The sequence below is a fragment of the Hemiscyllium ocellatum genome, chromosome 16, assembly GCF_020745735.1.
Source record: "Hemiscyllium ocellatum isolate sHemOce1 chromosome 16, sHemOce1.pat.X.cur, whole genome shotgun sequence".
NCBI classification, from domain to species: Eukaryota; Metazoa; Chordata; class Chondrichthyes; order Orectolobiformes; family Hemiscylliidae; genus Hemiscyllium; species Hemiscyllium ocellatum.
In genome coordinates, this window is record NC_083416.1 from 75876958 (window position 1) to 76120750 (window position 243793).

At 43.3% G+C, this 243793-nt stretch overlaps 4 protein-coding genes across 7 annotated transcripts; 1 reads left to right on the top strand and 3 right to left on the bottom strand.

The window, feature by feature from the left end:
- Positions 1-33548: 33548 nt before the first annotated feature.
- LOC132823486 (protocadherin-18-like) lies at positions 33549-55471 on the top strand. The gene is made up of 6 exons (XM_060837403.1): positions 33549-33912; positions 39581-41070; positions 48431-48519; positions 50722-50885; positions 51645-52137; positions 54872-55471. The coding sequence occupies exons 1-5, from the start codon at positions 33564-33566 to the stop codon at positions 52133-52135; spliced, it is 2583 nt and encodes an 860-aa protein (XP_060693386.1). The 5' UTR covers positions 33549-33563; the 3' UTR covers positions 52136-52137; positions 54872-55471.
- Positions 55472-59111: 3640 nt separating this feature from the next.
- Positions 59112-67939, bottom strand: LOC132823288 (transmembrane O-methyltransferase homolog). Its single transcript, XM_060836946.1, has 4 exons — positions 67545-67939; positions 61513-61779; positions 60116-60312; positions 59112-59634 (listed from the first exon to the last, which is right to left on the bottom strand). Exons 2-4 carry the CDS (start codon positions 61772-61774, stop codon positions 59299-59301), a joined length of 795 nt encoding a protein of 264 aa, XP_060692929.1. The 5' UTR covers positions 61775-61779; positions 67545-67939; the 3' UTR covers positions 59112-59298.
- Positions 67940-72873: 4934 nt separating this feature from the next.
- On the bottom strand, positions 72874-108195 carry dele1 (DAP3 binding cell death enhancer 1). 2 transcript variants are annotated; one of them, XM_060837406.1, is made up of 13 exons: positions 108086-108195; positions 102911-103031; positions 101235-101346; positions 98301-98445; positions 96372-96530; positions 92614-92696; positions 92405-92501; positions 91574-91659; positions 90379-90537; positions 84313-84405; positions 80420-80579; positions 79728-79841; positions 72874-74253 (listed from the first exon to the last, which is right to left on the bottom strand). In XM_060837406.1, exons 1-13 carry the CDS (start codon positions 108114-108116, stop codon positions 73928-73930), a joined length of 1686 nt encoding a protein of 561 aa, XP_060693389.1. In that variant the 5' UTR covers positions 108117-108195; the 3' UTR covers positions 72874-73927. The 2 variants fall into 2 exon arrangements, with proteins under 2 accessions (XP_060693389.1, XP_060693387.1); XM_060837404.1 differs by having other exon boundaries at positions 91574-91716; positions 108086-108194.
- A 2921-nt stretch (positions 108196-111116) lies between these two features.
- Positions 111117-242991, bottom strand: pdgfrb (platelet-derived growth factor receptor, beta polypeptide). 3 transcript variants are annotated; one of them, XM_060837409.1, is made up of 23 exons: positions 242960-242991; positions 176623-176684; positions 175723-175980; positions 174177-174443; positions 169630-169757; positions 166882-167041; positions 164021-164210; positions 162873-162988; positions 159805-159928; positions 158121-158332; positions 155983-156077; positions 148751-148883; positions 143477-143581; positions 141222-141332; positions 140377-140530; positions 135181-135347; positions 128152-128270; positions 125090-125212; positions 120816-120927; positions 119778-119877; positions 118879-118984; positions 118189-118433; positions 111117-115863 (listed from the first exon to the last, which is right to left on the bottom strand). In XM_060837409.1, the coding sequence occupies exons 1-23, from the start codon at positions 242983-242985 to the stop codon at positions 115728-115730; spliced, it is 3249 nt and encodes a 1082-aa protein (XP_060693392.1). In that variant the 5' UTR covers positions 242986-242991; the 3' UTR covers positions 111117-115727. The 3 variants fall into 3 exon arrangements, with proteins under 3 accessions (XP_060693392.1, XP_060693391.1, XP_060693390.1); XM_060837408.1 differs by lacking the exon at positions 242960-242991 and adding an exon at positions 210952-211268 and having other exon boundaries at positions 176623-176681; XM_060837407.1 differs by lacking the exon at positions 242960-242991 and adding an exon at positions 210952-211268.
- Between the last annotated feature and the right edge of the window lie 802 nt (positions 242992-243793).

Below are 243793 nucleotides of genomic sequence, written 5' to 3' on the forward strand. Positions count from 1 at the left end.
GACTTGTAGGCTTGGGACTGGGATAATGTGGGGGGAAGGGGAAATTAGGAAGCTGTTGAAATCCACATTTATCCCATGTGGTTGCAGGGTTCCAAGGCATTCTTCCTCCAGGCGTCAGGTGGTAACGGTTTGGCGGTGGAGGAGGCCCAGGACCTGCATGTCCTTGACAGAGTGGGAGAGGGAGTTGAAGTGTTCGGCCATAGGGCAGTGGGGTTGGAGGGTGCAGGTGTCCCAGAGATGTTCTCTGAAACGATCCGCAAGAAGGCATCTTGTCTCCCCAATGTAGAGGGGACCACATCGGGTGCAACGGATGCAGTCGATAACATTGGTAGAGGTAGAGGTAAATTTCTGATGGATGTGGAAGGATCCCTTGGGGCCTTGGACGGAGGTGAGGGGAGTGGTGTGGGTGCAGGTTTTGCACTTTCTGGAGTGGCAGTGAAAGGTGTCAGGAGTGGGGAGTGTAGACCTGACAAGGGAGTCGAGGAGGGAATGGTCTCTCTCTGAACACTGATAGGGGTGGGGAGGGAAATATATCTTTGATGGTGGGGTCTGTTTGGAGGTGGTGGAAGTGGTGGAGGATGATGCAATTTTTTTGGGCTCACCTTCCACCCCATCAGCTTCCACATACATACAGACCATTCCCTCTGCAACTCCCTCATCAGGTCTACCCTCCCCACCTGCCCACACCCCACTCTTGACACCTTTCACCTTTCACTGCCACAGTGCAAAACCTGTGCCCAGACCACTCCCCTCACGTCCGTACAAGGCCCCAAAGGATCCTTTCACATCCTTCAGAAATTTACCTGTACCTCTACCAATGTCATCTACTGCATCCATTGTACCCAGTGTGGTCCCCTCTACATCAGGGAACAAGATGCCTTCATGCGGATCATTTCAGAGAACATCTCTGGGACACCGGCAACCACTAAACCCTACCGGCCTGTGGCTGAACACTTCAGCTCCCTCTCCCACTCCATCAAGGACAAGCAGGTGTTGGGCCTCCTCTACTGCCAAACCGTTACCACCCGACGCTTGAAGGAAGAACGTCCCTGCAACCACACGGGATAAATGTGGATTTCAATAGCTTCCTCATTTCCCCTCCCCTCACATTATCCCAGTCCCAAGCCTTCAACTCGGCATTGCCCTCCTAACCTGTCCATCACTCCCCCCTCTGACCTATCACCTTGTCTCTCACTTTCAGCCACCTATCGCTTTCTCAGCTACCTTCCCAAACCCCTCCCCCCTCCCATTTATCTCTCAGCCACCGGCCCACAAGCCTCATTCCTGATGAAGGGCTTATGCCCAAAACATCGATTCTCCTGCTCCTCGGATGCTGCCTGATTTGCTGTGCTTTCCCAGCAACACACTCTTGACTCTGATCTCCAGTATCTGCAGTCGTCACTTTCTCATCATAGTCAGTAGAGATGCTGCGGGACTGGAGTCACATATAAGCCCAGAATGGATGAGTGTGGCAGATCTTCTTCCCTACAGCATCAATAATTACAATTTCAAACTGATCTTGCTGCCCCTTTCCTTCCTGTTAGTCCAGTATCCTCCGAATGATGACCATCCTGTAACTCTGACCACTTCTCAATATAACCTACTTCCAGAGCTGGTAGTAACGCTAACTCAATTGAAGTTTGAATCCTGCTACCCAACATGCACAGGGCACGCTCACAATATCAGAATGAAGTGCCCAATTTGTTATCCATGTATCAATCCCAAACTAATTCCATTGTCCTGCTCTTCCCAAAGCCCTGTGATTAAAATCAGGGATATGCAAGAATTTGAAGAGTATGAGCAAAGAGATTTCAGAGGGCTGCAGGAGATTACAGAGAAATGAAGCAAGGGGTAAGGCCTCGAAGGGATTTGGAAAGAGTGAGGATATTGAAATCCAAGCATTCCTAAAGCAGGAGTGAAAGTAGGTCAGCAAACAAAGGCCAGGGGGCTGAATGAGTTAAGACACAGATAGCAAAGTCATAGAGATGCACAGCATGGAAACAGAACCTTTGGTCCAACTTATACATGTCAACCAGATATCCTTAAATAATCAATTCCTATTTGCCAGCACTTGGCCTACATCCCACTAAACCCTTCATATACCCATCCAGATTCCTTCTAAATGTTGTAATTGATCAACCTCCACCACCTCCTCTGGCACTTGTGTGCCCACTACTCTGTGCATGAAAATGTTCTTGCTAAGATCCCTTTTAAATCTTTCCCCTCTCACTTTAAACCTGTGCCCTCCAGATTTGGACTCCCTCACTCTGGGGAAAAGACCTTGACTATTCACCTGATCCATGCCCCTCCTGATTTTACGAACTTCTGTAAGATCACTCTATAGCCTCCGATGCCCCAAGGAAAAAAGCCCCAGTTTATTGGTTTTGGATAAGCTGATGTTTACAGAGCATGGAAGGCAGGAGACAGGTCAGGAAAACACTAGAATAGTCCATTCTAGATTGGAAAGGGAAACATCGGATTTGGAATTTTGAAGAGTTTGTATTCTTCCAGGGTTTTCCTCACTGGCTCCACTGTATTGAAAATAAATAAAAGATATTGCCTCCATTGCCAGCGCAGTCGGTATCTCCAGTGTCATGTTGGAATTAGAAATATGGGGGTGAAAGTCAGAGTCCACATGCGATGGGCAATAAATGCTCACATCCTGAGTATGAGGAGAGAAAATTCCTGCTGACTGGGCTAAGAGTTTCCGCGCGGAGGCAATATGGTGTTGAAGAGAATGAAAACAGGCGATGTCCGTGTTAAGGAAGCAGGAAGGAGAATTAGAGAATAGGAATTCAAATTAGAGGAAGAGAACAGTGAAAAGAGCTGACCAGTTGCAGTAGGTGAGGGGAGGAGGGCAAGAAGGAGTAGAGACTACTGAATAGATAGAAGATTAATCAAATAATCTCTGATATCTAGTGCATTGTGAGCATAGGTGTATTAAACAGTTGCAGCAAACTATCTGGAATTAATTCACAAGGCCTCATCTGTTTGTATTATTCATAGAAGAGGATGTTTAGGACTGAAACTGTGGAGAGAGATACCGCGTAGATTTTTATTTTTAGCAGTTTTGATAAACAGGACATTAAAGTAAAGGCTGTAGCTAAAAATATCTCCGTCAGCAATTCACAAATTGTTTGTAAGCCTTTTTCCAATGAGCAAGCTCAGAAATTTATGAATGAATATCCGTCCAGGCTTTTGCTTTTAGCTCATTTTCTGTCCACGTTTATCCTGTTGTTGGGGTGTCTTCAGAATCACAGAATCTTACAGCTGGGAAAGGTTGTTTGGCCCATGAGCCTACACTGGCTTTTGAAAAAGGTTAACTAATTAGTCCCATTCACCCACTGTTCTTTCCTCATTGCCTGGTAACTTTCTGCCTATTTAGAGATTCAATTCCCTTTTAGAATTTTACCATTGAATTTACTTCTACAAACCTTTTCAGGCAACACATTCCAGGTCATTACAACACAATGCATAAAACCATCTCATCTTTGGTTCATTTACTAATTACCTTAATTTGAGTATTTCTGAAAAAAAGCACTTTGTCAAAGCTTTTTACCTTGCATTCATCATGACAATTTATACTGTAGAAGGGATTACTGATTGGTTGAGATGTTAACATGGCGATTTGTTTAAATTTAATCCAGGCAATTATATTCTTATTGATCAATGCATTGCAGTGAGAAATGAACCAGAGAAAGGCAGTAACCTATTTTGCTAAATTGAAGTGGACATATTGCATGTTCTTTCTGTCTGCAAAAAAAAGGGCAATCTATTTTCTGCACATACTCATTACTGATTTCTGTTCACACTGATTAGAAATCCTCTTGCCAATTGCAATTCTTTCTCTTTATATACTCCCCCTCTGAGGGTTACATGGCCATTTTATTCTATCATAAAATCATAGAATCCTTAGAGTGTGGATGCAGGTCATTTGGCCCATTGAGTCCGCACTGACCCTCTGAAGAACATCCCACCCTGATCTATCCCATTCATGTAATCCTGCATTTCCCATGGGTAATCCACCTAGCCTGCACATCTCTGGATACTATGGGCAATTTAGCATGGTCAGTCCACTTAATGTGCACAACTTTGGAATGTGGAAGGAAACCAGAGCACCAGGAGGAAACCCATGCAGACATGATGAGAACGTGCAAACTCCACACAGACAGTTGCCCAAGGCTGGAATCAAATACAGGTCCCTGGTGTGTGAGGCAGCAGTGCTAACCACTGAGTCACCATGCTGCCTGTCTTGGGGATGTGGGTGTTTTTGGCCAGACTCATCAATGATAGTTTTGTGGTGACTATTACTGAGACTAATTCCAGATTTATTAACTGAATTGAACTGAAATTCGCTGCTGTGGTGAGATTTGAATCTATATTCCCATAGCACTGGAGCTCTGGATTGCTACTCAAGTGACATTACTACCATGGGACTGCTTCTCCTACCTCCCTACTTCTAAATTAAATTATTGTGGTCAATGTTGCTTTATGTTATAGAGAATATTTGAGACTTCATAAAGCTCTGATTAGGCCCCATTTGGAGTACTGTGTCCAGTTTTGGTCCCACACCTCAGGAAGGACATACTGGCACTGGAGCGTGTCCAGCAGAGATTCACATGGATGATCCCTGGAATGGTTGGTCTAACATACAAGGAACGGCTGAGGATCCTGGGATTGGAGACTAGGCGAGGAGACTAGGACCCGTGGACACAGCCTTAGAATTAGAGGGAGTCAATTCAGAACAGAAATGTGGAGACATTTCTTCAGCCAGAGAGTGGTGGGCCTGTGGAATTCATTGCCGCAGAGTGCAGTGGAGGCTGGGACGCTAAATGTCTTCAAGGCAGAGATTGATAAATTCTTGATGTCACAAGGAATTAAGGGCTTCGGGGAGAATGCTGGAAGTGGAGTCGAAATGCCCATCAGCCATGATTGAATGGCGGAGTGGACTCGATGGGCCAAATGGCTTTACTTCCACTCCTATGTCTTATGGTCTTATATTTCATGATCGCCTCCATCGAGAAGGTTGCTACCCTGGCACAGGTGAAGGTTGCACTAAAGCTGTGAGGAGGGTGGGTTAGAGTGTAGTGTAATTTGGGAGCCTGCAGATGTCAAAGCCCAATACACCCCTCCCTCCACTGCTCTTTGACGGTAAAGAAAAACAAACCTGTGTTTCTATGGCACCTCAATAACCTCAGTATGCAGCAAAGTGCTACTTTTCATGGGATCTAGGTGTCACTAGCAAGGCCACCCATTTGTTGCTTTAGATCTGAGTAGCTTGCTTGGTGTTTTCAGAAGGCAATTAAGCATCAATCACATTGTCTGTCTGTGGAGTCACATGGATGCATGACTTCCTGTAGGCAACCAGATGGCTGTTTATAACAGGGGGGAAAAGTGGGGACTGCAGATGCTGGTGATCAGAGTTGAGAATGTGGTGCTGGAAAAGCACAGCAGGTCAGATAGCATCCAAGGAGCAGGAGAATCGATGTTTCAGGCTTCATCGGGCTCCTGCTCCTTGGATGCTGCCTGACCTGCTGTGCTTTTCCAACACTACACTCTCAGTTGTTTATAACAGTCAATGATAGTTTTCATGGTCACCATTAATAGATAGCTTCATATTCCAGACTCATTAATTTAATTGAAAATGCCATCAGCAGAATTTGAACCCATCTCCCCACAACATTTTTCTGAATTACTAGTGACATTACCACTATACCACAATCTCCATATTGTTTGTAGCCAACAAAGTACCGCATGGAGTGTATAAACTACAATAATGTAGGAAATTTGGTGACCACTCTGCAAAAAGCAAGATCCCACGAAGAGCAACATCGTAAAAATAAGTCCAGAAAATAAGTTGCGTGCTTTGGATGAGGGAAAAAAACAGTTGGGCTGGGCACTGCACTGAGGAACAAGCTCTGCAGCTCTTCAATGTTATGTGACCAGTTCATTTTTGGCATCCAATCAAAAGGCAGTCAGAGGGCCTTAGTTTAGTGTCTAATGTGGGACAAATGAAGCAGAGGCACCAGTATTAAATCTTACTACATTGGCCTGGGATATTACCTCAGAGTTCACAAATCAGTGATGCTGCTAAGTAATACATGTGAGCATTGTCCAGGTGGTTTAACAGAAGCCTTGTTCTTGATAGCAAAGTAGAAACAGATGGTCTTTTCAAAATTAGTTCAATACAGATCAATTGCAGAATGACTGAATCATCTTCAGCTTCAGAGTCATAGGAGAAATATCATTGAATTCCTCACTACTACATCCTGGGGTTTACCTTTGACCAGAAACTGAACTGGACTAGCAATATAAATGGTGTGACTACAAGAACAGGTCTGAGGCTAGGTATCCTGCAAAACTGTCCAACGTCTAGAAGGTACAAGTCAGGAATGTGATGGAATACCCTCCACTTGCCTGGATGAGTACAGCTCCAATAATACTCAAGAAACTTGACACCATTCAGGAGGATGCAGCCACTTAATTGGAATCACATACATAAACAATCACTCCCTCCACCAATGCTCAGTAGTAGCAGTGTGCACCATCTGCAAATGCACCGCTGAAAATCAACAAGGTTCTTCAAATGGCACTTTTCAAACTCACAACCACTTCCATCTAGAAGGACAAGGGTAGCAAATACTTGGGAACACCACCATCTGCAAGTTTCCCTCCAAACATCATCATCCTGACCTAGAAATATATCATTGTTCCTTAACAATCGTTGGGGTCAAAGTCTTGAACTTCCCTCCATCCCAGTATTGTGGGCCTTCCTACTGCAAATGGGACTTTGACAACTCAAGAAGATCACCTTCTCCAGGCAAAACACCTTCTAATTTTGTTTCTTGACGCACAGAAGTCCAAAGTCTGTGCATGGCATTGGCATCTGAAACTGGAGGTTAATGTGTTGGAATGCCGGTTGCCAAAGGAACCTTGGAGTATCAATGTAGAATAATGTTTCCAGGGCAATTAGGAGTGGATAATAAATGCTTAAACAGCCAGTGAAGCCTACCTCCCTTGAATGAATAAAAAGAAGGTACTGACACACAGTTAGTTTAATATCAATTGTGGGAACGTTTCCAAAGTCCATCATCAGACTGAGTGAATGAGCATTTGGACAAGAATGAACTGATCAAAGAAAGTCAGACTAGATTTGTGAAGAAGAAGTCATCTGTTTGTAACAGAAAAGAAAAATAAGTTGTTGGAAATGCTTAGCAGGTCTATGAAGAGAAATCAAAGTTAATGTTTCGGGTCCAGTGACCCTTCCTCAGAACCCAGTAGCCTTGATAAACAATTGAAACTTTTCAAAAAGGTGCCAGACAGGGGATGAATGTGGATATTATCTGCGTTGACTTACAGACAGCATTTGATAAATTTTCACACACGAATTTAATCAGAGAAAAGAAAAAAATGTACTTTACAGAATTTTCGATGAGGCATGTCCCAGTGTTTTATGGCCAATGATATGTTTTTCTGCTGTAATGTAGGAAACACAGCAGCCAATTTGCACACTGCAAGATCCCACAAACAGTAACAAGAGGATGACCAGATTATCTGTTCTTCAGCATTCTTGGTTGCAGTTTAAACATTGGTCCAGGGAGAATTTTTATATTCTTCTTCGAAATGGTGGCTGTGGGATCTGCTAGTTTAGTGGACAGGCAGAATGGTACCACCCATAATGCAGCATTGACAGTGACATGTTCTTGCATGGAACTTTCTGACTCAGTAAATTCTGTGTGTTGAGCCCCAGCTGTAAACAAAACTAAATGCTCATGGGACCAAAGATCATCCTGCAAAATGGGTTAGAAATTTCATGAAAGGACAAGATTAAAACAAAGATTACATGCTCTGATTGGCAGATTTTGACAAGAAATCTTCCCCAGTGATCTACATTGATGATTAATGACCTTCCTCATCTACATAAAAGGAATAGAGAGCCATAAAACTAGGTTTGCAGACATGTTATAACATGGACAGAACAAGTGACTGGATAAACCTGTGGCAAATGGAATTCAATGTGAAGAAATATGAGGTTATTCACTTATTTATGACAGAAGAGTATCAAAATATTTTCTTAATGATGAGTGACTGTCTGGTGGAGCAGTTAGTTTTTTTAGTGTCAATGGATATAAATCAGTAAATACCAGCACAGAGCTACAAAAGGATAATCAAAATGTTTAATGAAGTTGAGACATTTTTTTCAAAGTGGTTTGGATGACAAAAATAAGAATGGAATTCTTCAGTTACTTTGATCTGGCCATGTCTGGTGTAACTGCTTTCATTTCCAGCTAGGCACTGCATCTCAGGAAGGATATACTAACTTGTGGTTGGGATTGGGCTGGAGCGCAGATTCACTGAAATTAAACTGCAGCTGAAAGGGTTACACTTTGTGGCGTGATTATCCAAAAAATCTTGAAATGTCCTCTGCACATGCGCAAATGTGGCCCATGATATCAAATTCCTTTTATTGATTCGTGGGATGTGGGCATCACTGGCAAGACCTGTATCGTTGCCCATCTTGAGTTGCCCTTGGATCCAAGTGGCTTTCTAGGGCCATTTCAGGGAGCAGTTAAAGTCAATCACATTGGCTGTGGTCTGGAGTACCAGGTATGCCAAACCGGGTAAAGACATTTCCTTGATAAAAACAATGTCTGCAGATGCTGGAAACCAGATTCTGGATTAGTGGTGCTGGAAAAGCACAGCAGTTTAGGCAGCATCCAGGGAGCAGTAAAATCGATGTTTCGGGCAAAAGCCCTTCATCAGGAATATGTTTCCTTCCCTAAAGGGCAGTACTGAACTAGATGTGTTTTTACACACCGACAGTGGGTACATCATTGGCCTTTTCAGCTTTTAATTCCAGACTTTTCTGGAACATCTGTCATGATGGAATTTGAACCCATGTCCTGAACATTAGTCTGTGGAGCTGGATTACTAATCTGTACCATTACCACTGTACCAGTGCCTTCCCAGCCAGCTACAGAAAATGCCACTGAATCTCATGTTACAAAGATAAGGGGCTGGCGTTTCGGGGAGGCTTGGGGTGAGGGGAGGCAGAGCTGAGATGAGGGCCGAGAGAGAGGAAATTCCACTTCTTGCTGGTGACCATCCAGTAGGTTCATTTGGCTGCTCCCCCTTCGCTGTACATGCCCCATTCACTGCCAGGCTGTCTTCAGCACTGTGTTACCCAGTCAGGAAGTCTACGTGGAGCCCAGAGACTTGCCCAGGAGCGAAGGCTGCTGCTGCTGCTGTTCTACCTGTTTCCCTCCCTCAAACTACTGCTTCCCCATAACATCGCTCCTGAAGGAATGGACCACAGGTGCAAAGAAGCAGGTTCTGCATTTCCTAGCCAGATCCCACATGGTGCATGCTGCAGTCACAGTACTGCAGTGCGGTAAGTTCCTATTATAGAGTCTTAGAGTTATTCAGCATTAAAACAGACCCTTTGGTCTAACCCAGATAGCCCAAGCTGATCTAGGCCTATTTGTCAGCATTTGGCCCATATCCCTCTAAACCCTTCTTATTCATATACAATCCAGATGCCTTTTCAATGTTGTATTTGTACCAGCATCCACCACCCCCTCTGGCAGCTCATTCCATGCACTCACCACCCTCTGCATGAAAAAGTTGCCCCTCAGGTCCCTTTTAAATCTTTCCCCTCTTAGCTTAAACCTATGCCCTCTAGTTTTGGACTCCCTCACCCTGTGAAAAAGACCTTGTCTATTTACCCCATCCATGCCCCTCATGGGTTTATAAACCTCTGTAAGGCTACACCTCAACCTCTGACGCTCCAGGAAAAACAGCTCCAGTCTATTCAGCCTCTCCCTAAAGCTCAAATCCCCAACCCTGGCAACATCCTTGTAAATCTTTTCTGAACTTTTCAAGTTTCATAACATTCTTCATAGAGCAGAGAGACCAGAGATGTATGCTGCATTCTAAAAGTGGCCTCATCAATGTCCTGTACTGTCACAACATGACATTCCAACTCCTATACTCAGTGCGCTGGCCAAAGAAGGCAAGCATGTTAAACTCCTTCTTCACCACCCCATCTACTTGCAACTCTGCTTTCAAGGAACTGCACCCTGAAGTCTCTATGTTTGGCAACACTCCCAGGGCCCACCATTAACTGTATAAGTCCTGCCCTCCTTTGCAAGCAAAATGCAACACCTCAAATTTATCTAAATTAAACTCCAACTGCCTCTCCTTGGCCCATGGGCCCATCTGAATAAATGGATAGGGCTCAGTTACAGCATTTATACATACATCTGTCATTCATGAATGATGTTGGCTTTTTCTTTGTGCATATGCACTCCATGATACACAGCCGAAATCTTGAGGTAAAAGCAAAAGCTACTGGAAATACCTGCAGGCCTGGCAGCAGCTGTGGAGAGGGTTAAACCTTATTTTAATGAATTTCCCCTGCTCTCCATCCAATCATGCACTTTCCTCTTTGCTCTTCCTACTCCCTTTCACTCGCTTCACTTTCTAACCTTCTTCAATTCTGATGTAAGGTTACTCAAAAAGACCATAAGATGTAGGAGCTGAACATACAAACAAAGAATAAGAGTAGGTCATTCAGTTACTCAAGCCTGGTCCCCCATTCAATAAGATCCTGGCTGATCTGTAGGTTATGCACTTTGGTAGGAATAATGGAGGCGCAGACTATTTTCTAAATGGGGAAAGGCTTTGGAAATCTGAAGCAGATAAGGACTTAGGAGTCCTAGTTCAGTATTTTCTTAAGGTTAACGTAGATTCAATTGGCAGTTAGGAAGGCAATCGCATTCATTTCACGAGGGCTAGAAATACAAGAACAGAGATATACTGCTGAAGCTGTATAAGACTTTGGTCAGACTGCATTTGGAATATTGTGACCAGTTTTGGGCACTGGGGGGATTCAGAGGATTGCAAGAATGGCCCCAGGGATGAAGAGGTTGTCACATAAGGAGTAGTTGAGGAATTTTTGTGTACTTGATGGAAATTAAAAGGTTAAGTGGGAGATCTCACTGAAACTGACAACTCACTGAAACCTCCGGGTGCTCCGGTTTCCTCCCACAGTCCAAAGATGTGCGGGTCAGGTGAATTGGCCATGCTAAATTGCCCGTAGTGTTAGGTAAGGGGTAAATGTAGGGGTATGGGTGGGTTGCGCTTCGGCGGGTCGGTGTGGACTTGTTGGGCCGAAGGGCCTGTTTCCACACTGTAAGTAATCTAATCTAATAAAAAAAATATTGAAGGTTTTGGATAGAGTGTGGCATAATAGAGGTGGCAAATGAGTTAGCACTACTGTCTCACAGTGCCAGATACCCTGTTGGATTCCAGCCTTGGGCGACTGTCTGTCTGGAGTTTCCACATTCTCTCTGTGTCTGTGTAGATTTCCTCTAGGTGCTCTGGTTTCCTCCCATAGTCCAAAGATGTGCAAGTTCGGTGCATTGGCCATGCTAAATAACCCATAGTGTCCAGGGTTGTGCAGGTTAGATGGATTAGCCATGGGAAATACAGCTGGGTCAGTCACAGAATGAATGGACGACCATTTACAACTAATATTAGGAGTAATTTCTTTAGCCAGAGTAAATCTATGGAGCTCATTGCTGCAGTGGGCTGTGAGGGCCAAGTCATTGATTATAATTAAGATAGATAGGTTCTTAATTAGTATGGTGATCAAAGGTTCTGGGAAAAAGGCAGGAGAAAAATATCAGTGATGAATGAATGGTAGAGCAGACTTGATGGGCTGAAAAGCCTAAAACTTCCCTATAATACTATAGCCTTATAATATGATTCTAACCTCAACTTTACATTCCTACATATTCCCAGTAATCTTTCATGATATCATGGCTGATTTGATAACCCTCAATCCCACTTTCCTAATTTTCTCTATACTTTTTGACCCCCTTACTAATTAAAAATCTATCTCCGTTTGAACATGCTTAATGATCCAACTTGACATCTGTCTCTGGTAAAGAATTCCATTGATTCACTATCTTCTGGGGGAAGAAATTCCTCCTCATCTCTGTTTTAAAAATGTGACCTCTTATTCTGAAATTAAGGTTCCTAGATTCTCCCACAGGGATAAACAACCTTTCTATACATAACTTGTCAGGGTCCATAACATTTGACCCAAAACATTAACTCTGTTACCCTCCCCACAGAACCTGCCTAACTTGCTGTCTTTGTAGCTTTCTTTGCCGGTAGAGTTGTACTTAAAGTATTTAAGGGATGCTAGAGCTGAGGCTGGGAAATTAAGTCAAGGTATGTAATAGCAATAATCTAACTGAATGATAGATGAATGGCTTCTTCCTTGTTCATTATCTTTTTGATTGTGAGACTGAAGCTATTCTGTGTTTCACACAGTTGGTCATACTTCAATGACTTGACCACAAGTTAACTCTAACCCTAACCCAGTGTGTTGAGCCTATATTTATTCCTCAACTAACACTGCTGAAAAAAAGAGATCACCTGGTCATTATTCCATGCTTGCAGGAGCTTGCTGTGTGTGTATAGGATCTGTTGTGCTTCTGACACAATAGTGGTGACCGTGCTGCAAAAACTTGTTTAATTTTGATCAATGACTGCATTATTAACACCTTAACATATTCTTTCAGATGTCCTAAGGTCATGATAGGCTCCATCAAAATGTAGGTCTTGGTTTGTACACTGGAACATTGCATGTTGCTGTGGGGATGATTTGTTTTTGCAGAGAGCACCTGCGGGATGTGCCCAGCAAGTGGGAACTCGATGTTTTGAAGCTGGATAGCAGAATAATGATTGCACACAGCTGTGCAGGAAGCAAGGACTTTGTCAAAGAGTCAACAATGTAGTCATTGATAACACTTAAACAAAAGACCTTTTTTTTCCACGGTCCTTTTTAAGTTTAGATTAATATTTTCTCGCATAAATCTTCATTGAATTTTAAAAATCCTAGTCTGCTTTGTCCTGCTTTCTTCACCTGTCAGGCCTGGAGGAAGGGTTTGGGTGTGGGGCGAGGTGGGAGAGAGTGAGCTTGCAGTGGGTGTGGGACACATTATGGCACTTCTCCTGCTTTCACGTTCAAAGCATTCTCCTCCGAAGGTGGAAACTGAAGGGAAAATGAAAGCTCAAGGACACAAAGCGGAAAAATAAAAGCTGGAACCTAAGCTCAAGGGTTACCTGCAAGGCATAGTGTGTAACATAGCCACACATATGAAAGATAAGCTCCCACACTATGTTAATAAACAGTGCTGATGTCACTTCTCTATCTCTCTGTAACCCCCCTCCAGCCCCACCATCACTCTAAGATGTCTGAGCTACTATCATTTTGGATTTGTTACCTTCTTTCCAATTTTAATCATTATACCAGAGGCTGTCATGTACTCAGTCATTTGGTTACTAAGTTTTGGACTTCTCTCCCTCAACCTTGTCATCTCTCCTTCCCCCTTATAAAAATCTCCTTAAAACTACCTCTTTGACCAAGCTTTACATTACCTTGTGTGATTCAGTTTTCAATTTCTGATTACTGTTAATGTGAAGCAGCAATGTCTGGGTGATTTGATTTTATTCATGCACAAAATGAGGGCACTGCTGGCAAGGCCAGCATTTATTGCCCAGAGGGCAGTTAGGAGCCAATCACATCACTGTTGATCTGGAGTCACATATAGACCAGACCAGGTAAGGATGGCAGTTTTCTGTTTACCAGATGGGTTTTTCTTTTGTTTCCAGATTTTTATTGAATTTAAATTCCACCATCTGAGATTTGAACCCAAGTCCCCAGAACTTAACCTGGCTCACTAGATTAACAGCACAATAAAAATACCTCACCTAAAGCCACAAGATAAATAACAGTGGTTGGTGAATCATGCACTGAGCTTCCTGAAGCAGTTTGATTTTAATGAAGATGTCTGCAATGCGATGTATTGTGAATGGGGCTTCTGTCAACTTTCCTTCCCAAAATGCTTTGCTGGCAATGCCAAGATGACAAAACTCATTACCCACTTACAGTGACTTGAATCTCAGCTATTGTTGAGACTAAAACCATAAATCACAGGAAGTCCCCAGTCCTAGACATTTGACTTTGTTGTGGATACTTAGTGTCAGCAGTAAGTCGGTGTGTAGCACCTCTTCCCTCCCAGGTGTGAACTGTTGTGAGTGGTGAGAGGGGTAATTACAGTGGCTCTGACACAATTCTTTTAATTCCTCTCTGTCACAGAGGAGGTGCCAGACGACTAGAGAACAGCTAATGTGGTTCCACTTTTCAAGAAGGGTGGTAGACATATATCTGGGAATTACAGACCAGTGAGTTCCACATCAATGGTAGGAAACTGATGGAAAAAAATTCTAAAGGAGAGAATTAATCTTTAAACGAAGAGTCAACGGTTGATCAGGGATAGTCAGCATGGCTTTCTGAGAGAAGGGTCATGCCTAATAAATTTGATAGAATTTTCAAGGCAGTGACCAGGTGAATAATTGCAGTTGATGTAGTTTATATGGATTTCAGCAAAACTTTTGACAAGGTCTCACATGGAAAAAGAAAATAATAGCTCATGGGACCCAGACTAACTTGGTAAGTTGGGTCCAAATTTGCTCGCGATAGGAGACAAAGAGTGGTGGGAGAAGGCTGTTTGTGTGACTGGAGGCCAGTGTCCAGTGTCATCCCACAGGGATAAGTGCTGGGTCTTTTATTATACGTGATTATATATAAACAACATAGACAGGAATGTGGGTGGATGATAAGTAAGTTTGCAGGTAACATGAAGGTTGGTTAAGTGGTTAATAGTGAGGAAGAAGGTCTTAGGTTACAGAAAGATATACTGTAGACAGATTGTTCAAATAGGCAGATCAGTAGCAGAGTGGAATTTAACCCTGAAAGCAGATTCCCTTCGTTGAAGGGTCATTTTGGAACAAGTAACAAGATAAGGGAGTACTCAATGAATGGCAGCACACTTGGAAGCTCAGACCAACAAAGGGATTTTGTGGTGTTTGTCCACCAATCCCTGAGGGTTAAGGTTACGGTTAGGTAAGACAGCTTAATAGGGTAATTAAGAAGGAACGTGGGGTACTTGTCTTTACAAATCATGGCATAGATTATTAGAGGAGAGAGGTCATGCTGGAGCTGTATGGAACTTTGGCTGGGCCACAGCTGGAGTACTGAGTGCAGTTTTGGCTGCCTCACTATAGGAAGGATGTGATTTCACTGAAGGGGGCGCAGTGGAAATTCACCAGAACCTTGTGTATGCTGGAGCTTTTCAGCAATGGAGAGAGGTTGTATAGGCATAGGTTGTTTTCTTTAGAGTAGAGAAGGTTGAGGTGTAAAATAGAGGTGCCTGATAGAAGTGTAAAAGATAATAAAGGGCATGAACAGTGTGGTTAGGAAGCAGCTGTTTCCCTCAGCTGAGGGGCTAATAATGAGAAGCTGTAATTTTAAAATGAAAGGCAGGACACTTGGAGGAGATTTGAAGAAAACATTTTTCATCCAAAGGGTGGTGAGAATTTGAAATGCACTGCCTGAGAGGGTAGTTAAAATAGGCAGCCTCACAATCCTTAAAAAGTACGTGGATGAGCACTTGAAATGTCATAACATTCATGGTAATGGACCAAGTGATGTAAAGTGGGATTAGTGTCAATAAATTGGCATCTATTCAATGGGCCTATTATGGACCTGGCCCAACCACCTCAAAATATATTAAAAAGATTACCTAGACCCCAACATTTTCTTATTTTTAAAGGCAAGTGTAAGGCATTGTTTTTCAGATGCAACTCAATTGGACAAACTACCAGGCTTGAAGCAAAACACACACTTTATCCTTACACTAAAATACAAACAAAGGAAAGAATTAGAATAATTTAACTCTGTTGGAAAACTTAATAGAATAATAGAAAATATAATTATTAAACAGCAACTGTGCCAATATAGTAACATCCAATAAACATACCCTTGGCAAAGGCAAATTCAGTAAAATAGATTGTCTCACAGGCAATTCTCTAATCCAGGGGGAAAGATCATCAAGAGAAAATTCTGAGAAAGAGAGAGAGAGAGAGAGAGAACTCAAGTGTTTTGCTGTAGCAGGGAAGAAATGTATAGCAGCTTCCAAACCCCACAGCTACTGAAAGGTAAAATGTTTCTCCTGTTGAAATAGGTTAATGATTCAGTGGCTGATACTGCAATAAAAATGGATCACTGTTTAAAGTGTTTGAAGTTGCTACACCTCAATTCCATAGGAGAGCCTGCTAACAATCTGCTGTTTGATGATTTCCATTAAAAAAAGCACCCAATCTGATCGCTAGAGGTATAATTTGGGGAGACCTCAACAATGAAGGATAGCCAAATAGCATTGGGTATTATAGAGGGGTGACCTCCTGAACCAGAAGGGAGAAAGTATCTCAGCAAATCACTTTGTAGGGTGGGTATGGGTTTTCTGAGGGAAAGTCAGCTGATGTCTGGTACAGGTGGGTTTGCCCTGAAAATTCCCAGTGCTTATGCAGATGATTGTTAGTGTGATTTATGGTCTTGGAGGAAAAAATTGACTTGTTGGGGTGAAGTTGCTCCTTTTTTTCTAATAATAAAACAATTGTCGCATCTGTGTGCTATGAATGAGATAATGTTTGTTTGAAGGAAAAAGTAGATCCTTTAAAGTGTTAACTTCCTCCAGTTGAGTATTTCATTCAAAAATGAGAATTAAGGCAACATCCTGGTTTTGTTGCTATGTTACAGGATCCTTAGCACCAGTTACAGTGTCCCTACTTATTGTAAACTCACAAACAATCACACAGCTGGACTCTAGAATTATGCACCATTAGAAATACACATATGCAACTCTTAATTGACCATACTGAGTTCTCAATTAGTAGGAAGCACAGAAAGGCTTCCAGATCGTCATTGTGTTCCAAAATGCCAACTTGAAGAGAACATCACTGGGCACATGCTCTGAACAATCCCTCTGCCATGTGGCTGACTTCAACTCCCCTTCCCACTCCACCAAGGATATGCAAGTTCTGGGCCTCCTCCGTCAAATCCAAGCCACCTGACACACTGGAGGAAGAACAGCTCGTTTTCTGCCTTGGGAGCCTCCAACCATATGAAATCAATGACGATTTCACCAGTTTCCTCAACTCCTCTCCCCCCACCTTATCCCAGATCCAACCCTCCAACTCAGCACCACCCTCTTGAGCTATCCTAACTGTCCATCTTCACTCCCACCTATCTGCTCCACCCTCCACCCTGACCTATCACCATCACCCCACACCTTCATTGACCTATCACATTCCTAGCCACCTTCTCCCCAGCTCCACACACATTCCATTTATCTCTCAGACCCCTTGGGTATTTCTCCATATTACTAATGAAGAATTTATGCTTGGAACGCTGTATCTCCTGCCCCTCGGATGCTGCCTGACTGGCTGTGCTTTTCCAGCGCCACAATTTTCGACCCACATTTAATAGAAAATAAATTAGTTTTGAAATGTAGACCCTGTTGTGAAATAGGACATGTGACATCTATCTCCCACAAACCATAGATAGTGACGAGATCATCTGTTGGTTTCAATGACATTGTTTGAGGCATAAATATTAGCCTTATAACACTGTAGATTAGTCCTCCAATCTTTGAATCAATGGCATGGGACATTAATCTGAGGAAGTGGACAGGACCTCAGCTTAATGTCTTCTGCAAATTGCACCATCTCTGACGTTGCAGCATCTCCTCAGTAGTACTCTGGATTTTTATAGAATCCCCACAGTGTAGAAACAGGCCATTTGGCCCAACAAGTCCACACCAACTCTCCAAAGAGCATCCCACCCAGACCTATCCCCTACCCTATCCCTGTAATCCCTTACTTCCCATGGCACCTAATCCACACATCCCTGAAAATTATGGTGAGTTCAGGAGCAGTACTCTGAAAGCTTGTGATTTTAAATAAACCTGTTAGACTATAAACTGGTGTGTGTAACTTCTGACAAATGTTAACTATATACTAAGGTAAACACTATCTAGGCCATGGTGACAGATGGGGAAACTCTGTAACCAGAAGGATTCAGAATTGATAATAAACGTGTGTTGGATTGCCAGTTGGTACTTAAAGTTAACAAGGCACCAGGACCAGATGAGTTACATGCAAGGATATTGAATGAAGTGAGTGGAAATTTCAGGGGTACTAGCCATAAACTTCCATCTTCCCTGGATTCAGAAGAGATCCTAGAAGACTGGAAAATTGCAAACATTACAGCCTTGTTCAAAAAGGTTGCAAGGAAACTCCATTTTGCCTAACAAAGGAGCAGCACTCCAAAAGTTTATGATTTGAAATAAAGCTGTTGGACTATAACCTTGTGTCATGTGACTTTTGACTTTGTTGAACCCAGAACAACACCAGCATCTCCACATTATGGTTGCAAGGATAAGCCAAGGAATTATAAATCAATAGGTTTAACTTCAGTGGTGGGGAACGTCTGGAAACAATTATTCAGGGTACAATTAGTAGTCACACGGAAATAGCTAGGTTGAATAGGAAGAATCAAAATGGATTTCTAAAAAAGGAAATATTTTTAAACTAACCTGCCAGAGGTTTTGAATAGATAACAACAAAAGTCAATGAGGATAATACTGTTGATGTACATGAACCTCCAGAAGACATTTGATATAATGCCACATAACAGGCTTGAGGAAAGTTGTAGCTCATGGAATAAAAAGGATAGTAGCAACTTGGATGCAAAGGTGACTGAGTGATAGGAAAAAGAGATTAATTGTCAATGGCTATACTTTTTGGATTGGAGGAAGGTTGTAGTGGAGATTCTGTAGGGTCGATATTGGGACCCTTGCTTTTCTAGATCTATCTATTAATCATCTAGATCTTGGTGTGCATGGGACAGTTTCAAAGTTTGATGACAATTAGTAACTTGGAAGCATTGGATACAATGAAGAGGACAGAGCAGAACTTCAACAAAACATATATATGTTGGTGGAGATAGCAAATGAGGTTCAATGCATAGAAGTATGAGGTGATGCATTTTAGTAGGAAGAACATGGACAGACAATATCAAATAAAGGGTACAATTCTAAAGGTGGTTCAGGAGCAGAGGGACCTGGGTGTACAAGTGGACAGAGCATTGAAAGTGGCAGGATGGATGGAGAGAGCAGTTAGTAAAGCACACAATATTCTGGACTTTATTAATAAGGGAATAGAATACATGAGCAGGGAGGTTATGCTGAACTTAAATAAGTCATTTGTTAGATCTCAGATAAAGTATAGCATACAGTTTTGGGTGTTACATGTTAGGGAGGATGTGAATTCAATTCAATACACAGGGTAGAAGAGGGTTACAAGAACGGTTCCAGGGATAACAAACATGGGGTCTGAGGATAGATTGGAGAGAATAGGACGTTGAGAAGAAGTTGAAGGGGATCCTGAAAAGGAGTCTTGTTGGACTTGAAACATTAACTCAACTTCTCTCTCCACATGAGACAGGAAGGAACTATTTCACTTGGACAAGGGGTTGATGACCAGGGGCCTTGGATTTAAGGTAAGGGCCAGGGGATTTAGAGGGAATTTCAGGAAAATTGTTTTCAACCGGAAGGCGATGGGTATTTGGAACGCACTGCCTCAAAGGCAGTAGTGGCAGAACCCGTCATAACACTTAAGCATTTAGATGTGCACTTGCAATGCTGAGGCCATGGACTAAATGCTGGAAAATGGGATTAGAATAGTTGGTGGTTGTTTCTAACCGGTGCAGACTCAATGGGCTAATGCCCTATTTCTGTGCTATAGACCTTCTCTCTATGTTGACAGGCCTGCTGAGTTTCTCCAGCACTTTAGAAGCTTTCAAAATCATTAGGGAACTGATTAGAGTAGAAAAGGAGAAATGGTTCCCACTCATGAAAGGATCAAGATTTAAATTGATTTGCAATGAAGGAAATGTAATGTGAGAAAAACGTTTTTCACACAAGTAGAATGTGCCTGGAATGTATTGCTTGGAAGTGAGGTGGAAGCAGGTTCAATTGAGATATTTAAGAGGGAATTAAATGAATATTTAAACAGATACAATGTGTCAGGGTGTTAGAAAAAGACAGAAGACTGGCATTTAGTCATGATGCTAATCTGCAGAGCCAGTGCAGATATGATAAACTGAATAGCCTTTTTCTGAGTCATTGAGATTTACTGCACGGAAATAGACCCTTTGGTCCAACTTGTCCAGGTCGAACAGATTTTTTTATTTCAAAAATATACTTTATTCATAAAATATTTTGATGGTCTGTACAGGTAGAATCTCAGTACATAATGACACTTGGTGGGGGTTTGCCTACCGGAGATCAATGCACAGCTTGATGCAGCCGCACACAAAGGTGGCCATCAGGGTGAGGGTGGCATTGGGTGTATTTTTTCCCCGTTGCCCAGATCTTTATACATTGAGTCCCTTTGGACCCGGTCCATCTTTGATCTCCATATAAATTGGAAGTTGGCCCGGGTGACTACAGCAGCAGAGGTTCTGGGAATAGGCCAGACCTGTGCCATGTATAACAGCAATGACAGTGCCTCACACCTGATGACCAGGTTTTTTTCCCAGTGCCATTTGCCAGCTTTTGGCCCATTTCTCTCTAAATCCTTACTATTCATGCACCCATCCAGATACCTATTAAATGTTGTTATTGTACCTGCCTCCACGACTTCCTCTGGCATATTCCATATATGCATCATCGTCTTTGTAAAAAAGTTGCTTCTTGGGTCCCTTTTAAATCTTTTCCCTCTCACCTTAAACCTATGCCCTCTAGTTCTGGTCTCCCCCACTCCAAAGAAAAGGCCTTGTCTATTTACCCTATCCACGCCCATCATGATTTTATAAACCTCTATAAGGTCATTCCTCAGCCTCTGATGCTCCAAGGAAAAATAATACTTCTGTGATTCTGTAATTCTCTGATTCTGCCCCAGGGGAAGATTCTCTCTGAATTAACCCACTCTTGTCTGGTACCATTCCTGACTTTTCTATGCAACCTTGTGTTTGGCTGATGCTTCCCATGAGTCGCTCATATAATTAGCAGAATCTGAGAAGAAAATTCTACAATCATAATCTTTGTAATTTTTTTAAACAATCATGTTATACCATTGCAATGTGTTTGACAACCACTAAAATAACCTTCAGTCACTGTCGTAACATGAGAAACTCAGCAATCAATGTGCAAACAGGAAGCACCCACCAAACAGTAATGTGATAATGGTCAGATAATGCATTTTTAGTGATGTTGATTGAAGGATAAATAATGGCAGGGACACCTCTTCTGCTTTTCTTTGAAATATGATCTTTAAGATCCCCTTGGGAGAACAGTTGAGATCTTGGTTTAACATCTTATCTACACAACTGCTTTTTAAACAGGGCAGTGCGACTTCAGTACTGTGTTAAGTAGTTGTATCACTTGTAGGGGATTTGAACTTCCAACCTTCTGACTCAGGTGTAGTGGAATCATTTGATGATAACTTTATAATACTTTGTTGTCACAATCCAACAGTAACAGCTCCATCAAAGCAAGCATCTTCTCCATGACTGCCTTCTAGATGGTGTGGTATGCATGTTGGATGCATGTGCAGACTGGAACGAGTCTGTGCCTGCTGAAACCCCACCACAGCTACCTGCTCAAACCTCTCTAGATTCATAATGAATCATCTCTGGACAGACTGACTTATTACAAGATAAACAACAAAACTGGAATTGACTGCATTTTAAAGAGCCATGTCCGGAGGTATTGGTGGTGTCATGCTCATGTCGTTGGGTTAGTAATCCAAATTGAATTGAATGATTTGTTGCCACTTATATTTAAGAACTAAATATTTAAGAAATATGTTGCCATGCTCCAGCCCCATTTTGAATTTCAGAAGATATTAAGATGTAACTAAAAAAAAGTTCTTCCTCCCTTCTTGTCCTCCGCTCAACATCAGGGGTGAGGGGGTCTCCACAACGGGCTCCGCTCCCGCCAATGGCTCCGCATCACGTTCCAGTCCCGCTCCTGTACCATCATCACCGCCAATGTTCCACCACCAGGAGCACCACACTGAGCCTACCATGTCCCTGCCAGTGCAACCACCACTCCTGTTGATTTGCCAGGCCTGGGTAATGTTCAAGGGAATGAAAGCAAAACACCGCGGATGCTGAAAATCTCAAACCAACACTGAGAATGCAGAATAATTGAAATGAACACAGAAAAAGCTTTTAATTTCCTGTTAGAATCTAACAGTTTATCAGGATGTATGCCCTATTAAGAAGGACTTGCATTTCTATAGCATCATACAGATCCTCTCGATGTCCGAAAGTGCTTTATATCCAACAAAATTCCATCACTGTTGTAATCTAGGAAACATGGTAGACAATAGGCACAGAGTTAATTCCCACTCACAGCATTGACAGGAGTTTACCTGATATGGCAATATAGCAGCATGGTGGCCCAGTGAGCGGCACTGCTACTGCACAGCACCAAGGACCCAGGTTCAATTCCAGCCTTGGGCAACTGTCTGTGTGAAGGTTGCACATTCTCTCTGTGTCTGTCTGGGTACCCCCCGGGTCTTTCAGTTTCCCCTCCACAGCTCAAAGATATGCAGGCTAGGTGGAATAGCCATGGAAATGCAGGGTGATAGGATAGGTGGTGAGGCTGGATGGGATGCCCTTTGGAGAGTTGGCAGGGACTTGTTGGGCCAAAAAGCCTATTTCAACACTGTGGGGATTCTATAGATTGAGTCATTTAGCATGTCCTAAACTGAAAGAGGCCCATTTCCCTCCAAACCTTTCCTATTTTATACAAACACAGAAATTATTAGAAAAACTCAGTAGGTCTGGCAGTATCTGTGAGGAGAGAAACAACATTAACATTTTAAGTCTGATTTGAGCCGATGTGAATATTGAGTCACAATTAATTAGAATGGATGGCTTTGAGATATGTAGGGAAGAGGTGTTGGAAATTCTGGAAAGGGTGAAAATAGATAAGTCCCCTCGGCCTAATGGCATTTATCCTAGGATTCTCTGGGAAGCAAGGGAGGAGATTGCAGAGCCATTGGCCTTGAATTTTATGTCCTTGTTGTCTACAGGAATAGTGCCAGAAGACTGGAGGATAGCAAATGGGGTTCCCTTGTTCAAGAAGGGGAGTAGGGATAACCCTAGTAACTATAGGCCGGTGAGTCTTACCTCTGTTGTGGGCAAAGTCTTAGAGAGAATTGTAAGGGATAGGATTCATGAACATCTGGATAGGAATAATGTGATCAAGGATAGTCAGCATGGTTTTGTGAAGGGCAGGTCGTGCCTCACAAACCTTATTGAATTCTTTGAGAAGGTGACTAAAGAGGTGGACAAGGGTAAAGCGGTAGATGTGGTGTATATGGATGTTAGTAAGGCATTTGATAAGGCGTTTGGTAGGCTACTGCAAAAAATACGGAGGTATGGCATTGAGGGAGAGTTGGAGGTTTGGATTAGGAATTGGCTGGCTGGAAGAAGACAGAGTGTAGTAGTTGATGGTAAAGGTTCATCTTGGAGTGCAGTTACCAGCGGTGTTCCGCAAGGATCTGTTTTGGGACCATTGCTGTTTGTCATTTTTATAAATGACCTGGAGAAGGGGCGAGAAGGTTGGGTGAGCAAGTTTGCGGATGATACGAAAGTCGGTGGAGTTGTTGACAGTGAGGAAGGATGTGGCAAGTTACAGCGGGATATAGATAAGCTGCAGAGCTGGGCAGAAAGGTGGCAAATGGAGTTCAATGTAGCTAAGTGTGAAGTGATACACTTTGGTAAGAGTAACAAGAAGATGGAGTACTGGGCTAATGGTCGGATACTTGGTAGTGTGGATGAGCAGAGGGATCTTGGTGTCCATGTACACAGATCTCTGAAAGTTGTCACCCAGGTAAATAGTGCTGTGAAGAAGGCATATGGCGTGCTGGCTTTTATTGGCAGAGGAATTGAGTTCTGGAGTCCTGAGGTCATGTTGCAGTTGTATAAGACTCTGGTGTGGCCACATCTGGAGTATTGTGTGCAGTTTTGGTCGCCATACTATAAGAAGGATGTAGAGGCACTGGAACGGGTGCAAAGGAGGTTTACTAGGATGTTGCCTGGTATGGTAGGAAGATCATATGAGGAAAGGCTGAGGCACTTAAGGCTGTTTTCATTGGAGAAAAGAAGATTTAGGGGTGACTTGATAGAGGTGTACAAGATGATTAGGGGTTTAGATAGGGTTGACTATGAGAACCTTTTTCCACGTATGGAGTCAGATATTACGAGGGGGCATAGCTTTAAATTAAGGGGTGGTAAGTTTAGGACTGATGTTAGGGGTATATTCTTTACTCAGCGAGTCGTGAGTTCATGGAATGCCCTGCCAGTAACAGTGGTGGACTCTCCTTCTTTATGGGCATTTAAACGGGCATTGGATAGGCATATGGAGGAAAGTGGGCTAGTGTAGGTTAGGTGGGCTTGGATCGGCACAACATCGAGGGCCGAAGGGCTGTACTGCGCTGTACTTTTCTATGTTCTATGTTCTATGATTCATCTTCAGAATTGAAAGGGGTTGTTTTTGGACTTTTGACAGAGGAGGAACCAGGGGAACAGATGATGCAAAGTCATAGAGTCATAAAGACCCTTCGGTCCAATTCATTCATGCTGACTAGATATCCTAAATTAATCGACTCCTGTTTGCCAGCATTTGGCCCATACCCCTGTAAATCCTTCCTATTCATACACCAATCCAGATGCCTTTTTGGGCCCTGTGCAAAAGACTACGGATTTACTCCGGGCGTGAAAGAGAAATAAGTAAAATTAGTATTAGTTAATGTATGGACTGGTCAAAATGGCTACAAGCAAAGTAAACAAGACATGCCCTTAGGGTGGGGGAGGAGTAAAATATAAGAAAAAATATTCAGGGGTCGGTTGTGGAATTCCATATTGATTCCATGAGGCTGTAAAATCCCCAAGCAGAAGACGAGGTGTTGTTCCTCCAGCTTGCATTGTGCTTTGCTGGAATATTGCAGCAGGTCCAGGACAAGTTATTAGCATGAGAACAATGTAGTTATGTTTATCCCTCATAACATATCAAACTGGAGCAGATATCATGGAATTGAAGAATCCAACAGACACATTACAGTTAACAATTAGGCACAAACTTTACAGTCTTCTGGCTCAGTGCACAATGGTTAGCACTGCTGCCTCATGGCGCCAGGGATCCAGGTTTGGTTCCAGCCTTGGGTAACTATCTCTATGGAGCTTGCAAGTTCTCCCCATGGCTACATGGGTTTCTATCAGATGCTCCAGTTTTCTCTCACAATCTAGATGGACTGTGTCCAAGGATGTGCATGCTAGGTGGATTAGCCATGGTAAACACAGGTATAAGGTGGGTTGGTGCAGACTTGATGAGCTGAATGGCCTCTATCTATTCTAAATACGTCTGGTTTAAACTTAAGCTGTTAGGTTACACACAGCAGCATGCTTCTACTAGATAGCCATGTTTCAAGAGATCCCAGGGTAAAATGTAATCTGAAGCCTTATCCCCACAGGTCACATGCTATGAATCAGTGATAATATCATGAAATTGTCTCTTAAAGATATACTGGCAGACCAACCATGAGACATAACATAGCAACAACTGGTCAGACAATCTACTTTCGTGATCAGCATTGCCCAGAGTATTGACAGAATACTCGTCTTTGAAATGGGTGTGAATTATTTTACATAAATAAAAAGGAAATACTGTACCATGAATGTTGGAAATCTTAAATGAGAATAGCAAATGCTGGAGAAATTCAGCATGTCTGGCAGCATCTATGGAGAGGGAAACAGAGTTAACATTTAGAGTCATTATGTCTCTTCTTCAGAACTGGACTCTTTTACATCTACCTGAGATGGCAGGAAGTTCAATGTCTCACTGAGACATATCATCCCCAATATTGCAGTACTCTGTCGTAGGATATTAAAGTAAGTCGATACAGAGATGGTGGTTGTGTTGGTAACAATCTTTTAGAAATCCTTAGAAGTTGCTCAAAAGTCCCAGAGGTTTGGAAAATTGCCAATGTAACACTGATATAAAAAGGGAAGGAGACAAAACTCAGGTGGGGTCATACAGTCTACAACATAGAAACAGACCTTTTGATCCAATTTGCCCATGCCAACCAGGTATCCCAAACTTAACTAGTCCTATTTGTCTGCACTCCTTCCTTTCATGTACCTGTCCAAATGTCTTTCAAATGTTGTAATTGTACCCGCCTCCACCACTTACTCTGGCAACTCATTCCATACACGCACCACCCTCTGTGAGAAAAAAATGCCCCTCTGGTTCCTTTTAAATCTTTCCCCTTAGTTTTGGGCTCTCCTACAAATTTACTAGAATTCTTTGAGGACGTAACAAACAGCATAGATAAAAGTGAAGCAGAGGATGTAAATTATTTGAAATAGTAATTGCACTGGGAAAACAGTGATTTATAACGACTTGGATGAGGAAAGTGAAGATACTAAAGCCAGGTTTATGGATGACACAAAAAAGATTGGATTGCAATTGGCGAGGATGACACAAAGAGTTTGCAGAGGGATGTAGATGAGTAGACAAAAACTCAATAGATGGGGACATGCACTTTGGCAAGAAGAAGAGGAGCTGAATATTATTTAAATGGAGAAAGACTCCAGAAAGTTGCAGAACAGAGGGATTTGGTAGTCCTTATTCATGAATCACAAAAAGCTAGCATCCAAGTCGAGCAAGTAAGAGGGAAGGCAAACAGAATGCCTTTACTTCAAAGGGAGTGGAGTATAAAAGTAGAAGCTTTTGCTGAAACTATGGAGGGATTGTCTTATGGGTAGAGGTTGAATAGATTGGGCCTATACTCATCGGAGTATATATGAATGATAGGCAACCTTATTAAAACATTCAAAGTTCTTAGGGGAATTGACAGGGGAGATATCTAAAGGTTGTTTCACCTTGTGGAAAAATCTAAGACCAGAGGGCATAATCTCAGAATAAGGAGTCACACATTTTAGGCAGAGGGTTTTGAATCTGTGGAATTCTTTACCACAGACAGCTGGTGAGGCTGGGTCATTAAACATATTCAAGACTGAGATAGATTTTTAATCAGTAAGAAAATCACGGGTTATGGGGAAAAAGCAGGAAAGCAGAGTGGCAGATTATCAGATTAACCATGATCTCATTGAAGGGCAGAGCAGACACAATGGGCTGAATGGTCTAATTCTGCTCCAATGTCTTATGGTCTCGGCTGTGTCAGCATAGATCACATGCTCATATTTCTAAAATGGGACTTGAACTCATGGATATCAGTCTCGGAGGCAATACTGCTATCAACTGAGCTAACAATGACACCCAATCAGAGTCATTCAATGTAATTAGTCACAGGTCAATCTTTTTACAATAGCTCTGTTTAGGCACACATTGCTTACACCGGTGGAGATCAACAGTCCACACTTGGTCCCTCTGAACCACTCACTTGGAGGATTGTCAGTATAGACAATCCAACTAAGTCGCCTTGTTATGTCTGTGACTTCGAGTCATTAACTCATTCTAATAGCTTTAGAGGAAAAATAACAATTTATGCATTGTGTTTCTCAAATAGCTTCCAGCTCTAAAAACAAACCATATGTCAGAATTAGAAATAAACTAATCATTGATTCAGCAATTAGAAGGATTATATTACAAGATATATTCACAAAGGGGGAACTGCAATAATTAGTAGATTTCAAGATAAGAGTCTTAAAAGTTATTATAAGATGTTTGTCAATTAAAAAAAGCTTTGTATTTATATAACACTTTAAAAGTTCTCAGATTATTCAAAAACAATACATCAACTTGCATTTGTGTAGCAACTTTAATGTGGTAAAATCTCACAAAGTGCTGTGCGGGAAGGTTATCAAACAGATTTTGACATGAAGCTACATTAGGGGATATTATGCCTGGGTAGGAATACAGAGTTGAGTTCAAAATCAGATCAGCCATAATCTTGTTGAACGGTGAAGCAGGTTTGAAAGCCAAGTGACTTATGTATTCATTATGTGTTCTTATTAGGACATGGAGCAAGAATTTTGATAAAGAAATGGGCTTTGAGGAGGAAGGGGGAACATTTAAGGAGGGAATTACACAATTAAGGACTCAGACTTTTGAAGGTACATCTATGATTGGTCAGTGATAAAAAATTGGACGATTCTCAAGAAGCCAGAATCAGAGGAGATTGGAAAGTTATTAGATTGGAGGAGCTTACAGAGATAGATAGGAATAAGGCTATAGAGAAATATTTTAAAACACAGACTTTTAAAATTGAGGTGTTGCTGTTCCAAAGGGATTCTTTAAAAAAATTGACCTTGGTGTGAGTTAGGATATGATTGGCAAGAGCTTTGGATGAGTTAAAGTTTATGTAGGTTGGAAGGTAGAAGGCTGTTCATGTAATCAAATGTAGAGATAACAAAAGTTTAGCTGAGGATTTTGGAAGTAGATGAGCTGAGGCTGGAATGGCGTCAGATGATTTTACGTATGAACATATAGATTAGGAGTAGGCAACTCAGCCCCTCAAGCTTGTTCTATCATTCAATAAGATCATGCTAAGGTGACTATTACACATTCCACCATCCCTGATAACCTTTCACTTCCTTGCTTAATAAGAATCTACGTGCATTTGCCTTACAAAGATTCAAAGAATTTGCTTCCACTGTCTTTTGAAAGAGAAATTTTCAAAGATTCATCACCTTCCCTGTGAAAGAATTTGACGTAATCGCTGTTTTAAATGGATAATCCATTATTTTCAAACAGTGACATGTAGGTTAGGGTAGGATTTACTGTAAGATCAAGGTTCCAACGGGTCTCTTTCAGCCTCAGAAATTGCTACAGAGAAGGCTGTCAATTAGATACTTTTGAAGTATGGTTGCTATTTTAATGTTGGGGACTTGGCAGTGAACTTGACAGAGCAAGATCCCATAAATAGCATTGAGACATGTAAAGAGAAGGTATTAGTTGAGGAATAAGTATTAGACAGGACATATGAAGGTGTTATGAATCTCACAGTTTATGACAAGGTGTCTGGGTGTGATTAGATTAGATTAGACTTACAGTGTGGAAACAGGCCCTTCGGCCCAACAAGTCCACACCGACCCGCCGAAGCGAAACCCACCCATACCCCTACATTTACCCCTTACCTAACACTACGGGCAATTTAGCATAGCCAATTCACCTGACCTGCACATCTTTGGACTGTGGGAGGAAACCGGAGCACCCGGAGGAAACCCACGCAGACACGGGGAGAACGTGCAAACTCCACACAGTCAGTCACCTGAGTCGGGAATTGAACCCGGGTCTCAGGTGCTGTGAGGCAGCAGTGCTAACCACTGTGCCACCGTGCCGCCCATAATGTAGGTCAATAATGTGGAAAACAGGATGTGAAGGATCTAAATATTATCATCATGATTGTGACTGCTCTGTTTGAAAGCTGGCTCTTGACTCTTAGTTTCCATACCTCTCTGTTATTGAGTCACAGAGTCATATCGCATGGAAAGAGACCCTTCAGTCCAACGCATCTGCACTGACCAGATATCCCAATCTGATCTAGTCCCATTTGCCAGCATTTAGCCCATATCCCTCCATACTCTTCTTATTCATGCACCCCTCCCATATGCCTTTTGAATGCTGTAATTGCACCTGCCTCCACCACTTTCTCTGGCAGCTCATTCCATACACACACCACTCTCTGTATGAAAATGTTGACCCTTTGATCCTTTCTAAATCTTTCCACTCTCACCTTAAACCTATCCCCTCCAGTTTTGGACTTCCCCAACTTAAGAAAAAGACCTTGGTTATTTACCTTATCCATGCCCTCATGATTTTATAAACCTCTAATACGGTCACCCCTCAGTCTCTGACATTCCAGTGAAAAAAGCCCCTGTTCAGCCGCTCCCCATAACTCAAACCCTCCAGTCCTTACAATATCATTGTAAATATTTTCTGTACACTGTCAAGTTTAACAACATCTTTCCTATAGAAAGGTGATCAGAATTTCACAGTATTCTAAAAGTTACCTCACCAGTATTCTGTACAGCTGCAACATGATGTCCTGACTCCTATACACAATGTACTGACCACTGAAGGCAAGCATGCCAAACACTTTCTTCATCACTCTGTCCACCTGCGACTTCACTTCCAAGGAACCTTGCAGCTGTGTCAGTCTATTCATTTGCCAATAACTTCCTATAGTTTTCAAGCCATCCAGCATTGATTTTCTCTCCCATCTTCCTCTCCTGCCTTTTCTTTTACAGTGTCTGTTTCAAGTCTGTTTCAGCAGCAAATGGAAGATTTAACAGAAATGTAAGAACAAATAAAAAGGCCTACAAATACCAAGAGACACTGGTCAAAAGACTGATTAAAAAAAACTCCAGAAGTGATTTGGAAAGAGCATGTTTTGGAATAGCATTTAGTGTGGATGTGGGACTTGGACCTTGTGGAAGGTGGAGGCCAACTTGTGGGTTTGAGGAGAATGGAGAGGATTAACTAGGTAGAAAAAAATGGCAAGTTATGAAGCACAGAGAAAAAGATTGAACAGAGAAATTTGCTGAACATAATTAGATGAGATGATGTAGGGGACATCTTGAGACTTAAATGTCCCTTAGAACCTCCAAAAATAATAGCAGGTACAATATCCAAAAGGAGGGCTGTCTACCTATAAAACACAGGCCCATCTGGTATGTACTCGTCCCAGAGACAGTGTTCTGATCACACTAACCACAAAATCCCAGCAGTGCCCCCCTCGACCCAGCACTCTCATCCCCTCCAATACCCCTAATTAGAGTCATAGAGTTATAGAGATGTACAGCATGGAAACAGACCCTTCAGTCCAATTTGTCCATTCTGACCAGATATCCTCAATTAATCTAGTTCCAGTTACCAGCATGTGGCCCTTATCCCTCTAAATCCTTCCTATTCATTTACCCATCCAGATGCTTTTTAAATGTTATTATTGTACCAGCCTTCACCACTTCCTCTGGCAGCTTGTTCCATACACGCAATACCTGGTGCATGAAAAGGTTCCCCTGTGGGTCCCTTTTAAATCTTTTCCCTCTTACGTTAAACCTATGCCCTCTAGCTTTGGAATCTCCTACCCTGGAGAAAAGACCTTGGCTAATAAACCTATCCCTGCCCCTCATGATTTTACAAACTTGTGTAAAGTCACCCTTCAGCATCCATCGCTCCAGGGAAAATAGCCCCAGCTAATACAGCCTCTTCCCATAACTCAAACCCTCCAACCTTGGCAACATCCTTGTAAATCTTTTCTGGACCCTTTCAAGTTTAACAATATCTTTCTTATAGCACGGAGACCAGAATGGAAAGCAGTATTCCGAAAGTGGTCTAACCAATGGTATAGCTGCAACATGACTTCCAAACTCCTATATCCAATGCATTTAATAATAAAGGCTCACTACCTCACTACCCTGCCTACCTGTTATATCACTTTCAAGGAAGTGGAGATCTTGAATATTGCTGAAAAATACATATTTTGTTGATTTTTTAAATTTTGCACTTATTTGCAAGAATACCACTGTGAAGGGGAACAACATTTTTATGCTGTATGAGCAGAACTGGGCAATTGTTTAGAAAGTGGACTCTCATTGGTAGTGACAGTAAATTGCTCATCCTTGTTTAATTTTAAACCAGGTACTTGACTCCGATTAGTCACATCATTAGTCATGTATACTGCGCCTGTCTGCAAAAACACAGAGTCCTGTGTACTAATATGTGAAGGTTCCAGTAAGCACATTATGAGCTTGACTGAAAATCCCAAATTGGCACTGTTTTAGTTTTAGCACACTTGGGATTACTGCATATGTACCATTAAATCATGGAATTACATCCAACATTATACTCTGTATTTGCAAGATGGGCACAGTCAGTACCTTGCCTTGTGTGAACAGATAAATGAATATGCTGTTTGATATGATCTGCTAATCATTAGGACACACCTGCCATCACACCAGCACAGAAATTTATATACTATGTTACCAATTTGTGTGATAACTCAAACATGTTGTTGTTTTGGTGACAGCATCTATGCTGAAGAAAAACTATGATTCTGTCACTACATCACAAAAAGCTTCAACAAAATGTATCTTTTTTCAGCAATATTCAAATTATGTGCTACGAAACAATTACCCCAATTTTGTTCTTTTAGATTCAGAGAGGCAAGGGTTTTGGGAGTCAGGGTAGAAGGGTGGATGGTCCTGGTTTTGCCGAGTGGTAGAGTAGGCTCAAGAGATCAAGTGGTTTACTCCTGCTTCTGAGTAATTTGTTAGGATCAGATTTTCCAAGATGTGGCCATCACATGTAGGTAACCATTCTGCTCCTTTTCATGTTAAGACAGAGTTCCAGGTTTCTTTCAGGGCTTTCCAATTAGGGCTCCTTTAGAAATGTGTGGCTGCACAATTTATCTGAGAGGTGTAGGACAGAGAGGGGAAAGCAAATCATGGCCCCTTTTTCACAGCTGCCAGTTGCTGTATTCTGTGATTTAAATGTCTGGCATGAAGACAGTTACTTTGACAGCTTCTGAAATAGGGCATATATATAAGAATGAATGAAGATAGGATGCCAGGTAGGTAGAGATGCCAGATCGGTAGGGGGGTGGGGTATTAGAGAAGTAGAATGTCAGGTTAAGGGGCCAGATAAGTATCATGACAGGGCACAAAGTGGGAAGGGGCTCAGGTAAAATGGAAATATTTGGGTTAGAATCTTCGAGTAAAAAGTGAGGTCTGCAGATGCTGGAGATCAGAGCTGAAAATGTGTTGCTGGTTAAAGCCAGCAGGTCAGGCAGCATCCAAGGAACAGGAAATTCGACGTTTCGGGCATAAGCCCTTCATCAGGAATCTTTTGCTTTAACCAGCAACACATTTTCAGCAATATTTGGGTTAGGCTAGGGTGGGTGGGAGAACTTCTGGTCCAGCAAAACAGGGTGAATGTCAAGGGTGGGGATGTGTCAAATCCTGGGCACAGTGGGTGTCCAAAGATAGCATGTGAAAAGGGTGATGTAGGGTCAGGGTAGGAGACAATTAAGAGGTCTGTGGAAAGTATGTGGTAGGTGGTTCAGTTAGTAAATACCCAGGTGTTAGAACTTGTCCTGGGTTAGTGGTATCTCAACTGCAGCAGGACTGACGGAATTCACCCATTCAAATGGAAATTGCTGGGATAACACAGCAGGTCTGGCAGTATCTATGGGGAGTAAGCAGAGTTAACATTTCAGATCCAATGACCTTTCTTCAGTTAAATGGGTACACTAGGAGGGCTCCAGACGGAGAGGAATTGCTGAGCAGAATGTTCACTTCCTGGGCAATTCCGTCGGAGTTTGCGACGACGGGAGAATCAGAAAGGTTGAGCCTGAGCAACTGCTATCAGAGCATCGGAGAGGACTGTGCAGACATTGGAAAATAGCGGCTGTTTATTGCTCCAATGTTAACTGGGAGGAAAAAAGATGCGTGCCCGCCCATATCCTCAATCTGCTCTTCGATTGGATCAAAGTTTGACTTGACTGTCCACAGAGGGCATTGATTGGTCAGAGCTGTGAGAGTATAACAAAATTAAACTTTGGCGAAAGTTTGCGATTGAAGGCGGCGCAAAACAGGCGGAGCGGCGATGGAAGGGGCGGAAAACAAGGCGGAGCAGCACCGCGAGGAGGCGGAGCTGCCAGGACTGGGGTGCCGGTTCCTTCCTCGGAAGATTCAGGGATTCCAGTCCCATACTGAGACGCTCAGCTCTGGCACTGCCGCTATGGGACAGGCGCTGCTGCTCTTTTGCTGCCTTGTCACCACCGCCTGTCCTCGGGATGTGTCGGTGGCGGGGGTCGCTTACCGGCACCATCAGGAGGACGATGGGGTCCGGCCGCTGCCCCCGTCCCGGGAGCCCACGGACTGGAGACGCCGAGAGCAGGAATCTGGAGCCCGAGCGGATGGTGGTCCCGCTCACTGCCGCCTGGGGCGAAGAGGTAACGGTTCCAGGGGTCTTGAGGCCAATTGGGATTAGGGTGCCAGTGGGGAGTGTGGTCACAGAATTGTACTGAAGAATAAAAGCTCTAAATTTGGAACCGGACCATCCGTAAGAGCCCAAATTTCTTAAACAGTCTCCCCAACCCCCAACCCCCAACCCAACCAGGAATTTTCACCTCTTCTCGCTCTTTCCTCCTCCACCCAACTATCTCTCCTTCCAGAAGTACTCACGTCCCAAAATTTGCCCTTTTCCAAATAACCCCCACTTTACTCCATCCCGTCTCACTTATTTTGCTGCCCTCTAATTTCATTTCAACAGCTCTTCCCCACCCCTCCACCCCATTTTTATATCTGATCCCGAAGAGCTGTTGGAGGGCTTGGGTGAGCGTGGGAATGTAGATTTCAGGAACAGAGTAGATTAGGTCAGGGAGGGACACCAATCTGTATGTGTTGCTGAGCTAGGGAAGGATAGGGAGTATGGGGACGCGACGGCAGAGAAATGGCCAAATAATGGACAGTCACAATCAGCACGGTAATGCCAAGGGAGGTCTATTGAGGGCTTGTGATTGTTGGTCACTTGTCTCGTGTTAACTTTGTATTGAGTGTAAAGATTGCCAGGTGTTTCCTGGTAGTTGGACGATGTTCACCACCCACTCACCAGCGACATGAAATATCACTAACCTCAACATGTGCTGATAGCAGTAGGATTGTGCAGTCCTGTACTTGGGTAGCATTACCCATTCTACTGGCAAAACGTGCTCCATCTATTTTATGAAAGGGTGAACTTTTGACAATGACAGCAGAGGTATCAATTGTGCACACACACCTAACTTTTCATCAACTACTCTGTCATGGGATTAAAAATTCAAAGAATCTTACAATGCCGAAGGCCTGTGACAGCCCTTTGAAAGAGTTGTTTCAGATATAAGACCAATGTATCTGCTATTAAGGTAGGAAAGCCAATCAGAAATGTTATGTACATCAAGGCTGTATATACGATTAGTAATCATACTGTTGGTGCTCAATGAAAGAGGACTGTGTGGAGATACTTACTAATTTTACAAACCTGTTACAACAGATAATTGTGCTGAAATCTATACAGAGTACAGCAACAAAAGATTTACTTCACACCTGACAATGTATGGCCACTGGCTGTGTTATAGATTGCACCATCAATATGGACCTATCTTAATTTGATTTGATTTATTGTAGTCACATGCACCTAAGTACAGTGAAAAGCTTTGTTTTGGGAGCATTACAGGCAGATCACCTGGCAAACAAGGACATAGAGATCACCTGTTGACTTAGATGAAGTATTGGACAACTAACATCTCGTCTTACAACTGAACTGTTATGGTACCTTTCTTCCCATGTAATTGAATCTAACTGAGGGAAAAGACTTTAGCTTAGGAATAAACGGAAACTTTAAGATTAGCTCCTGTGTAGAAATTGTCAATAACATCACAGTTAATTAGGTTTAACAGGCTAGGACATCTGGCAATAATTTAAAAATATTTATGGGAGCTTTCCCCCCCCCCCACATGTGTTTACTCAGCTACTAGGGTTAGTCCTTTTTGTGTTTGTGCCATTGCCTTGTTGTCTAAATAATTTGGCCAGACAGTAAAGTATGTTCATCCAAAGTTTTGCAGAGGAGATTTCCCACGGGTGGAGAGTCAGATAGAATGTTCTCCTTGGAGCAGAGAAGGTGAAGGAGAAGTTTAGTTATGACTTTTAAAATTAGTGAAAAGTTTTGATTGGATAAATATACTTGGAGTTTAGAAAGGGGATGGGATGAGCTAATTGAAACATACAAAATACTGAATGGCCAGGACAGAGTAGATGTTGGGAAGATGTTTCCATTGGTAGGAAAGACTAGGAACTGATGACATAGCCTTAGAGTAAAGGGAAGACCTCTTTGAATGGAGATAAGGAAAAACTTCTTCAGCCAGAGAGTGGTGAATCTATGAAATTCATTGCCAAAGAAGGCTGTGCAGATCAGGTCACTGAGTATATTTAAGACCAAGATAGAAATATAGCTTCTTGAGTATCAAGGGAACAGGAATTACAGGGAGAAAGCAGGAGAATGGGGTTGAGAAACTTATCAGCTATGATTGAATGGTAGAGCAGAATTGATGGGCTGAATAGCTTAATTTCTGCTCCAATGTCTTATAGTCTTTATAGTGGAACAGCAATGAGAAAACAGATTTAGACAAAAGAATTAGTGACAACAATGACTTTGTGACTTGAAATGTGCAGTCTGAAAGATGATTCACTTGTAACTTAAAAGGAAGAAATGTTTAATAGTTGAACAGGACAAAGTTTCTGGTGTATGGGGCAAGCATGAGAACAACTGGATAAATATTTCAAATGGTATTGAAGTGATAGGCTGAACAGCCTCCTCTTTTTATTCTATACAATTCCTGATCCATACTGGGCAGGAATATTCCACTGGATTGAAATCAGCTGCATAGATTTGGGATCTAAGTGACAAAGTTCAGGAATCCCATTGCCTCTATATTTAGATTCTTAACTCCATATCCTGAAGGTAAGTGACGTTTTTGTTGCTGACATTGTCCAGGATTTCCTGCTCACTTTTGCAGGCCCTGACTGCCAAGAAAAGGTTTGTCGACTTTATGATCTTTAATGCGCACTGATTTTCATTGCTGCACCTTTTGCAGTCTTGGCAAGGACCCCAAGATCTAGAATTCCCTTCCAAAACCTCACCATTTCCACTTTCCCATCCCTTCTTTAAGATGCTCCTTTTTGAAAACTGCTTTGTTTACCAAGCTTTTGTCACTGTCACCTTGTGTGGTTCTGTGTTAATGTTGCTTCATCGTTCATATACATGGACTGTGCTAATTGCATTTGAGATGGTGGTAAGCTGCTGACTTGAACCGCTGATGTCCATGTATTGAAGGGAGACCCATATTGCTGTTGGAAGGAAGTTCCAGAACTTTGTGCCCAGAATGGCAATAGAATTTCAAGTTAAGATTGTGTAAGGTTTGGAGGGGAACTTGGTGGTCCTATTGTTTCTGGGATCCTCCGCCTGTATCCTTATAGGCCATTGTGAGTTCAAAAGGTGCTTTAAATAGCTATTGAGAGTTGTAGCAGTGCATCTTCTAGATAAATGGAGGGAGATTGTTAAAGATGTTGGAATAGGATGGAAATGGGATGGACTGCTTTGCCCAAGATGATGTCAAGCTTCTTGGGTGGTGTTGAATGTACACTCATCCAGGCAAGTTGAGAGTTTTCCATCACATCTATGACTATGTCTTGTAGATTGTAAACAGGCAGGAGTCAGGATGTGAGTTACTTATAGCAGGATTCTTAGCCTCTGACCTGCTGTTGAAGCAATAGATAATCGAGTCACCATTTTGGCTGTGGTAGCCTCCGGGGTTTTGCTAGTGGGGAATTAGGTGATAGTAATACTACTGAATGTCAAGAGGAAGTGCTTAGATTCCCTCTAAGGGGTTATCATGACCTGGTTCTATGATTATGGATGAATGGGGACAGTGTGAGTTAGCTAATAGGACAGTACAGACTTGGATGAGCTCAGTTTTAGAGGGTAAGAGGTTGGCAGGAGAGTGTTATGGGATCCTTAGCATATGTCCATGGTAGGAGGTAGAAATGTTAGGTGGAGACTATGACCTTGGGAGTTAGTGGGGCAGGGGCCAGGTTTGCACTCAGTCTGAATTATTAGGATGACTTGGCTTTGTTGACACTGGGAAGTGGATGCCTGAGGTTTAGGATAGGGTCTAGTAAGTCTTCATGCTACTGTTTCAGCCAATGTGGTAGACCAACCTGATTAGAGCACCATCTCTGCTCTAACTATTGCTGCCAGCATCTGTCTGCCCTCTCTGAGTCACCATTCCACAATGCCAACAAGTAGGTTACTTGGACCAAGAGGGATTGCTAGGAGAAAGTGAGGACTGGAGATCAGAGCTGAGTGGGATGTTCGAAAAGCACAGCACAGTGGTGGCACAGTGGTTAGCATTGCTGCCTCAGAGTGCCAGAGACCCGGGTTCATTTCCCGACTCAGGCGACTGACTGTGTGGCGTTTGCACATGCTCATGTCTGCGTGGGTTTTCTCCGGGTGTTCCAGTTTCCTCCCACAGTCCAAAGATGGGCAGGTCAGGTGAATTGGTCATGCTAAATTGCCTGTAATGTTAGGTAAAGGGATAAATGTAGGGGAATGGGTGGGTTGCGCTTCGGCGGGTTGGTGTGGACTTGTTGGGCCAAAGAGCCTGTTTCCACACTCCTTGGATGCAGCCTGACCTGTGCTTTTCCAGCATCACACTCTTGAGGGATTCCTAGTTCTGGATGCAAATACTCCTGGAGGTGTGACCCTGGTTAACATCACAGTACATTTCTGCAGAAGTGCTGCACTGTTGGTTGTCTGTCTTTCAGTACTAAACTGTGACCCTCTTTGCCCTCACAAGTGAACATTAAAGTTTTCATGGCAGTATTTTGAAAAATAGCAGTGGAGCACTCAGATGTGTTTGGTCACTACTTATCTCATGGGCAGCGTCTGATTATTATCACTGAAGTTTTTGCCTTCCTTGTATGTGGTGTGATTTTTACAGATTGTTTTGTGTGCATGAATTGGCTGTTGCATTTCCTACATTATAATGTTGACTACCTTTCCTAAAGTAGCTTAATTGTATGTCAAGTTCTTTGGAAAGTTCTGAGGTGGTTGTATATGGTGCTACAGAAATGGAAGGTTTCCTTTTAAAAAGGTTAAGGAAATAATTGAAAGAGGGTATGGAAAACCATGAATGGTTTTGCTGGAGTAAATAAGGTGGAAGTATTTGCAGTCATAAAGGGCTGCAAAGTTAAGAGATTTAGCAAAAGTAAAGGAATTGAAGGATATGAAGAAACACATTTTTGCATAGTGAATTGTTTGAATTGGACCATGCTGCCTGATATAGTGGCAGAAGCAGGAACAAGAAGAACACAAAAGGGAATTAGGGAAAAATCATGCAGATATTAGCAAGACTATAGAGTCTGGCACTAACTGGCTAACTCTTTCAAAGAGCTGATAGATGGGCAATGGCTTATTCCTGTGTTACATTGATTAGTGAGGAACACTAATGGGAATTGAACAGAAGTGGGTGAGAGGGTGGAAAGATAGGGTGACAAACACATTAGAGTTCATACTTGACCTCTGTTATACAGTGGCTGACCTGCACAGTGGGGATTCTAGTGGAAAGTTTTAAAAGTGCACCCACCCACCGACTGACTTTGGGGAAGTGTAGGAAGAATGTATTACATTTCAGCTTATGTAAGTTGCTAGAGGATTTCCAAATTCACGTCCTTGCTTCCAAACTCCTCCTCCACCACTAAGATCCCCTTCAGATCTGTGCGCCTGTACAATTCTAGCCTCTTAAGTATCCCCGATTTCTATCGTTGCCCTGGCATATTGGATGCGATGTCTTCTCTGAAATTCTCCCCTCAACTCTGTTTTGTCGTTCCCCACCTTTAAAACCAATCACATTGTCCTGCATCCCTCCACCCAAATCTCCTGATGTTGTTCAGTCTCAGCTTTAGTTTGACTGCCATTCCCAGAGCACCTTGGGAATTGCTTTGGAAACGCAAGGTGCCCTTGTTAACTTAAACCACATTTTTCATTCTTTTGTTTTTGTTTTTTTAACATACTATGATCTACAGCTCTGGGTGACGTGGGGGCCAATGGAGTCAGACCGTCGCGAGCGGGCCCTGAGGTTATCTTGGTTTCTGAGGGACTGGCAGCAAACGCACCCATTGCTCTGGTGGAGGCTGGAAGCCAGCTGGAATGCCAGCTGGAGGCCCGGGGAGACTTCCAGCTGGTGAGAACCTACCAGGGCAAATACCTGATGTTGAGCCAGGTTGGCCTAGACCGAGAGAAGAGGGCAGAGTACCACCTGAAGCTGGTCACCCTGAAGGACGGGAGTGCATTCCCTGCCTCACCCCCCATCCTCATCACCGTAAAGGTGGTCGATGTGAACGATAACGCCCCGGTGTTTGCAGAGAGCGCCTACCGGGTGTCCATCCCAGAGAATGAAGCGCCCAACACCACGATCCTGACTGTGACGGCCTCTGACAGGGACCAGGGCGCCAATGGCCAAATCACTTATTCCATTGTGAACTCTTCGTCCTCGGTGGGGCTCCCCGTCTCCTCACTGATCGGCGTTCACCCCGAGCTGGGCACCATTTACACACGGGTGTCGTTCGACTACGAGCAGCTGAGGGCCTTGGAGTTCGTGGTGGAGGCCCGGGATGGTGGCGAGCCCCCGGCCAGCTCCACGGTGCCAGTCAGGCTTGACATCGGCGACGTGAATGACAACCGGCCGGTCTTCACCTCACCGGGCACGTTGACTATCACTGTGCCCCTCGAGGCGGCCGGGGAGTGCGAGCCCCCTGGGCCTGAGAGAGCTCCGAGTGGGACGCCGCCATCTCCATGGCAACGTGGCGGTCACGTGGTGACCAGGGTGCAGGCGGAGGACGCCGACTCGTCTGCAAACGCCGAGGTCCGTTACGAGCTCGCGGCGGGAGGCGGGGCCTTCTCCATCGACAGCAGCAGCGGGGAGGTCCGCGCCTGCGTACTGCAGCCCGGAGACTGGGCCGTCACGGTGCGGGCCTGGGACCGCGGCCGGCCCCCGCTCTCCTCCGAGGCCACCTTCACCTTGTCGTTCGTCGCCAGCGACCCGACCCTCGCCGGCCAGAGCCTGGGCCCCCCGACCGTCACGGTGCTGTGCCTCGGGGCGCTGGGAGCCGCCGCCTTGCTGCTGCTGCCCGCCCTGCTGGCGGTGCGGGCCCGGTGCGTGGCCGACAAGCGGGACGCCCGGGCCTACAACTGCCGCCGAGCCGAGACCGCCTACCGGCTGCACCCGAAGAGACCGCCCCGGCAGATCCAGAAGGCGGACATCACCCTCCTGCGGCCGGGCGGGGGACGGAGCCGGCGAGGGGCGAACGCCGGACCACCGTCCGCCTCTCCTCCCCCTCCGCCCCAGCCAGCCCCCGAGGAGAAGCCGGGGCCGGGGCTGGAGAAAGCCTATCCCACCCTCCGGAGGGAGCGGGACTCCCAGCATCGTCAGCTGCTGAGGGAATTGGTCCGACTGTCCATGGCTGGCTTCTCGGATTGCACCCTGGAGCTCACGCAGGTCTCGCCCCACGTTCAGGTAAGAGGAGCGGGAGATACTTCCTAACTTAGGGATGTTGTTACTGAATTTGCACCTCCCCCGACCCAGAGGGAGGGACAATACCACTGCCCCATGGCAAATGCTCACCTGCATCTTTTATGATCTGAGCAGTGAGCCCACATTCCAGATATTTTCTAATCCAACTGTTCAGAGACGTCCTGTTGCACCTTCTTGGATCAGTTGGGACTTGAACCCCTGGCTCTGAGGTAGGGACACTGCCACTGCATAGGCGAAAGTGAGGACTGCAGATGCTGGAGATCAGTGGTGCTGGAAAAGCACAGCAGGTCAGGCAGCATCTGAGAAGCAGGAGAATCGATGTCTCGGGCAAAAGCCCTTCATCAGGAATGAGGCAGGGAGCCTCTGGCTGGAGAGATAAATAGGGGTGTGGGGCTGGGGAGAAGGTAGCTATGAGTGCAATAGGTGGATGGAGGTGGGGCTGATTTATCTATCCACCCACCCCAGAGACTCCCTGTCTCATTCCTGATGAAGGGCGTTTGCCTGAAACATTGATTCTCCTGCTTCTTGGATGCTGCCTGGCCTGCTGTGCTTTTCCAGCACCACTGCCACTGCGTCACAAGTGCACTCCCTGTGACAGACTGAACGGGAAGCTGTTGCCAGTGTGAGATCTGCATCACTGATGGCGGAGAAGGTGACATACAGGCTTTGTGATGCAGAGGGCCAGGCTAAACCATTGCTGACCAGTCCTACCATGCCCACCTCTTTTTTTTTAAAAAGCAGTCCTGAAGAAGGGTTACACCCGAAAGTCGACTTCTGTCTCTCCTGATGCTGCCTGGCTTGCTGTGTTCTTCCAGCCTTTTACCAGCCCTATGCCAGCTAGTGCAATTTAAATTTAAAAGAACTTAACCAGGAGCCGGAGTAGGCAATCTAGCCTAACGAGCCCGCTCTGCCATTCAATACGATCATGGCTAACCTTTTCAAGGAGTCAGCTCCACTCACCGCCCGTTCACCATAACCCTTAGTTCCAAATCTACCTAGCTTTGCCTTAAAAACACTTAACAAGGGACCCTCAACTGCTTCACCAGGCAGGGAATTCCACAGATTCACAACCCTTTGGATGAAGAGGTTCCTCCTCAATTTGATCCTAAATCTGCTCCCCTTTTATTTCGAGGCAATGCCCCCAGTTCTAGTTTCACCTGCTAGTGGAAACAACTTTCGTGCTTCTATTTTTTTATTCCCTTCATAACTTTAAATCTTCCTATAAGATTCCGCCTGCCCCCGCAGTTCCAGTGTACTCAATCTCTCCTCATAAGGCAACCTTCTCAACTTTTGAGTCAACATAGTGAACCTCCCCTGCATCCCCTTCAGTACATCCCTCAAGTAAGGAGACCAAAACTTACCAAAAAAAAGGTCCAAACGTGACCTCACCAGCACCCAAACAGCTGCAGTGTAACCTCCCCATTTTTTAAAACTTCATCCCTGTAGCAATGAAGGCCAATATCCCATTTGCCTTTTCAATTACCATCTTCACTTCCAAACCAACTTTTTGTGATTGGTGCACAAGGATACTTAGGTCCCTCGGCACAGCAACATGCTGCAATCTTTCATCATAAGTCCATTTTGCTGTTATTCCTACCAAAATGGATGACCTCACATTTATCCTGATGAAGGGTTTTTGCCCGAAACGTCGAATCTCCTGTTCCTTCGATGCTGCCTGACCTGCTGCGCTTTAACCAGCAACACATTTTCAACTCTGATCTCCAGCATCTGCAGACCTCACTTTTCACTCATGTTTATCAATACTGTACTCTATCTGCCAGGCCCTTGCCCACTCACTTAACCTATCTATATCTCTCTGCACACTTTGCTGTACCATTCATCTCCATGCCATCTGTGAACATTGATACACTACACTTGGTCCCCAACTCTTAAATCATCTATGTACGTTGTAAACAATTATCCCAATACTGATCCCTGAGGTCCACCACTTGCTACTGATTGCCATCCAAAAAAACACCACTTATTCAGTTCATGAAAGCTGGGCTATAAAGCTGCTCTCACCGGTGACCGTGATAATGATAATCGATTTGTTGTTTTAAAAAAAATCCATTTGGTTCACTTATGTTTTTAAGGGAAGGAAATCTGCCACCTTTTATCTGGCCTACCCGTGACTCCCAACCGACAGCTATGTGGTTGACTCTTAACTACCCTTTGAGACGGCTGAGTGAACCACTCAGTTCAAGGGCAATTAAGGAGGGGTAACAATTGCTCAGTCTCCCCCAGTTACACCACATCCCACAAAAAAAATGCAGCATTTGAGAATATATCCTGATGCCATTCTTCTCCTGATTGGGAAGGATTTTGAAATTAGTGCATGAAATCTCAGTTGTAGGCTTCACTGAGGCTTTATTATTGTTTATTAATCACAACAGGAGGAAATGAGTGTATCCAGAATTCATTCTGACTTGACTTAGTGGAGTTCTAACATTGCATGTTTTCTCTCACTGCTTGCCTGTCATTTTTAATATTTCAATGTTGACTGTGAGATTGATGTTTTTATTTAGCTTATCACAATCTTGCTTAAAATTTACACACTACATTTGAAGTTTATAGACAAATCTAGATAGATTATTATCTTGCATCCTCTTTCCTCTTTCTCAATTTGAAATGAATATCATATCGTTAAAAATGTGAATCATGGAGGGGCAAAGAAATATGGGGATCAAGGGACACCTCTTGTTCTTATAGTTGCAAAATTTATAAAGCTGGTTATTACAGTTCCTGGTCCACTCTCTGTCTTTCTCTCCTTGTCTATCCAGCCTCTGCAGACGCTGCTAGTGCAGGGATAGGGTTGTGGATCTGGTGGGTGTGAACTGATGGGGTGAATGTTCTGCTTCCATCCTGTAAAGATTCTGACTGTCTGTCTGTTTTTCTCCTTTTTGTCTGTTTCTTTCTCTCTCCCCAACCCACCAAGGATATTGATAGTGAGGAAATCGGAGATGGTAACAGCGAAAATCATAGGGGAGACCCTTTCTTTCTTCCTATTCTGATACTAACTCATCACGTGAATATTTCCAACAGTCACTGTATTAAAAGCTAATGCAGGATTACAAACAGTAATCAAAAGTGCTACTGGCACGTTGCATTTAACTCCTGGACTGGAATGCAAAGAAGTGATAATTCCCCATCCTAAATACTGCATGCATTTTTGGGCAGTGCCTTTTAGAAGAGGTTTGTTGACCTTGCAGAGTGCAGTTCAGAATTACCAAAATTAAATGGACTAAAAGGGTTAAGTTATAGACCAGGACATAGACCAGGCTTGGAGTATGTTGAGTACAGAAGTTGGAGTGTTTAAAATGCTAAAAGGCTCAATACAGACACGTTATTTGGTGTGGGAGAATCCAACACAAGATGGTGAAAAATTAATGTCAGAAAACACATGTTCACGTTCAGCACAGAGAAAACCTGGAACTTTTTTTTTCTCTCTCCCAAAACAACCTCTTAGTGTTTGGGTTCATATGGAGTTTGATGATTGAGATGATTGGAGTTTTGTTGAGCAAAGGTAATAAGGGATATGGAGCTGAGGTGGTTCGATTAGAACATTTTTTAATTCACACTTGGAACATGATGTTGGTCGGGCCAGCTTTATTGGCTATTCTTAGTTGCCCTTGAGGAGGAGGTGATGAGCTACATTCTTGAATCGTTGCAGTCCGTTTGCTGTAGGTAGACTGTGAATGCTACCAGGATTTTGACCCAGCGACAGTGAAGGAATGTCGATATATTTCCAAGTCAGGATGGTAAGTGGCTTGGAGGGGAACTTGTAGGTGATGGTGTTCCCATGTGTCTGTTCCCCTCGTTCTCTGGATGGAAGTAGCCGTGGATTTGCAAGATGCTGTCTAAAGATCTTTGAATTTCTGCAGTGCACTGAGTATCGGTGGAGGGGATGGAGGCTTGTGAATGTGTTGCCATCAACTGTTTTACTTTATTCTAGATAGTGTCAAGCTTTGAGTGTTGGAGCTGCACTCTTCCAAACAAATGGGAGAGTTGTATTACACTCCTGACTTGTGCCTTGTCGACTGGTGGACAGGCTATGGGGAGTCAGGAGGTGAGTTACAAGCTGCAGTATTCCTAACCTCTGGCCTGCTCTTTTAACCATTTTGTTTATGTAGCTAGACCAGATGAGTTTATGGTTAATGGAAACCTCCAGTATGTTGATAGTGGGAAATTCAGTGATGGTGGCATTGTCAAGGTATGGTTAGATTGCCTCTTATTGTAGATAATCATTGCCTAGCATTTGTATGGCACGAATGTTACTTAAAACATGGAATAGCTCCACCGTTCAGTATGATCATGACTGATCAAACACTTCTGTGCCTTTGTCCACTCCATCCCCATAACTCTTGGTATTCAGAAATCTATTGACCCCCACCTGAACTCAGTCTTGAGTACATTTAAAGATCAATCATTATCTAATTGGGAGAAGAAGCTCAAGAAATATCACTAGATTCCTTTTTTTGTTCCTGTGACGTTTTAGTTCATTCAGAGTCCTAGTTGCTATGGTGCCATTTAAGTTGCAATCTGGAGCTATGGATTGTGATGGTAGAGGCTCCAATTTCTTTCCATTAGAAGACAGGCAAGGAGAGTCTCCTGCTCTCGCTGTCAGAGAGTATTGTAACGACTTACAAGTTGATAAATGACCTGTTTAGCCTTTCCTCTGCCATCATGTCCTGGGGTGGGCCTTGAACCTAGAGCTTCTGACTCTCAGGCACAGGGACAGTGTCCGCTGCACTACAAGACTTGCCTGTTCTTGTGCAGCAAATGGAAAATATTATAATAGCCCATTAACTGTTTCTGGACAACACCACTATTTGGAAAATCCCACCTTCTTAATTCCCAATGCTTTTCACTTCGTGTGGTGGTTGATTAATTCACTTCATTGGCAAGAGGCTGACAGCAGCTGTAGTCAGGGAATCATTCCTGCGGGAGTCTTGTACAAAGCAGGATAAATTCACCACATTGTTCTCCCAGTAATGAATCTCCACTCCAGATGTGTACAAATAAAGTTCTGCCAACTCTAGGGAAGGTTAATTAAATTTCCTGCAGCTCATGGCTAATGTCCCTGTGTCAACATTGCGCTGGCTATGGGTATAGATAATCTGATTGAGGTGTTTAAGGTGGTTAAAGGAGTTGATGGGTGGATACAAATAAATTGTTTCCTCTGGGGGAAAATCTAGAATGAGGGACATGCCCTTAAAGTTAAAGCCAGGCTGTTCAGAGGTCATGTCAGGAAGCACTTCCTCACCCAAAGGGGGTGGAAATTTGCAACACAGTCTTCCTCACATTCTTCCTGCTGCCACTACCATTCCCCCCGCCTCCATAAAACATAAAGAAAGCAAAAGCTGTTAAGACTGGGGGTCAGTTCTCCCCATTGATACTCGAGGGACTGCAAATCCAGCGTATACCTGGCCTATAATCTAACCTTTTGGGCATCGTTATGATGAACTTCCTGAAGTGCAGCGCGCAGGAATGAAGTTTTCGAGATGGGGCTAACCAGAGTTCTGAACGGCTTTAACATAACTTGCACCCATTGTTGTATTTGTATTCCAGCCTGTTTTTAAAGTAAAACTCAACATTCCAGTGGCTTTTAAAATTATTTCCCTTGTCCACTGGTGCTTAACCTTTCCTTTATGCATGCCTCTTTCTGTAAAGGTCACTGGGATTTATTGAGTGGGTTTAACACAGTGAGTGATTCATGTAAAGCGGATCGTGCCACCTTTTTAAAGCAGCAACTTGAGGCTAACCATGATGAGAATATTTCAATGCTGTTGATGTCGCTACAGCCACCTCATCGGGATTAACAGGACCCACACTCTGATCAGGAACCATAAGATGTAGGAACAGAATTTAGGTCAATTGGTCCATCAAGATGGTGTCAGGATGGTGAGTGGCTTGGAGGGGAACTTCAGGGGGTGCTGTTCCCATGTATCTGATACGCTTGTCCTTCTACATGGTGGTGGTTGTGGGTTTGGATGACTGTGTGGGGTTTTTAAATTTTTGGCATTAGTCTAGCTTTTTAATTCCAAGTTTTTATTGAATTCCGATTTCACCATCTGCCATTGATTCAAACCCATGTCACTAGAATGGGAGTCCTGGGACTCTGGATTAGCCTCACTGATTATTATCACTATGGCATTGGCTTCCCTTGTGTATCTGTAGTTGTGCTCGGAAGATGCTGGTGGGCCATATTCTTGAAACATTGGTAGTTGGTTTGATATCAGTTGTCTTGCCAGATGAGTAGGTAAGAGTGACACACATTGAAGAAGGACTGCAGGTATACATAGATTCGGGCCAGGCTAGGTTCCTTCACTAAATGGACATTAAATAACCACCTGAGATTTAAAGACCATGCAATACTTCCTGCTCATTTTGGCTGACGTTATTTATTTCCAGAATTTTTAAAAAGTTATATTTCCCAGACAGTGCAGGTTCATAGCTCCTTGAAAGTGGAGTTGCAGGTAGATAGGATAGTGAAGGTGTTTGGTATGCTTTCCTTTTATTGGTCAGAGTATTGAGTATAGGAGTTGGGAGGTCATGTTGTGGCTGTACAGGACATTGGTTAGGCTACTGGTGGAATACTGTGTGCAATTCTGGTTTCCTTCCTATCGGAATGATGTTGCAAAACTTGAAGGGGTTCAGAAAAGACTTAAAGGATGTTGCCAGGATTGGAGGATTTGAGTTATAGGGAGTGTTGAATAGGGTAGGGCTGTTTTTCCTGGAGCGTCGGAGGCTGAGGGAGGTTTACAAAATCATGAGCATGGATAGGGTAAATAGACAAAATCTTTTCCCTGGAGTGGGGAAGTCAAGGACTAGAGGGCATAGGTTTAGGGTGAGAGGCGAAGATACAAGACACCTAAGAGGCAACTTGTTCACTCAGAGGGCGTTGCGTGTATGGAATAAGCTGCCATAGGAAGTGGTGGTGACTAGTACAAATGCAACATTTGAAAGGTGTCTGGATGGGTATATGAATAGGAGGGGTTTGGAGGGATATGTGCAGTTGCTGGCAGGTGGGACTAGATTAGGTTGGGATATCTGGTCGGCACAGACTGGTTGGACCGAAGAGTCTGTTTCCGTGCTGTAGATCTATGACTCCGACTAACATGGTAGGATTTGAACTGTGGTCCTCTGTTCTAATATTGAACTACCAACCCAATCTCACTGTACATAGCGAGACTCCACTACTAAACTGCTAGTTTTGAGCACACTTTTAAAAGTTAAGACCAACTGATTGCCTCCAGAAATTAATAGGCTATGTGTGTGGAGGGGGGGGTGGGGGAGGAATGTTGTGACATTTAAGTGATCTTTTCCTTTTCTGTTTTTATAGCAAATCTCCCAGCTGCTCTCCTTATTACACCAAGGACAGTTCCAAGCTAAGCCAAATTTTCGAGGAAATAAATATTTGAAGAACTACAGGTATGTTCTCTTATCAAGTCTCTTCCATATTCTCGGCACAAAAATGCTGTTTGCAATTTTGGAACAGTTAATAATTCAAGGTGATACAACGTGAGATTGATACATATTGGGAATGTTTAGGATGTGGAATTATAATGCAGTGGTTACAGACAGGGCCTAGGACAGGGAGTACGTCAGGGTCTAATAGCTGTGGCTCGGGTTGAGGGGTGGAGTTGCTATACTTGGAACCGGGATTGGTGTCCTGAATAAGGCACAATAGCAGGGCCTTTGAAATCTGCCCAAGCCCCTACTTACTGTAATAAAAGGGACTGAAGGAGTTAATAATGCCATAAACCCACTCGGGTGTTGCCAAATGGACTTTTGGGCAGAATACCTTAGGATTTCAATGGAGTAAGTCCTAACATCTGGTCAATCACCGTCATTAATAATGTTGATCAGGCAAATGTAACCTGCAACTACTTGCTGACATCCAATAAACCACATCTTGTCAACAACAGGTCACTCTTCTAGTTAGACCAGGAAGTGGTTTTCCTCAACCATAGGAAACCAAGCTGGCCCTGTGGTTGCTGACACTTTAAAGAGGATGGTAGCAGCAAAGTTCAGACTCTGCCATGAGCTTGCATATCCATAGAACAGTTGCTGATTCAGTAGTTGCCTTAAAAGCACGGATAACTATTAGTGGAAAAAAAAGTGTAAGGAGAGGTAAGTTGCAGGGGATTGGGAAAGAGCAAAGCAGTGGGTATAATTGGACTGCTGGATTCCAGAGTGAGCATGGACTTGACAGGCTGAATGGCCATCTTTTACTGTATTTTTCTGATTCCATGAATGGTTTTATGGAACATTTCCTTTTATAGTCCAAAGTACGTGCAAGTGATGGTGTCAGTCTTGGCTCAGTTGGTAGCACTGTCATCTCTGGGTCAGAAGGTTATGGGTTCAAGTCCCCCTTGGACACTCCCAGCTCACTATCTGGTTCCACGCTCCCCTGAGGGAGTACTATACTGCTGAAGGCACTGACGTTCAGGCGTCTTGCATGATTCAAGCTCCAGTTTGCTCTCCTTTTTAAAAGATTTCGGGCCACTATTTTGACAAAGAGTTTGGGAGTTCTCCTCTGTGTTCTAGATCAATATTTTTTCCAACCAGCATCACCAAAAAATAGAATTATGAGTGTGATCACATGGGTGTCACAGAATCTTGCTGTGCTATCTATGGCTGCTGTACTTCCTACATTGGCTACACTATTTTTTAAAAAAAGTACACCCTTGACTCTGAAATGCTTTTGGGTTTGAGTTTGGGGGGGGGGGGGAGGTAGCATTGGTTCCAGCAGCATTTGTTGTGGCTGTCAGACCAGTTGAGTTCCCTGTTGTACCTGCTGTGGAGATGCTGAATGGAAATGTTAGGGTAACATATACCCCACTTTGTCACCCTTCCCAGAATCACTTTCTCCTTGAAGCAAGGAGAGAGAAGAAGACTGTCTCCTCTTCTCCCTCTCGGACATCCAGACTGGGTTTTAGCACATATTCTTGGCTTTCAAGCAGCAGGTTCACTGCGTTACTAAAAGCGTGAAAGACTTGCACTCGTGCAGCACCTTTCACATCCTCCAGATGCTTGACCCAAAGTGGTTGGCAGGCAGTGAAGTAATTTTGAAGTATAGTCAGTTGCAATGTGGGGAAACATAGCTGCCAATTTGCACACAGTAAAATCTCACAAATGGCGATGAGGTAAGTGATCAGAGGGATAAAAGTTGACCAGGATGCTGCAGAGAGCTCCCTGGCTGTGGGAATTGATTTTGCATTTAGTACCACAATGGTATCTAAGTTGCAATAGACATCTTCTACATTGGTCACAGTGAAGCATCACTTTGACATAGACATGCTTCCCCTTCAGTACCCAGCTGAGTGGCAATGCCATGGCCTGGTCCCATGTTTATCTGCCTACTTGCACCTTTGGAATTGAAGATGCTGTATAAATGCAAATTCCTTAAACAAAATTATGGATCACAAAAAGAGGCTTTATGGCCCATGGAAAGAATTGTACAATTTGTTCAACTCTCTCTTTCTCTATAGTGTAGTTCATTCCCTCTTTCAGTTTCCCACCCCTTTCCTTTTCTATTCCTTCTCCAATTATTTTCTAGCTATTCACATTTTAAATCTCTTCCTGGGCATATCAGATTAAGGGGTTGTTGTCTTTCTACCTGTATCACAGGGCAGCAATGCAGGAAGCTGATGGCACGAGTCTGAAGGACAGCGGTCAGGGAGAGAGCGAGGAGGGAGACAGCGATTGTGATACCGGTAGAAACTCGCCCATTGACCGTCTGCTTGAAGAGGGACTGAATGATCTGCTGTCTAGGGGAGGCTGGACAACACCAGGTGAGGGGAGTCTCTGGGTCAGCCTGACCCTGGCAGTCTTGCAAGTCCCAGCTGCTGTGGTTGGATTTGAACCCACATCCCCAGGGAATTATCAAAATACTGAGAATGCTCAAATTCTGAAACATAATGGAGAAAATCAGGTCTGGCAGTATCTATGGAGAGAGAAAGAGTTACTCATAGAATCGCTACAGTGTAGAAACAGGCCATTCGGTCCTACAAGTCCACATAGACCATCCAAAGAAGTATCTTACCAGACCCATTCCCCTACTACTCTACATTTATCCCTAGCTAATGTACCCAACCTTCACATTTCTGAACACTATGGGCAATTTAGCACGGCCAATTCACCTAACCTGCACACTTTTGAATTGTGGGAAGAAACCAGAGCACCTGGAGGAAACCCATGCAGACACTGGGAGAATGTGGAAACCCCGCACAGATGATCACCCGAGGCTGAAATCGAACCTGGGTTCCTGATGCTGAGAGGCAGCAATGTTAACCACTGAGCCACTGTGCCAATCCAGTTAAATAGAAATAGCAGAGAGTAGATATTCCACTGTCTTTAATGCTTCTGGATTTGATAGAACTTCTTTAGAACTGATTGGACTCTCCCCACCGATGCTATCAGAAATATGTACTTTGCCCAGAGAGTTAGCCTGTGTTTCTAGGATATTATTCCAGTGTCATTATTGCAAGAGCACCCCACCTTGGTATGTTTGGCCCCTCTAGTTTCAGTTATTCACATTTCCTGTGTTCCAGAATTGGGAGCGAGGGCCAGCACAGGTGAAGAGCTGAGTCTGGAGGAGTTGTGCTGGATGTTACCGTCACCATTACCATTGGATTACAAGGAGAATGTCTTCAAGCCAGAGCCAATTGAGAATTCTCCGCCCATTTGCGATGGTGAGAAGACCACTTTCTCAACCTTCGGCAAAAACTCGATGGAGCTTTATGCTGAGACAGAGGAGTCTGCTGTCAAAGGGTCTCTCTTGACTGAGATGAGTGCCCTTTTCCAGCTCCTGCTCTCACAGAAAGCCGAGGCGTATGCGGAATCGAGCCCCGAGCTTCTCCTCAACTTTTCGGGTCGGAGGAGTATCTTCAGCGGGAGTGAAGGGGAAGGGATCGGAGTGCCACCTGGGGGCAGGTTTCCTGGGTGTGGTCGTCCTGGGAGTGGAACCAGGCATCTCCCTGTGGTGCAGGAAGCCACGGAGCAGAGAGATGGGACAGAGCTGGACTTCCATCGACTGGTTTAATGGTGAGTGAGTGATTATCATGTCACTGAGCATTTGCGGTGTTCCCACTCATTGGCATTGCAGTTACCCTCTTAGAGTCAGACAGCACAGATACAGATCCTTTGGTCCGACCAATCCATGCTGAACGTAATCTCAAACTAAACTAGTCCCACCTGCCTGCTCCTGCCACATATCCCTCCAAATCTTTCCTATTCATGTACTTACCCAAATATCTTTTAAATGTTGTAATTATGCCCCAACCATCACTTCCTCAGGAAGTTCATTCCATGCAAACCACCTTATGTGTAAAAAAAAGTCTCTAATGCCTTTTTTTGTCTTTATATCCCTACACTATTAGCATGCAGCAGTAATCCCTCTAATAATCTGTCTCCTGCTGTTATGTAGCCAATTAGCAAGCTCACCATGAATCCCATGTAACCTAATATTACCATGTGTTACCCTGTCGAAGGCTTTACGAAAATCCAAATAAACAACATCTTCTACGCTATCATCATCAATCTTTTTGATAACTTCCTTTTAAAAAAAACCCGACCAAGTTTGAAAGACACTATTTTCCTCGCACAAAACCATGCTAACTATCCCTCACCAATTTTGCCCATAAATCCTATCTTTTATGATCACCTCCCACAATTTACCCACAACCGAAGTCAGACTCACGTGTATAGTTTCCCGGTTTCTCCTTACAACCTCTCTTAAACAAAGGTACAACATTAGCAACCCTCACCTGTAATTATTGACGATGCAAATATTTCTGATTGGGGTCTTGTGTCCTAAAAAAAACAAAGAATAGCAGCTGCTGGAAATCAGAAACCATGACAGAAATTGCTGGTAAAAACTCAGCATCTGTGGAGAGAAAGCAGAGACAACATTTTGGGTCGAGTGATCCTTTTTCAGAATTGTTCTGATGGGTTACAGCGGACTTGAAACGTTAACTCTGCTTTGTCTCCAGAGATGCTGCCAGACTTGCTGAGTGTTTCCAGCAATTTCTGTTTTTCTTTTAAACCCTCTTGTCCTGTAGCAAAATGCATTGTCTTTTGAAACCAAAATGCATTTTGACTTGCAAGTATCGCTGGCAAGACTGACTCCTACTGTTCATCTGTAACTGCCTGCTAAAGTGTTAGCCATGTTTAAACTACTTATTAAAATACATTTTGTAAGCTTGGGTATTCCTGGTATTTGTCATCCATCCCTAATTGCCAAGAGGGTAGTTAAGAGTTCAACTACATTGCTGTGGTATGGAGTCACATGTTGGGCAGACCAAGTAAGACTGGCTAATTTCCTTCCTTGAAGGACATTAGTGAATCAGGTGGGTTCTGGTGATGATCCAGTGGTCACATGGTCACCATTACGGAGACTAGCTTTTATATTCCAGATTTATTAATTAAATTTAAATTCCAGAAGTTATAAAGAAGTTTTGAACCCATGTCTCCAGAGGACAGGGATTGGGTGTAACTCGAGTCATGTATAAGTTCAGACCTGATAATGATAACTGTCCTTCTAAAAGGAAGCATTCATGAAGCAATTGACGTTCTGACAACTTTGCATTTTTGTTTTGCTGAGGCAAGTGTTTTTTTTAAATATGTATTTCTAGGGTCTTTTCAAATGGCTGGAGTGAGGTTTGAACTAGGGATTTTACTTTTTGGAGTCCTGACTGTGCACACTATTACGCACTGCCAGAATTTGTTCTTATCGTAGATTTGTGAGACAATGAAGCCTGGAGGAAGGACAAAGAAAAATATTAAATTTTAATGGGAACAAGTTCACTTGGGGTTTGGGATTAGACAAAACTTCAAATTTCCCTATCCACTGATGGAAAAGTGGGAGGTGATCTATCCTGTTAGATTAGATATTGAGACCCTCCCCAATATGTGATCAAAATCAATATAATTCTTCAAGTCGAGGATATAATAGAGAAGAAGGTAGCTTGACCCATCATGCTGTGCCACCTCTTCACCAGAGATTTCCAATTGAAACCATTCCCCACAGTTCTTTCTCCACAGCTGCCTTTTTCCCTTTCAATGTAGAATGACTTTTATTAACATCCATGCCAGGTGCTTCCTGTAGCTCAACCAGGGTGTGGTTTCTTTAGTCCTGTTGTCAGAATGGATGTGTTTTTGCCAGAGGTATTCTCACAGACAATCTGAGTGATACAAAAACAGTGCCTGTGACTTCCCAAAGAGATTCTTTCCCACAAAAATGATCAAATTTACCTTTTGAGCTTGTCAACATTTTCAGACAGGGCAAACTTCCATGTAATGTTAGTCTGTTTGTTTGAAAATGTTGATTGTCTGATCATTATCAATTTTGTGGGAGCTTGCTGTTCCTTTGAGACACTCAGTGGGCTCTCGCTCTCTTTGCTGCCGGTGCTTATTGCTGCAGCATTTCAACAGTTATAGCGACTATGCTTTGGTTGTGTTTTATTTTATCACATCCTGAGGACATGGAAGGGGCTTTCCAAATGCCTCTACTTTGCACTGAAGAGCGAAGTTACGGAAGTGTGTGAACAAGAAAAAAGGATATGCTAGTGGAGATGATACAAAATGATGGGAGTAGACCCATGATATATAAACACTGGGTTGTGTGTTCGTGTGTCTGTGCCATACTTTGTAGTATTTGTTTCTTGGCATCATTATCAGTGCCACTTGGTATTTATGTTCTCCTTATAGGTTGTGTGGAAAGACAACCAAGGTTTGATGTTAATCTGTAGATTACTGACAAAGTTACTTTCTGTTCTAGATCTCATCAATCATCTTGAGGAGGTTGGGTGTCTATATCGAAGGTCATGTCCAGCATTCTGAGTGGTTTCTTGGGAGACATTGGCTGAAGAGATCAAATGGAGTGAACAATTGAGACCATGACCTTGCTGCTTGAAGTACCTAACCTGGATTGACACTCAGTGACTCTTCTCCTCCCCATCCCCCCCACCCAAAAGAAACCTGAGGCCTTCTACAGATTTGTTAATGCAGGATTGTGTGTGTGTGTGTGTGTGTGTGTGTTCGTGAACTGATGGTTAGAAAACCAAAGACTTTCACATGAAATGTTGACCTTTGTGCTTCACTGCCCCAGGACTGGACCCTGGAGCATGGGTAAGGGGTAAATGTTGTTAGTTTTGTGTTCATTCACTGAAAGGATTTTGTAAATATTTCCCTGACTTTTACTCTTACTGAGAAGAGACTGTGTGGTAAATATTTGAACTTACCCTTTGTCTATCCCAGTTAAGGACTGCAGAATATTTTTCTACCCTATTTAATGATTTTTCCCTGGCCCAATGATCATGGTGTTTTTATATATTTGTATGTTTCTTCCTTTTATTGCTTGAACTGCCTAATGTATATTTTGTGCTTTTACAATAAAATTTGTAAACCTTTTTTGAGTAATTAAACTGTGACAAGTGTTTTCTGGGAATATGGAAATTGCAGTAAAGATTTGAAGATATTACCTCCATTCTGGTATCTTGACCAAGTGACTTGTCTTTGCCTGAAAGTTTTGGCAGGCTACTCAACTCTGGTAGCATCACAGTTAACGTTACCTCCATGTAACATGGAGAAATCAGACAAGTCCAGGAAACTATTGCTCAGTGAGCTTTTATAGCACTGACATTAAGCCGATAGCATCCAATAGAAAACAATCTGGAGACTGAAAATAAATTGTCAGCAGTACTTTCGTAGGGATGTTCATGCTTGACCAAGCTTATTGAACTCCTGGTAATACTAAGGGTAGATAAGACTCACTGGCCAAAGCTGACATTAACATCTCCAGGCAGAGAGCTGTAGAGTGGGTCAAAATGTCCAGTTGTCTTTAATTATCATGTCTATGGCTGTGTACATTGAGATGGAACATGTGATGTCCAAGATTGAGGCATTGAGACCAGCGGGCACTGGAAAGGCTAGAGTGGCAGTTTGATTTGGTAAGTTTCCATTGTGGTTCTACAGGTTACCATTAACTGTTAAATTCTGTTCTTTGCAGTGCCCCACCAGGGGCTGGCTAAAATGTTAGTTTGTTATTTTGAGAGTTAACGAGGATAATGAAGCAGACTTTGAAAAGGATTTTATTTAGTTAATGCATTGTAGACCCCATGAATTGGGATCAGGCAGCCAGTTGAATGCTTTTACTTTTATAGACAATGTGTAGGATTCCCAGTCACTATTCAGACTGGCAAAAGATGGATACCGGTGTTTCAAAAGGACTGATGCTGGGACAAAAACAGAGTTGCAGATGTTGGAAATCTGAAACCGAAACAAATTGCTGGAGAAACGCAACAGGTCTGGCAGCATCTCAACATTTAGGATCCAGTGACCCTTTGGAGCTGATTGCTGGAAAGGAGGGGAAGCTTTTTTTTTGAACAAGGTGGCGGCAGACCCCAGAGGGAGGGAACGGCAGTTGGACAGACAAAGGAATGGATAATGATGAGCTGAGGCAAAACAAAATGGGGGACTGTTAGTGACTGTAAATGGCTGTGGTGAAAGCAGCCTATGTGATGATGACAAGGTATGAAAAGCATTTCCTGACTTCTTGCCTCACCCATTCTCTCCCATCTCACAACAGTGACAGCGAACCCAATCCTCACCATCCCACCAGCATCCATATCCAAAGGATCGTTAGTTGCAATTTTCACCACCTCCAATTGGATGCCACCACCAGACACACATTCCCCTCTCCTCCCCTCCCCTTCCCTTGTCAGGCATCTGCAAGGACCAGTCCCTCTGGAACACCTTGGTGCACTCCTCCTCTACTCCCAACATCTCCCCACAGCAACTTCTCCTGCAACAGCAGAAGCTGTCACACCTACCTGTACACTTTCTCCCTCCTCACTTTCCAAGGTCCCAGACACTTCCAATTGAAGGAGCAATTTATCTGCACTTCACTCAATCTAGATTCCTCTATTTACTGCTCACAATGCTGTCTCCTCTACATTGGAGAGACAAAGCACAGACTGGGCAACCACTTTTGCAGAACACCCATGTTCTATCAGTAAAAATGACCCTGAGTTTCCAGTTGTCTGTCACTTCAACACACCATCCTATTCCCTACTCAGCATCTGCTTTTGGCCTGCTGCAGTGCTCCAGTGAAGCTCAATGCCAGTTGGAAGAACAGCACCTCATTTTCCATATGGTGACCTTTTGAACTCCGTATGGACTCCTGAAAGTTGCAAACTTTTAGGGCCTGAACACTTCCAATGTCCTCAACCTACCCCCATATCCCTGGCCTTGTTATGTCATGAGCTGCTTTCAAATGATCATCAGTAGCAACTTTTCTTGCTCCCCAGCTACCATTACCCATTCCTTACTTGGCCTAACTGGGGATGTTCTTGCACTCTCATTCGCTCCAACTATTGTGTACTAACCAGCAACTCCGCTCCCACCACCACACCATGCAATGAAAGGGTCACTGGACCCAAAAATGTTGACTCCACAGATGCTGCCGAGCCTCCTGAGTTCATCCAGCAGTTTGTTTTTGTTTTGGCAGTATATATACAGTACTGTGGGTCTTGAGCATATGTAGCCGGGACTGAATTAGATTTTCTTAACAAAATGTCATTAGTGAATCAACAATCAATGATAGCTTCATGGTCACCATTACTGATAGTTATAGACAATTTGAATTTAAATTCCACCAGCTGTAGGAGTAGGATTTGAATGACCCATAATCCCAGATCAAATATTCGTAGACTGAACCTCCTTATTACAAGCCCAATAATGTTACAGTCTCCCCATTGATTGTAACAAAAATCAATCTTGTATTTATGTAATTTTTTAACCAAGATACTATACAAGCTTAAAGTGACTTCTTTGTCTTTCAGTTCATTCCCTCCCAGCTTTTACTTGCACTTTCTTTAGCCCTGTGAACAGAATTGCCATTTTAGTGATTTGTGTTTCTGCAACTCCAAATCACTCTGCGTCTCTACCCTATTTAGATCCTTATTTCCCAGCAAGTAAGTTGGTTCCTTATTCCACCAACCAAAATCTACTATCTCACTTGTTTTGAAATTCATTTACAAATTACAGTCATTCCACAATTTTATTTGCACCCTGTATGTTGTTACAATTGTCCATTGTATGGTGCCTTTATAAATTTTCAGATAATGCTGATTTTTCAAGTTGCATTCCTAATGAATCCAAATTGTTATGCAAATTGAAAACAGTTGTCCTAGCAGCAGAAACAAAAGCAAATTGCTGGAGAAACTCAGCAGGTCTGGTAGCGTCTGTGGAAGGAAAGAAAGAAGAGTTAATGTTTTGGGTCTGGTGACCTTTCTTCAGAACTTGCCAGTGCCTCCCACATCCTAGGAAAGAGTTTTTGTTTTATAAAAAAACCATTCTTGAGACCATGAGAATGGGCCTTGCTTGTTTTGGTCCTGTTGTTATGGAAATATGAGTAGGATGGTATTGGGATGAAGACAGAATCCAGTTTGCCTGGAAGAAGCTGAGTGGTGAAGGATGTTTTCTAAAAATTTATCCACAGGATGCGAGCACTTGCTGCCCATCTCTAATTGCCCAGAGGGTCAGACCAGTCTGGAGTCACCAGACCAGGGTAATCACTGCAGATTTCTCTATGAAAGATGTTCATGAATCAGATGGATCTTTTACAACAGTCAGCTATGGTCACATTGTCTCTATTAAGGCAATTCTCTACTCCAGATTTCATTGAATTCAAATTTTACCCTCTTGTGGGATTCAAACCCTTGCAACATTGGCCTGGGGTTTTTAATTTCTAGTCCAGTGACATTAACATTATGCCGCCACCACCTCAGTGAAGTTATTGTAAGTATTAGTTCTCTACATGATGAAGGAGCCGTGCTCCGAAAGCTAGTGCTTCCAAATAAGCCTGTTGGACTATAACCTGGTGTTGTGTGATTTTTAACTTTGTACACCCCAGTCCAACACCAGCTCCTCCACATCATTCTCTGTTGATGCTTGAATAGTGTGTTGTTTTGATTTTCAATACATTTAAACTGAGGAATATTATCACTGATAATAACTTGCAAGAACTTCAAAGGTTTTTATTTTGATATTTACTAGAATCTGTTGATTGGATAACTTTACACTGCTGGAATTTGTGATTATAATTTTCATTTTACCAAAGAAAGCCATCTCAAAATGAGGGAGACTGCTCAATAAAAACACTTGACCGTTTCTCCCAACTCCAGGGAGAGAGTGAGGTACAACTTAGTTTCTTTCTCCATTGTCCTTCAGGAAAACTAACTCTTCCATTCCATCAGCGACATCCTTCTCATAAGGAGCAGTGCAGGGGTGGAATGTGGTGCGATAGTGAGGGTCACTACGGACCGAACTGAGGAATCCAGCTGCCTCTGAGTGAGTTACATTATTGGCCAGAATCACTGAGCCTTTTGACAGCAGCCCCTCTTTCTCCAGCAGGCAGAGGTTCCTCAGATAGTCTGCACCCTGTCCCTGGTTCAGAAACACAAAATCGAATGTCTCCACCCTGGGTGATGTCTTGAGTCGAGGAATGACCTCAGCAGGAGATCCAGTAACCACTTGGAACTGGGGAGATGAGAGATCTGTCAGAACTGAATGTACAATGAGTCCCCCATGCATTTCAGTGAGAGGGACTTTGAACAGATGGACACTTGACAGCTATAAAGGTTTCATTGGATGGGAAGCCAGAGTTGTCAAGCTACTTGGTTTCTGTGGTTCAGTACATTGCACTTGCCTTTCGATCAGGAAGGCAAGGGTTCAATTCCCATTCGAGTGGTCGGAGTATAACACTGCAGTGAGAGCGAACGCTGCACTGACAGAAATGCAAGTTTGATGCCAAGTTCAAATAAGACCCATATGTAATGAACAATGAATGAATGAACGTCTTCTTCCATTTCCTGTGTAACAGGCTTGACTGGGCTGAATGGCCTCCTGCCAATGTTCCCCTTCAATGAGAACTATGAGATGGGACAGGGGTATGGGTTTGTGATAGCACCCTCCCCCCAAACCTAGTACTGGGACTTTAGTAACGGACAACCTTAGTTACCTGCGAGTGTTTCAGTCCTGCCACCAGAATCATTTCCTCGGCCACTTCAGCAGTTTTGGGATCTTGCTCCAAAGTGTACAGCTTTGCTTCGGGTTTGAGGTGCCTTGCAATGCAAATTGCAGAGTAACCACAATTCGTTCCCAGCTCAAGAGCCCTGACTGGGCAAGTACGCTGTACTACTGATTCGAGGATCTGACCTGAAAAACATCAACAGTTACAAACAGCAGCCCGTGATCAGTTTTCCACAGGCCAGAAGGAAGCTCTTTGGCCCATCATGTCTGTGCTGGCATTTTGAAAGAGCTACTCAGTTAAACTCACTTTGCATGTTTTTTTTAAGTGGATGACACACACTTTCATCTACTGCGGCAGAAGGTTGTATGTTCCAGTGCCACTTCAGAGGCTCTGAGCTCTGGAGATTGACATCCCAGTGCAGTACAGAGAGAGTGCTGCACTGTTAGAAGTGTTGAACTTCAATTTAGATGAAGTTATTCAGATGAATTTAGATGAAGATACCTAAGAAGGCAGTTGTGGTTTTAGTTTATGTGATTATTTTGTGGAGAACAGCATTTCCTGAACTGACCTTGTCCAATGTTTATTCCTCAGCCTGCATCATTAAAACTGGTTTGTGTTATATTTCTGTACCTGACAGTTTGCAGTGCACACATCAGCTGATCTTTTATGCACTTTATAACTGTGGCCATCTTTATGAGGGAAAGTGGAATAAATATGAGGCACAGGAAGATACAAAACTATGGAGAAACAGTCAGGTAGTGGAATTAGTTTTAGATTAATACAGGTCCTGTGGATGGGAGTGGGGTTAGTTTTGTGATTCACAGGGAGAGAGCAGTAGGATTAGTTTTTGGGATTGATACAAAACTATAGGGAGAGTGTGGGATTAATTTAGTGATTCATATAGATCTATGGGGAGAGGGTAGGATAGCAGGATTAGTTTTGGGATTGACACAGGGCTAAGGGGAGAATAGGGCAGTTTCATTAATTATGGAATTGATGTATGGTTATAGGGCAATGGGATTAGTTTGGTACAGGGGGACAGGGAGGTTGTGGAGCAGTGGGATCAATTTTAGAATTTATGTAGGGCTATGTGACAATGAGATTAGTTTGGATTTGATACAAGGCTTTGTGGACAGTGTGGGGCAGTGGGATTAGTTTGGGATTGAGACAGGGCTATGGGAAGAATGTGAGGTAGTGGAATTAATTTTGGAATTGATATAGAGCTACGTGGCAGTGGGATTAATACAAAGCTATGATGACAATGTGAGGCAGTGGAATTGTTTTGGGATAGGATGGGCTGGATGTGCTGAATAGCTTTTATGACTCTTTCATCCTCTAGGTTAGCGGGGAGGTTTTGATACAGTGAATAAGTGAGTGGACTCCACCTTTCTCTGGCCCGGTGCTGGTCACACACTCGTATTTGCCACACCACTCGTCCAATGTGTTTAGTACACTCTCAGGCTTCCCGTGCGTCGAGTTGGTCAAAACATAACGGAATGCCCGTTCTTCCGGGGAGATCCCGGTCAAACAGGTCCTCAACCAGCCCAGGAATCGGTGACGGTAGAAGCGGATCAGCCGGTGGTGATATCGGTTCGCTAGAGCAGTGCAAACGGGCACTAGGACTGCAGCCAGAACAGGAAGCCACATCTTAGCTGAGAGAGGCAGGATACATGAAGTGTTATTAATCTCTGCGGAAACTCAACATCCTGCAGCAATTACTCCTGAAACCATTTTCTGCTCAAGGTATCTGTTGCTGCTCCGTCAGTGGAACTCTCTCGCCCCCTAGGTCGCAAGGCAGCTATTCCTGTGTGTATTGCATATGTGAAACCGGTTCTGTTTAGAACGTAGAATATGGGGTACAGAGAAATAGAGGGAAGTTGGTGTGTGTATCCATGGATTCTTGAAGACAGCAGGACTAGTAGATAAAGTGGTTAAGAAGGTATGGGGATACTTGCCTTTATTAGTTAAGGCACTGAGGGAGGAGTTATGATGGAGCTGAATACCGTATAATATTAGGACACAGCTGGATTTCTGTGTGCAGTTCTGGTCACCACACCACAGGAAGGATGTGATTGTATTGGAGGGAGTGTAGGAGAGATTCATCAGGATGTGGCCTGGCCTGGAACAATTCAACTACAAACAGAGATTAGCTAGGCTGGTGTCACTATCCTTGAGAGTGGAGAAGGTGGGGGTGACTTGATTGTGGCATACAGAGTTATGAGGGGCATAGATAGGGAGAATGTTTTACCCTCATCAAGGGGTCAGTAACCACACTGCTCCGTTTTAAGGTAAGGAGCAGGAGATTTAGAGGGGATTCGAGGAAATATCTTTTCACCCAACATGTTATCTGTAACTTGCTGCATATAAGGGGACTAGAGGCAGGAACCCTCAAGACATTTAAGAAGTAATCAGATGTGCACTTGAAACACCATATCATACAGGACTATGGGCTAACTGCTAGAAATTGTGATTTGAATAGATAGATGTTATTGACTACAACAGACAGAATTAGCCAAACTGTCTGTATACTGTAAAACTTTTATGATGCTATGTGTTATGACATACCTCTCAAGAAGATGGGACTTGAATCTGGACCTTCTGGTTCAGAGATAGGGCCACTAACACTACTATACCAACTGTCATTCATAGGTAAAGATCAAGGGAGTCTGTCCTAAGGTCAGTACTGAGGGACTGCTTCATTGATGATTTGGTTTGATTGTTGTCACATGTGCCTCAGTACAGTGAAAAGTTTTGTTTTGTGAGCAGTACAGATAGATCATAACATACAAGGACATACAGATCATAGGGTGTTTAGTCAGAGCGAGGCATTCAAGGTTACAGCCGAACAAGATGTACACAAAAGCATGATCAACATTAGATTTGAAATTAAAGAGGTCCATTCAACAGTCTAACAGGGGCAGGGAGGAAGGGACAGTAATGAGGGAGTGCTGCACTGTCGGTTGGTCAGAAATGAGGAGGTGCTGCACTGTCGGAGGGCCAGTACTGAGGGAGTGCTGCAATGTCGGAGGGCCAGTACTGCGGGAGTGCTGCATTGTCGGAAGGTCTGTCTTTTCAGTGAAGCATTGAGCTCAGGCTTCTCAAAAGGATATCATACCACGTTTGTCAAACTATGGATCATGACCCCACTGAGCCGACAACGGATACTAAGAAGCTCAGATTGCCTTTGGTTAGGTGTGAGTCTGCTTTAAATCCTGGTATTTCTTTGGTGTTGGTGGACATGGCCTAATCGACTGTTCTCTAAAGTTCAATTGCTGCAGTGAAAAGATTTTTTTCATTTCTTTCATGGGAACCCTGCCTTTACATTTAAATCCAAATATTTCACTCCTGTTCCCCCACATTCAGCCCTAGCCAAGAATAAAGCTTCCCCAACCTCCATCTGCTCAAATCAGAGGCATTAAAAGGGACCAAGAAAATATTTTGTACTGAAATAAAATATTCCATTTTGATGAAGAACAGAAATGTTGCTTTGGGGTGTTCTTGAATTTGATTCAGTTTCAGTCACTATACTACAAATCCTTGAGTGCTGAAATATGAAAATCTAACACACTAATATCAACTATATAACATTATTGTACTGCAAAGGGTTCATAAGAAACTTGAGCCAATAAACAAATACATTGTCACTCCCTTCATAGTAGAAGACACAAGCAACATTAAAATAATGAGGATCCAAGATGCAAGATAAAGAGGCATATCAAGTCCTTACCCTGAATAGAGATAAGAATATTCACAGAGTAGTCTGTCAACCTTTACTCTCTAGCTGGCTGGGAATTTGTCCGGTCTGGGATCGTCCGGGTTTGGAATCCAATTGAATTGCTGTGCTTGTTAGCACTGAGACCCCTTCTGGCTGCAAACCTTCAGTTCAAAGCAGCATCAGGTGCAGCTGACAGCTAGCATCAGTACTTGAACCAAGATAATCTGCCAATTCCAACTGCACTCACTATGCAGTCTTTCACTGACAGAGCCAGAAATTGGGCAAGGAGAAGGCAATTCAACCCCTCAAACATTTTATTGGATCATAGCTGATCTGCAACTTATATCTATTTACCCACATTTGCTCCATTTTTCTTAATATCCTGGCTGAGCTATAATCCACTTCAATCAGAAATGCCATAATGGAGCCCCAGCATTTGCAGCTTTCTCAAAACAGAGTTCCAGATTTTTGCCATTGTGTTCAGAATTCTCTTCTCTCAGGAATAGTGGGGGCTTGGGTCATTGAATATGTTCAATGCTGAGTTAGACAGATTTTTGATAGACAGGTGAGTCAAGGAATATGCATAGTGAGGAGGGCTGGTGGTATGGTAAACAGTAATGTGTTGTTGAGGCCAAATCAGCTCATCCATGATTTTGTCAATGGTGAAGCAAGGTCAAAGGGCTGAATGGTGCTCTTCTGCCCCTATTTCTTGTGTGCGCTTGAGCACCGTGGTCCATCTTGATCCCTGGCTAATATGTCCATGTGTAATGGTCAGTGAAACTCACAAGCTTTGATGGCAAGGAGATTGTTGATCTCATATGGCATCACATCCAAACCTAGCCTCAGTGCACACTCCTCTGCAAACAAGGACACCTTGGTATCTGACCAGAGAGGTCAAACCAACAACAACTTGGACTTATAGAGCACCTTTCACACACTGAAGTCACTCCAGGCACTTCACAGGAGGAAAACAAAATTTGACTCTGACAGGCAATCAAAATCTGATTGGTCAGAGATCATTTTAAATAAACATCTTAAAAGAGGAAAGAGATGGAGAGATTTAAGGAGGAGATTGTTAAATTATGTCCCCTAGTTTTTTGCATAATTTTACAAATAAGATGTCTCCCTCTTAAGACAGAGATGAGGAGAAATATTTTCTCTCAGATATTTGATGGACTGTGGAATTCTCTTCTTCAGCAGGAACTTAAGGCTGGTCTTGAAATTTATCCAAGGTTGAGTTACATAGGTTTCAATAATCAAGGGAGTCACGTGTTATGGAGGTTAGACAGCAGGTTGCGCTTAGACTACAACCTAATCAACCAAGATCTTATTGAATGGTGGAGCAGGTTTGAACAGCAACATGAACTATTTCTGCTCTGTTTCTTTACAGGAGCCAGACAGTTCAAATTGCTGGGCATTGATGAAATCACATCTTGAATACAGTGTGCTGTTTGGTCTCCCTACTCGCCCTTTGGCTGAACATGACGCCAAGTTAAATTATTCCCTTCTGCCTGCCCTTGGCCCATATCCTTCCATTCCTTGCATATTTATGTACTTATCTAAAAGTCCATTAAATGCCCCTATGTATCTGCCTCCACCACACGGACACAGGTACACACAGACGCGCACACAGACACCCACACACACCCTTATAGACACACACATTCCCACACTCACACATGCACCCCCTCACAGACTTAAGACACTCTGCACTCACTATACACATACACTTTCTCACACTCACAACCCCCACCCCAGACAGATCCACATGCACACATATATTGTGTGGGGTGAATTTGTACTTGCAGAGTTACATTGCACTTTGCTCAAAAACTGCATACATTCATGTAGAACTCTGAACTCAAAAACTGCATGAATTTATGTAAAACTTTGTTATCTCACTTTTTAGATTAGAATCAATATAAACATCAGGTCATAGACAGAGAACACAGAGGGCTAACACCTTCAACATATTGTCTAGCTATCACCATTGTTAACTGCTAACCCGAGAATGCAATTTAAAAAAAAAATTTTGTGATTTACACATGAAAGAATTGAAACTATCACTGTATTCTAACAGATGAAAGGCTTAACAGACAATCAATTTTTCAATGTATAATTTCAGTTACATCACACTGCAAATTTTTGCTATAAATTCTGTGTTACGATTGAGCCCTCCACAATCACCTGATGGAGCATCGCTCTGATAGCTAGTGTGCTTCCAATTAAACCTGTTGGACTATAACCTGGTGTTGTGTGATTTTTAACTTTGTACACCCCAGTCCAACACCGGCATCTCCATATCATGTCCACCACTACCCCACAGTGTGTTCCAAACTCCTCCCACTCTCTTTGTAAGGGTCAATTTAATTGAATTGTATAAGATCGTGAATGGTATTTACAAAGTGGACGAAGAAAGGATGTTTCCTCTTGTAGGTCAGTCCAAACTTCAGGGGCACTGTTTTAACATTAGGGGTTGTCCTTTCAGGGCAGAACTGAGGAGAATTGTTTTTATCTCAGAAGGTTGTGTGACTTTGAAACTTTCTACCTCAGAGGTTGATGGAGGTCAGGTTATTTGAGGATTTTTAAGACAGAGTCGGATAGATTCTTGTTACACAGGAGAATCAAAAGTTATTGGGTGTAGATCAAACATGAAATTTGAAACAAAGATTAGCCATGATCTTATTGAATGGTGGAGAAGTATGGAGGAACTGAAAGGTTTACATCTGTTCCTTTCTTAACAGTAGCCAATCTCAGAGCGATTAAAAATTAGGGTTGCATAAGAATCCAGAACTGGTCGAGTGCTGAGGTCTCAGAAGGCTGTAGAGTAGGAAGATGTGACAAAGGCCAGGAGGGTCAGGAACATGAAAGGTAATTGAACACGAAGGATTTTTTTTGTAGTTGCAGGATTTAAAGTTTTCCTGTGTTTACCATGATCCAGAAGAGAGAGAGAGAGAGAGAGATGCGAGGTTGCCGAGGTGAAGACTCAGTAAGACTTGCACAGCTTCTCCTGCAGATACTGATAGAGGCCAGTTTGTGAATGAAGTGTGCGCATGCACCACAGCGAGAGGGCTGATTCACCGTCGCGCTGCACTCTGGGATATGAAGTCCGCCATTAACACAGCTGGTCATGCCATACAGCAAACATTTCCCCTCCTTTCGATACTGACCGTCCGACCGGAGCACCAACTGGATGCATCGGGCTGGAATCTTTCTACATTAAATATTTCAATGCAATTCTAAATAAATAATTCATACTTTTTAATTAAAAAAGACACAACCCTGTCAGTAGCACATACAACAATTGACCGCAGAAGCAATTCCAACATTTTAATAAACTTACCGGGTAGGATATCAGTTTGGCTGGAAGAGATTTGAGGGGATGCCCACTTCTGACATGATCACTATTTACAGAAAACGTTTAGGAACACAGGGCAAGAGAAAACCATTCAGCCTCTGGAGCCTGTTCCGCCATTCAATGAGATCATGGCTGATCTATAGCTTAACTCCATATACCATGAACCATATACCAATTCATAGACTTTGGCCCATATCCTTCAGTACCTTTGCTTAGCAAAAACAAACGATCTCCATTTTTAAATTAACAACTGATGTAGCAGCCTCTTAGCAAATCCCCAGTCATGACGTTCCTTAACATAATATTAAAAATTTAATTTAAAAAAAATCAAAAGTTAAACATACCGTTTAGGTCCGGTTGCTACGGGAGCCCACTCTGACGGAAGAGCCATGAACGTGACAGACCGGAAGGCTTGCCAAGTTAAAAATGTTCCGGAAACGTCAGGCGCCCTCCAGCAGAAAGTGGCGGAATAAACTTGTGCTTTCACGGCCAATTGCGATTTTAAATTATTCTATGAACTTTCCAAAGGAAACTTCAACTACCAGCGGCAAAAGTATAATATTGCTAATCAGTACAGAAGTTATCAGGCTTGTCAACTTAAAAATGTTCCGGGTATATCAGGCGCCCTTCAGCCGAAGGTGGTGGAAATAAATCACAGAATTGTTACAGTGCGGTGCAGGAGGAGGCTATTCCGCCTCCCGCGTCTGCATCGGCTCTTCGCGTTTCAACCCCGCGCCAGTCTTCTGTCATTTCCCTCTGACCCTACATATTGTTTCTATTTAAATAATCATCCAATACCCTCTTGAATGCCTCCGCCCACACTTCTCGACAGCGTATTCCAAACTCTAATTACAAACTGAGAACTTCCTACTCAAATTGCATTTGCTTCTTTAATAACTTTCATTTCTTTATAACCGTACCTTCTGGTTCTTGATCCTTTTATGAATGGCCCTAAAAATAATACTATCACTGTTGCAGGCAGTGCGTTCTACGCCCCTACTACTCTTGAGTAAAGAAACTCCCCCTGACATCTGTCCTATATCTATCACCCCTCAATTTAAAGTTATATTCCCTCATGCTAGCCATTGCCATCCGAGGAAAAATGCTCTCACTGTCCAACCTGATCTAACCCTCTGATGGTCTCATCTGTCTTAATTAAGTCACCTTTTAACCTCCCCGTCTCTGATGAAAACAGCCTCAAGTCCCTCAGCCATCCTAGGAAGACCTTTCCTCCATACCAGACAACATCCCAGTAAATCTGAACCCTTCCCAAAGCTTCCACATCCTTCCTATAATGTGGTGACCAGAACTGTACGCAATATTTCAAATGTGGCCGCATCACAGTTTTGTACAGCTGCAGCATGATCTCATGGTTCCGAAACCAATAAAAACTAACACACCATATGCCTTCTTAACAACCTCATCTACCTGGGTGGCAACTTTCAAAGATCTATGCACCTGGACACAAAGGTCTCTCTGCTCATCTACACTACCAAGAATCTTACCATTAGCCCAGTACTCTGCATTCCTTTACTCCTTCCAAAGTGAATCACCTCTCTCTTTTCCACATTAAACTCCATTTGCCACCTCTCAGCCCAGCTCTGCAGCTTATTTATGTCTCTCTGTAACCTACAACATCCTTCGTCACTATCAACAACTCTACCAACCTTAGTGTCATCTGCAAATTTACTAACTCATCCTTCTATGCCGTTATTCAGGTCATTTACAAATATGACTAACAACAGTGGACCCAAAACAAATCCTCACAGTACTCCACTAGTAACTGAATTCCAGGATGAATATTTCCCATCAACCACGACCCTCTGTTTTCTTTGAGCTAGCAATTTCTGATCCAAACAGCTAAATCATCTTCAATCCCATGCCTCTGTATTTTGGGCAATAGCTTAGGATTCCTACAGCGTGGAAACAGGCCCTTTGGCTCAACAAGTCCATACCATCCCTCTGAAGAGTATTCCACCCAGACTCTACACTACATTTCCTCTGACTAATGCACCTAATCTACATATCCTTGAATACTATGGGGCAATTTAGCATGGCCAATTCACCTAACTTGCATATCTTTGGATTGTGGGAGGAAACCGGAGCCCCCGGAGGAAGCTCACTCAGACACGGGGAGAATGTGCAAACTCCACACAAATAGTCGCCCAAGGTGGAATCAAACCTGGGTCCCTGGCATTGTCAGGCAGCAGTGCTAACCACTGAGCCACCATGCCACCCTACTGTGAGGAACCTTATCAAAAGCCTTATTGAAATCCAAACACATCACATCATCCACTTTACCCTCATCCACCTGTTTGGTCACTTTCTCAAAGAACTCAGTAAGGTTTGTGAGACACAACTTAGCTTTCACAGAACTGTGTTGACTCAACTTATTCCTTTCTAGATGATTATAAATCCTATCTCTTCCCTTTCCAACACTTCACCCACAACCAGGCAAGGCTCACAGATCTAATTTCTAGGGTTGTCTCTACTCCCCTTCTTGAACAAGGAAACAACATTTGCTACCCTCTAGTCTTCTAGCACTATTCTGTAGACAACGACGACATAAAGATCAAAGCCAAAGGTTCAGCAATCTCCTCCCTGGCTTCTCTGAGAATCCTAGGATAAATCCCATCTGGCCCAGGGGACTTATCTGTTTTTATACTTTCCAAAATTACTAACACCTCCTCCTTATGCACCTCAATCACAACTAGTCTAGTAGCCTGTTTCTTAGTATTGTCCTTGACCACATTGTCTTTTTCTAGTGTGAATACTGACGAAAACTATTCATTTAATGCTTCCCCTATCTCCTCTGACTTCACGCACAACTTCCCACTACTATGCTGGATTGGCTCTAATCTTACTCTAGTCATTCTTTTATTTCTGATGTATCTATAGAAAGCCTTAGGTTTTCCTTGATCCTATCCACCAACGACTTCTCATGTCCACTCCTGGTTCTTCTCAGCTCTCTCTTCAGGTCTTTCCTGGCTAGTTTGTAACTCTCAAGTGCTCTAACTGAGCCATCACATCTCATCCTAAAATAAGCTACCTTCTTCCTCTTGACAAAATATTCAACTTCCTCAGTAGCTGGTCCTTGAATAAGCTCCACATTTCAATTGTGCCCATCCCCTGCAGTTTCCTTCCCCATCCTATGCAACCTAAATCTTGCCTAATCACATTGCAATTGCCTTTCCCTCAGCTGTAACTCATGCCCTGCGGTATATATCTTTCCATCACTAAAGTAAACATAATTGAATTATGGTCACTATCTTCAAAGTGATAATCAGCCAAAACCTCAATGTTAATATTTGTGGGCTTGTGGATGGTAATAAATACTGAAATCATGAACAAAGATTATTGCTGAATATGATAAATGTGGTTGGGCCTAATACACTACCCTGAGGAACTCCCGCAGCAATAGCCAATGGTGTGGTAACCCTCAAGTTAAATTCACCACACTCTCTAACATTAAGATTTGTTGCACTTATGCCAACAACAGACCTCTGTGCGTATCCTGCTTCCTTTAATGACTTAGCTACTTACACAGACAGGTCTTTCTGCTCCTGTTCACCCTATTATTCATCTTGACCTCCTTCTGAGGTCCCATCATCACTTCAGCCAATTTGATTCACTTCACATATCATCAAAGATTGGCTGAAGGCATGGAAACCTGCTACTTCCTGGAAACATCTGTCTATAGTCCTGCAGCTTGTGTTTCAATGTTAACTGTATCCTGGCCAAGTTTTTCCAGTAAACTGCAATAATGTTAAGAAATGCACACCCACCTCTTCCTCACAAAAAGTAGCATAAATCCGATTAATTAGCACCATATTAGTCTCAACCATCAGTGAAGCAATGGAAGTAGTCATCAATAGTGCTGTTAAATAACACTTGCTCAGTAATAACCTCCTTAACGATGCTTCTTTCAGCTTCTACTAGGGCCACTCAGCTTTATTCTAACCGACAAGAGAACTGAATTCTGGGTGAATTGAGAGTAACTGCCTTTGACATCAAGGCAGCGTTTTGACTGGGTGTGGCATCAAACAGCCAACAGAAGTGATGTCAATAGTAATTGGGGGATAACTCTCCATTGTATGGAATCATACCTAGAACAAAAGATGATGTTTGTGATTGCTGGAGACCAGTCTTCTGTACCTCTAAATGTTGTTGCAGGAATTCCTCAAGGTACTGTCTTAGACCAAACCACATTCCATTGCTTCAAGCAATGACCTTTGCTCATGATTTCAGTTTTTACCATCATTGACAAGCCCTCTGGTATTAACATTCAGACTAAGGTTGATCAATGGCAAATAACGATCATGCCACACAAATGCCAGGCAATGACCATCTCCCCTTGACATTGTGGCATTACTGTCATTTAATTCGACATTATTAACATCCTTGGGTTTGAGGGGTGTTCCTATCATTGAACACGGACATAACTGGGCTAGCCATAAAAGTATTGTGGTCATGAGAAAGAGTCAAGGGCTACGAATGCTGCAATGAGCAACTCAATAAATTTTGCAACACCAAGTTTTATTTCTAAGACCTTTAATGTGGTAAAACATCACAGGAGCAATTACCCAACAAGTCCTGATCAGAGCCACATTAAGACTTACAGCACAGGCAATCCAAAGCTTGATCCAAATAGCTGGCTTTAAGTAGCGTATCAAAGGAACAAGAGGGAAACGCACAAGTTTTTAGGGAGAAAGTTCCAGAGCTGACACGTTTAAACCAGGAAAAAGTGCTCCCAAAAACTACCTAACTGCAACCTCACTGGCATCTTTCAGAAAGGGAATCTGTCACTGTTACACAGATCGATCTGAAGGTGACTATTGTTTCAACAAGAGCCAGGTATAAATGGATGAGCAGTTCACTTTTATACAGCTTCAAAGATTGCAGAGCTAGGCTGGAGGGCAAGATCACAGCACTCAGCAGCAGAAATTCATCAGCAAACTTTAGTTACCACCAGCAGCTGAATGTTACAATTGAGAATTTACAAAATAAACATGCACGAGTGGCATTCAGCAGTAGCATCAGCATTAAAAGTTATGTTTGATAGTTCAACAGTATCCAAAACAGGAACATCTTATTACCCGTATATATTCCAATACACAATTCCAGTACAAGCCATCAACAATGGAGCATTCCTTTAGCACAAATATTTAATTAAAAAATTCCAAACTAATTGCTACAGTGAAACTTTAGCTCAGATGCAGTTGTTAGGAATAAACAAATGAGAACATGTATTGTGTTCAACTGATGGAAGACATTCAACAGGTTCAGATGGCACAAACTTCAGTTTATTTCCTTCCTTTCAGGATAGGAGTTTCACTCTTGTCTCATTACAGCTACTGCTATCTATGTGATGAGAGCACTAACTCGTCTTAGATGAAGTCCTGTAGTTCTCACAGTACAGTACACCCTCAGGAACCACATAGGAGTACTCTCCTGGAACTCAAGCATCTTATTTTAATGTAAAATGAAGAACTGAGAATGCTGGAGATCTGAAACATAAATTGTTGGAGAAACTCAGCAGGTCTGGCAGCAACTTTGAGAAGAAAGCAGATTTAATGTTTCAAGACCAGTGACTTCATTAGAACAGTTCTGCTGAGTTTCTCTATCTTATTTTAATGTTGTACAAAGTCGAAATAATTATTAATTAGACTTAGGCAATTTGTAAAGTAGACATTTATTAATTAATGATGTAAACAGTGTCATACAGATTGCATCATTGCAGTTCCCAAGGTCATCTCCTGGTGTAGTATGTACCAGGATGTCTTTTGCCTGACAGAGAGATGTTTAATTGAATACTGCACATCAGGTTCAGGATGGAACAAGAAAATGCAGCCCAATGAACTGTTTGAATTGGAGCAAAGAGATCTAAATTGAATGAGGATGACATCTTCCAACATTAATGGAGCAGCCATCAATCAGAAAAGAAGCTGAGCTCATTACTGTAATCACTCATTTGATCAGTATTTTACAGTATGTAAAGATCAAATCAAAATGTACAATACATGAACAGACCATTCGATGGTGTTTTTGCTCCACTAATGCCACCTCTCACTCTAAGATTTGGAGGGGGCACAATTGGGTAGATGCTCTCTCATTGGGGAGTCTGCACCTCAGGTCACCATTTCAAAAAAAAGGGGCCTCCCATTTAAGTAAGAGGTGGAAAGCAATTTCTTCTCCCAGACATTAGTGTTTGGAATTCTTAGCCCTAGATAGCAATGGAGACTGTGTCATTGAATACACATCAAAGATCTGTCCAACTCATTCGATGGACAATCAGCAGTCTCAAAGCAAAGTCACCATGTGAAGAAGTCTGTAAATATTACTAATCCTTGGAGGGGAAAATGATACTGCAGAGCAGTAGGATCAGTTTTCAAATTACATTAATAAAGAGGAGACAATGACAGAGGACTAAACAACATCCTCTTGTGCGTAATTCTCTGTGAAAAAGTCATTTTGCCTCCCCATTAGTCTGCGGTCTGGTATTTTATAGCAACAGCCAGTGGCAATCATGGGAGAATGAGAACATTTGTTGTGGAAATCCCTCCATCATAGCTCACTCTGTTTTTCTTCAGTAGTTGTGCAGTCTTTGGTATTGGGCGAGCTGTATATACAGTTAGAACAAGCAAGCAAGGGACATTATAAACCTTGTGGCATAGGATTTGTCCAGTCACAGAACACAAAGCAGGATGAGGCCACCTCTTTATTCAAATCATCCCACGCCTGCAACACCACCGTGGGATGTGAATTGGTCTGCGAGGGGTTCCAAACGATGGTTCAAGCAGGTAGTGCTCACTGATCTCAGTAGCCCATCCCTGCCAACTAGGCTTTTATTGCTTAGTGGTGAAACATGGAGACCCCCCGTGCTCCATGAATGTGGTAGACCTGAAGCCATGCCAGCCTGCAGTTGGTGATCTCCCCAGTCTTCATTTTGGTGTTCTTGAGGGATTGGCGATCTGGGGCTAGCCAAGGGAGGAAGACAAGGGGAGGACATCACTGACCTTAAGAGGGTATGCTCATTGGCGAAACTGGAACTTCCTGGCAAGGAAAGATGCATTATTTGTAACAGCTAATATAGTCTCTTTATAGCCTTATTTATAGCCTTACTTATTAGCCTTACTTTGTGGGCGGCACGGTGGCACAGTGGTTAGCACTGCTGCCTCACAGCGCCTGTAGACCCGGGTTCAATTCCCGACTCAGGCGACTGACTGTGTGGAGTTTGCACGTTCTCCCCGTGTCTGCGTGGGTTTTCTCCGGGTGCTCCGGTTTCCTCCCACAGTCCAAAGATGTGCAGGTCAGGTGAATTGGCCATGCTAAATTGCCCGTAGTGTTAGGTAAGGGGTAAATGTAGGGGTATGGGTGGGTTTCGCTTCGGCGGGTCGGTGTGGACTTGTTGGGCCGAAGGGCCTGTTTCCACACTGTAAATCTAATCTTATTGGAACTTCTACTTGAAATCCCTTGGGGCTTCCACTTCTTGATTCACCTTCAAAAATGATCCTTTTCTCCTCACTTAGCCTCTGATTTGGTCTGTTCTAACCCCTCACTAACACCAATCCACAAATACACCAACATACCCACAGTTTCTCAGTCCCCATTCCTGTGCCAGACCAGTTAATCAGAAACTAAAACATTAATTCTGTTTCTCTCTCTCCATAGATGCAATCTGATAATTTTCTCTTTATATCACATCATTTCAGCATCGGCATTATTCTACTGACGCGTATTTGTATTATTAAGTTTCATAAAACAGAAATTTATTCTTGAATAGCAATTTAGGAATGCAGCAAAATTAACTAAGGCAATCACAGGAGTGTTACCTAACAATTTGGAGACATGACATACAAAATATTTGGACTATCAATAGAGATTGATGTAATGAATGCCTTAAGTAAAAAAGGAGAATGCCTTAGATAAAGAAAGAGGATAGTAGAGAAAATATCTATGCAGCTGAAAACAATAACTAATATTAAGAAAAGAACTGAAGAAACAGATCTCCTGGAGGTTTCTAGAATGTGGATCAAAGGGGCCAGAAATAAATGGGGGAATTACAGCAGATACTGGAAATCTGCAACAGACAGAATGCTAGAGAGATTCAGCAAGTCTAGCAGCATCTGTGATGGGAGAAACAGACAGAACGTTTCAAGTCTGGAATGACTCTTCAGAACAGTCTTCTTCAGAGTCTCTGAAGAAGAGATATACCAAGCTTAGAATTTTAATTCTGTTATTCTCTCCACAGATGCTGTCGGACCTGCTGAGCAAGAAATGAAAGGGAAACAGTGTTTCAGAAACTGAAACATTAATTCTGTTTCTCTCCCTCCATTGATTCAATCTGACATTTTTCTCTTTATATCACATCATTTCAGCATCGGCATTATTCTACTGACACGTATTTGTACCACTGTTTGGAAAGAGCAACAGTGAAAAGCTGGAAATTTGAACAAAAGACAGAAAAATGTTGGAAATAGCAGCTGGTCAGTCTGCAACCGGAAAGGTAGGAAACAACCTAATAATCCAGATCCTGATTAATGATTGCATCTTTTTCAACATTGTCTGAACCACTGTGCAAGTCTGGTCTATATCCACATGAATCACTTTCTGCAGCTGATAATACTGTATATATTATTCATCACCATAGGGGGCCTACCATAGGGGTCAATTCTGTGTTAAGCGTCACCTGGTGTGGCTCAGGAACCTCATTTAAGCATGAAATTCCCTGCTGCATTTGCTACTGAGAAACATAAATATCCTTGCTAAAATGATCACTCCTTCACTCCCTGATTTACACTGGAACACTTATCTCCCTAAATTCAACTTTCAGAGCACTGAGGGCAAGCTCCCTTACTCTGCTGCACTCTTATTGATACCCATCATGGTTCCAACACATCAAGAAACAATTTCAATACAGTGCTGAAAACCGATTGCCAACTGTTTCAGCAATCCCATCAATGTTACCTCTTCACACACCAGTTCTTCTCCTTTCCATTTAAGTTTGATATTGCATCTTCTCATTCATCCTATCTGCAAAGTATTCTGAAGAGGGGGAAATAAACAGCCAGACGCTATGGTCGTAGAAAGAAAAAGAGGTCCTGCAAACAGCGTTTAGGGAGTTAGGTAGGAAATTGAAAAACAGGACTTCAAAGGTAGCAACCTCTGGATTACTTCTGCTAACATGCAATAGTGAGTAAAAGAATGGATGGACAGAGTGGATGAATGTGTACTTGGAGGGATGGTGTAGGAAGGAGGATTTTAAATTCCTCAGGTAGTGGGGCCATTTCTTGGGGAGGTGGGATCTGTACAAATCAGACAGGTTACATCGGAATAGGAATGGGACTATCAATCTTGTAGGGAGATTTCCTTAATCTGTGGTGGTGGATCTAAACTAGATAGGCAATGGATGAGATCCTGATGAGTAATTCAGACGGGAGGGAAGCTGAGATGGAGTCAGAATATAAAGGTAGGAAAGTCTGGAAGGCAGATGGAACTTTTGGCTAGATAAGAAGGAAGCTTAGCATGGTGAAACAGAAATAATTTAATATCAAGATCCTAAGGAATATGGTAGATAAGCTGAGGGCACAGATAAGCACATGTGAGTGTGATAACATAGCCATGACCAAGACTTGGAAGAACAAATTGGGAGGTCAATGTTCATTCCTGACTATTCAGGTAAAATGGAGAGGAGATAGAAAAGTAATGATGGGGATGCTTCACAATATTGATTGAGAAATCAATTCTAGCAGTGAGGAAGGATGATACTTTAGAAGAATCTTCAAATGAGGTCTTTTGAGTGGAAGTAAAAATCTCTATAGAGACAAACACACTGTTGGGGTTGTTAGGTAGGATAGAGATGTAGTTACTTCTTAGGACATTGGGGGCGCTGTGAACCTATAGTTTAAAATGATGACCAAAGTCATTTTTAATTCTGGGCTTGTTGCCATGACAACTAACAAAGCTGATGTTCAAATGAAAGAACATCAGCAAGGTCAATTTTGCCTGCTAAACTAAGTGATTAGATTAAGGTAAACTATGTGATAAAAAGACTAGGAAAAATGTCTCGATCATAGTAATTCTTTGTGTCCATGATACAGAATGTTCCTAATATATGTAAAGCCTTTGTAAAAATGTTTCCAGAATACATAGAACCTTTGTTTGCAAATTATACCATTTTGAAGAAGGCTTTTGTTTGTGAAAGATCACGTTGCATGAATTGAAATTAGAAAATAGTATAACTAATGGAGCTTATCGATAGATTTTCAGAACTTGTACATTTTCTCCAGCGAACCACTTGATCTTTCGTGCTTCACTTTAACAGCTAAGTTTCTGCTGCTAAATAAACGTACCTGCTTTATATCAAATAATTGGGTAAGTGTGGCCACTCCTTAAAAGAACACGCTTGGACGAATTCCGTCCTAACAGGGTGTAAACTATAGGCCCCCAAAGAGTCAGGGAGAAATAGGTGCGTAATTGAATTCCAGAGAAATGTAAGAATAATACGGCAGTGATTGTTCCAGATTTTAAATAACCAAATATTAACAGGGTTTCAGTGTGCAAGATAGGGAAGGAACAACATTCTTAATTTGCATCTGGGAGAACCCTTTTCAGATATGTAAGTAAGTCAACAAAGTAGGAGGCAGTTCTGGACATAATATTTGGAAATGAGCTCAGGCAGGAAGACATATGTAGAGCCTTGTGTGGATTTAAGGTTGAGATAGATATATTCTTGATCTATAGGGGAAATCAAGAGTTATGCAGAAAGAGCAGAAAAGTGAAAATGAGAAACGTTAGATTAGCCATGGCTCTATTGAATTGCAAAGCATGTCTGAGGGGCCAAAATGGCTACACCTGTTCAATTTTTTCATGGCCTTATGGACATGGACTTTAGCAAGGCTTTTGATAAGGTCACTTGTGGCAGACTGGTTAAGAAAGTTAGACTCCACGGGTTAAGGGAAAGTGACACATTGAATCCAAAACTGGCCGAGAGACTAAACGCACAGTAGTTTGAAGGTCATTTCTGTGACTGGAAGTCAGTTTCTAGTGGGGTTCCACATGGCTTGGTGCTGGGACCCTTGCTGCTGGTGGTGCACAGTAATGATTTAGACTTAAATGCCAGGGGAATGATCAAGAATTTTCCGTATGATATGAGAATTGATGGGGCAGCAATTTTAATAGAATCCCTAGTGTGGAAACAGGCCATTAGGTCCAAAAAATCCACACTGATCATCCGAAGAGTATAACACCCTAACTCATTCCCCTACCCTATTACTTTAGTGAGGAGGACAGCTGTAAATTGCAGGTGGATATTAATGGACTGATCAGCTGGGCATAGCAGTAGTGAATGGAATTCAAAAGTGGAAAAGTGAGAGGTAATCTACTTTGGGAGAGCTAACAACACAAAGGATTACATTATGAATGGTTGGATCCTGAAAAGTACTGAAGACCAAAATAATTTTAATGTGCATATTCCTAAATGTAGTAGGGTAAGTAGATATAAGGTAGTTAAGAAGGCATAAGATAGGCACATGTGAGTGCGATACCATAGCTATGACCAAGACTTGGAAGAATAAACTGGGAGGTTTATTCACTGAGGCATAGAAGAGCAGGGTGGTTATGTTGGAATGACATAAAATGCGGGTTAGGTTACAATTTGAGTGCTATGTGCAGTTCTGGTCATCACATTAAAGAAAGGATATGACTACACATGAGAGGAGATTTACCAGCTTGTTATCTGGGCTGGAGGGTCTGAAATATGTGGAAAGACTGAAGAGACTGGGTTGATTTCTTTGCAGCAGCAAAGAATAAAAAGGGTCCAGATAAATTTGTATGAGATCACGAGGGGCAACAGTAGGGTAAATTGGAAGACATTTTTTCTATTTCTAGAGGGGTCAATAACAAGAGGGCATCGATTCAATTTAAGAGGTGGAATACTAGAAGGGGAGTTGAGGAGAATGTTTTTCTTTCAAAGGATGGTGGGAGTCTGACTGCCTGAAAGTGTGATTCTATCAGAAACTCTCACGACACATTTGTTTTTACATATTCACTTGCATTATCATTGCTTTCAAAGATATGGGTCAGGAGTTGGAAAATGGGACCAGTATAAGCAGATCTTTATTGACGGACATGGACATAATGGGCCAAATTGGACGGGGCTGGGGGAGGGGGAATACAACGTTGCTGGTGGGGGTGGGGGGAATGTTGGAAGGTGGGGGAGCAGGGGGCAGTGTTGGATGGGGTTGGGGGCTGGGGCTCGTGCTCTGTGTGCTGCTGCAGTCTCCTGAACGGAGGGCAAACTTTAAAAGCTCCGGAGCCAGAGAGGAAAGGCACTTAATCGATTAACTGAATAATCGATTATCTGAATGAAATAATGCCCGCCCATCTTGTTCAGATAATCAAGGTTCCCCTGTATAGAAATTGTCTGCCTCAGTAAAAGCCAGAGTATGGCACCTACAACTCTCTTGTCCAAGAGGGGTAAAAGCCATATCTAGATCCTTGGCTGGAACCCGATGGACATCAGTTACCTTTGATTTGGAGATCTTCCATCAGGCACTGCAGGTTATGCACAGCCTCAACACTGCCTGAGCGGGCTGCCCTCCGGTACAACTCAATGGCTTTTGAAAAACTCATGGGGAGGCCTGAGGAGAGGATAAGAAGAATTTCATTAGATTGGTCTGATCAAAAGAGATTGTTTGTTTACTTTCTGATGTGGAAAACCTACACTAAAGCAGGCGAGGAGTCGTTCAGCTAGAGTGCTATCAGCAAGCTACACCTGATCCCATAAGGGAGATGGGAGATGTAAAAGGATGAAAGTAATTTAATCCCAGTTTTGAACCACACAGGAGGCTCTTATCATGTAGGCAAATCCAGCGCTATGCACCTCAAAGCAGATATTGTTAAGGGAAGAATTAATACGGATGTTTTGAATAAGCTGTTCTAACAGGAGATTGATTTAGTGACTCTACTTGTACTATTACAAGATAAATATCAAAAATACCAGAGTGGACAACTTGTGCTAAGTAATGTTAAACCAATGTTAAAAAATCCTGAAGAGCTAGATATCTTCTGTGCTCATTCAAGTGAGATATGATGGAGCTGGAGAATTGGAAACTTGTGGGCTTCGGTCCTGTTTGCTCCTGTGATTTGTGATTTGCTGGGAACCCTGTTTCCCCTCACTACCTTGATGAAGGTTTAATTCTCTCATATAGTACAGTACCTCCCAGTCCTTGCTGGTACAACACTCCCAGAGCACACTGTGCATCAGCGTGTTCAAGGGCTGCAGCCTTTTGATAGAGTTCTGCAGCTCGGCGCAAGTCCGTCATCACGGCCCAGCCTTTCTCGTAACATATACCCAGGTTGTAGTGACTCTCAGGATCCTGCAAAGGACAGAAACCAACTCACGTGCTGCTGAAACTCAGGTGTATTCAATAAAAACAAAACATATCTAGGAGATACATTGATGTGGACACCAACTACAATTGAGAGGTTGGGGTCCCAAAGGCTTCAATGAACAGCAGCGTGCAGTACAGTGCTGGAGATCAAATGCTGTGTTCTACATCCCTCTTGGCTATTTCCTACTCATAGAACATAGAACATAGAAGGATACAGCGCAGTACAGGCCCTTCGGCCCTCGATGTTGCGCCGACCGAATCCTACCTAACCTATACTAGCCCAATAACTTCCAAATGCCTATCCAATGCCCGCTTAAATGACCATAAAGAAGGAGAGTTCACCACTGATACGGGCAGGGCATTCCATGAACTCACAACCCGCTGTGTGAAGAATCTACCTCTAACATCTGTCCTATACCTACCACCCCTTAATTTAAAGCTATGTCCCCTAGTAACACCTGACTCCATTAGCGGTAAAAGGTTCTTAGTATCTACCCTATCTAAACCCCTAATCATCTTATACACTTCTATCAGATCTCCCCTAAACCTTCTCTTCTCCAATGAGAACAGCCCCAAGTGCCTCAGCCTTTCCTCATAAGATTTTCCTACCATTCCAGGCAACATCCTGGTAAACCTCCTCTGCACTCGTTCTAAAGCTTCCACATCCTTCCTATAGTATGGCGACCAAAACTGCACACAATACTCCAGATGAGGCCTCACCAGAGTCTTATACAACTGCAACATGACCTCAGGACTCCGGAACTCAATTCCTCTGCCAATAAAGCCCAGTACACCATATGCCTTCCTCACAGCACTATTTACCTGGGTGGCAACTTTCAGAGATCTGTGTACATGGACACCAAGATCCCTCTGCTCATCCACACTACCAAGTAGCCTACCATTAGCCCAGTAATCCATCATCTTGTTATTCCTACCAAAGTGAACGACTTCGCACTTAGCTACATTGAATTCCATTTGCCACATTTCCGCCCAGCTCTGCAACTTATCTATATCCCGCTGTAACCTACCACTTCCTTCCTCACTATCCACAACTCCACCGACTTTTGTGTCATCCGCAAACTTGCTTACCCAGCTTTCAAGTCCTTCCTCTAGATCATTTATAAAGATAACAAAAAGCAATGGTCCCAAAACAGATCCTTGTGGTACACCGCTAGTAACTGCGCTCCAAGATGAACATAATCCATCAACTACTACCCTCTGTCTCCTTCCAGCCAGCCAATTCCTAATCCAAACCTCTAATGTATCCTCAATGCCATACCTCCGAAGTTTTAGCATTAGCCTACCATGGGGAACCTTATCGAACGCCTTACTAAAATCCATATACACAACATCTACTGCTTTACCCTCATCCACTTCCTTGGTCACCTTCTCAAAGAACTCAATAAGGTTTGTGAGGCACGACCTGCCCTTCACAAAACCATGCTGGCTATCCCTGATCACGTTATTCCTACCCAGATGTTCATAAATCTTATCCCTTACCATTCTCTCTAAGACTTTGCCCACCACTGAAGTCAGACTCACTGGCCTATAGTTACTAGGGCTATCCCTACTCCCTTTCTTGAACAATGGGACCACATTCGCTATCCTCCAGTCCTCTGGTACTATTCCCGTTGACAATGACAACATAAAAATCCAGGCCAATGGCTCTGCTATCTCCTCCCTAGCTTCCCATAGGATCCCTGGGGTAAATGCCATCAGGCCCAGGAGACTTATCTATATTCATCCTTTCCAATATTCCCAAAACCTCTTCCCTGCATATTTCCAGGGCATCTATTCTAATTATTTGTGATTCCATATTCACATCAGCAACAGTGTCCTGTTCCTGAGTGCTGCAAATGTGTTGCTGGTCAAAGCACAGCAGGTTAGGCAGCATCTCAGGAATAGAGAATACTGATGAAAAGTACTGATTTAATGTCTCTCCAATCTCCTCCGCCTCCACACACAACTTCCCACTACTATCCTTGACTGGACCGATACCTACCCTAGTCATCCTTTTATTCTTGACATACCTATAGAAAGCCTTTGGGTTTTCCCTAATCCTACCAGCTAAAGACTTTTCATGTCCCCTTCTCGCTTCTCTTAGCTCCCTCTTTAGCTCCTTCCTGGCTACCTTATAACTCTCAATCGCCCCTACTGAACCTTCACGCCTCATCTTTACATATGCCGCCTTCTTCCCTTTCACAAGGGACTCCAATTCCTTACTAAACCACGGCTGCCTCACAAGGCCCTTTACACCATGCCTGACTGGTACATACCTATCGAGGACACGCAGTAGCTGCTCCTTGAACAATCCCCACATCTCATTAGTGTTCTTCTCTTGAAGCCTGTTTTTCCAATCCACACATCCTAAGTCATGCCTCACTGCATCATAATTTCCCTGCCCCCAGCTATAGCTCTTGCCCTGCGGCGCACGATTATCCCTCTCCATCACTAAAGTAAAAGTCACCGAGTTGTGGTCACTGTCCCCGAAGTGCTCACCTACCTCCAAGTCTAACACCTGGCCTGGTTCATTACCTAGAACCAAATCCAATATAGCCTCCCCTCTTGTTGGCCTGTCGACATATTGTGTCAGGAAACCCTCCTGCACACATTGTACAAACACCGACCCATCTAATGAACTCAAGCTATAGCTCTCCCAGTCAATATCTGGGAAGTTAAAGTCCCCCATAACAACCATCCTGCTACCTTCACTCTTTTCCTGAATCATCCTCGCAATATTATCCTCTACTTCTCTAGGACTATTAGGAGGCCTGTAGAAAACACCTAACAGGGTGACCTCACCTTTCCTATTTCTAACCTCAGCCCAAACTACCTCAGATGGCAAGTCCTCTTCCATCGTCCATTCCACTGCTGTGATACTGTCTTTGACAAGTAATGCCACGCCTCCCCCTTTTTTACCCCCATGTCTGATCCTACTAAAACATTTGAACCCTGGAACGTGCAACAGCCATTCTTGTCCCTGTTCTACCCACGTCTCTGTAATGGCCACAACATCGAAGTCCCAGGTACCAACCCACGCTGCAAGTTCACCTACCTTATTCCTTATACTTCTGGCATTGAAGTATACACACTTCAATCCACCTTTCTGGTTACAGGCACCCTCCTTCATTTTAACCCATTAGCTGTGGCTGTGCCTTTGGTAGTCAAAGCCATAAAACTTTGAGAATTCAATTACCCTGTGAGGATCAGTGTTTCATGACATTACCCCTGAATGGATTACTCCAAATTAGGAAATATAGTAGCTGGAATAAGACGATCAAATCCTTTAACTATCTTAAAGACATCACTCACAGGAAGTTTTCACACTGTGCTGGAAGTTTGGAGTGCAGCGTGGTCACATTACGAGGGAGAAGCTTCCGTTTTTTGAGGGATTAAGAATCTCCAAAATGTGGGCATTTTCTAATTGATGTGAACCTTCAGAAGGAGGCCATTCAGCTCTCAGTTACTCCATAACTCTTTAAATTAAAGGTAAATTTGCCATAGTCTTACCAGACCATCAGGTTGCGCTCTCAGAGAGAGACGACTGGTGGTGGTTTAACCAAAGCTTCACTGCCTCAGGCCATGGGAGAGATTGAGAAGGAGTGTCCTTCATGGTAATCTCAGCTGGTGTGGAAATTGAATTAACCTAGACTGTTTGTGTCACAAACTAGCTGTTCAACCAACTAAGCGAACTGAACTACCAAACACAACATCTTACCCCACTTTCCGATGCCATCGTCAGGTACCTAGCAGCTTGATGCAGATCTTTGTGGGGTTCTTTCGTAAAGAATACACCAAGGTAGGCTTGGGCCTGAAATGACAAGAGGATGTATTGCTTTTTTCCATTTCAGAGCAGGACTTTCACAGACATTATTCCTTCCCCACCTCCCAGCCCTTCCTTCCAGATTCTGTTTTATTTTGACTGGACACGTCAGAGAGAACTTCCATTTCTATAGTGCCTGTCACAACCTCAGGATATCCCAAAGTGCACTAAAGTCAATGAAGTACTTTTGAAATGCAGTTAGTTATAGGAAATATTTATTCAAGGGGAACCTGCAGGTGGTGGTATTTCCATAAATCTGCTGCCCTTGTCCTTCTTGTCGTGGGTTTGGAAGGAAGCCATGTTTGGCAGGCAATTTGTGCACAGTAAAACACACACAAATAATGTCACAACTAGTAAGGACAGGGGGTGGGACCCAGGGAGATAGTGAGGAAAGGGATCACTCTGACACTGGTAGAGTTGCGAAAAGAAACGGGTTGAACAGTCAGGGCAGGCAGAAACAAAGCAGAGATGAAGGTAGGACTGATAAATTAAACTGCATTTATTTCAATGCAAGGGGCCGAACAGGGAAAGATGAACTCAGGGCATGGTTAGGAACATGGGGACTGGGATATCATGGCAATTACAGAAACATGGCTCAGGGATGGGCAGGACTGGCAGCTTAATGTTCCAGGATACAAATGTTAAAGGAGGGATGGAAAGGGAGGCAAGAGAGGAGGGGAGTGGCGTTTTTGATAAGGGATAGCATTATAGCTGTATTTAGGGAGGATATTCGGGGAAATACATCCAGGGAGGTTATTTGAGTGGAACGGAGAAATAACACAAGGATGATCACCTTATTGGGATTGTATTAGACCCCTTAACAGTCAGCCGGAAATTGCAAAACAAATTTGTCAGGAAATCTCAGTTATCTGTAAGAATAATGGGGTGGTTATGGTAGGGGATTTTAACTTTCCAAACATAGACTAGGATTGCCATAGGGTTAAGGGTTTAGATGGAAAGGAATTTGTTAAGAGAATACAAGAAAATCTTCTGAGTCAGTATGTGGATGTACCAACTAGAGAAGGTGCAAAACTTGACCTACTCTTGGGAAATAAGGCAGGGCAGGTGACTGAGGTGGCAGTGGGGGAGCACTTTGGGCCAGCGACCATAATTCTATTAGTTTTAAAATAGTGATGGAAAAGAATAGACTAGATCTAACAGTTGAAGTTGTAAACTGGAAGAAGGCTAATTTTGATGGTATTAGGCAAGAGTTTTCAAAAACTAATTGGGCGCAGATATTCGCAAGTAAAGGGACAGCTGGAAAACGGGAAGCCTACAGAAATGAGATAACGAGAGTCCAGAGACAGTATATTCCTGTTCGAAAGGAAAGGCTGGTAGGTGTAGGGAATGCTGGATGATGAGAGAAATTGAGGACTTGGTTAAGAAAAAGGAGGAAGCATACGTCAGGTATAGACAGAAGAGATCGAGTTAATCCTTCGAAGAGTATAAAGAGGTAGAGTAAACTTAAGAGGTAAATCAGGAGGGCAAAAAGGGGACATGACGTAGCTTTGGCAAATAATGTATATGATAAATACATTAAGGACAAAACAGTGACTAGGAAGTGAATAGGGCCCCTCAAAGATCAGCAAGGCAGCCTTTGTGGGGAACTGCAGGAGATAGGGGAGATACTAAATGAGTATTCTGCATCAGTATTCACTGTGGAGAAGAATATGGAAGTAACTGAACGTGGGGAAATAGATGGTGACATCTTGAAAAATGTCCATATTATAGATGAGGAAGTGCTGGACACCTTGAAATGTATAAAGGTGGATAAATCCCCAGGAACTGATCAGGTGTGCACTTCTGTGGGAAGCTAGGGAAGTGATTGCTGGGCCTGTTGCTGAGATATTTGTATCATCAATAATCACAGGTGAGGTGCTGAAAGACTGGAGGTTGGCCATTATTTAAGAAAGGTAGTAAGGACAAGCCAGGGAACTATAGACCGGTGAGCCTGACATCGGTGGTGGGCAAGTTGTTGGAGGGAATCCTGAGGGACAGGAATTACATAAGTTTGGAAAGGCAAGGACTGATTAAGGATAGTCAACATGGGCTTGTACGTGGGAAATCATGTCTCACGAACTTGACAGAAATTTTTGGAAAAGTAAAAAAGACTGTTGAGGGCAGAGTGATGGACATGATCTATATGGACTTCAGTATGGCGTTCGAAAAGGTTCCCCATGGAAGACTCTTGATTAGAGTGGTGCTGAAAAAGCACAGCAGTTCAGGCAGCATCCAAGGAGCAGGAAAATCGACGTCTCGGACAAAAGCCCTTCATCAGGAATAGAGGCACAGTGCCTGAAGGGTGAGAGGAGGGTTGGGGTGGGGGAGAGTGTAGCATAGAGTACAATAGGTGAATGGAGGTGGAGATGGAGGTGATAGGTCAGAGGGTGGGGGAAGGTAGCAATGAGTACAATGGGTGAATGGGGGTGGGGATGAAGGTGATAGGTCAGAGAGGAGGGTGGAGTGGATAGATGGAAAGGATGATTGGCAGGTAGGACAGTCATGGGGACAGTGGTGAGCTGGAAGTTTGGAACTGGGGTGAGGTGGGGGAAGGGGAAATGAGGAAACTGGTGAAGTCCACATTGATGCCCTGGGGTTGAAGTGTTGGAAGATGAGGCGTTCTTCCTCCAGGTGTCAGATGGTGAGGGAACGGCGGTGAAGGAGGCCCAGGACGTCCATGTCCCCAGCTGAGTGGGAGGGGGAGTTGAAATGTAGGGCCACAGGACAGTGTGGTTGATTGGTGCGAGTGTCCCAGAGATGTTCCCTAAAGTAGAATATGAGCACCAGGGGGGTTGTATCCTTGTTATGGTTGGAGGGGTGGGGTCTGAGGGCGGAGGTGCGGGATGAGTTAGAGGGAATCTTTAACCATGTGGGAAGGGAAATAGCAGTCTCTAAAGAAGGAGGCCATCTGGTGTTCTGTGGTGGAACTGGTCCTCCTGGGAGCAGATATGGCGGAGGTGAAGGAATTGGGAATATGGGATGGCATTTTTGCAGGAGGTAGGGTGGGAAGAGGTGTAATCCAGGTAGCTGTGGGAGTCGGTGGGCTTGTAAAAAATGTTGGTGTCGAGTCGGTTGTCATTAATGGAGATGGAGAGGAAGGTGAGGAAGGTGTCAGAGATGGTCCAGGTAAATTTAAGGTCAGGATGGAAAGTGTTGATGAAGTTGATGAATTGCTCAACCTCCTCGCGGGAGCACGAGGTGGCACCACCCCACCTCTCCAACCGTAACAAGGACAGAACCCCCTTGGTGCTCAACTTCCACCCTACCACCTTCGCATAAACAAAATCATCCAACGACATTTCCGGCACCTCCAAACGGATCCCACCACCAGGGATATATTTCCCTCCCTACCCCTTTCTGCCTTCCGCAAAGATCGTTCTCTCCGTGACTACCTGGTCAGGTCCACGCCCCCCGTACAACCCACCTTCCTGTCCTGGCACCTTCCCCTGCCACCGCAGGAATTACAAAACCTGCGCCCACACCTCCTCCCTCACCTCCATCCAAGGCCCCAAAGTAGCCTTCCACATCCATCAAAGTTTTACCTGCACATCCACAAATATCATTTATTGTATCCGTTGCTCCCGATGCGGTCTCCTCTACATTGGGGAGACTGGACGCCTCCTAGCAGAGCACTTTAGGCGACATCTCTGGGACACCCGCACTAATCAACCACACCGCCCTGTGGCCCAACATTTCAACTCCCCCTCCCATTCAGCCGAGGTCCTGGACTTCCTTCACCACCGCTCCCTCACCACCCGACGCCTGAAGGAAGAACGCCTCAGCTTCCAACTCGGAACACCTCAACCCCAGGACATCAATGTAGAATTCACCAGTTTCCTCATTTCCCCTTCCCCTATCTCACCCCTGTTCCAAACTTCCAGCTCAGCACTGTCCCCATGACTTGTCCTACCTGCCGATCTTCCTTTCCACCTATCCACTCCACCCTCCTCTCTGACGTATCACCTCCATCCCCACCCCCATTCACTTATTGTACTCTATGCTACTTTCTTCCCACCCCCAGCCTCCTCTCATTTATCTCTCCACCCTGCAGGTACTCTGCCTCTATTCCTGATGAAGGGCTTTTGCCCAAAACGTCAATTTCCCTGCTCCTCGGATGCTGCCTGAACTGCTGTACTTTTCCAGCACCATTCTAATCTAGAATCTGGTTTCCAGCGTCTGCAGTCTTGTTTTTACCTAGTTTTTCCCCATGGAAGACTGGCTAGCCAGGTTAGATCTCATGGAATACAGGCAGAACTAGCCATTTGGATACAGTACTGGCTCAAAGGTAGAAAACAGAGGATGACGGTGGAGGGTTGTTTTTCAGACTGGAGGCCTGTGACCAGTGGAGTGCCACAAGGATCGGTGCTGGGTCCACTACTTTTCGTCATTTATATAAATGATGTGGATATAAACATAATTAGTGAGTTTGCTGATGACACCAAAATTGGAGGTGAATGGACAGTGAAGAAGGTTACCTCAGATTACAACGGGATCTTGATCAGATGGGCCAATGGGCTGAGGAGTGGCAGATGGAGATTAATTTAGATAAAGGCGAGATGCTGCATTTTGGGAAAACAAATCTTAGCAGGACTTATACACTTAATGGTAAGATCCTGGGGAGTATTGCTGAACAAAGAGACCTTGGGGTGCAGGTTCACAGCTCCTTGAAAGTAAAGCCACAGGTAAATAGGATAGTGAAGGTGGCATTTGATATGCTTTCCTTGATTGGTCAGAGTATTGAGAACTGGATTTGGGAGGTCTTGTTGTGGCTGTAAAGAATATTGATTAGGCCACTGTTGGAATATTGCGTCAGTTCTGGTCTCCTTCCTATTGGAAGGATGTTGTGAAATTTGAAAGGGTTCAGAAAAGATTTACAAAGATGTTGCCAGGGTTGGAGGATTGAGCTATGGGGAGAGGCTGAACAGGCTGAGGCTGTTTTCCCTGGAGCGTCAAAGGCTGAGAGGTGACCTCATAGAAGTTTATAAAATCATGAGTGCAATGGATAGGATAAATAGACAAAGTCTTTTCCCTGGGGTGGGGGAGTCCAGAACTAGAGGGCATAGGTTTAGGCTGAGAGGGGAAAGAAAGAAAAGGGACCTAAGGGATAATATTTTCACACAGAGAGTGGTGCATGTATGGAATGAGGAAGTGGTAGAGGCTGGTTCAGTTACAACATTTAAAAGGCATCTGGATGGGTCTATGGATAGGAAAGGTTTGGAGGGATATGGGCCAAGTGCTGGCAAATGGGACTAGATTAGGTTGGGATATCTGGTCGGCACAGACGAGTTGGACCAAAGGGTCTGTTTCCATGCTGTATATCTCTTTGACTATGACCAGGTAATCTGTTATAAGCAATGCTGCTTGAGTCCAGGACACTCTGGATGTTGGCCTTGTCTTCTTCAAAGATTTTTTATGGGAGCTTTTGCACACACCTGAGGGGGCACAGAACACCATGGTTTAACTTCTTTCAGATGAGATGGCATCTCAGACAGTGTTGGATTCCATTCCTCCGTGGATGCACTGGGAGCACCATTCTAAAATTTTTAAAATCTCTTTTAAGAATTGGGTAGATGCAAAGGGTTGCAGAGAGCCGTGTGAAATGTCTGTGGTAAGCAGCAGACAAGGAGACTGGATAAACTTTTCTCACCATCTTAAACAGGGTTGTCAGATAGGGATAGGTCAACCTCCATGGTAATATGCCCAAAGTCATCAAAGGCAAAGGAACAGCACTACTGTTCGATACTGTCTCAGTCTCTTTGAAAAAGGAGAATGGGGAGAATAAAAGTGCATAGCAGTTTAATAGACACATCTAGGCAGAGGTTTATGATTCACAAGAGCTTCCTCTGAATAGAAGCAAGTCTCTTCAAATTAATGCAGTCCTCTTGAAGAAGCTAAGCAACATATCCGAATTTTTCTGTATGTATGCAGCATTTTTTTTTAAATTAAAAGATGAAATCTTGCCTCTTTAAGTCCAGATTTGGCTGCCTTTTCCAACTGTTCTACAGCTTCTTGGGTATCCTTGGCCTCTTTATCTGGTTTGATATGCAAGAGGTACATGGCCCAACGGAACTGGGCCATGTTGTGTCCTTGGGCAGCAGCGTAACTATAATACACAGCAGCCTGGCAAGAGAGGGGAGGATAGTGAATAGGATTGGATTTGATTGCGATACATCTTAGAGATTGTCCTACTTTTAAAACACAAAAGACACAAAACACATGATGGGAATTTCAGGAGTTTATGCCCTAATGGTCTTCAATAGTTTGTGATAATGGGGTTAATGGCTGTTTTTTTTTAAATGAGTTTTTGAAATCCAAGTACAGTACAAACGTGCCAACACTTTTTTTGCCGATTCCTAACTGCCTTGAGTAGGCAGTGGTGGGAACTGTATGTCTTGTTGGGCCATTTCAGAGGTCTCTTAAAGGTCTGACATGTTGATGTGGACCTGTAGTCACAGGAATGTTGGCTCAGTGTCCACTTTGTTGGACTAGCAATCCAAGCGTTTGAGCTAATAATCCAGGGATAGGAACATGGGTCCAAATAGGACTAGGCAATTTAAATTCTGCAATAAAAAGCAAGTATCGTAATAGTGCAAATGAAAATACCTAACAGCCATAAATATTCATTTGATGCATGATGTCCTTTGGGGAAGGAAACAGGCTGTCCTTATCCAGTATGGCCTATGAATGTCTCCAGACCTCCACCAATGTGCTGGGCAGTAAATGTCAGTAACAATCACATTCCACAAATGAATAAGTAAATAAAACACAAACTAAATTCTGTAAGGGCAACAGGTTTCTTTCTCAGTTGATGTGGTGAGATTTGATCTCAGTTCAACATAACCACAATACAACTACTTGAGGGAGGGAAATTGACTAAGATATCCAGAGAACTCCATGTGTGCTTTACAAGCAATCTAGGGGAACTTTAACAGATGTCCCAATTTAGTGTTTATCTGAAATATAAGCAATTACTATAAGCAGCACTTCCGCAGTACTGCAGGTGAAATCTCCATTTCTATCTTGTACACAAGTGAGGTTCAAATCTACAAACGCCTTGCCAAAAATATACTGTCTGGCATGAAAGGCAATCAAAACGAAAGCTAATGCATGGCTAATATAGAAAAGGCAAGTCTTTTTTTTTAACACAGATACCTACCTTCTTGATATCTTTGACAGTGCCTTTCCCCAGTTCGTAGCAGACTCCGACATTGTACTGGGCTTTGCTGTAGCCTTGGTTGGCTGCTACCATGAAATAGGAGAAAGCCATATCATAGTCTTTGGCTTTCATATTTTTCAGTCCTGTTCAGGATAGGTTTAACAAACAGAAAGATCAGGGAGTATAGCTCGTAGGAGAAAAGAGATTCTTTAGAAGTCAAACTAAGAATCAAGGTGAACAGGGGGTTGGTTAACTCAGTCAGCTGGACAACTGGTTTGTGATGCAGAAAGACACCAACATAGTGGGTTCAATTCCCAAACTGGTTAAGATCACTACTAAGGTCCCATCTTCTTGCCCTTGTCCCTCACCTGAGGCGTGGTGATCCTCAGGTTGTTTCTCCCTAATGAGTGAGCAGTTCTATGGTCCTCTGGAACTATGGTGGCATTACCAAGGTGAACAGTTTAATTACTGTCTCCATTCTATCAATTGGACTTTGTGCACATTTGTTCTGTGAGAAAATGATGTGTTTCACTGATAATACCCATCATGGCTAAATGGCCAATGAATGGTCATTGTTTTGCCAAGTATTTTAATATCCTCAGTATGATATGGGCATCATTGGCAAGGGTGGCTATTACTCATCCTCTGACTGCCTTTGGGAGGTGTTGGCTTGTCATCTGAACTTCACCAACCGCCGTCTGAAGAAGGCATAGCCCCAATGCTGTTAGATATCAACATTAAGTAGGTTCATTTCCATAAGGTATCCTGTACAGTATATCTTAGATAAGCAAATTCAGGACAGAGAGAATTCTCATTAGTAAAATAACTTACCAATAATGTTTAAAATTGAAGAAATGCTGGACTTTGCAGCTCCCTGCAAGTTAGATGTGGCTTTGTTTAAAATTTCTTCTGGATTTGGGTGCTCTCTCTGATTAAACAGACCGGATAGTGGCGGTTAGCAGTTAACCAAGCAAAGCTCAATTCATTCAAGGAATCATTCAAACTAAAATCAGTGCTAAATTACTACTGGAACAAGTTACCTGCAGGTCTCCTTGTTGGCCATTCTCACACGATGAACCAGAGCATTCGGAGTCTCGTATATCTTTTATAAACAGTGGCTCATCTGCAGCACAGAAGAAAATCTATGAATCTCTACAAAGTCTAAATCTGATGAAAACCGTGTGAGGTACTCGTGGAATAAAAAGCAGAAATGCAGGTGGGACTGCATGGAACAGCTAAGCTATGATGAGTCTCCCAAAAAATATTCTGGAAATACCTAAAGGAACAAGAAGACAAATAAGCAAAGCGCAAAACCAAAAGGAGACTAAAAAAATGCAATGCATTGAGACAAGAGATGCAGTAAGTTTCAGAATGAATACTTTGCTTTTGTTTTTGGACAAGAGAGGGAAAAATCAGACACTGCAGCTAAGGAAAAGTGTGGATTATTGGATGGGGTAAATATTGAGAGAGAGAGAAATTATTGGGAGTGTCTAGCGAGGTCTAGATGAGTTATATCCCAGGCTTTAAAGAGAGGCAATGGGAGAAGAGTTGAAGCTTATACCATCTTATCCCAGACACAGGTATTGTGCTGGAGGAATGCAGGACAGCTAATGTTATCCTATTGTTTTAAAAGGCAGCAGGGGATAAACTAAGTGATTACCGGCCAGTCAGCCTTATTTTGGTGATGAGCTAGTTATTGTGAAATAAAATTCTGCAAAACTGTATAAATCATCATTTAGTGAGCCACAGAGTAATCAAAGAGAAGCAGCCAGATATGTTAAGGGCTGATTACATTTTACTAACCAGATTGGGATTTTTGAGGGACAAACAATGAGGGTCAATAACGGTAATGCACCTGCAGTTTAAATGGGTTTTGCAAGATTATTGGCAAGGTCCTACACTGCAACGCCGGTAAATTATAAGCTTACAGCATCTCTGGGAAGGAAACTACCAAATTCCATCCCATTCACCTCAGAGGTTCCCAATTGATGGACTGTATATGACTAGCTGCCTTAAAGTACAACCCATATTTCATGTACAGTCACAAGTGTCACACTGAGCGTTGGCGAGTAAAGTATGAATTATTATATATACTCGGTTTTAGATTTATATCACACTAAAAATGAACTGTTTATTCTATTTTTTCCAAAGGGTTACATTTAAATTCAAAAAATGATTTTCAGCTTGTAAGTCGGGAGATGACTGGTATACAGAGTAACATACAAGTATGGATAGAAGACGGACTGGCTGGTAGGAAACAGAAGTTTCATAAGTGGGTCTTCTCTTCTGATGGCGGGATGGTGTAACACAAAGAGGTTTGTGCTGGGGCCCTGTCACAGTTTGAATGTGTGATATGGGAAGTAAAGCATGGCAGCTAAGTTTGCAGATGTTAACTCAGGTGGAAAGATATGTTGTAATGAAGACATAAGGAAGATGCAGATGGATATAAATAGATTGAGTGAGCAAAAATCAGGCAAATGGAGTATAATTGAAATAATTCCACACAGGCTGGTATCCCATCACTGAATCACCCTTTATTTACACGTGGAGAGTCTTTGATACTGATCCAGCTTCCTCAGTGCCAGCTGTCAGTGAACAGAATCTCTGGCACTCCTGTTCATCATATCTGTCAGCCAGGCCTGTTAACCAAGTTAACAGGCAGAAGTGGGTACTGCAGATTTCCTCCTCTATCTCCTCAGATGCTGCCTGACCTGCTGTTCTTTTCCAGCACCACTCTAACCTTGAACCAGATTAACAGCCCCAATCAGGAAACTCCCATATTCCATGAGATCCACCTGGCTGACTTCAAAACAATCACTACGATAACATTGGACATTGTGAAGCAGTTCCAATTGGCAGAAAAAAAATGAAAAATGTGGAGTTCTACTTAAATTGAGAACATCTGCAAAATTCTAAGGCACAGTGAGATCTAGGTACTCTAGTGCATCAGTGACATTAGGTTAGAATAGAGATACAGCAAGTAATTAGAGTCATATATCAAAGAAATAGACCCTTTAGCCCACCATGTCTATGCCTACCAACAACCATGAAACTATACTAATCCCAAATATCTGCACTTGGTCTATAGTCTACTATGCCTTGGTACTTTAATACTCATCCTGAAGCTTTTTAAATGTTGTGGGTACTTGCCTCCTCCACACTCTCAAGCAGCAAGTTCCATATATTGACCATCCTCTTGGTGAAAAAGATTTCCTCAGATCTCCTGTAAACCATTTACACCTCACCTTAAATTCATGGCCTTGGTCTTACACACGGCTGCCATGGGGAAAAGGTTCTCATGATCTATTCTGTCTCTGTGTCTCAATTTTGTACACATCAATCAGATCCCTCCTCTGCTCCACAAAAAATAAACTCAGTGTATCCAATCTCTCCTCATACCTGGGACTTTTCATTTCAGACTACATCCTGATCAATCCCCTCTATACCCTCTCCAGTGCAATCATGTCCTTTCAGATAGTGTGGTGACCAGAACTGTACATAGTATTCCACTTGGGTACAATCAATGTTTAATAAATTTGTAACAAGACCTCCTTGCTCCTATATTCTCTGCCTCAGTCAATGAAGGCTAGCATCCCATAAGCCTTCTTCAGCATTTAGTCCACCTGTGCTGACACCTTCAGGTATCTATGGATTTGTGCACCAAAGTCCTTTTGTTCCTCAGTAGTCCCAAGAAACCTACTTATCCTTCCCTGATTAAACTTCCCAAAATGTAACACCTCGCACTTCTCGGGATTAAATTCTCTCTGCTCAATTTACCAGCTGATCAATATCACACTGCAGTTTGAAACCGTTCCTCCCATTATCACCAACAACACCAATTTTCATGTCATCTGCAAATTTACTATGTGTACCTTCTATATTTACATCCAAGTTGTCCATGTACATAACAAACAGCAAGGGTCGCAGCACTGAAACCTGTGGCACACTGCTGGTCACAGGCTTCCAATTACAAAAGCAACCCTCCATCATCACTGTTTGCATTCTATTTCTAAGCCAATTTTGGATCTAGCTTGCCAACTTGCCTTGGATTCCATGAGTTCTTACCTTTTGGACCAGCCTTCCGCATGGGTAATTAAGGCATCAAATGAAATTTTATCCTTTATTATAAAAGACATTAAATATACAAGTACATTTTGTTTGCAGGATATTGGTGACCACATCTGAATGCCATGTGCAGTTTTTGTCTCCTGATTTATATGAAATATATGGCTCAGAGGTTTATGGGGTTGATACCTGAAACAAGCAGCTTATTTTATGGGAAAAGCTGGGCAGGCAGGGTTTGTTTTCACTGAAGTGTAAATGAATGAGAAATGATTTTGTTGAAGTATATAAGATCCAGAATGGTTTTGACAAGGTGGACTTGGAAATGATGTTTCCTGTTGTGGGTTAGTCCAGAACTAGGGTACATTGTTTTAATTTAGATTTCTCCCTTTGAGGACAGAAATGAGGGGAAATGTTTTCTCTCAGATGGGTTGAGACATTCTAGAACTCTGCCTCTGAATTTTCTTTTAAGTTGAATGAAGATAGTCAAAGGTTATTGGGGATGGGTAGGAATGTGGAATTTGAAACATTAGAGCAGTCACGATTCTATTGAATAATTGAGGCACCAAACAACTTTTGCTCCTCTTCATATGCACAAATATATATATATGCATGTAAATAACCAAGCAAGGCACTACCTTCTCAAGGGCAATTAGGGAAAGCCAACAAACACTCATTTTGCCGATAACATCCACATTCCACAAGTGGATTCTATGAGATTCTTTGTGACTCATACCTTGTTCAATGCTTTCATTTCTCTTCTGTTGCTTGGTCCTTGAACACGCGGCTTTGACATTTGCAGGAGGGGTTGATCTGATTGATACAGAGTTCTCAACTCTTGAGTTATTGATTGAGTGTGGAGTCACACACTGAGGCAAAATGCACTGTTTGAACTCTAATAACCAAGCAAAACAATATTAACAGTCAGAGAGAGATAGCACAAGGAGGGACAAGGTTTCTGCAAAATAAACATTTAGGGTGGTAGCATTTGGTTGCAGAACATTTAAAAAAAATTTCATGTCAAAGCATCTCATTGTATCAATTATTTGAGGTGCAGTGACTCTGCTAGAGTGAAACATGTAACAATTTAAATGTGATCTCAACATCGTGGGAACAGTGTTTTGGATGATGGATTTGTGCATAGAATTTGCCAATTATTTTATTTTAGAAAAGCATGTGGTGTTAACTTGTGCCTTTTGTGTTGTGTCAATTTAAATATTGTGGTATACAGGAAATTGATGTCTTCCTTTCGAAGTTTATTACAGCAGTTCAAAGTTTGGGAGAAGGTTTGTAGCTCGGGTGCTCGTTGTTGTGGTTCTGTTCGCCGATCTTTGGGGATATTGATGAATCCTTCTATTTCTACTTCTGAGAGAGACCAAATCCCATAAGAGAGACCACAAAACTCTGAAACTCAGCTACATCCGTAGTGCAAAGCCAAAAATATGCAAGGCTGTGGTCTCAGGAAGCCACTCTCAGTCTCAGCTGTTCTAGCTGACCAAGCTAACTAGGTGTTAACGTGAATCATTGTCCAAGTGATATTACTGTTCTGGTAGGAATACAAATCCTGGAAATGAGAAAATGAGATCCAAGAAGGTTGCCATGTTACATGCACATGATTAAAACTCTCAATCACCAGCTGAGGCCAGACGTGGGGGAGGGGTATAGGAGATTCCAGTTGGTGTAGTGTCAGATAATGAAGAAATCACTGTAATCCCTGACCACTACCTAATGGCTCTTGATACAAGATGCATGTATATTGATAATTTAATTAAGAAAGTGTCAGGTTCTGGATGTTTTTTTCAAAATGGGGTACGGAACAAAGAGGGAAGTGTAATTGCTAGCAGACAAATTAGCCTGAGTTAGATGAGTACACCTAGTGCTGGGTACCTCTCTTTAGGCGGGACACAAAGTCATGGGTTGAAGAGATTCAGAGGTAATCCTGGGGGATCAGAACATCTTGTTATGAGGACAGACTGGAGACACCAGGTTACATTTCCATGCGAGCACATCCTAAAAGCAGATCTGATGTGATTGAAATTATCAGGGGTAAACTGAATCATGAAAAAGCTATTTACAATGGCTGATAAGGTAATAACTATCAACTTACAAATGCCACATAAGAGGGAAAGGAGAGATAAAAAGTATAACAAATGTTGGCCACTTGGTGGATACAGGGACACTGAATATTTTTTAAGGCACAGGTGAATAAATCTTTAACTATTAAAGAGCATAAGGGTAGGAGCAGAGTGGGGTTGAGGCCACAATCAGATCTTACTGTAGGGCTTGAGGTTCTGAACAGACTATCCCCACCCCAATTCATGTATTTTTTCAGAATGAAAAGCAAGCATTGCTGAACCCCTCTCCCAAATCAAATTTTCTTCACACATATGAAGATGGGAGATTTACATCAGCTACAGAAAGCTCACAAGTCTATCACTTATCTCAGCTTTAACTAGTACCCTAAGGAAGGGTAAAAGAGATTAAGGGTACAGGATATCATTTACACCTCTTTGCACTTAGGTGACAGAATTCTTTCTAAAGCATCTTACTGTTTCCAAAAACAGATGCTGTGCATTGGGACTGCTGTACTCACCTTATTAACATTATATTCTGGACACATTTTATTTACTCAGACTTGTGAATATCTAAAAAACTGTGCACTTACTTATTCTGGCTGGTTCCAGAGTAGATGTAACAATGCTGCGGACAGAGAAAGGCAAGGCTGCGTCACTCTCCTGGGGACCATTGCGGTGACAGAACTGATGATGAAGGTGTCTTGCAAACTGTAAAAACACCACAGCAGCAGCACCCTGGAGGAGATCAGAACAGTGAAGCTTGTACAAAGATCAACTGTGGAATTGCATAGCACAGTTTATCGGGCACAGCAGCAGGTATGACACTGCTACAGTCTTAAATGACTACATTCACAGCACAGAACTGAAGAGTTCCTATCCTGTCAAAGACAAGTTGTTGAGCTGAATTCCATAAATCTGGTGGCTGCTGAAAGACTGACCAACTGGTTCTCTAGATGTCATTGTCATAGAGATGTACAGCACGGACACAGACCCTTCGGTCCAACTTGTCCATGCCGCTCAGATATCCTAATTTATTCTAGTCCCATTTGCCAGCACTTGGCCCATATCCCTCTAAGCCCTTCCTTTTCATATACTCATCCAGATGCCTTTTAAATGTGTAATTGTACCAGCCTCCACTACTTCCTCTGGCAGCTCGCTCCATACATGCACCACCCTCTGTGTGAAAAAGTTGCCCCTTAGGTCCCTTTTAAATCTTTCTCTTCTCACCCTAAACCTATGGTCTCTTGTTCTGGACTCCCTCAACCCAGGAGAAAGACCTTGTCTACTTACCCCATCCATGCACCTCTTGATTTTAAAAACCTCTGTAAGGTGACCCTCAATTTCCTAAGAAATGAAGGAGAATCTCCTGACCAGCATTTCTTTCCCATCCAGCAGCACCAAAACCAAATCAATAATTAAAACAGAAAGCACTAGAAATACTCCTTCAGGGAAGAAACCTCTCACCATTTCCCAATTTAGCCATCAGACCAATCTCACCCTCAGTGGATGACTCTGAGCTGGCCTTCCTAATTGATCAGTTGTAAAAGTTGATGAAACAGTTCTCTGCTTTATTTGGGTGATTTTTACTAAAGCTTACTACTATTCCATAAGATATAAGAGGGAACTTTTTCATGCAGAGGGTGGTGTGTATGGAATGAGCTGCCAGAGGAAGTAGTGGAGGCTGGTACAATTACAGCATTTAAAAGGCATCTGCATGGGTTTATGAATAGGAAGGGTTTAGAGGGATATAGGACTAGATTAGTTCAGAATGTCTGGTCAGCATGGATGAGTTGAACCAAAGGGTCTGTTTCCATGCTATACATCGCTATGACTCTTAATACAAGCAGAATTAGACCACTTGGTCCATCAAGTTTGTTGTATTATGGGTAATATATTTTTTAACCCCATTCTCCTGCCTTCTCTCCCTACACTTTGATTCCCTTATTAATTAAGAACCGATCTATTTCTGTCTTAAATATAATCAATGACCTGGCCTCCACAGCTTTCTATGACAATGAGTTCCACAGACTCATCACTCTCTGGCTAAAGGAATTCCTTTTCATCTCAGTTCTAAAGGGTCATCTCTTCACTCTGAGAGTATGCCCTCGTGTCCTAGTCTCACCTACTAGAGGAAACATCTTCTCTATGTCTAATCTATCCAAGCCACTCAGTATATGTAAGTCCCTTAAACAACCCTATCAATACCATCTCCAATACCACCCTTGACAGTGCATTCCAGACTCCTACAACACTGTGAAAAAAAGTTTTCCATCACATCCCTTTTGGCCTTGTCCCCTCTCACCTTAAATGAATGCCTCCTAGTATTAGACATTTCAAATCTGGGAAAAAGATTCTGACCGTCACCTCTACCAATGCATCTCATAATTTTATAAACTTCTAGCAAATCCCTCCTCGGCCTTCGGCGTTACAGAGAAAACAACCCAAGTTTTTCTAGCCTGTCCTTATAGCTCATACCTTCTAATTGAAGCAGCATCCTGGTAAACCTCTCCTAAGCACTCAGTTCAGTACACTGCAATCCCATTTTTAATTACCAAAGACCGAGGTCAGACTAACTGCCCTACAGTTTCCTGTCTTCTGCCTCCCCATCTCTTATACAGGGTTGTTGCATTAGCCAATTTTCAGTCCTCTGGGACCCTGCCTGACTCCAGCAATTCCTGAAAGATTACTACCACTACCTCCACAATCTCCTGAGATGAGGTGAAATTTCTTCTATCAAGGGAGATGAGTGTCTTTGGAACTCCTTGTCACAGTGAGCTGTGGGGGCAGAGACCTTGTGCATATTTAAGACTGAGCTCGATTCTTGTTGAATGGGGAAAATCAAGATTTATGGGAATGGGCAGGAAAGTGGACATGAAGAATGTTGAATCAGCCATGATTTAATTGAATGGCAGAGCAGGCTTCAGGGAGAAATGGTCTATTTCTGTTCCTATTTCTTTTGGTCTTATGGAATGAGCAATTGCCCAGTGGCTTCCCAGATAAGAAGGTCACCTTTATAATTAAAAAAAAGATACTAACATGAAAGGAAACAAACTAGAAGTAACCAGGTTAAAGATCACACAACACCAGGTTATAGTCCAACAGTTGACAACCACCTGATGAAGGAGCAGCGCTCCGAAAGCTAGTGCTTCCAAATAAACCTGGTGGACTATAACCTGGTGTTGTGTGATTTTTAACTTTGTACACCCCGTTCAACGTCAGCACCTCCAAATCACGGAAATAACCAGTCTGAATGATTAAAATTTTGCAGATTAGTGAGTAAACAGAGACCTACAAAGATCTTAAATTTTCTTTCAGACAGGCTAAAGAAAGAGTTAGCAATATTCACATTCTCCACTCAGAGGGATATTGGCAATATTGTTACTTTCTCTGTGAATTTTGCCAAGTCATTGAATGGATCAAGAAATCAGTTGAACACTAAAAACTGTTACAACCAAAACTGTTACAACCAAAACTGGTGGTGAGTCCAAGAACTGAAAGCAATATTCTGTTGTTTGTATTCTCACCCATCCTACAGCATCCAATCCTGAAAAACGAGGTAACTGCTTGGAACAAAATTGAGCGTTCTGTTCTTTCTCTCTCTTCTCTCTCTCTTCTCCATTTCGAGAATCTGTTGAACTGAGGAATGCATATAAAAGAGAATTAAAGCTGCAGGGTCAGGACGGTCACAGAAATGAAAACATTCAGCCCAAATGAATGAACATGAGCCGCTTCACATTCCACCTGCCCCACCTCAACCTTCCAGCATCTTTCCATTTCTCTCTTTGTTATATAATTATCCAGTTTTCTTTTGAAATAATCCAAGTTGCTCCCCTCAGCCATTTCCTGCAGTAGCACGTTCCACATTTTTACCACTTTCTGAGTAAAGAAGAACATAAGAAATAGGAAAAGTACACCACTTGGCTCCTCGCATCTGCTCCACTATTTTAAAATGACTGTTGATCAATCAAGGCTTTCACCTTGGTGTCTGCTCCCAATGCCTCTATGGTTCAAGAATTGGTCTCTGTCAGTACTGAATACAGTCAATGAATCAGCCTTCACATCACACAAAGGTACAGAATTTTCAATGCTCTTAGTCCTCTGACAGAAGGAATTTCTTCTCATCTCTATCTTAAATGAGCAACCTCTTATAATGAAATTAAGTCTACTAGTTCTTGATCTTTCCATGAGGGGTAATATTTTTCCAGCATCCACAACGCTTTGCTCTCTTCAATCTTCTATGTTTCAATAAGATCACCTCTCATTCTTCTCTAAGTTCCAGGCACAAGTCAGTGCTGAGCTGAACTTGTTGTAGGTACATGAAGGGCTTATGCTCGAAATGTCGAATTCTCTATTCCTAAGATGCTGCCTGGCCTGCTGTGCTTTGACCAGCAACACATTTTCAGTTGTTGTAGGTACACTCAATCCAGTGAGGGAGGGAGTTCCAACATTTTAACCCTGTGACAATGAAAGAATGCTCCCAACTCAGGACAGTGAACGGCTTGGAGGGGAACTTGCAGGTGGTGGTGGCGGCATTGGTTGGGGGGGGGGGGGGGGGGGGGGGGGAGAAGATTGGGGTATATCTACTGCCCTCGTCCTGCTAAACAGCAGAGGTCAGGAGTTTGGAAGTAGCTTTGGAACAACCTTGTTTTTTTTTACATTAGATTCCCTACAGTGTGGAAACAGGCCCTTCGGCCCAACAAGTCCACACTGACCCTCCGAAGAGTAACCCGCTCAGATCCATTTCCCTCTGACTAATGCACCTAACACTGTGGGCAATTTCCCATGGCCAATTCACCTAATCTGCACATTTTTGGATTGTGGGAGGAAACTGGAGCACCCAGAGGAAACCCACGCAGACACGGGGAGACTGTGCAAACTCCACACAGACAGTCGCCCAAGACGGGAATCAAACCTGGGTCCCTGGTGCTGTGAGGCAGCAGTGCTGCCCACTGAGCCACTGTGCTGCCTTGCATCTTGTAGATGGAAAACTCTGCAAACAATGTATGGTAGCTACGAATGGAGTGAATGGTAAATGCAGGAGGCGCCAATCAAGCAGGCTGCTTTGTCCTGACTGGCGTTGAGATGTCAAGTGTTGTTGGAGCTGTACTCATCCAGGAAACATCTAAGTAAATATTCAATTATACTCCTGATTTGCACCTTGAAATACCTGTCAATCTCACAAGGTAGATTAATGACTTACCTGCTTTTGAAATGAGGGTGAGTTGAAACCAGAGAGGAGTTGATCACATCATCTTCAGCAGAGTGGGTGGGAGGCAAGCGCAGGGAGGGTGATGGGCCGGTAACAGACCAACGGTGGAGTACTAAGTGGAAGAAGAACGAACCAGTAAATGAAACAGCCTTTGGAAAATGGCGAATAAGCACCTGGTGAATGTGCAAAATTTGAAACAATTCAAGACAGAATCACTTCACTGCTTTCCCAGGTCCCAACATGTTAATTTATTTTAGTGGATGTTGGCTGAGGGATAAATATCGCCCTAGGACCAGTGGGAGGGGATAGTTCTTCTTCAAATAGTATCATAGGATCCGCTACATCCATCTGAGACAGCAGACAGTGCCTTGGCTTGATCTGGAAGACAGCACCTACATCATTGCAGCATTCCCTCAGTTTTGTGTTGATGTGCCAGTTTAGATTTTCTGCTCAAAGCTCTGGTTTGTGATTTGAACTCATGGTATTTTCAAAGTGTCACCCACTGATCCACATCAACACAATTCATTATTATGGAGGTCAAGTTGTCAAATGCAGACTTCTTTGGCCATTCAATGTGATTTGGACTGGTCCAATAGCAAGACTGGTATTTCTCATTACAATACAGTATCCTCACCTAGTGGTAAGGATTATGTACTACCACATAGAGAGAGGTTGCAACCACCAGGAACAACAGACAGACATCAGTCACTCTTTGTAGTGTCGTTGTGTATGTGTTAATAAGAACCGAGTAACTCCCTGGTCGTTTACACCAAAGCCATGCTACAGAAGAGGAATTCAGGATTTAGAAACATTCATCATGTAAAGATTCTCGCTGTTTCGTTGAATTAAGATGGACTGTAAGCTAGGTCACTCATACAAGTCACCCTTCCTCCAGTACAAACAAGTGGTACGTGGGGAAGTGTCCCTTCCCCTTCAACCAAAGCTCCATGTTCAAGTCCCACACTGGACTCAACTGCCAAGGAAGGCATGACATGACCAAGCAGATTATTAATATGCAAATCCTTCTGATAAACCTATGACAGGTAGTAAAAGTGAGCAAGTCTCCTGGTCAGTGTGTAGCTGCAGCATAGAAGCTTCACCACATTGAAAGGCTCCATGTACAGGTTCGTGTCAAGGTATAGGCTCCAGGGCAAGTACCTCCTTAATTGAGGGACGACCTAAATCAGACTATACAAAAATGTTAGAACACATCTCTTGAGCAGGTAGGGCTTGAACCTGGATCTTATGGCCCAGAGCTACAGATGCAACCATAGAGTCATAGAGATGTACAGCACGGAAACAGACCCTTCGGCCCAACCTGTCCATGCCGACCATTATGCCACAACAACCCTCACTGTCCAATGAATAAGTTTGTCAAACCCTAGTTCATAACAAAGTCCTTGCTTTAGTAAGCTGCGTTCTGTCTCAATTACTGGATATAGGTAGAGGCATTGTCCTTACAGTCTGCTCAGCCAAGAGAATACAGCACACATATCAAAGCCCTGCAGGGTCATAGCTGTGAGACTGAGTCTCATTCTGATGAACATATGGTGGTGACCTGTGAACAACAGCAGTCAGCAGCAAGAAATGACCACTTTGTTCTTGACTTCAAGCTGGAGTAAGTTTCTTTTTAATTCACTCATGGGATGTGGGCTTTGTTGACTCACTGGTGTTTATTGCTTGTCCCTAGTTGCCCTAGAAGGTAGTCGTGAGCTGTCTTCTTGAACCACTGCAGTCCATGTGGTGTACATTGACTCACAATGTCCTTAAGAAGTGACTCCAGGATTTTGACCCAATGACAGTGAAGAAACAGTGATATATTTCTAAGGCAAGATGGTGAGTGACTTGGAGGGGAATTTGCAGATGGTGGCGTTTCCAAGTATCTGCTGCCCTTGTCCTTCTTGATGGAACTGGCTGGGAGTTTAGAAGTGTTGTCTAAGGATCTTTAGTGAATTTCTGCAATGCACCTTTGCGGATAGTACACACAGCTACTACTGAGCATTGATGGTGGAGGGAGTGAATGTTTGTGGGTCTGGTGCCAGTCAAGGAGGTTGCTTTATAATAGGATGACATTAAGCGTCTTGAATGTTGCTGGGGCTGTATCCATTCAGACAAATGGGGAGTATTCCATTATGTTCCTGGCTTGTGCACTGTCGATAGTGGACTGATTGTAGGGAGTCAGGTGGTGAGTTACTCGCAGCAGTATTCATAGCCTCTGACCTGCTCTTGTAATCTAACAATGTTTATGTGGAGAGTCCAGTTGAATTTTAGATCAATGGTAACCCCCAGGATGTTGATAGTGGGGGATTCAATTATGGTAAAACCATACAAAAGAACAGGATTTTTATAGCTTATCATCAGTAAGAGTCAATGTGAGGAAGACTTCACCAGGGCAAGCTAGAGTCCAGGTGAGAATACTGGAGAATTTGGCTTAAAGTAGGAATTTAGTGCAAAGGGGATAAGAGGTGCTTTAAGTATAGTTTACTGCAAGAAGTGTGCTCAGTGAAGAGTCGAAAAGTGCGGTACTGAAAAAGCACAGCAGGTCAGGCATCATCTGAGGAGGAAAGTCGACGTTTTGGCTGAGTGAAGAGTTTAGTGAAGGGTGAAGAATTGTTTTTTTTCAAACACGCTTCCTCAGTAAGTTCATTGGCTAATGAGTACTAGTTTTAAAATTGTCTATAAGTTGTTGCCATAATAAACTTATGGTAAAACTGGCTGGTCAGGAAAATATTTAAAACTGGGTGGAATGTAGAATTACAGGGAATATAGGCATAAAAGAAAGTAGCAAGAAGAATCTTCTCAGTCCAGAAAGATGTGTTTTACGAAACGCATAGGGGTCTCTGCTTATCTATACTACACACAAAACAATAATTGCTCTCCTTCAAACAGACAGTTAACAGGAAATTCAACAGAAGTGCATAAAATGTTGATCTGTTTATCTTAGTAGTGTGGATAATGTTTCCACTGGCAGAAGGACAAGGTAAAGAGATCATGTTCTTGCATGGATAGGATAAATAGACAGTCTTTTCTCTGGGGTCGGGGAGTCCAGAACTAGAGGGCATAGGTTTAGGGTGAGAGGGGAAAGATATAAAAGAGACCTAAGGGGCAACTTTTTCACGCAGAGGGTGGTACATGTATGGAATGAGATGCCAGAAGATGTGGAGGAGGCTGGTACAATTGCAACATTTAAGAGGCATTTAGATGGGTATATAAATAGGAAGGGTTTGGAGAGATATGGGCCAGGTGCTGGCAGGTGGGACTAGATTGGGTTGGGATATCTGGTCGGCTAGGACAGGTTGGACCGAAGGGTCTGCTTCCGCGCTGTACATCTCTATGACTCTATAAATACTTTTACAGAAGCTTCTTTTTCCTGCACATCAGGATAACACAAGAATTCCAATTTTGAAGCAATCACCATAAAGATGTGCTGGTCAGGCGAATTGGCTATGCTAAATTGCCCATAGTGTTAGGTGCATTGGTGAGAGGGAAATGGGACTGGGTGGTTTACTCTTCGGAGAATCAGTGTGGACTTGTTGGGTTGCAGGACCTGTTTCCACACTGTAGGGAATCTAATCTAATTTACATTACAGGAGGAAATGGTGCTGATTGGTTTGAGAGTAAATTCAGATAGACCAAGGCTTATGAAAAATCAAGATACCCCACACTTTCAAGTAATTTAAGAGACACACAAAGCTTATATGTATTGCTTTTGTTTGCAGGGAATCGGTCCCTGCATACGAATACGTCTGACTTGTACTAAGGTTAAATGAGCAATGTTGCTGATTTGACTGATTATACTGAATTGGCTGCTCACATAGCTATTAGCACACTCAGGATTGTCCAATCACAGAGTAACTGCCAACTAGTTGATGTTTTGTTTTGTGTATCCATAAACATGAGCAGGCCACTTGTGGTCTGTATTATGAATGGATGGAGGAACTTACTGCATGATTCTATTAGACCACCATCAGAGTGTATGACCTACATGCCTGACATTAGCAGGTTGGTCTCACCTTGCCCTGAAGGTCCTTTGTGTTTTGTATGTGGCTATGCTGTGTGAGCAGGGTATAGATCTTTAAGGGCAGCATGGTGGCTCAGTGGTTAGCACTGCTGCCTCACAGCATCAAGGACCTGGGTTCAATTCCAGCCTCAGGCAACTGTGTGTGTGGAGTTTGCACATTCTCCCCATGTCTGCTTGGGTTTCCTCCAGGTGCTCTGGTTTCTTCCCACAGTTCAAAGATATGCAGGCCAGGTGATTTGGTCATGCTAAATTGCCCACACAGTTAGGTGCATTAGTTAGGGGGAATGGGTCTGGGACGGTTACCCTTCAGAGGGTCGGTGTGGACTAGTTGGGCCGAAGGACCTGTTTCCACACTGTAGGGAATCTAATCTAAAACCTTCTCTGACCACTTGTTCTCTTTTCAAACCGGAGGCATCTGGTCAAAGCTTTGCACCGGGGTCAGTGATACCCTGATGGGATCTTTGGTGGCTGGGGCGTATAGAGATGTGGGAGGGCAGAGATACTGCTCCTGAGTTGGGGGGGGTGGGGGTGGGGAATTTACTCATGGGGGTAAGGGGGGGGAGGAGAGGAGAAGAGGATACACCCATGGGGGTAAGGGGTGGGGAAGGATTCACCCATGGGGGTAAGGGGGGGGGGGGGGAGAGGAGAAGAGGATACACCCATGGGGGTAAGGGGAAGGATAACCCATGGGGATAAGGGGGGGGGGGAGGTTACACCCATGGGGGTAAGGGGGGGGGTTACACCCATGGGGGTAAGGGGGGGGGAGGATACACCCATGGGGGTAAGGGGAAGGATAACCCATGGGGATAAGGGGGGGGGGAAGTTACACCCATGGGGGTAAGGGGGGGGGAGGATACACCCATGGGGGTAAGGGGGGGGTAGGATACACCCATGGGGGTAAGGGGGGGGGGGTGTCTGTAGACCCGGGAGATTGCACAGAGTGCACTCCCATCCATCAGTAGTCTCTCTCCCCGGCTTGTTCTCCTCTCTCCAGGCTCCTGTCCTGTCGTGTCCTTACCTAGACCCCAATCCTAGATCCTATCCTGACCCCTCCCTCTCTATCCTTCCCCCATCCTACCCTTCTCCCCTCCCTCTCCTGAGCGGTCTCTCCTACCCCCCCCCGGGCCTGTCGATCCTGCCCTTACCTCTCCAAGCCGCGGCCTTTATTCTCCACATTCTGCTCGAGCCCGGCCTCCCCTCTCCGCCAATCAGCGGACGGGCTCACCCGGCGTTGCGTCATCACGCCACGTCCGCTCCGCCGTCTTCCCTCCGGACCGTATTCACAGTGACGTCACAGCCCGCCCACCAACATCCGGGGTCTCAACTCCATGATGAAAAGTGGCCTTTTCACACCTCTCTAAATGCCAAGGAGTATAGTCCCTTTTCTCTCCTCTTCCCCCCCACCCCACTGATGTCACGGCTATACTAAGATTCTCCAGCATTTTCTATGGTATCCCAATCCCTACTTTGTGGTTGTTCACGGTTTTCCCCTGCCACCTTCCACATCAAATCACAATGTTCAAGTCCCATCTGCTGCAGAGATTTGCAATTTGTTACAGGATGATGAAAAAATACTTTCATACGTGTTCCTGATAAAAACTCACTTGGAAATACCTAACCCACAGACACCAGGGAAGACTGTTGCATGGTGGTAACGTTATGCCGAGGCCCAAGCTAATGCTTTGGATTTAAATCCCATCGTGGTAGCTGATGGAATTTAAATTCAACTCATAAACCTAGTGACCATCAATTGTTGAATAAACCTATCTAGTTCATGTATATCTCTTTAGGGAAGAGTTTGTTGCTTGTATTCACATAAGTATGAATCCAGACCCACATGAACCGATACCTTGCTAGGACCGTTTTAGGTGGTAGTTAAGAGTCAACCAGGTTCAAAGACAACTAGGGATTTCCAGAAAATGCTGGCCTTGCCAACAACTCCACATTCTTGTGAAGAGGTTAGAGAACAAATACATAACCCAATTGTGATGTTCGCTTCTGCAATGTTATACAGATTTCTTCAGCTTCAATTGAAAACTTTGAACCATGGTATTCCAATTTTACGTATCTTAAGCACAACAATTACCCAGCAAATTGTCAGAAGTGGAATGTAAATTATTGAAAAATCTGGAATTTTAAAATTGAACTGAAGAGGTAGTGTTAGGTAAGCTAATGGGGCTAAAGGTAGACAAATGTGCTGGCCCTGATGGAATGCATCCCAGGATACTAAAAGAGATGGTGGAGGAAATAGCAAATGCGATTGGGGTAATTTTTCAAAATTTGCTGGATTCTGATAGTGGTTCCAGCAAACTGGACAACAACAAATGTGATGCCACTGTTTGAAAAAGGATATAGACAAAAGGCAGATTACTATAGGGCCATTAGCTTAACTTCTGCAGTGGGGAAAATGCTTGAATCTATAATCAAGGAAGAAATAATGAGGATCTGCATAGAAATTGTCCCATCAGACAGAAGCAGCATGGGTTCATGAAAGGTAGGTCATGTTTAACTAAGTTATCAAAATTCATTGAGGACATTATGAGGGTGGTGGACAACAGGGAACTGATGAATGTGGTGTTTCTGGAATTCCATAAAGATATGACACAGTACTGCACAAAAGGCTGATGCATAAGATAAAGGTACATGGTGTTATGGGCAATGTAATAGCTTGGATAGAAGATTGGTTAACTAACAGAAGGCAAAGAGTGGGGATAAATGAGTGCTTTTCTGGTTGGTGATCAATGGCTAGTCAGTCATGTGCCTCAGGGTTGTATTGGGACTACAATTGTTTACAATTTACATCAATGATTTAGAGTTGGGGATCAAGTGTGTGTCAAAGTTCACAGATGACACTGACATGAGTGGTAGAACAAAGTGTGCAGAGAATACAAAATATGTAGAGGGATGTAATTAGGTTACGTGAGTGCGAAAAGGTCTGGCAGATGGAACACATATTGGTAAATGTGAGGTCATCCGTTTTAGTAGGAATAGCAACAAAATAGACTATTATTTAAATGGTGAAAAATTGCAGCATGATGCTACATAGAGGGACCTGGTGTCATTGTGCATGAATCAAAAAAGTTGGTTTTGCAGGTGCAGCAGGTAATAAAGAAGGCAAACAGAATAATCTTCTTCATTGTTAGAGTGATGGAGTTTAAAGATGAAGGGTTATACTGAAGCTGTAGAGGGTTTGGTGAGACCACACCTAGAGTACTGTATACAGTTTTGGTCTCCTTAGTTGAGAAAGGATATACTGGTAATGGATGAAGTGCAGAGGAGGTTTACTAGATTGATCCCAGAATTGAGGGGGTTGGCTTATGAGGAGAGGTTGACTAGATTGGGACTATACTCTCATTGGTATTTAGAAGAATGAGGGGGATCTTATAGAAACATATAATGAGGGGAATAGACAGGATAGAGGCAAGGAAGTTGTTTCCAATGGTGAGTGAAATTAGAATGAGGGGGCATAGCCTCAGAATAAGGGGAAGTAGATTTAGGGCTGAGTGGAGGAGGAAGAACTTCTTCACCCAAATGGTTGTGAATCTCTGGAATTCCGTGCCAGTAAAGTAGTTGAGGCCACCTTATTGAATGTTTTTAAGGCAAAGACAGATTTTTGAACAGTAAAGGAATTAAGTGTCATGGATGGAGGTGAGGGATGGGGATGGGAGTGGGGGGTGGTAAGTGGAACTCAGTCTGTGAAAAGATCAGCCATGATCTTATTGAATGGCGGAGCAGGCTCGATGGGCCAGATGGCCTACTACTGTTCCTAGTTCTTATGTTCTTATGGGGTTTTTTTTGGTGCTTTTTAAAACTTTGGAATGAAATGACAAAGAACTGTTTAAAACCAAGTATTTACAAGGATAGCTGCAACTTTTGAAAGCAAGGAATTTGATACCTTTTACAAACCATGTTTGTGTAGCTGAGAGTTCTAGAAATGTGCAGATAAACTGGGGGCAAGGAGCTATTTACAAGTGAAGCTGACCCAATGTCAATTTGTGTTTGATTACATCCTTGTGAATTAACTTAGGCCATTTTTACACATTAAAGGCACCAGAAAATACAATCTGCTGCAGTGACAGCTTTTGCTAATGCCGATGGTACCATGTTATGATTGAACAAAGGTGCACAAATGGTCATTGCAGAATCAATCTTTACACATCAAGAGAAACAGAAAAGTGCTAGAAAATAACATGTTTATTTAATAGTGAATAAGGTAGATGAAAAGTACATTACTGACCAGCACACACATCTAAATACTTCTCACAATCAACACACATATGCACATTCAGAATTAACATTCAATGTTAAAACTCATTTAAAAATATTGATCTGTACCGTTACTAATAGAGAATATCTGTGTGAACACAATGAAACTTCCCATTTCATACACAGTCATTTTAGGTCATTCATAAATAAACCTAATGCAAGGCAGTTTCATGGTGCACTTTTAAAGTTGATGCAAAGAAACCATCAATCTAAATTTGCTCTTGCAGGACCTGAACCTTTGGATTATCTGAAATTTAAGCTGACTAGTTAGTGGAGGATAGGATTAAAAAGCGACAGTATTAAGCCTGTATTGACACAAACAACAACCCCAATTCTTCAACTGCAATCAATGTTTTTTGTTTGGAGGGTCACACTTAACATAATTCAGCATAATGACTCATGGAACAATGGGGGGACACATTTATGGGGAGGGTGAGGGGGAATCTCAGTGAGGCCGACACATGAAGACTCTATGGAGTTCATTTTTTTCTTTGTTATAATTTCATCTTCTTGCCTGATAACTGACCAAGTTGAGGAAGGCTCACTGGACTTGAAACATTAACTCTACCTTCTTTCCACAGGTGTTGCCAGAACTGCTGCATTTGTCAGGCAATTTTTTTTTTTTCGCTTCAGATCGACAGTCTACTCAACTGCTGAGCAGGATTCAATCCAACTCTCACTAGGTGGTGTGCTTGGGCAGCTCCAAAGAGTGTTTCCTTGACTGTAGGTTTCTCCTTTTACCCCAAAGCATAAACAAATAGCACAGGTTAATCTGCAAGAAATCTGTAAAAGGGCTATGTCACAAACTGCCACAACTAAAACAACTGACACTAAGGAATTTGTTCCCTTTCCAATTGCCAACAGAAGACAGCAATACTGTAGAATTAACCAATGGCATACTAGGATGGAACAGTTTGAATAGGAAGGTGTGGTAATAAAACTATCAGGATTGCACCCCATCAAGGATGGAGATGTTGTGTTAGAATGACATAAGATGCTTTACAATACAAAGAGTTCTAATGCCATTCACCAGAGGATTGCCAAACAGGAGATCGATTCATGAAAGAACCCAAAGCAGCATGAGGGAAACCATTCTTCAGAACTGGAATGCACTGCCTGAGAGTGTGGTGGAGATGGATTCAATTGTGGCTTTTGAAAAAGAATTGGATCATTATCAGAAGTGAAGTTTTGCAGGGCTAAGGGAAAGGTGGAGCACTGATACTGGCTGAGTTGCAATCACAGGAAAACAATCTGGAGAAAATAGATCAAATGGCCACCTTACTTCTGAGCTGCAGCTGTTTATAGACAATAGGTGCAGGAGTAGCCATTCTGCCCTTTGGGCCTGCACCACCATTCAATATGATCATGGCTGATCATCCTTAATCAGTATCCTGTTCCTGCCTTATCTCCATAACCCTTGAGAGCTGTATCCAACTCTTTCTTAAATGAATCCAGAGACTGGCCTCCACTGCCCTCTGGGGCAGAGCATTCCACACAGCCACCACTCTCTGGGAGAAGTTTCTCCTCATCTCTGTCCAAAATAGTCTACCCTGTATTTTTAAGCTCTTTATAAATAAAAAGACCCTTTGTACCCACTGGAGAAAGGATGTAATTTAATTCCCACCATAACATCACTACTTAAAATGCATGCATATGCACGCGCACACACGTGACCGGTGAAGTTGAATTATTATTGTGACATTTTCAATAAAGTAATGATCATGAAAGATACAATGGCATGTTCGGAAGATGTAAGGATCAATATGAGTGACCCAGTTTTAAACTGCAGTTTAGAGAGCCAGATGGTATAGTGAGTTAGCACATTGATCTCTCACTCTTGTTTAAATTTGGAATCTAATACTCACTTATGGGATGAGGTAGATTGGGTTGGGATATCTGGTCGGCATGGACGGGTTGGACCGAAGGGTCCGTTTCCGTGCTGTACATCTCTCTGACTCTAAGAGCCTTGTGAGACTCAACCCAGGTCTACAGGGTTGTGTACCCATTTTAAAAGACTATCCCTAACTGGACCGAAGGCTGAGATAGGCCTATTTTTAATCAGTAAGTGAATCAGAGGTTATGGGAAGAGGCTGGAAAGTGAAGTTGAGGTTTATCAGATCAGCATGATCGCATTGAGAAACAGAGCAGACTCTATGCACTGAATAGTCTATATCAGCTCCTATGTCTTATGACAATGGAGAATATCAAAACATAGAAAGAACAAACAGGAGGATGTCATTCAGTTCCCTGTCGTTCAATTAGATCATGGCTGTTGGGTATATCTCAAGTGTATTGAGCTACCTTGGTTCCATAAATCCCTAACACTCCTATCTAACAATATCTACCAGCATGGTGGCCCAGTGGTTAGCACGGTTACCTCACCGCACCAGGGAACTGGTTTTGATTCCAGCATTGGGCAACTGTGTGTGGAGTTTGCATATTCTCTCCTTGTCTGTGTGAGTTTCCTCCCACAACCCAAAGATATGCAGGTTTGGTGGATTGGCCATGGTACACCCAGGGGGAGAGGGGAAGGTGCTATTTGGAGGGTCAGTGTGAGCTCATTGGGTTGAATGGTGTGCTTCCGTACTGGAGGGATGCTATGAATCTATCAATCCCAATTTCCAGGTGGGAGCTGAAACCCAGTGCTAGGATAGAGGGAGGTCTAGTCAGTGTCAAACTTCAGTGGAGCTATTCTCAGACAGTGCTTGTCACTGCTGGTGGTGGGTGTCTCAACAACATCCTCTCCATCCACACACAGATGAAACAAATGAAAAAGAACAGCAAATAAGGCAAGTTTAAAGCAAGATGCACAGGAAACTAAAAATAACCAAGTGAGAACAGCCACAGACTAAACTCCAAATAATTGCCAACAAATGCTCACAGAAAAGTCAACAATCTTTGAATGGATGTTTTTCCCATTCCTGACTGTTCCCCTGTAAAATGGAATGGAGTTATTTTTGAACAAATGCAATTCTCCAAGAATATACAGTTCAGAAACAGGCCATTCAGCCCAGTGCACCATGCTGGAGTTAATCCTCATCAAAAACTGCTGTTAGTCTATCAGCATAATCTTCCAATTCATTTCATTTGCTTCCCTTTCAGCATATCCACACTCCTTAATCATCAACTCTCTTCAGGAATCTTTGGTCCAGAAAAATTAAAATGACCTTTCATCTGCTGAAATCGGAGGCCTCCCCTACTTGTGGTCTTGGTTATGATTCTTGATGGTTTAACTGCATGAGTTATATTAATACTGTTTCATTTTTCAGGGAGATTATGTTTAAATCTCCCCTGCATCTCACACACACAGACAAGAGCATCTGAAGACATTAACATCATGAAGCAACAAGACTGCAAGTTTTCAAAACAAACAAAATGGCGTGACAAAAGTATATGTAAAATATTTGCTTAAAAAAAGAAAAAATAATTCCTTTATATAGTCTCAATTGTGCAAAAGTTGCTACTTATAAGGTGAAAATGTAATGGAAAGGAATAATCTCAATAAATGTAATATAACACAAACTTAATAACTGCTCTGGCTTCTATCTGTATGATGTTGCCCTGAAAATATTTCAACTCTGGTCCTGAACCAGAGTAATGTCCCACTGTGAAGAAACAAGCCATTCTGAAGACAAGTTGCTACTAAAATAGTTAAATAGCATTAAAATGGTTTCTCCTCATTTGGATCAGTGGGTTCAAAGTACTGTATAGTCTGGTCTAATATAAACTGCATAATAGCTCAAATTGCGCAGTGACCTCTTCATTGTTTCTATAGTATTGTCCTGGGCTGAGCTTTATGTATCTTAACATTGGACAAACACTCCAATTCAGTGCCAAGTTAAAATTCCCAGATTCCAAAACCAGGGAAGATTGGGATGCACTGGAACTCTCTTAAGAAGATGGATAAATCTCGCTGGAGACACAAAGCCCAGCAAATGCAGGACTCTGACAGAAAATGCAACCGGACAGGGTGCAGAGTTGTATTGGTGGCAAAGCTAGGTTTTAAAAGCTCACAAATTGCAAGAGGAAAGGAGGGTGAGGGACAAATGGAGTTACGTAGTTTGGAGGGAAGACAGGCCTGACAGTTTGGAGATAAGTGGGAAGGGATGAGTTCAGGGAGTGGGAGATGATGCACTTGCTCTTGATTTCAACACGGTGAGATCTCGGGGAAAAACAAGAGGGGGTAGGGCAGGGAGTTGGGAATTTTGTTCAAACGTTGCAACCCAATACAAAATCCTGGTCTGGTGACAATTTCATGTCCAGAGAATAATACGTGAAATGAATGGTCAGATGCACATTTCAGAATCTAATGCATAGTTCATGCATGACAGAAATGTTTACAGAAGGAACTCATTGTGTCTTGATTTTCACATTATTATCCCAATATTGTATACACTGTTTTACCCAAGGGATTGCTTAGGCAATGCATGGAATTGGGATTTTCTCACAGAGTTTGCATTTTAAGTGAAGTTGAAAGTTCTGAGGAAGTTCTGCAGTGAAGGCAGTTCCAGAAGGCGAAGGTCACAGGAAACTGTCCTCAACGTCCAGCACACTAGTGTCAGCTTCAGTGTCCACCTCAAGCTCCTTAGGGTCTTCAGTCACCGGAGCAGAATCACTGGAGTCAGCCAGCTCTCCATTCTCCCCACACACAAGGGAACTGAAAGATGAGAACAGAATGGACATGTCTCAGTAATCTCTGCTCATTCAGCAATGGAGTTTGTGTTTTCTTTTGAATAATAACATTCAAAGGGCCAACACCTACAAATTTGGGAGATAGACAAGTTTGCAAAGAACAGGAGAGAAAGTATTGGTTCAGTCAGGAGGCAATAAACAGAGCAGTTCAATGAAAACAATAGTTTATGGCACCTTTGGCACCTTTCACAATCTCAACATTTTACAGCTAAAGCAATTGTTCAAGAAGTCAGCTCATGACCACGTTCTCAAAGGTAAAAAGGCTTGGGCAATAAATGCTGATTCAGACTTGGACACCCACGTCCAACAAGTGAATAAAAAATAACACTTGTATGACTGGAAACACAATAGCCAATCGGGCATAGCTAGTTCTCATGAATAACAGTATGATAATGACCAAATAATGCATATTTTGCTTGGTGATATTGATTGAGAAACCATGATGCCATCAGATCTTTTCCATCAACCTGCAAGAGTCATAGAGGTGTAAAGCACGAAACAGACCCTTCAGTCCAACCCGTCCATGCCAACCAGACATCCCAACCCAATCTAGGCCCACCTGCCAGCACCCAGCCCATATCCCTCCAAACCCTTCCTATTCATATACCAGTCCAGATGCCTTTTAGGTGTTGGCAATTACACTAGCCTCCACCACTTCCTCTGGCAGGTCATTCTATACATGTACCACCATCTACTTGATAAGTTGCCCCGTAAATCTTTTTTATATCTTTCCGCTCTCACCCTAAACCTATTCCCTCTAGTTCTGGACTCTCACCCCAGGGAAAATACTTTGCCTATTTACCCTATCCATACCCCTCATGATTTTGTGAACCTCTATAAGGTCACCCCTCAGCCTCCAACGCTCCAGGGAAAACAACCCCAGCCTATTTAACCTCTCCCTATAGCTCAAATCCTCCAACCCCGGCAACATCCTTGTTAATTTTTTTCTGAATCCTATCAAGTTTCATGTCCTTCTGATAGGAACAAGACCAGAATTGCATGCAATACTCCAAGGCAGTCAGTGCAGTGCTTCCTATGAAGGATGGGGCCAGCAGAGCAGCACTCCTTCAGTCTTGCACTGGAGGGTCAACTGGATTTTCTACAGACGGGCCTTAACTCAATACAGAGGGACCTTGATTACCTGGCATTCGATTATCCAAATATTGGACGATTCGGCAAGATGCAGGTTCCAAGCTTGGCAAAACTATGTTATCCATCATTCAATTATTTGGCATTCGATTAACCAAAAGAAATGCTCCCCACCAGTGTCCTTCAGATAATTGAGGTTCCTCTGTACCTTCAAGCCAAGAGCTGGGAATTCCAACTACTAACTTAGCCTGAAAATTACCAAATGAAATATTTGTGGCTGTTTACAGTCTTGGTGCCATTTGACCCAGAGAGGAGTGTTCAACCAAATATTAATGCTGTCATGAAGACTGTGCATTTTACTCCTCTCTCATTGCCCCGCGTTGTTCTTGCTTCAGCTCATCTGTTGCTCCATCCCTCTTTCATATCTTTAATTCTCTGTGCTGGATTACTTAAATGCTGTCCCTGCTGGTATCCCACACTGCTGTATGCCTGTCCTAACACATTAACATTCATTTCACCAACTCTTGTCCTTGATATTGCACACTGGGTCTTGGAGCAACACCCCAACTTTACCATTTCTTGCTCTTGGCTTTGAATGCCTTCATGATCTTGCCTCTCCCTATCTCTGTAACCTGTTGCAGTCCTGCAAACATCAGATTTACTCCAATCCTGGCCTCCTGACCATTCATAACCTTAATCATCTCCACCATTGGCTGTCATGAATTTCTCCATCCAAAACTGTGGAATCCTCTCCATAAGTCTTTCCATCCCTTGACCTCCCTCCCCCTCTCTCTTTCCTCCTTTGAGACGTTCCTTCAAAACAATCTCTTTAATCAAGCTTTTGATCAGCTGCCTGAAAATCAGTATACGTGTCTCGACAAATTTGTTTGATGATACTCCTTGGAATGTTCTGCTGTGTCAAAGGTGCTGTGCCATTGCAATTTGTTGTTGCATGGATAAATAGTGATTAAGATGAAATTGGAATTTACAAAAGTAGTGTGGGGCAAACAGTTTTACTGACAATCACAAAAAAAGTAGTAGCTATAAATGAGTTTATACAAATAGAGAATGGTACAGCAGAGTGGGAGACAGCATAGGTACATTGGGCTGAATGGCCTCACTTAAGCCTGTTTGAATGTTTGAGTATTTTATCACCTTGCAAAGCTTCAAGGACCTGTTGAACATTGGCATGGTTCTTTACCTTGGCCTTGTTCCTGCAGCAGACTCACTCGGAGAGTTCTCTATCGGACTGCTAGTGTCTGCAGACACCTCATGGGGCTCAGGGTCCGGCAGTGGGATGATATAGCCATTATTGGTGCCATTGGGCAGCCCCTCAGTACAGTTGGAGTAGATCACGTTGTCGTTAACTTGGAAGAACTTAGCCCCGGCGCGACCTATGGCTGGGTGATCACCCTTCAGAAAGTCCTGGTTAACCTGGGCATATTTCTACAGAAGGTGTGAGAGCAGGGGAGAAGAGAACAACAAACAGAAAATAAATCTGCGTTAAGACACATGATAAATTCTACTCTATCTTTCGCCATCAAGGAGATTTTGCCATTCATAGAATCACTACAATGTGGAGGCAGGCCATTTGCCCCATCAAATCCACACTGACCTTCGAAAAAACATCCCACCCAGACATGGATTACAGGTTTGGAAGGTGGTGATGGAGGATTCTTGACGAGTTACTGCAGTACATCTTGTAGATGGTACATTGCTGCTACTGTGTGTCAGTGATGGAGGGAGGGAGTGTCGAGGGTGGCGGATGAAGTGCAGATCGAGCAGCTGCTCTGAGTTGGATGTCCAATGTAAGAATGATGTCATTACTAGTAAAACTTGCAAGGAAATATTCTAAACATAAAACGTGCATTTCATTCAATATTATTGTTACCTTCTTGTAGCCCTCACTGAGCTGATTTCCTATGTGGGTTACTAAAGTTGAAAATGAAGGTCTTTTCTCAAACTCATCATTCCAACACTTTTGCATGATTTGATATCTGTAAAAGTTTCAAACACAAGTTATTATAAGCAAGTCCCAACAGCAACTCTTATAAATTCAGCTTGGAGGTCAGGTTATTGTGAATATTTTTGGACCCGTGAGTATGTTATTGTATTCCAAATATATTCTGGGGATGTGGGTGTTACCAACTTTCATTGTCTTGGAGAAAGTGGTAGTGAGCTGCCTTCTCAAACCACTGCAGTTCATGTTGTACACCAAGACCCACAGTGCTGTTAGGAAGGAAGTTCCAGGATTTTGACCCAGTGACAATGAAGGAACAGCAATATATTTCCATGTCAGGATGGAGTGTAATTCAGAGGGGAACTTGCACATTTGCTGCCCTTGTCCTTCCAAGATGGTTTGGAAAAAGTGTTGTTTTTCCTTCTGACTATGGATCCCTCCCTCAGTCTCTCCCACCAAAGTATCTGACATTTCCTACTCCCTCTCCTTATGTCTGCCCTTCCCTTGAAAAGTCTCATCAGACAGCACTCTCTCCTTCCTTCAACCTCCCACTCACTTAGGCCTCTTTTCCTTAGCTGCTCTGCTCCTCAGCCACCCTCCTTCTGTAGCCTCCCCCTGCAAACTGTGGGGCATTACTCTCCACCTTTTTCCTACAGCCCACAGGTTTTTAACAAATGAGATATGGTGACATCTCCAGCCCCCCTCTCCCATCCACTCCTTCAGGCTTTCTGTTCCATGTTTGTCAAGCCCAGCAAAATCCTGAGGTGCGTTCCCTTGTTCCTAATTGTTAATATTCCCCATCTAACACAGCAGCTCCTGACTTTACTCACATTTCATCTGAGGCGTACTGAGGTTTGGGCATTCTGTACCCACGCCTAATGGCATTGTAGAATTGGTCATTGACAGGAAGCTCTGGATATGGTGTCCCACCTGGGAAGGAGATTGAAAGAAAAAAGTCACGAAATTAAAAGTGGGGGCGGGGGGGGGGGGGGGAAAAGAGAGAGAGAGAGAGAGAGAGAGAGCGTTGTTATTTACACATCAAAGATCTAATTTAGAAAAGCTTTGCATTTATATAATGCCTTTCACAGAAGCACATCACAAACACTAAAATTATCAAGAAATCTGGGTACTGTAGCCAATTTGTGTGCTGAAAGATTCCATAAAAACTGAAGAGACAATTTTCAAGATTTTAAATTCATGCTGGTTGAGGGTTAAAAACCTGTTCAAGATCCAGGGGAGAATGCCCTTATGATTGTTGGAAATGACAGCGATGGGATTTTCTGAATAGAAGCAGTTTAACCCTCTTTAATCTGGAATCCCCTTTGATGCCAGTGTAGCACTCCCTCAGTCCTGCACTCGATTATGAACTCAGATCTCTGAAGTGGGAAGTAGATTCACACCTTTCGGATTTACAGAGAGTGCCATCTCCTACACCACCTCGATAATCAATTCATTCCAGTCACTGGATGCATCTGTGGACCTGAGATGGTCATCATCAAAGGCCAGAGGAGAACATAGGAACAGGCGGCCATTCAGCCCTCCCCCCAAAGACTGTTATTCTGTTCAATGGGAACATGGTTGATCTGCAATTTAATTCCAAATGTAGGATTAGGGAGATCTGATGAAGGGCTCCGGCCCGAAACGTCGAATTTCCTGTTCCTTGGATGCTGTCTGACCTGCTGTGCTTTAACCAGCAACACATTTTCAGCTTAGGGAGATCTAACACAACTTAAGGCCAGTAGCAAAGTTGCAAAATCGGCCCAAACTCCACTTAGTCACTGGAATTTCCCTCACAAATGCTGAAGTGCCTTTTATGAAGAAGTCAGTCAGAGAGGGAAGAGAGACATTTGGTTTTTGTGGGTCCTTACCGAGGGTGAAGATCTCCCAGAGCAGGACTGCGTAGGACCAGACATCGCTCAGTGTGGTGTATAGGTTGTTGAAAATGCTCTCCGGTGCCATCCATTTCAGAGGCAAAAAGGTCTGGGAACCAATATAATAAATAGTTACCAACCTGGTGGATTCTATTTAAACAACTAACAGTTCATGACAAATACATAATGCAAACATTAAGTGCAACATTATCCTTTTTTTCATTTGTTCACAGAATTTGGGTATCACTGGCTAGGCCTTTCCCTAAAAAACATTGACAAATCAGATGAGTTTTTCAACAGTAATCAGTCGTGGTGACCATTAGGTGAACCTTTTAATTCCAAAGTTTTATTGAATTCAAATTTCATTATCTGCCTTATTGGGATTTGAACACATGTCCCCAAAGAATTAATCTGGGCATCTAGATTCCTAATTGAATGATATGTTCTAAGTGATGGAGTGAATTGACATATTAGGCTAGGGGATAGGTCATTAGAGACACAATGACAGACATCTAAAGGGATATTTTGGAATACTCAGAATAGGTATGTTCCAATAAAGAAAAATTTGTAGGGGAGGATCCACAATCTAAAGAAGTTGGGAACATGTCAAACTTCAGGAAAAAACAAAAGAAGAGTGGCAGGTCAGATTTTAAGGAATAGCAAAGAATAATGAAAGAGTTAATTCAGAGGAGGAAATTAGCATATGAAAGAAAGGTAGCTAGAATGTAAAAATGGATTGTAAAAGTTTCTATATGTAGTGAAAAGGAAAAAGGGTAAATAGAGTGTTGGATCTCTGGAGAGTGAGAATTTGGAATTAATATTAGACACTAAAGAAATGTCAGCTTAAGTGAGGAAATGTTTTTCTTCTGTTTTCACTACTGAGGATGAAAAACAAAATCCACTAATAGATGTTGATAAGGAGTTATGGAAGGAAGACAGGAAGTTAGCAAAATGATAACCATGAGGGAAGCAGCACAAGATGAAGGGATGGAGCTGTAGGTTGATAGGTCTTTGGGTTCAGATAGACTTTATCTTAGGGTCTGAAAAGAACTTGTTAATGAGCTGGTAAATGAATTGGTGTCAAGTTATAAATTGCTTTGATTCTTGAAAGGTTCCATCAGACAGGCAATTAGCAAATGTTATCCTTCCATTCAAGGGGGGACAGTAGAAAACTGGAAGTGATAGGTCAGTTCATTTCATGCCTGTTGTGGGGAAGGTGTTAAAATGTATTAAAGTGTTTATAGTTATGCACTTAGACAAAAAAAATCTCAAGGTAATTGGGAAGTGTCAGCAAAGTTTTGTGAAAGGGAAACCATTTTTAAGTAATTTATTGGAATCCTTTGACGGAGTACCATGCGCTGTGGATAAAGGGGAGCCTTTAGATATACTATTCTTAGATTTCCAGAAGGCGTTTGATAAGGTGCAACATCAAATGTTACTGTGGATAATAAAAGCTCATGACATACGGGTAACGTATTCACATGGAGCGAAGATCGGCTGGCAGAAAACAGAATGAAAACATAGATGGATCTTAGATTGATTGGCAGGTTGTGACAAGTGGAGTTTCACAGGATTCAGTGCAGGGGGGCCTCGACTTTTCACAAGTTACAGTTTGATGAGGGAAGTGAAGGTATAGCAGCTGAAGTTGGAGACAACAAGATGGACAGTTAGCTTGTTGTGAAGGAAAGATAAAGAGATTGCAGACAGAAATAGATAGGTTGAGTGAGTGGCCAACAATCTGGCAGGCAGAGTATAATGTGGAAAAATGTGAAGTTGTTCCTACTTTGGCAGGAAGATTAAAAGAGCAGAGTGTTACTTAAATAGAGAACGGCTGCAGCATTCCAAGCTACAGAGGGATGAATTACAAACCATTGGTAGACAGGCTCAGCATGTAATCAAGAAATCTAACGGGATGCTATTGTTTATTGGAAGTGGAATTGAACAAAAAAATTAAGGATCAGTGTTGAAGAAGGGTCTCTGGACCCGAAACATTAACTCTGCTATCTCTCCCCAGATGCTTTCAGACCTGCTGAGTTTTTCCAGTAATCTGTGATTTTTAAAATAAAAGTAAGGATGCTATGCTTTATTTAAAGAGCCATGAAGTGGAGGTGCCGGTGTTGGATTGGGGTAGACAAAGTCAAAAGTCACACGACACCAGGTTATCGTCCAACAGGTTTATTTGAAATCACAAGCTTTTGGAGTGCTGCTCCTTCATCAGGTGAAGTCACTTCAACTTGATGAATGGGCAGTGCTCCCAAGGCTTGTGATTTCAAATAAATCTGGTGGACTAGAATCTGGTGTCATCTGACTTCTGACTTTATTTAAAAAGGTCATTGGAGAGAGCACATTTCGAATACTGTATGTAGTTTTGGTCTCCTTTTTTGAAGGAGGAGATAAATCCATTGCATGCAGTCTAGTGGAGATTAACTGGATTGACATCTGGAATGAGTTGGTTGTCTTAGGAGGGTAGGTTCGACAGGCTGGTGTTGTTTTCATTGGAGAGTAGAAAAGTGAGAGGCGACCTGATTGAAGTGTGTAAGATCCTGAATGGTTTCGATAAGGTGGGTGTGCTTACATTTGTGGGTGCGTCCAGAACTAGATATTAAAGGCCTTTTAGGACAGAGATGAGGAGAATTTTTTTGGAGATTACGTGACTTCAGAACTCTCTGCTTCAGAAGGCAGCAAGGGCAGAGGAATTGAATATTTTTAAGACGGAAGTGGATAGACTTTGTTTGGCAGAAAATAAAGGATTCTCAGGATTACATGGAAAGGTGCAGACAGATCAGCCTTAATCTTACTGAATAGCCGAGGAGTTAAAGGGGCTGAATGGTCTACGTTTGTCCCTATTTGTAATATTTTCAAAATTGTTACACTAGTGAGAGACAGAGAGGAGAAAGAGACAGATGGGAAGGAGAAAGGGGAGAGAAAAGATGGAGGGAAAATGGAGAGAGAAAGAGAGAAGGGAAGAGAAAGAGAGAAACAGATGGAGGGTATGTAAGAGATCTGGCGAGAAAGAAAGAAAGGGACAGAGAAAGGGAGAAAGTGAAGACTTACATTTCTATAACACATTTCACTATCTCTGGTCATGTCTGAATGAACAGCAGAGCAAAACACATGCATGTTGGTGAATTATTGATAAATATTTCCCAGCAGTATAATATGTGCATGGTGTCATAAGCCTCAAAAGGGACCAATTGCAATATTACCAGTGTGATGACAGATATACAGAAAAGACCAAATTTGAGAGACTGATCAATCAATCCATCAGTTCGCTTTGTTATCAGTGGATCACAAATTGAAGAATCACTGGACAAATGGACAAAGCAACAGCAGATTGATGGGAAGGTAACAAGACAGGACTAACAAGACTAACCACCCATTATGGAGCAATTACATCACATAAGGAGTTTATTCAGTGACACAGTAATAATGTCATACCTATGGACCAGAGGATTGGGTTCAAGTCCCACCTGCTCCAGAGCTATGTCATAACACCGCTGAATAGGTTGATTAGAAAATTAGGCTAAAAAATAGATCCTAAAGTCTTTTGTGGCACAGTGGTAGTCTCCCTACCTCTGGTCAGAAGGCCTGGGCTAAAGTTCCAATCACACAAGGCCATGTGTAATAACATGTCTGAGCACGTTGATTGTAACTATGGAGTGGGTTAAGCATCTGGCAAGATGATTGAGAAAGAGAGGCCACAGATTTCAGAAAAAAAATTAAGGTCATTGAGAAGGACCCTCTTGTGGTAAAGTGACAGCATCCCTGCCTGTGGACCGGGAGATCCACCTGCTTCAGAGGTGTGCAATAACATCTCTGAACAGGTTAGTTAGAAATACAGGTCAATAAAAATATTCATTCAACTTATCATATCTCAATACAAACTGAGGCAAGAAAAATATTCATAAGGATCAGAATACTTATACAGACAGAATGTTTTAAGGTTTAAATATTTACACAAAATGTAAAATGACAACCATCTGATGAAGGGGCAGCACTCCGAAAACTATTGCTTCCAAATAAACCTGTTGGACTATAACCTGTTGTTGTGTGATTTTTAAACTTTGTACATCCCAGTCCAACACCGGCACCTCCAAATCAAATACAAAATGTGATATTCATACATATGGAAAGCAATTCTTACACAGTCCACGATATTTAAACTGGTCATGATATTTACATGGAATGTGATATTTACACAGATGACAATATTTCATGGTCTGTGATAATGATGCAATTTATGATATTTAAGCAGACGATGAGATACTCACACTGCCTCTTGAAATATAATTAGAATCATTCATTATGTCTCTTGCTAATCCAAAGTCACAGATTTTTGCGAGTTTTCCTTCACAGATCAGTACATTCCTTGCAGCCAAATCCCGATGGACACACTACCAAAACAGAAAAAAACTAAAATAAATCCATCACAACTTGACAATAATGCTCCAGGAACCCAGTGATATCACCAGGAACTGGGGGAGGGATTCCCTCTGACATCACATGTGACAGCCAGGGGATTCCCCATAAACCCAATGATGTCATCAGGATCTGAGATTTGCCAGTGGTCACCTGGCTCACTAACGTCCTTTGGGGAAGGGAATCTGCCATCCTCATTTTGTCTGGTCTCCATGTGACTCCAGACATACAGCAAAATGGCCGACTCTCAACTGCCCTCTGAAATGACCTAGCAAGCCATTCTGTTGTGTCAATCGCTATGAAGTTTCAACAAAGAAATGAAACCAGACAAACCACCTGGCACCGACCTACGTACAGGAAACCCTGCAAAGTCCTGCTGACTAACATCTGGGGGCTAGTGCCAAAATTGGGAGAGCTCTGTCTCACAGACTAATCAAGCAACGGCCTGACAAAGTCATACGCGTAGAATCATACCTTACAGGTAATATCCCAGCCACCACCATCACCATCTCTGGATGTGTCCTGTTCCATTGGCAGAACAGACTCAGCAGAAATGGCAGTATACAGTTGGGAGGAGTTGACCTGGAGTCCTCAACTCTGACCTCATGAAGTTTCATGGCTTCAGGTTAAACACGGGCATGGAAACCTCCTGCTGATTACCATGTACGATCTGACCTCATCTGATGAGTTAGTGCTCCTCCATGCTGAACAGCACTTGGAGGAAGCACTGAGGGTAGACAAGGGGCAAAATGTACTCTAGTTGGGGGATTTCAACGTCTAGTACCAAAAGTGGCTCGGAGGCAGTAGTACTGATCGAGCTGGTCAGGTCCTAAAAGATGCATCTGTCAATGACAGTATTGGTAAGAGTGACCACCACACAGTCCTTGGAGACCAAGTCCTGTTTACATTCAGAATACCCTCCATCGTGTTTTGTGGCACTATAGCCATGCCAAATGGGACAGATGTTGAACAGATCTAGCACTTCATAAGAACTTCAGAGATCTAGAACTCAAGACTGGGCATCCATGAGGCACTGTGGACAGCAGAAGAATTATACCCCAGCAGAATCTGTAAATTCATGGCTCAGCATATCCCCCACGTAACCATTACCATCAAGACAGGGGATCAATCCTGAGTCAATGGAATGTACCAGGAGGGCATGTCAGGTGCAGCATCAGGCATACCTGAAGATGAGGTGTCAACCTAGTGAAGCTACCAAACAGAACCATTTGCATGCAAGACAGGATAAGCAACAAGTGATAGGCAGAACTAAGCGATCCCACAATCAATGGATCAGATCTAAACTCTGCAATTGTGAATGGTGGTGGCAATTAAAAAACTCACTGGAGGAGGAAGCTCCACCAATACTCTCCTCCTCAATGATGGAAGAGCCCAGCACATCAGTGCAAAAGAGAAGGCTGAAGCACTCTCAGCAATCTTCACCCAGAAGTGCCAAAATGATGATCCATATCGATCTCCTCAGTGGTCCCCAGCGTTACAGATACTAGTCTTCAGCCAACTCAATTCACTCCATGTGATATCAAGAAACTGTTGGAGACACACTGGATACTGCAAAGGCTGTGGGCTGTAACAACATTCTGGCAATGCTGCTGAAGATTTGTGTTCCTGAACTTGCTGCTCCCCCAGCCAAGCTGTAGAGATACAATACTAGTATCTACCTGACAATGTCAAAAATTAGGAGAAAGCTGATTCCTGAAGAAGGGCTCATGCCAAAAACGTCGATTCTCCTGCTCCTTGGATGCTGCCTGACCTGCTGCACTTTTCCAGCAATGTCAAAAAGTACTCAGATATGTCCTGTACACAAAAAGCAGACCAAATCCAACCCGGCCAATTCCCACCCATCAGTCTACTCTCAATCAGTAAAGTGATGGACAGTGTCATCAACAGTGTTATCAAGCAGCACCTGCTCAGCGATGCCCAGTTTGGATTCCACCAGGGCCACTCAGCTCCTGATCTCATTACAGCCTTGGTTCAAGCATGGACAAAAGAGTTGAATTCCAGAGGTGAGGGGAGACCGACAGCTCTTGACATCAAAGCTGCATTTCACCAAGTGTGGCATCAAAGAGCCCTAGCAAAACTGGAATAAATGGGTGTTGGGGACAAACTTTCTGCTGGAGGGTATCACAGTTGGCACATAGGAAGATGGTGGTTGTTGTTTGAGATCAGCCATCTGTGACAATGCTACCCATTTAACAAGGTTATGCTATCCTTGACTTTTTTTCTCAGAGCTGTTATAAAAGCAGTGATTGCGAAAAGTCTGGCTTTGGATGGGTTGTAGGACCAATTTGAAAAAAAACCCAACAACAGCAACACCTTGTTAAATGAGCTGCATCGTTACACATCTCAGCTTCAGGATCTCTCTGCAGGAGTTTTTCAGGGTAATGTCCGAGACACAACCATCTTCAGCTGCTTCATCAATGATCCTCCCGCAAACTTTAGAGTGGGGGTGTTCACCGATGGCTGCACATCGGTGTTCAACATTATTACTTCTGGGCTCAGTGTGTGAAAATAACAGCACAGACTCCATCAAACACATAAGGCTGCAGCAGAAGCACATACAGAAGGGGCAGAGAGAAAGAAAGGAGGAGAGAGAAAGACAGAGAAAGAAACAAAGAGAAAGAGAAAGACAGGGAGAGGGAAAAAGAGAAACAGAGACAGAAACAGAAAGAGAGAGAGAGACACACACAGACAGACAGAGCAGAAAGAGAAAGGCAGAAAGAGAGAAAGATGGAGAGAGAAACAGAGACAGAGACAGGGAGTAAAAGAGAAAGCAAGTAGAAAGATAGACAGAGAGGCAGAGAGTGATACAGAGAAATTTAGAACATAGAAAGACAGTAGACAGGAAAACACAAACAGAAATACAAATGCGGAGACACAGGTTTGAATGGCTTACATTTTTCAACGAAAGGAATTCCATTCCTTGTGCCACCTGATAACTGATCCCAACAAGATCCGTGTAGGTCAGAATCGGAGACTCGCTGATCAGTAGCTTATTCTCTGTGACCTCATGCTCTTTCAAAAAAAAAGACAGGACGGTGTAAGGACCTTGCAATTAGCAGACTTATGCTTCTGAAGAGACACATCAACTTGTACAAAGGGTAACCAACTAGTTTGAATTCAGCTGCTTGCTGTATGTAGGGAGACAGAGTCATAGAGATGTGCAGCATGGAAACAGACCCTTCGGTCCAACCTATCCATGCCGACCAGATATCCCAACTCAATCTAGTCCCATTTGCCAGCACTTGGCCCATATCCCTCCAAACCTTCCTATTCATATACCCATCCAAATGCTTCTTAAATGTTGCAATTGTACCAGCCTCCACCACATCCTCTGGCAGCTCATTCCATACACGTACCACCCTCTGCATAAAAAAGTTGTCCCTTAGGCCTCTTTTATATCTTTCCCCTCTCACCCTAAACCCATGCCCTCTAGTTCTGGACTCCCTGACCCCAGGGAAAAGATTTTGTCTATTTATCCTATCCATGCCCATCAATTTTGTAAACCTCTATAAGGTCACCCCTCAGCCTCCGACGCTCCAGGGAAAACAACCCCAGCCTGTTCAGCCTCTCCCTGTAGCTCAAATCCTGCAACCCTGGCAACATTCTTGTAAATCTTTTCTGAACCCTTCCAAGTTTCACAACATCCTTCTGATAGGAGGGAGACCAGAATTGCACACAATATTCCAACAGTGGCCTAACCAATGTCCTGTACGGCCACAACATGACCTCCCAACTCCTGTACTCAATACTCTGACCAATAAAGGAAAGCACACCAAACACCTTCTTCACTATCCTATCTACCTGCGACTCCACTTTCAAGGAACTATGAACCTGCACTCCAAGGTCTCTTTGTTCAGCAACACTCCCGAGTACCTTGCCATCAAGTGCATAAGTCCTGCGAGGATTTGCTTTTCCAAAATGCAGCACCTCGCATTTATCTGAATTAAACTCCATCTGCCACTTCTCAGCCCATTGGCCCATCTGGTCCAGATCCTGTTGTAATCCGAGGTAACCCTCTTCGCTGTCCACTACACCTCCAATTTTGGTGTCATCTGCAAACTTACTAACTGTACGTCTTATGCTCACATCCAAATCATTTATGTAAATGACAAAAAGTAGAGGGCCCAGCACCGATCCTTGTGGCACTCCTCTGGTCGCAAGCCTCCAGTCTGAAAAACAACCCTCCACCACCACCCTTCTGACTTCTACCTTTGAGCCATCTTGTGCACAGCCACCACATGTGGCTAATCTGTGCTTCAAGGGTGCTGGGGTTGTCAGAAACCTCTTACAGTAGGATTTGGGGAGAATCAACGGTTTCCCCTTATCATACCTGGGGTCTTTAATGTCCATTTAAACCCTCAGATGGGACTTTGTGTTAACAATTCAAGAAACAGCACATCTCATAATCAAGGTCACCACCCCTTCAGGAATGGATTGGAGTCTCTGGGAATTAATGGTCACCTCCAGGATGGCTGTGTGGACAAGTCAAGGACAAAAGTCTGGAAAGTATTACACTTTTATATCTTAAGAACTGTTCCATTAAACTGAAAAGAAAATATTGATGGTCAAAATGCCAGGATGACAATGTTCTTCATAATCACTTTAAAGTATATTGGATAGTGTAGGAAATAAAAGTCAATCTGACAGCGGCAAACAGCAACATATTAATGACTAGAACATTTTATTTAGAATCACAGTCATAGAGACGTACAGCATGGAAACAGACCCTTCAGTCCAACCCGTCCATACCAACCAGCTATCTCAACCCAATCTAGTCCCAACTGCCAGAACCCGACCCATATTCCTCCAAACCCTTCCTATTCATATATCCATCCAATTGCCTTTTAAATGTTGTAATTGTACCAGCCTGCACCACTTCCTCTGGCAGCTCATTCCACATACGCACCATCCTCTGCGTGAAAAAGTTGTCCCTTAGCTCTCTTTTATATCTTTCCCCTCTCACCCTAAACCTATGCCCTCTAGTTCTGGACTCCCCCACCCCAGGGAAAAGACCTTGTCTATTTACCCTATCCATGCACCTCATGACTTTATAAACCTCTATATGGTCACCCCTCAGCCTCCGACGCTCCAGGGAAAACAGCCCTAGCCTACTCAACCTCTCCTATAGCTCAAATCATCCAATCCTGGCAACATAATTATAAGTCTTTTCTAAACCCTTCCAAATTTCATGACATCCTTCCGATAGGAAGGAGAACAGAATTGCACGCAATATTCCAAAAGTGGCCGAACTATTGTACTGTACAGTCGCAACATGACTTCCCAACTCCTGTACGCAATACTCTGACCAATAGAGGAAAGCATACCAAATGCTTCCTTCACTATCCTATCTACCTGTGACTCTACTTTCAAGGAGCTATGAATCTGTACTCCAAGGTCTCTTTGTTCAGCAACACTCCAGAGGACCTTACCATTAAGTGTACAAGTCCTGCTAAGATTTGCGTTGCCAGCACCTCACATTTATCTAAATTAAACTCCATCTGCCACTCTTCAACCCATTTACCCATCTGATCAAGATCCCGTTGTAATCCGAGGTAACCTCCTTCGCTGTCCAATTTTGGTGTCATCTGAAAACTTACTAACTGTATCTCTTAAGCTCACATCTGAATAATTTATATAAATGATGAAAAATAGTGGACCCAACACCAATCCTTGTGGCACTCCACTAGTCATAGACCTCCAGTCTGAGAAACAACCCTCCAACACCACCCTCTGTTTTCTACTTTAAACCAGCTCTGTATCTAAATAGCTAGTTTGCCCTGTATTCCATGAGGTCTAAAGCTTGCTAACTAGCCTCCCATGGGGAACTTTGTCGAATGCCTTACTGAAGTCCATATAAATCACATCTACCGCTCTGCCCTCATCAATCCTGTTACTTTTGAAAACACTCAATCAAGTTTGTGAGACATGATTTCCCACGCACAAAGCCATGTTGACTATCCCTAATCAGTCCTTGCCTTTCCAAATACATGTACATCCTTTCCCTCAGGGTTCCCTCCAACAACTTGCCCACCACTGACTTCAGGCTTACTGGTCCATAGTTCCCTGGCTTGTCCTTACCACCCTTCTTAAACAGTGACACCATGTTTGCCAACCTCCAGTCTTCCAGCACCATACCTGTGACTATCAATGGTACAAATATCTCAGCAATCACTTCTCTAGCTTCCCACAGAGTTCTAGGGTACACCTGATTAGGTCCTGGGGATTTATCCACTTTTACATGCTTCAAGACATCCAGTACTTCCTCCTCTGTAATATGGGTATTTTTTTAAGATGTCACCATCTATTTCCCCACATTCTATATCTTCCATGTCCTTTTCCACAGTAAACACTGATGCAAAATATTCATTATGTATATCCCCCTTCTCCTGCAGCTTCACACAAAGCCTGCCTTGCTGATCTTTGAGGGCCCTATTCTCTCCTTAGTTACCCCTTTGTCTTTAATGTATTTGTAAAAACCCTTTGGATTCTCCTTAACTCTGTTTGCCAAAGCTCTCTCATGTCCCCTTTTTGCCCTCCTGATTTCCCTCTTAAGTATACTTCTACTGCCTTTATACTCTGAAGACTCATTTTATCTAACTTGTTCTATACCTTACATATGCTTCCTTTTTTTCTTCACCAAATCCTCAATTTCTTTAGTCATCCAGCATTCCCTATACCTACCAGCCTTTCCTTTCAACCTGACAGGAATATACTGTCTCTGGACTCTTGTCGTCTAATTTTTGAAGGCTTCCCATTTTACAGCCATCCCTTTACCTGTGAACACCTGCCCCCAATCAGCTTTTGAAAGTTTTTGCCAAATACCATCAAAATTAGCCTTCTCCAATTTAGAACTTCAACTTTTAGATCTGGTCTATCTTTTTCCATCACTATTTTAAAACTAATAGAATTATGGTCACTGGTCCCAAAGTGCTCCCCCACTGACACTTCAGTCACCTGCCCTGCCTTATTTCCCAAGAATAGGTCAAGTTTTGCACCTTCTCTAGTAGGTACATCCACAAACTGAATCAGAAAATTGTCTCGTCCATGCTTAACAAATTCATCTTCATCTAAACCCTTAACACTGTGGTAGTCCCAGTCTATGTTTGGAAAGTTAAAATCCCCTACCATAACCACCCTATTATTCTTACAGATAATGGAGATCTCCTTACAAATTTTTTTCTCAATTTCCCTCTGACTATTAGGGGTCTGTAATACAATCCCAATATGGCGATCATCCCTTTCTTATTTCTCTATTCCACCCAAATAACGTTCCTGGACATATTTCTGGGAATATCCTCCCTCAGTACAGCAATAACACTATACCTTATCAAAAACGCCAGTTCCCCTCCTCTCTCGCCTCCCTTTCTATCCTTCCTGTAGCATTTGTATCCTGGAGCATTAAGCTGCCAATCCTGTACATCCCTGAGCCATGTTTCTGTAATTGCTATGATATCCCAGTCCCATGTTCCTAACCATGCCCTGAGTTCATCTGCCTTCCCTGTTAGGCCCCTTGCATTGAAATAAACGCAGTTTAATTTATCAGTCCTACCTTGTTCTCTGCTTTGTCCCTGCCTGCCCTCACTGATCAATATTGATGAGTAAATATTGACTAAGACCCTACGAGGGAGCTCCCTTTTTGTCTCTGGTTCCCTGGATAACACTCTCATGTCTGAGTGATAAGATTGTGGTCTGGTTCAAGCCCTACTCCAGATTCCTGAGCACCAACTGCAGACTAACACTTTCAGTGTAATACTGACAGAAGGTAACTCTGTTGGAGGTATCCTCTCTTTCAGAATTTAACTAATGCCCTTACAACCTAGTCAGGGGTGCGTAAAAGATCAGAAACTGAACCGGATTAGCCGTATGATCACTGAGCTAGAGGAACAGTTCAGAGACTGGGAATTCTGTCACCAGTAACACGCTTCATGACTAGTGAAATTCTATCCACCATCTACAAGGCACAGGTCAGGATTGTGATGGTAATTTCCATTGCTTGGTTGAATGAAGCTCCAGGAACACTCAAGCATAAGACCATAAGACATAGGAGTGGAAGTAAGGCCATTCGGCCCATCGAGTCCACTCCGCCATTCAATCATGGCTGATTGAAGCAGCTCAATACCAACCAGGACAAAGCAGTTTTCTTGATTAACATACCATCCACCACGTTTAACATCCACTCCCTCCACCACAAACACACAGTAGCAGCAGTGTGCACCATCTATAAGATGCACTGCAGAAGTTTGCTACGTCTCCTTTGGCAGCGATTTCCAAATCTGTCATCTGGAAGGACAAGAGCAGCAGATACATGGGAACACCACCACCTCCAAGCCACTCACCATCCCGACTTGGAAACATATCACCCTTCCTTCACCATTGCTGGGTCAAAGTCCTGGAACTCCCTCCCTTAGACCATTGAGAGTTAACCTACAGCACAAGGACTGCAACAGGTCAAGAAGGCACCACCTTCTCAAGGGGCAACTGGAAAGTATATACATACCCCGTGAAAGAATTAAAAGCATTGCTCCTTGCGAGATTTTGCTGTGCAAGAAAACTGTTACATTTCCTACTTTGTGAAAGTGACTCCATTTTAAATAAATACTCCGTGAGTTGTAAAGTGCAGGAAAAGTTCTTAAGGATGTGAAAGGAATATAAAAATTCAGTTCACTCTTTCACCCTCCAATTGTTAAGGTGGCGTTTGAATCTTTTCGTTTCACACAGAGTGAAAGTATCTTTTTGGATTTTTAAAAAGATATTAACATCTAACTTGTTCTTTTAGCTCAATACAAGCAACAGCCTGCAGTATGAAGCAGCTGCCAGTTGGTGGCAGTCACGGTTTGCAGTTCAGGAGAAAGGAGGGGAAACGATGGGAGAATACAGAAGAGAAAGGGAGTGGGGAAAAGAGAGAGAGAGATAGACAGAGAGGTGGGAGGGTGGGGAGACAGAGAGAGAGGGTTGGGGGGGGGGGTACAGAGAGAGAGGGATAGTATTAGAGAGAGACAGACAGACAAAGACTGGCATAGATAAAGATTGAGATTGAGAGAAATAGATAAAAATAGACCGATAAAAGGGAGGCATAGAGAGATAGAGAGTTACCAAGGGTTCTCCTGTGAATAATGCCTGTTCTATGCAAAACACTCAAAAAAAACAGTACAAGAGATGGTGAGAGAAAGAGAGAGGGGAGATAAAGGAAATTGAGGGGGGAGGGGGGAAAGGGTGAGCTGGAGGTGACGGAAGGGAGGGATTGGGAGAGGGGTGTGTGAGAAGGAAAAGGGTGGGAGAGAAAGGGGGCTGGGAGGGAGTGGAGTTGGGGTGTGTGAGTGATTGAGGGGGCTGACAGCGAGGGAGAGAGAGAATGTGTGGAAGAGAGAGAGGTAGATGGTACGGGGGAGATGTGAAGGAGGGAGAGAGGCGGGAGAGAGTGAAGGCTGGGATGGGGTAGAGAGAAAGGGAGAGAAGTGTGGGAGAGAAATCAGGGAGCATGGGGGGGGCGGAGAAAGAGAGAGAGAGACAGAGAGAGAGACAGAGAGAGAGACAGAGAGAGACAAAAGGGGTTAGGAGAGGAGAGGCGGGACAGGATGATAAGTCAGCACATGATAACCAGGACTTGGGGCTTTAGAGAGCAGTGTGCTTGGGTCAGGATCCGTGAACTTTCTCTCTTGCTCAGAGCATAGTGAGGGGAGGGGGAGAAAAGGAGGAGGGGGAGAAAAGAAGGGGTGAAGGAGAGGGGGCAGGCTATGGGTAGGTGGAGAGGAAGCTGGAGAGGTACAGGAGAAAAGGGTCAGGATAGAGTGAAGTGGCAGATGAGCAAAGGTGGCAGGATAGCGGGTGAGAGAGAGAAAACGAGGGAAAAGGCAGAAAGAGAAAGAAACTTGACCAGGATGTTTAGGAGTTAGATTGAGGTGAAGGGACCGAGGGGAGTTACCAGTGTGGGAGCTTGTCTCCTGTGAGTATGGCCTGTTGTAGTCGGGGTGCTCGATATCAGCATAGTTTGGTTCACGTTTAGCCTCCAGCATTGGCATGTACTCAAGCTTCTCATCTTTAGTCATGTCCATGTACCCTCCATCATTCTCAAACGACAGGGCCACATAACTGTGAACGAGAATGAGGGGGAGACAGTAAGAATGATCATGAACAATACAGTAGAAGGATCTGCTTCCCTGTCAGTGAAATATGAACCACAGAACAATGCAGCACAGAATTAGCCCACTCAATCCACTAGAGCCCTTCCAAAGAGAAACAATGAGTCTCATAGCCCTCTCTCTCCATAGCACTCTAAATAATAATAATTTAACATTGAATAAGTGTCTTTTGTTTTATCAAGTACGGTTTTCAAAATTGTGATTGAATGTTTGCACTGCTTTTTCAGGCAGCACTTCCAGGATTACACTAACTCACGAGGTAAAATAAACCTCTCTCTGGTCCTTTTGTCCTTTGCATTCTATATTGGTTTGAGTGTGTCACCAAGGGTCATGTGTTCTGCTGAATAGGTCAACCTCCGTTCTCTCTAAATCCATGAAGAGTAGGGGGATTAAAATCAGTGAACACTCCTCAGCCCTTCACCCAGCAAGTTCCCAGAATTGTCCCAGATTTAGACAGCACCTTGGAGGGGGGGGGGGCAGTGGGTCTTGGTAGGCTTTTGGAAGGTTATGGCAATTGTGGAGTTTAAGACCAGGTTTCTTGTTGCAGTTCTGAAACTGTTTATCCTTTATTGCATCACACACTGCAAACATTGCCTGGAATAAAGCACACTAGAGACTAGTGCACAGAGTGAGACAGAGTGAGACAGAGTCAGACAGAGTGAGACAGAGACAGACAGAGACAGACAGAGACAGACAGAGACAGACAGAGACAGACAGAGACAGACAGAGACAGACAGAGACAGACAGAGACAGACAGAGACAGACAGTCGTGCAGAAAGAGTGACAGTGCTTAGAGAGATAAGTGGGGAGGCAATGGTCTAGTGGTATTATTGTTGGAATGTTAATGCGGACAAAGGTACTGTTCTGGGGACCTGTGTTTGAATCCTGCCACGGGAGTGCAAAAAAAAAACTGGAATTAAGAATCTAATGACAATCATGAATCCATTGTTAATTGTTGGGAAAACCCACCTGGTTCACTAATGTCCTTTAGGGAAGGAAATCTGTCATCCTTACCTGGTCTGGCCTACAAGTGTCTATAGACCCACAGTGACGTGGTTGATTCTTAAGTGCCCTCTGACAAATTAGGGACGGGCAATAAATGCTGGCCTAGTCAGCATTGCCCACTTTCCATGAATGAATTTTTTAAAATGTGGACAGAGAAAGAGATGAGCACAAATAAAGAGGCAATTGCACAGACAGAGATGTGTACACTGAGAGGGGCGTTGCAGCTTATAAACATGAAGAGTGATGTCTTGCTGCAACTGCAGGAAGTCAGGAGGATGAGTTGGTCTCTCTAACCCACGGGGTTTGACAGTGTTCTGGCTACATCTGGAGCAGAGCCAAAACAAGCTCCAAGAAAAATAAAAATCGAGAATCGGAAACTATTTCCACAATTACACACAGGATAGAAATAACTGGTCATTTGCATAGGGTGTGTTAGGAATTCAAACACCCTTCATTGTTACACTGAAGCCTGGTTTAGAAATGTTATTAATCTCTTCAGTTTGATCCACAAAATCCTCCCAAAACAAAACTGCTGCTGATTGCGGGGAAAGTTTCAAATTAAATCACAGTCTCTTTCTGATTCCTCTTTATGCTAAATTTCCTTAAAAGCAGAGACTGTAAAAAGGGAATGACAGAGGCGGCCAAGGAAGAAATCTCCCATTGTCAGGAGTTCAACATCAGGGCTGGCATTCGACTGTACAAGCTGTGCATTGTTAACCACAGTCAGTACGGGATTGGGCCACTCAGCCCATCATGAACGTGATGACCCACTGAAAGAGATATCCACGTCTACTGGTGCTAATATCATCATTCTAACTTCTTAAAGGGAGAGGAAGCTAGGGGGAGAGCAACATTAAACTGAAGGCCAAAACACTGAAATTAATTACATATAATTCTTAGGGCTAAAGGGTATGGGGAGAAAGAACGTTCAGGGACTGAGTTGGATGATTAACCATGATCATATTGAATGGTGAAACAGGCTGGAAGGACTAAATGGCCTACTCCTATTTTCTATGTTTCTGACAGGGAGAGAGAAAACGGGAGAGAGACAAGAGTGAAATGCAAGAGACTGAGCAAGAAACTGGGTTCAGGAGCATAGAGAGAGAGAGAGATAGATAGAGAGAGAGAGAGAGAGAGAGAGAGAGAGAGAGAGAGATAGAGAGAGAGAGAGATAGAGAGAGAGAGAGAAAGAGAGAGAGAAAGAGAGAGAGAAAGAGAGAGAGAAAGAGAGAGAGAAAGAGAGAGAGAAAGAGAGAGAGAAAGAGAGAGAGAGAAAGAGAGAGAGAAAGAGAGAGAGAGAGAGAGAGAGAGAGAGAGAAAGAGAGTGGTGCTGGAAAAGCACAGCAGGTCAGGCAGCATCTAAGGAGCAGGAAAATTGACGTTTCGGGCAAAAAGCCCTTCATCAGGAATAGAGGCTGGAAGCCTCCAGAGTGGAGATGACACTGGGGATGGCAGGAGGGTCCTATGAGGAGCGATTAGTTTAACTGGGCCTACATTCCTGAGAGTTTAGACAAACGAAAGGGAATCAAATTGAAATGTATAAAATTGTAAAGCAGTTGGATAGACCAATGCTGGGAGATGTTTCCCCCAGTTGGGGAATCTAGAACAGGGGATACAGTCTCAGGATGCTGGGTAGGTTATTTAGTTCTGAGGTGAGGAACTTTTCTTTCAAAGTGCGGTGAACCTGTGGAGTTTACCACCACAGAAGGCTGTGAAGACTGAATCACTGAATATATTCAAGAAAGGGAAAGATAAAGGTATCGAAGAGCATGGAGAGAGTGTGGGAACATGGTGTTGAGATTGAACGGCAGTGTCAATTGAATAAAGATCCCACATTTATTCCTCTGTATTAAAGTAAATTCAAACACAATGTTATATTGTTTTGTTGTCATGTAAACAGCTCGATTCCTTCAGCGTGAATCTTTTGTTTAGAAGAAAAAAGGGAATATTGTTACAAGAGCATAAAGTGTAAGAGTTGGGAGGTCATGTTGTGGCTGTACATTGGTTAGTCCACTGTTGGAATATTGTTTGCAATCCTGGTCTCCTTCCTATTGGAAGGATGTTGTGAAACTTGAAAGGGTTCAGAATAGATTTACAAGGATGTTGTCAGGGTTGGAGGGTATGTGCTACAGGGAGAGGCTGAACAGGCTGGGACTGTTTTCCCTGGAGCGTCAGAGGCTGAGGGGTGATCTTATAGAGGTTTATAAAATCATGAAGGGCATGGAAAGGGTAAATAGACAAGGTCTTTTCCCTGGGGTGGGGTAGTCCAGAACTATAGGGCATCGGTTTAGGGCGAGGGGGAGAAACTTTGAGAGAGACCTAGGGGGCAACTTTTTCACACAAAGGGTGGTGTGTGAATGGAATGAGCTGCCAGAGGAAATGGCATTTAAAAGGCATATGGATGGGTATATGAATCAGAAAGGTTGAGAGGGTTATGAGCCAAGTACTGGCAAGTGGAATAGATTTATTTAGGATATCTGCTCTGCTTGGATAAGTTGTTCTGAAAGGCCTGCTTCTGTGCTGTATATCTCTATGACTCTATGAGCAAAATGGGCAGCACACTGGTTAGCACTGCTGCCTCACAGCGCCAGGGACCCAGGTTCAATTCCCGCCTCAGGCAACTGTCTGTGTGAAGTTTGCACATTCTCCGACTGTCTGCGTGGGTTTCCTCCAGGTGCTCCGGTTTCCTCCCACAGTCCAAAAACACGTAGGTTATGTGAATTGGCCGTGCTAAATTACCTGTAGTGTTAGGTGAAGGGTAAATGTAGGGGAATGGATCTGGGTGGGTTGCTCTTCGGAGGGTTGGCGTGGACTTGTTGGGCCGAAGGGCCTGTTTCCACACTAAGTTACCTAATCTAATATACCTTTAAGGGGATATATCTTAAACCACTGATAATGATTACATACTTAGACAGGATGAGATATGTCGGTCTCATGTTTTGTCAGTATCTTGCAATCAGAGATGAGATTAACTCCAAAAAAAATCTATTTTACCTTCAAATAAATAATCCTATTATTATTTCACCAGTTCTGGGGTATGACTGATTCATTGACATTAAAGAGGATACAGATGAAACAGGGTGGTCAGAAATTGGCAACATTGTAATTATCACTCTCTGACCTACCTAATCATTTTCTACTTTGAAATTCTGATGATTAGTTTCAAATCCCTCCACAGCCTTGCTCCTCCAGCTCAACTTCCAAAACGTCTGCATTCCTCAAATTCTGGCCTCTTGTCCATCCTTGGCTGTACTTGTTCCATCATTAGTGGTCATGCCTTCAGCTGGCTAGGCCGCACCTCCATAAATCACTCCCTGAACCTCTCTCCCCATCTCTCTGTCCTTTATTCACTCGTTAAGGCCCAACTCTTTGACTGTTTTAAATGTTCATTTCTGGAAAGTGGGCATCACTGACAAGGCCAGTATTTGTTACCCAACCCTAAATGTCTTTGAAGAGGCAGCACAGTGGCTCAGTGGTTAGCACTGCTGCCTTACAGCACCAGGGTCCCAGGTTCAATTCCAGTCTCGGGCAACCGTCTGTGTGGAGTTTGCACAGTCTCCCAGTGTCTGCATAGGCTTCCTCCAACAGTCACAAAGATGTGCAGATCAGGTGAATTGGCCATGCTAAATTGCCCATAGTGTTAGGTATATTACCTATGGGTATATCTATATTAGTCAGAAGGAAATGGGTCTGGGTGGGTTACTCTTTGGAGGGTTGGTGTGGACTTGTTGGATGACACCAAGGAATCTAATCTAGATGATGAGTGATCTACCTATTTCTCTACGACAGTGATGAATAGACACCAAACAGTGCGCTTTGGCTATATGCCCACATCCCATGAAATTATAAAAAAACAAAAGATCCCAACAACTGGCCTGTGAAATTCCTAAGGCTATTTTGCTCCTTTGAAGGTGCCGTACAAATACATATGGTTGTTGTTGTTGTTACACGGGTAAAGACTCTACAAGCATTACCTCTTCATCCTCTCATTGTAGGAGTTTGTGATGACATTGTTTGACTCTCTCTGCCCTTTGTCAGCATAGTGCTGTAGGAAGGTATGTTTATTCCTGTACAGATAATCCACCAGATCGCCATGGCGACAGTACTCCGTAATGATGTAGATTGGACCTGCCCAAAGCAAAGTCAAAATCTCTCAGTGAGCATTAGGTCTCCATCAGCTCCTCCCTGTCACAGTCGGAGTGGTCAGTCCCTGTCACAGTTTTTAACTCAGAATGTGGAGAGAATTGAAGGTCAGAACTGGAAGGAGAGACTAAGATTAATTTTATAGCAATAACATCTGCTCAGTCATCAGAAGCAGATTCTTTAGCGAAATATTGATTTTTTTCTACTTGGAGTACAATCAGTTTCGGCTTTATGATCACAACAAGGATATCGAAAAGACTGTAGGGCAGCTTCCTGATCTATCATAGCTTCTTTTCAAACTTAGTGATAACATGCATTTGCATCTGTGGACATTGACACATACTGGGGCTCTGAACCCCTTGTCCAGATGCAAGGGACACATGAGGGCTCCTGATCCAGGGCAGACCCGAGGGCTCCTGATCCAGTGATGAGCCAGTGTCCCAGTTGCAGAGTAGACAGTGTTCCAGATTCAGGGTAAATCCAAGAACCCCAGTTTCTGGGTAGCCTCAGGCCCTAATCCAGGATATGTGCAGCTTAACAATCATTAATTTTGCCTTGTAATTTTTATGGACCATTAATAGCTTATTGTCCTTGGTCTGGGAGTGTTAACAGTGATACTACCTCTAGATGAGTTTAGCACCACGGAGGAGAAAAACTAAGTAAACTTGATTCTTACCTCCTTTGGTACAGGCTCCCATTAGATTGACAATATTTAAATGGGGGCCAAGGTGACTCATAATTTTCAGCTCCGACATCAGGGCTTGTTTCTCACTGGTCCTTGCAGTAGCTGTAAGTCACAGAGAACCAATCAGGTATTTACTTTCAGCAAGATGGTTGGGAGATGTTCAAGATGATGAAATCAATATGTTGAAGCATTGATTTAATAGTACCTTTATTGACAGCTTACTCCATCCAACATGAATACTCAGTCACAGTGGAGTGTACTGTCTACAACAGGCACTGCAGAAATTTGCCAAAAATGCTTAGACAACACCTTCCAAACCATGATTTGTACCATCCAGGAGGATGAGGGCAGCGCATACTCGGGAACGCCACTGCCTATAAGGTCCTCCTTAGGCCACTCACCCTGTTGACTTGGAAGTATATTCCTGCTGGGCCTTGGAACACGCACCCTAACAGCACTGTGGCTGTTCCTCCACCCCAGGGACTGCAATTGGTGAAGGCGGCAGCTCATCATCTTTTCCAGGATGGACAATAAATGCTAGCTGAGCCCACAATATATGCATGTTCTGGGGCAGAGATGAATGACTGCTTTAAAAACAAAACACAACCATCTTCCTGAGTGCTACGTTCGATTCCAAACAGCAGAGGGTTCTGCCTGACAATCACTGATACCAGTTTTGCAAGGGCTCCTTGATCGAATGCAGCCTTGATCCCAAACTGTCACTGTCACCTCACCTCTGCAATTCCATTCTTTTGTCCAGAGTCATAGAGATGTACATAAAGAAAGATAAATCCAAACCGGCCAATTACTGCCTCATCAGTCTACTCTCATTTATCAGTAAAATGATGGAAGGTGTCATCAACAGCAATAGCCTGCTCGCAAGTTTTAATGGACGAGTTGGATCCTTCAATCCAACACATCCATGCCAACCAGATATCCTAAATAAATCTAGTCCCACTTGCCAGCATTTGGCCCACATGCCATTAAACCCTTCCTATTCATATACCCACCCAATTGCCTTTTAAATGTTATAATTCAATCAGCCTCCACCATTTCTTCAGGCAGCTCATTCCATACACACACCAAAACGTTGCCCCTCAGGTGCCTTTTAAATCTTACCCTTCTCACCTTAAACCTATGCCCTCTAGTTTTGGATTTCCCCCACCCCAGGGAAAAGACTTTTCCTATTCACCCTATCCATGCCCCTCATGATCTTATAGACCTCTATAAAGTCACCCCTCAGCCTCTGACATTCCAGGTAAAACAGCCTCAGCCTATTCAGCCTCTACCTATAGCTCCAATCTTCCAACTCTGGCAACATCTTTGAACCCTTTCAAGCTTTACAACGTCCTTCCATGTTTGAACCAAGGCAGTAATGAGGTCAGGAGCTGAGTGACCCTGGCAGAGCCCAAACTGAGCAGGTGCTGCTAGACAGTGATGACAACACCTCCCATTACTTTGCTGATGATTGACCGATGGGCAGTAATTGGCTAGCTTCGATTTGTCCTGCTTTGTATGCAGATAATTTTCCACATTTGTTGGGTAGATGCAAGTGTTGTAACTGCACTGGAACACCACCACCACACACACACACCACTTGTGATTGTCAGCTTGCCTTCAAAAGTAAGGGCTGTTCTCTGGGTAGAAGACTGGACAGTCAGTTGGACATTAACAAATACAACATCGTTAGGGAAAGTGATTTCACTTTTTCAGAAGCTAACTATGATACAATGAGCTAAAAGTGTTTTGCAAAATGCTTGATAGGATAAATTAAAAACTTTGCTGAAAGCGTATTGCAGCGTAGTGGTTTATGCCTGTGGACTGAACAATGCAGAAAACCAGAGCTCAAATCTCACCATTGGCAGTTTGAAACTCTCAATATAGTTTTTAAGACACCAGAAAAGGTGAGGTTTGTGTCATTAAAGTCATCATGAAACTGTTACATTCTTGTAAAAATCCAAGTGGTTCAAGTATGTTCTTTAAGGATGGAAATCTGCCAATGTACCTGGTCTGGCCTCCATGTAACTCCAGACCAACAAGACACTGAACACCTGTATCAAACCTGCTATCAATGCCTCTCAGGCCAATTAGCAATTGGTAATAATTGTCAATCTATGCCCACATCCATTCCAGTAACAGACAAGCAATAAGCCTTGATGTGCAGTAAAGTCAGACTGGAGAGAGAGAGAGCTCCCCAGCAATCAGACTCTACAATGGGACAGAATGGTGTGTCAATGCAGACTCACTTTTCAACATCTTTACAGCAACTTTCATGGTGGAGTTTGAGTGACCGAGTCCATGGGCCATTGCTTCAACCACCCTGCCAAACGCTCCAGAGCCCAACGTTCGACCTGAAAAAAAAGACAATGAGCAAGGATCAGTCCCAACCATTCACAATCCCAATGCCCAGTCAACCATTCCAATACTTTCTCAACTGACCTTCCACCTCCCAGAAACTCCAGGTTGTACAAAACTCTGCAGCCTTGTATCCCTTATATCATTAGTCAATTCACTGATCTGTCATCTTTACCTAGCCTGTCATACATGTATCAATGTGGCTGACCCATAACCGTCATCAATGAGCACTCAGTTGCATAAACTAATACAGATGGATTGTCTCAGGCAGCTCATTGCCTCCTTTTACATAGAAATATAGAAGATAAGAGCAGGAGGCCATTCAGCCCTTTGAGCCTGCTTTGCCATTCATCACTATCATGGCTGATCATCCAACTCAATAGCCTAATCCTTCTTTCTCTCCGTAGCCTTTGATCCCATTCGCTCCAACTGTTATATTTAGCTGTCTCTTGAATACATTCGATATTTTGGCATCAACTACTTCCTGTGGTAAATGAATTCCACAGGCTCACCACTCTTTGGATGAAGAAATGTCTCATCTCTGTCCGAAATGGTCCATCCTGAATCCGCAGACTGTGACCCCTGGCTCTGAACACATCTCCCATCGAGAGCATTATAAGATAATCAGAGGGTTAGATAGAGTGGACAGTGAGAGCCTTTTTCCTCTGATAGTGATGGCTAGCATGAGGGAACATAGGTTTAAATTGAGGGGTGATAGACATAGTACAGATGTCTTTAGTTAGAGAGTAATATGGGCTTGCAACGCCCTGCCTGCAACAGTAGTGGACTCACCAACTTTAAGGGCAGTTAAACGGTCACTGGATAAACATATGGATGGAAATGGAATAGTGTAGGTTAGATAGGCTTCAGATTGTTGCGCTGACCTGTAGAACCATCAAGGGCCAAAGGGCCATGTACTGCACTGTAATGTTCAATGCTCTAACATCCTCTCTACACCTACCCTCTCTAGTCCTGTTAGAATTTTACAAATCTTTATGAGATCCCACTCATTCATCTGAACTCCTGCAAAAAACAATCCTAACTTACTCAATCTCTCCTCAAACATCAGTCCCACTGGAATCATCCAGGACAATCAGGGAAGGGGAGGAAATGTTGGCCTGGCCAGTGATACCCACACAGAGTCATAGCGATGTACAGCACAGAAACAGGCCCTTCGGTCCACTACGTCCATGTCGACCAGGTATCCTAACATAATCGAGTCCCACTTGCCAGCACTTGGACCATATCCCTCTAAACCCTTCCTATTCATATACCCATTCAGATGCCTTTTAAGTACTGTAGTTGTCCTAGCCTCCACCACTTCCTCTGGCAGCTCATTCCATACACACACCACCGTCTGTGTGAAAAGGTCCCCCTCCACGTCCCTTTTATAACTTTCCTCTCTTATCATGAATATATGCCCTCTAGTTCTGGACTCCCCCACCCCAGGGAAAAGACTTTGTATATTTATCCTATCCATGCCCCTCATGACTTTATAAACATGTATAAGGTCACCCCCTCGGCCTCCAATGCTCCAGGGAAAACAGCCCCAGCCTATTCAGCCTCTTCCTGTAGCTCAAATCCCCCAATCCTGGCAACATCCTTGTAAATCTTTTCTGAACTCTTTCAAATTTCAAAACATCCTTCTGGTAGGAAGGAGACATCCCTCAGAAAAATAAAACTGAAGGTTCAAATCAGATTTAATATGACTTCTCTGATTTTTAATCCTCTTCCTTTGGAATCGAAACCCAATTTCTCTGCAATGGTTGGTGGAGTGTTCATCAATTGCATTTCTCATCTCCTTCAGTTCTTGTAGGGAGTTCAGGGAATCAATGGTTCAATCTGAAGAGCAGCAATCTTTTCAGTTACACATGATCAATCAAGCTCAAGTGTAATCTTCAGGGCAGAATGGGCAATGTCAGTTCAGGAGGTAATTGGGACAGGGAAATGCAAGAAAATTTCAGTCAAAGGAACTCAAGAGGCCATTCCGCCCCTCAAGCCTGTTTAACGTGACTACGGACAATCTGTAACCAGATACCACAGTATCCCTCAAAATATTTTTGGATAACAAAGTTGCATCATTCTGAAGTTCAGAATTAACAATGGGGAGGTCATGGCCTCCCAATGGTATCATCACTGAACTGTTAATCCAGAGACCCAGAGATTGTTCTGGGGACCTGGGTCTGAATCCTTCCACTGCTGCCGGTGAGATTTAAATTCAATAAAAACCTGGAGTTAAGAGTCTAACAATCTAATTGATTGTCAGGAAATCCAGACCCATTGCAATGTAGCTCTGGGATGGACAATAAATGCTGGCCTAGCCAGTGACATCCACATCCTGTGAATGATTAGAAATAATATGGCCATTTGGGATAGAGAGTAGACTGCCTTTGTGTGTAAGATTTGTTTGATGATTTCATCCCTGAAAGGGCTGGTTCTAATGTTTAGATGATAGGCACCCCCCCCAGCCCTAGAAGTCACAACTGGTGGAAATAGCTATAGAGTGAGAAATTCTGTTACCCTTACTCACCCTTAAAATATTTAAATTCCTGAGAATACAATGCTCATTTGTGTAATCTCTTCTAGCATTTTTACCAGAGAGTCTGGTAAATAGATCCTGCACTTTGCCCAGAGACAATAGCTGCTTTCCATTGTGGCCAGGATGGTTTGCAGTTCTCCAGCTGTGATCCAATCACTGTTTAAGCATGAATCCTTCCCACTTTCTGCTCCCATTTTAATCCTCAGGTGGAATTTCAGGTAGGTGAATGGTGCTCTTGCCTGCCACAGGCAGATCCAGCAAGAGACTCACATCAGCTCCCCTGGGAAATGTCTCTTGGTCAGGCAAGGTGGCCTTCAGTGGAATCTCATTTTGTTCCCAATCAGGGACTGAACGAGGGGCTTCCCCTCCAACAGAGCAAGGTGAAACAAGCAAACCCATGTTTAGGATTCCTGTTGGGGAAAACTCTTTCTCCTGTTGATGGTTTACTATCAGTGATGGTTGGATGATGCTGTTAAGTGGGGTATTTGTGGAAGACCATCCAATAGAGAACCTCTCTGAGGCTTAATCGAGTAGAGGTGGAACGATAAGAGCCCCCATCTTGCATCCTCCTGTCTGATTAAATTCTCCCTGCCTCAAAACTTAGCGCCCCAGCAGTTGGGCATTAAATGGTGTTCCCAGGCATTCTGTTAATTCTTAAATCCTATTGAGGTTGGAGGGTAGAGAATAAAAACATAAACAAGTCACTCTCTACAGCTTCCAAACCACAAAAAATCTTGATGTAACCAAATAGGCAGAGACCACAGCTGGATGCAGCTATGTGCACCAAAGCGCAACATCTGGACGTGGCAACAGAATCACTGAACATCTGGATACAGTCACATCAGCCACAGGCACATCTGGGCATGGACAGACATGGTGCAGGCAATATCTAGATGCAGCTGCTCATGTAGTGGTTGCAGCTGTATTAACTGGAAGCACATCTGGATGTGAATATTTACAGACAACCTGAAAGGAAAGTGGGTAAGTGGAATCCACAGTCTAATCCAACCTCATTCCAAGTGCGGCTCTGCACTTCAGTAAATGGGGAAATAGAGAGAGGCAGATGTAGCCTTGCAGCTCTATCACATGACTACCCTTTATCTTCTGCATTGCCAAATTGCTTAGCACTGAAATTTCATCCACATCCCTACCACTCTATTGCTCTCTTGACTCTTCCCTTCCCTCCAGCTTGCAATTTCCACCCTCTGTGAACATTATCCCATCCAAAACTCAAACGAGTCTACAAGTGTCATGTATCAGCTCTCTGACCTACATTGCTCACCCCCTGGTAATACAGAGTTGACAATCCTCATCCCTCCAACTTCTCACTCTTTCCCCTCTCTCTATAGCTTTCTCCAGACTTACAACTCCCTGTGCAACCTACAACCTTACGATCTGTGCGCTCCTCCAATTCAGGCTTCCTATGCATTCCCCAATTAAATCGCTGCACTAATAACTGAGTGGACCAAGTTCTGGAATTACCTCTCCCCAAACATGTATAGGATGTACAGAAAAGGAACAAGCAATTTGGTCTGATCAGCCCATGCTGATTTTCAGGTTCCACTTGAGTCTTCCATTTTTTCTCCTCTAAACCCACCATCATCTCCCTTCACCTCACTGCTCACCTCATTTCCCCTTAAATACATCTATACTGTAAGCTTTAAACATACTCTGTTGGCAGCAAGCTTCACGTTTATTTTTATTTACTCAAGGGACCTGGGCATTGCTTCTGGCCAATATTCATTGCCTGTGCCTAGTTACCCTTTAACAGGTAGTGGTGAGCTATCTTGAACTGCTGTAATCTCACCACTCTCTGGATAAACAGGTTTCTTCTGAGTTTAAACAGAATTATTTCATGGGATATGGATGTTGCTGGCAGGGCCACCATTTCATATCCATCACTAAGTGTCTTTGAACTGAGTGGCTCGGAGAGCGGTTAAGAGTCAATCACATTGCTGTGGGGTCTGGAGTCACATGTAGGCCAGACCGGGTAAGGATGGCAGATTTTCGTCCCCGAAAGGTCATGAATGAATCAGATGGGTTTTCATGACAATCGATGTGCAATTTATAAAAACTGAATGAACTGTGGATGGGGAAGGGTCACTGGACCCAAAACGTTAACTCTGATTTCCCTCCACAGATGTTGCCAGATCTGCTGAGCTTTTCCAGCAATTTTGGTTTTTGTCTCTGATGCGTGATTCATGGTCACCAACACAGAGCCCAGGTTTATCCTCCTGCATTATTATTTATTAATTGATTGAATTTCAATTCCTCCAGCTGCCTGGGTTGAGGATTGAACCCATGTCCTCAACTGGAACCTCTGGATGAGAAGCCCAGTGACATTATCACTATCTTCACAAATTCCCTGTTGAGTTTGTTGAGGCCCATCATTTATTGTTAGTTTCTAGTTAGACCCTTCCCTATAAAATGAAACATTCTTTCTTTGCTCACTGTATCAAAACCTTCTCATTCTATCAGATCTGCTTTAGTCTTTTATCCTCCTCTAACATTAATGCTCCACCTTCAGATTCTGCTCCCTACACTAAAAGAGGTCTTACTATGTTGAAGTCATTACACAAATGCAAGTTATGTTTCTTTTTCTGGATGGCGCACTGTGGTTTCATACCCAGAGAAAGCTGGTTCCTGGGGAACTCCCAGCTTGAATCGTATGGAAGTTGCATTGGGTCAACGTAAATGTACTCGTGTCCATCCGAACTGATGGATTCAATGACCTTCCAGCGAATTTCATAGCGAGGCTTCTGCAAAAAACACAGAAATAAGAAGTGGTGAAAGAAGCAAAGTAAGTGCTTGAAAGAGGCCTCTCAGACTCCCGAGGTAAAAACAATGACTGCGGATGCTGGAAACCAGATTCTGGATTAGTGGTGCTGGAAGAGCACAGCAGTTCAGGCAGCATCCAAGGAGCAGTAAAATCGACGTTTCGGACAAAAGCCCTTCATCAGGAATACAGACAGAGAGCCTGAAGGGTGGAGAGATAAGTGAGAGGAGGGTGGGGGTGGGGAGAAAGTAGCATTGAGTACAATAGGTGAGTGGGGGAGGGGATGAAAGAGATAAGTGGAATGGATAGAAGATAGGCAGATAGAACAAGTCATGGGGACAGTGCTGAGCCTCCCGCAACATTCAATTGATCTGTAACAAGTAAATTTCCTTGCTTTTGTGCCATAGGATTTTGATCAGTGAGGGTTAAAAGGGTTCTCAGCTCCAGTTTTAAACATTTGAACTGACCCTACACCTCAAAAACATCTTGGGGAGTGGCTTTCAGACTCCCATCATGCTTTGTAAGAGGATGTGCTGCCCTTCTTGAACAACCTAGCCCTAACTTTAAGGCCTTGTCTCTTTGTACTGAGTTCTCCCCATTAGAGGGATTAATTGCTCTCGACCTATCATATCAAATCCCTTAAATACTTCAAGTTAGATCACAGCTTTATTCTTTTTGCTCAAACTTAGCTTATTCAACCTATCAGTATAATTTTCACTCTTTTTATTTTAAGTATTATTCCACAGAATCTGCACTGTTCCTTTTCAAGAGGTCTACAGTGTTCCTGTTCTTTAGTATTCAGATTTCACCACAGCTCTGCAAGGATTGTAGTACAGTCCCCATTCCTTTGTATTCCAATCCCTTTGAGATAAAGGTCAATAATCTCTGGGCCTTTCGGGTGATTTTCTGTACCACCAATCCAAAGTCACTAAAGAGACTGGCGAGGAGGGTAAAGGTGTAACACACACACACACACACACACACACACACACGGAGGCAGAAGTCAAATGAGAAACTTAGTGGGTGAAGTGGGGGTCAAGCTGGGCTGTATTACCAAAGGAATTCATCAGTCAGGCTGAGGGGATACATGAGGTAAAGAGGGAAGGAGGTTTATCTCATTGAGAGAGGAATGGGTTGTATGTGGTGGAATAACAGTACAATTATGAATCACTGTCTTTAGAGTCCGTATCCTAGCGACTGTCAGTATCTGTCAATTGTGGACTGCAGCAGTTTCAGGAAAGCAGCTCACCACCCGAGAGAGAGTACAGTGAGAGTCAGTCCATGTGGAACCTGTACCCCAGTGAGAGTCAGTCTGTGTGGAACTGGAACACAGTGAAAATCAGTACCTTTAAGTGAGAGAGAGAGAAAATGTGTTTTTCATTAGTAATTACTGAAGTGGCTCTCAGCCAGAATTGAAACCTGCTGCTCCTGTAATAATGAATTCTTCTGCAACATTTTGGAGTGATCAGCTGACTATCGCTAGCATTGGCATCAAATTAAACAAAGTACCTCTTGTCATTTAACATTACACTCACAAATTAGATAGAACTGAAATACTGGCTTTAAACCAAGTTCTTGCTCTTGAAAATATTACCATGAGGAAATGACTTTACTGGTCTGCAATGTGCTGATTTAGTTCCTGATAATATCAGTAGTGTAGGGGCCTATGCTGCACCTGTGCAATGAGGAGTGATACCAAAGGGAGGCAGTGTACTGGCTCAGTTCAGGATAATACCAGGGGGAGGCTCTAAAACTATCATCCACCGCACCAGATAGTGAGCAATGTTGTATAAATGTTGCTGTATTAACATGTTTGAAGAGACATCACTTTGGGAAGTTTAACTTGTAAATAAGTCAAATACATGGATGTTGTTTTAAGATCACAGTCTCTTTGAATTGTAGCATTTGAGCACTTTTTCTATAAATTACTATGTATTAAATACATCAGTTTAGCAGTAAATATATTCACCAGATATCTTCAGGTGCAACGGTACATAGGAACAGAAGTAGGCCATTCAGCTTGTTGAACCCACGTCACCATTTAGTACAACTGTGGTTGGTTGTACACTTTAATGCCTTTTATCCACAGTGTCTCCATAATCCTTTATGCCATTGGTAATCATACGTCTATCCATCTCTACTTTAAATATGCTTAGCTAACAGAATCTACATGCCTCGTTTATGTTACACTTAGATAATGAAAGAGTATTACCACAAGGTGCATAGCTGGGATTTATGTTTTACAGAACAAGGAAGAAAGCAGGATTACAAGGTTGAAGGTCAATGGGAGCGACAGAAAACAAAATGATCCACAAGTGCTCACTGTACAGAAATCAGAAGAAAAATAACATTTATTCACAAACTGAGAGGTGGCTAGGTTTGTGCAAGCGGACAGGTGTTTCAAATTCAAACATGCCTATCTATCGGGACACAATGGCCTAGGCTATTTAATCCAGTCTAGGATTAACCCATTATTACTAGACTATTTAATCCAGGGCAACAAAGTGAGGACTGCAAATGCTGGAAAAGAACAGCAGGTCAGGCAGCATCTGAGGAGCTCCTGCTCCTCGGATGCTGCCTGACCTGCTGTGCTTTTCCAGCACCACTCTGATCTATTTAATCCAGGGAGTCAGGTAATGTTCAGGGGACTAGGATTCAAATCCTGTCACAGCAGATAGTGAAATTTGAATTCAGTTTAAAAATGAATCTGATGTTAACCATGATCTAATTGTCATGAAAAACCACCTGGTTCACTAATTCCTTTTAGGGAAGGAAATTGCCCTCCCTATCTGGACTGGCCTCCAGACCCACAGAAATGTGGTTAACCCCCATCAGCCCTCTGGGTAATTAGGGATGTGCAATAAATACTAGACTAGCCAGTGATGCCCTCATCCCATGAATTAATAGAAAAATGCTATTTTAAATTTGAATGGTTGTCTGGAGTCAGTCCCAAGTTGAACAAAGAGAAAAAAAAATCACACCCGAATTTAAACAACAATAATAAAAGAAGGCTGCATTCAGAAATAGGAGCCAACAGAATATGCCCCAAAACAAGTTTCAAACCGATATTGAGAGCGCAACACTAAATATCTCGTTGAAAGCATAGAAGGAGTTCATCTAAGTTGAATGTAAAGTGAAAAGACAAAAGAAAAGAAGGAATAATAATTGAACTGGAAACCATGGATCTCCTATCGGAGTTCAAACCTTTAAATCAAAGGCTACAGCTATACTTCATACAGCTGGTTTTGAAGAACTGGTTACACAAACTGTGATATTATCCATTGCAATTGGTAACATGGATTTACACAGAATCAATACATCAGGATTACCTGAAGTGGGCTAGAAGATATGGAAAGTGCTAAAAGATCACCTGCAAGTAAGAGCCAACTTTAGAATTCATTGCTTAGAATTGATACCCCACAGGCAAAACCAAAGGGATTAATCAGTCCGTTTGTCAGTAGATGCCATAACAAGGGCAACGAATGAAACTTTGCAAATGCTCAATTGTTGGATTGGATAATGGAGTTGGGGTTTGCCTGTATTCCTAATGACGTCTTCCCAAAAGACCCACACTAGATCAGTCCAGGATTTACAACCATTGTGCCTGGCTGGGTTTGCTTTTAAATGAAGTGAAGTAACTCCGCAAAGGCTGGTATCCCATCACCAAGTCACCCTTTAATTACACACGGACAGTCCTTAACACTGATCCAGCTTTCTCAGAGCCAGCTATCAGAGTGAACAGGTTGCTTGATGCTCCTGTTTATATCTGTCAGCTAAGGGACAGTTCAACGGCAGGGAACTCATATTCTCCGATGTCCACTTAGCTGATGTCATTACAACCACTGTATGAAGTTTCAAAGACAATGCCAATTGCAGCTCACAGAAGATCAATTAACCTTCCCAGAAAGTGCATTGTTCACATATAAGAAAACATTAATTAGGAGCTGGATTACATGGAATACGTTGGCATAATTTGCTATGTGGATCACTTTGTAGATTGGTGTAGGGCAATTACTTGCATAAAAAAGCAAGAAAGTGCAATCAAGATATGTCAACATCTAAGACATCTAAAGCCCTCCTTAAATGAAATGCCCAGAGAGGAACTGAATCCCAAGTTCACAGGAACTGAATTATTTTCCAGCTGGATGCAAAACATGGGTATTGGTGAAGGGCTGATGAAGGGCTTATGCCCAAAATGTCAATTGGCCTTCTCAAATGCTGCCTGACCTGTGCTTTTCCAGCACCACACTCTCGACTCTGATCTCCAGCATCTGCAGTCTTCACATTCTCCTATTGGTCAACGCAATCATAGAATCTAGAATTTGGAAGCACCCATTTGGCCCATCTCAAGTCCATAGCAACCCTCTGAAGAGCATCCCACACAGACCCACCTCCCTATCTTATTTCTGCATTTCCCATGGCTAATCCACCTGGCCTGCACATCCCTGGACACTTTGGGCGATTCAGCATGGCCAACCCACCTAACTTGCACATCTTTGGATCGCGGGAGGAAACACACGCAGACACAGGGAGCATGTGCAAACACCACATTGGCAGTGAACCAAGACTGGGATTGAACCTAGGTCTGTGGCACTGTGAAGCAGCAGTGCTAACCACTGAGCCACCGTGTTACCATTTGCGGCACAATACAGTCACCATGGAATCTCAAGAGTCAGAACGACATTTGGGAAGTATTGATTCCAGTGGCTACGTTTTGGTTTGTCTCTCAGTAAAGGTCTATTGCAGCACAATTCGGACAGTATTACAGAAAGTGTTTCTGAATGCACGTGCATTATGATAATAATGTGGTCATTGACAAAACTGAAGAGGAGCACATTTGGGATGTTCACTCCCTGTTGGCAATTGCTCATTTTCAAGAAGTGCTGGGTGAATGCAGGTTAAATCAACATTTTCGATATAATCAGTTTGCAGAATCTGTCCTGACCCAGACAAAGTCAAAGACATGTGACAAATGCCTACACCACATGACAATGAAGAATCGCAGGGGTGGCTTGGATTCTTCATCTTCTTGGCACCACACATTCCCAAATTTTCCAACAACACATCAAAGAGAAAGCTCCTAAAGAAGAACTCACCATATGTATGGTAGGAGGAGCTAGCAACATATTTGAGTCTCCAAAACAAGTACTTTCAGCAGAAAACTGCACTACAACCCCAAGAGGCAATTCTGAAACTCAAATGTTTTGCAGAAAAGGCTAGGACTGTTCATTACATAAGATAGCAAATGAATTGTATTTAGATCCAAAAGTCTGACATCAGCATTTGTTTCCAATTGAACATGAAACAGTTGATCATGTATTTGGCATCACAAGTTTCCATATGTACCTGTTAAGTAGGCAATTCACTGTGGGAACAGATTACAAACCACAGGAAATGATTCAGTGCAACCACTAATAAGTGCACCACCACCTTTTACCACAACAACTTCTGGCAAAAATACCAGGATAGGACCTTGATATTTTTAATAAACATAGCACCAAAATGGTCACACTGAGTATGTCAATCAGAATTCCTATCCCAAACATAGATGCGCACACAAAAACAGGAATTGCTGGAAAAGCTCAGCTGGTCTGGCAGCATCTGTGGAGGGAAATCAGAGTTAACATTTCAGGTCGAGTGACCCTTCCTCAGAATTTCCCAGAATAGGTGTGAGGAAGGGTCACTCGACCAGAAATGTTAACTCTTGATTTCTCGCCACAGATGCTGCCAGACCTGCTGAGCTTTTCCAGCAATTTGTTTTTGTTTCTGATTTCCAGCATTTGTAGTTCTTTCCGTTTTTGTTATAGAATGAAGACATCACAGACACTCCATTGATTTAGAATAGACATCAAGGTGGAAGATGTGCTCAAAATCAGTCTGCTGCACTTTGATCAAAATGACTATGACCAACTTCAACTGGAACTAGATAATGACCTGCAACTGAAGCCACTGTGGAACATTAATATAGGATGGCCTGCCCTTTCATCTCCATATTGATTTAGCCCTTCCCCCTCTCCCTCACCTTTGATGATCTGTATTATCCTTAATCGGCTTTGTATGTAAATTGATCAATTGGAAAACATGGGTGATGGTTAAATTGATGAAAAAACTACCAAGGGAAATAAAATTAGTTGCATGTAACAGCACTTCTGGTTATAGGAACAACTCCAAGAGTGGTCAGAGGGCTCTTGTGGCTCAGTGATAGTGCCCCAACCTCTGAGCCAGAAGACCTGGGCTCAAACCCCACCTTAAAATCTGATTGAAGATTTGTAGCTCGGGTATCCGTTGTTGTGGTTCTGCTCGTCGAGCTGGAAGTTTTTGCTGCAAACGTTTCGTTCCCTGGCTAGGGAACATCATCAGTGCTGTTGGAGCCTCATGTGAAGCGCTGCTTTGATGTTTCTTCCGGTATTTCCCACATACAAATCACTGCAGCTGAAACGGACACCCGGAAGCAGCAAGAACAAACCAATATAAATACCGGAAGAAACATCAAAGCAGCGCTTCACACGAGGCTCCAACAGCACTGATGATGTTCCCTAGCCAGGGAACAAAACATTTGCAGCAAAAACTTCCAGCTCGGCGAGCAGAACCACAACATCAAACCCCACCTGTTCCAGAGCTGTGTTAAAACATATCTGAATGGGCTAAATAAAAAATATCTGTAGAAAGGTGGCTTGACATGATAAAAGAATTGTCAGACATCCTCAGCTGCTTTGCCCTACTGAGATGAGCTTGATACCTGAAGGAGCACTACCTTCAAAAGGAAAACAAATTGTTGTGTCAAAGCTCTTTGCCAGGACGTATTGCTGCAGAAGGAGCAAGGACATGTGGGCATTGGTGGCTAATCCATGATCTTGTCTATTGGGCAGTTAACATTGAAGTGTGTTGGCAATGCCAGAAATGCCAGGTCATTTTGACCCATCAAATCGCTTGTGGACTTCAGTAAACTGAAGAGAGCAGAATTGAAAGTCGAAGGCCATGGAAAGGTTGTTCTCTGTGCTGAGGGTTATGGTTAGGGTTAGCCATGGTCAGGTCTCAGTGAGATTGCTCACTCTCATCATTTTCGAACATCAGTCTCTTACCTTCCGCCAAACCACAACCAGGACCACTAATGAGATGACAATGATGACCAACAAAACCAGGATGGTGGCCACAGTGACCAGCTGAGACTGGATACCTGAAGGAGGAAAAATTGGGAAAGGTGAGTAGTTGCTGTCCAGAAAGGAGTATGTGAGATAGTATAAACAACCAACAGTGGCTCTGTGGTATACAACACAGCGAAATTTACATTATAGAAAAGCAAAAGTCTTGTATTTCTGTGATGGCACGCACAAACTCTGGACACCCTAGTACGCTTCCCCGCCAATGAAATGTCGCAGTGTCTGTTGTAATATCAGAAATGGGGCAGCTCAACTTGCACTCAGCAAACTCCCCAGATAACAACGTGTTCCTAAAACCCTGTGCAACATTGGTTGTGAAATAAATATTAGCTCCAGGACAACAGGGAGACCTTGCCTACTCATCTTCAACCAACTGGCAGTGGGGTCATCCACATAGAGGGCAGATAGAATACTGGTTTAACTCCTTCAAAACGCAGTATGGCATGCTCCCTGCACTGCAATGGAGTATCAGCCTGTTATAGTCACTGAAGTTTCCAAAGTGGGGCTTGAACCCAGAAATGACTGGTTTAGAGACAAGAGATCTATTCCCACTGAGTCACTGTAAGGCCAGAATATTTGAATAATTTTCACATTTTGCTTTCTCGTTGAGGATACTCGCTCATTATTGTTCGGTGTCAAACATTGGGTTCTCTGTTCTGGAGCTGTATGGGTACAGGCACTGATCATAAGAGATGAAAATGTGTTGCTGGTTAAAGCACAGCAGGTTAGGCAGCATCCAAGGAATAGGAAATTCGACGTTTCGGGCATAAGCCCTTCATCAGGAATCATTCCTGATGAAGGGCTTATGCCCGAAACGTCGAATTTCCTATTCCTTGGATGCTGCCTAACCTGCTGTGCTTTAACCAGCAACACATTTTCAGCTCTGATCTCCAGCATCTGCAGACCTCATTTTTTACCCACTAATCATAAGAGCCACACATAATGGATAAAAATGGTTAGAAACACTGTTTGGATGAGGGAGTTCAGTACCATTTCAAACAAGGAAGATCGTTGCGACTTGTGTGGAAACTAATATTATTTATACCTCATCTGAGGGGTGACCTCATAGAGGTTTACAAAATTATGAGGGACATGGATAGGATAAACAGACAAAGTCTTTTCCCTGGGGTCAGGGAGTCCAGAACTAGAGGGCATAGGTTTAGGGTGAGAGGGGAAAGATATAAAAGAGACCTAAGGGGCAACCTTTTCACGCAGAGGGTGGTATGTGTATGGAATGAGCTGCCAGAGGATGTGGTGGAGGCTGGTACAATTGCAACATTTAAGAGGCATTTGGATGGGTATATGAAGAGAAAGGGTTTGAAGGGATATGGGCCGGGTGCTGGCAGGTGGGACTAGATTTTGTTGGGATATCTGGTTAGTGTGGACAGGTTGGACCGAAGGGTCTGTTTCCATGCTGTACATCTCTATGACTCTATCTCATCTGATATTTAGTTGTATTTGGCAACAGAATCTTTACAATGACATTCTGGTAAGTCTAAGGCCACAATTGCAGCCAATGTCTTGTGTTCCTACCCATTCTCGGATATTTTCACACAGGATTTAGGGATGTGTTCTTCCTGTCCAATACAAGTGACCCCCGTTGGGCTGCTATGTTGCCAGTTGGAGGCCAGACACTTCCACATGGGGAAGATGAAAAATTACGCACACAAATGGTTATATTAAGCTGGCATGTCAATACAATCAGCTTTCACAAGTCAACCCTTTTAGCTCTTATAAAACTGCACTGGACTCTTTTAAAGTAGAATAAATCTACCCCGAGGTCCAGAGTCCAGAACTGAATGCAATTATTCCAGATGAGATACGACCAGAGCTTTGTATGGCTGTGATGTTACTTCTGGACCTTGGTTCTTCAGCTTTGTGAGTGGGAGCTGACCCACTGTCTCTCTCTGTGTCTGCCTAGTCTCTGTGCTCTATTATTCTGCTGTTCCCAACTCCGTCTCCTCCCGCCATCTCTCCTCTCCCCTCCCCTCCACCGTTCTGGTCTGCTCCCTTCCCAGCCATGCAGCCTCTTCATTCCCAGCTCAGAGTTCAGTACTCACCATGGGAAATAAGCTTGACATCCCGGCTCACGGTCCCAAAGCCATTATTGGCGGAGCAGCGCATCGCAGCAGTTTCATCCACATTCTTCCGGATGAGAACACTCTCTACACGGAAGACCCGGTTTCCTGGCAGCTCAGAGATCCGCTTCTCCACCTGGATTCCACTCGAGTTGATTTTCAGTGGATTCCACTTCCCCACCTTATTGTTGCACCTAGAATAATTCATCAGATTCCATGGGAGGTGAATGACTGCAGTTGAGGTTGATTGGATCAAAGGAAGAATAGCCAGTGCTCAGCACTCCCTCTAACGCAAGCTAGCAGAAGCTCAAGAAAGGAACAGATGACCAGGAGAGATCTATTCTACCCTCTAAACCCATATTGTATCCAATGGCTGATCTATATCTCAATGTCATCTGCCTATCTTCATTCCATAACCCTTAATATCCTTACCTGAACACAAGTTATCATTCTCAGTTTTAAATTTTTTTAAACTGACCTGCTTTTTAAAATCTTTTATTGGGTTCAAAATTTACAAAAGCCTTCGTGGGAAGAGATTGTCTTGAACATTCTGGATCTAACTATTAAATAATGCCTCTTTATTCAGGATTGTTGTTGAAAATGTCATTTTTCTTTTCTTTTTCCAGCCTATCAATTATATCAACATCTTAAACACCTCAAATAAATCTCCATCCTAATCTGCTAAGCGTGAAGGAATGTAAGTCCAGGCTATGCAACATGCACTCTGATTTTGACCCTTTTAGCCCTGATATCATTTGGGTAGACCCGATTTAAAAAAATTACAAAATAACTTTACTGGTAAATTCCAAAATAAATGCAAAAAAGATAAATCCAAAGATAGTTATATCTAGTCAAAGTTCTCTTGCTCCTTATCCCAATTCAGTTATGAGAAGATGGAACATGTTTGACCCTGTAGTCTGAGCAGGGAATTTTGGTAGGATCTGTAAACCACGATAACTGTAACCCAGGTGCCTCATGCTATGGGATGGAAAGAGAAGAGGGTAACACTGTCCAATCCCAAAACGTCTTCGTGCTCAATAACCTTCAATAGGGTGGCACGGTGGATCAGTGGTTAGCACTGCTGCCTCACAGCATCAGGGTTCCAGGTTTGATTCTAGCCTCGGGCGATTGTCTATGTGAAGTTTGCACATTCTCCCAGTGTCTGCGTGGGTTTCCTCCGGGTACTTCAGTTTCCACACATAGTCCAAAGATGTGCAGGTCATGTGAATTGGCCATGCTAAATTGCCCATAGTATTAGACGCATTGGTCAGAGGGAAATGGTTCTGGGTGGGTTACTCTTCAGAATGTCGGTGTGGACTGGTTGGGCTGAAGGGCTTGTTTCCACACTGTAGGGAATCTAATCTAATACCGTGGATCAGCAGGACTTTAAGTTCATTCTCAGGATATGGGCATCTCCAAGAAACGCAACATTTGTTTGCTCATTCCTAGATTGTCCCAGAGAAAATGGTGGTGAGCTGTCTTCTTGAACCACTACAGACACCCACAATGCGACTAGGGAGGGAGTTCCAGGACTTTGACCCAATAATAATAAAAGTTTGTCCAATTCAGGATTTAGATAGGAGCTTGGTGCTTCTTATTTTTTCTGCCTTTTTTGCCCTTGTCTTTCTCAGTTGTTGGTAACTTGGGAATTTTCAAACTGGCTTACCTTTTCAGGTCATGGCATGTATACCAGGTGACTTCTGGTAAAGGCAATCCCTCAGTAACACAGGTCACAGTCTGGATACCATTCAGTTGGTGAAAGTCATTGAGTTCCAGGATCCTAGCTGGCACTGTGTGTCAAAGAAAAGGCAATAGGAATAAGAGACCAACACATTGGATCCAATTCACTCTCTTTGTTTCTCACTATATGTTACTCTCTATTTTCTCCTTTGAATTCTCTGGACTCTGAAGCTGAAGTGATTGCTTTTCTCTGCACTACCGGCTATAAACAGAGGCGGAATCAACATTTAATTCACAAAATCTGGTATTTTTATCAAGCCCTGGAATGTAGAATAAATGGTAAAAGTCATGGAGAGGAAGAGTCCCACAGTTTGGACGGGGGATTGATGGAGGTGTCCCAGAGTTTTGAGGGAAGTTTGATGGAGGGGTTCCCACAGGTTAGAGGGAAGGTTGAATAAGGAAAATAGTCCTGCAGTTTGGAGGGGAGATTGATGGAAAGAAGCGGTTCCAAGGTTTAACAATCCTAGGATTTAACGTGTTTGCATAATGAAGAGAGTTAAACAATAGCTATAGCCCAAAAGGAGGTCATTCAGCCTACTGACTCCATGCTATTCTCTACTCCCCATCCTGGCCCTTTCCCTGTAACTGTGTACAAATAAGGTTAATGACAGATGTCTTTTCCATAGGATGTAGGATTGAAGACTAGGGGGCATATTTTTAAGGTGAGAGGAGAGAGATTTAAAGAAGACATGAGGGACAAATGTTTTACACAGAGGCTGGTTCAGACATGGAATTAACTTACTAGGGAAGTGGTGGATGTGTGAAGTTACAACATTTAAAAGACATTTGGATAAGCACATGAATAGCAAAGGGCTGGAGGGACACTGATCAGGAGAGGCAGTTGGGTCGAGTTGAGTTTGGGATTATGTCCAGCATGGACTGGTTGGACTGAAAGGTCTGTTTCTGTGCTGAATGACTCTATGACTGTACGACTATGTCCTTCTCCAATCCCCTTTTGAAAAACAACTAGTGAACCTGCTTCAACACATCCTCAGGCAGTGTCTTCCAAATCTTAATAACTCATTGCTTAACAGTACGTTTTTGCATGTCACAATTGGTTCTTGTTGCTAGTCATCTTTAAATCTGGGTCTCAACCCTTCTGCTAAAGGGGACAGTTTCATTTTACCTATTCTGTCCGGACCCCTCATCATGTTGACCAACATCATCATCAAATCCCCTCTCAATATTTTCTTCTCCAAGGAGAACAGCCTCAGCTTCAGCAATCTATCCACAAAACCCAAATCCCTTATCCTTGGAGCCAGTCTTGTAAATCTTTCCACACCCTTTATAAAGCCTTCCGAACATTCCTAAAATGTAGTGCCTGATTTGGTCAAAACACTCTAGTTGGAAATACACCAGGACTTATACAGAAATAAAAGCAGAAAGTCTTGAAGAATCTCAACAGATCTGGCAACATCTAGGGGGAGAGAAATACTGTGAAAATTTTGAGACCAATATGTCTCTTCAGAATTTTGTTTTTAATACCTTTTCAGGTCATTATGACTTCCTTGCTTTTGAACTCCACATCCCTATTCATAAAATTCAAGACATCATATGCTTTTATAACAACTTCCCAAAACCTGTCCTTTCCCCTTCATCAAGTTGTGCACATAAAATCTGCAAAAAACAATGCATCGCCATTATTCTGTTTCTGTAAGTCAAACAACTTCACAAATAAGCGGCCACCGACTCTTTAATTCTATTGGCCTCAAAATTACTGACAAACTGTTGATACTATATCAACCATCTGTTGGAAGTCCATATACACCTCAACCATCGCATTACACTCTTGAAGTCTGTTACCTCATGGAAAATAAAATTAATTTACTTGATCACAAGTTGTTTTTGACAAATCTATGTTGGCTTTCTTTGCTTTGGTCTGGATGGTGTCAAGCTTCTTGAATGCTGAAGCTGCACCCATCTACGCACATGGAGTGTATTCCATCACACTCCTGACTTGTGCCTTGTGGATGACGGGCACCTCAGGGAGGTGAGTCCCCCAGCAGTATTCCTAGCTTCTACCCGGCTATTATAGCTACTGTATTTATTAGGGGGAGTCTCAGTGTTAGAGATAACAGTATCACAAATCACTTCACAACAATAACATCTTGGGCGGCACGGTGGCACAGTGGTTAGCACTGCTGCCTCACAGCGCCTGGGTTCAATTCCCGACTCAGGCGACTGACTGTGTGGAGTTTGAACGTTCTCCCAGTGTCTGCGTGGGTTTCCTCCAGGTGCTCCGGTTTCCTCCCACAGTCCAAAGATGTGCGGGTCAGGTGAATTGGCCATGCTAATTTGCCCGTAGTGTTAGGTAAGGGGTAAATGTAGGGGTATGGGTGGGTTTGCGCTTCGGCTGGTCGGTGTGGACTTGTTGGGCCGAAGGGCCTGTTTCCACACTAAGTAATCTAATCTAATCTTCTGAGATGTATTGTTGCCAATCTAATCAAGGAAATTAAACAGCTAATTTGTGCATGGTAGGATCCCACAAAGTTTGATATGATAAACAGTAGGATAAAGGATCGAAGAGAAAGAGTTTGCAGGACTTTGGGAAACACAGAGGATGTGGGACTAATTGGATAGTCCCTTCAAAGAGCCATCAATTACAGCAAGGGCCAAGTGGCTACCACCTTCTGTGCTGAAAGATAACTGTTTGTGGAATAAACATAGGTCAGGACATGAGAGTGTGGCGCTGGAAAAGCACAGTAGGTCAGGCAACATCCGAGGAGCAGGAGAATCAACGTTTCAGCCAAGAGCCCTTCATCAGGCTCTCGCCCGAAAGGTCGATTCTCCTGCTCCTCGGGTGCTGCCTGACCTGCTGTGCTTTTCCAGCACCCCACTGTCAACTCTGATCTCCAGTATCTGTAGTCCTCACTTTCTCCATAGGTCAGGACACTTCTATAATAAATTGTGATGGGATCTTTTACATTTCCCTGGAAGAGGCACCATCTCTGATTCCCTCGAACAGTCAGAGATGTTGATGTGTAAATATCTCACCATTTACTCTTAAAGAGAAGGTAAACTCCTCTTTGCTGTCAGCATTCCACACTTGAATGCTATAATTCCCAAAATCTTCTTCCTTCACACGGATGAGATGGAGTGCGCACTGATACCTGTGATGGAAGGTTGAGAGCAGGGAATGGTATGAGTCAGTGAGATACTGAAGGATGTAGCAGGAAAGGAAGAGAATATTGTGATCGACATTGAAACAGACAGTTTCCTTTAACCAAGGCTTAAAGACACATTTTGTTTACAATGTTACCTTTCCCAAATTTCTCCATAGTCTCCATACAAAGAGAGATATTGATCTCACTAGACAAGAAATCGCAGACTGGGGTGGAATTACTAATAATGCCCTTTATTGACTTCCTTCTCTCCTCTGACAGCCACCTACTCCCACTCCCCACTGTCACCCTGTCCACTTCCTTTCACCTTTGCACATCTTTAAACACATGATTTTCCCTTTGAGATACGTTGGGGTAATGGTGAAAGGTTTTACAGGCTGTTCAGTTTGTTCAACTGCGTCATGAACACTCCCTCAGTGCCAACACATCCCACGAAGACATGAAGCCAGAGATTCTGGCCCAGAGGCAGTGACATTACCAGTGTGCCTAAGACCTCTGTACCCTTCCCCCGTTACCGTTTGTGGAGTTCCATGGAACATAAAATTACACGGGTGGAAGACCATTGTCAGACCGAACACATGTGGTGAGTGTTACCCACCCTCAAAGACCGCATGTTTGGAATGTAATGCCCCAAGTCAAAATACAGCGACCTTAATCCTGAAAGCTCCCGTTAACAACCAGCATCCATACCCTTTGTAAGAAGAGAGTTCTCAATGCCATGGAATCTTACAATTCAGTAGGAGGCCAGTCTTGTAGAAAGTGCCATTTCTTGCCTCACTCTTTCTCCCATAGCTCTGCAATTCTTCTACTCTGTTCCCTCTCGTGTTTATCTGGTTTCCACTTAATTGCCTCTATACTTTTTGCCACAAACATTCCCTTTGGCGGTGAGGTTCACATTCTCACTAATCTTTGAATAAAAAACAATTTCTCCTGAATTCACTATCGGAATGATTATTGACTATCATGCTGTTGTTGCCCTGAGAATTGTACTGAAGAACTGGAAACAATGCAACCATTTACCTGTTTTTGCCCAGAGATTTTTTGGTAAATGTCACTTGATTGGACTTTTCGTTGAATGGTACGTTGTCTTTCAGCCACTTGACAGTAGGTTCTGGATAGGCAGTTAAATTAACCACAAATATTTTCACCTCTGACAGCTCTGCATACTCAATGGCACTCAGATTGGTGTTGAGATGAACAAATCCATTTCCTGTAAAGCATCACAGAATATTACAATATAACATGAGGTTGTTCAGCCCACTGTGCCTATACTAGACCAGTATAGATAAAACCAGACAGTTACCCAATTAGTTCCACACCCACTTACCCCTCTCCATGCTGTCTGAAAAGATTCTCTTTTCAGGTATTGATTCATTTCCCTTCCAAAATTTACAAATAATTCAATCTTTACTACCCTTTCACACAACTTGTTGAGTGAAAAATGCATCTCTTCATCTTCTCTCTAATTCTTTTGCTGATTATTTTACCTGGGTGGGCCCTGTTTACTAATTGATCTGCCAGAGGTTGCAGCTTTTCCCTATCTGCCCCATCGTAATGTTGAATGGCTTTGGACATCCCCAATAAACCTCCTCTTAACTTCCTGAGCTGAGGAGGACAGTCCAGATTCTTCAGTCTGAGACTTTGCGATAGTTTTACCCCATTTAAGATCACGTGTAGCACTGGGGTGTGCAGGGTTACACTTCATTAGTATCCAGTATAAAGCAGTATAAGTTAGGAACATATGAAAGATGATGTTTCGTCTTCTGGTCAATGTGAGAGGAGATTTTACGTCTCTTAAATGTTTCCACAGTGATCTGGGTACATTTTAATAAGAATTTTCATCCAACGATGACAGAAAAATCACTTGAGCCCACAGGACAATCTCATCTTGACTAATTTAAATTTGACAAATCTACCTTCTCAACCTATTCTCCAATCCCCACAGGAAAATGTAAATGGTCCTATTGCCTGAGTTATGCCATCCTATTTGGTACGCTTCCCTGGTTACCTAAATCATAACTTGCTTATGAGGGAGGCAGTGGGGATATTATTGCTGGACTGTTAATCCAGAGACCCAGCTAATGTTCTGGGGACTCTGATTTGAACTCAATCCTAGCAGGTGGTGGAAGTTGAATTCAATAAATGTCTGGAATTAAGAGTTAAATGACAACCATGAATCCACTGTCAATTATCAAAAAACCAAACTCGTACACTAATGCCCTTTAGGGAAGCAAACTGCTATCTTTACCTGGTCTGACCTACATGTGACTCCTGATCCACAGTAAAGTGGTTGACTCTGGGCAATTAGGGACAGGGAATAAATGCTGGCCTAGCCAGTGATGCCCTCACCCCGTGAGCTGTGGCGTGAGAAGCCTGGTATTCTGTTTTAAACCATTGAAGTGAATAGCTCAATGCACTAAAAAGGATTGTGGAGGAAACAGCTGTGCTGTTGCTTAGTGACAGGTGTCCAGTAACATCTGGTAAAAGGCAAAATAATCAAGAAAGTCAGTCAGTCAGCATGACGAATGCCAGAAAGCGAGGAAATGCTGAACATTAGGGAACTCATGTAAATGCTCTGAAATTAAAGTAATAGTGTGTTTGGTTTGCAGATTGTGCAGTCTCAGGGAAAGACACTAGACGAAGGGACAAAATGTTGCATGTCTGCACAGAAACTCGTTGGAAGGGGATTAGGTACAACTATCCCAGTCTGCGTCTGAGTGAGAAGCCTCACTCAGAATTTTGGGTCTTTGTAGGGATCATGCTGACATGGGAGAAAAGTGCAGGACGAATAAAATCCTTTTCTGATATTCATAATTAAATCGTTCCAAATGTTTGTCTATTGTCTATTATACTCTCATTTAATAAGTGTTTAAATCTTCATGTAAAAAAAAATCTATAGGTAGCCTCTTGTGAATTCACTCAGAAAGGGACCTCTATTGATCTAAAAAAAAAGACAAAATTAGGACCGAACAAGCAAAGTTTTACACTCAGTTAGGAGCACTGATGTCAGCTGGGATCATAACAATGCATGTGACAGAAAGAAAGATTGTGGATATTTCAACAAAGCTTAATTGAGGACCATAATGATCCAATCACTATTAGAAGCAAGAATATGCAGGAGCCCACGGTGTTAATTATTGCATATTTCAGAACCAACCTGTTCAGAGATGTTATTAACACCTCTGGAGCAGGTGGGACTTGAAGCCAGGCCACTTCGCCTTGTAGCAGGGGCACCAGCACTGTGTCACAAGAGCCCCCACATAATGTTAATGGTTTCATTGATGTTAAGCATATAAAGTTGGAGGCATTGATTGATTCATCAGGCTTATGCCCGAAATGCCGAATTTCCTGTTCCTTGGATGCTGCCTGACCTGCTGCGCTTTTCCAGCAACACATTTTCAGCTCTGATCTCCAGCATCTGCAGTCCTCACTTTCTCCTGTAACTTTACTGATGCAGGGTGAGAGTTAAGTTACCTGTAATGATTCACTCTCACTTTAGTTGTTTGGAAGTACAGACTTGTTAGAAAAAGATACGTTTAATTGAAGCCTATTTTTGTTGTTATTTTTAAAAATATGTGGATATTCTTGTCTGATGAATTAAAGATGAAAAAGCTCATTTTTCAGCAATGCTCAAATCTTTAATGACAAAAATTATTTCTGTTTTCTTCCTTGAGTGTTTGTCTGTCAGGACAGCTGTTGGAAAACTCAGGCAAAATAAAAGAACTTTATTTAACATAAAACCGAGTCAATTCAGCTGATAACCAGACAGATTTACTAGTACAGCATTTACAAGGATTCTCACCCAGACCGACCAGTATCCCCCACAATCTGCATGCTTGAAGGTACCGTAGTGATACTTTCATTGATAAAAGGTTACTCACTGACAACGGTAATTTGCAGAGCCTTCTCTTCAAATTGATTTAGAGTGTGGTACCCTATGACACTGCAGTTGTACCATCCGGAATCTTCCAGCATGGCGCTTTCCAAGTAGAGGGTGGAGTTCACTTCCTGAGCCCCGTCAGACACAGTTATTTGAGCTTCCTGAACAAGAGTAGAGAGTTTTCCTTTTAGTTCTGCTAAGAGGAACTAATGTACACAGGCAGGAAGATGGAAGAACACAGCAAGCCAAGCAGCACCAGGTGGTGGAGAAGTCGACATTTAGTTGGAAAAACATAAAAGGAAAGGAAGCTCTGTGGGAGAGTCAGAGGTGCAGTACGGAGGGAGTGCTGCACTGTCAGAGGGGCAGTACCACGAGGGAGTGCCGCATTGTTACAGACTGTACTGAGGGAGTGATACATTGTTGGAGAATCAATGCGGAAGAAGCATTGTTGTGGGGGAGGGGATTTATTATTGAGGGACAGCAGCACAGTTGGAGCTGTCTTTCAGATAAAACATTAAACCTTGAAACTGTCCCCTTCTTGGGTGATTTTAAAGAACTGAAGTATTGTTTCTAAAAGTGAGTGCCCTGGTTAATGTATCTGCTTTGGGGGTGTTTAGTGGAATGGTGTAGAGGGAGCTTTACTCTGTATCTAACTCTATGCTGTACCCGTCAGGGGAGTGTTTAATGGGGACAGTGCAGAGGTGGCTTTACTCTGTATCTAACCCTGTGCTGTACTTGTCTGGGGATGTTTGATGGAGACCGTGTAGAAGGAGCTTTACTCTGCATCTAGCTCCATGCTTTCCTTGGCCTAGGAGTGCTTGATGGGGGACAATATAAGCGGTAGCTTTACACTGTAGTTAATCTGGTGCTTTCCCTGCCTGAGAGTTGTTGATGGAGCTAGCTGATATATCGGAGATGTTATTGCTTCATCTTTCCAACTTATGCTGGTTGTGCGGATAAATAAGTCCATGTTCCCTCATGAGTATTAACCAGTTTTAAACTGTTTCACTGCTGTCACACAACGATTATGGCATGGTGGCTCAGTGGTTAGCACTGCTGCCTCACCTTGTGAAGGATCGAGGTTTGATTCCTACTTTGGGTAACTGTCTGTGTGGGGTTTGCACATTCTCCCTGTGTCTGCGTGGGTTTCCTCCAGGTGCTCTGGTTTCCTCCCACAGTTCAAAGAGGTGCAGGTGAGGTGGATGGCCATGGTAAATTGTACTGTAGTGTGCAGGCTGGGTGGATTAGCCATAGTGAATGTGGGATTACTGGGAAAGATGGGAGGCTTGGTCTGGGTGGGATGCGTTTTGGAGGGCTGCACCAGCCTTGATGGGCCAAATGGGCTCTTCCAACATTATAGGGATTTTATGATCAATATAGTAAAAAGATGTATAGTATAAATTATCATTCAGGAATTTGGATCATATTAAAATAAAGGTAGATATATTTTAGTTTCTGTTATGTGAAGGTTTTTTTTAATATGAGATCAGAAAATCTTTTGGCAAATTGGCCTAACTGCATCATTTTCAAGAACGCATGTGACTTCATAAACGTCTGGCCAGATAGCTGTGGAGAGAATTGATGAGGTGATTAAATTGCTAAGTTCATAACACGCAGAGAAAACAAATGATAAGGAAACACTTGTAGTTTTGTTTCAGTTCATTTCAGAGAATGAGATTCCAGTTTTGCCCTAGCAGACGAAGTTCAGATTCTGGTTTCAATCTAGCCATGGGACAACTTCTCAGGCTTGTAGAATCTCCAGGTTCTCAGTTTATAGAAATGTTTGGCTGTCAGATCTAAAAGGTAATCCCTGCCATCTAAACTGGAACGAAACCTTAAAACTTGCCCCAGAACGAAAACTAGAAAGTGCTTCTTAAATAATAAGTTAAACAACGAAGATCGGTTTGATATTTAGAACAAAAGAATTTACAGCCCAGGAACAGGCCCTTCGGCCCTCCAAGCCTGAGCCGATCCAAATGTACTGTCTGCACCTGTCAGTCAATTCCTAAGCATTTGTATCCCTCTGCTCCCCACCTACTCATGCATTTGTCCAGACGCATCTTAAATGAATCTACCATGCCTACCTCTACCACCTCTGCTGGCAATGCGTTCCAAACGCCCACCACCCTCTGTGTGAAGTACTTGCCACGTGTATCCCCCTTATACTTTCCAGCTCTCACCTTGAAAGCGTAACCTCTCCTTATTGAATCCTTCACCCCGGGAAAAAGCTTTTCTCTATCCACCCTGTCTCTAAAAAACACAGTCAATCAAACTAGGTTTCTCAGTGGGTCCTGTCTCAATTTCTCTGGGATAGAGCATCTGAAAAAGATGTTGCTGGGAGAAAAGTTTGAATCACTGTTTTTTCTGTTAAGATCTTTTCATAGTGACTTATATGCATATATGGTTTTGCTTGATTTTCTTTTTGTGTCATAAGGTAGTTTTCTTTTGTTTTAAAAAGATTAGCAGCCTCGTGAGAATACACAATGGTTGGTTACTGTGGGAGATACTTTCTAAAGCAGATGTTATAACACACTCCTGGAGTGGAGCAGATGGGAACTGAAACCAGGCCTCCTGGCTCAGAGGTAGGGACATGACCATTGCACTACGAGTACCCTTTCAACACTATGATAACCCCACTGAAGACATCAAACACACTTTCTATCAAACTTGGTTTCACTGTGGGTCTGGACTTGTCCCACATTAACATTAATTGGGACCATGACACCCACTAAACTTTTCACAAACTCACCTTCAACCTTGGGCAGTTCCAATTATATTCCAGCAAGTTGGTATTTGCAGTACAGGTGACACTGATGGGTTCTCCCTGTTTGACCAGGGTTCTTGCAGCATGAAGTTCAATATAAAGATGGTCAGGTGCTACAGAAAGGGAAATGACAATGACCTTTACATTGTAGACAGGTTATACGTTGTCATTGACACAGTAAAATATTGTTAGCTGCTTTGCAGAATGTTATCAAAGACACTCTTACCCACTTTGCAGTGGTGTTCTCTGTAAGTGACTGTGCAGCTGCTCAAAGATTCCATATGTGGAAGTGCCAGTGTTGGACTGGGGTGGACAAAGTCAGAAGTCACACAACACCGGGTTGTTCAACAGGTTTATTTGAATTCACAAGCTGAAATCACAGGTGACGTCTGACAAAGCAGCAGTGCTCCGATAGCTTGTGATTTCAAATAAACCTGTTGGACTTTCACCTGGTAGTGTGAGATTTTTAATGGATGTTCTGCAAACAGTGATTGGTGAGAGGACACATGGTCTTCTGGGTTCAGCAATCACTGCCATGCACAGACATCGAGATCCCTGCATCAGCAGAAATAATGACAGGGAATGCAGATAAGGAAATATCAGAATTAGTGACGATAAGCAAAACCAATGAGCCCCAAGCTTTAAGGGCCTACTTAAAAGGATGAGAGAGAAGTAGTGATGTTTAGCAAGGAAATTCCTGAGCTAAGGGTTCAGGCAGGTGAAGGTGTGTCCCATTAATGGTGCAAATAAACTGGGGATGAGAAGAGGTCAGAATTGGAGGAATGTGGAGATCTCAGATGATTCTGAATTAGTGGTGCTGGAGGAGCACAGCAGTTCAGGCAGCATTACAGGGCTGGACAAGATTACAGAAACAAAGAGGGCAGTAGGCAATGCAGGCATTTAAAAAAAGGGTATAAATTTTAACTTGGATTTATTGCTGGGCCAGAAGCCAGTCTAGATCACTGAGCAAGGGGCGAAGGGTGATGTGGTTTAGTGTGATTGATGGCATTGGCTGCATGGGTTTTGGAGGAGTTCAGGATTACACTGAGTGGAAGATAGCAGGCCATCCGGCAGTACTCGAGTCTGGACGGATGAGGGCTCTTTCGGCAGTGATGGGTGATTTTACAGATATGGATGGGCACAGGATATTTTGAAAGGGGAGGGTGAGGAGCTGGAGGTTATAATCCATATTGGTCCTAACGACACAGACAGAAAGAGAGATGAGGCCCTGCAAAGGGAATTTAAAGAATTAGGTAGACAGTTGAAAAGCAGAATCTTCAGGGTTGTAATTGTATGATTACTACCTGCGCCACGTATTAGTGAGATCAGAAATGACAAGATTCTACTGATGAATGAGTGGCTAAAGTGCTAGTGTAGGAGGGAGGTCTTTGGATATTTGGAAAAGTGGAATCGTTTCCAGGGCAGGGGGTACATATACCAGAGGACGGGTTGCACCAATATCCTGGGGGGCGGGGGAGGGGGAGTATGGAGGTTTGTTAGTGCCACTCAGGTGGGTCAGAACGTGCAGTTATTAAAGAAAAGGTAGAGGTTAAATCAATTAAGTTTAATAGGAAAAACAGGCAGGGCTATGTTAATTAACATGGCAAGACTAGTGGTCTGAAGTGCACTTATTTTAATACAAGGAGAATAATATGTAAAACAGATGACCTTAGAGTCTGGAGTAGTACATGGGACTATGAAGTGGTAACTATTACAAAAACTTGGTTGAGAGAGGGGGAGGTCTGATAGCTCAACTTTCCAGAGTTTGGATGTTTCAGGCATGATGGAGAAAAATTTAAATTAGCAATACTAATTAAGGAGAAAGTCACAGCTGTACTGAGAAAGGACATCCTGGAGGCCTCATCCAATGATGCCTTATGAGTAGAACTCAGGAATAAGGAAAGTGCAACCACTATGATGGGCTTGTACTGTAGGACTTCCAATAGCTAACAGGAGATAGAGGAACAGTTATGTGAGCAGATCAGGGAGAGATGTAAAAACAATAAACTTGTTGTTGTGGGTGATTTTAACTTGCCCAACATTGACTGGGACTCGTTTAGTGCTAGGAGCTTAGATGGAGCAGAATTTGTTCTGTGCATCCAGGAAGGTTTCTTGATACGACATGTAGATAGTTCAACAAGAGAAGGGGCCACACTGGACTTTGGATTGGAGTATGCGCCTGGTCAGGGAGTTTGAAATTTCAGTGGGAGAGCATTTTGGGAACAGTGATCATAATTCTGTAAGATTTAACATAGTTATGGATAAGACTGGTGCTTGGGTGGAAGTGCTAAAATGGGGAGGACGGGGGGGGGGGGGGGGGGGGGGGGGAGAAGGCTAATTACAACAGTATTAGGCAGGAACTGGGGAAATTAGATTTGGGGGTGACTATTTGACAGTAAATCCATATCTGACATGTGGGAATCTTTTAAAGGACAATAGATCAGATTTCAGGATTAGCATATTCCTGTGCAGATGAAAAATAAGGATGGAAAGATTTGGGAACCTTGGATGATAAGAGATTCTGAAAATTTAGTCAAACAGAGAAAGGAAGAATTTGTAAGGTTTAGGAAATGGGAATCAAATAAAATCCTTATGGAATATAAAGGAACTAGATAAGAACTTAAATAAGAAATTAAGAGGGCTAGAAGGGGCCACGCAATGTTCTTGGCAAGTAGGATTAAGGAGAACGTCAAGGCGTTTTACACATCTATTAGGAACAAAAGGGTAACTAAGGAAAAGGTAGGTCAACTCAAGGACAAAGGAAGGAATTTATGCATGGAGGGGGAGAATGTGGGTGAAATCCTTAATGAGTACTTCACATTGTTATTTACTAGGGAGACAGACATTGATGATGGTAAGATTAGGGAGGGTACGTTGATATTGCGGGACATGTCAATGTTAGGGAGGTGGTATTGGTTATCTTGGAAAACATTAAGGGAGGTAAATCCCCAAGGCCTGATAGAATATATCCCAGGCTACTGAGAGAGGCATGGGGGGAGATTATTGGGGCCTTGATAGAGATCTTTGTATCCTCTTTTGGCCATATGCCAAGTCTGAGAGGACTAGAGAATAGCCAATGCTGTTTAAGAAGGGCAATGAGAATAATCCAAGAAATTACAGACTGATGAGCTATCCATCAATGGTAAGGGAATTATTGGAGGAGATTCTTAGGCATAAGATTTACTCGCATTTGGAAAAGAATAGACTTAACATAGAATATAGGAGAGTGCAACACAGTTTCAGGCCCTTTATCGCACTTATTAGGGATAATCACATTGTTTTTCCAGGGGACATCTTGCCTCATGACTTGATTGAGTTTTTTGAGGAAGGGACAAAAATGATTGTTGAGGGTAGAGCATTGGATGTTTACATGGACTTTATTAAAGCATTTGACAAGGTCTGTCGTGGTAGGCTGGTCCAGATGATCAAACCATATGGAATCCACGGTGAGTTGGTAAGTTGGGCATAAAAATGGCTTGGCCATTAAAGACCAAGGGTACTTGTGGAGGGGTGTTTTTCAGACTGGAGGTCTGTAACCAATAGTGTTCCACAAAGATCAATGCTGGGACCTCAGTTGTTTATAGTGTATACAAATGACTTTGGTGAAAGTGTAAATAATCTGATTAGTAAATTCACAGCTGACATGAAAATTGGTGGAGTTTACAGGTTGAGGAAGGATACAGGTTATAAATATGGAAAGTTGGATGAAGAAATGGCATGTGGAGTTTAATCTGGACGAGTGTGAGGTGATGCATTTTAAAGGTCAAGTGCAAAAGTGAGGTGTACAGTTAATGACAGGACCCTTAGGAACATTGATATATAGAGAGATTTTGGGGATCAAGTTCATAGCTCCCTGAAAGTTGTAACAAAAGTGGATAAGGTGGCAAAGAAGATATATGGCAATAATGCCTTCATTAGTCAGGACACTGAGTCTAAAAGTTGGTAAATCATGTAAGTTGTTGAAAACTTTAGTTGGGCCACATATGGAATACCGTGTGCAGTTTTAATAGCCACACTATATGAAGGATGTGGAGGCTCTGGAGATGATGAGGAAGAGGTTTACTGGGATGTTGCCTGGATTGAAGTGTATTGGCTATAAGGACAGATTGGACAAACTTGGATTGTTTTTGTTAGAGCGTTGGAGACTAAGTATATAAAATTGAGAGGCATGGATAGAATGCATAGTTGGAGTCTTTTTCCTAGAATGGAAATGTCAAATACTTGGAGGCATAGGATTAAGGTGTGAGGGGAAAGGTTTAAGGGAGATGTGCTAGGCAAGTCTTTTTACTCAGAGGGTGGTAGGTGCTTGGAATGCACTGCCATGGGAGGGGTAGAATCAGATATGCTAGCAATGTTTAAGAGGCATTTGGACAGACACATGGACAGGCAGGGAATACATGGATGCAGACCATGTGTAGGCAGATGGGATTAGTTTGGAATGGCATCATGGTCGGCACAGACATGGTGGCCGAAAGGCCTGTTCCTCTTCTCTGTTTTATGTTCTATACAATCCTTGACAAGGGTCTTCTTACCTTCATATGTGTCCACAATGTAACTCTCAGACTGTTGCTCCACTCCATTTAGTGTAGCTTTGCACACATAGGTCCCACCTTTGAATTTCCCAAAAAAGCCTTGCTTGTTGTTGTATGGCAGGTCTACAAGGGTGTTAGTTTCCACGTGCAGTAGAGTGACCTTGAGATCTGGATTGGACACCAGGCATGGAATGTTAAAAGACACTGAACTTTCCATTATGATGATCATGTCATCTGGCCGTTGTGGAAGGAACCACATGTTAGGATCTGTAAAAGAAGCACAATTTATGAGGTTTAATTTTCCTTTCCTAACACTGGAGGTACTGAGAGGTTTGGGTGTACAAGGACAGAACTTACTAAAAGCTAGAGGGCAGCTATATAAAAAAAATGAAAGGCTCATGGAATGTTGGCCTTTACCTCAAGAAAACTGAACTACAAAAAGAAGCAGATATATTAGTTATATCAGACTCTGCTTAAATTAGATTACTTACAGTGTGGAAACAGGCCCTTCGGCCCAACAAGTCCACACCGACCCTCCGAAGGGCAACCCACCCATACCCCTACATTAGCCATGGTCAATTTGCCTAACCTGCACATCTTTGGACTGTAGGAGGAAACCGGACCACCCGAAGGAAACCCACGCAGACACGGGGAGAATGTGCAAACTCCACACGGTCAGTTGCCCGAGTCGGGAATTGAACCCGAGTCTCTGGCACTGTGAGGCAGCAGTGCTAACCACTGTGCCACCGTGCCGCCCACATCTGGAATGATTATGTTCGGTTCTGGAAGCCTGGCCTTGGAGAGAGTGCAGTCTGGATTCAACGGAATGATACCAGTTTGAAAAGAAGTGTGAAATCTTGATACTGTGCAGCCTAAGTATGATTTCCTTTGTGGTTATGAGACGAAGGGGTGACTTAATTAAGGTGTATAGACATTTTCTAAATCAACCTGTTCACAGACATCATTGCTCATCCCTGGAGCAGCTGGAATTGAACCCACACCTCATGACTCAAGAGGTATGGACACTAACACTGCATCAAAAGGGTTTGGATTTGTCTTACACTTGTGGAAGAAGTCTATAATAAGGAGACATAATACAAAAATTACAGCTAGGCAGTTAAGGACCATGGCATGAAACAATTCTTCACACAAAGGGGAGCTCTGCACACGAAGGTGGCTGTGAAAGTGGATTAGGGAAGAAAGTGCTGGAGAAGTCCTAAGCAGAGAGAAACAGAGCTACCATTTTGAGTCCAATACAATGCTTCTCTGGAAACTGGGGTAGGTGCACAATTGAAAATTTCAAAACTAAGACTCCTATTTTTGTTAAGGGTCTAAAGTGATTTGAAACCAATGTAGATTGACCTGGTACAGACCAACTGCATTTGGATGGAATGGTGAACAGGCTCAAAGGGGGCTGAATGGCCACCTCCTGTGTTTAGGTTCCTGTGATTTCCATGACCCTGAAAAATTGCTTCCACATTTCATTCCTGAAGACTAATGTTAAAGAATAGGATTCTGCCTACTGAGATGGAACAACTTAACTGACCTGGCACAAAGATGTAAAAGCTCATTATCTCGGTTTTATTACTGAAGCAGGTGTACTCTCTGTTGTGATAAATGGTTGCGTTACGTATGTGCAGAAAACGGCCATCAGGATAGACATCAGCGACTTTCTCATAACTCCAATGAATGTGGCCATTCCCGGAACAGTTCAGAGTGATATTGGACGACGGTTGCAGAATGATCTCTTTCGGTTTCAAGTGACTTTGAGAACATTCACCAAATGTGAATGTCAGCAGGCACACTAGAATAAACACAGACATTACAAGCAAATTGTTACTGTATCATTGTGAAGCTCTGCCTCTGATTAAAAAGAGAAGCTCAGCGTCACTGACATGATACCAAACATTGGTAGTCGAGGATATAACTTTAACAATTTATCCAAGCAATTGTTCAGAATCCCTAATTGCCTCTTGATCAGAGTGGCTTGCTCAGCCATTTCAGAGGGCTGTTAGCAGTCCGCCACATTTGCTGTGGGTCTTATACGTAGGACGGACTGGGTTAGGATGACAGATTTACTTCCACTGTACAACGCCATTAGTGAACCAGATTATTTTTTATGACAATCAAGTGACGATTAACGGCTAACTTTACATTCCAAATTCACTTACTTAAACCCAAAATTCACCAGTAGCCACCAGAGTTGGAGTCGAACCTGTGTCCCGACAGCATCAGGACAGGTCTCTTTATTGATAGTTCAGTGACAATAGAACTATGCCACCACCAACTGACACCTAATTATTCGTAATTAATTCTGACACACACACTTTGACCTCAGCCTGTCTACGCCCATCTACTCCCACATTCCAACCCACGGACATTGTAGCCAGACAGGAAAACAATACTGTTTCTTAGTCTGAGCACTCCATCCTTGTAAAATACGTACCTGCAATAAAAAGACTCCATCGAAAGGGGGAGGTCCTCAAATATGATCGTGGGAAGCGGCTGCTGAAAACCACAAGAGAATATTCTTAGTCTCATTTTATCAATCATGCAAATTCAATTTTACAGTGACCATGAGGAGCAGCAGCCATTTGCCCAAAAGTTATTAGGGTAGAACTTGGGGGAATACTTATTGAGTATAGCAGCAACATCTTGCATTTATTTGCTATCTTTAATGTAGCACTGTTATGTGAAACCCTGTTGCCCAAGTGTTAAACCACAGGAAGTCCCAACTCCCTATCACCTGTGCTCACATTGGATCCTGGTCAAGGAATGTCTTGACTTTAAAATCCTCATCTTTATCTTCCAATCTATCCATTACCTCACCCCTCACTAGTCTATGATCTCCTCCAACCTTACAACTATCCAATAGGAATCTGCTTTTCACTAATTCTGGCCTTGTGCAGACCCAGTCATAACTTCTTCACTATTAGTAGCTGTGCCTTCAGTTATCCGAGTCCCAACCTGTGGGAATCCTTCTCTACACCTCTCCAGCTCATTTTCCTCCTTTAATCACTCCCTAAAACCTACCTCTTTGACCAAGCAGTGGTTTAGTGTTCTTTTAGCATTTGGTTTTATTGCCCACATTAAAGGGCTTGAGTTCAAAGTAGATTAGTTCAAGGAAAACTCAAGGTGAAGGACTATCTCAAGACGTGGGATTCTTTATAACAGGAAGGCCAACAAATCATTTGTTTGGGCCAATTGTTTAGCGATCGAATTTAAGGAATTTGCAGATGAGCATCTGAGGTGTGTTGTGATGTAACTGTGACCTTGGTAGTCATGTCAGAGAGATTCTGTTAGAAAGTTGGAACTAAAGCAGCTCAAGACCGAGATGTCTGCTGCTAAGTCATATCAATGTTGATCAAGAGTTCACATCGAGATCTGATCTGAACTTCTCGAAAGAACAGGTGAACCCATAGCATAGAAGTGAGCCTCAGTGATACCAAAGACAAGCTGTTCTACTTTTTAATAGGCAGGGTGGGACCTGAACTCTAGCTGAGAGAGTAGACATACCTCTTGGGGTCAGAGGGTTGTGGGTTCAAGACCCACTCTACAGGCACTGCCTTTCAGAGGCGATGCCAGACCAGGCCCTGTCTGTCCTCTCAGGTAGTGGAAGATGAATCCTTGGGAATTACTTCAATGAAGAGCAGTAGTGGTCACTCCAATGAATTGAAAACTTAATCAACATCACAAAGATGAAATGACCTGGTGATTACCACAACTACTGAGATGCGAGGGCTTGATGTTTGGAAATTGGCTGCTCATTTTCAACAACTTTGCATGGCACCTTTTAATGTAAGGTGACCTTCCAGGGCACTTGACAGGAAGGTTATCAAATAACATTTGTCACTAAATCACATTAGCACTTATGAACATAAAGCTGGTTCATAGATGTTGTTTTCAGGAAATGGATACAGAGTCGTGGAGAGAGAATTCCAGAAATTAGGACTCCACTCTTGCGAAGGACAGCCTCCAGTGGTGGATCAAAACTGAGGATGCTCAAGAAACCAGAATTGGAGGACCATAGACTAGACTAGACTAGACTAACAGTGTGGAAACAGGCCCTTCGGCCCAACAAGTCCACACCGACCCGCCGAAGCGCAACCCACCCATACCCTTACATTTACCCCTTACCTAACACTACGGGCAATTTAGCATGGCCAATTCACCTGACCCGCACATCTTTGTGACTGTGGGAGGAAACCGGAGCACCCAGAGGAAACCCACGCAGACACGGGGAGAAAGTGCAAACTCCACACAGTCAGTCGCCTGAGTCGGGAATTGAACCCGGGTCTCTGGTGCTGTGAGGCAGCAGTGCTAACCACTGTGCCACCGTGCCGCCCTATTATATGGTTATTGTCTCATTGTTTTTTTTTAGATTAGATTACTTACAGTGTGTAAACAGGCCCTTCGGCCCAACAAGTCCACACCGACCTGCCGAAGCGCAACCCACACATGCCCCTACATTTACCCCTTACCTAACACTATGGGCAATTTAGCATGGCCAATTCACCTGACCCGCACATCTTTGTGACTGTAGGAGGAAACCGGAGCACCCGGAGGAAACCCACGCAGACACGGGGAGAATGTGCAAACTCCACACAGTCAGTCGCCTGAGGCGGGAATTGAACCCGGGTCTCAGGCGCTGTGAGGCAGCAGTGCTAACCACTGTGCCACCGTGCCGCCCACTAATAATAATAGTTTTCTGGGGCAGGAGATCTCGTGGTGCAGAGGGTAAAGTCCTCTCGGCCAGATTCTATGAGTTTGAAGCCCTGCATCAGGACTTGTTGGCCATGCACAATGCCTTTGTAACATGGCCAAACAGTCTGTATAATAATTATCAGCTTGTAAGTCTTTCCCATTGGTGCAGTGACAGGTGGCGAGCATGGGTGAGTTTTCAGGTTAGTCCATGCAGAGGGCAATGGCAAATCACTTTGCCCATAAGTATGGGGCAAACCCTTATGCATTTGTGGCCCAAACCATAGCAACACAGTTGGGAGAAGGGATGGCTATAGTCAGTCATCTGGGACAGTTGTGGGGCTGGAGCAATCCGAAAACAAGGTTGATACATTTAACATCGAGCAGGGTGAGGGGAGAAGCGATTTGAGATGACCTAGATTGCAGGTAGCAGAGGTTCAGATCAATTAAAGCCTACGAAAGGTAAGGAAGATTGGCCACAGGAGCATGGCATAATTAAGTATGCAAGCAACAAAGTTTTGGAAAAGGATTTGTGCGTCAGCTAAATTGCACTTGAATGAGCATTTGAAATAATATAACATTCAAGGCTACATGTGACGTGCTGGAGAGTGGCTCTAGTCAGAGATGTACAGCGCGGAAACAGACCCCTCGGTCCAATTTGTCCATGCCAATTACATATCCTAAATTAATCTAGTCCCATTTTCCAGCACTTGGCCCATATCCTTCTAAACCCTTCCTATTCATATACCCATTCAAACACCTTTTAAATATTGTAAATGTACCAGCCTCCACCGATTTAAGAAAGCTTTGGCAATGCAGACTTGATGGGATGAAGGGCCTCTTTTGTAGTGGATGACGTTATGAATTTAAGTTGAGAGATGGGGTGGGGTAAGGTTTTGGATGTTGAAGCAGGAAGTCCTGCTGATCGACCAGACAAATGGCCAGAATACTCTCTAAATGCACAAACATTTTGAAGTAACTACATTGCTTTAAAAAAAAATGCCATCATTGTTTGGAAGGACCCTTTAGAAATCCTGAGGCTTGACAATTCACTATATAAGTGGAACGATAATCTAAGAACCTCATCCATGGCTTTCCTTGCTTTGAATGTTCAATACAGCAGGGGGAGGTCCGAGACACAAGACTGATCCTCCCTGTAGATTCAGACTTGGCTTCGTATCAGCTTCAGTGGGAAATCCACAGATTCCCAAAATTCCTGGGCCTCTCTGTAAAAGCACACAGTGTGATTCAAGAATACATTGATTGCCAGAATTGGCTCACAATCCCACATCCTCTGTTAGTGTATTTGTTTCCCTTTTGACTGATCTCCCTCACCACTGCCGCTACCTTGCATTCTCCTCTGCTGGCCTTTATTTTCATAAGAAATGCAGAAAGTTCTCAAAATCACGTAAGCCTGTGGTTGCCATGACAATCACAGTAAAATTCAACCTTAGCCAAAGCTTTGAACCTTCTTCAAACTCTCTCGTACTTTGCTACACTTCCAACTGCTCATAGCAGGGGTCAGGGGAACAGCACTTAATTACTTCCTGCCTTCGATATATATAACCTAATGATTGTTCCCTGAAGTGCAGCAGCAACAACCCAGATTCCTTATATGTTTTCTCTTTCCCTTAGATCTCCAGAACCCCTCATAAATATAAGTGTACACTAGTTAAGTGCCAAATTGGTTTGCTTTCATTCTGTCTTAGAAGGGGGTGTGAGTTAGTTCTCTTATAAAAATAATTTGTTCCCAGGATGTGGGCTTCACTGGCAAAGACAGCATTTACTGCATATTTCTCATACTTACCCTCTTGAAGATAGTGACACCATTGAGGGTCTTACTAGGCTGCTTCAGCAGGCAATTAAGAGACAATCACATTGATATAGGATTGGAGTCACATATGGCTCAGACCGTGCACAGATGGCAGGTTAATTCCCAAAAGGAATTGGTGAAATTGTGTTTTCTTAATCCATGAATTGGACAGTTTTCCCAGTCGTTTGTACTGATGCCAGTTTTTGTTTTGATTTCAGAATTCAGATTCTGAAATGCCCCCACGATCAGGTTTGAACTCCCTTAAATGTCTAGATTTCACCCAGTCTGCTAAGCAAAGCCTCGATGGGGGAAGATGTTTTAACACAGTCTTCTGTTTTGTGCCTGAAAATTGAAATCAAGAGGTTTGGGAGGTATCAGTTCATCCCTAAAACCATTTGATCTGGGACTGAGACATTCAGCCCATCAAGCCTGCTCCACCAGTCAACAAAATCATGATTGATCTGCTAATTCACAACTCCACTTTCCTGCTGTTTCCGCATAACCCTTGATTTCCTCACTGATTAAAAATCTGTCAATCTTAGCCTTGAATACACTTAATGTCCTTGATGGACCTCTGTCATGAACAATTCCACAGATTCACTGCCTTCTGAGAGAAGGCCTTTTTCACTTCTGGGAGCACTGCTACCTCACAGCACCAGGGACCTGGGTTTGCTTCCTGCCTTGGGTGACCGTCTGTGTGGACTTTGCACATTCTCCCAGTGCGCGCGCTCCGGTTTCCCCCCCACAATCCAAAGATGTGCAAGTTAGGTGAATTGGCCATGCTAAATTGCCCATAGTGTTCAGGGATGTGTAGTGTAGGTGCATTAGTCAGGGGTAAATACAGGGTAGGGGAATGGGTCTGGGTGGGTTACTCTTCAGAGGTTGGGGTGGACTTATTGGGCCTCCTGGCCTCTTTCCACACTGTAGGGACTTTATGTCTTAAATGGGTGACCCCTTATTCTGTGCACCCTGATCTTTTTGTTTATTCACCCATGGAATGAGGGCATCACTGGCTGGCCAGAATTTTTTAAAATTGCCCAATCCTTGTTGCCCTTGAGAAGGTGGTGGTGAGCTGCCTTCTTGAACCACTGCAATCTATGCGCTGGAGGTAGACCCACAATACCCTGAGGGATGGAGTTCCAGGATTGTGACCCAACAACACAGAAGTATATCACCATTTTTTCAAAGTCAGGATGGTGAGTGGTTTGGAGGGGAACTCTCAGGTACTGGTGTTCCCGTGTACCTGTTACCATTGTCCCTCTCGATGGAAGTAGTTGTGAGTTTGAACGATGATGTCTAAGCATCTTTGGTGAATTTCTGCAGCGTATTCTGTAGATCATACAGAGTGCTGCAATTGAACATGGGTGGAGGAGGGAGTTGATGCTTGTGGGTGTGGTGCCAATCAAGCGGGTTGCTTTCTCCTTGATGGTGTGAAGCTTCTCGAGTGTTGTTGGAATTACACCATCCATCCAGGCAAGTGGGGAGCATTCCAAAGCACTCCTGGCTTGTGCCTTGTGGATGGTAGATGGGCTTTGGGGAGTCAGGAGGCGAGTCACTTGGTGTAGTATTCCTAGCCTCTGACCTGTTCTTGTAGCCACTTTATCTATATAATGAGTTGAGTTTCTGGTCAATGGTAACCCCAGGATATTGGGGATAGAGGAGAAATCAGTGATGGTAACACCATTGACTGTCAAGTTAAGTAGTCTCTTATTGTAGATAGTCACTGCCTGGCATTTGTGATGACTTTTTAAATTCCCCTTTGAAAGTTACGATTGAATCTGTTTCCACTATCCTTCCAGGCCGGAGAACCCAGATTGTAACAGCTAAATGAGTAAATAAATACCTCATGTCACCTCTTTTGACAACTGCTTTACAACTGAGCTTTGGTTACAGTCACCCCTGCTGCTGAACAACATTTCTCCTTATTTAATCCATCAAGATACTTCACAATTTTGAATATCTTTGTTAACTCTCCTCTTGACTGTTCTCAGCCTAATCCCAGCTTTACCAATCTCTCCAAGTACACAGTAAACACCAAGTAATGAGTCACTGGACAAAGTTATCACAGAGACTCACTCTCTCAGGATACAGATATCATTTGCATTTAGGAGACACTTAATGATGGTGAAGTATGAGAGTTGAATTTATTGGATTACAATGAAACGAGCAAAGATCCAAGCAACTTTCACAATGCCTGATTAATTCAAATGACCTAACGAAGTTACCTGATGTTGGAGCAGCACTCTGAAAGCTTTTATTTTTGAATAAACCTGTAGGATATAACCCGGTGTTGTGAGATTTTTGAACTTAGGCTAATCAAAGGTTGAGAGCGCTGCTACTGGTTGGGGAAGAAGGTTAGAATTATGTAGCTGTGAAGTTGGATGAATATCATGAAGTTTGGCTTGATTACTGTTGGAAATTTGACATCAAAAGATTAAATGAGTGAGTAGAGACCACATGGGAATAAAATGATAAAGTCACCATTGGACTACTCCTCCAGTAGAGGGAGGTAACGTAGAGGTGGATAACCAGAGGGCCACCATACCGTAGGGAAGGGGAGAAGTTGAGAAGGATAGTCTTTCATTCAGTTGCTGGGGAAATTGAGTCTGTGCTCTTCTAATCACTCTAGATTATAATCCAGCCATCCAGCTAACTGAGCTAACCAATGCTGGCGGTCAATAAATATTAGCCCAAAATATTGGGCAGCATTTCTTGGTCTTCCATGAATTGTGCCACAGGTTCTTACAGCCACCAGACAGGGCCTCAGAGTTTAATGTCTGATTGGAACAATGGTACAGAGACAGTGTCGCATCTGTTGGTATTGCAGTGAAGTAGCAATCTTACATTTGTGCTCAATTCCCTGAAGTTGGACTTGAAGCTACAATTCTTCTTAAGTCAGTTCTTCATGCACTCACAGAATATGATAAAATCATGAGGAAAATTCCAGTAAATGCAGGTAATATTACACGTGTTTAATTTTGGAGGATGGGAGAAAGAGGAGGCCTGTTTTACGAATCAAATTCCTGCTGATCCCGACACTTGTTAATTACCTTTGGTACATATGAGAAGAACGCTTACGTGGAGCACAGGGAAAAAACAGCATGCATCAATTGGACAGAATGGCCTGTTTCTGTTCTGTAAAGAACAAGGCACTGGAGGGCTCATTACAGAGAGGGAGAGAGAACTGGTGGTGGTTTAGCCTGAGGGTCACTACACCACAGGTGCAGGGTAAGTTTGAGAAGATAGTATCCATTTGACAACTTCAGCCAGTGTAGGAATTGAATTCACACACTGTTGGCCTCACAAACTAACTGTCCAGTCAACTGAGCTAACTGTCCTTCCTAATTTTGTAGCAATTTTAAAATATGCTGCATTATTAATCTGACTTCAAAGTCCCAAATTTGATCCCAACATTCATAAATCATAATCCTCTACATGTCTCAAAATATTTCTTAGTACAGCAGCTTAAAGTGGTAGCTGACCCCTGCCTTTTTAAGGGCAATACAGGACATATAATAAATGCCAGCCCAGCCAGCGACATCCATGACCCATAAATGAATGCAACAAATGTCTGATGAGTTGAGCTCCTATCAGGAAAACACATTTTTAGTTAAGGATTATGAGGAACTGGAATATGGAGCTGAATGAACATTCTAGATTGAAAGGATTTAGAAGGGACATGTGATTTCCGAGAGTCGTGTTCAGTAGTAATTACTGGAGTCAAAAGATGAAGTGTGTTTTGAGTCAGCTAATATTTACAAAAGTCAATCAGCTGACTTTGTGGAAAGAATGAGGCCTAAGTCCTTTTGAAATGAGTCAAGTTGGGTTTTATGGATTATGTTTGCTGAATTTGTGGGGCCTATTGCTGAAGGTTGCCTAGCAACAGCCTCTGAACTAAAGTTGCCATTTCACAGTAGGGCAGCACAATGGCCTCAGTGGTTAGCACTGCTGCCTCACAGCACCAGGGATGCAGGTTCAATTCCAGCCTCAGGCAACTCTGTGTGGAGTTTACATGCTGTCCTTGTGTCTGTGTGGGTTTCCTCCCACAATCCAAAGAAGTGCATGTCAGGTGAATTGGCCATGCTAAATTGCCCATAGTGTTAAGAGCATTAGTCAGAGAGGAGTGGGTTACTCTTTGGAGGGTTAGTGTGGGCTTGTTGGGCTGATGGGCCTGTTTCCACACTGTAGGGTATAAAATCTAGGTGTGCTGGTTGAAGGAACGAACCTTCAAGAAGTTGATCACAAAAAAATATTTCTCTTACCTGAAAGAAAATCTTACAAGAGGAAAGGGTGTAAATATCTCTCTGTAATATGTATTCTGGGAACCTGAGTAAGTTTCAGAAATCAATACTTTAACTTTCTCAAACTCTAAAAATGGAACTGTTCCTTCTAATTGATTCTCATCAGAAGAGAAGTCCGATTTGAAGATCAATCTATCATATTTGTAATCTCAATGACGGGAGATTAACTGGACTATGAGCGGCACAGTAGCAAACACTGCTGCCTCACAACACCAGAAACACTGACTGTGTTTACACATTCTCCCCGTGTCTGCGTGGGTTTTCTCCAGGTGCTCTAGCTTCCTCCCACAGTCCAAAAATGTGCAGGTTAGGTGAATTAGTCATGCTAAATTATTCGTAGTGTTAGGTGAAGGGGTAAATGTAGGGGAATGGGTCTGGGTGGGTTGTGGATCGGTGTGGACTTGTTTGGCCGAAGGGCCTGTTTCCACACTATGTAATAAAAAAAAGCCCTCCTTTTTCAATCCCCTGTGTTTGGCCCTGCCAGGGCATTTTTCCCCAAATGCCTCTTTTTAAAAACCCATATCATCTCTGCAGAGTTGTATTGGCTTACCTCTCATATGAATGCATGTGTTTGGGATTAGGGGGATAAAGTCTAATTTAAATCATGATTTGGCTATTATCCAGATTTTCCATTTGTTTAAATGTTGAACTTATTTATAATAAATTGGTTATTTTTGAAGTGATCGAAGAAACCTGGTGAAATTCCCTTTTGTTCAAAATACCAGCAACAAAGAGAAGCAAAGGGAGCATTTTGGTGATTAAGGTAAATGTTTACACTTTTGATACATTTTGCATAGGAGGTTAGCATTCACCACTAGTGTATTAATCCATTACAATTATAAAACTCTTATTTTAAAGTTACACTCCACCTCATTCTGGACACCCATAACAGAAGGAATTGATTTTGTTTCCATTTCTTTCCACATTTACTTACCCAATCAAATCCTCTTTGTTTTAAATATTTAGATTAGATTGCTCCTCAATCTCCTAAGGTTGAGACCATCCAGCAGTGGTTGCTGGGCTTCAAGCTGTTTAAAGTAATAGTGCAGTGAGACTGTACATGAACCATTAAATCAAACATCCAGTCTAAAGAGAGGGCACCCATTAGTGCACCTGAGAAAAAGTAAATTCAGTTGATAGAATTTGGAATTGAAATCAATGAATTGGAAGATTGAGGGGGATCTCATAGATGCTTGTAACAGAACTACACAGTGTAAGTGCAGGAAAAACATTCCTGGTGAGCCTATTCTGGACTGTCCGGTCACAGTCTGAGGACGTATGATAGGCCACAGGAGTGAGATAATGAGAAATATCTTCACCCAGACGGTGGTGAGTCTGTGGAATTCGCTGCCACAGAAAGCAGCAGAGGCCAAAATATGGTTTTCCAGAAGGAATTAGATACCCTTTGTTCTCGTTAGTCCTAAGAATTGTATGGGGGAGAAAGTGGGAACAGGGAACTAACTGTATGATCAGCTATGATCATATTGAGTAGCAAAGCAGCTGAAACCATCATAGAAGCATGATGGCCATTCTAGCCCTTGAATACGGCAGATCATCAATCTCAAATACCCTAATTCTGCCATTCTCCATATTCCTTTACCCCTTTAGCCACAAGAACACTATCTGCCTCCTCCTTATAAACACAATCTTTTGTCTCAACCATGTTCTGTGGCAGTGAATTCCACAGGCTCTCCACTCCCTGGGTGAAGACATTTCTCTTCATCTCAGACCTACATGGTTTATCCCGTATCATTATCTATGACCCCCGGTTCTGGACACACACACCACTGAGGAAATCCTTCCTGCATATAACCTGTCCAACTTGTTAGAATTTTATAGGTTTCAATGAGATTCTCCCTCATCCCTCTAAACTCCAGTTGATACAATCAAAACCAACTCAAGTGCTCCTCATATGCAGTCCTGCCATCCCTTTACTTCACTGCACTCCCTTTATAGCAACGACGTCCTTCCTCAAAGAGGGAGGCCAAAATTCAACAATATTCCAGAAATGATTTGGGTGAGAATATAGAAGGTATGGTTGGTAAGTTTGTGGATGACACCAAAATTGGTGGCATTGTAGGCAGTCAAGGTGGTTTTCAAAGATGATAAAGAGATCTTGATCAAATGGGTCAATGGGCTAAAAAATGGCAGATGGAATGTTGGATAAATGTGAGGTATTGTATTTTGGTACAACAAACAAGGTTATGGATTAATTAATAGTAGCGTCTTGTGTAATGCTGTAGAAGTAGAGGGACCTGGGGTGCAGGTACATGATTCTTTGAAGTTTGCCTCACATAGAGACAGGGTGGTTAAAAGGCAGTTGGTACACTTGCCTTCATTGCTTAGTCCTTTGAATATAGGAGTTGGAAAGTCATATTGAGGTTGTACAGGACATTGGTAAGGCCCCTTCTGGATTCCAGTCGTGGTCTCCCTGTTATAGGAAGGACATTATCAAACTGAGAAGGTTCAGAAGAGATTTACCAGGATGTTGCCATTTATGGAAGGTTATAAAGAAAGGCTAGGGCTTTTTTCACTGGAGTGAAAGAGGTTCAGAGGTGATCTGCTCAAAGTTTATAAAATAAATCGGGGGAATGGATAGAGTTAACGGTAGTTGTCTTTTTCCCTAGGATGGGGGATTTTAAGACTAGGGGGCACAGTTTTTAAGGTGAGAGGAGACTACTTTAAAAAAGCCATAAGAGGCAATGAACTTTGAGAAAGTGGTGGATGTGGGTACAATTAATGTTTAAAAACCATTTGGATTGATGACATAATAGGAAAGGTTTGGAGTGACATGGGTCAGGAGCAGGCAGGTGGGATTATTTTAGTTTGGGAATATGTTCAGCACAGACTGGTTAGACTAAAAGGGTCTGCTTCTGTGCTATATGACTGTATGACTCCATGTGGTCTCCCCAGTGCCCTGTGTAATTGGAGCAAGACCACCTTGTTTCTGTGCTCAAATTCTCTTGCTATGAAGGCCAACATACTATTTGCCTTCTTTGCTGCCTGCTGCATCTTCACATTTACTTTCTAGTCTAATCAAGAATACCCAGGACTTGCACATTCCCCTATCTCAACTTACAGCCATTCAAATAATGATCTGCCTTCCTAATTTTGCGATCAAAGTGGATAACCTCACATTTATCAACATTACACAGTCCTCTCACTCAGCCTTTTCAAATCACATGGCAATACCTCTGTATCAATTGTCAGAAAACACATCTGGTTCAAGAACATTCTGTCACCTTCCACCCAACCTGGCCTGCAGGTGACACCAGACCCACAGCATCATGGCTACCGAAACAGCTAAGCAAGATTCTTACTTCAAAAGGGCAATTAGGGATGAGCACCAAGTGGTGATCCATCCAGCCCATCCCTTGGGAAAGAAGAAAGAAAAGCTACTTGCTGACGTGATTTGGAAAAAGACATCTGTTCAGGCATGAGCCTTTCCCGATGTTTCAAATCATAGCTGCCTCCTTCCCACCCCCACTTGCACTAACAAGCAACACTCTCTCACCCACATGGTGGATGCTAATGCCAATCCTTCTCAAGACAGACCCAGAGTTGGCAACTACTCCGGCAAGTATCCTAAACATTTCTTGAATAAACTAACCTTTTCCTGCCAAGCATACAAGGAAAAGAAAACATGGGAAAAAATACAGGATCTGTTTTAAAAGAGAGAGAGATGTTGACACAGCCCATCTGTGGGGGTGACAAGCAAACAAACAGTTAGTGTGCTTAACCGACTCATCAGTGTCTGGGAATAAAATGAAACCCACAGAGACGTGGGAGTAAGGTTACTGCAAAGAAAAGCAGCTGTTTTTCAAAGTCCCACGAGCCCGGTGTTTCTATTTTATGGCCGAATTAACGAAAATGAGGTGCAACGGATTCAAAGCAAAACAATTCCACCCAAATGTTCGAGCAATGAGGGAGCAGGAAACCACAGGGTGATCAGGATTTAAGCCTCACTCAGATCAGCAAGATTTCATCGCTGGACTTCAGGAAACACACAAATGGAATAGGAGAGAATGTCGATGAGGTTTATGAGATTGGTTCCAGGGATGAGGTATTTGAAATAGACTGGAGGAGTTAGGACAGTTCTCCACAGAGAGGGGAAGGCTGAAAGGGGTTCAAACTGAAGCACTCAAAATCATAAGAGCTCCACATGAGAAAATGTCCCCACTTGGTGAAGGGTTGGAGAATGAGACGACATAGATTCAAAGTAAGGAGCAAAACTGAAATGAAGGGAAGCTTTATTTTCATGTAGTGAGCGACTTGGGTCTGGAATGCACTGCCCGATGGTACGGTGGAGACAAGTTAAAATGGAGGCGGTCAAACTGGAATTAGTTGAATATTGATGAAGACACGGATTAAGCGGAGGCTGCAGTCATAGATCATGGACCATTGCAGCACAGTACGGGCCTTTTGGCCCTCAATGTTGCGCCAACCTGTGAAACCAATCTGAAGCCCAACTAACCTACACTATAACATAAAACATTACAGCACAGTTTGAAGGGGACTAAGTGAGATGCTCGTCTGGTACAGACATGATGGGATGAACGGCCTCTTTTTGGACCATAATGATTGAATTAATAAAACCTGAGTTTGTGGGAAAGGAGAGCTTGGAGTTTTCAGTTCTAAGGGGTTTATGGCAAGTTTAGTAACCTTTCTACTAAAAGCAGAAACAGAGTTTCATCAATTGCCCATGTTGAAATAAAGAATTAATTTTAATTTCTATAATCGCCTGTTGTGACCTTCACATTTTCCAGTAGCTGATGAGCTACCTCATTTGAAGTGTAGTCTCTCTTAGAATATAGGAACACCTCAAAGAACACTTAGAAATGGTAGAGCCAATCATCCATCAGGCTGCTGCTTATGAGAGCTTGCTCTGCATAATTGGCTTCTTAATTTCCCGTATTTCAACACTATGTTCCAAATCACAACTCAGGGCCACCCTGAGCTTATGGAAGGTGTTATACAAAATTTAGTGAGTTAGATTGTATACTCTCCACTTGTGCTTCGTGAGTGCCTGAGAGTGTGTTGACTCCTTGGCATCAGGGCAAGTGATATCTTGAAGCTACCAGAATGGAACCTGGGAATGGAGAGAGAAGAACTTTTTGTTGAATATATTAAGAAAAAAAAGAGAGAGAGGATAAGACAGAGGTACGGCCCTTGAGTGCTACTGCAATTGACACGTCCTCAAGACAAACTCCAAATCCTGCTCCAAGTCTCATGTTGTTACAGAGTCACTATGACACAGAAGCATCCATTTGCCCCATCAAATCTGTTCTGGCACCCTGTGGAATAATCCAGTCACAGTCACCTGTTCGAGTACTGCAGTCCTGACCTGTTTATTTCATTCAAGTTCTCCTCCAATTCTATTTTGAAAACCATTATCTCCACTTCCATCATCCTTGGGAATTGCCTGTCGCTGTGTTCAGAATGTTCTTCCTCACACCTCCAATTCATTCTTTACCCAATATCTGTGCCCCCACCAACACCACTCCCTCCCCCAACCTCCCCAGCAATACCTCACAGCTAATGGGGATATTTTGGCCATCTTATTGGAACATATCATCTATCGATCAAATCTTCCCCATAATCTCTTCTTCAAAATTCATTCACAGGAAGTGGCCATCACAGGCCTGGCCTGTAATTATTGCCCATCCGCAGATGCCCAGAGGGCAGTTAAGAATGAACCACATTACTGTGTAGCCTGGAGTCACTTGTAGGCCCAGGCCAGGTAAGGATAGCAGTTTGTTTCCTTAAAGGACAATTAGTTTCATGGTCATCAATAGATTCCTAATTCCAGATTTTTATTGATTTTGAATTCCACTATCTGCCTCAAATCTGGGCTCCCAGAACATTACCTGGGTCTCTGGATTAATAGTTGATTGATAACATCTCCAGGCCAACACCTCTCCATAATATCCTCCAGGGAAATTAATCTCAGCCTCTCCATCTTAACCTTGTAACTAAAATCCTCTAAACCTGGAACCATTTGGATACAACTCCTCCACAGCCTCTCAAAGACCTTCAGATCCCTCCTAAAGCGCGGTAACCAGAACAGGATGCAATGCTACATTGGTGGCTGAACCAGAATTTGTTCAATAGTTCAGCATAAACTTCCTGCTTTTGTATCCAATGCCTCAATTTATGGAATCCTGCGCTTCTCTAATCACACACTCAATATTTTTGGCACCTTCAAAGATCGATACGCAGGAATGCCCACCCTGCTACCTCGGTTTTCATATACTCCTTTATAATTGTGACATTAAGTCCAGATTGTCTCTCCTTATTCATTCTGTCAAAATGCATAGCCTCAACAGTCAATTGTTTCTGCTTCTGTCTGCCCATTTCACTACCTTGTCTAGGTTTCGTGCAAACTCCCAAATACTGTGGGTCAAAGCATGACCAGTTGCCCCCTAATATTCCCAGCCGCAGTTGAGGAGGGAGTGGAGTTGGGAGAATTTGCATCAGGGGTTGGAAGGTCAGAGAACTACTTGCAACTCCCATATGTCTCAACCAGCATGATTTAAAATTGTAGTAATAGTCTTCAAGAGTATCTATTTAACTTAATCGCCTCTGATAACCACAGGGTTTCTGTCTGCAAAGCAATTGCAACTTAGAGCTGAATAAAGGCTCCAAATTTGCTTCCTGTCCATTCGCCCCCACACCCCCTCAGATAAATGAACGAGTTGAATGGAGTACAGGCAGCAACAAACTGTGATTTCACACAGAATTATTTAGAGTTTGCAGGTCCATAGAGGAAATTTGCCCCAAGTGATTCATGCCAGCCCATGGCCTCTTCATCCACCTTTATTTTGTTTCGCCCTGCATCTCAGCCAGGCCCACAGTAGCCAACCTGACCTCCCAGTCACCACCCATTTTAATTCCCCTTCCCACCTCCTTTCTGACATGACCATCCATGGCCTCCTCCATTGCTGCAGTGAATCAGACTGCAAGTTGGAGGAACAACGCCTCATCTTCTGCCTGGCAAGCCTACAGCCTAGAGGACTCAACAGTCTCCAATTTCAAATCACCTGTCTTCCCATCTCCCAACTCCCTTCCCAGCCCCTCGCCCTCCTTCGGTTCCTCTGACTGACCCTTCATTCCAGCCACCAACGAGATTCATTCCTCCCATCGACTAACCAGTTCGTACCCTCTACCTGTGTTCACCTATTCCCATCTCACCACACCATCTCCATCTCCCCCCTCCCTCACTTTATCTGCAGCTCTCCTTACACCCACCCCCAGTCCTGAAGAAGGGTTACACCCGAAATGTTGACTTCTCCACCTCCTGATTTTGTCTGGCTTGCTGTGCTCTTCTAGCCTCTTGCATCTCTACCTTGGATTTTGTTTTTGTCTCTGATCAGGTTTTACTCAGCATTCCGTTACTTAAATATAAATCGATAGTAATTGCTTCAGCCACCCCTCTGTGGTCACATTCTCACTGCTCTCTGAGAATTCTCATTGCCCGAATTCCTCGCAGATTTGCTGTAAGCCAATTTATGTCTGTGGCCCTCAGTTTGGCCTTCCCAATAACTGGAAACCCCTCTGTCTACTTGAATCCTTCATCATTTTAAAGACCTTTATTGGATCACCTCTTGATCTCTCTTTCAAGAGACAATGGGAGTTCCAGTCTATTCCTTTTTTCGAAGAGATGACACAATGTGTGATAGAACTACCTTACCATGTTTGCGCTATGAAGATCCCAAAATCTGCAGCTGGGGTGACGTCAGGGAGCACGTGACCACGGAAAGGATCCTGAACATCTGTAAAATCTAAAATCCCACCTCCCCCTGAAATAAAAAGCTGCTTAGAAGAGTCATTGACCTCGTTGAAACATATTGGATCCTGAGGGAACTTGACAGGGAGGATGTGGATAAAGACATTTCCTCTTGCGGGAGAATTTAGAACTAGAGGTCAGAGTTTAAATATAAGGGTCATCCATTTTAGACAGAGATGAGAAAAGGGTCGAGAATCTTTGGAATTCCCTTCCTCCAAAGGCATTGGATGCAGAGTCTTTAAATATTTTTAAGGCAGAGGGAAACAGATTCTTAGTTTTAAAAGGGAGATAAAAGATTATCAGGAATAGGCAGGAATGTAGAGTTGATGTTAAAATCAAGTCAGTCACCATCATAATGACTGACAGAGCAGGCTCGAAGGATCAAATGGCCCTCTGTTGTTCCATCTTTGTATGCTGGGGGTGCGACCTCAATGTGCCATTCAATCATGCGAATGATTGTGTGCTAAGGAATAGGGAGCCAAAGCAGGTTGGTAGAATTGGGACACAACACAACCCCATTCCTAATGAATATGGGGCTGAATGCCTGTTCATGGTCCATGGATTATTTATTTGATGGTTTGCATCATTAATTATAACTCAATGCTGATGATTATGTAGCCTTGGGATTAACTTTACCGTCAATCGTTATCAGGCTGGGTCTGGAACAAAGTGAAGCAGTTTTTCTAGATGCCTGACTATACTGAGCTGCCCTCTCTCACAGAGATAGTTGCATTTGTAAGTGAAATCCTAAGTGCTCTTGGATGGAAGAATCCCCAGGACAGACGTTATGGAGAGTGGGCAGTTTTGTTAACAATGAGATTTAAAAGACAGTCTGTCCTTGCTAAGTCGGCTGCTGTGTACTTTGCATATCAGCGGCTGTGGGGTTGGTGACAGATGAGATCCACTGAGTTAAATCCCATTAAACTATTTGATTTTTCAGTTGTTGCTGCAGATACCAAAGTCAGGAGAAGTAGTAGAGGGCAGAAGGGTGTTTTGCTTTTGACCTAACCTTCGAAACAAGATGAGGGGGTGATTTTTGGAATCACAGTCAAAAAGACCCAAGGCCATTGCAGGGGAGATGCAGATATAGACCCACATCCCTTCAGCGGATGAGGAACCTCAGACATTGATATACCCTGCTCCATCTCTACTGGGACAATCACAGACACATATCCACATCCCATTACTGCCTGGTGGAACCATAGATCCAGACCCCTGTCCATCATTAGGTGGGGAAATCAAAGACAAAGGCACTTTTTATCCAATCGCCATTGAGGAATCACAGTCATGAACCCATAACACATTGAGTGGGCCAATCAAACACATGGATACACTGTCTCGTCTCTAATGGTCAAACTTAGAGGCACAGACCGGTCCCCTCATTATGTGGGAGAAACAGTAATGTCCAGAATTTTAATCTCGAACTCCCAGACACTTTCACAATTGTTGACAAGCCACGGCTGAGCCCAGTTTCCCTAAGCTTCAAACAGAGAATCCCCTTGGTTCAGCTGGCTGTCATCAGGAGTAGCCAGCACCATGGATCCTTCCCTGTCCAATCTTGGGGCTAGTGGCTGGAGACAGCAGGAATGGAAGAGATAAGATTAAAAAGAGCGAGAGAGAACGATCCCAATCTCCGAACACAGACGAGAGAGGAGTGAGGAAACAGTAAAGATTTCCTTTCTCAGACAACAATTGGAGGGCAGGTTCTGACCTTGTGATTACTGAAACTTCAAACAGCCAACTCCAAGACACTACAATGTGTCTGAAATCTTTTTCACTTTGTGCTCGACAGAGAACACAAAATTACCCAGAGACAAAATACAAACTGTACAAGGACAGATGTTGCAGAAAGGAATTAGGAACAAATTACTGCAGATGCTGACCATCCACACTTCAACTCAGCTCGGATGAAGAGTCATCCCGACTCAAAACGTTAGCTTGCTTTCTCTCGGTCAATGCTGCCTGACCCTGCTGTGATTATCCAGCATTCTTTTGTTTACAGAAAGAATTGTTCAGGTTAACTGGTCCAGATGGATCAAAGGGTATGGGGAAAAAGTGGGAACAAGGGACTGAGTTGGATGATCATATTTAATGGTGGAGCAGGCTAAAGAGCTGAAAGGCCTCCTCTTGCCCCGACTTTCTATGTTTCTGTGTCTGTGTCAAGTCCCCTCCTACACCCCTCCATCTCACCCCACTGGCACATTTTTCTATCTCCCACATATATTTATTCAAGTTCCCCTCAAATGCATCTTTGCCTTTGCCCCATGCACACTGTATGGAGTTCCCGATTCTCACCAGACCCTTGGTACATACATTCCCTCTTGGATTTATTAGGGATGGTCTTATATTTATGTCTTCCTAGCTTTTGCTTTCCCCTCGCCATGAATGGTTCTGCTCCGTCTCTCTCACTACCCAGACAAAAATCTAAAGTTTCATTCCTGAGTATTTTATCTTCAAATAAATAAAGATCCCCCAAAAAATTGTCCTCATTTGCTTTATGCATATGAAGTTTGAGGTCACAGCTTCAAACAATGAGGTCTCCCAATTCAGAAGGAGATAAGGAGGAATTTATTGAGTCAGAGTCATTATTTTTTGGAACTGTCGGGAGTGGAAGCTGGGTTATTCAGTTAGGTGAACTGGCTATGCTAAATTGTTCATAGTGTTCTGGGATGTGTAGGTTAGGTGCAATCGTCAGGGGTAAATGTAGAGTAATAGGATAGGGGAGTGGATCTGGGTGGTTTACTCTTTGGAGGGTTGGTGTGGACTTGTTGAGCCAAATGGCCTGTTTCCACACTCTAGGGATTCTATGATTGTGATTCAGTAGCTGACAAACTATCGATTGATAAAGGAATCATGGGTTGTGGGAAGGTAGACAAGAGAGTGGAGTTGAGATCACAATCAGTTCAGCCATGATCTTATTGTGCAGGCTCACAGGGTTGAATTGCACTTAATTCTTATGATCAAATCATAGAATCTTATTGCACAAAAAAAGGCCATTTGGTCCATCCTGCCTGCACTAGCTCTTTGAATGATCTCTCCAATTTAATCCCACACCACAGCCTTTTCACCTAAAACACCACAAATTAGTCTCTTCAATCACATGTTCAATTGCCTTTTTCTGTGTAATGTCCTTGTGCAATACATCAGGATGTGTGTTCGGGATCTTCGTAAACCTCGCCGTGAGCAACTTGTTCTCATTTATCTCTTGTTCTTTTGCCAATGACTTTAAATTTGTGCTCACCTATTACTTGAGGAAATTACTAAAAGCCATTAGCATTTCTGAAGAATGCAGTATAGATCAGCTGGAGTAAATGGCCTGTTTCAGTGCTGTAGACCCATCAGAATCGACACTTGGAATTATTTGCTGGATCAACAGCTCACACAAGTCAGTGGACTTTATTTTAAATTATCTTCTTTAATTATTTTTTCTTTTGTTGTATTATTGTGGAAGGACTGTTATTCTAAAATTTTTATCTCTTATTTTTCCAATTTATTACTATGATTTTATCCTTTTGAAGATCTGTAATGCTGCACTTTATAATTATTTTCCCTTAAGTATTTTTACTCAATAATCTGTACTTTTGTATCTAAGATGGTACAGTAAGTGGTAAACCTTTCAGAGTACATAAGAACTAGGATCAGGAGTAGGCCATCTGACCCCTTCGAGCCTGCTCCGCCATTCAATAAGATCAGGGCTGACCTTTTCATGGACTCAACCCCACTTATCCACACCCTCTCTGTCACCCTTAATTCTTTTCTTGTCCAAAAACCTAATTATCTTTGGCTTAAAAACATTTAATGAGGAAGCTCAACTGCTTCACTGGCAGGTAATTCCACAGACTCACAACTCTTTGGTTCAAGAAGTTCCTCCTCAACTCAGTCCTAAATCTGCTCTTCCTCATTTTGAGGCTATGCACCCCAGCTCTCATGTCAGTACATGTGACAATAAAGCTAAGTCTAACTGTACAGGTTTTATCTCGGCTTCAGAGGATGGAGAAATACCACTACTCTCCAGGGAGGAAGCTGAGTCTCAGTCTTCATGATATATCCATGTCAAATTATGCTGTTGGTAACACTGTATGTAAACTAACTGGATGCACGTGCAGGATGTGTGTGTGTGCCATGCATTGATATGCTGATATTGGGGAGGGGTGAATCACTCCCCCCTTTCCAATCCCTTGGCCAGTCACACCAAATATTTCACAAAGTTTTGAACACGACGTCGCATCAATTAAAACAAAGCTTGCCTGATATAAATGAAGAAGCCATGTTGAGGCTGTGCTGTGTGAAAGTTAAAAATAAATGACTTACCAACTCCACAAATAACAAAATATGACATCAAACATGGAGGTTGTTTTTCGATATTCATGCACAGGATGCGAGAGTCACTCACTAGGCCACCGTTTATTGCCTATACTTAATTGCCAAAGGTAGTTCAGAGTCAACCACAATCTGCGGGTCTGGAGTCACATGTAGGTCAGTCAAGGTAAGGACTGCACCTATCTTTTTTTAAAGGGTATTGGGTTTTTGTGATAATCAACAGTGGTCACAGTTTTTTTTTAAAATTCCAGATTTATACCGAATTCAAACTTAACCAGGTACCTTGGTGGGAATCAAAGTCCTCAGAATATTAAATTGGCTTTCTGGATTGCTAGTCTTGTGACACTACCACTACACCATGGCCACTTCATGAAAGCTTAAGAGGGAAGAGGGTCAGGTGCAACAGACAGTTAAAGAATATACAGTCTGTTAATTAAACAAAAGTTTGAGTCCTTGAGTTGTTATAGTGAACCAGAGATCACAGCTATTAATTGATGTCTCTTATCCACAGGAGTAACAACATTCATAGAATCCTTGAGTTTTCAGTGAATAGATATTCAGAGCTGGCTTTTGGGATGATGAAGGAGGCGCACAGAGGCGCACCTAGTTCTTTATACTGTAAATCTTTTTTTCCTTTTTGTCTGCTGCAATACCAAGCATCTACTGATATATAGGTCATTTGTGCATTTCATTTGGCTCCATTGTCTTTCCATGCTAGTGGAAAGCAAGCCTTTCTGGTCCAAAAATGCAACTTTATATCCAAGTGCAAATTAAAACACGACTTGCGGGTTTCCTTATGTCTGACTCAGTTAACTTCATTCTACGTCTTCAGATAAAACGGTAATTTCAGTTCAGATTATTGGATTTATCCCACACTGGTTTCCTAAACTTCCTGGATGTATGGTCTGTTGGTTGCTGTGAGAGACTTTAGGCTCTCCAGGACCTTACCTCCATCATATGCTCAGAAGTGGGAATGTTTGCTGAAATGCACAATGTTCAGTGCCATTCACAACTCCTCAGCTACTAAAGCAGTCTATATCCTACTGCAGCAAGACTTGGAAAACATCCAAGCTTAGGCAAGTGGCAAATAACATTCATGCTATACAAGTGCCGGGCAATGGCCATCTTCAAACAAGAGAGAATCTAAACATCATTCCCTGACATTCAAAGGCATCCCTATCACTGAATGCCCCACTATCAAGAATCTGGTCCTTACCATTGACCAGAAACCAAACTGGACTAGCCATACAAATACATATAAATAAATAGTTACAACAGCAAGTCAGAGACTAGGAATCCTACAGTGATTATCTCATCTCCTGGACAGGCTTTAGGCAGTCATATTTACAACAGACCTCACTTGCCTGGATAAGTTCATTGCCATCAACCCTCAAGAAGCTTGGCTCCATCCAGGACAAAGCAGCCTGCTTGACTGGCACCACATCCACAAACATTCACTCCTTCTACCTCAGTCACTGCTGTGTGTATACAATCTGTAAGATGCACTGCAGACATTCACCAAAGAGCCTTAGACAGCACCTTCCAAATCCACAGGTACTACCACCTAGAAGGACAAGGGCAGCAGATACATGGGAAAACCACTACCTGCAAGTTCCCCTCCATTCACCGTCCTGGCTTGGAAATATATCACTGTTCCTTTACTCTTTCTGGGTCAAAATCCTGGAATTCTCTCCTGAACTGCTTTGTGGTTCAAGAAGGCAGCTCATCATCTTCTTGAAGGCAACTAGAGATGGGCAATAAAAGCTGGCACAGTCAGCAACACCCATTTGAATGATTAGAAAATGGACCATATTTCTGCCTTTACAAAATCATTTTAGTGCATAAAATTCTCGGGCATTAAAATCAGATGACAAAGTTGAAAATTGATTGTCCATATTTTACCCCACTTCTGGCTATGCAAGTGAATGAACAGGAATATGTTCATCCTTTCCTGCCTGTGTATACCTATGCACAGGAAGGATTGTGGGAAGAAGAGCACATGTGCAGACGAGTGTGTGCGCATCTCCACAAAAGCAAACCCTGCAGATGCTGAAAGTCTGCAATGAAAACAAAGTGCTGGAGAAACTCAGCGGGTTTGCAATCTCTGTGGAGAGAGAAGCAGAGTTAACATTTTGGGTCTGGTAATGACATCTTCAGAACCCCAGCCCTGAAGACTTTTCTCTCTCTCCACAGATGCTGCCAGATATGCAGAGTTTCTCCAGTACTTTGTTTTTTACCATATAAATCTTTCTTCCCTGCATTATTATTGTGATTGAGCATCAGGCTGTGTCTGCTGCTCATTGTCATGTTTCTGTTCATCCATCTCACATCCCCGTCCTCTCTGTCCCCTTCGTTTCACGGCAGCTGTCTGTGCTGTTACCTCTTGAACAATTGCTCTACAACAACAAATATTTATATAGCTCCTTTCATGCAGAAAGGCAATTCAGGTTAAGAGGTATTAGGATTGGTCAAAAACTTTGTAAAAAAGAGATAAGTTTCAAGCAGCATTTTAAAAGGAGCAAATAAAGACAGCAAGATATTTCAGGCAGGAGTGCTAGAGTGTATGAGGCTTAGGCAGCTGAAGACGTGGCCTCCAGTGGTGGATGAATTAATCTCAAGGATGCACATGAGACCAGAATTAGGAGAATGCAGAGATCTTAGAAGGTTGTGGGGCTGGAGGAAGTAACAGACAAAGGGAGGAGGGAGACCAGGAATTCAGACATCATCCTCTCTCTCGCACATTCTCTGTCACAACCTAATTGTATTTACGTGTTTCACTTGCGGGGATTGTTTAAAAAAAGTCTGATCAAACGTAATTTTTGCTATTTCATTTCCAATACTAAGTGAAAATGCCTAAAAGCAAAGAACACTGAACAGCCGAGTAACAGTGATTACAATCAGGGTGTTTTGAGAAAGAACAGTTCTGTCAGGCTGATGTTAGTGTGTGAAAGGTTTCCCTTCACCAGGAATGTTTCATAAATCAGCAGCTGATGGGCTCTTGAAGAACAAATATACACTTGCCAAACCAGCCCCACCTCTCCATTTTTCTTAACGTGGGAACATGTAGGGACTGGGAGAGCCTATTAGTCTTGTTGGAAGTGGCTCAGTTGACAGCACACTCACCTCCAAGTCAAAAGGTCATGAGTTTGAGTTCCAATACCTCCATCTCTGTGCCATATCAATGGGAAGGATTACCTGACAAATGTTGGTTCATCTGTCCTTCCAAACTCTTCCCCAACCTCCACTGGAATTCAGGCAGTGGAAGGCCACCTGCCCCCTTTGCTGAGGGGTGGGGAATTTTAACGGTGAAGTCATACCCTGGTGAGGGTTCACAGTCTCAATTTTAACCACAGCTTTGAGTAACAACAATATTTTAACACGGTGCCTTCAATGTAACTAAAATATTTAAAGATGATTAAATAGGCAAGTGTCATGTTTGACCCAGCGACCAGTTTCTAGCCACATATGTGCTGTTACCAAAACACTTATTTTCACCACCAAAACATCACCAAATCCTGCCCCACCACTATCACTGAAACATTCATCCAGGTCTTTGTTACTTCTCGACAGGAAAAACTGATTGCTTTCTTCTTTCATGGGGTGTGGAACATTGTTGACTAGGTCAACACCTAACATCCTTTATCATCTAGAAAGCAGTTAAGTGTCAACCACATTTGCAATGACTCTGGAGTACAGGCCAGAGGAAGTGAGAAGAGCAGATTTCCTTCATAATGGATATTAGTGAACTGAATATGCTTTACAAACATGGTCAATTGTTGTACTTGGGCCAGTTGTTTAGCCCTGATTTTTACTGACTTCAAATTTCACTATCTATCACAGTAGAATTTGCATCCATTTTCTCAGAACATTGGTCTAAGGTACTGGAATGCTAGTCCAGTGACTACACTACTGTCGCCCCATGCTTATGTGACTTAGTTTTAGCTTCTGTTTACCATTACTGCGCCTGAAGGTGTTTAACTGTGCTGACAGAGCGAGAAAAATGCAAGATGTTTTTAATTATCTCAGGAAATTTGATACATAGGCGGATGTAGTCAGAGGTGATGGAACTGGAACCTGGTCAACATTCGGAGGTCAGCTTCTGAAAGGAGAAGCGAGGAGGTAGAAAGGATTAGGGAGGGAATTCCAGAACCTTAGGATTAAAGCAACTGAATTTACAACTGCAATTGGCCGAGTCAGGAATAGGTAAAAATGGGAGGATGCCAGAAGTCACACAGGGCTAGAGAAGATTACAGAGGTAGGGGATAAAACAAAATGGAGGGATTTGAGAATTATTAAATTTGTATACTTGGGAAATGTTGTTTTGTTTGAGGAGCAATCCTTCCAGGATATCATGGACCTTTCCTCTATTTGGACTATTCTATCCTCTGTTTAATCCCACACCCATTACAAATAGGCATCAAAAATATTCCCTAACCCTCTGACAGTGCATGCGCCCTCAGCCCTCTGACTGCTTGGCAGTCCTTCAGTACTCCTACACCAGTGAAGTGATCTCCCAGCATTGAATAAGCAGTATTTCATGTTCAAGTCTATGGAATGGGTCTTGAAGTCAGCTTTCAGACTCAGACACAGACACAATGGGTTATTAGTCAGGTCAGCCAACTCATCTCAGACTGGAGTTATCAGATGGGACCATAATTGCTTCTGCGGATTAGTAACAGACAGGAGGGCACTTTACTCATTGGTGCAACAGGCCACAGAAATATAGTTAGTTGTGGTAAAGACAGCAGCCATTTTATAGAATCTCTACAGTGTGGAAACAGACCATTCAGCCCAGCAAGTCCACATTGCCCATCTAAAGTGTATCCCACCCACACCCACCCCCCAACCCCTATCCTTGTAACTCTGCATTTCCCATGGCTAACCCACCTAGCCTGCACATCCCATGGTCAATTTAGCATGGATAATCCATCCTAACCCTTTGGACTTTGGAAGGAAACTGGAGCACCCAGAGGAAACCAACACAGACACAGAAAGAAGGTGCAAACTCCACACAAACAGTTGAACCCAGATCCCTGGTGCTGTGAGGCAGCAGTGCTAATCACTAAGCCACTGTGCTATCCCTCACTCGTCCATGGGGATGCATTAGCTTAAGGGAAGACTGAACAATTAGTCATTTCTCTCAGCTCTTTCTGTAGAATCCTGCAATTTTTTCCTTCAAGCATTTATTGAAATCCCTTTTGAACACTACTTCCTCTATCAAATTCCACATTAATCTTCCCTACTGTAATGAGAACATTCCTAGTTTTGCCCCATAATTGATGACACTCATCCTTGGTGTCATCCAGTAATTCCTTTCTGCACTCTCACCAAGGCCTTAACATCCTTCCCAATGAAACCTTACAGCTCAGCAAGCAAACCTCCATCTAGATCCTTCCTAATATGTGGTGCCTAGAATCAGACCCAGCTTTTACAACTTGGAGCTAGTCGGTGAATTATGAAAAATTTTCAACATTTCTTCCTCTATGGATAAAATCAGACTGATTTCACTAAAAAAACACATTGTAGCTCAACCAACTTCAATCATCTGTGTACTTCCAGGTATGGCTGTTACTGCATTCCCTTGAACAGAGGCTTCCCAAATGTCACAAGCTCTTAACTTATTTCTGTGGTGACGAGCAGCCAGAAATATTCCCAGAGCTTTCCTCAATTCCTTTCATAAACCCAACAGCTTCTATTTGGTCAACTTAAAATTTCCATCACAACCCCCTTATTCCTCCCCGACCTCAAAACACAGCTGCCTTCCTCTCCCTATACTGGCCTCTGAAGGGGTAATGGCTTCTTCACAGGACAGTTTAGAGTTTGAGAACCACTTTACTCCAGTTATCTCCTGGATTACATCCTGTGCCAGTCAATACTCTGATCCCTTAGTCTCTCTCGTAATCAGTCTGCCGGACCAATCAACACCTACTCTCTGCTGGTTCTCAGGTCTTTCACAAATTTAATTCATGCTCATTCACTGTGTAGCGTTCACAATACCATTTTGTGTGACTGTTATCGTGGTGCTTTCTCCCTCTCTCCAACCCTTTTCACACAGTTGACCTCGTTATCCTCTTCCAATGCCTCTCCTCTGTGGCGCTACCACTCTATTTATAGCCATAATCCTATCACAAGCATCTCAGCTGGTGACTTTCTTTGTAACTTACTTTCATATTATTACTGTTCTCTGTAACCTTCAGAAGCCCTTGTTTCTTGGGTATTGAGTATCTACACAGGATCGTGGATACAGTTCCCTTTGTACTAGACTTCTGGCCACTCAGATCCCTTGTTCATTGTTGTGCTAGAGCAAGGCTCTCTCACTTTATTCAATACAGTAACACTATTTATATTTATCTCTACAAAGATAACTGAATATGGCTCTCAAGTGGGGTATCTTCCAATTGTTTCATTACAGACTTTCTGGTTTGTTCTTCTGCTCTACAGACATCAGAGTAACATAATCAGTTACATATCCACATTCCATTGTACAGCATGTTGCAGGAGTGATTCTACTGACCAAATCACTGAGCTCCACTAAAAATCTAGCCTTGGCTCCCCTCCTGCAGGTTTTCTCTTAGACTAAACCATGTCCATTTTGAGATATATGCATGCAGAGATAGACAATTGATGCAACGTAACTAATCAATAATCTAATGCAATGTAATTGTACGGCATAAGTTGGCACAAGTGAGCATAAAGCTGATGGAATGTCATTTTAAAAAATGCAAATTGACCACTGTTATACTTTTAGGGGAGAAAATCTCTCCTTACCTGGTCCCCTACCAACGTGATTGATGCTGAACTGCCCTGTGAAATGATCTAACAAGTTAGTGCTTGTTGTGTTAAGTCGATTACAATGTGGGCTCCTGTGGTTCAAGAAGGTGACAGCCACTACCACCACCTTCTTAGGGGAATAGTGATTGGCAATAAATTCCAGCCTTGCTAGTGACACCCATAGTCCCAAAATGACTAAACAAATTGAAATAAAATTGATTCATGTTTGCCACATATTTTCATTTCATTACGATTCAACTACAGTTGAAACTTGGCTTCCCATTTTGTCGACATTGGTTTCCTGAAAGTGCTCTCATCTGGTATTTCATCTCCAACTGTTACCTTCTGACCTTGCCAATAGAAAATTCACTCCATCTTATCACAGATACAGGGTGCTCACCAGTGTATGGTGCCAGTGGAAGTGTGGATGGTGTTTGCCAACTTTCTCTTGATGGGCATTTCTATCAAGTCTGTATCCCTTGACCATCCCTCATTTCTTTTGTTTAGGATTAGCTGCATCAACCATCTCGTTCCCAAGGTCTGGAGTTTCCTCAATCTCTGGAGTTAGCGCTCTCTCCTCTTAAAATGCTTTTTAATACCCATCGTCTGGTCAAGTTTTTGGTCACCTACATTCTCCTTATGTAGTTTTGGGTCAAATTTTGCTTGATAATTGCTCCTCCACAACACTATAGAATATGCACAATGTTAAATGTGCTGTGCAAATTTGGATTCTTGTTGGCTTATTTATATGAAGTGACTAGCTCATTCTAACCAAAGGACAAATTATCACCCCCAGCACACGAGAGAATTGGACAATGTTCACTAGCTTGCAAAAAACAAAAATATGTGAAACTGATATTCATTATGTTGGTACTGTGCTCACAGCCCCTGGATTGCTCCATACAGTCTATGGCATGAAACAGGTCATTCACCCTGACAGGACATTGCTGGTTTAAGGTTCCTCCTCAATTTAAATGCCTCTTCCCACTCTGCACACAACTCAAGCCCTCTGTTCCCTAATCCTTCATACGTACAGAAAGCTGTGAACACAATGAAATTAAAGGAGAAACCTTTTTAGCCAAGTGCATGGTGAAATTGTGAAACTCATTCATACACACGAACAGGAGTTGGCTCATCAATCCCTCTCACCTGTCAAGTCATTCAGTAAGATCATGGCTAATCTGATCATGGTGATATTGAAGCAAATATTGTAGATTAAGATCAGGAGAAAGAATAAAGATTTAGTTGATTAAGTTACCATAAAATCATTGGATACTGGAGCAAAAGTAAGCGATTCAGCCCATTGAGTCTGCTCCAGCATTCAATGAGTTGATGGCTGATTTGATAACCGTCAATCCTACAATCGCCTTTTCCTCATTGCCTTACTGATTAAAAATCTATCCATCTCATCTCTGACTATACTTAATGACCCAGCCTCAACACCCTCTGCAATGAACAATTCCAGAGACTGACTATCTCAGAAGAAAATGATAGAACATAGAACATTACAGCGCAGTACAGGCCCTTCGGCCCTCGATGTTCCGCCGACCTGTCTTACCAATCTGAAGCCCATCTAACCTACACCATTCCATGTACATGCATATGCTTGTCCAATGACGACTTAAATGCACTTAAAGTTGACGAATCTACCGTTGCAGGCAAAGCATTCCATACCCTTGCTACTCTGGGTAAAGAAACTACCTCTGACATCTGTCCTATATCTATCACCCCTCATTTTAAAGCTATGCCCCCTCGTGCTCGCCATCACCATTCTTGGAAAAAGGCTCTCCCTGTCCACCTAATGTAACCCTCCGATTATCTTATATGTCTCTAAGTCACCTCTCAACCTTCTTCTCTCTAACGAAAACAACCTCAAGTCCCTAAACCTTTCCTCGCAAGACCTTTCCTCCATACCAGGCAACATCCTAGTAAATCTCCTCTGCACTCTTTCCAAAGCTTCCACATCCTTCTTATAATGTGGCGACCAGAACTGTATACAATACTCCAAGTGCGGCCGCACTAGAGTTTTGTACAGCTGTAGCATAACCTCATGGTTCTGGAACTCAATCCCTCTATTAATAAAAGCTAAAACATTGTATGCCTTCTTAACAACCCTGTCAACCTGGGTGGCAACTTTCAAGGATCTGTGTACCTGGACACCGAGAACTCTCTGCTCATGCACATGACCAAGAATCTTATCATTAGCCCAGTACTTTGCATTCTGGTTACTCTGACCAAAGTGAATCATCTCACACTTGTCCGCATTAAACACCATTTGCCACCTCTCAGCTCAGCACTGCAACTTATGTTTCTCTGTAACCTGCTACATCCTTTGTCACTATCCACAACTCCACCGACCTTAGTGTCGTCTGCAAATTTACTAACCCACCCTTCTACGCCCTCATCCAGGTCGTTTATAAAAATGACAAAACAGCAGTGGACCCAACACCAACCCTTGCGGTACACCACTAGTAACTGGGCTCCAGGATGAACATTTCCCATCAACCACCACCTTCTCTTCTTTCAGCAAGCCAAACTGCTATATCTCCCACAATCCCATTCCTCTGCATTTTGTACAATAGCCTACTGTGGGGAACCTTATCGAACACCTTGCTGAAATTCATATACACCACATCGACTGGTTTACTCTCATCTACCTGTTTGGTCACCTTCTCAAAAGAACTCAATAAGGTTGGTGAGGCACGACCTACCCTTCACAAAACCGTGTTGACTATCCCTAATCAAATTATTCTTTTCCAGATGATTATAATCCCTCTCTCATAACCTTTTCCAACAACTGAAGTGAGGCTCACTGTTCTATAATTACCAGGATTGTCTCTACTCCCTTCTTGAACAGAGGAACTACATTTGTTATCCTCCAGTCTTCTGGCACTATTCCTGTAGACAATGCCGAGCCTTTGGCATTGATCTTTAAATTGTCAATCTACTCCCTGGCTTCCCAGAGGATCCTAGGACAAATCCCATCCGGCCCAGGGGACTTATCTATTTTCACACTCTGCAGGATTTCTAATACCTCTCCCTTGTGAACCTCGATCTCACCTAGACTAGTAGCCTGTATCTCAGTATTCTCCTCGACAACTGTCATTTTCTATAGTGAATACTGTCGAAAAGTATTCATTTAGTGCTTCCCCTATTTTCTCTGACTCCCCACACAACTTCCCACTACTATCCTTGATTGGCCCTAATCTTACTTTCGTCATTCTTTTATTCCTTAAATACCTATAGAAAGCCTTAGGGTTTACCATGATCCTATCCGCCAACTTCTCATGTCTCTTCCTGGCTCATCTGAGCTCTCTCTTTAGGTCTTTCCTGGTTATCTTGTAACCCTCAAGCACCCTAGTTGAGCCTTCACATCTCATCCTAACATAAGCCTGCTTCTTCCTCTTGACCAGAGATTCCACTTCCTTCGTAAACCACAGCTCCCACGCTCTACAGCTTCCTCCCTACCTGACAAGTACATACTTATCTAGGACACACAGTAGCTTTTCCTTGAATAAGTTCCACATTTCTAATGTACCTATCCCCTGCAGTTTCCTTCTCCATCCTATGCTTCCTAAATCTTGCCTAATCGCATCGTAATTGCCTTTCCCCCAGCTGTAACTCTGGCCCAGTGGTATACACCTATCCCTTTCTATCACTGAAGTAAACATAACAGAATTGTGATCACTATCACCAAACTGCTCACCTACTTCCAAGTCTAACACCTGGCTGAGCTCATTACCCAGTAACAAATCTAAATGTGGCTTCGCCCCTTGTTGGCCTGTCTACATACTATGTCAGGAAGCCCTCCCGCACACACTGGACAAAAACAGATCCATCCATAGTACTCTTCCTATAGTGTTCCCAGTCAATATTTGGAAAGTTGAAGTCCCCCATGATAACTACCCTGTCTCTCTCACTCCTATCGAGAATCATCTTTGCGATCCTTTCCTCTACATCTCTGGAACTATTCAGAAGCCGATGGAAAACTCCCAACAGGGTGACCTCTCCTTTCCTGTTTCTAACCTCAGCCCATACTACCTCAGTTGACGAGTCCCCAAACATTCTTTCTACAACTGTAATACTGTCCTTGACCAACAATGCCACACCTCCCGTCTTTTACCAGCTTCTCTGTTCTTACTGAAGCATCGAAATCCTGGAACCTGCAACAACCATTCCTGTCCCTGCTCTATCCATGTCTCCGAAATGGCCACATCAAAAGTCCCAGGTACCAACCCATGCTGCAAGTTCACCTACCTTATTCCGGATGCTCCTGGCGTTGAAGTAGACACACTTCAAACCAACTTCTTGCTTCCCGGTGCCATCTGGTGTCCCTGAAACTTGATTTCGGACCTCCCCACTCTCAACCTTTTCCATACTTGAACTACAATCTCGGTTCCCATCCCCCTGCTGGATTAGTTTAAACCCACCCCAATAGCCTTAGCGAATATCCTCCCCAGGATATTGGTACCCCCTGTTTCAGATGAAGACGACCCTGCTTGGCGCGGTCCCACCTAACCCAGAAAGACCCCCAATTATCCAAGAATCTAAAACCCTCCCTCCTGCACCATTCCCTGTAGCCACGTGTTCAACTGCTCTCTCTCTCCCTATTCCTTGCCTCATTAGCACGTGGCACGGGCAACAAACCAGAGACAACTCTGTTTGTCTTAGCTCTAAGCTTCCATCCTAGCTCCCTGAATTTTTGCCTTAAATCCCCATCTCTATCTTAAATGTGAGACCCCTTACTCTCAGCCCTCAATCCTGGACTCTCCAAAGAGGTAACAGCCTCGCTGTTAGGGTTAGGAAGAGGTGAGGATCAAACATAAACACTAATGTAGACTTATGGTGATGAATGACCTTCTGCTATCCTTCAGACCATCAATGCTCTCTTCATCAAACACTCACAGCAGACAGGTCACTGTTCTCACAAATGCCAACTTGCATTTATGTAGTGCCTTTGTCACAGCAAAATCTCTGTTTCAAACAGAAGGCTTTTATACCTTTATTCTTTCATGGAATAATGGTGTCACCGATAAGATCAATACTTATTGCCTGCAATAATTGCCCTAGAACTGAATGGCTTGCTTGGTCATTGCTGAGTTTGGATTCACATGTAAACCAGTCCATTGCAAAGACAGAAAATTTTCTTTGCTACAGGACATTAATGGGCCAGAGGGGTTTTGTACAATAATAGATGGCTGTTTCAGGGTCACCATTTCTGAATAAAGGCCACTAGGTTCGTTGGTGTGATCTGAACCAGTGTCCCCAAAGAATAAGCCTGAGTCTCCAGTTTACTCGTCAGGTGCCACAGTCTCTCCAAATCTGAGTCAGCTGAGACGATCTGAGGATCAAAAACTTGATCAAAGCACAATCGCCTGATGAAGGAGGGGCACTCCAAAAGCTGTGTGCTTCCAATTAAACCTGTTGACTATAACCTGGTGTTGTGATTTTTAAACTTTGATCAAAGTGATGAAGATAATGCATGCAACTTTTCCCCAAATTCTCCACCTTGAGGAACATGTTGTAGGTATCCCTCTCAGTGGGGTTTTCCTACTCAGTTACCAGCACATTCAGGATCTTTATTTCTCAATCATGGGGATTTAACACTTTCGTCTCCTCATCAACAGGTAAGTAACCAGGTAAGGAAGTGAAGGTAACTCGGAATCCATGACAAAACCCACTGCAGCCTAAACGAGTCTTTAGCATCTGACCCAGCATTTCAACTTCCTGCATCCCGACCTTGTCTGTGTGTGCCTGCCAAACTCCAGGAATAATCTCCAGTGAAACATTTAGATCCCAACAGAGACACACCAAGCCCATGACAAAACCTTTTACTCATACAACAGCAGTCTCTTAAAAATTTGCTTTTCCTGCTTCAAAAGACAGAGAGACAGAAAGAAAGAAAGCAAACTCATCGTGAAGATCTGGCGGGAGATGATGACAATTTTCAGAAGAATGCAACTAATTAAAGCCATCATTCAAATCAGATCTAATCATTTTTGTGTTTAAAACATACATATAAGGAGCTCTGTCCTCTGCTGTCCCCATTCCACTAATCACCGCAGCTTCTAACATTAATAAAATGAGGAACTGTGCCATTTAACCAGTCAGTGTTGATGATGATCTTTTGGTCCAACATACCTATACTTTCTCTCTTAATGAGCTGTGACATTGGTCCCGATCTCTCTACTCTTTCCCCATAACCCTGCCTCTATCAAATATTGATCCAACTTCTCACTAAATTTGCTTCAACCACCTTCTCAGGCTAGTGGAGGACTCTCCTGATCACAACAATTCTCGTCTCCTCATTTAGTTCCTAGAATCGTTTGGGACAGAAGAGGCCTTTTGGCCCATCAAATCTGCACAGGCAATTCTAAATCGACACATCAAATGTCATAACTTTTGCAGGAAATGTGAAGTGCTCATCCAAGTACTTTTTAAAGGTTGTGAGGTTCCCTGCCTCAACTCCGCTCCCAGGCAGTGCATTCCAGACCCTCAAAACACTCAGTGAAAAAATTTTCCTCAAATCTCCTGACTCTCACTTTAAAAATAGTCCCCTTGTTACCGAGTCTTCGACTAAGGAGTAACAGCTGCTCACTATTCACTTTGTGCCTCATAATCTAATGTACCCTTATCAGGAGGGCTCATGTGGCTCAGTGGTAGTGTCCCTGCCTCCAAGCCAGAAGATCTGGGTTCAAGTTCTACCTATGCCGTAAATGTCTAACATGCCTGAATAACTTGATTCAAAAAGCACACACTTTTTTCAGAATATCTCCCCCCACCACCACACACACCCCAGCCTTATACTAGCTGAAATACTCCAACCCAGACAACATCCTAGTGAATCTGCTCTGCACCCCTCCAGTGCAATCACACCTATTCAATCTCCCTGACATCCGTGACCAAAGAACAAAAATCTCTCACCAGCTAAGGGGGAAGGTGACCTGAAAGACTCCAGAGATTAAAGAATTACAAGGAGCAAATTCTCAATCCAAGTAATCCTTAGTTTCCCATTCCCACAAAACTTCAGCAGACAAACCACACCAGTTCAGTCCAGAACGACCAGCCAAGATTCGAACTCACCTGAAGATCTCGGCGGTGGGAAACTTTCCTTTTGGGAAGTCCATTCTTCAGTAAACGTAGAGGGAAAAAGTCTGGGATAACACTGGCAGCCCAGCCTGAAGCTCCTAGTATTGAATCGCCTGGAAGTCTGGTTGCAACGGGGGAAAGGAAGGGACAAACACACACACACACACGGGGATAAAATATTTTCTCCAAAGAATTTCTTTTAAAAAGAGCAAAATCAGCGATAGAGGTAAGAAACTCCTCGAGTCTGGTGGAGGAGGGTCCCCCCGGTGTGGTTTAAAAATACAACACGAGAGAGAGAAACAGAAATGAAATCTTCCTGCAACTTTTCGGAGAAAGAACTGTGCTGGGACGGGAGGATTGATTTTCTCCCGAGTGCTCCAACTCTGAGACAATTCCCTTTGTAGTCTGGCAATTTGCCCAACTTTTTTTTCTCTGTGTGTATATGTGTGTGGGATTGAAAATAGGATGTCGGAGAGCCCTGCCTCTCCACGCCAAGAGTTGACTCACGGTCAATGAGTCGACTTCTCTCGCTTGAGTCGAGCATGTTCCCAGCCCATCGGTGCTGTTTTATTCCCTTCAAAAGTACCAAGTTACAAGTTCTTTCTTAAACACAGTTTAACTCGAGAGGAGACACATTGCTGATAAAATGTAGTGACTGGAATCACAGATTTAAACACATAGCCCCTGGTTAGAGAGAAACTGACACGTGCAAGGTTACATATGGAACAAATTAAGGACTGTGGTGAGTTTGTAAATTCCTAGTCCATCCTGATTTTAACCCTCAACCAGCAAGGAATATTGCCCTATGCCCAATTCCCTCTTAACTATTTAGGAAGTCAAACTTAATTGGACTTTAATTCCAATTATTTTCGTTCTTTAAAGGGAAACTTGTCTTTAATGAATAGTTTAATCTGGGTTGCCTGCAGTATTTAAGTCACTCTTTGACTGGGAGTTTGTGCAATCTTCAGGTAAAATGGGATGATATTACTGAATCCAGGTTACATACCCACTGCAGTTCCCCATTTTAACAGGCGCTGAATTCACACCTTATTTTTTGTTTCTTTTCTTTATATTTGTCAGAGACTGTTTTGTTATGGAAATATTTTATGTAAACATGTCACACTGTAAATTCTGACCACTGGTGGCGCCATAGCACCTTTACTGATAAGAAGTACTAATTGCAGAGAGACAATTAGTTACACAGTCAATAGACAATAGGTGCAGGAGTAGACCGTTCTGCCCTTCGAGCCAGCACCACCATTCAATATGATCGTGGCTGATCATCATTAATCAGTATCCTGTTCCTGTCTTATCTCCTAACCCTTGATTCCACTACCCTTGAAAGCTCTATCCAACCCTTTCTTAAATGAATCCAGAGACTGGGCCTTCACTGCCCTCTGGGGCAGAGCATTCCACACAGCCACCACTCTCTGGGTGAAGAAGTTTCTCCTCATCTCTGTCCTAAATGGTCTACCCTGTATTTTTAAGCTGAGTCCTCTGGTCCAGCACTGTTTCCTGCCTCCAGAGTGTCCAATCCTTTAATAATCATATGTCTCAATCAGATCCCCTCTCAGTCTTCTAAACTCAAGGGTATACAAGCCCAGTCGCTCCAGTCTTTCAGCGTAAGGTAGTCCCGCCATTCCAGGAATTGACCTCATGAACCTACGCTGCACTCCCTCAATAGCCAGAATGTCTTTCCTCAAATTTGGAGACCAGAACTGCACACAGTACTCCAGGTGTGGTCTCACCAGGGCCCTGTACAGCTGCAGAAGAACCTCTTTGCTTCTATACTCAATCCCTCTTGTTATGAAGGCCAGCATGCTATTAGCCTTCTTCACTACCTGTTGTACCTGCATGCTTACCTTCATTGACTGGTGTACAAGAATAACCAGATCTCTTTGTACTGCCCCTTTACCTAAATTGATTCCATTTAGGTAGTAATCTGCCTTCCTGTTCTTGCCGCCAAAGTGGATAACCATACATTTATCCACATTAAACTGCATCTGCCATGCATCTGACCACTCACCTAACCTGTCCAGGTCACCCTGTAATCTCCTAACATCCTCCTCACATTTCACCCTGTCACCCAGCTTAGTATCATCAGCATGTTTGCTAATGTTATTACTAATACCATCTTCTATATCATTTATATTGCAAAAAGCTGCGGTACCCCACTGGTCACTGCCTGCCATTCCGAAATGGAGCCGTTTATCATTATTCTTTGTTTCCTGTCAGCCAACAAACTTTCAATCCAATATAGTACTTTGCCCACAGTACCATGCACCCTAATTTTGCTCACTAACCTCCTATTTGGGACTTTATCAAAAGCTTTCTGAAAGTCCAGGTACACTACATCTACTGGATCTCCCTTGTCCATCTTCAGAGTTATATCCTCAAAAAATTCCAGAAGATTAGTCAAGCATGATTTCCCCTTCATAAATCCATGCTGACTCTGACCTATCCTGTTACTACTATCCAGATGTGTCGTAATCATATCCTTTATAATAGACTCCAGCATCTTTCCCACCACTGAGGTCAGACTAAACTGGTCTATAATTTCCTGCTTCCTCTCTCCCACCTTTCTTAAAAAGTGGTACAACATTAGCCACCCTCCAATCTGCAGGAACTGATCCCGAATCTATCAAACTCAGTTTTATGAAAGAATTCTTTAAAAATCTTGGCATGTAAGCAACTTTAGCAAGACTAGTATTTATTGCCTATCCTTAGTTTCCCATTTATTTAGCAAATGCAAATCCCTGATGCCAAGTGATAGTCTCCTCTTTTGCCACGATTGATGTGGCATTTATCTGCAGAGGGGACACCACTCGATAATCTGCAGCATTGACAATCTCTCCACAACTGGTATCAGAGGTTTATAAAATCATGAGGGGCATGGATAGGGTATATTGACAAAGTATTTCCTCTGGGATGGGGGAGTTCAGAACTAGAGGGCAAAGGTTTAGGGTGAGAGGGGAAAAATTTAAAGGGGACCTAAGAGGCAACTATTTCATGCAGAGGGTGGGGCATGTATGGAATGTGCTGCCAGAGGAAGTGGTGGAGGATGGCATTTGAAAGGCATCTGGATGGGTATTCAATAGGAAGGGTTTAGAAGGATATGGGCCAGGTGCTGGCAAATGGGACTAGATTAGGTTAGGATATCTGGTCAGCATGGATGAGTTGGACTGAAGGGTCTGTTTCATTACAGTACATCCGTATGACTCTCTGACTGCATGGGGTGTTGGCTTGCTCTGAACCTACTTAGCTGAGACCACTATTGTGATGGTAGTTCACATTTGATAGATGGGGTTTGTCATTAGGAAATTGTTAATGGCTTCCATTATTTGGTCCAAGGGATGTCTCCTGGTGGATCTGGCTCAGACAGGCTCTCCATGAAGGGTGGCTGGGATGGAAGTCAGACAGGAGAAAGTGAGGACTGCAGGTGCTGGAGGATCAAAGTCAAGAGTGTACTGCTGGAAAAGCACAGCAAGTCAGGCAGCATCTGAGGAGCAGGAGAATCAATGTTTTGGGCATAAACCCTTCATCAGGAATGAGGCAGTAGGTGGATTGACCAGGTCATTGGCAAGTTAAGTAGGATGAAGCCTGAATGGCTGGAATCAGTTTATGGGTTTTCATCAGTCAGTGGAAGTGTTTGACAGTGATGTTTGCAAGGTTAGGAAGCCAGGAGAAGTATGTGTGAGTTCCCATTGACAAGGTGGTGATGGATCTACTTCATGAACCAATAGTGTCCAAGTGGCGCAGGTGCCCCCACAGTACTGTTGGAGTTCCAGCATCTTGACCTGGCTTTGACGAAGAAGGGACCAATATGTTTTGAATTGAGGATTGTGTGTGTGTGCCAGCTGCACAGTGGCTCAGTGGTGAGCACTGCTGCCTCACAATGCCAGGAACTTGGGTATAATTCCGGCCCTGGGCAACTGTCTGTGTAGAGTTTGCACATTCTCCCCGTGTCTGCATGGATTCTTTCCAGGTGCTCTAGTTTCCTTGCACAATCCAAAGATGTGCAGGTTAGATGGATTAGCCATGGGAAATGTGAGATTATAGGGTGGGGTGTTGCAGGGATGCTCTTGGAGGGAATGGTCTCCTTCTTCACTGTGGGGATTCTACAAGGATTTTGGAAGTTATAATGTTCCCATATTTTTGCTGTCCTTGACTTTCTTGGCAGTCAGGTCATACTTGGGAAGGTTTTGTCAACTGACCCCTGGGGAGTTGCTGCTGTCACATTTGTAGACAATGTGTATGGTTGCCATTGTGCCCTGATATTTTTCAAAGAAATGAAAGGGATTAATTATTAAAATAATTTATCAAGACTGCTTCCATTAGCAAGCAGTGGTCCCCAGGAAGAAAAAGATCGAAAGTGCCAGCACTTGATTCACAATTTGGCTCTGAATTTCTCTAACAGAATCCAGAGAGAGTCTGTTCCCATCAGCTCATTGTTCCCTTCACACTGTGGGTTATAAAGTTTCAAGGACTTTCAGGGCATTTCTTAGATGAAGGTGAACACCATGATACAGTAGAGTGAGAAAGCAACAGATCATCTGGTCACCAATCACATTGCTGTTTTATGCGAGCTTGATGTGTACAAGTTGCCAATCGTGTTTCTGATATTGCAACTTCCCCAGTACCCCATTGGTGGTATAGCACTTTGGGAAACACTGAGGTCTGTAAAGGTGCTTTAGAAGTTGTTACAAACAGGTAAAGTTGCCCAATTATATTATGGATCCAGATGGAATACTGCAAATTGGCAAACTCCCACAGGAGGAGGGATCAACTGGATCCCGTTTCTTATTCACCTGCATTGGCTTGGTTTGTTGCCAGAAGGTTAATTAAAAAATGACTCCCTTCTCTGCAGATATCTTTTTCCCAGACCAAGTGGATTTGTGTTTTGAAAGGAGCCAATGTAACCGGGCTCTCTTGAGCTAATGAGAGAGAGAGAGAGAGAGTTTGCTTATAATGAGAAGAAACAATAAAGTAATGCACGTAACATAAATTAGAAATTAGAAGTGTACACAGATAGTTTCTGGATCATTTGGAAAGATTAGATAGTGAAATATTGTTGTTTTTTTTCCTTTGTGTTGTTCTGGTAGCGTTAATGTTGATCATTGAAGAGCTGATATAAGATTCTTGGATTTGCCAGTTAGCTGTAAATCTTTTGTCTGATTTTTCTTTCAAATGGCTTGCTGACAACTTCTAGCATTCCATACAAAGAAACTTAGAAAATAGGAGCAGAGAGGCAATCATTTACTTGCAACTCTGGGGTGTCTAGTGACTGTGAGCTTCACAGCTGACTCGCAGTCCAACCAGATTAGTACAAATTAGTACCTCTGTCCACAAGTGCCCACAGACCAGTGTTGCCAGTGTTGGACTGGGGTGGACAAAGTCAGAAGTCATATTCTGCAAAGTTATAGTCCGACAGGTTTATTTAAAATCTCAAGCTATCAGAGTAGCGAAAGCTTGTGACTATAACCTGGTGTGATGTGAATTCTGACTTAGACCAGGGTTGAAGAATGCCCTTGATCATTCTTGAAATGGGTATCACCCAAATATGTCTCTCCCAGAAAGCTGTCATTTCCTACATCATGTTCACAGTCTGAGATACTCACAGGAAATTACAAATCAGTTTGTAGTGATTTTTACTCTTTGAAGATTCCTTGACACATTCAGGTATGACATCCCAGGGTTCCTTACCAAACACCCTCCTATCACCCCTCTTTTATGAAAAGAGCTGACATTATCACAATTGTACAGGGTTTGGGTGTGATCACATCTGAAATACTGCGCACAGTTTTGTTCTCCACATTTAAGAAAAGATATATTTACAGTCCAGCAATGGTTCGCTGATTTATTCCCTGGAATTTTCCAATGATGTGAAGTTGCGTACGTTGGTCCTATATTGCAAACAGACATATAAATAGGAGGAGAAGTAGACCAGTCAGCCTTTTGAGCCAGCTTCAACTGGCTGGCCTGTTTGTGTTTTGAATTCCACATCCTATTTACGCAGAATAGTCATTAATGCTCTTCCCTAATAAGAATTTCTGTTCCTCTCTCTCTAAAATAGCAATGACCCCTCACTTCTACTGCTTTCCAATTCAGAGAGTTCCAAGATTGCACAAACATCTGAGAGAAGACAAATTCTCCCTTCCTTGGTTCTAAAAGTGCCACGTTTAATTTATAAGCAATGCCCAATGCCCGATTCTTCCATAACCGTGGTTTCCTGCCCATTGTGGATGACAGGGCCTTTAAATGCATCCGACCTGTCATTCCGCCCTTGCTCCTTCCCAGAACTCACAACAGCATCCTCACTTTTCCTTCCACCAGCCTTCGCATTCAAAGGATCATTCTTCACCATTTCAGACAACTCCCAGCAGAACGCCATCACCAAACACATCTTCTCCTCACTCCCCCGATCTGCATTCATAGGCACAGTTCCCTCTGGGACACCCTGGACCATTCCTCAACCATCAATACTGCTCCCTCTCCCCACAGCACTTTCTCATGTAACTGCAGAAGGTACAACATGCCCCATCACCACCTCCCTGCTCACCATCCAAGGGCCTAAACAAATGAAGCAACATTTTACCTGTACCTCCTCCAGCCTTGTGTATTGTATTTGCTGCACCCAATGTGGCCTACAATCCATTGGAGAAACCAAACGCAGGCTGGGTGACTGCTTTGCGGGACACCTGAGCTCCCGTAGCCGGTTGTTTTAACACCGTGTCCTGCTCGCACGCCCACACGTCTGTCCTCGGCATGCTGCAGTGCTTCAGTGAATCCCAGCGCAAACTGGAGGAACAACATCTCATTTTCACACTGGGCACTTTACAACCTTCTGGACTTAATATGGAGTCCAACACTTTCAGATTGTGAACCCGTTCCCATTCCTTCCCTTGCTTTTAGCTTTACTTGTTACATCCTCTGTCACCATGTCCTCTCTCCCCTGCTCCCCTCCCACTCCAGTCTGTTCTTTCTCGTCTGGCAGTTAGACACACCATCGATCTGCCATTCTCACATGCTGATCACTTAATCTACTTGATCAATACCCTTTCTACCCCAGAATCCCATCCCCCACCACCATTGCATGAATGCTTCCCCATTCACACTTCACATCAGCTCTGATGAAGAGTCATCCAGACTCGCAACTCGAGCTAACTCTCCATCGACGCTGCCTGACCTGCTGTAATTTCCAGCATTTTTTATCTTCAGTTGAAAACAATGCCCTCTAGTTCTGGACTGACTCACAAACAGAAACATTCTTTCCACGTTCACCTTGTCAAGACCATTCAGGATCTCATACACTTCAAACAGCTTGCCCCTCACTCTTCGAAACCCAGTGGAAGCATCTCCAGCCTACTCAATCTGTCATAGTGTGTTCCAGCCTGGAAACCCTTCACTCCAACTCGTCCATGCTGACCAGATATCCGAAATTAATCTGGTCCCTTTTCTCTTCGCAGATGCTGTCAGACTTGCTGACCGTTTCCAGCAACTGCAGGTTTTGTTCCCATGTGCCAGAATTTGGCCCATGTCCCTCTAAACTCTTCCTATTTGTGTCCCCATCCAGATGTATTTTAAATGTTGTAATTGTACCAACCTCCACCTCTTTGTCATTCCACCTGCATGAAAATGTTGCTCCTTAGGCTTCTTTTATATCTTTCCCCTTTCACCCTAAACCAAGTCCCTTCCCTGTGATGGGGGAGTCCAGAACTAGAGGGCATAGGTTTAGGGTGAGAGGGGAAAGATATAAAAGAGACCTAAGGGGCAACATTTTCACGCAGAGGGTGGTACGTGCATGGAATGAGATGCCACGGGAAGTGGTGGAAGCTGGTACAATTGCAACATTTAAAAGGCATTTGGATGGGTATATGAATAGGAAGGGTTTGGAGGGAAATGGGCTGGGTGCTGACAAGTGGGACTAGATTGGGTTGGGATATCGGGTCGGCATGGACAGGTTGGACTGAAGCGTCTGTTTCTGTGCTGTACACCTCTATGACTCTATAACAATGCCCTCTACATCTGGATTGCTCCACCACAGGGAAAAGACTTTGTCTATTTGTCCTATCCTATGCCCCTTATGATTTTATAAACGTCTACAAGGTCACCCCTCATTCTCTGAGCCCCAGCCTATTCAACCTCTCCCTACAGCTCAAATCCTCCAACCCTGGCAATATCCTTGTAAATCTTTTCTGAACCCTTTCAAGTTTCACAACATCTTTCCGATAGGAAGGAGACCAGAATTGCACGTAATATTCCAAAACCAATGTCCTGTACGGCCGCAACATGACCTCCCAACTCCTGTAGTCAATGACTCAATGCTCTGACGATAAAGGGAAGCATACCAAATACCTTCTTCACTATCCTATCTACTTGCGACTCTACTTTCAAGGAGCTATGAACCTGCACTTCAAGGTCTCTTTGTTCAGCAACACTCCCCAGGACCTGAGCCCAAGATCAGTCGTGATAGTATTGAATTATTAGATCAGGTTTAATGGGATGTATGATCCACACCTGATCCTATTTCTTCTGCTCTTACTAAGGTCTTCAAGTCTCCGGGTCGGGTTTGAGACGATGACTTCCTGAATCCAAGGTTAGAGACATGGCAGAGACCAAGTGTTCTTGGTGGGTTAGCTAACTCAGTACAGAACAGTGATTGAGTCTCAGAGCCCACGCAGTCTGCTCAGCTCAGCTCTGGCTGTGTAGATTTTTGGTCTCTGAGTATCTCCAGTACACTGATGCCTCTCAGACTTGCCAGCTCCTGACAGAAAGTCTCTTGTCCTGCAGTTAGATGGTGGTTTTCAATCCTGGAACAACAACTACAAACATTTTAGCTAGTTGAAAATGTTCAACCCTCCTTTCCACAAACTTTATACTCTGAATAAACGCAGAGTACTTGATGTATTAAGCTGCGAAAAGTCAAGATTGTGCATTCAGAAAATTCAATATTTAAAGAGGCAAGATCAGAATTTGAAGCCACAAATGTAAGTCAGAGAATTCAGGTGAAATTTCTTCAACCAAATGAAAATGTGGAAATCACAATTAATGGATAAACCAGCACTGGGACAAATTGAAAAAGGGATGGAGGACACTCATGGAGAATGAGTACCTAATGTTGATGGGCTGAATGATGTGGTTCTGTATTGTAAATATTTTGTAATTCAGCAGCCCATCCACTTTACCTGACATTGGTCACCTGTTCCTCCTCTTGGTGGAGTCTTGAAGTTAGCTCTGTCTTTCGACTAAGTTTCCATGAATATTCCAAATTGCTTACTCATGTAGAGTATACACTGAGCTGAAAATGTGTTGCTGGAAAAGCACAGCAGGTCAGGCAGCATCCAAAGAGCAGGAGAATCGATGTTTCGGGCATGAGCCCTTCTTCAGGAAAGAAGGTTCCTGAAGAAGGGCTCATGCCCGAAACGTCAATTCTCCTGCTCTTTGGATGCTGCCTGACCTGCTGTGCTTTTCCAGCAACACATTTTCAGCTCTGATCTCCAGCATCTGCAGTCCTCACTTTCTCCTAGAGTATACACAGACCATTCAACCAAAATGGTCATTGGCAGTTTTTTAAAGGATGCTTTAAGCCTCCATAATTTTTGTTATCTGCGTAATGAAAATGCAATTAAAGAAACACTAACTTGCATCTATGTAGCACCTTTCACAAAGTAAAATGTCCCAAAGAACATGATCAACTAAAATTTGATATTGAGTAGTGAGAATCAGTGAAACACAGCGAGGTTTGAGGATCGTCACTCTGGGGGGGTTGGAGCTTTTAAAAGCCTACTTCCGGACTGGAGGAAGTTTCTCATCTGACAGCTGGCCTCTGAGATTGGTAGGTTCTGGTGGGTAAAGGCATCAATGGGATATTGAGCAAAAACAAGTAAGTTGAGATACAGATTGTAAAACTAATTGAGTGATGGAGGAGGCTGAAGGCTCTGAATAGACTCCTCCTGTTTTACCTCTAACCTCTAATCTCTCTGCATCTCTTCTCTGTCACTCTGCTGCTCTCTCTCGCTTTGTCTTTCTACCTCTGTCTCTCATGTTAGTGTCTCTGCCTGTTACCAATATCAAAATTAAAAATCACACAAGACCAGACTGTAACCTGATCTTCTCATTATTTTCCAATTTTTAGGCTCCTGTTACCCAAAGTCAACCTCTCCTGCTGTTCCAACTCTCCCTCCTTGTTACTTCATCACTCTCCCATGCACCCTTTCCCAATATCTCCAACCTGTGGAACTTCTCTCTCCTTCAGTCTCCTTTTCTTCTGTTCTCCCTTCCTCTGTTCCCGACTACGCTGCTCTCCCTCCCCATTCCCCTGTCCCTCTCCTACCCCACCTGTTTCCCATCTCTCTCCCTTCGCCCTCTCTGAGTCTCTCCCCTCCCTCAGTTTCCCTCTGCCTCTCCCTCTGTGTCCTCCCACCACTCCTCCATTCGCCCCTCTGTATCCTTCCTTCATCTGTCTCCCCCTCCCTCTGATCCCCTGTCCCGCTGTATTCCATCCAAACTGTGAGATACCTCCCTTCCCTCTTCAAACCTCAAGGGTCTTAAAGCATAAGCTACATGTCAATTAACCACATGACATTACAATGACATATAATGTCCATTGACTGTCCCTGCCACAAGTCCAACCACAGTGATGTCCTATGTTCTCTGACTCTTGCTCTTGGGCATTTCATCTTAAACAGATACCTTATGTGGAAGACTGATTACAATGGACCCTTTGTAACAGTGTTCCTCTCATTGGTTCAAAACCCAATGCGTCCCAACCGTCTGGCTGCTGCAATCTGTGATTGCATGCTGTGAGGCACTTGGAATCAGGAATCGCACTCGTTTGTGGGAGGGAAGCAGGTGAGACAATCTCTGCTTTCCCCTTTTTGAACACTGTAGCTGGCTCCCTGTCTGACATACTAACGAGCAGTCTGCTCTGCAAATTAGAAGCTGAGTTGGAAGCCTATGTTTCATTTAGCTTGCGGCTTTCCTTAACTTATAATTTTCGATTCACTTCTGTTTCCTGTTTCTATCTCTGCGTTCTCTCTTCTCCTTTGTAAGAAGGGCATGAGAAGGGCTCATGCCCGAAACGTCGATTCTCCTGCTCCTTGGATTCTGCCTGACCTGCTGCGCTTTTCCAGCAATACATTTTCAGCTTCTCTCTTCTCCCCTCTGATTTCTGCAGCTACCCAACCACAGATTTCACCTGTTGCTTTTTGACGGCACTGCTGTATGCTGGGACACATTGAAACATGGATTAAAGGTCAAAGTACAAGCACAGGAGCAAAAGGACCTCACCTCAGCCTTTCCAGTCTGTTTGGCTACTCAATGGAATTATAGTTCATCTGTAGCCTAACTCCATTTATGGACATAGACGCCCTTTGGTTACTAAAAATATCTTTGTTTACCAAAAATCTTCCAATCTCATATTTGCAATTAACAATTGATCTAGCATCACTTGGAGCTTGTAGAAAAGAGTTCCGAATTTCGACACCTTTTCCATTTAGAGACATTGACTAACTTTGCTCTGGGCTTTGTTTTTTTATTTATTCACAGGATTTGGGTATCGCTGGCTGGGCCAGCATTTATTGCACAAACCCTAATGGGTCAGAGGCCAGTGAAGAGTCAACCACATTGCTGCGGGTCTGGAGTCACGTGTGGGTCAGACGGAGTAAAGATGGTGGTTTCCTTCCCCTCAAGGGCATTTGTTCAATCAGGTGGGCATTTCTGACCGTTTACAACAGTTTCATGATCATCATTAGACTCTTAATTCCAGATTTAAAAAAATACAAAGCCCCTCCATCTGTCATGGCAGGATTCAAACTTCGGTCTCCAGAACATTGCCTGTGTCGCTTGATTAATTATCTAATTAATATTGACAATACATTAGGTCATTGCCTCCTTGGCTGTACTTTTGTGCCTAATGGTTCACTCCCTAATTGACAGACTTCATCTCCCCATATGTTCCCCATGCAGACTGGAATTTAATTGGGGTGACAGGGGGTTGAGTATCTGACACTATGCATGCTAATTAGGCACTTATTTAGGCTTCATTAGGCATTCAGAAGGGAGGAAACCCTGGCCAATCAGAGGCTAGCAGCTCTCCAGGACCGACAACACAACTGGAAGTGCTGGCCCCGCTGATATTTGATTTAATTTATTATCTGATCTGATTTATTATTGTCACATGTATCTAGGTACAGTGAAAAGTTTTATTTTGCGTGCAGTAGAGGCAAATCATACCATACAAAGTGCTCTGGGTTAATAGAACAGAGCGAGGAATATAATGTTACGGCCACAGAGTTCAACATTAAATCTAAAACTTGAGATTTAGATTAGATTACAGTGTGGAAACAGGCCCTTCGGCCCAACAAGTCCACACCGACCCACCGAAGTGCAACCCACCCATACCCCTACATTTACCTCTACCTAACACTATGGGCAATTTATCGTGGCCAATTTACCTGACCTGCACATCTTTGGACTGTGGGAGGAAACCGGAGCACCCGGAGGAAACCCACGCAGACACGGGGAGAACATGCAAACTCCACACATCAGTCGCCTGAGGCGGGAATTGAACCCAGGTCTCAGGCGCTGTGAGGAAGCAGTGCTAACCACAGTGCCGCCCATAGATGTCCATTCAGATGTCTAATAACAGCGGCGATGAAGCTGTTCTTGAATCTGTTGGTCCGTGTGTTTAAGCTTTTGTATTTAAAGTCTGGTTGAAGATTTGTAGCTCGGGTGTCCGTTGTTGTGGTTCTGTTCGCCGAGCTGGAAGTTTTTGCTGCAAACGTTTCGTTCCCTGGCTAGGGAACATCATCAGTGCTGTTGGAGCCTCCTGTGAAGCTCTGCTTTGATGTTTCTTCCAGTATTTATAGTGGTTTGTTCTTGCCGCTTCCGGGTGTCAGTTTCAGCTGTAGTAGTTTGTATGTGGGGTCCAGGTCGATGTGTCTGTTGATGGATGTTCTTGCCGTTTCCGGGTGTCAGTTTCAGCTGTAGTGGTTTGTATATGGGGTCCAGGTCTATGTGTCTGTTAATGGAGTTTGTGGATGAATGCCATGCCTCTAGGAATTCCCTGGCTGCTCTCTGTCTGGCTTGTCCTATGATAGTAGTGTTTTCCCAGTCAAATTCATGTTCCTGGTTGTCTGAGTGTATGGCTAGTAGGGATAGCTAGTCGTGTCGTTTTGTGGCTAGCTGATGTTCATGGATGCGGATTGTTAGCTGTCTTCCTGTTTGTCCTATATAGTGTTTTGTGCAGTCCTTGCATGGTATTTTGTAAACTACGTTAGTTTGGTTCGTGCTGGCTATTGGGTCCTTTATTCTAGTGAGTTGTTGTCTGAGTGTGGAAGTTGGCTTGTGTGCTGTTATGAGTCCTAAGGGTCGCAGTAGTCTGGCTGTCAGTTCTGAGACGCTCCTGACGTATGGTAGTGTGGCTAGTCCTTTTGGTTGTGGCATGTCCTCGTTCCGTGGTCTATCTCTTAGGCATCTGGTGATAAAGCTGCGTGGGTATCTGTTTTTGGCGAATACCTTGTATAGGTGTTCCTCTTCCTCTTTTCGCAGTTCTGGTGTACTGCAGTGTGTTGTGGCTCTTTTGAATAGTGTCCTGATGCAGCTTCGTTTGTGTGTGTTGGGGTGGTTACTTTCATAAAACTTTTATGAAAGTAACCACCCCAACACACAGAAACGAAGCTGCATCAGGACACTATTCAAAAGAGCCACAACACACTGCAGTACACCAGAACTGCGAAAAGAGGAAGAGGAACACCTATACAAGGTATTCGCCAAAAACAGATACCCACGCAGCTTTATCACCAGATGCCTAAGAGATAGACCACGGAACGAGGACATGCCACAACCAAAAGGACTAGCCACACTACCATACGTCAGGAGCGTCTCAGAACTGACAGCCAGACTACTGCGACCCTTAGGACTCATAACAGCACACAAGCCAACTTCCACACTCAGACAACAACTCACTAGAACAAAGGACCCAATAGCCAGCACGAGCCAAACTAACGTAGTTTACAAAATACCATGCAAGGACTGCACAAAACACTATATAGGACAAACAGGAAGACAGCTAACAATCCGCATCCATGAACATCAGCTAGCCACAAAATGACACGACCAGCTATCCCTAGTAGCCATACACTCAGACAACCAGGAGCATGAATTTGACTGGGAAAACACTACCATCATAGGACAAGCCAGACAGAAAGCAGCCAGGGAATTTCTAGAGGCATGGCATTCATCCACAAACTCCATTAACAGACACATAGACCTGGACCCCATATACAAACCACTACAGCTGAAACTGACACCCGGAAACGGCAAGAACATCCATCAACAGACACATCGACCTGGACCCCACATACAAACTACTACAGCTGAAACTGACACCCGGAAGCGGCAAGAACAAACTACTATAAATACCGGAAGAAACATCAAAGCAGCGCTTCACAGGAGGCTCCAATAGCACTGATGATGTTCCCTAGCCAGGGAACGAAACGTTTGCAGCAAAAACTTCCAGCTCGGCGAACAGAACCACAACAGCTTTTGTACTTTCTGAGCGATATTGCAGTGGGAACTTTTCCGGGGCTGGAAAATGTACATCTGTGCACATTTTATCATTGAGGGTGGATAGTGAAAGATCACAGAGTAAGAGGGCACCAAAGTAAAAGGTATTCCCAAACCCAGACAAAGCCAGCAGCCCAGCACGTTCAGGCGTGAGGGCTCTTACATTTGAGTCACTAACCCCATTCTCCTGCTCACTCCACTTGCCCTTTGATATCCCACAATCAAATTCCAATTTCCTGTCACTCCCTGTGGGCTGCTGGATAGGACCTTGAAGAGAAACGAGTGTGGATGGGATCGGGGTCATGGACGATCAGCGGAGGAGTGGGAAGTGTGGAGAGGAATCAGAAATAAAGTCAGGTACACAGCATCGTGTGAAGGCCCCTGAACCCATCTCCCCAACCCTTTCCCGAGGCTTGGTTTCTTGACTAAAATCTTGCATTAAATCTGAGGAAAGTGGGAAAATCTGCTTCCTCCCACTTGATTTGCAGTCCAAATTAATAAAAATGTGCACAGTATAAATGGTGGTTCAGTGGTTAGCACTACTGCCTCACAGCACCAGGGTCCTAGGTTCAATTCCAGCCTTGGGCAACTGTCTGTGTGGTGTTTGTACATTCTCCTCTGACTGCGTGGGTTTCTTCCGGGTGTTCTGGTTTCCTCTCACAGTCAGGGAATTGATCATGCTAAATTGCCAATAGTGTTAGATGCATTAGTTAGAGGGAATTGGGTCTGGGTGTGTTATTCTGCAGAGGGTCAGTGTGGACTTGTTGGGCTGAAGGGCCTGTTTCCACACTGTAGGGAATTAAAAAAAAAGCTGATATGATTTTAAAAAATTCTTCCTTTTTAATAGCTTTTTTCTTTATTTAGACATCTTTAATTTTTTTCTCAGTTTTAAGAGCTTAATAGGTTTGTATTATACAGGCAGAAGGCTGGAAGAGAACAGCAAGCCAGGCAGCATTAGGAGGTGGGGAAGTCAACGTTTCGGTGTAACCATTCTTCAGGATGGAGGGGTGGGGTGAACAGGGGTGTGTGGATGCAAGGGGAGCTGCAGATAAAGGAGGTAATGCTGGAGGAGAGTTTTGGATGGGGAGGGGGGCATAGTGCTGACGTCAGGATAGGTGAACACAAGTGGAGGGCACGACCTGGTTGGTCAATGGGAGGAATGAGTCTGGTTGGTGGCTGGAAGAAAGGGTTGGCCAGAGCAATGGAAGGGAGGGGGAGGGGCTGGAAACAGAGTCAGGGGATAGGAAGGGAGATTATTTGAAATTGGAGAACTCAATGTTGAGTCCTGCGGGCTGTAGGCTGCCCAGGCGGATGATGAGGTGTTGTTCCTCCAATTTGCAGCCCAATTCACTGTGGCAATGATGGAGGCCGCTCCTCCAACCTAGTTTACTGTGTCCAGTGCTCCCAATGTGGTCTTCTCTACATTGGTGAGACCAAATGTAAACTGAGGGTACATTTCACTGAGCATCTCAGCTGACCTGACCTCCCAGTCACCGCCCATTTTAATTCTCCTTCCCACTCCCTCTCTGACATGACCATCTTTGGCCTCCTTCATTGCCATAGCGAATCAGATGGCAAATTGGAGGAACAATACCTCATCTTCCGCCTCGGCAGAGTACAGCCCGCAGAACTCAACACTGAGTTGTCCAATTTCAAATAACCTCCCTTCACATCCCTCGACTCCCTCTCCAGCCTTTCCCCCTCCCTTCCACTCCTCTGATTAACCTTTATCCAGCTACCAACTGTATTCATTCCTCCCATTGACCAACCAGATCTTCCCTCTGTGTTAACCTATCCCTACCTCACCATGTGCCCCTCTCCCCACCTAAAACTCTCTCCCACCATTCCCCCCCCCTTTATCTGTAGCTCCCCTTACCCCCACCCCAATCCTGAAGAAGGGTTACACCATAAACATTGACTTCTTCACCTCCTGATGCTGCCTGGCTTGCTGTGTTCTTCCAGCCTCTTGCCTGTCTACCTTGGATTCCAGTTTCTGCAACTGTTTTTTGTCTCTAAGTTTGCATCATACAGGGTTGGTTAGCTCCATTGGCTGGTCTGTAATGCAGAGTGATGCTAACAGTGTGGGTCTGATTCCAACACTGGCTGAGGACTCTCCTTCTCAACCTCTCCTCCCAGGTTAAACCAACACCAGTCACCTCTCTTTAATGAGGAAGCAGCCCTATGGTTTCAGAGGACAATAGGGACTTTGTTTTTTATTTCAAGTTTTGCTACTCCTCTGCATGTGTATGGAGATCAGCAAATGCATCCTAAAGAGACTATGAAGAGAATGGGGGGAGAGTGCTATGTAAACAGAGCACTGCAATAGAGTTAATGTTTCAAGTCCAATGTGACTCTTAGATTATTAAAAGTTATTAATAGTTATTAAAAGTTATTAAAGTTATTATGGGGTTATTAAAAGTTCAGGAAGTGAACAATACAATGAAATTGGTTTCGTTGGGATTCTAAAAGATATGAGGAGTGAGTGGCGAATGTGATACTTTTGGGGGTTATGACTGAGTTGTAGTATAGGCTGGGTGGAAAATTTGGCATTTTGGAGTGGACTAAGGTGATTGTTTAAAAATTGGTTTGCAGGATATGGGCATCGAGAACTAGGTCAGCATTTATTGCCCATCCCTAATTAATTCCAGTTAACACATTGCTGTCTGTGTGGCGTCACATGTAGGTCAGACCAGATAAGAAGTACACATATAGGTGGCATGGTGGCTCAGTGGTTAGCACTGCTGCCTCACAGCACCAGGGTCCCAGGTTTGATTCCAGCCTCGGATGACTGTCTGTGTGGGTTTCCATTGGCTGCTTTGGTTTCCTCCCACAATCCAAAGATGTGCAGATTTGGTGAATGGGCCATGCTAAATTGCCCATAGTGTGAGGTGCATTAGTTGGAGGGAAATGGTTCTGGGTGGATTACTCTTCAGAGGGTCAGTGTAGACTTGTTGGGCTGAAGGACCTGTTTCCACACTGTAGGGAATCTATTCTAATTTCCTTCTGTAAAGGACATTAGTAAACCAGATAGGTTTTTAAAATGTGTTATCCAGAAGCACTCTTTCACACAACTGAACAGCCTTTTTTCTGATTTGAGTGGTACTTTTTGTCCAAAATCCACCTCCACCCATGTTTTCAATTAATCAAAACAAGCCACCAAAGGTGAGAGAGAGATGTAGAGAGCTAGATGTGCTTTTAACACAATCAACAGTAGGCCAGCTGTTTACTCCAGACTTTATTGAATTCAAATTTCACCATCTGCCACAGTGGGATTTGAACACACATCCCTAGAGCATTGGCCTGTGTTTTTGGATTCTCTCTGTGTCACCAGCTCCCCATATTACCAGGTAACAGGGAGTGTCAGAAGTTTGGATTTTGATTGTGGGATATCAAAGGGCAAGTGGAGTGAGCAGGAGAATGGGGTTAGTGTAGGTGACTCAGACAGTAAAGCCCTAACCCCTGAACGTGCTTGACTGCTGGTTTTTGTCTGGGTTTGAGAATATTTTTTTACTTTGCTGCTCTCCTACTCCATGGTGTTTCACTGTCCACCCTCAATGATAAAAGTGCACTCATGTACATTTTCCAACTGCAAAGTGCATCTTCCAAATTATTTCGTCTCGGCAGTGTGGCTCGGAGGTTTGCTGTATCCCGATGCATTCCTAAATCTTCAGTGAGTTATGGCCTCTGGGATCTGGGAATGGAAATTCTAGCTGACTCCCAGTGAGAACGCTTGGAGTGGGGGGATGGGAATAAAGGAATTTCTGGCAAAGTCTTTTCGCCTTATCAGCAGTGTTTAACTTTGTCTGACTTCCCTGATGCAGAATGGACCATTGTAAGCCTTTGAAGAAAATCTTAGCCATTAAGGAGGAGAAAGAGACCGATTTTAGAATCAGAAAGTCCAGATGGATAACATTTCTCACTCAAGCTCATCACTTGCTTTAGGTCCCTGCATCCTGCAGCTCAACTATGTGCCCCCTCAGTCCCTCTGCTCCAGGGAAAGCAAACTCAATCTCAGTGGATCTTGCAACATTCTGAAGAAGGGTCATTGGGTCTGAAACTCTGCTTTCTCTTCACAGATGCTGCCAGACCAGCTGAATCTTTCCAGCAATTTATGGTTTTGTTTCAGATTTTCAGCATCCACAGTTCATTGGGTTTTTTTTCCCAGTCCATCCAACCTTTCCTGATCTCCAGCCAGAGGATGGGTGACCTATGCACACACAAACATCAACAGGAATAAGAGGTGCCCCCAGGTCAGCAGCAGTGGAGATATTGGAGAGGCTGCAGAGGGCTGAGGGAGTGGTCTCTGTGTCATGCCCTGTGGCCCTCCCCGCCACATTGAACCATAAGTCCCACATTTGTAACAGCCTCCAAGGCATGTGCAGTGCCAGTCTCTGACCTGGTGGCTGCTGTTCTTGGAATAAGTGAGCAATAGCACCACCCAGCGCGGAAACAGACCCTTCGGTCCAACTTGTCCATGCTAGCTAAATTTCCCAAACTGTGCCTGCCTTACTTCTCTCTCTCCCTGGGACCACTGGGTGTGGGTCAAGGCTGCAGAGAGTTCTGAGTTCTCCGTTGTCATACCACCTACAGCTCGCACATTATGCCAGATGGCAGAACAAGGATGAGCTGGATGTTGAAAAGGACAGAATGCAACAACATCCTGCATGCTATCCGGGATGGTGGATGCTATCAGCTGCCTTGCATATCTCCATGATGCTGAAAACCAACTCCTCCAGAGGGCTCAGGTGGTGTGGTTATCCTTGTCCCCTCAGCTCACCTGCTCCACCCCTTTCTGGATGTGCCTCTCTGTCCCGCACGCGTGCGAGAGAGAGAGAGAGAGAGAGAAGTTGCTGTTTGGGGGGCAGTGTATTTGGATGATATGTGTGCCATAGCTGGAGGAATGTGGAGCAGTGAGAGCAGGGTGTGTCAGGCTTGGGAGGTGTGTGATGGTTAGACGTGAGTCCAGACTGCCTGACAATGCTGATGGGCGAGTAGTGTCAGTGTTATGCATTGAGCAGCAAGAGAGTGTGATGATGTGGTGGCCAGGTGATACCGTGTAGAGATCTGACTTTGACCATTCGAGTAACTTCCAGTTGTATTGATATTCAGCTCTTGGACCCAGATTCAAGATTTTGACCTTTGGTCACCTGCTACAAATTCCCTTGGGGAATCATGTCATCTCTCCTCTCTCGTAGCTCTATTAGTCTGGTCTCCAGCACTGTATCTGTGACCCTAAAGCCCTTTCTCTCTCTGTCATAGAATCCTTACAGTGCTGAAGAGGCCATTCAGACCTTTGAGTCTACACTGACCCTCCAAAGAGCATCCCACCTCCCCCACCGTATCCCGGTAACCCTGCATTGACCACGGACAATCAAACTCACCTGCACATCCCTGGATGTTCTGTTGTTTTATTTTCTTTGTTTAACATTGTAGCAACAATCAGAAATGGCCTCGTGTTTTTCAGTACAGCTTCTCTTTAATAGGGACAGATTACATTGAAGAACAGAGACAGCCAGCAGGACAGTTTGAAGAATGACACACTACAATATTTAGTTCTCAAACCTTCCATCACCAGTGCACCATGACTGCAGTGTATGCCATCTATAACAGCCTCTTCCAAAATGCTGAGTTCTACCACCCAGAAGGACAAAGACAGTAGGTGATTGGGGAAGCAACTGATTGAAAATTCCCTCCACCATCCTCATTTCAAAGATAACACTCTTCCTTCATCATTGTTGAGTCAAAATATTGCAAATCATGCCGAACGAGACTGCTGGTGTAGCAGCAGCCACGACACAGGCTGCAGTGGTTCACAAAGTTGAAATGCTACCATCTTTGCCATAAGACCATAAGAAAATAAGAGCCAAGTTAGGCCAGTGAGCCCATCAAGTTTGCTCTGCCATTCGATCATGACTGATACATTTCTCAACCCCATTCGCTTGCTTCCTTGCCAACTTTAGATCCCCTTACTAATCAAGAATCTATCTCTGTCTTAAATACACTCAGTGACTTGGCCTCCACAGCCCTCTGTGGCAATGAGTTTCACATATTCACCACCCTCTGGTTGAAGAAATTCTTCCTCATCTCAGTTCTAATCCCTTCACTCTGAAGCTGTGCCCTCGGGTCCTAGTGTCTCTTACTAGTAGGAACATCTTCTCCATATCCATTTTATCCAGCTCTTCAGTATTCTGTAACTTTCGACAAATCCCACCTCCACACATACTTCTAAATTCTATCAAATACAAACCTAGATCTTCAACTGCTCCTCATATGACAAGCCTTTGATCCCTCGGGTCATTCTTGTAAACCTCATCTGGTCCCCTTTCAAGGCCAGCAGATCCTTCTTTTGAAATGGAGCCCAAAATGTTCACAATATTGCACATGTGATCTGACCAGAGTCTTATACAGCCTCAGCAATACATGTCTGCTCTTGTATTCTAGCCCTCTCAAAATAAATGATAATAAATTGCATTAACTGCCAAGTGGATCTGCATGTTAATCTTAGGAGAATGCTGAGCTAGGCAGCACAGTGGCTCACTGGTTAGCACTGCTGCCTCACAGCATCAGGACCTGGGTTTGATTCCTGCCTTGGATGACTGTCTGTGTGGAGTTTGCACATTCTCCCGTGGGTTTCCTCCCACAACCTAAAGATGTGCAGCTCAGGTGAATTGGCCTTGCTAAATTGCCCATCATGTTAGGTGCATTAGTCAGAGGGAAATGAGAGAATGGGTCTGGGTGGATTACTCTTTGGAGAGTCGGTGTGGACTTGTTATCGACAATAGGTGCAGGAGTAGGCCATTCTGCCATTCAAGCCAGCACCATGATTCATTATGATCATGGCTGATCATCCTCAATCAGTATCCTGTTCCTGCCTTATCCCCATAACCCTTGATTCCACTATCCTTAAGAGCTCTATCCAACTTTTTTTTGAAAGTATCCAGAGACTTGGCCTCCACTGCCCTCTGGGGCAGAGCATTTCATACACCCACCACTCTCTGGGTGAAGACGTTTCTTCTCAACTCTGTTCTAATTGGCCTACCTCTTATTTTTAAACTGTGTCCTCTGGTTCGGCACTCACCCATCAGCGGAAACATGCATCCTGCCTCCAGACTGTCCAATCCTTTAATAATCTTATACGTCTAAATCAGATTCCCTCTCAGCCTTCTAAATGCAAGCATATACAAGCCCAGCTGCTCCAATCTTTCAGCGTAAGATAGTCCCACCATTCCAGGAATTGACCTTGTGAACCTGCGCTGCACTCCCTCAGTAGACAGAATGTCTTTCCTCAAATTTGGAGACGAAAACTGTGCACAATATTCCAGGTGCGGTCTCTCTTGTTGGGCCGAAGGGCCTGTTTCCACACTGTAGCGAATCTAATCTAGGACTCCTAAGACGCTTTGTGCTTCAGAAAATAATCTATATATCTATTCTTCCTACCAAATTGCATAACCTTACTTTTTCCTGCTGTCCAAGTTTGACCAAGTCCTTGTGTGGCTTCCTTGCTTTGTCAACAACACTTGTCCCTCCACCTATCTTTGTGTCACCCACAAACTAAGCAACAATGCCTTCATTGTTAACGTATAACATGAATAGCTGTGGTCCCAACACTGACCCCTGTGGAACTTCACTAGTCCCTGGCTGTCATCCTAATCCCTTTATCCTCACTCTCAGCCTTCTGCCAGTCAGCCAATCCTCTATCCATGCCAGTACCTTGCCCCCTAATGTCAAGGGCTCATCTTATTCGGCAGCTTCCTGTATGGCCCCTTGTTAAAGACCTCCTGGAAATCCAAATGGATCATGTCCACCGGCTCTTCTTTGTTTCACTTGCTCATTACTTTCTCAAATAATTCTAAAAGTTTATCAGGCATGATCTCCCCTTGAAAATGCTGAGTTAATTCAACTGTATTTTACCATGTACTTCTAAGTATTCTACATCGCATCCATAATAACAGAGTCTAAAATCCTGCCAAAGACCGCAATTATAACCGGCCTATTAGTTTCCCGTATTCTGCCTTCCTTCCTTCTTAAACAGGGGTATTACATTAGACATTTTTCAGTTCTTTAAGACACTGTCTAACTCCAATGAGTCTTGAAAGATTACCATCAATGGCTTGACAATCTCCTCCGTTACCTCCTTCAGAACCCTGGGTGGAGTCCGTTTGGTCTGGGTGATTTATCCATCTTCAAACCTTTCAGCTTTCCCAGTACCTTCTCCTTAGTGATGGTCACTACACTCACCTCTGTCTTATGACGCTGGTATGCTGCTGGTGTCTTCCACTGTGAAGATTGATGCAAAGTACCTATTCAGTTCCTCCACCATTTCTTTGTTGCCCAGTCTCATTTTACAGCTGTCCAATATCTACTCTTGCCTTTCTCTTACCTTTTATATATTATAAAAAATACCTCTTGCAATCTTCTTTTATAATACTATCTAGCTTACCCTCATATTTCATCTTCTCTCACCGTCTTGCTGTTTCAGTTGACCTCTGCTGGTTTTTAAAGGAATCTCAATGCTCTAGCTTCCTACTAATCTTCATTATGTGGTATGCTTTTTCATTTGCTTTCATAATGTCCCTGACTTGCCTTGTCAGCTATAGTTGTCTCGTCCTCTCCTTCTCAAGGGTAATTCGTAATGCACAACTTAATGTCTGATCCCAGAGCCCTTATATGGTCGTGGGGTTAAGACCTGTGAAACACTAGCAAAATTAAAGTCTTGAAATGCTATGACCACTGCAAACGCACTTGACTCACATGTTTTTCAATGATGGAAAACAACTGACTTTACCCAGTGCACAGCCACAGCAATGGGCTTGAAGTATTCTTTGGAATGGTCAAGCAAGTCAACCCAGGAAGGCAGCTCACTGACAGCCTCCTATGGACACTGGAGCAACGCAATAAGTGTGGGACCAAAAAAGAGAAAATGCTGGAAAATAGCAGCAGGTCTGGCAGCATCTGTAAGGAGAGAAAAGAGCTGACGTTTCGAGTCTAACTGACCCTTTGTCAAAGCTCAATAAATGTGGGAGTTGCCAATAGAGTCCATACTAGGCAAAAGTGAGGACTGCAGATGCTGGAAACCAGAGTTTAGATTAGAGTGGTGCTGGAAAAGCACAGCAGGTCAGGCAGCATCCGAGGAGCTCCATTCCTGATGAAGGGCTTTTGCCCGAAACATCGATTTTCCCGCTCCTCAAATGCAGCCTGACCTGCTGTGCTTTTTCCAGCACCACTCTGATCTAAAATAGAGTTCATATCCCACTAAGGCATTTTAAAAAAATCTTCAAATATTTCTCAAAGGAGTATTGTTCAGAATATTACTGAGCTGGAGAGGGTTCAGAAGAGATTTACCAGGATGTTGCCAGGAATCGAGGGCTTGAGTTCTGGGGAGAGGCTGGATAGGCTGGGACTTTTTTGACTGAAGTGTAGGAGGTTGAGGAGTCGCCTCATAGTGGTTTATGAAACCACGAGAGGTATAGATAAGGGGGACGGCACATGCCTTTTCCCTAGCGTGGAGGATTTCAAGACTTGGGACCATATTTTTAAGGCGAAAGGAGAAAGATTTAAGAAAGACATGGGGGGGGCAATCTTTGTACAGATCAAATGGTTCATGTGCAGGATGAACTTGCAAAGGAAATGATGGATGTGGGTACAGTTACAATATTTAAAAGATATTTAGATAAGTACATGAATATTTGGAGGGATATGGGCCAAATGTAGGCAGGTGGGACTAGCTGAGCTTGGAATTATGGTCTGGTTGGAGGGAAAGGTCTGTTTCTGTGCTATATGACTCTATGGATAGCAGCTTCCACCATGAGTAAGAATGAAAGAGTTGGTAGTCAGCCATTGGTCAGTTGGATAGGATTTAAGGAGAGTTTTGAAGATGAGGAGCCAACTGACGAATCCCAGAGGTTTTAATGAGAGAATTGCAGGTCAGTGGCTGATGATGGAGTGAGTGAGAGACACTCTATAGACTTGAGTTTGAGGCCAAATGGAAGATTTCATTAAAGACCAAACAACGACTCCTTTGACTGTATCTTTCAAACCTGCAACCTCTATCCCTTAGAAGAACAAGGGCAGTAGGTACATGGGAACATCTGCAGGAAAATGTCACCATTCCCTCAGCATCACAAAATCGTGGAATTTTCTCCCTAATGGTATTGCTGGGTATACTTACACCAAATGGACTGCAGTAATTCAGGGAAGCAGCTCATCACCACCTCCCCCCCTCCCCCACAGTTCCAAAGGGAATTAGGGATTGGCAAAAAATGTTGGTCCAGCCAATGATGCCCACATCACATGAACTAATAAGCAACAACAGCAAAGAGAAATACTCAAAGTTTGACATTTACCAGTTAGGTTAACACCCTTTCAACCAAACTTCAGTTCTACATAGACTGTCTGGCAATTTATAACATGTAAACCAGACAGTGCCTGTTATGTATGTGAGAGTGTTTGTTTTATTACTTTTACCAAAATATCATAACACATACCTCAGCCTCCCAACCCCCATGCTCCACTTTTGGACCTGGCAGAAATCGACAACTTTACTTCATTCAGCTTCCTCCTCCCCAGTTCTCAGAATAGCTCCTTTCATTTTAAAATGCGACAGTCCCAGAATTGGAAAGCTGTTCTCAATCTCAGCTCATCGGAAGGCTGGACAGTGTTAATATGAGCAGTAAAGGCTGCTGGGACCTGACAAAGATTTCCTCTCAGTCTAATTGGCATCCCCAGTATAAACTCACTGGATTCACTAAGGCTGATGGGCAGCTTCCTGAGTTTGGAAAATTTATTGTGGGGAACGTGAGTCACTGTTTTATCTTGTTCACCAACTTGCATTTGGAGAGGCAGAACTCAAATTAATCCGTGGCACCTCTCCCTCCCTAAAAGTGCATGGATGATGGCGAGAAAAATGGGAAAACATAGCAAGAAAATAAAAATCAGAATCTTGCCATTGAGGAAAAATTTCCTGATTTTTCCCGACGCTTTAAATGATGACTTCAGAATCTCTCTGTTGAATAGTGATTATCTAATTCTCATACATTTACTCCTTAATAAATGCCAAACTCCTGTTATACCTCCACCACTTCCAATTTTCCTCTCTTTCCTGGTGGCACAGTGGTTAGCACTGCTATCTCACAGCGCCAGGGACCCAAGTTCGATTCCACCCTCTGGTGACTGTCTGTGTGGAGTTTGCACATTCTCCCCGTGTCTGTTTGGGCTTCCTCCGGGTGTTATGGTTTCATTCCCACAATCCAAAGCTGTGTAGGTTAGGTGGACTGGCCATGCTCAATTGTCCATGGTGTCCAGGGATGCACAGGCTAGGTGGGTTAACCATGGGAAATGTAGGGCTATAGGGTGGGGGTGTGGACTAGGGCATGATGCTCTTTGGATGGTCAGTCTGGACTTGATGGGCCAAATGGCCTGCTACCATGCTATAGACAATCTATGGAAATAGATGGCACAAATTCCCAACTTGTAATAGATGGTGGTTGTAGCTGGCTGATTGCTTGTCTGAGCTGTTACCCAAGTGCGCCCTGACTACAATGTCTCTGGGTGGTCTGTGCCCAGTCAGCCCCTCTCCAATTGTGTTTTCTGTCTGTGTGGACCCACGAGGTGTCCCGAATGGGAAGTCAATGCCACGGCCCACGTGAAATGTTGCAGAGACTTTGCCTGGCTTGGAGGGAAGCCTGTCCTTGGCACTGCCCTCCTTGCCCCTTTGTCCGTGTGGCTCAGCGCTGGCAAACCACTCCCCACATCATCGTGCCCGCCATCAGGCTGACTCTCACATTGCTTTGACCTTTCAGCAGAGATGGAGCTGAAGGGGTGTCCAAGGCTTGTTTGTCAGGTCCCTTTGCGCGCAGATACAGAGCGGCATGTCATGGATGGACACAGGGTGCGATTGTGGAGCCTAGTTTGATTTCTCAGCGCTCCCACTTTGAGGCTGTAAGTCCTTCTGCTTTGCTTTGTTGTTCAGTTAATTCACTGGGAACGTGCACAGTGTGGCTCGCATTGCTTTTAACGCTTAGAAACAGATAACACCTTGCCATGGCAGCAAGCACTGAACTATCAAGAGAATGGGCATGTTGCTGTACGGTACTGTGCTGCATCAATGTCACACCTACAGCATGGATTTTACTAGCCCTGACATTACTAGTCAGGCATAATGTCGCAGACTCTTTGAAGCTGGATGGAATATATATCTGTTCCCTCTAAAGGCTAGTTTAGAACTCCGTGTGTCCACCAAGAGACTGTGTTGTAAACAGAATGAAGTCAGAAGTCACACAACCCCAGCTTTATTTGAAATCATGAGCTTTTGGGGCCTAGCTCCTTTGTCAGGTGAAATGACAAAGGAGCAGCGATCTGAAAGCTTGCAATTTCAAATAAACTTGTTGGACTATAACCTGGCATCGTGTGCCTTCTGACTTTGTTCACCCCAATCTAACATCGGCACCTCCACATCATAAACAGAGTGGTTGAAGCTCAATGTAACATGAACATTAGTACCTTCAGAATGATTACCTCATAGCATAGTTCTCATATCCCTGTTGGAACCGCCATTGTTCCTACTCACTCTCATCCTATTGTCCACTCACACCTATGCCTCAGATTCACAGTCCATAAATCTCATCCACCTTGGCATCCACACAAGCTATTAGAAACACTTACATCTCTCTACATTCTCCCTTCGCAGAGTAAGAGAGCATACAGGAGAGGACAGGCAGAGAACCAGCTGGGGAGAACACTGGGGAGGAGTGTGACCCATTCAGTGAATACCCATTCTCACCATGTGCCCTCCTCGCCCCTGTAGAAAGGAGGCTGCAGCTGGTAGCAATAACTTGCTGGGTAGATCAAATGTAAAGCTCCTAATTCCAGGAACATTTACCAATACATTTCAATTAATACTATGGACTATCCATCAACAACAATAATTTTGAGTCTTACTCTCATCAGGACAAATGTAAGAATTCCAAATTCAAACAATGACACCAATTTGTACTGTAAGATTCAAGTTGACTTATTTGTTAAATAAATTATTGTGATCAGGAAATTTGGTATTCTTGCATTTATCCTGATGAATGCAAGATGAGAAGCTTCAGCATCACATTCCCCTTTTCACAATATTCAAGTTCCACACAGCCACAACAGTTTTCCTTTGCATAGCACACTTTACAATAGGAGGCTGTCCCAAGGCATTTCATTGGAATGATACAAAACAGACACTGACCCCAGGCAATTAGGACAGATGAACAAAGCTGAGGCCAAAACAGAAAGGTTTGAATGAGCATATTGTAAAGGAGGAATGAGAGGTAGAGAACTGTTGAGGTTTAGGGAGAGAATTTTATGGTAGAGACAGGAAACTGAAGGTACAGTTATTAACCATTGAGAGATAAAAATCGTGGCTATATAAGAGGCCAGAATCACAGTGCAGTGACCTCAGAGAAATGTTGGAGGAGGACATTACAGGCATAAAGGAGGGGTGGAGGCGATGGTGGTGAAACCGTGGAAAAATTTGAACACATGGATGAGTATTTTATATTTGGGTTGTAATTCATGGGAAGCTGTTGTAGGTTAGTGACTTCAGTGGTGTGCATTGGGTGCTAGATTACTGAGTACGGGACAGCAGCTGGGAGTATTATCACGATAGTATTCATCCAGAGACCCAGGCAATGTTCTGGGGACCTGAGTTCGAATTCTACCATGGCAGATGGTGGAATTTGGATTCAAGAGAATCTGGAAATAAAAATCTCATAAATCCACAAATGATTGTCAGTAAAAACACATACATATGTATAACTAGTGCCCTTTAGGGAAGGAAATCTGCCATCCTTACTCCGTCTGGCCTACATGTGACTCCAGGCCCAGAGCAATGTGGTTGACTCTTAACTGCCCTCCAGACAATTAGAGATGGGTAATAAATGTTGGCCTAGCCAGCAACGCTTTCATCCCAATTACATTTAAAAAATGCATGTGTAAGATTACTGAGCACTGTGGTGAGCAGGTGTGTGCTAGTGAACACAGTGATGAGCAGGTGTGTGTTAGTGAGCACAGTGATGAACAGGAAAGTGTTAGTGAGCAAAGGGATGAGCAGGTGTGTGTTAGTGAGCACAGGGAAGAGCAGGTGTGTGTTAGTGAGCACAGGGATGAGCAGGTGTGTGTTAGTGAGCACAGTGGTGAACAGGAAAGTGTTAGCACAGGGATGAGCAGTGTGTGTTAGTGAGCACAGGGATGAGCAGGTGTGTGTTAGTGAGCACAGTGATGAAAAGGAAAGTGTTAGCACAGGGATGGGCAGGTATGTGTTAGTGAGTACATGGATGAACAGGTATGTGTTAGTGAGCACAGTGATGAACAGGAAAGTGTTAGCACAGGGATGAGCAGGAGTGTGTTAGTGAGCACAGGGATGAGCAGGTGTGTGTTAGTGAGCACAGCGATGAACAGGAAAGCGTTAGTGAACACAGGGTTGAACAGGAGTGTGTTAGTGAGCACAGTGGTGAGCAGGTGTGTGTTAGTGAGCATTGTGATGAACAGGCAAGTGTTAGCACAGGGATGAGCGGGTGTGTGTTAGTGAGCACAGGAATGAGCAGGTGTGTGTTAGTGAGCACTGTGGTGAGCAGGCAAATGTTAGGACAGGGATGAGGAGATGTGTGTTAGTGAGCACAGTGATGAACAGGAAAGTGTTAGCACAGGGATGGGCAGGTGTGTGTTAGTGAGCACAGGGATGAGCAGGTGTGTGTTAGTGAGCACAATGATGAACAGAAAAGTGTTAGTGAGCACAGGGATGAGCAGGTGTGTGTTAGTGAGCACAGTGGTGAGCAGGCAAGTGTTAGCACAGGGATGAGCGGGGGGTGTGTTAGTGAGCACAGGGATGAGCAGGTGTGTGTTAGTGAGCACAGTGATGAACAGGAAAGTGTTAGTGAGCACAGGGATGAGCAGGTGTGTGTTAGTGAGCACAGTGGTGAGCAGGCAAGTGTTAGCACAGGGATGAGCGGGTGTGAGTTAGTGAGCACTGGTATGAGCAGGTGTGTGTTAGTGAGCACAGTGATGAACAGGAAAGTGTTAGTGAGCAAAGGGATAAGCAGGTGTGTGTTAGTGAGCAAGGGATGAACAGGAAAGTGTTAGTGAGCACAGGGATGAGCAGTGTGTGTTAGTGAGCACTGTGGTGAGCAGGTGTGTGTTAGGTTAGTGAGCACAGTGATGAGCAGATGTGTGTTAGTGAGCACAGGGATGAGCAGGTGTGTGTTAGGTTAGTGAGCACAGTGATGAGCAGGTGTGTGTTAGTGAGCACTGTGGTGAGCAGGTGTGTGTTAGGTTAGTGAGCACAGTATGTAAGTCCCACAGTGATGATCAGCCGAGTTGGGGACTTGCTGGATGAGCTGACTTGTACAGAGTGTGCACACCGAGGCATTGACCATAGAAAGGTTGGAATAGTCAAATCTGGAGAGTAACAAAGGCAAGGATGAGGCCTTCAGCAGCACTGAGCTGTGGATTCACAAGATGTTTTGGAGGTGGATGTCAGTCTATGTCATACATTTGATTCTTAATCTAAATGAAGAGAGTGATTGGAGACCCACAGTTAACAATGGTCTCCTATGATTGGGGACATCAGAAACAGGAGCAGGAGTAGACCATCTTGCCTCTTGAGTCTTCTGGAAATATCAGCCAATCACTGGGATATTGGCTGTACCAGGTATTGTCAGAGTACGATGTTTCTCACAGTTGGATAGTGTACTGACCAGATGCTATCATTCACAGATGATGCCTACTTGAACAAGGCAATAGGAGGATCTGAAGGGATTGGTCTGTATTCTCGTGAGGAAAATTTGCTGAATGTTTCATTGTACACAAAGTCAGGATCTGGTATAGGGATCAAGTCCAGAATACCAGAGATATCCCAACATCTTCGGGACATTTGGAATTTTTGGAGACAGCTTTGCTGATAATTAAAGGTTTCTTCAGCCCCTAAGCAACTTGCTAAGCAGCTGCAGTGATCAAGAATGTTAATTTTCATGTGCATTTTGGTGGACTGAACAATCTGGAGCCCATTTTATTATATGTATTCCAGGCCACTTAATAATATGTAAAACTAGACACCAGCGCTTAACTTGGTAATGGGCTTATCCATAGAATGTACCATGATGTATGTCTGCTTCCTGCCTATTCAAACCTCAGTGTGCCAACAGACTGTCTATATAAGTGCTCTTATTTATTTAAACAATGCCATTTGCCTGTACATCTTAACAACATACTTAAATTAATATTTAAAAAAAAAACCTATATTTCTAAGCAACCCATTCAGGGATGTTATTAGAAAACTCTGGAGCAGGTGGGATTTGAACCCACACCTCCCAGTCCAGGGGTATTACCAATGCGCCACAAGTTAACAATACTTAACATACCACTAAGTTGATAGAGTCCAGCTGTCATTGTGGCATAAAGTTTTTTTTTCATATTTGTGGTAAATTATGGAGTTTGATGACCCAACAATCGCTGGGTCCCGTCTAGTACCTTAATTCGGTCCGCCACTCTCCTCTATGTTCGAGCCCCTGACCTTGTCAGGAGCTACTTGCTCTGGTTTAGCAAGGCATTGGCAAGCCTTAAACATGGCCGCCACCTGGCTTTGCCATTAACACCAGGTAGGCATTTCCTGTTTTCTGGAGACATTCGATGCCCCTAAATGGGCACCAGGTTCACCTCCTTCTCAAATAAAGCACTTGAATGTTTAAAAGTTGCAGCATGAGAGAGATGCGTGATGCAGTAGGGCGTTGAGGAGGGCATTAAACCTCACTGGAACGCTTCAATATAAGAGGAAAGTTATTGGTTGTGCAAATTTCATTACGCACACCGCTTTTTGAATGTATGCATTTAAAATGTACACGATCTGATTTCTGTCCTCACTGAGACAGGTCCTGCAACTGCACAGACGACAGGTAATGTGTGTGTGTGTGTGTGTGTGTGTGTGTGTGTGTGTGTGTGTGTGTGTGTGTGTGTGCGTGCGCGCGCGCGCGCGCCTGACCAGGGTGAAAAGTCTTTCAGTGTTTGGGCTGCTGCAGGAAACCCGCCAGTAAATATCATAAGGATAAATGGCCCTCCATCAATTATCCTGGGACAAATAATGTTGGTTTATGGTTGTTGATATGTCCTGCTTTTCCTGAGTACTTATTTATTTTATGAATGTAGCTGGTGCTGGTAAAGCTCTATTTTGTTTTCTTGCTGAGCTCTTCTGAGATGTTTGTGGGGTTCAGACTTTCTCTTGAAGCAAGTTTTATACAAAATGAGTATCTTACTGGAACACATTCAAATGGGTTGAGAGGAAATCATGTTGGTGCAGAACTGGGATGACTTCCATGCTCAGGGAGAACATTGGTAGCAAGTCCTGTCCCTCTTAACGTTTCCTATTCACCTACCTGTCTAAATATTTTTAAAATGTTGTCATTGTACCCACCTCCACCACTTCCTCTGGCACCTCATTCCATACACACATCACCCTCTTTGTGAAAAAGTTGTCCCTCAGTTTCTTGGTTCCCTTCTTCCCCCGAGGTGGAATGTAGATGTATTGGAGGCGATTCAGAGGAGGTTCACTAGATTGATTCCACAGATGAGAGGTTTGTCCTATGAGGAGAGATTAGCAGTGTAAGCGTGTGCTCTTTGGAGTTTAGAAGAATGACAGGAGATCTAATTGAGGTCAGTACAATGCTCAAGGGGATTGATAAAGTAGGCACGGAGAGGAAGTTAGGAGAGAGTGAGGATTGCAGATGCTGGAGATCAGAGTCGAGTGAGTGGTGCTGGCAAAGCATAGCAGGTCAGGCAGCATCTGAGGAGCAGGAGAGTTGATGTTTCACCTGGGCTTTTGCCCGAAACGTTGCTCTCTCACTCCTCAGATGCTACCTGACCTGCTGTGCTTTTTCAGCACCACTCTCTCCATAGAGAGGATGTTTGTTTAACTGAGACAATTTAGAACAGGAGGTCATAGTTTTCAGATAAGATCAGATTAGATTCCCTACAGTGTGCAAACAGGCCCTTCGGCCCAACAAGTCCAAACTGACCGTCCGAAAAGTAACCCACTACCCTCTGACTAATGAACCTAATACTATAAGCAATTTAGCATGGCCAATTCCCCTAACCTGCACATCTTTGGACTGTGGGAGGAAACCCTCAAACTCCACACCAACAGTCGCCCAAGGTTGGAATCGAACCCAGCTCTCTGGCACTGTGAGGCTGCAGTGCTAACCACTGAGCCACTGTGCTACCCTCAAGGGGGTGGTAGTTTTAAAATAAA

Bases quoted from the DNA above. Each gene is read 5' to 3' on its own strand.
- LOC132823486 (XM_060837403.1), top strand. From the start codon at position 33,564: ATGGAAGGGGCGGAAAACAAGGCGGAGCAGCACCGCGAGGAGGCGGAG. The intron at 48,520-50,721 runs GTATGTTCTCTT...CCTGTATCACAG, and splicing joins AAATATTTGAAGAACTACAG to GGCAGCAATGCAGGAAGCTG. The intron at 50,886-51,644 runs GTGAGGGGAGTC...CCTGTGTTCCAG, and splicing joins GGGAGGCTGGACAACACCAG to AATTGGGAGCGAGGGCCAGC.
- LOC132823288 (XM_060836946.1), bottom strand. From the start codon at position 61,774: ATGTGGCTTCCTGTTCTGGCTGCAGTCCTAGTGCCCGTTTGCACTGCT. The intron at 60,313-61,512 runs GTGGAGTCCACT...GATGTTTTTCAG, and splicing joins CAGCACCGGGCCAGAGAAAG to GTCAGATCCTCGAATCAGTA. The intron at 59,635-60,115 runs GTAACTAAGGTT...TCATCTCCCCAG, and splicing joins CAGGACTGAAACACTCGCAG to TTCCAAGTGGTTACTGGATC.
- dele1 (XM_060837404.1), bottom strand. From the start codon at position 108,116: ATGTGGAGAATAAAGGCCGCGGCTTGGAGAG. The intron at 84,406-90,378 runs GCAAGATTTCAT...TTGTCATTTCAG, and splicing joins CCAAATCTGGACTTAAAGAG to GCCCAAGCCTACCTTGGTGT. The intron at 79,842-80,419 runs GTACTGTACTAT...TCCTCTCCTCAG, and splicing joins GTACCAGCAAGGACTGGGAG to GCCTCCCCATGAGTTTTTCA.
- pdgfrb (XM_060837407.1), bottom strand. From the start codon at position 210,995: ATGGACTTCCCAAAAGGAAAGTTTCCCACCGCCGAGATCTTCAG. The intron at 176,685-210,951 runs GTGAGTTCGAAT...TGTGGTTTTCAG, and splicing joins CCCACCGCCGAGATCTTCAG to CAGCCGCTTCCCACGATCAT. The intron at 118,434-118,878 runs GTAACAATAATA...CACCTTCTGTAG, and splicing joins TCAGTGAGGGCTACAAGAAG to AAATATGCCCAGGTTAACCA.